Here is a 231,311-nt window from a genome sequence, read left to right as displayed (position 1 = left end):
TGCTTGGCTATAGGGCCACAACCCAAAATTAACAGCTATCCCTGAATATGTTTCCAAAAGCAGGACAGGGATTATAGAGGGAGGATTCCAACTGCTCAAACCCACAATGCCTTGCTCTGAGGCATTGTGGGAATCGTAGTTTTCTTGGGGCGAGGCCAAGCAGCCAGCAGCAACGTAGTAACCATAGCGACAGAGGCCTAGTCCCACTTTGATGACGTCATGAGCACAATGCTGCTTCATTGCTGTGGCTTTATGTTATGTCCCGCCTTAGCATTCCATGGCATTGAGCCACTGCAGTTGTCTTGTTGTTTCTCCTTCAAAGCCCTTCCACATTTATCATGGCGACCCTAAAACTAAGTTGTGTCACAGAGTTTTCTTGGCAAGCTCTTTGACAGAGCTGGCTTAATATCTCACAAAACTACATTTCCCAGAATTCCCTAGCATTGAAGGAATTTCCCATCCAAAATTCAAAGCAATAGAATAATAAGCAGCAGGAGGAAACTTTATGCTGCATTCAGACCACAATTATATTCTATTATTATTAGTATTATTATTTCTATCCCACCTTTTCCCCCCATTTGGGACTCAGAGCAACTAACAACAGCTGCACCCGCACTGCGGAAATAATCCAGTTTGACACCACTTTAACTGCCACGGCTCAATGTTATGGAATTCTGTGAGTTGTAGTTTGTTGTGACACCAGAGCTCTCTGCCAGAGAAGGCTAAATGTCCTACAAAATTACAATTCCCAGAATTCCATAGCACTGAACCATGGTAATTAAAGTGGGGTCAAACTGGATTGTTTCTGCAACGCGGATGCGTGGCCAACAATTAAAATAACAACAACAACAACATAAGCCCCAGTCAAGACAAGCAAATTCTTGAACTAGTGGGCACTCCTTGACTGTCAGGAATCTGCAATGTTTTTGTGCCTTGGATTCTCTATAAAATCACAGTCGGCCCTTTTTATACACGGATTTTTTATACACAGATTCAAGTATCCATGGTTTGAAAATATTCAAAAAAAAGTATACATTTCAAATATCAAACCTTGATTTTCCATTTTTTATAAGGGACACCATTTTGCTCTGTCATTATATTTAATGGGACTTGAGCATACACAGATTTTGTTATACACGGGGGATCTTGGAACCAAACCCCAGCATATAACAAGGGTCCACTGTACTCATTTTTTGGCTGAAATTGTTTATATTTGTGTTAAAATTTATGTTTTGTTATACACGGAGCTACAAGGCCCTACATTGTAAGCAGCACCTGTAAGGAACCTCTTTAGTTTTGCCAGTTTGAAGAAAGCACACACACACCAAAAATAGAAAGGTGGAGTTCAGACAATTTCTCCATGTCTTGAGGAGGTTATCTGTCTACTAAACAAACTTATCCTGGAAATTGGGGGTAGGAGAATAAAGATATATACAAATCAATATGAGAACGTTTTTCTTATCCTGTCTATTTAAATGAATTTAAATTGGTCTGGCTGCCCAAAGTAGAGCGTGCATGAGGGGAACAATCTGAAAACTTAATGTATACCCATTCTAAGTTGGCAAAAGAATCTATGTCAACCCAGGCCAAAAAACTATCTAATCCAATAACCTTTTTACACTACACAGTTATAGCAGTATGATTCCACAAACTGTCACGATTCCCTCCCATGCAATTGGGATTGGCAGTTTTCAGCCAGAGAGCTCTAGTGCCACATCAAACTACAAAGTCCAGGATTCCACTCGATGCAGCCATGGCAGTTCAAGTGGAATCAAAGTGCTATATGTCTGATTTGCACGTCACAATTAATGCAGTTTGACACTACTTTAACTGTCATGAATCAATGGGGAATCCTAGGGTTTGTAGTTTGTTGTGACACCAGAGCTCTATGACAGAAAAGGCTAAACGTCTCACAAAACTACAAATCCCAGAAATTCATAGCATTGAGCCATATCAGTTAAAGCTCTGTCAAATTGCATTATTTCTGCAGTGCAAATTAGACCACAGTTATGAAGGGTGAAAGGGCTCCCGCATCCTGTTTTTGACTGTGGCCAAGGCAGGTGTCTCTGGAAGGCCCACAAACAGAACATGAAGGTAGGATAAAAATATAACCAGTAGATATGTGGATATATTTGTTGGGTTGCATTGTGGAAGAACAGGAGATACACACACTAATGGTACAAGAAGAACTGTGATCCTTAAAATGGTAATTCAGCAATTATTAAAAAGAAGAAGGTGGGAGTGGGAAAGATACACCTGAATGTACATTTTCTCATATACCTTTTCAAACCCTTATTTTTTTTTGGGGGGGGGGGGGAAGTGAACTGACAGTTGTCTTCCATGACTTTATTATAATAATCCCCCCCCCTTTCACAGTGCACAAAGCCTGTTACTGTATTTGCAATTCTGTGTTATAGAGATATGACATTTTTTTACTTTAGTTGCAGGGGAAGGTAAAACGTAATGACTTCTGACATCTCCCTAAACCCTTCCTTATATGGTGTTGTGTGTTATCTTCTAACCCAGTGATGGTGAACCTTTTCAGGGCTGAATGCCTCAATTAAACATTTTTCCAGCACCGGGTGTTATCCATGCGCACCTGTTTCACCTTCTATCCACCAAGTGCCAGGCCAAATGGTGTCATATGCTATCTCTGGCACATGTGCCATAGATTCGCCATCATTTACCTGATGAGTAAAAGAGACCTAGCATGTATCCACACTGCAGAAATAAAGCAGTTTGACACCACTTTGAATCTGCAAAGCGGATTCACCCTGATGAAACATTATGTGGGTTGACTTTGATTGTCATGGCTCCATCCTGTGGAATTCTAGGATATGTAGTTTGTTGAGGTATTCAGCCTGGTCTGTCAAAAATGCATCTCTTCCATAATTTTTTAATATCAGTTTTTTAATTATATGCACTTGATCCTGATAGTAAAATCCTAGAGTTCAGTAGGGCTTACTCCTAAATAAAGATGCAACCTTAGCTCCTCACATACCTCCCCTCTGAAGATTCAGAGTTAGGCTGGACCTATTATTAGGCAGAGGGAGATGGCTGCCCCAGTTAGCGCATTGTAGGTTATTAAATTGGGTATTTGTTATCACCATATTTTTAACTGCTAGAAATGAGGAGAGGAACTTGAGGGATAACTGGATTGCTATAGGATATGGTGCATTTTGACTTGACTTTTGCTACAAAACACAGGCTTGAACACAGAAGAAAGAAGAGTGAAAATAGGAAGAAGGAATATCAACAATTTAAGGTATGCAGACGACACAGTACTACCAGCAGAAAACATCACAGACCTAGAGCAACTACTAAGAAAGATCAATTAAGAAAGTGCAAAGGCAGGCTTACTACTGAACATAAACAAAATAAAAATAATGACCATGGAGAATTTGTACAAATTCAACTTAGACAATGAGAAAATAGATGCAGTAAAAGAGTTTTCATACCTAGGATCAAACATTGATCGGAGTGTGGACTGCAGTCAAGAAATCCTAAGAAGACTAAGAATGGGGAAGATAGCTATGAAAGAACTAAAAAAAGATCCTAAAATGTAAAGATATATGACTGAGCATGAAAGCTAGAATTGTACAAGCCATTATATTCCCTATTACCATGTATGGATAGAAAGAGGATAGGAAGAAAATCAATTCATTTGAAATGTGGTCCTGGAGAAAATTGCTGAGGATACCATAGACAGGCAAGAGGTCAAACAATGGATACTAGAACAGATTAAACCAGAAATCTCTCTGGAAGCCAAGATGACTAGACTAAGGCTTTGGCCACATTATAAGAAGGGATGATTAATTGGAGACAACAATAATGCTAGAAAAGGTAGAAGGGAGCAGAAAGAGAGGAAGACTGAATGCTAGATGGGTGGACTCTATAAAAGAGGTCACGGGTATGAATTTGCAGTAACTGTGCAGAGCAGAGGAGGATAGGAAATCTTTGAGATGTCTTATCTACCGGGTCGCCATGGGTCTAGATCAACTCAAGGGTGGGTAACAATAACAACAAAAACTTTGCCTTATGCACCTCAATGTTTTGGTCTGGCCCTGATCAGAACTATGGGGCTCACACCATTCTGGATCATGTTCTTTGTGGATGTGTTCACACTGCACAAATAATTTAGTTGGAGAACACCACAACAAACTATACTTCCCAAAATTCCATAGCATTGAGCCATGGCAGTTAAAGTGGGATCAAACCGAATTATTTCTGCAGTGTGGATTCAACCCCGGTAAATCTTGCCATACTCCAATTAATTCTTGATTGTGTGAAGTCACTCACAGCCTTACAGGAAATAAGCAACGGAAGCTTTGTTGGCTGTAAACAAAAAATACCAAGTCAGTATTGTAAGAATCGTAAAACTTAAAAATAGTATTTTGACCTCACCTTTCCTTCCTCTGTTTGAGCTTGTATCATCTTCTTCACTGATGAAGAGATCTGCATATCTTGAAAGCTAGCACAAAATGTGATGACTTTGGGGTTTGTTGAAGAAATGTCTTAATGCGCTATTGTTCATAGTACCATGTTTCTTACATTTACAACATTTTAATACAAAAAATAACAGTATGTATTTAAAGGTGTGGGCCTGCCAATTATATTCCTTGCACTGGAAACCTTCTTTTGCAACTCCCCCCACTCTGTGTTATCAAGGCAGCTCTGGTATGAAACATTTCTATGCAAGACTTTTTGTACCAGACAGAGGCTCAGTAGATCTCTTGAGACTTAATATTTTTCCCTCCCAGATTAGCAAAGTTGTTTTAATGTCTGTAAGGGAAAGCCCAATTTGGGAGCCAGAACAAGGCACAACGGAGAGCCAGGCAATCCCTTAAAACAGTTCTCAAACTTTTGACTCTTGTGACCCTTTTACATCTACATTCGGACATTTCCCCCCCTCCCTCAGCTTGACATAATATGTGAATACTTCTATTTCTGGTCATTTTTCTTTCAAAAATCTTATAGTATCCTTCCAGTGATCCACAAAATTATTCAAGTCTTTATCTTTATTATTAGTATGGATAGTTTATCCATATTCATTGTATCATATAGTTTAATAAGCCAGTCTTCTACTGGAAGGATATGTCTTCCAGTTTTTTTTGCAAATAATACTCTGACCACCGTTATCATATAAAGCAGGGATTCCCAAACTTTGGTCCTTTTGAATTTCACCTCCCAGAATTCCCGACTGTTGCCCAAACTGGTTGGGGCTTCTAAGCACTGATGTCCAAAACACCTGGAGAACCAAAGATCGGGAACCACTAATATAAAGCATAGTTCTACGAATTTTAAAATCTACACTCATCCCTCCACATTTCCAGCTTTGACTTTTGTGGCTTTGATTATTCACAGATTTTATTAATATGTTCTCTCTAGGAATAGCTAGGTCCTCCAGCGCAATTCTATGGTCAGCTTTAACCAAAAGTCGCACTGAAGGACCTAGAGATTCCTACAGAAGTGTTCTGCCAGGTAAAATCATTGAAGATTATCGCACCGGGGTTAAAACGTTCCCCAGTGCGTTCTAATGGGGGTGAGCATGGAGCGTGATGGGAACCCGATGGGGCCCAGAACGCTAGTTTACTGCACACAGAAACACTGCCAACGCTGCCGCACATTCCCATCGCATTCCCATTGAGTTCCAGAGGGTGCTATTTCTGGGAACTGTTTCAAAGTGTCCCCAGAAATGGCGTCCCCTGGAACTCAATGGGAACGCGCGGCGGTGGCGGTGTTCCTGTGTGCAGTAAACTAGCGTTCTGGGCCCCATCAGGTTCCCATCATGCTCCGTGCTCGTCCCCGTTAGAACGCACCGGGGAACGTTTTAACCGTGGTGCGATAATCTTCATTGTGTTTTTTGTTATTTGCAGTTTTTCCATGTTCACGGGGTCCTGTGCCCCTAACCCCAGCAAATGTGGCAGGATAAGTGTATTTTTATATGTATTTTAACATCTTATAAGGAAACAGCTCTCCTCCTCCTCAGGCAAAGGCTGGTGAATGAAAACCATTGCATTCAAACTGAACATTGTGTATGGCAAGGCAGTGCCTTGCAGGCAGATGGAGGAGGGAGCGAGGGAAGGAAGGAACAAACAGTGGGTGCCTCAACTTCCTTCACACAACACATGAAAGGAATGTGGTGGTGAGCTCATGGCCCCCTCCACCCATCCTCAGTGGGTGCCAGGACTCTAGAAACTAGGCCCTGGGTCCTAGTTTCCCTCCAGTGAGGAAAGAGGAATGAAAATTAGCCGCCCCAAGCCACACTTCTAAGTCATGCCCAAAGCCCTGATGGGAAAGCCAGACCTGCCTGCAAGCTTTCAGCACAGACAGAGGTCAAACAGATGGGCAAAATAAAGCCTCTTCCTAAAGCTTTGAAGGCGGGACGTTTATACGACTCACGCTTCCAAAGCAGGCAGAAACTGAAACAAAGCCACGCTCCAGGGCTAAAAACCAGAGCGAAAAGAAACCGGGATGTTCTGGTTCAGTGTGGAAGATGCATACGCATATAAACACCCCAATGCCAGTGCAGGGCTGCAGCAAAGCAAAGAAATGAAATTGCGACAACTCCAAAGGATGCAGGGATAACATACACAAACTAGACAGTCCAACCGGGGAACAGGGGGTGAAGGGGGTATGTATGGGTGGGCATCTATAATGGTGCTTTGCCAATGTATCACTCGCATACTGATGCACCAATGCCCTGTACCAGCGGAGCATCACACGTATGACTGTGTGACCTTTCAATGGGACGGCATCTGGGTAGACGTGGGAGGTACGTGAAGGTTGCAGGAAGTGTGTTTGTGTGATGGTGTGCATACATGGTGGAGAGGAAACAAGCATTACCCAGTGGCGTGGATTGATGCCACACCATGTGGTCTGCCCATGGGTATTCAGTCCATCTTGGGAGTAGGCCATGTAGGCAGTGGGGTTTCAACCTGCTTTTGGAAAAAGCGGGATTGAGGCGCCTTTTTCCTGCCTGCCTGCTCCGACCCAGACACTGTCCAAAAGAGCTACATTTGCAAGCCTGTGTATGCAAGTTTACTTGGGATTTCCAGTAAGCCTCATGCCATGTGCACACAAATGCATCAAGGAAATACACTCCCAGGCAAGGCCATTCCAAGATATTTTTGCTGCCTGAGTCAGAAGAGCAAACGGCTTTTTCCTTCACCAAAGTCAAGTGTGATAAGTACTTAAAGCCACTTGGTCAGCCTGCAATTTACAAGCCTTCTGGTGTTCTATAATCTGTGGGTGCATCTTTTTTGTTGTGTGCCTTCAAGTCACCTATTTATGGCGACTTTAAGGAGAACCTATCATGGAGTTTTGCTGGCAAGATGGTGCAAATGTTATTTGGCAACCAGGCTTTTGGTGTTACCCTTCATCTAATAGATCTTTTTATGTGCCTGCCCTCCATATGGTTTGTTGTTGTTGTTTTTGTTGTGTGCCTTCAAACTGTTTCCAATTTATGGCAACCCCATTATGGGGTTTTCTTGGCAAGATTTGTTCAGAGGAGGTTTGCCATTGCCTTCCCCTGAGGCTGAGGGCATGTGACTCGACCAGGGTCACTCAGTGGGTTTCATGGTTGAGTTGGAATTCGAACGCTGGTCTCCAGAGTCAAACCACTATGCCATACTGCCTCTCATGGGTACATCTACAGTAGAAAGAATACAGTGCACTATTTTAACTGCCACGACTCAATCCAGCCGTATCCTGGGATTTGTAATTTTGTGAGGCACCATCACTCTTTGGCAGAGAAGGCGACTAAAGACCTTGTAAAACTACAAATCCCACCATTCCACAGTCTGCAGCTACAGCACTTAAAGTGGTGTCAAACTGCATTATTTCTACAGTGTAGATGCAACGTACAAGCTAGTGATTAGCATTTTCTTCTCAGTTTTTGCTCATTCTGGTTTGAGGCTGTTTGAAAAAAGTTTTTTCTCCATAATTTTCAGAAAGAATTTTTTAAAAACAGTACCAATACTGAAAAATTTTGGAAACGGGAAAATATTTACAAGTCCTGTTTACCTACCTGGTTATGTCGACTTTTGAATACTGTTGTTTCTCTTAGCGTTGTGCAGCATGTTGCATTGCACACATTATTTTGGTATTGTTTGTGCATGCTTTTAAATACAGATCTGTGTAATTGTTGTTTTCTACCACTGTTTTGCATTCATTTAGTGTTTTTGTGGCCTTGGCTTTTAAACATTGTGATTTTGTAATTATATAATTTATTTCACATGTTTTGCTGCGGTGTACGTCTTTAGCGTTTTGGTTGTTACGGGGGACCTCAAGCCAGCCAATTTATTTTGGTACGGTTAAGTTCCACAACTACTTTCCCACTCCCAGGCAGTAAAATGCAGTACCTAAAAATATGCTGCCCTTTCTTCACACTCAAAGGCCTAAATTTAGTTGCAAACCATTAAATCAATGGGAATTATCTGTGTGCTTATGCCCTATTCAGCAATTACTTTATTTATAGCTGCCTTGAATCTCAGTTGGGGGGAAAGGCGGGATATAAATCCAATCAATCAATAACATTTATTGAATTTTTCTCCCGCCTTTCTTGCAGATGGGATTCAAGACGGCTTACACTAATGTACAAAAGCTAAAAACAAAATAAATATTACTATAGTGAGACCTTACTATCTGCTAGGATTTGGTTCTAGGACACTCCCATGGATACCAAAATCCATGGATGCTCAATACAATGGCACAGAAATGGTGCCCCTTATATAAAATGACAAAATAAAGGTTTGCTTTTGGGAAATATATATATGTGTGTGTGAAATATATATACACACATGCATATTATATATATAAGAGGATCCACTTGATTATGATATAATAAATATAGTCATAATTTTAAAAAACAAGTTTGTACTTTTCCTCCCTAAATAGGGTGACCAAAGCACCACGAAATGGAGGACCTTTGAGGAAAAAGAGAGTATACGACCACAATACAAAGCAAAAATAAACTGAATCTGCACTGCAGGAATAACCCGGTTTGACACCACTTTAACTGCCCTGGCTCAATGCTATGGAATCCTGAGAGATGTAGTTTGTTGTGGCACCAGAGCCCTCAGACAGAGAAGGCTAAATGTCTTACAAAACTAATCATAAGCAAAGGATGTGGCAAGCCCAGCCTCCGCCTTAACATGCTTTTTTAGAAAATCAAGGTTTGCTTTTTGGTGTATACACACACACACACACACACACACATATATAAACACACATATATTTACACACACATACATACACCAAAAAGCAAACCTTGATTGTGTGTGTGTGTGTGTGTGTGTGTGTATTCAAACTGTGGGTAGTTGAATCTATGGATAAGGAAAATGTGGATACAAAGATAAGAGCTGACTGTGTTATTAAAATCTGCTCAACAATTTAAGTATACCCAAGGCAGCTTTCAATAATTTAAAAAGATATAAAACACACCTGAGGAGCCAGCATGGCATAGTGGCTTGAGCATTCTGGAGACCAGGGTTCGAATTCTGGTTCAGCCATGTAAACCCACTGGGGTGACCTTGGTCATGTCACGCTCTCTTAACCTCAGAGGATGGCAATGGCAAACACCCTCTGAACAACAACAACAACAACAAAAAAAACTAGTGATAAGGTTACATTATTATTATTATTATTATTATTAAGTTTTATTCATATAGCGCTGTAAATGTATATAGCACTGTACATACACTCAATTAAAAGAAATAAAATAAACCTGCCTATGGCATACATTCTACAAAAATAATTAAATATAACACATTTTTGTACATGTTAACATTCAGTAAAATAAGGCAATCCTTAGGGTCCCCATACATCAGAAACAACTTGAAGGCACATGACTAACCAACAGGCTGCCACCCAAAATCTGCTGCCTGAGGCCGTCCAGTTTTCTCTTGCCAAAGGATGTGGCAAGCCCAGCCTCCGCCTTAACATGGCTTTTTAAAAAATCAGATTGCATTCCTCTAAATCTGCTCCTCCTCTTCCTCATTCCAGAAGACATAGGCCTCAAGGAGTTACTTTTTCTTGGATTACAACTCCTAGAACCCTTTCCTTTCCCACACTCTTCTTAACCCTAGAAGTTTTAGAAGCTGAGATTCCAGTTTGAACCTACCTAAAATAAAAACCCCAGAGGCTGCCACATGGGAACCCAGCCATCTCTTTTCAATTAAAGTTGGCAGATTTTAATCCCAAGCAATCATTTTATGTGTATTATTTTATTTTTCTATGTTTTATATTGATGGTGGTCTTTGACTGTAATAAAGAATTTCATTTCATTTCATTTCAGGAGTAACTAATTATTAGCTAGAGTCAGCAGCATGGGGTAGGGTTTTGAGCATTGGTTGTACTCTGGAGACCAGGGTCCAAATCTTGGCTCGGCCATAAAACCCCATGGGGCTGGCCTTGGGCAAGTCATACTCTCTCAGCCTCAGAGGATGGCAAGGGCAAGCTCCCTCTGAAGAAACCTGCCATCTTAGGGGGGCCATAAAGCAGAAAGGACTTGAGGGCAAACAACAATAAAGTTACTAATTCTGAGCCACAGACTTCATTCTTTCCTGGAAATCCTTACTTTGGTTACATTGGTCCAAAACACACTGCAGAAATAATCCACTTTGAAATAATCCCCTTTTCCTCAAAGATCCTCCATTTCGCCAGGCCTTGGTCACCCAATTTGGGGAGGAAAACTGCAAAGGGTTTTTAAAAATTATTATTATTTTTATTATATCATAATCAATTGGCTTCTCTAATATATACAATTAGACTTATCAATTGTGACATCTATTTATTATTATTAATGTATACTGTTATATTTACAATATTTATTAATATATAATAAATGTTAAATAATATAATAATAATATAATACATAACAATTATTAATATTAATTTATAATTTATTAATATATACTTAATGTAATATATATATATGTTTAAAATATTTATTAATGTATTAATTGATTAATAATAATATAAAATAATATAATATAAATAATAATATTAATATTAATATATAATTTATTAATATAAACATATATGCTATATATATTATTAATATATAAATTGTATTAAATATATTAATAAATAACATTAATATTAATTTATTGATATATCCTTATTAATATATGATATATTATGTATGTTTATTTATAATAATTTGATTCAGTAATTTAATATATATAATATATAATTATATAATAATATAGTACTGTAAAATATAATAATATATTAATATACAATAGTTATTAATACATATTTTATTTTATATACTTATTAATATCTAATATTGATCAAATAATCTAATGCTGTAAAATATAATAATAATATATTAATAAACAATAATTATTAATATTAATATTTAGTTTATTTTTACACACTGACCTCTGACCAGTATAGATTGAGCCTTAATCTGTTTTAATCGATCGTGTTCTTATTTATATGGTTTTTGGTTATATTTTTATATTTGTAGGATGGAGAGGGAGGGGGGAGGGGGGAAATAAAGGAATGCTTTTGTTATTGCTTTTGTACTGTATTTGATTTTTTTGCTGTTACCCGCCTCGATCCCCAAAAGGGAGAGGTGGGATACAAATAAATATTTTATTATTATTATTATTATTATTATTATTATTTACAATATTTATTAATATATATTAAATTAAGTCTGGGTTATGAATACATGGGTTATAAATAATCACATGGGTTGTATGACATGGGCTGTGAGTGTGGGTGGGTTTTTTGTCCTTCCTGCTCTTGTACACGTGTCCAGCTTGGCGCACGTCTGAACGCAGCCACCTTGGAGTGAGAGCAGCTCCTTGTGGGCAGCCCTTCCCTTCTCCCTCCTTCTCTGGGGCGGATCAAACCCACCCAGGCTCCCCCCCATTGAAGAAGAAGGGGAGGAGTGTTTCTTTGGGGGGAGCTGGTTCCGGACCAGAAGGGACCCGCCCCGGAGTGACTCCGGAGTTGTTGCCCAAATAGGGAAGCGGAGCAGCTGGGAAGAAAAGACCATCTTCTTCTCCTCTTTCTCCTTCCCTTTCTCCTTCCCTCTCTTTCTCCTTTTCCAAGGTTCTGATCAAGACTCTTCAAAGTCCAGAGGAGCTGCTCTCGACTCTCCTTTGGGGAAGGAGTGGGGGATCCAAGGTGGATCATCATGGCTGGGATCCACTCTGGGGATCTTTTGTGAAGAGCCCTGCCCGGATCCCCTTCCAAAGCAGGGAGGATGATGAATCCCAGCGAGGCTGCGGCTGCCCAGGAGAAATACAAGCTGGTGGTGGTCGGAGGAGGAGGAGTGGGCAAGAGTGCCCTCACCATCCAGTTCATCCAGGTAAGGAAGGAGGCTGCCAGGCGGCGACCACACTGCACCACTAACCCGGTTTCGTACCGCTTTAGCCCTCCTGGCTCCTGGGCATGTATGGAAGACCACAGCTTGTGGTTGCAAAGCTTTCTGCAAAGAGAGGACGTGTAGCTACTAAAATGTCAAGAACCAGACAATTGACTAAAGAAAGAAAGAAAGTAACTATAGTTACTTTAGTTACTATTATAAGGTTTGGGGTGGGTTTTTTTCCGGAGCAGTAACTATCCTGAATGTATCTAGACAGGGAGATTCAATGTAATTTAGAATAAAAGGTTAAATAGGAGTAAAAAAGACAGCAAGCTTAGATACTTCCATGCATTGCAAGGAGTAGCATTGCATGAGTAACCAACCGATTCAACTAAAATCCATCAAAGTGAGAGCTTTATTGGCCAACCGAAATGCACATTAATATTATTATTATACTTATTATTAATATTCTTGGGGATTTTCAAGGCGGCTTACAAATCTAAAACAGTCCCAAGTTAAAACACTTATAAAACATTCAAAATACAAGTTTAAAAAAACAATTCAAAACATTAAATTATTAAAATGTAAAGTGTTTTCTTTAGCTGATTTTATGTTAGTTGTATGTGTGTGTGTGTGTGTGTGTGTGTGCATACGCATGCACTATATATATATATATATATATATATGCACACACACACACACACACACATATATCTATGTCAGATAAACAGGAAACAGGAACAGGCAACAGGCAATGCAGCCTTCCAGATGGATAAGACATGTGTATATTACGCCACCCCACACATATACACACATATGCATATATATACTATGCCACACCACACATATACATATATATACTATGTCACACCACACATATACACACACATACATATATACTATGCCATGCCACACTTATACACAGATATATACTATGCCATGCTACACACACAGACACATACATATAAGCTACACCACACATATGCACACAAATACATATATACTATGTAATTCTACACATACATGCAAACATATACACATATATACTATTCCACACCACACACATACACAGTTATGTGTGTGTGTATGTGTATGGCGTAGTGTTGAGGTTTGAATGTTGGAATATGACTCCGGAGACCAAGGTTCAAATCCTGGTTTGGCCATGAAACTCACTGGGAGACCTTGGGCAAGTGACATGCTCTCAGCCTCAGGAGAAGGCAATGGATAAACCTCCTCTGAACAAATCTTGCTAAGAAAAGCCCATAAGACCGTAATAACAATATATCCCGAGTGTCTCCCAATATGGGATTCAAGGCGGCTTACAAAATTTGATACAGTAAAACTAAAACATCCATCTATCCATCCGGAATGCAGTCCTCAATTTTCCTGTTGCCATCCGCTTTAGCAAGCATTACAGTATACTTGGCCCTCCAGATTTGCAGCTTTGATAATTTGCAGTTTTGATTCATATGTTCTCTCTAGGAATCTCTGGGTCCTCCAGTGTGACTCTGCCAGACGTAGACCATAGAGTTATGCTGGAGAACCTAGACATTCCTAAAAACAAACCACTTCTCTAGGCATTTGTAAGTCCTCCAGCATGATTCTGTGATCAGCTTTTGGCAGATGTTGACTGTAGAGTTGGAGGAGGACCTGGAGATTCCTAGAGAGGTCTTCTCTCAGGTAAGAAGAATAGTTTTGTTTTGTTTTTAAATTGCACTTTTCCCACATTCAAAGGAGTCCTTAACTCTTAACCCCAGCAAATGTGGAGGGGCCGTTGCAATTTTGTAACCCTCAGTTTAGCCATTTTGACTTCCAGAGAGAGTTTGAGCCTGATCTGCTCTCTCTCTCTGTGTTGTATGCGTTCAAGTCCTTTCCAACTTATGGTGAGCCTAAGGTGAAACTATCATGTGCCTGTTTATCGAACCATTTCCTGTATTGCTATGTACTGTATATGTATTATCCTACTTGAGAGTATGTATTTTCCCTGGAAGATTAACCATCCATTATGAAGCCAAGCCCTCCCTCCAGTCCATCTGCCTTGGTCCAGGCCTTGGAGGTTGAGAGGAACTGCTGGACCTCATCCCCTTCCCCACCACCACTCCCTTCTCCTTTTGTGTCATGTCTTTTTAGATTGTAAGCCCGAGGGCAGGGAACCGTCTAACTAAAAGATGGCATGTACAGCGCTGTGTAAATTTACAGCGCTTCATAAATAAAGGTTAATAATAATAATAAGGTTTTCTTGGCAAGTTTTGTTCAGAGGAGGTTTGCCATTGCCTCCTCTGAAGCTGAGAGAGTGTGACTCACCCAAGGTCACCCTGCTCTCCAAAGCCGTAGTCCAACACTCCAACCACTATGCCACACTGGCTCCAGGAACCATTTATTTGTCTCTGTTAGCAGTCCACAGTATTCTCAGCACCCTTCTCCAGCACCACATCTCAGATGTGTTGATTTTCTTCCTCTCAGCTTTCTTCAGTGTCCAGCTTTCACAACCATAGAAAGAAATGGGAAATATGATGGCATGGATAATCCTAAATTTAGTATTTAATGATGTATCTTTACACTTCAGGATTTTGACTAGAGTCTTTGTTGCTGCCCTTCCAAATCTTAGTCTTCTTCTGATTTCTTGACATTAAGTGTAGCATAGGGTTTGAGCCAGCATGGTGCATTAGTTTGAGTGTTGGATTGTGACTCTGGAAACTAGGGTTTGAATTCCTGCTCAGTCATGGAAACCAAGGCACACTCTCTCAGCCTCACAGGGTGGCAATGGCAAACCTCCTCTGAAGAAACTTGCTAAGAAAATCCCATGATAGGTTCACCTTAGGGTTGCTATAAATCGGAAATGATTTGAAGGCACCCAACGGCAACAAGAAGAGGTTGAGTAACTTTGAGAGCTGCGGCACACATGCTGGCAAGTAAGCCCTGAAGAACATGTTGACGCTCATTTTCCGGGAATGCATGCTTAGGATCAGGGCATGTGCTTGCTTTCCCTTCACCACCCTCCTCCTCCCTGCAACACCCTCAGGGAGAGAAAAAGGCAATCTTGTTGGCACCAGCACCGCCGTCTTCATAAATGTGGGAGAGGCGGTTGGGAGTTAATGCTCAAAAAATTGATTTTCTAAAACCCAAAGTCCATTTCTTCCGGCTCTGTGGCTGCTGTGATCCTCCACTTCTCTGGTTGGGAGCCAGGTGATGCGGGATCTTTTGGCTGAGAGCCGTTGGAAAGGTGGAAGTCAAGTGGAGCAGAGAAGAGAGGAAGCAGGGAGTGGTCAGGAAGACAAATAAAATATAAAACTAAATTAAATATATAATGTTTTCCAGAGACGTCTGGCTGTCCATTGAGGGAGAGACAGAATACAGGGCCTGGGTGGTATCTTTTTCAGAATCTTTTTTTTTTTTTTTTTGGCAGAGCTCTAGAGAGCATTTGTGGGAAGCTTGTGCTCCTCCAGATGTTTGCCAGCCATTGCCCCTGACCATTGGCCACATACCCTAGGGTTGATAGGAGTTGGAGTACAATAGATTGTTGCCCGAGCCCTAAGGCAAGAGAGCCACATCAACCTGTCTTGCAGTATGGATCTAGAGGAGCCAGTGATCTGGCAACTTCTGATGATCCAGGCCTTTCCATTTATTAATCAGAGAGGGGCAGCTGGCTTGGGATGTCCTGGAAAGACAAGGATAAATTTGTGAATTATTTAACTTTTTGTTTTGTTGTCGCGTGCCTTCAAGTAATTTCTGACTTAATGGCAACCCTAAGGCATGGGGTTTTCTTGGCAAATTTCTTCAGAGGGGGTTTGCCATTGCCATCCTCTGAGGCTGAGAGAGTGTGGCTTGTCCAAGGTGTCCCAGTGGCTATCATGGCTCAGTCGGGATTCGAACCCTGACCTTCAGAGTCAGTCCAATGCTCAAACCACTATACCACACTGGCTCTTAATTGTTAATTGTTTACTCTCCAGGAAATACATTCTGCCTCAGTAACATAACAATTTGCTAACTGTTGGGTACTGTGCAGTTTGAATCTTGAGGAAGTTACCATTTATTGTTTTACCTTGTTGTACTTTTTGTGACCCAGAATGGTAGTCCTTGAATTTTTTAAAGGGAAGGAGCAGAATCCAAGGTTTCTATGACTGAGTGGCAAACCTTGACCTAGCATTTAAGATCCAATCAGAGCTTGGAAAAGTGGCCACGCTACCTGCTGTAATGTAACCTCTGCCCCATGCTGCTATATGTTGTTGTTGTGCACCTTCAAGTTGTTTCCGACTTATGGTGACCCTAGCCTAAGGCAAACCTATAGTGGGGTTTTCTTGGCATCTTTCTTCAGAGGAGGTTTGCTATTGCCTTCCTCTGAGGCTGAGAGAGTGTGACTTGCCCAAAGTCACCCAGTGGATTTCCATGGCTGAGCTGCATTCGAACCCTGGTCTCCCAATGCTTAAACCACCACAACACAGTGGCTCTGTATACTCTTGTACCAATGAGCAAAAATGGGGGTTGAGGCCTAAATGCTGTTAGCCCCAGCTAGAGTAGGATCAATTGTAGAATGTTGAATCAACACTTACATAGCAAACATTGAGTCAATGCGTCTACTTTATTTGGAAGTAATTTTAAGATTCAGACCTGGATTTCCTGTCTTTGCATACAGAAGTAACAATTCTTGCTACTGTTGTTAACATCCTTTCCTTTTCTCTCCTTGCTCCCTTTTCAGTCATATTTTGTCTCTGACTATGACCCCACAATTGAGGACTCATACACAAAAATCTGCAACATTGATGGCACCCCAACGCGGCTGGACAGTGAGTATCAGTGGACTGGCATTTTGTTGGGATGTTGTGGAAGTTATGCACAAGCATATTGAAGTGGGCAGACACTTGGCGGAAGGTGATCCTAGCAAGTTGTGGTGCACAACATCCTTCCCTAGCATCACATAATGGGTTCTCTCATGACCACAGTTTTGCATTATGCTCCCCCCTGCTTTTGTGGTGCCCTCCCTTTAGTGGTGAAGTCCATCCTGTTTGTGGAACAAGTGGTTGTCTGCTTAGAAGCAGCAACAGCAGTAAAAGTGCAGATCAGAGACTGGTTGACAAAGCTGACAGAGGCTGAACCTAGATAAAATACATCAGGAAAGGGACAACATCCATCAACCAGGAGCGATCAGAAATTAAGCCAAGATCTACTAGTAAACGTCCAGATGGTTTGCAATAGCTAACCAAGGATTTCTGACTCTAATTTTAGTTCAGTTATTAATATTCTGTTCTTGTTATTTTATTGTGTACATAACTAGTCCCTGTATCACATACCAATTTACTTTGTCCCTCCATTATTGGCATTCACATGCTTTAAAAAATAAATTATAATGTAAATATAAATTGAATTAAAACAAAAAGTGTGAAAGATGTATCATGTGTATCAAAAGATGGGTATCTAAATATGTGTTATGTGTATCAAAAGTACACTGTACAAAATACTGAGGCATTTCTAAAATGCACATGGTTGGCACATCATTCTGATGTTATCCAAGTGACATGTAGGCCAGTTAGAGTTACAAGAGTCTGCCCCATATATAGTCTTTCTGATAATGCCCCCCCCCCCCTAAATTTTCCTCTGGGTGCCAGGCAGTGCCAACCAGCTGGGAAATGCCATTTCAGTTTACCATAATACTTCTGATGTACCATCACTACAAAACATTATGAGAAATTTAAATGGCAGGTCCCAGCCACCTGGCACTGTTGGTTAGAAGATCAGATTATTGGGTCTCAACACTTTGCTGAGGGGCCTGGTGTAAGCTCAATTCCCTCAGCTGTATGAGCTCTTACATTAAATCCATTATGTCCTGAATAATTCAGCCTTGCATTACTTTCCTTCCCTTACAGGTTTCAATTTTTTTTACAAATTTTCTGGCCATAAAATATATGATCTGGAACATTATGAAGTGAAATTGAGTGTAATACTGGGAGAACAAAGATAATGTCTGACTGTTTAGTGTGCTTTTTTGAAAGAAACAGTAAAGTTGTCCTTTCTTGGTGACATTATCTGGGGTAGGGGTAAGCAAGCTGAGGTTCTTCAGATGTTGTTGGACAACAATCACAATCAGCCCTAGCCATTAGTGAGAGTTGATGGGTGTTACAGTCCAACAGTGTCTACAAGGCTTCATTAGATAGATACCCTCATTAGATATAGCTGTACAGTTAACCCATACTGTTCCACTGAGGATGGAAGGTTGCAGGTCTATGAACTTTTTGTTTCTGCGAGACCCATAAAGGAGTTTGGAATCAATAAGTTATAAAGATGATCAGGAGATGTGTGTTTGGCAAGAAGGAATTGGGCACCCTCAGAATACCAGAGTGGTTCTAACCTGGACTGTCTCCTTGTGCCATAATGTGCTGGTAAAATCTAGAGGTGATAGAGTGAACTCTGCCACTTGGAATTTCAGGAGGACATCATTTCTGAATGGTCTCCTGTTAAAGCAATAGCAAGCTCTGGTTTAACCCCCCCCCAAAAAAAAAACAAAAAAAAAAAAAACAACCCTAGCAGAGCAAGAAGTCTTTTTGAGTTGGTAGTGTTCTTATCCTTTTTAACTTGCAGTTGTAACTTCATTTTCCCCCAATGTTGGGAAGCATTCTGGAATGGTGTTCCTTGCTTGCAGCCTGGAGTTGTATTCCATGTACAGACCATGCCTATGTGAAGACACTGTTTGGTAGGGTAGATTAATAATACAGGGTGAGTCTCTCTTACCCAAGTGCTTGGAACCAGAAGCGTTTTGGATTTTGGAATACCTGCATTTGCATATACATACACAATGAGATATCTTGGAGATGGGGACCAAGTTTGAACACCAATTTCATTCGTGTTTCATCGGCATGATACAGACTTCCCAAAAAGGGAGGCCTGCTGGTGCCTTTTTTCCCCTACAAGCCTGCGGCTTCCCTGTAGAGGAAAAACCCGCAAAAAGCGGGTTCTTTTTGTGCCGCCATTGTGACACCTGAGTGCACCAATAGCGCACTCATGATGTCACAAACGGGGCGCAACGTGCGGACGCTATGCATCCATCACATAACAATGGCGGCACCCATATCCACGGGGGATTTGCCTAAGACAGGAGTGGTGAACATGTGCCTACGTGCTGCTGAACTGCTACTCCCATCATGCCTGATTAGGCTAGCTAACACAGATAGGCATTGTTGTCCCGTGATTTCTGGAGAATTGTAGGTTCCCTAGTCCTTGCCTAGGAAACGTAATCAGTTTATGGGTGTGTTGAGATTTGAATCAAGCTACTATTAGACTTTAACAAGCACTTCTTATCTAGCACTGCCTCAGCACACAGGCTTCCCAAACAGTTGCTGAAGCCCCAGTACAGCCTACTACTGATGTCTTATCTCCCCATATACCTTTTCCCCTGTGCCCTTCCATGTTAGTTGGGTGCTACTGTTTTAATTTAACATGATACCCTTGATGTAGCATTATTCTAAGGCATAATGGGAAGTTGAAAGAATAAACTTGTCAAGGATCAGCAGAGTAAGAGGTACAGTAATCCATCAGAGGGTTACATGAGTCAGAGGGCAGTTTTCCAGGAGATCTGCTTACACTAATGTAGTTATTACATTATACTGTGGTGCGTCCATTGTGTTCAGAATGAATTAGATGTAATTTAGTTTCCTTTCCTTACATTTTCATCCTATTAGTCCTGGACACTGCTGGGCAGGAGGAGTTTGGGGCCATGCGTGAGCAGTACATGCGTTCAGGGGAAGGTTTTCTCCTTGTCTATGCCATCAACGACCGTGGCAGGTAAGTCTGCAAGCCATGATATTCCGGTTTGATTGTTCCTTCCCTGTTACTGCAGAGGTGGTGAACCATTTTTCTGTTTTACAATCAGTCAAAAGCTGAATGCCCCAGTGGATGTGCTTTTTCTGACACTGATTCCCTTCTGCATATTCTCTGTTACTCAACCTGACCACAGAAATAGACCATCCTGATTCTCATTTTACAGATTCAGAAAACTGATATTGAGAATACCTTGCCCTACATTAGGCAACGAGCTTACAGTTTTGGAAGGTTTTGACTCTCTGTTGGCCGCATTCCGGTTCACAAGTAAACCACACTCAAGGTCCTCAACCAAGAAGATTTATTTTAACAAAGGCATTAGAATGCACATCTGAAGAACCATTGGATATCAAGGGAGGCTGACTCTTAGAGGTCCTCCTGAAGTCACATCATTGATTTCCACTGCTGCGGCTGCTTCTCCATCACTCCTTTGATGGAGTAAGCACTAAGACAAGTGTGGGTGGAGGAGGATTAGGAGAAAGCCTTGTATTTTTGCAGTGCTATAGTTCCTTCTTCCTTGGACATCTTCCAAGAAGGGCAACTCTCCCAGCCTTTTGGAGGAAATGGGAAGATGATCTTCATGAAACTGAAATAAGAAATGGGGGAGAGTGTGGACAGAGGAAAAAGCCACTCTTGATAGGACCCAGTAAGTCTTAGGTCTAAGAAACCTTTGGCCTCCAGATGTTTTGGCCTACAATTTCTACAGTCCTTTACTGTTGGCTATACTGGCTGGGGCTTCTAGGAATTGAAGTCCATAACATCTGGAAGGCCAAATGTTTCCCATCCCTGTTTTTTGGAAGTGGCATAGGCATTTTCTCCTCCAAACTCATTGGATTGCTTTCCCCCAGTATCTCTTGCCAAACAAAAGTTCACTTTCGTTTGTTTCCTTTCCTTCCCAACCCTAGTTTCATCGAGATCAACAAGTTCCACACTCAGATACTTAGAGTGAAAGACCGTGATGAGTTTCCCATGATCCTTGTGGGCAACAAGGCTGACTTGGACCTTCATCGACAGGTGAGGGGGCTGCAGAATTCATCTGCCCATTACAACTTTAAATCTCTACATTGTGGGGCCTTGTGCTATGTAACATGACTTGCTAATGTTGCCAGTCCACGTTTCAAGCTCTTTTCTAGCAAATCACTGGTGCTAGTTAAGGCAGATTTAATTCCAGATGTGTTATACTACAGCATCCCTGACCACAGGCTGCATAGCCATTGGGAATGATGGATTGAAATAAAACACATGAGGGGTGATCCCTGGTTGGGGAAGATTAGCATAGGGGATGCCTAGAACTCAACTTCATTGCTGCCTTATGAAGGACACACAGAAATGCTAGTCATCCTGAACAACTGGGCCTTAAAATTGGCCCTGAAAAAAATAGCACCCAACTAGTAAAAACATTTATTATTCTGAACAGGGTTGGGGAACCTATGGCACTCATTTTTATCTGTTATTGATTTCCAAATATTTATATGCTCCTTTTCATTTGAAAAAGTCCCTAAGTGGTTCACAGTAAAATCAAATATGGTAACACAGTAGCTATAATGGTACAGTGATAAAACAATAAAGGCAATAAGATCCATTAAGTCCTTGATTAAAAACTGAGGTGGTGGCCAGCTAACATTGCTAACAATTAGCCACAGGCAAATGCTCAGATATACTGATATGTCTTCCATTGATGGTAGAAATGCCCAATACTGGGTGCTGGCCTTTGTTGCTGGACTGCATATCCCATCATGCTGTACCATTAGCTGTGCTGTCTAGAGCTGAGAAAGGTTGCACTGTGGTGATAACTGGAGAGCCATTCTTTCCTTCGTCCAGTCTTAAGAAACTACTAGGCATACACTGTACTCCTCAGTAATTGTAACCTGCCTTTCTTCTGTAGTTGAAGCCAAGCAGTTTATATATATGGGCAGTTTTCCATCCAGGATCTAGTTAGATCTTGACCTACTTAGTCTGAACAAGATGGCTGCATCATATACCTTCATGTCAGGTAGAAGGGAAATGTGGACTTCTCAACACCCTGTTTTTCTCACACTAATATAGGCACAGAGTAAGGCACTCCTAAGTGAGAATCCCCTCTACCAATGCTATTTTAAGCATGTGTATGCATACACACACACACACACACGGTTTTACTTGTTTGCTTTGCCCTGTTGGTCTTCAAAACCAGAAGAGAACTTGACTAAGGGAAAAATAGTCTTGATAAAAAGTTTTCTGATGGGATGTTTTGATGACAAGAAGTGTTATGTGTCTTTCCCTCTTGCCTTCTCAATATGCCCCTTCCCCATTGCCACACTTTCTCTGAGATCAGAAATTGTGGGGCTGGGCTCATGCTTGTTGAGAGTTTTAAGCAGTTTTATGCTTGAGTTGGGGGGGCCGGCATGGTCTAGTGATTTGAGGGTTGGACTAGGACTTCAGGAGAGCAGGATTTGAATCCCTGCCCCATTCTAGAATCCCACTGGGTGATCTTGGGCAAGTTACACACTCTAAGCCAGTGGTCCCGAAACTTTGGCTCTCCAGATGTTTTGGACTTCAGCTTCCAGAAGCCCCAGATAGGTTGGCCAACAATTAGAAATTCTGGGAACTGAAGCTCAAAACACCTATAGGACCAAAGTTTAGGAACCACTGCTCTAAGCCAAGAGAACCCTATGATAAAGTTGTCATGAGTCGGATATGCAGCAGTACACAACAACAATAACAGCAACAAATACCTGATTTGGGACACTGCTGAACTGAATGCCATTCTTCCCATTCTACTTTCCCTTCACATAATCCTATATCCATGGTTACTCATGCTTCTTCTTCACAAATGTTGACAGGTGTCCAAAGAGGAGGCCCTCAGTTTTGCCCGGGAGAACCGAATCCCATACATGGAAGCTTCTGCCAAACTCCGTCTCAATGTGGATGAATCGTTCCATGAGCTGGTGAGGGCCATCAGGTAAGAGGTCAGGTGGACACTAGTTTTGCAGAACCTGACACTACAAAGTACAGAAGCTTCAAAAGGCTGAAGGGAAGAGTTTTCTTTGACAACATCCCTCCAAAAGGCAGCTATTTCTGACTAAGTGTGAATTCAGAGTGCTGTGTGTGTGTGTGTGTGTGTGTGTGTGTGTGTGTGTGTGTATGTTAGTCATCTCACCTTTCTTCCAACATGGGACCCAAGGTGGCTACATAGATTAAAATGAAAAAACAGCTTAAAGACAATTATAGTAAAAACATTTAAATTTTTAAAATTTATATCCTGCCTTTCTCATAAGAAGGGACCCAAGGCAGTTTAATAACAAGGTTAAAATGAGGTGCAATTGATGATGTAAAAGTAAAATAATAATAATAAAATATTAAGTTGTCCTGTTAAAATTAGCACTGATTTAAACCTTCTTAAAAGCATTTAAAACATTGCAATAGAAGGAAGGGACATCAACCCCCCTCCCATTAAAAAGACCCTTCTATAGCAATGGCTTACAAGCCAAAGGCCAGCCAAACTTTTAAAATCAGTCTTTGTCTTCTAGCAAAAGAAGGCACATTGTACAGTCATTCTCTTTCCCACTCCTTAATGGGTTTGCTGTGTTTAAAAAAGAGAGAGAAAGAAATGATGGAAAAACTGGGATGATTGCAAATGGAAGATGCCACCGCACTGTAAAATCTTGTGAATGAGGCTGGGCACACTAAAAACTTCATCTGGAAGCATTATTTCTTTTCAGCAGCCGCTCCCAAGTTCTGGAACTCCTTTGGAAGGGAATTTGGCTGGCGTCCTGTCCTCCCTGTTGTCTTTCTGCTGGCAGTCAAAGACATTTTTCTTTGGGCAGGCCTTTGGCAACCAGTAGAGCTTTCTCCACAAGAGGCTTTTAACTGGAAGGGTGCTTTATTTCTTTCTGCTAGTGTGTTTTAAATTGTGTGTTAATTTCTCTCTCTCGCTTTGTATTCATTCTATATTAATTATAACTTCCTGAATTTAATGTTATTGAAAACCACCTTGAGTCCCATTCTTAGGGGAAAAGTAGGATATAAATCAAATAATAAGTAAAAAAGTACAAGTAGTACTATGCTTTATTTACTGTTTTTACATGTTCCTGTAGAAGCATGGCATGATGATAATTTCTAATATTATTACTAGATTACTAGCTATTTCTTCCTTGGTATAATCACTCATCCCAAACTATTTCAGGCCTGCATTACATCTAACATCCTAAATTGACTGAAGCTCAAATGCGTTGGCCAGTGGCTCACTAGCTCAATAACTTGTCCAGATTATGATACATTCCAGCTTCCATCATTCCTAAGTATTGGCCATGAGAGCTGGGACTGATGGAGAGTAGAGTCACATTTCCTCATCTTAGCACCAAGAGTGTGGGAATTTGATTCTCTTGTTCAGCAGGGACTCCAAAAACAAGGACCCCTTTCTAACTGCCCAGTTATAGCGCTGTGACTCCATTGTAACTGCCATCGCTGCAGTTTATGGAGTTCTGGGCTTTGTAATCTGGTGCTGACCATGTTAAATTCCTTTCACTAAACTACAAATTCCTGAATTCAGTGGGATGATACCATGGGAGTTAAAGCAAAAACCATAGCACTAAAACTGTGTAATGTGAAAGGCCCCTTACCCTAGATATACCTTTGTTCTGGGCTATCATGGACCTTATTACGTTATTTTGTTTTGAATGTGTTTGAGCCATGTTTCCAGGTGGATGCCCCCATGCACATTGGCATACCCATAGGACACAGTGCTAGGCTAAAGGCTCTATTAGTCTTGCTAGCCCACTGCAGTTTTGCTTGCATGCTCTAAGAAGATTTCTATTATGCGGCCTGGGAATATAATGTGCAGAAACTTAAAAGTGCTCAGTTCCCTTTTTGTTGAAGGACTCTGTACATTAACACTTGTGGTGAATTTTAGCACATGGCTCAGGATGTGGCAGAGATGAGAATACATGGTGTGCCGTATTTAGACAGTCTACTTGACCCAATGCTTCTGAGACCTCCCATGCTAAGGCTTGAAGGAAGGACTTCTGTCATTCCCCCCCTGGAGCAGCTGTTGGCATGCTGCTGCTGAATATGGCAGTTCATGAACAGAGTTTACAGAAGTTACTTAGAGGAACTACAACTTCCAGAATCCCTTAGTGACCTTGCTGGCTAGAGGATTCTGGGTTTCACTTCCAAAGTTTACTTTTCCTAAAGCTCTGTTTGCAAGCAATAGCAAATGTTGCTTTCCCCCAGAATTGTGTCCGTGGAACTCCTTCCCAATGGAAGCCTCCTTGACCCCATCCCTACTAGGTTTTAAATGGGCAGTTGAAACAGAGGTGTTTTGCTTGCCTTTCAATGGGCATTAATCTTGTTCTAATTTGCTTCAAAAACTGTTCTCTTCCTATTCCATTTTGATATTCTGTTGTATTGTTTTAAATTCTACATCACTTCAAAAACGGTAGAAAATTTTGGCCAGAAATTTTTATAAAGTATCAAGTATAAAAAGATTTATTTTCCTCAATCCTTGGGAAGACATCATCCTTGGGAAGACGGAGTAAAACTTTCCCAAATGATGACAAGAAATGAGTACATTGTATTGGAAAACTACTGACCCTCTGCATGTTTTAGCTTACATATTCCAAGTCCCACTCAGCATAGCCAAAGATATAGGATTGTGAAAGTTGTAGTCCAGTTGTAGCTGGAGGCCAAAAGGCTTTCCAGCCCTGCAACTATAGTGAAACAGGCCAACTCTTTTGTTCCAATCAATCTTTGTTTCTTACCACTTCTTATCTTTCTTTCTTTTTTGCCCCAGGAGGTTTCATGAGCTGGAGTCTCCCCCAGCCCCAACTGTTAACCCTAAGAAGAAAGAAAGCAGAGGCTGTCCTTGTTCCATTCTGTAAACTGCCTTCCCGCACCAAGCTACAGATGTTGGAAAGGGAAAGAAGAGCTGCTCTGGTTCCTTCTAGCAAGAGGATAGAGCAGGATTTTCCCCTTGCTCCACCTCCCCCACTGCAACAAGGGCTGGCAATGTGTATTCTGCAGTTGTGTCTCAATACTACACTTTCTCTACTGTCACAAAGGACCCTTCAAACTGGAACAGGGCAGGAAGCGGATGCAGCCTATTTCCCCACCACACCCCTTCAGCTCTGCTGCCTTGAACCTGCTGGTTACACCATGCTGATAAGTGCCACTTGGGAATGATCCAAGCCTGCATATACTACTCTGACACCTTTCTGTCTTAAATTTTTCCAAGCAAATTGCATTGATAGGGTTGCCTTATTGGCACAGGGGTGCACATGGCAGGATGACATAAAGAATGTAGGTTCAGGGTAAAAAATTGGAAGATGGAACAGCTTAGGACAGTTTGGTGATATATTATGTTGGGGCATTGGAAAGCCATAGCAGAGGATCATACTCGTCACTGTCGCTAACGCCAGCAAGCTTCTGCACATACACAGATAGGCATCCATGCTCCAAGACACATTGTATGAATGCATTTAAAGGGGTGTTTAAATCTTTTTTTTAAAAAAAACATAAAAATAATCACAGCCTTACTTTTAACAGTTCCCTACCTTCCTTCCCAGTAAGCAAAAAGGCAAGCAAGAGTAGGCACAGATTTCCTACTCAGTAACTGGCATTACCCATTGCACCACTCTGCATGCAGTCCTGGAACATGGGGGACATGTTATAGCCCTTTGTTCATCTAGGGCAGAGGAGTAAGACAAGAGGAAATGAATTCAAAATATTTCTCCCCTGCTCTGATATTTTCCCTAAAACAAAGTGCAGCTTATGTAGGCGGAGGTGAAAATAGCTCCTTCTCTCAACTACGTTTAAAACTTGACTGGTCTTTGGAATCAAGTTACAATGCTAGTCACCACTGATTTTTTTTAAAGTTATTTTGTCCATGAATAGAATGATTTGGTTTTACCTAACTTTTTTCTTTTCTTTTTCTGATACATCTAGAAGCAGTAAATTCAGAACTTGGAAAAGATGGGAGCTTTGACTAGAATTCCCATAATCCCCAGCCCATGAGTAGGTCGGGTTCTGGAATTGTAATCCAAATTATCCCAAGTGTTGAGTAAGTGAAGTAGCAACCACCATGTGCCCATTTTTTGTTAGCAACTCTTCCATGGCCAGTGAACTGATCATATCCTGGGATTTCCTAGTTATATCCTCAGAGGCACAACCATGTTTAAATATCAGTGCCTTTCTTGTATGTGTATTGAGTGGTCTTTCCCAATGGACCTCTTGATTGTTTTCTTGTTCTTTCTTCCACCAAAGAAGCAAATTGTCTACTTACCATTCAGAGACACAGCTGTATTAGTCTGGAATATCAGTATGCAAAGGGTAGCACCTTATTAGAGATCACAAAAGAAGTTGTAGCATAAGCTTTCGTAGACTTGGTTCAATTCGTCAGATGCAAGATATCTACCTAACAGTCCATCCAGTATTTGTTTATATTTCACAAATGCTCTATCTGCTATAGAGCAAATGGATCATGTTCAATGGGCATGTTTTTGAGTAGTTAGAAGATGGGGAGATGTGTAAATGAGGTGTCTTCTGCTGATACCTCTTTCACAATGCTGCAGAGCATTACAGGCTGTAGATACCAAAGAGTTGCTATTTAGCCAAAACCCAAGGCACCTTAAATACAGGCAGATTACAGTTCACTTTGCCAGGGATGTGAAGTGGTCTTCACAGTTGGCAGGAATAATTCACAGAGACCAGGTACACAGGGGGAAAAGGTATTTTTGGTACTGAGCGGGGCCAAAAGGCTCATGAAACACAAGGATAGTAGCAGGCTGTGAATTAGTCACTTATTCAAAAAGTGATTTTAATAAAAGGGGAACATTCCCAAATCCGTGTGTTTTCCTATGTTTGCCATGGTGGGGCAGGAGTTGGGTGCGTTGAATGGACTGTTGAAATATTATGAGTTGTGTCTTGGGTGTGGCCATCTACAACAGAGGAGAACCTGTTCAGCTCCCAGAAAGCCAAATTCAAAGTTCTCCCAGACTTCATTCCAATGGTGGGTGGGGCCAAACATGCCAGCATATTTTATTTTTAAAGCTCATAATGCAAATCCAAAAAGTAGGCAATGGCTAATGGTGGTCTCGTTGAGAAGGTATCAATTGGGAGAAACCCAAGGACAGGATTGATATGCAAGGAAGGTCTGATATGGTGTGAGGTTTAACAACCAACAATGTACAATGTGAGATGGGTTACTTGCCTTAGGAGTTGTATCAGGATGGAACCTGTACCTGCTTCCTTGGGAGTAAGCCCTATTAAACACAGTGAGACTTGCTTCCAATTAGCCATGCAGATGACTGTTAGAAGTTGTTCTGACAAGCTTAAGGGTGTAGTCACATTACACTTAGTTTCTTCTCATGTTGGAACAATTGAGGGACAGTGGTGAGCTGATGCCTCACTTATAATGGGAATTTGGTATAGATTTACCTCTTGACATATCTGCACAGCCACTGGTCTTAGTTGATGAGCTGGCAATCCTGGAACAAACCAGTGCCAGCTAGCATCTCCACAAAGTTAGATTTTGAGAGTGGTTGGTTGGTGTTGCTGTTCATTTTATTATAGAAGTGCATGTCAAAGGAAGGTTTTTGAAGCCTTTGCAGTTAATAAAGTCACATTTATTATATGCAGAAAGTTTGGTGCAGCATCCTAGGGAATTCCAGAGGATAATTTAGGTTCCTTTGATTCACCTCTGATTCACAGCAACACTATATGTTTTTCTTGGCAAGATGTATGTAGAAGAGGTTTGCTGTCACCGTTGTCTTTAGGAGAGTAATTTTCCCAGGAATACCCAGTGAGTTTCTATGGCTGAGTGAGGATTTTAAACCTTGTTTCCTGGAAGGCTAGTCAAATACACCAATATAGCAGGCTGGTTGAATGATGAACAGTGTAGGTCATACTGACGCTTCCATCCAGAGTTGAACTAAGAATACTCAATATGTGTGTGTGCCTTCAAGTAATCCATGGATTTCACAGGGTTTTCATAGGCAAGGAACACTTCCCTTTCTCTATATTAGTGGTATTCATTGGTGATACTCTATTTAAGTACTAACCAGGGCTGACACTGCTTAGCTTCCAAGATCACCTGGGATAGTATCTTAGTTCAAATCCAGTTAAAAGGGTCAGCATGCTTTGTTCAGTCAAGCAATACTGTTGACTCTCATCAAAAAGATTGCCTCTTAAGAAAGTCTGGCATTAAAGTTTTGCTCTAGTTCCTGGGAGCAATCAAATGGTCCTTCCAAATGCTATTTTTTTCCAGGCAGCTTCCTGAACTCAGCTTCCTCCACTTTCTTTGCAAGGAGTTAAGCATAGAAATATTTGCTCAGCATGAACACTAAAGGAAACAAAAACAGGTAGCACCCTACTAGAAAAAGTAATTCTAATGCTCTATGTTACTGAAGTTATCACAGAATTGGATCCAGGTACAAGTGTGCTTTTTAAAAAAAGTATGAATGAATGAGTAGGTGACAGATGAGAAAAGGGAAATAGGGCCTGAATTCATTGGGGCCTTACATCTGCAGGAAACAACTGAGCAGCTTCACAAGGTCTGTATTAAGCAAAGGGCTGCTACTATATTCCTATGTAGAGTGCACTATTGTGCACTGGGACACTATTGCTGATGTCCTTTGCAATTCCCTAACAGGGTTCCTTAATGCCTCAGCTATGTAATATGCCAGTTACACAGTGTAAGATTGCAACAGAAATCCAGCCTACATGTTTAAATACCATCAATGATAAATTGGGTGAGGTATTTTATGGTACATCTTTAAACGTAATGGAAAGGTTGTCCCTGCCTCATAGCATTTCTAGACCTTGGCAATACACGGTGCTGGTTCAGTAAATAAAACAGAACTTGCGGCTGGAGCAGATGCAGCCTGCCTTTATTCTTCCACCCTAATTTGGATATTTTCCCTTTATTGGTGTATAAAAGAGTAACTACTCTTCCTTATTTGGAGTCATGGGTGGCATTTGCAATGTTTAAACTGAGGTCAGTGTTACCAGAGGTTGGAGATTCTTCACACAGTGAATGAGTCAAAGTGCCAGGCACTGGAATGATGGAAGAAGATGGAAAACTAAGAGGACAAGGTAGATCTCCTGGACTGCCTCTTTTCTATCACTGAAAGAGCCAATCTGCAAATGGCCAAAACACGCACCAGCCCCACCTGAAGTCCTTTCTGCAGCTGCCCAAGCCCCAACAAAATGAACAAAGCTGTGCATCAGGCATTTGATTTTTGCAAAGAAAAGTGTTTTTTGTCATTTTGTTGTGTACACAGTATACAATGTGAGTTTTACATATTGAGAGAAAAAAACGTCTCAGACACTAATAATAAACAATAAAAATATATAGGAACATCCAATAATACAGAACACAAATCCCATATCTCAGAACAATACCCTTGAGGCGCGAACAAGATACACAGAAATACACGTCGTAAAAAAGGGGGCCTTCCGAGATCCAAATGGGGGAGTGGGGAGGAGGAGAAGAAAAGAAGTCTCTTTTTTTTGTCACAGGAAGCTAAGGGTACACGTGCGTGTGTGTTCTTGATCAACTCGGATCTGGGCCTCTCCAATTCTGGTCTTTAGAGTTTGGCGACTCAGTCCCCTCTATCCAAGGGTGGCGCTTTCACAAGGTTTCACATGGGATTGATGGTAGCAAGTTGGTTGTCCCAGGAGGTGTCTTGGCTCTCTGTTCCTCAGGTACTGACCCTGTACTGTGAAATATTCCACCAAGTCCCGTGTTACCTGAAACCCATGTTCAACTAAGCCCGGTTCCACACATAGGTTCAAGCTACAATCCTTCACCTCTAAGGCCCAACAGCTCTCAGTAATCAGGTTTGCAAGGGACAATTGTTGTTGTTGTTTAAAAATTGCAAGCTTTAAAATATCTAGAAGGAAGCCAGTCAACCTCCCTCCCCTTTAAAAAAACAAAATAAAACCCACCCCATTTTGAGTGGGGTTCATGGACACCAAATTTCCATCCACGCACACTCACATACATACTTGCCAACCTCTATTCATCCACAATAAATAATGGGGAGGGGATAGGATTGATGGGGATGGGGAAGTTGTGTATATATAAAAGACCCTGACCTACCTAAACACTCAGATGGGCCTCTAACACATTTCTGTGCTGTTTAGGGACATGTCCAAAGTCACTCTGCTGGGTCAAAGGGATCACCTCTTCCGAGGTGGGATTGAGTTTCATTTCCCCCTCCACCACACCTGAAGTACCTTTTCATACCTCCTGCGCCTCCTCCTCCATGAAAACCCTAGAAGTGTGCTGGGGAATTCTGACATGCCCTGATACAGGAGAAAAAAGGAATATGAAATCTTTTTGAGAAAAGGTGGAAGACTAAAGAATGTCAAATATTTGGGAATCTAGATATGAAAAAAAAATCGGATTTGAAGTATGTGTGGAGTGGATCTTTTTTTTTTTTTTTTAGAAGAAATTAATCTAGAAAAAAGGGGAGGAGGTTAAACAAATCAAATGAATGAGTGCAATGGAGAGAAAAAGAACACCGGGAGCAAGAATGAGGTAGACATTGGCTGGGACATGGAAATCTGGTGGGGTGAATCTACAAACAGGAATGGGATTTCAGAGATCACTAGGAAGATCCTGGGGTGAAAAGGCAGAGGATTACTGGCTAACTGGTTGCTATCTATGTGTGAGGGCAATCATTAGGAAGATCCCGCAGAAACAAAAGTTGAGGTGCAGTTCAACTGCATGGGAAAGAGAATTGAAAATGTATTAGCCAGGGCTAGGACCAAATCCTCTAACTAAAAAGAATTAAGTTTAGCCTTTCAGCTCAGGATTACAGAAGGATCTTTGCTTAGGAGAATGGGAGAGGAGAGGGGACACAGATCTCCCTTCCCCTTCAATAACAACAATTAAAATAAAAATAAAAATAATGACCTCCTAATGAAAGTTTCAGTCCAAACCAAAGAACATCACAGCTACAGGTGAGAGAAGAGAAAAAGAGAGAAACTCCTGCGCATTGTTAAGTTCAAGTTAGTCAAATACAATATGATACATAGACTTTTTATCCTATACAGTATATACAGCTGGGGGAGAGGGGAGCAGATTCCTGCCTTATCAAACACCACAAAGGGAAGGAGGGAGAGAAAATAAAGAACACCCCCTTCCTCAAAGGAGCTCTGATCTAACAGATATGGAGGATCCTTGATTACCATGATTTAGGTGGGACCAGTTCATAAATCGAGAGGAGCGGGGGAGATGGGAAGATTTAAGAAGTCTTGGTGCAGGCAGTTTATTATGGATGTCACTATGCTCCCTTCCCTGCCCATTAACTGTTAGCTAGTCACAAGGGATACTGACAAAGGTTGGGGGAGATGCTCCACATGTCCAAAAGAGCTAGATGCCTGAACTCAATGGCAAAAAGAAAAAGAAGGAAAAGAGAAAGAGAAAGAGAAAGAAAAAGGGGGAAAAAGTGGCTTGAGGCAGGTCCACCAGCAGCAATTATAAATGAAACAGAATGATGCTTCAGAAAAACATCTGGAAAAAGCTACGGTTGGGAAGATGGAACTTGGCAATAAATATTCCTGTTGGAAGCAAGAACAGATGTGACCACTGTTAGTGGATGGGCTGGTGGAGGCATCCCCCCTCCCACTCAAAGTGACAGTTATTTGGCAGAGATGGCATTGTTTGTGGACCGGAAAGGGCAGGGCGAGGAAACGCAGTCACATATTATCTGGTCAGACTGTGGATAATAGGAGCCGAACACTGTAACAAGGGTGGCCCAGCGTGCCATCCTCCAAGCTCAAATTCTCAACTCTCCCTAGGGAGAAGTAAAGGTTCTAGATGGAAGAGGTGCAGGATAGAACCCAAGAAACCCAGATCCTTCTGCTTACACCAGTCTCTCTGCTGCCCAACTGCCTACTTCCACATCCCTCACCCTGAAGAAACTCAGGAGTCCTGGATCCCAGTCTCCCAGCTATAAATCACACACCATCATTCCTCTTGACCTTCCTATGGGTTCTCCTACTCTCCCACCCCCCACCAGAGCAGGGGGCAAGTCTGCTCAATTAGACATTTATACATTTATATATAAATAATATTTCTCTGTACAGCCAGGGCAAAAGGGAAAGGGGTTATCCAACCACCCAACTTTTGATGAGAACCTTCGTCAACATGTCCTCTCTACCACTGCAAACTTCCCACACACCCCACACCCCAAAATAAGGAGGCCCATCCCAGGTCCTGTTTTTTTTTTAAAAAAAGAAAACCTGGAAAGGGAAGGGGTGGTGGTGACCGAGTCTGAACTCATTGCTTGTAATGGTACCCCTCGACTTTCCTCTCCCCACTTCGTGCTCTGGCTCTGCAGAGGGGTGGGCTTTCGGCAGCCCCTCCTGGGGCGTGGCTCTGGCAGTTGCATCATGCGCATTTGTTTTGCGCCTGAGTCAGCAACTCGCTGAAGGAGTCAAACAGTTTCTCTAGCCATGGCTGGTTGCGCATGCACTGCTGCACCACTTCCTCCTGTCCCAGGTCCTCGTCCTGACCCTCGATTGCTGTTGTCTGCAGAAAGAGAGATCAAATGTTAGCCGAGTGTGAGGTTTACGTCTCAGTATTTCTAGAGAGCATCAGACTGACATTTTAATGTTAACATTTTGTGTTAGCTATATTGTTATTTGTTTTAATTTGTAAGCTGGACTCCAGTTTGGAAAAGAGCAGGAAAGAAATAAAAATGATGGCAATGACAATAGTCGTAATAATAGACAGATCTGATGGGTCTTAGAGCTTGGAAAGATTCCCCCCTTTTTTCTTTTTGGACTACAGCTCCTAGGAATCATGACAGCTGGTGGGTCTGTTGGCCCAGGGATTCTGGGATCTACAGTGGGCCACTGTATCCATTGGGGTTTAGTTCTAGGGTCACCCATGGATACCAAAAATCCATGGATGCGCAAGTACTATTAAATACAATGATGTAGTAAAATGGTGTCCCATATAAAAATGGCAAAATCGAGGTTTGCTTATTGGAATTTATATTTTTTAAATATAAATTTTCAAACCATGGATGGTTGAAGCGGTGGATAAGGAATTTGTGGATATGGAGGGCCAACTGTACTGGCATATTTTTGCTCTTGTGATGATGCTGCCTTGAGAACACACCCTTTGAGCAGACGCAATCAGCCTATGTAGCTGATGTGCAAGATCTAACCAAATGCCGCACTAGGAATCTGAAAGGCCACTTCAACCAGATCAGAAAAGCAAGATGTTTAGTCATAATCCAGATATCCCTTTAAACTACTTGATGCAAAGGAACCTCCTTTCTGGTATGCAAACCAATCTGCATTTCATGAGACAAGAGGCAACATGATGATTTGCAGGTTGTTTGAAACATTTTTGGGGTGTTTCCCAAAGTTCAAAGTGATATATGGCACAGTGCTTAAATGCCTGTACCGCAGTCATTCATTCAAAACAACAAGGCTGCGAGTTCAAGACCAGAAAAAGTGCTCAAGCTTGACTCAGGCTTGCATCCTTCCGAGGTCGCTAAAATGAGTACCCAGATTGTTGGGGGAAAATTAGCTTACAGTTGTAAACCGCTTAGACACTGCTTAGGCGGTATGAAGTGGTATATAAATGAAGCTTGTTTGTTTGTATGTGGGAACATTAAAACACCTCTCCAAAACCAAACCTTATCAGTTTTCTCTATTGCCCACTATGAACAAGCCCAAGTACCCCATGTATACCAATCAGGTCCATCAGCTTGACCAGCCATTACAATATAATGTCTTCCTCCTGCATGCAAGAGATACTCCATCTCACAAAGCCAAGCGAAACTACATTTAGCTTTGCACATATATACATCCACACACACAGGGTAATTCCAAAAGAATGGTGGAAAAATGAATTAAGAATAGCCTTACTTTTGCACCATTCTTTTTAAATCCCTCTGTATATGTGTGTGTGTGTGTGCGCGCGTACACACACACATATTTATATCTATGCTGCACTTGTCATCTTTCACAGGGCTGCAGTCTCCCACAGAATGATTCTCAAAATCATTTGTGCAAAGAAGTCAGGTTTCCATGGCATCAAATATGCATAGCTGACAGATGGAGACTCTTTCCTATCAAGACAAACCAGTTCATAATGCCTGGATTCCACAGAAAAATGTCCGTTTCTCATCAGAGAGAAATAATAATACTCAGAATGTTTGTTTGTAGAGGTGAATGCCTGAGACATGGAAGGAGGGAGTGTAAATTGGGACATAAACAGAGGTGGTGTTCTGGCCATTCCAAGGGGATTCCAGAAGAAACGACAAAATGATATGTGTAGTATCTCACTCACCTCATCCTTACAACGCAGAAAAGTGTGGTACTTGTAGTGGTGAAGGGAATGGTACAGAGTGTAGAAAAAGGACTTCTCCACTTCCACACTGAATTCCTGTCAACAATAACAGCAGAGTGATGAGGGGGAGAGACCATTCAAGGAAACCACAGAGCACAGATTCTCCTTAACTCTGAGTCCACAACTTTGTCAGGTGCATAATCCCGAGGTATCTCAAAATTACACTGTTCACTTTCTACAAGTGTATGAAACTGTGACTCTCCAGATGTTATTGCTATTAATATGAAGATGAAGCAAGTTTGTTTTCTGCAGCACCAGAGAATAGGACCCAGAGCAATGGATTCAAATTACAGGAAAAGAGATTCCAACTCAACACTGGGAAGAACATCCTGACAGTAAGAACTGTTTGACAGTATAATATACTGCCTCAAGAGTGTGGTGGAGTTTCCTTCTTTGGAGGTTTTTAACCAGAGGCTAGATAGCTATTTGTCGGGGTGCTTTGGCTATGTATTCCTCCATGGTAGGGGATTGGACTTGATCGCCCTTGAGGTCTCTTCCATATCTATGAGTCTAAGCCCCATAAGGCTGAGCCAGCAGTGAGGGATCACAGAAATAATATCTGGTGGACCTGTGGTCCACCTCTGGCCTAGGTGATACATAATCACTAAGAAATCTCCACTTTCCCTTGCCCAGCATACCCTCCTGCCACTTCTTTCCCCTTTGCCTCTGCTAAATTGTCCATGCCTTCCTGCTAACATCAAAGTCTTACTTGTAAAGCAATCTTCTTTACCTCTCTAACCCTTACAGAAGCCTCAGGTACATATGCAGATGAAGGAGGAGGAAGGAATGGAAGGAAGGAAGTAAAGATGAAGGAGGAGGAAGGCATATGAAGGAGGAGGAAGGAAAGAACAGGCAGAAAGAACATGAAGCCCTGGGCCCCATTCACACTACATTTGAGGGTACTACATTCCACTTTAACTGCCATGGCAAAATTCTATACAGTCCTGGGATCTGTAGCTTTGTGAAGCCTAGAATTCTAGACGTGTATTTGCATGTGCCTCCAAGTCACCTATCACAACCCCATGTATTTCATAGGAATACTCCAAGGTGGTTTGCCAGTTACTTCCTTTGAACTATAGCATCTGATATTCATGGAAAGTCTCTCATCCAAGTACTTTGTTGTTTTTTCTTATTACCTGTCCTCAAATTGACCTCAATTCATTATGATGATGCTGTGGATGAGATACCTTCAAAACTCTCTGTCCTCAGCTTCTCTGCTCAGTGCCTGCAGGCTTAGGCCTGTGTCCTCGAGTTTAACCATCTAGTATGAGGTCTTCCTCTCTTTCTGCTGCCTTCCACCTTTCCTAGCCTTAATGTCTTTTCTAATGATTTATTTTTCCTCATGATGTGCCCAAAGTACAATATCCCCAAATTTAGGCATCCTGGGTTCCATCTTGGCTTGATCTGTTCTAGAACCTATCTGTTTGTCTTTTTTTACCTTCCCTAAACTCCAAATGCCTGAATTGTAAAGCATGGAACCATGGCAACTGAAGCTAAATTATAGCCCTATCTCTGCATATTGTGAATGGCCTCCTGAAGATGTGAGATGGCTATGGACCATACCCCACAATGTAGGGAGAGAAGAGATTTCATTCTGAAAATGTCCCCTGCGTTATAGGGCAAGACGAAGGATACAGAGCCAATTCAATGGAAGCTGAAGGGCATGCTAGATTTTAACCAACAATGTGAAGTGTCCTAGTTCATCCTAACACCTCATTATCTTCCACATGGCTTCGCCTCCCTTCATTTGCTATGCTGAATCCCTTCTGTATGGGTAGAACACTTTTCTTTTTTTTGCATATTGACCTGCTACCAATGCTACTTCACCTTCCTTTAATAAACATTTTATCAAGTAAAAAGTATATATTTGGGGTAATGGACGCCAGATCTCAAGAGGAGTTACTTTTCTGTGGCTAACAGACTTGAAATTTTATTAACTGTCTTTTATTGCTCTTTGTCCCGTTGTCTTCATTTGGCCAGTAAAGTGAGTAGCCTCCATCTGCACTGAAATCCCTCAATGCCATCTTAACTGTCAACATCTTAACACACTGTAGGCCTGTGACTCTAACACTACTACAATTTTTCTTGTGTATGATTTTTAACATCTTTGCCTGATGAAGAAGCCAGTGAAGCTTCAAAAGCTTACATAATGTATTTTATGCTTTGGCGCTGGCCCAATAAAGATATGTTCTGAACTCTATGGATTTTGGGTTGGGTTGTACTTTATCAAATGTGTTTTGAACTAGTTAGCTCCTTTCATCTTCAGTCATTGTTATTCCTTTGGAAAAATCACCTCTTTCCCTCCCTTTTATATCCTCCTTAAATGCTGTTGCTCTTGAAGGCACTAAAAACCGGTAAGTGTTAAATAGAAGAAAAGAATAACAGTGACAAGAAATTCAACTTGTTGACAAAACATAGGGGCAGAATTGTGAAGAATCAAGTTAAAGTTTGCCTTTGTTTTCAAGACAGGAAGTAATGAAATCTAAACACTGGAAAGAGGATTTGTTCCCTTAAGGATATTTTAATTTTATCAAATTTAGAAATGTCTGGTTTTGTTATATATTAAAGATGTGAATTTAAACTTTTACGAAGCTCAGTTATTCTTTAGGGTTTCTAGGGCGGGACCCATAAAAATCTCATTCATGACCTCTCAAACACGTGGGGCGGGGGGGGGGGGGGGGGGGAAGACCCATTTCCAAATACCTAAAAAAATTAGGATGTGAAATATTTAAATTAATCCTCCCTTCCTACCACAGTATTTCCTGAAATTCAAGGGTTTTATGTATTAATTATTGTTTCTAAAAATATATGCCCCTCATTTACTAGAATGCCAAACATTTTTATCAATACCAGAACACCTGTTTTGCATGCAGGAGGTGTCCAGGTACAGAAAGGGAAGACTCATCTATGAAAACCCTGGGGATTTCCTGCCAATCAGTGAAGATTATACTGAGGGCAGATAGACTAATGGTCTGATTCAGCATAAGTCAACTTATATTGCTGTGCTATCGTTATGTTTTGAACTTTATGAGGCCTAAGTCTGATTGGACTTTCAGTTCTATAGGAAAGGCTCTTCTCTCAATCTTACAACTTTTAATAGTATGTATGTTACAGACACAGGAGAAGGCCCCCTCAGTAGCCATTCCCAGATATTGGAATTTCCTTTTCAAAGAAAATTAGGTTAGCATCCTCCCCATTCTTCTGTGAGCAGGCAATTTTTTTTCTATTCACATAGGTCTCCAGTCACTGCCTGCCTCCTATGGCTTGAGGGTTTTAAAGTGGACTTTTTAAAATAGTTTACTGCTTTTCATTATCAGTGTGGTGTTTTTACATTGCTTTAGTTGGTGTTTTAACAATACAATTATTTTAATTTATAATTTTTATTTTTAAAAATCAGAATGTTTAGAATTTTATTGAAAGCTGCTTTGCATTTCAACCACGGCAGACAGAAAGGCTATAAATCATAGTTCTGTACCTGTGTAATGTGAAAGGGCCCCAGAACCCAATGCTTGTTCCTCCCTCCACTGTGCAAGAATCAGGTAATAAAATGGGAGGGGGGATCAGGAACAAGGTTTGATGAGCCCCTGTGGTGCAGAAGTTACGTGTCAGCTTAGGAGCAGGGAACCCCATGTTTAAATCCTTGTTTAACCTTGATCTCTCATTCAGTAATTTTGGATTGGTCCCATTCTCAGTTTAAACTATGTCACAGACATATAAGGATTGAACAGTGGTGGTGGGAAATGACATACCCTGAATTTCCTAATGATAAAGAGCAATCAATGCACATCAATACTTTTACCACAAAACCATTTAACACCAATTTTGGTTCCCAACACTTACCTGCGGTTTGGATACATTCTTCTTGAGTTTGTTGAGTGTCTTGCGGTTGTAAGGTTCACCACCCGGACGCAACTTAACTGTGCCGTCGCACGTCTCGGCATGGAGTTGGGGGAACGTGTGGAGCACCTCCTAGGTGGAAGATGAAACATAAACTATGAGCTTCCACATAGACCAAATGCATAACCTGTGCCTGGAGCAGACAGGGCAAAAGGAATGGCCAGAGGCCACTCCCATCCCGATCACTGTAGAACTGTGGCGACTGCATGTGCCTCATCTGAGCTGCCACCATGGTCCTGAACTGGTTGCTGAAAAGGACATTTTGTTCTGTTCCTTTTGCAGCTGCGTTTGGGCCACCTTAGGCATCTGCAGCACAACCAATCTCATCATCAGTGCTTGCTATTAAGTGTCCAGGTATATTCTCTCTGGTCAACTTGGCATGTAAAAACACCACAAGATTCTTCTTCTTTGCCTCTTGACTGCATTCCCTTCTGTTTCTTCTTTTTCAGCTACTGAATTATTTTTAAATGGAGGTGAAGAGTGAGAAAAGTGGCCTTTACCAGCACACTCAGATTAAGACACTTGTAATCAGGCTGCCACAAATTGTCTTTGCCCATAGGCCTCAACAGAACTTCTGTGTGTTCTATTAGAAGCATCCACCTTAAGTGCCAATGAACTAAAAGAACTTGACAAGTTTGGAAGTTCATCCCAAACAGGCACAATAACATTACTCTTCCTGATGAAATGTGCAAACCTTGAAGGAAACTCTCACTACTATCTAGGCACTGTTCAGCCCTTATGCCTTTCGGTGAAAGAACGTGAGAGAAGACATTCTGTACTGCAGAGACTTGATTGTGGAGTACCTTCTCCTCAGAAGCCTAATACCAACAGTGGTGCCAAGTAAAAAATGGCTTTTTATTAAAGCCTTTTCTCTAAATCTACACGTCTGTTATGAGCTTAAATTGTTTTAATGTTCAAAACTCTCAAATTGCTTAATATGTGCTCAGTCAGGTGTAAATTATTAAATTGTTTTAAATCTTGATTTTAGCATTTAATGTGTTTTAATTATTGTAGTAATTTAATTCTATCATAATATATTGTTTTTGTATGTTTTTAAACCTATGGTGTTTTTAATGTATAAATAATAATAATAATAATAATAATAATAATAATAATAATAATAATAGTTTCAATTGGTAAAACTGTTTTTACTGTATACCACCTTCCTTGACTTCACCTGATATAGGGCAGGGCATAGTCTAATAAAACTCAGTGCTATGGAATTCTAGGAACTCTAACTTTGTGGGGCATTCAGCCTTCGCTGTCAGAGAGCTCTGGTGCCACAACAAACTACAAACCCCAAAACCCCATAGCATTGAGCCATGGCAGTTAAAGTCGTGTCAAACTGCATTATTTCTGCAATGCAGATGCAGCCATACAGACTCGCCTTTAGTGCAGAGATGTGTTAAAATAGGAAGAGGCCCATATTTCATTCTATCTAGGGTAGCCTTCCTTAAGGTGATAATCTCCAAAAACTTTGGACTAAAACTCCCTAACAGCCCCAGTAAGCATGCCCAATAGTCAGAAATGCTGCACACCATAGTGCAAGACTTCTGGAGGGCCCCAAATTAGGAAGGGTGATTTGGAATTTAAAGACTATAATCTGAAACCCAAACTGTCTCTCATCTTTCTGCTTTGTCTCTACATCATACAATCTCTGCAGCGGGAGAACATTTTTTCAGCTTGTCCTTGTTCCATACCTGTAGTGATGGGTTGAGAGACACCCTCTTCAGCACCTTTTTCTTGTGATCATTCAATATCCCATCAATCTTCCTCATGGGTGGGAGATAAAGTTCATCTGGAGAAGGATGGTCAAAATAGATTACGAGAGCAATTAAAATTTTTTGAAGTGGGCAGAGGTGGACACTTGCAACTAAAGTCATGGACACCTGATGTCCTGCAGGCAGAAAATTCAAATATTTTGTGCCGGAGTTCTGTCCAGGACAGGCAAAAGTGACATAATGACATTTAAAATGTCACACACTTGCTTTCTGAAGATGCTGAAATCCCTGGACAGGACATGGCTTTCTTGAAGGGAGGTGCTGGAGTTACATTTTAGTGAAGTTTATCCTATTATAAAATATGTCACGTCTTCAAAGAAGAAAATGAACTCACTTTAAGAAAGACTTTAACAGCCTTCAAAGATGTCTGAACACATAGCATGACAAACCATAACAGAAACTGGAAAAGTTACTTTTTTGGCCAAAACCTGCCAGAATACCCAGCTAGAATGACCACTAGCCTTTATGGATTTTGGGAGCTTTATACCAAAAAAACCCTGCATTTTCCAAGCTCAAAAGAAACATAACAAGAAATGTAACAGTATTACCCAGCTACAAGAAAACATTATTCTCATCATTACCTGGACAGCACAAAATCTGGTGTTTTATGCTGAGTTTTAAGAAAGCAGAATATTCAATATTCAGCAAATTTCTGCTTCAGGAAATTTTCCGGCCAGTACCTCTTGCAAATAAAATTCTTTTAAAGTAACAAAGAAAAATGAGGAACTTTAGGCCTGGTGACAAGCAGAAAGAAAAAAAAGATTGCATGGTTCTCTCAAGAACTGGCCTATGGGTGCAAAACCTCTGTGACTTCCAATGGGTTCCTGCTCTGGATGCTCATGACAATCAATGTACCACTGTTTAAGAGCACGTACCATTTGTGTCCTCAAGAGCTTGGATCATGTCTGGGTCAAGGGCAGTGCTGACCAGCATTTCCACATAGCTGCGGTACATCTCTTTCATGGCTCGTGTATTGAGAATACGGCCTGTCGGCACACGCTCTAGATAAGAAATGAAATATTGTATTTAAGGTTATCTACATCTTCATTTCTTTAAACCTTCCTCATTTTAGACACAAAGTCCTCTATAAGGAAGAGAATCCCTTCTCTTTCTATCCCTCCACCCAGTTTCTCATAATCTCCCTCCTTGCATGGACCCCTTCGCATGTCTCCTTAAATTCTATCCTAGCTTTGCAGCTTCACCCTACACCTCTCTCAAGAAATTCAACAAAATTTTCTTTTACATCTCTATCATTGACAGTTTCCCTATAAAGATTTTGTGGGACCCCTCACTTCATTTTTAGGACAACTTGCTCTCTTAAGGATCAATGAACATTGATAGAATCACTGTTCTCCTTGACTCACCTTCCTCGCTCTGTTGGTCAGGGCTGGATTCTGAGTCAGAGGAGGATGCGGCCTCCTTCAGCCATTTTTTCCTCTTCTTGGGAGGCGGTTCAGCTTTCACCTTGGCTGGCTTAGGTTTGGGTTTAGAAGTTCCACTGGCCGGGGTAGGTTTTGCAGCTACAGGAGCAGGGGGGTCCGTTTTTTCCACTTTGGGAGGCTTCTCTGCCTTGGCCGGTTTTTCCGCCTTGGGAGGCTTTTCAGCCTTGTCAACCTTGGGGGGCTTTTCCAGTTTAGGCCCTTTCTCAGCCTTGGGGGGCTTTTCAATTTTCTCTGCTTTTTCAGTCTTGGGGGGTTTCTCAGCTTTAGGTGGCTTCTCTGGCTTCTCAGCCTTTTCTGGAACTTCCAGCTTCTCAGGTTTCTCAACTTTGGGTGTCACTGGGACCTTGGGGCCAGAGGCTTTGGGTTGGCTCTGTCTCCTGCACAAGGGAAGACATAGTTATGAGACCTAACAACACTTTGCACTCATGACTCAGGAACACAAAAGGTTTGAGCCTGAGGGAGCAGGTTTTCTCAGGCAGGCAAGTGTGAATAAAATAGAGGGTGTAACGTAGGGTAAAATAGTGTATAGTCTTCCAACTGTTGTTGCACTGCCCATCATCCCTCACCATCATCTATGCTGGCCAGGGCTGATGGAAGTTGCAGTCCAACAACAGCTGAACATCCTCCAACTCTGCTGTAATGGAAACTGTGAGGGAGAGGGCCTGGGATGAAGCCAGCCTCATATTCTGTCCTGCTTGTGAGAAGTAGAAAAGCTTGGACAGGATGCCATCCAATTCACTGTTCAAACAGGAATCAGAGGCAAACGATCACAAAAAAAGCCCAGGGTTGAAAAGAATAGCACAGGCAAGTGAGGAGGGTAAGGCTATAATAACGCACATGTAGAGCCCAGCCCAGAACATGGGAACATTATTTTAAAGAGCTACACATTATTCATTGGCTGTTACTTTTTATGCGTAATACACAGTATTAATGACATACTATTTTTTTTAAAAAAATGCCAACACCTGCACCACAAAAATGGCCTCTGATCCTCAAATTCTTGAAAAAGGGAATTCATTTATGTTTGATTTATAGCCAGTCAAGCATAAATATGGGGGAAATGCAATGCAAACACTTGCCTATGTTGAAATAAATTCACATTAAAAAGTAATTCATACAAGTGCTTCCCTATGTGGAGAAATGAGCCCTCCCTCCTGTCTCTTTACCTGACAGCTTGCAGAGGTCGATGCCAAGGTTTCTTGGAGCAGACACGTACATAATCCTTTTTGTTGATGTTCTCCAAGAACTTAACATAGAGTCGTTGGTACCGATTCTTAGCATCACCAAAATAACCCAGATACTAAAAGAAAGGAAGCAGAAAAAAAAGAGATTGCATGTCAAAAGGACTAATGGAAGGCTCTGCATAGTACAGTTGGCCACCTGTATCCACTGATTCTTTATCCATAGATTCAAGCATGCACAGCTTGAAAACATTGCAAAAATATATACATTCCAAAAGCAAATCTCGATTTTGCCATTTTACTATCCATTGTATTTAATGGGACTTGAACATCCATGGCAGAACCTGGAACCCAGTCCAGTGGATACCAAGGACCCACTGTACTTATGATCTTCCAGAAGTAATGAGGTGACATAAAACTGAAGGTCCAACACTCCACAAAAGAGAAACTGGATCAATCGAACTGCTTGGAGAGAACAACCCAAACACAAACTGGCAAACTGTGTATGCGTGCACATGTGTACATGAAGGAGGATGCATTGTTTCATTTATCTAAAAGTCATTCATAAAAGGTCTTCTTGTATCTCACTTGTCCTCATGACTAAGGGCCCGTACAGACAGGCCAAAATAAAGCTGCTTCGGGTCTCTTTGGAGGAATGCTATTTAAATGATGCATGTGTCCTAAGAGGCCAGAAGCCATGCCAAAGCTGCACTCCAGTCCTTAGGAGTGTGGCTTTGGCATGGCTTCTGGCCTCTTCAGATGCATGCATCATTTAAATAGCATTCCTCCAGAGAGACCCAAAGCAGCTTTATTTTGGCCTGTCTGTATGGGCCCTAAATTACCCCCAAACTGCACCAAAATTGGATGGCTTACTTCTTCCACAGTAGAGGTAGGATGAGAAGAAAGGATAATGTGGAGAAGGAATAAAAAAATCTGAGTTCAATCATTGCATCACATATATTCTATACAAGTTGATCTTCCTTATCCAAAATGTTCTGGATTTTGGAGTTTTTCAGATTTTGAAATATTTGCCTATACATAATGAGATATCTTACAGATGGGACCCAAGTCTAAACACAAAATTCATTTATATTTTGTATATAGCAAGACTGGAGGTAATTTTATATGCAGTATTTTAAAAAATTTGTGCACAGAACAAAGTTTGTGTACACCCAATCCATCAAAAGCAAAGGTATCACTATCTCAGCTACCCATGTGGACAATTTTGGCTTTTGGAATATTTCAGATTTCAGAATTCCAGACAAGGGAGACTCAACCTGTATTAGGATGGCATGAAAAAGTATGATACTGTTTGCTGAATTTTTTTGTGATGTGCACTCCCACCTCTACTAACAAGCCATAGTTTATAGACCCACCAAACTAGTCTGAAACAATTTTTTTTGTTACTTGCTTACAGTCTCACTTTTTTAAAACAGCTTATTATGACACCTGTAACAGTGGCTTGTTTTCCTAGCTCCTGAAATAGGAGCTTACAAAAAGAGTGGGAACAAAACAAATGGCAAAGAAACCAGAAGTAGGGCAGATAACCATGGTATGGCTGGTTATCTGTTGTGCAATATATGACTATAGCAACAAACCAAGGTTAATACTAACCATGGCATACTGTAAATGCACGCACTAAAATGCAACCTGAATAAGGAACCTTAGAAGGCAAAGCTCCCCTTGTGTCTGTGTTTACTGATATATGTTTTTACATGATGAAAGGAAGCAAAGCACAAAGGTATCAGAACAGGTCATAGGGATACCTACATTGCTAGTAGCACAAAACTGACGCTGTCCATCCTTGATCTCAGGTGTAAACTTCTGAAGCAAAGCTTTCTGTACTCGCCAAATTGGGGGTGGCTCCCTCCCAGTCTGAAGGGCAAGCTGCAAGAGGGACAAACAAGCTCAGTGTCATTTGTGTTGCATGTAAACATCCCATTTGTTAACATAACTGGTTCATATTCTGAAGTGCTCAGTTATCCCTCTACAGTTTTCTACAGTTTTGTTTAAAGTTTGGACGGCCAAATTTGATATTGGCATATTCTCAAATTAATGTTTTGAGATATAAGGTGAGGTGGGTTTGTGTGTTTTTTTGCTTTGGTAAAGCTTTTTTTTTTTTAAAAAAACCTTGATAAACAATAGGTTAAATTAGGGCCCAACAAATGCCCCTGACAATGTTGTCTGAAGTGGGTAGATGTGGATTTGATTGGTTCCATGGAAGGGACACTGCTGAAAACTTCAGTGTCAGATTTCAATTTTAAACGCAATGATGTATTTTAAAAGCACAAATACACATCAAGCCAAAACCTTACCCAAGAGGAAAAATTCAGACAATGAAATATGAAATAACTCTATTTGGTATGAGCTTTCATGACTCTAGCCCATAGAAGTTGATACCAAATAAAACTTGCTAGCCTCTGGTGCCACCAATTTCTTTGTAGTTATTTTTGTTGCACCACCACTGGCCCCAAGGAGATTTCTGAAACAGGAAAATCAGCCTTGAAAAGTCCTTCAAATGTTATCCTTATAATTTCTCCAGCTTTCATTAGTAGCTTTAAACAATGGACGTTTGGGACTCTTTACACACCTTGAGGGCCTGGACATCCTCAACACGTATGACAAATTCATCACGCTCTCGGAAGATCCCCTCCCCGCCACTCTCCACCTCCTCTTCATCTGTCTCCCCACAAATGGCTGCCGTCTCCTGTTTCTTGGCAAGATGGAGGGGCCGAGTGTCCTCAGGATCCTCAGGTTCAGGTGATGCTTGGGCTGGTGGCTCTTCTGGGACAAGTGGAGCCTCCTTGGGTGAAGGAGCTGGGGAAATGGGAGGTGGGGGTAGTTCTTGCTGAGTTTCTGCCTCCACTGAGGGGGCCGGGCTGGGGGCTTTCTCTTCCACTGGTGGAACATCTGTAGGCGCAAATAGAAGGTTTTAGTCAACACAAGTGCCACTTTTTTTTTTTTTTAAAAAGCATTTTCTAAACTATGTATTTTTGGATTTAAAGCTTCCCCTTTTGTTTACACCCTGTTTGCAAAGAAACATACAGCAACATGCAACCATGTGTAGTTTGTAATGAAATAACTTCTTCTCTGTACACACACAAACTCTTTTCCCCCCCAGGATTTAGGGACTACATGCTTTAATTTTCATTTTCTTTGTTATGTATTTTTGTAGCAGATTATGCTATCTCAATTGCAAGAAAAAACACCTAGCAGCAACAAATATAGTCTAAGATGGCTGAGGAAACGGAGAGTGTGAATAAGTGCAATTAAATATATGGAGATTTAACATGCAATTTTAGACCAGGAAACTCGGTTTAATAAATTGGAATATGACTGACATGCATGCTGATGCACAAAGACTGCTCACTACCTGTTTTGCATGAGGAGATAAACAAACCAGGAAGAGGATACATTCTGTGATAACTAACTCTGAGATCATGGTTAAGTGATCTCATGCGTCATGATTCATATACTGATAACAAACCTTACTTTAACAATGACTTCTGAATCCTGATTTACTCGGCACACTTAACCAAAATCTCTGGTTTATCACATCAACCTATTGTTTATGCATGAACAAAGCCATTTACTATACCATTTACAATAGCAGTCATCTAAAGAACCATAATGATAGTTTTCAACTTATTCATTTTTACAGACATTACATTAGTTTATTTTATGAGAAAGCTATTTTTGGAAATAGCATATTTTTCTCAAAAAGGTTTCAGTAACTGACAATTCTCCAACAATGGAGAGAATGTCAAATGTGTGTGGAAATAAGCAATGGTTTCTTTATCCCCAACGTGATGCCCTCTAGGGGCTCTGGACTACATGTTATAGGTAAATGGAATTCCTTTTAGGCTTGCATTTCTGTGATTATTGACCATTATTTATTTGTTGTATTGTACTTTGTGAGAGCTGTACAGTAAAGCCAACCAGAAGAAAATCAACTCATTTGAGATGTGGTGCTGGAGAAGAGTACTGAGGACACTGTGGGCAGCCAAAAAGACAAAACAAATGGGTCCTTGAACAGATCAAGTCTGAAATCTCCCCGGAAGCCAAGAAGATCAAACTGACACTTGAATTTTGGCCACTTCATCACTAGCAGATGGCTAGACTCAATCAATGAGATCGCAGGCCTGAATCAACAGGACCTAAAAGCAGACCAGTGAAAGACAGGGGGTCTTGGAGATGTCTCATCCACAGGGTCACCATGAGTTGGGGTTGACTCAAGGGCAGTTAACAACAACAATTGTTGTATGGATACAGTGTAGTTTAATTAATAACGGTGGTGTTAAAACCTTTACTCTGGGGTATTACATTTTCACATATTGCTCATGTAATATACTCTACTATATAGTGTTCTATTCAACTGCTTTAGTTCCCCCCCTCATAAGTTATGGTCTTACTTTGTATGGGTTCTTGTGTTTTGTTTTGGTGGACTACAATTCTCACGACCCAACTACCATGGTTGCTGCAGATAAGGTGTGCTGTAGTTCAGCACCATCTGGAAGGCCCCAGCTGAAGAAAGCTGCTTTACATCAGCACCACTAAAATTATCCACAAGGCAATATTAGAGGTTGGAAGGTGGGCTGTAGGAAAAAGTGCTCCTAGTTCCCCAAAAGTGGGTAGCAGGCTATTTGGAAAAGATGGAAATCTTAGGGTTAAAAGGAAATGTTTGATTATTAAGGACCTGTTTTGGGAAGTGTAGTTTGTTGTGGCACCAGAGCACCACTCTGGTGCCACAACAAACTACAGTTCACTTTTCCCCTATACGGGGGATCCATTCCGTATCCCCCGCATAAAGGAAAAAATGCAGATGCTCAAGCTGCTCGTGCCCGCAGAGGCACGATGGTGGCACACCATTGTTTCCTTCCTGTTCATGCCTCCCTCACTTCCGTCGCAGCTTCCAGTGTATGCTGGAATCCATGTAAAATGCACCTGTGTATAATGCGGGTGCACTGTACACTGCCCAGCATTCCATAGCATTGAGCTAGTGCAGTTAAAAGTGTTAAACCAGATTATTTCTGTAGTGTGGATATAGCCACAATGACCAAAAACTCAGGCTTGGGGAACAACTGCAAGCACTTACCACTTGGCTCTCCCTCCTTGCGGTCAGTGGGGTCATAGAGTGCTGAGATGGCTGAGGAAATGCTCTTCTGGAGGTCCTGATTCTTGCTCACAGAGTCTTCCTCATCAGATGAGAAGGAGGGTAGTGTCTCCAGGTTACGTTTCAACTCCTCGTCCAGCCTCTTGCAAGGACTGGTACAACTCATAACAAGCCCAGCTGGATCTCCTTCAGGTCCATCCAACCCTCCAGACAGCATTGGCGGTGCCACGCTGAAAGGAGGTGGGGGCTGGGAAGAGGAAGAGGAGGATGCAGCTGATGGAGGACGTGGCGTCTTGGAAGGGCTTCCTGAAGAGGCCACAGGAAGTGCTGACCCCGGTGGCCCAACTGTGGCTGCTGAGGTGGATGATGATGATGAAGGCAGCGTCTGACGCTTGCCTGACTTCAGGAAGTCCAAAAATGATGCCATGAACCCTGACTTCATCTCAGGTTGCTTCTCTTCCACCTCCTTGATCTTCTGTTTGATCTTCTCTCGAGTCTGGCTGCTATCCAAACTGCTCTCTTGAGTGGGCTGGTGAGATGGGGCAGGAGCCTCCAGTTGAGCACCTTCCAAGCCTTTTGGAACTGGCAACTTGATCTGAGGAAAGAGAAGGGTCATGGTTTGGAGGAGGGGAGGAGTTTCAAAAATATTTCCTGGCTTGGCTTCTCTCAAATACTGGCTTTATGTCATCTCTTTTGGGGTTTGTATTGTGTACCAGCCTCTGGACCCAACATTTTAAACTAAATCCTTAAATATGCAAACTAGGTGAGTTTGCACACATTTGTTTAATTGTTTTGGATTTCTCCCCGCAAAAAAAATCTTCTTGATTTCACCCCAGGAACTGGGTAGCAAGTGGAAAGGGAATAAAGTGAAAGAGTAGGGTGACTTGGAATCAGCTCAAAGGGGAAGGAAGAAAGAACAGGAGGGCTCTGAAGAGAACTGGATACCACTCATAGCCAACTGAAGTCCCACCTGTGCAGTTCATCTCTGGTTTTGACTTTTCTATAGACCAAGGATGGGAAACCAGCATCCTTAAGTCAGCATAGACAATAGGGAGGGAAAATGAACACTGCTGTCCAAAAGGACCTAGAAAGTCCCATTGTTTCCCAATCCTGCTATACACATGCAATCTCTCCTTAAAATGGAAGAAAATCAAATTCTGCATCAATGCTTGCATTATACAAGCATCATGCACACAGACCTAATAACCCATAATCTGAACCCCTCCTCTCAGTGGTCCCCAAACAATTACACTGTACACAATTTATCTCTCTGTTTCACACAGAACAGGTATTTTCTTCCTTGTTCTCTCTTTCTCTCACTCACATAAACATATTATGCTGTCTAACATCCCCAGCATGTACAAATTTTGCCATCCTGGCCTGGTACTGTCACACACTCAGGAAACCTAAGACCTGTGCCCATGGAAAAAGAATATGCTAGTGTTAAAACCGCACAGATTGGTGGTTTTGTGCAGTCCTTCTGACTATTTTCAAACACTGCTTGGCCCTTTCAAAAAAAGAATAAATAAGATAAAGGGCTATTTAGAACAGAAAAAGCTTCTATCTTGTCTCCCATGTCTTCTAACATTTACATGAAACTGCGGAGTGAGGCTAGGTTAAAGTACCATCAGTATGCTGGTAACATCAGTGCTTTCTTGCTCATTCTGAACCACTTACTCTCTCATTTGCTTCAAGGCAGTCAGAGGAAGACCTGAGCCACTGCCTAACATTCCTAACAGACTAGGCATGGGTTGAAGCTTAATGCAGGCAGGCCAGAAGATGCTTGGTCACCCAGCCCTGACTCACTGTTAGTGAACAGTCTGCTTTGGACAGGCTTGTACTCCCTTAAATGTAGTTTGTTTATGCTTCTGGAACTAACACTCTTCCTTGACAGTCTTCCTTCCAGGTGGCGATGACCATATTATTGGCATCACCTGAAATCTCTACAAGAAAAGGGATGTATTCTTTCCTGGATCACTGAACCTGGCCACTGTCACTCAAGCTCTAGTTACATAGCTGGTTCAGATCAAGCCAAGCCATTGGTCACTGTAATTCAGCAGTGTCAAAACTGACTAGTAGTGGCTCTCCAAGGTTTGGGGCAGGGGTCTAATTCTACTTCTAGGGAATGAACCTGGAACCTTCTGATGCAAAGCACAAGCTCTGCCACTGAGTTATGGTCCTTTTCTGTGCCCAGACCGCATCAACGATATATACTGTAGAAGGGGCTGCTCTTGAGAACTGTTCATAACTAACAATGTGAAGGCCTGGGAAATGAAAAATTGGAACAAATTTATGGGGGAAATAAAAAGTTTCCCCCCCAAAGCCTTCTCTTCTTGGAAAAAAATGAGGGTGGGGGTGGGTTGTACAATTGTATTTTAGAATTATGAATAAAATGTTTAAGACAAGGTGGTTCATATATTTACTTCCCAAAAATATTTCTAAAATCTGTATAAGAGGAAGACTTATACACAAGAATATCTACAAAGCAGGTAACAGCAATTCTTGGTCTTCATTTCCTTTTCTCAATTCTGTTAATGGGAATGAGTGCATTATGTCTTCCTGACACTATGGAAAACTGTATTTGGGTGTGTATGTGCCTTCAAGTCACCTTTCAACTTATTAGAGGAGACTACACAATTTTCCCTCTTTTATTATGGTTTCTTCTGTTTTTATTGATGTATTAATTCCTATCTATTAGGAACAGGCAAAAATCAATAAAAACAGAAGAAACTGGCAAAACCCAAGCAGTTCCTTGCAGTTCAGGACTGTATGGCTTCACTCTTAACAAAAAATTAAAATGTAAAAAAGTAAATTCAATTTGTAATAAACAAACTTTATACCATTATCATTATAGCAAACACGAAAACTTTATGGCAAACCAAATTATACATACTACATTTTATCTTATTTAAGTAACAAAGGGATTTTCAATATGTAAAGTGTGGTAATATTGCCATTTTAAATTTCCCCCTCAAAAACAAAATCCAGAACCACCCCTCCCTCCAGCTTCAAAATTTCTGGAAATTTTACATCTCTGTTCATGTTTCCAATGGTACAGAATACAGCTGCCAAACTACCAAAATGTCAAGTGTAAAGCCTTCTAATCCTCTCATCTCAGCAATCTGATATGATAGGTTTCTTTGGCTTTGTTTCCAGGCTCAATTCAAACTGTTTCCAAGCTCAATTCAAACTGGTGGTCTTAAGCCAGTGTGAGCAAAATTCTGGTTTTGTAGCCACTGACAACCCCGATTTTCCCAGATTGCTGTTTTTCAGCCCTCCCCCAGAGGTGAATTGCCTCTTTCAGTATCAGCCATTTGCCTTTTTATAAGTTTGTCAACTCATCTTGTACAGTTTAACATTTAAATATACCATTGTTTTTAAAAAGGAGTAGAATTGTAAGCACTTCCAGTTCTGTGAGGTATCTTTCTCATGTTTGTTTGGCACTGTTGGCAGTCTGTGTGGTCCACAGAATGCCTCTGGTGCAGAAAATTGGGCCCTGCTCCTGCTGAAATTGCCTACTCCTCTCTTAACACTGAGGGCCCTAAATTACTCAGGGGGTACTTTCACAATATATATTTATAGCACTATAGTCCCATATGGAGTGTTTATTAATCACACTTAAGTTGTCTGTGCCTTGCAACTTCCATTCCCAGAGGCTGGTCCCCTCCGCACCAAAGCTAGGGTGGACCTTAGAAACGTTTTTTTTTTTAAGTCTAGAATTCCCAGAATCCCACCACTGACAATGGTATATGGATTCTAGGAATAATTCAATAAAATAATTCTTCTAAGCACTGGGATAGGGACCACGACATAGCATACAACAGAATGTTTAAGCATCTCTAGGAAATTGCTAGCATCTCTAGTTAAAAAAAGACTCATGGTAGCAAGTGATGGGGGAAAACCCAAACCTGCAACCCTAACAAGCCACTGCCTACCAGGTAAGACAATACTGGACTATATGGACAAACTGTCTGATCTGAGTTTTTTGTGGGTTTTTCAGGCTAGGTGGCCATGTTCTAGAAGAATTTATGCGAGGAGGATTTGTATCTATTTAATTAGTGATCCATTGCTTGTTGGGAATTAAATAGACACAAATCCTCCTTGCATATCCTCCCACCCTGGGGCCTTGCCATTCACTAACAGACCAACACACAGATTAACATGTAAATCACTTCCTCTCAACCAAAGGTCACACAATATATATATACCCCACACACCTCCATGCCACCTTTCCCTGAAGATGCCAGCCACAGATGCAGGTGAAACATCAGGAATGAATTCTTCTAGAACATGGCCACATAGTCTGAAAAACCCACAAAAAACTATGGATGCTAGTTGTGAAAGCCTTCAACTTCACATATCTGATCTGATTTAAAGCAGTTTCCTATGTTCCCAAACTATCCATCATGCAGAAGCCATGCATCCCCTCACTGACTTCTGCCTGTTTTATTCTAGCACCATCTCCTTAGGAAGAATCCCCTCTCTTACTGTTAAGCCCTATTGCTTAACAAAGAAACCAAGCCTCCTCACTCTCCCGGCTTACCTTGAGAGGTTTGAGTGACTCCAAGCCTCCTCCTGGCTCCACCCCCTCCTCCCCAGCTTTCTTGCCCCTCCCTCTCCCCCGGCCACGGGGTTTCTTGGTGCCATCGTGAGCCACGCCGTGGGGTGGTTCGGTCAGCGGCCGGATGCGGGGTCTCCCGCGGGGACGGGGCGGACCCTCTCGCTTGGGTTTGGTGGGCTTGCGGCCCCGTCGTTTGGGACCTTCCATGAGGCCACTGTTAGGTGGGCAGAAGTCTATGTCTCCCATGGGACTGAGGCTGGTTCGATTGGTGCGGCAGCTAGAAATTAGGTCAGGCAGCAAGTCGGGCAGGCGGCGGCTGTTGAGGCGGATGTCAGCCGGAACATCCTCCTTGTCCTCATCATCTTCGAACTCATACTCCTGGGCATAGTTCTTTTTGGGTGGCTGGAATGGCGGTTCCCGCTTCTTGAGCAAGTGGAAGGATGACGTCTTCAGCAGTTTCTTGGGTTTGGAGGAGCAAAAAATTGGTGACGTCAGGCCCGACTTGGATTCTGAAACGGGAGGTGTCCCGTGCTGGCCAGACTGGATTAGCCCCAGTTGCTCCGTGTTCACTGTTGAAGGCAATTCATGCTTGACTGAAACAGAATCTAGTCCCAAGTGCTGTCCATCCCCGCTTTCAGACTGGCAGTAGCTCTGGTATCCTTGCCCTCCTTGCATCATGTCATAGCCCCCTCCTTTCATCCCTTCGCCCCTCTCCATGCCTTGTGTGCCATCATCTGGCTTGGGAAACTCATCTCCAGCACAGGGAGGAGGGCCAAACATGTCCTCCATGCCTGGGAAGAAGCTTCGGTCTTCATCTTGTAACAAGGAGTCCGGAAAGCAGATGGAGGTCAAGGGAACAAAACGCTGCTTGGCTCCTTGTGGGCTGGGGCTCTCAAACTGGTCCTTGCCCTCAAGTTGCCCTTGAGGGACTTGCTGTGAAGAGTCTGGGTCCAAAGTAGCATCAGGAAGAAGATGCTGCTGATTTTGCACCGCACCGCTTTGCCCCAGGTGAGATTCCAAGCTCAATTCTGGCTCCAAGAAGTCCTGGATCTCTTGTGATTGGGAAAGATTGCCCTGGGGCATCACCTCCATGCCCTCAGACTGCATCCTCTCTGGTTGGAGCTGACCCTGGAGTTGCGGTGACTGCTGTGACTCGAGCAGTTGTGCTTCCATACTCTGGGAACGCACATGAGCCTGGTGCAGGTGAGCCTCTAACGCCTGCATCTGAAGCTGTGGTGAGGGTGCTTCAGCCTGGTGCATGCGCTGAGGCTCCATCAAGTGGACGTCCAGGGGGGTTCGAACCTTCCCACGTGAGTGCAGCTGGCTCTGGGTGTGTGTCAGAACAGACTGGAGCAGCTGGGACTGCTGCTGTTGCTGTTGCTGCTGTGAAAGGGAGAGAGAGGGCAAATCAGGAGGGGAGTCCAACATCAGTGTGGCACCCTGCTGCCCAGGCATCAGTCCATGGGGCTCCATGGGGTGAGGCTGTGAAGCATGCTCAGGAGTCTTCTGCAAATAGGAGTGGGCTTGGGAAATCTCCTTGCCACTTGTGTCCATGTGGCCTCCCTGGAGGTGCTGTTCCACTGATTTCTTTATCTCTTGCCCATAAGAGTCCATAGAACCAGCTTGATGGCTGTAATGGACCACAGAGGTGGCCAAAGACTCTGGTGTCGAGCGTGTGTGTGAATACTCCTTGGCCCTCTCTCCTTTCTTCTTGTCCTTGAGACTCTGCAGTGACATCTCAAGGCCCTGGTTGTCCAGGTTAGAGTTGGTCCTGATGACACTCTGCAAGTGGTAACGCTCCTCTGTCTTGCTCAGCTCATACCCCATCCCTTTCCCAGCCCTCTCTTCACACTCTACCATCCCTTCCGTGGGCACCCTAGGTGGGCTCTGTGACTGCAGTAGGTGCTGGATCAAGAACTCCTCATCTTCCGTCCGCTCAGATGACAGCAGGTCTGAGTCAGCCTTGGATTTACCATAAGATGATGCCCTCTCCAACCCTCCTTGGGAACTCTGGTAGCTCTGGGTATGTGCTGACTGCATGAAGGAAGGCGAAAGCACAGAAGTGAGATACTTCTGAGACTGGCCAGGTGACGCCACACTCTGTGGCCGATTAGCAGTGGGTGACTGGAGAGGCCGAATGATCTGTGAAGGGCTAGAGTCTGGAAGGCTCTGGTTGTGCGAATAGCCAATGGACTGGCTGTGGCCTGGCATAGCCGGTGAGTGGCCAGTGCTGTAACTTAATGATGGGCTTGCTGTGGGCATCCCCTGTGAATGAGCTGGTACATAACTCGGCGTCTGGCTGACAGAGACATGGGGCTCAGCTTGGACATTGTACCCAACTGATGACAAGCCTTGCAGCTGCTCAGGTGAGTAAGTCTGATTCTGACAGGTCTGCAGCCCTTGCCCACCCTGGCCAGCCTGCCCTTGTTGGGCCTGACCAGTGGTTGAGTAGCTTTGAGCTTTGCTCACACTTGTGAGGTCTTGGGCCTGATTGCTGCTGAAACCTTGCGAGGCCTGGCTAACTGAAGAGAGATTCTGAGGCTGGCTAACAGAGTAACTCTGAGTTTGGCTCATGGAAAGCAGGCTCTGGGGCTGTCCGGGAGAATAGGCTTGGGACTGGCTTGCAATGACAGAGCTAGGCTTGGGGGTGGATGAACTGTAGTTGCTTTGGCACTTGGGCGTGGCGGTGGAACGAGGTGGTTGGCGGGATGCGGAATAGCTCTTGGATTTCGAAGAGGAGGTTGTGCCAGAGTACCCAGGGGACTGAATAATGGGACGGTAACTTTGGGAGGGCTCTTGCCGTGTGGCCTGTGGGGTCTTCTGTTGCTGGGAACCTTCACTGCTGGCAGGGGACTGTTCGCCCAAGGGGCTGCAGGAAAGACTGGAGCGGTGGGGCATCTGCTGGTAGCTGCCCCCACAGCTCAGGTAATGCTGGAGGGAGTGGGCGGCAGGCAGCTGCGGCTGGGCGCTAGAGGGTCTCTGGTAATGTTTGATCACACTGTCCTGTCGGGGGATGGCCCGCTCAATGGAGGAGGCAGGTGAGCTTGAAAAGACAGAGGTGTTGTAAAGCTGGGATGTCTGGTCAGATGGTCCCAGAGAGGATGAAAGGAGGTTGAATTGGGAAGGGAGGTGACGGGATGCCGACTCTTGAGCACTGCGATAAGCTGAGCTTTGGGAGGGCAAGCCTGTACCCAGCACTGCACTGCCTAGCCGGTCAAAGCTGAGCGATGAAGGGACACTGGGCTGTGAGGACTTGATGTGAAGCAAAGGATCATGAGGAGACAAAAGACCATTGGAGGTTGGGCTGAAGGTGGCATCTTGCAGGGTGAGTGAGGAAGTGACTGGGAAGCTGCGCCCACTGAAGGAGGCCGGGTGCTGGTAAGCAGAAAGCGCCGAGGATGAAGGGAAGGTGCCGGAGCCTGGGAGGGCCCCTGAGATGAAGAGCTCGGCAGGCGCTGGAGTGTGCATGGCTGCAAGGAAGAAAAAAGAGACTCAGGTTATGGGCTCCTGGACAAAAACAACATAATTTATGGATCCTCTATAAACGAAACACCAAGCATTACCTCCTCAAGGAGGAGAAGACAGGTGTGCATAGTAAAAATGTGGAGGAAATTCACAAAATGACAGGCTCCCTCTCCCTACTGTTTCCAAATAAAGGCAAGATTACAGTCATGTAGGCTATAGCTCAGGGCTTGGGAAAACAAGGAGCCATTCGTGTGCTGCAGGACTGCATGTACCATTGTTTCTCACAATAGGCTATGCTGGTGAGACCTGACAGGAGTTGCACTCCAGTAGTATCTGAAAGACTATCCAGTCCCCACTCCTGCCATAGCTCAATGGCCGAGCACTGGCTTTGCACACAAATAACAATAACAATAACAATAACAATAATAACAATAATAATAATAATAATAGGGTTGAGGCAGGAAACAACAATAATTAACAGATAAACAAAATCAGTTAAAACACATCAGTTAAAATATACATCAATTTAAAAAGACAAATAAGATATCCACATATTAAAACAATCCACATTTGAAATCCATCATTTAAAATTCACAGTTTAAAAATCATCTGAATAAGCCTGCCAGAAGAGATTAGTCTTCAATGTTGTTCTGAATTCAAACTGTGTTCAGCTGTTGAATCTCTTCCAGCAGGTCATTCTACAGTTTAGGGGTGGCTGAAAACAAAGCCCTCTGGCTCAGTTGCCAACCTAGTCCTGGCTGACTGGAGAAGATGTTCGCCAGAGGACCTGAGTGTAGGTGGTGGATTATATAGGAGGAGATCCTGTAGATAACCTGGACTCAAACCATGTAGGGATTTAAAGGTAATAACCAATACTTTGTACTTTGCCCCAAAATTAACTGACAGCCAGTGGAGTGATTTTAATATTGGTGCAATGTGATCACTCCTGAATGTCCCAGTAATCAATCTGGCTGCCATGTTTTGAACTAGATGAAATTTCCTAACCTGATAGAGAGGTAGCCCAATGTATAGCACATTACAGAAATCCAGCCTTGAGGTTACCAGCATGTGCACTACCATCTTTAGGTCCTCCAGCTCTAGGCAGAGCGCAGCTGACATATCAGCTGAAGCTATAGTAAGCACTCCTGGCTGTTACATCCATGTGAGCTGTCATTTGAAGTGATGGATCTAGAAGCACCTACATGCTGCGAACAGGGGGGGTGTAACCCCATCCAAGACTGGTTGACATACCTCCAAACCCAGGTTAGGACCTTTGACAGTAAGCACCTCTGTCTTGTTTGGATTCAGCTTCAATTTGTTTTCCCTCATCCAGCCAATTACTTCCTCCAGGCATTCATTCAGAAGAGACACAGTATCCTTAGCAACAGAATACACAATCCCTGGTTTTGCCTCCAGAATCTCAAGTTTAAAAGCGAATGGTAGAAAAGACATCTTGGCCAGTACCTTCAATAAGGAACGGCCAACTTGTAGCCTTCTAGATGCTCCTGAAATGCAACTCCCATCATCCCTAGCCAACACAGGTGAAGAGTGATGGGAGCTACAGTCAAACAACATTTGGAGGGCAATTTCTCCTGCCCCAAAGAAGTACTTGTAGTTCAAGTGCAGAATACCTGGCTAAATGGACAATGGATGAGTATAAGGCAGCTTGACAGAAATGCCAATGACAAAAGTCCCAGTGAAGAGTCACAACTCAGCACCATATGCTCTTTCTACCCAAAGGCCAAATTGCTAACCTACCATTTAAGTTGCATCAGTGCATCAACATGAAGCCCCCAACAAATGCTCACTCCATCTGGCAGTGAGTGAACTGACTCCACTCTCTCTTTTGGGATACTGGGAGGAGCTCCAGAGTGTATTACTTACCTGTTTGCCAAGATGGGGTGCGGAACTGGGAGAGAAGGGAAGAAGCAGAAGGGCCTGGCTGCGGTGCCCGTGACTCCAACGCTGAGATGAGGTTCATGACCGAGGCGTCTGGTGTGGCACTGCTGGCATGATGGAGCCCTGTCTCGAACAGGCCAGAAAGACCTAAAGGAGAAAGTAGTGCTTGTTTGTATTTTAAGAGAGAGACAGAGAAAGGAGATAAAGAGCTGAAAGTCAGTGAGAAAGCAAAGATAAGACAGATACATTGAAAGGGGGCAGGAAGAGGATTATAGTCTTAGGGAACAAGCAAGAGAATCTCCAAAGAGACAGCAGTATGGGGGTGTTAGAGGCACCTTATAAAACAGACAAAAATGGGCAGTACAGAACAAAAAACTACACAACTCGTTAGTTTCTTTTTGTTTAAGTGGGGAGGGAAAAGGGAGAACCAGCCAATAGCCTGGCAGATATGAAGAGAAGGTGGGAAATGAGAGGGTGATGACTAGAAAGGTGGCAGATGGAATCAGGGAAAAAGGAAAAGAAGACTGTGCAAACTGGAAACAATGGGCAAGAATGGCCAGGTATCAGAAAATCTAGCTATACTGGAATCAAAGAACCAAGGGCCAAATTACATTACATCTTTAGTACACTTCTTTTAGCACAGGGTATGTTCTTTTTTAACCAAAATTAGCCAGTGAGGAAGAGAAAAGTGGTTTACTTGTCATCAAGTCAGTTTTGGCTTACGGTGACTGTATGAGCAAAAGACACCCAAAAGCCCTAACCATCAACAGCCCTGCTCAGGTTTTGAAAAGCCAAAGCTTTGACTTCCTTTATTGAATTAATCCATATGTAATGTGATCTCCTCTTTTTCTATTTTGCTTCCTGCCAAGCATTAACATGTTTTCCAAAGTGTCATGTCATCTCATGAGATGCCCAAAGCACAATAGCCCCAGTTCAGTCATTTGGTTTCAAGGGGGAGTTCAGACTTGATTTGCTCTCAGACTTCTTTATTTATCTTTGTAGGATTCCAGGATATTCACAGAACTATCCTCCAGGACCATATTTCAAATGTCAAATTCTTTTTCTGCCAGCTTTCACATCCATACAGAGAATTCAGAAAAAATAGAGTATGGATGATTCTGATTTTGGTATTCAATTATATATCTTATCTAACTGAGAATCTTATCTAGTTCCTTCACAGCTGCTCTTCCAAGTCTTATAGCTTCATTTGACTTCTTGACTACAATCTCCATTTTTTTAATGACTGATTCAAAGTATAGGAAATCTTTTAACAAGAGGCTTCATCATCCACCTGAACAAAATGATTTATTTACTACAGATCAGCTAAAGAACACTGGTCAGGAAAACATACTGAGGAAAGTTGGATGCTAAAGCAACAATTTGGATCCTGGCCCTGTCCTACATAGCCTCAAATTATATTAAGAATCATAAGCTTTGTACTAATTATGTAAAGAGTATCAGCATACCACCAAGAGCAAGTGTGGGTTTTGGAAGATTTGAATCCTAATCCCCACTCATTCAGGAGACTCACTGGTCCAAAATACATGGACCAAATAAGGCAGCTTCTGGCCGATTTGGGGGCATGGCACCAAGGCCATGCTCCAGGCTACAAAGTCAGAATAAAAAAGAGTAGATTTAGACTGACTCCTGGCTGGCATGGATTGGTACTGTGGTGCTGGTCTACTTTGGCATTGGGCCGCAGTTTCAACCCAATCGCAGCTGGAGCAGTCAGAGTCCGCTCTTTCTGGGCCTTGTGCTTCAGCCATTGAGTAATCTTATGTTAGTCTCTCTCATTCTGGCATACCTCAATATTTGTTGTGAGTATAAAGGGCAAGGAGGAAAGCCACATACTGTGTCTTGAGCTTAGTAGCAGAAAGGTAAAATATTATTAATATTTACTAACTGCATTTATAAATATACCTGTGGGCCATATTTCACTATATGCTGGAACAAACTGTTTTAAAGATGCCACAAGATTTCTTCCTTCTTTTCTCTAAACCTGAGCCTTAGGCATGGGAACACAGATAAGATACAGACATCAAGGAGAAAGAAAAGAGCACGGTACCTGCCGGGTGGTGGTTTGTGGCGTAGCCCTGCAGAGGATGAGGGGTGGCGTATGCTTGGCGGTGTAAGATATCTGTGTCTGGGTGTGAGCTCCGGGATCCGCCATACACCAAGCTGGAGAGAAAGAAAGAGAGGGTGTGTCAGGTCTGACAAGACAGTTAAGTTCATTGAACATACAGCTGAGGAACCTTTGCCTTTCCAGATTTTTTTGGGACCCCTGTTCTCAACAGATCCAACTAACCTGGCTAAGAATGATCGGAACAGAGGTGCCACTAATCCTGATTTAATTAATTTAACATGCTCCAGAGTTTGGAAACATTACTTTTTTGGACTATGTCTGGCTGTTGTAGTTGAAAAATATCAAGCTTTCCAAACTTCATATCAAATGTCCTGACTGCACGCACAGACAGGTTGCTTTAAAACTCATTTGAGGGATCACCTGCTGTTTTCATTTGCATAAGTGATCAAGAGCAAGTAACCAAGTAAAGACAGTTGTTTTGATTTTGAGCGCAAAACAAGGAGGGATCCTGTATGTTTGCATCCCACCTCTAAAGGTTCAGATCTCTGCTTATCTGTGAATTTTCAAGATGGACTTGGGCATCACCTCTCACCTTTAAAATGGGTACATCAATGTCCTCTTTTTGCAGAACAAAATCAAACAGAAGAATAAGGAAGAACTTCCCCATTTTATATGCTCTGAGAAAGACCAAGACACTGTCCACCTCCTTCTTCCTCTTACCCTTATCTCCTTTCATTAGCAAATCACTTTGCATGAAAGAGGACTGGAGTATAATATTTGTGATGCAAGCTGGGAAATGTAGTCCCCAGTTCCTTGTTTCCCACAGCATCTGCATTTGACCTCCCCATTCCTCCCCTGCCACGGCCCCATTCTATTCGCACAGGAAGACGCAGCTGTCTAGCCCAGCAGCCAAAATGCAGCTTGCAGAAGAACACCCCTCAAATTCTGTCCTGCTTCTTCAGCCGTGGGTGCTGTTGAGATCTTTCTGTGCTTAACTGCAATCCAATCAGGTCAACTTTGTTTCTGATGCTACTGCCTACTCCTGTCCTTTACCTGAAATTCTTTTCTACCTCCACCCCCACCAAGAAGGCACATTTTCATGTGTGATCTGCACAGACATTTCCCCACCCCCTACACATACTAAAAATGACAAAAGCTTGCTCCCTATGCCAATTATGTGGCCTATTGTCAGAGAAACTGAACACCCAGGAGGCCTTCTTTCCAGATCCCTGCTCTAAGCTACAAAAGGCCATTTTCCAAGCCCCTGTTCCACACCATGGAACTTAGCCTTCATTTCTAAAACAGGCACAAGTCCTCATTCTCAACAGTTTATTTTCCCAAATTCCAAATCAAAACATATCCCAGTTTCTCTGTTATTAGAAAACCCAGGAGTCTGGTCTCTCATCACACAAATTCAACAGTGAAATCCTACACAGGTCTCCTCAACAGGAAGCTCATTAGGGTTTTCTTCCAGGTAATTGTATGCAAATAACTGCCAAGGTTGCTAGATTCTGTACAGCTGCTATTGATTGCCATAGAGGGGTAGAGAAACAATATTGTTAAATACAGTGGGTCCTTCTCTTGCGTGGGGGAAACGTGTAAGCTCGAGCCCCATTCTGCGTATGGCAGTTATTCGAACTCTCATTATTTCCTTTTATGATGGCTGAAGTGATTTTAAAATGTACATATTACACCCAGTCAACTGTCTTGTAATATTTGTATTTATTTATTATTATGCTGGCTATTTGCTATAATAAATGAAATCCCGGGTAACGGAGTACAAGATGGCAGTCTCAACCAGCTGCAACCAACTAGTCACCTAGAGCAAACATTGCTATGGGACCATGACTTTGGTGTCTGGTTGTCTTTTACAAGGTGGTCGCAATAGTTTTCTTTTTAAAATGCACTCACGCTCAACAAGGCCCTCAACACCATCACTCCCACTAGGAACCAGTCTCCTTTAAAGCAACACCCAGGAATTCCAGATCCCAGGCAGCAATGCTGTGCTCTGTTCTGCCAGGCTCCCTTTGGGAACCACTCTATGTAACATAATTATGTGCAACACTGCCACTCCTCTCCTTCCAGCGCCAAGCCAAACCCAACACCGTTATTTATTTCCCTGAATGTGTGTGTCGAGGCATGTGCCACAATTATGCACGTGCCACGCAGGAAATGCAAGCACAGCCCTGGGACAGGAGAAGCCCTCTCTATACAGAAGGATATGTTGCGGACAAGCTCTTGCTAAGGGTTAAGAGTGCCTGCCTCAGGAATGTGACTACCTGCAGCAAACTTTCAGTGAAGTATAGAGGTTACAAGTGCCAAATGAGCACAGAGATCAAAAGAAGTGGCAGGAGAGGCTCACCTTGCCAAACGTAGAAGCAGCCCTTTGCCCACAGCTGCCTGCATAGGGCTGGGGGTGTGTAAGAATTGACTGTACAGCAGCAGCCACAAGAGGGCCATTCCGCTAAGGGCTATAGGAAACAGGAAATAAGAGACTCTTTCATTTACCCTCACCATCTTCAATTCCTAACTTGCCACAGTGCATTGAATGGAAATCCATCCAAAGAGAGAGGCATGCAGAGACAGAAAGCAAGATATGTAGAGCAAAAGGTAGTGATGTAGGAAATCCAGTTTCCTCTGGGACTCCTGGCACAAAGAGAGAGAAATCCTCAGTTTCCCTGCTATGCTTTGGCCCTTCGCTTAAGAGGGCAGCAGCTGAGACTGCAAAGCAAACACATGTGTTTCTGAAGATAACAAAAGACAACAAGAGTCAGACAACAGCTTTTTGTACCTGACCTCTTGTTTCACCTCAGAATTGCAACCTTCATTCAGGTGTTCACAGAAAGAAGTATTTCTATTCTATAGCAGTTTTCAAATGTATCACACTATTCATTTCTAAAGTAGTCACTGTATTTGCCCTTGCAACCCCTGAGCAAGACAGGTCACCCCTGCTCCCACTGTACAGATCAGAAACTGAGTGTGAGAGTATCTGTCTTTTCCAAGGCCAAAAGCCAACCATCCATCCACCTATCCATCCAAAGTATCTTATTTGAACTCAGGTCTTTGAGATCTAAGCACCAATCTTCATGCATTTACCAAAAAATCCCCATGGGCCCTGGGTCTCCCTCCCCCCAATAACAAAGAAGAAGCAGGTTGTTCCTTTCAGAACTATAGACCAGGTGAGCAACAGCTGATAAGCTACTGGACCTGGGAGGTTTGAGAAGACACTGACTGAGCAGGTCAGTTGTTCTAAGCCTCAGTTTCCACAACCAATACATAATGTTGGCCTGTCTCTCAAGGTGACTTAAGGACATGCCTTCTCTACCAATCCTGAAAATTCTGGAGTGGGAATGCCTATACATCTAAACCTCATAACAAAAACACATTATCTAAGCACCTTATTTACACAAATAGCATCAAACCCACTTTTTGGACTACAACTCCCAGGATGCCCCAGCCAGCATGGCTAATAGCCATGCTAGCTGAGGGATCCTGGATGCTGTAGTCCTAAACTAAGCTTTCCAAGTTCTGGTTTAACAAACTTCCGCTCATCTTCTGTTCTGACGAAGAGAGGCTCATGTAGGTAAGGAAAGGGAATGATATTTACTGCACTTTAAAGAGAAATACATATTTTGACTCCTGGATTGTTTATTACTTGAAAAAAGACCCACCTGGATAGGAGTAACACTCTACCTTGCCAGGGTACACTGGCTTATGGTAAGCTCATTTCTTCATCCCTTGGAAGTAACTCTTCACAATGCACACTTCCAGTGTCTAGGCAGAGTTGCAAACATTGAGGGTTTGTATCAAATTATGGAAGTAAACAGTGAATGAGCACAGAGTTAAAGTGCACATGCATCTGTCCAAAAAAGGAGGAGTAAGTAAGAAGAACTGGCATACTCTCTGCAATGATACAATCAGTCATCTGCAATATTAAGCATGTGAATTTTTTTAAACAACAAAATACAACTTATACGTATTGGACAAGTTTAAGTTATACACCTTTAAATTTCCCTCCATTTCTGAATCTGAATATATGTTGTGTGTCGGGGCAATCATCAAGTATAATGGGGGAAAGCAACAAATGAAGAAAGGGGGGTGGGTGCCATGAAAAGAGTTAAGATTCTATCTAGGTCTATGTAAGCGCTATTCCAATACTATCTAGCCTATAAAGACTATACTGTACTATAAAGACTAGCAAGATGGTATTCTGAAGAACATACATAACTCAGAAACAGTACATGGATATGTATTAAGATGGATAATCGAATGGAAACCCAACAACAGCCACATTTCCTACATGAATGCTCTGCACTAACACAGGTATTGTACTTTGACTATCTTAGAGTAACTCCTATACCAAAGCTACACTGCATGTAAAAATTCAATGCTCGCAACACCTATTAAAAAACAAATGACCCAGGGCACATCATACAGCCTGTCCCATATAAAAACTGTACAGATATTCTCAATAAATGCATACCTTTTGCAAACACAGTTACATACTGACCAACTATTTGCTAATCGAGTCCAACTAACAATAAGTAAATGTGCATAATCTGTGGAAAATCATGCATAGAAGTAGGCAAGTCACCAAAGCAGGAAGGAGGTGTGATCAGAATATGGAGTTGTACACTAGGAGGATATACCATATGGAGGGCAGGCACATAAAATGATATATACAGCACTATTAAAGGTAACACCAAAAGCCTGGTTGCCAAATAATATATGTACCATGGGATATGAACATATCATGAAGGTTTATAGGATTTCCAACTGTTAGATTATTATTATGGACAGGCAACAGGCAGAGCTTTGTGATAGTTTGTGATGCTGTAAAAACATACAGCTTAATAATAGGGGCATCCTACAAAGTTTCTGGTCTTTAGTGATGTGAAGATTGGTTTCACCCACAGCTTCACCCTTGGCCATGTTGGCTGGGGGATTCTGAGACCTATAGTCCAAAAAAGTAAATTTGCCAAAGTAGGGAAGAGCCTAAATGACCTGCAAAGCACCTTGTCCTTTCTCCTTAGTATTTGAAGGTATACTTATTATGCAAAAGACAAGCAAATCCGTATTATATACACAAGTTGTAGAACTCAGCTTCTCCTGACACAAAATTTGAATAGTCTCCCAACTTGTTCTTTTTTTAAAAAAAAATACAGACTGCACACAATTCCAGCAACAGGCCACTCTCTGACACTCTCAGGCCACCTCCAAAATACTCTCCTGGGCGCCATGCATGAAATTATTCCAGAAAGCATTAACTGTATTGTATTTGTAATACTGTGTATACGCATTCACACACGATTACAGTGAAAGCAAAACTGCATGCGGCGGGGAGTATATGTAAGCCTCAGGTACATGTGCAGTAGCAAAATGTCATTTATGAAAAAAGAACCTTATAGATTTCCATCATCTATGAGAGACAAAGCATGCACACTGAATGACACTGCCCTACCTCTAAGATCCTCTAAGAGAATCAGAAAAGCAGCAAACCTGTGGTGGTCTGTGGTTGGGGAGGATGAAGACTAAGAGCACAGATTGAAGACATGAATAAGAATGATGAAGGAGGTCAAGAAACCTAAGCTCACTCTGGAAAAAGCAATGGACATTATACCCTTCACAAATCCAGGAGAGGAGGCACAAGGCCAGCCCACTGTAGAATCCTGTCACCAGCTATTTTGTTTTCTCAAATCTGACTTGTAAACACTCAGCCTGAGGTACCGAATGATCACCTTCAGGCAACTACTCTACAAGGCTTTTGTAAACTGGGAAATATTTTTCTTCTCTCTTAGGACACTAGTGTGCCCGCAAATATTAAATATTTGTGCTGAGGCAGGTTGATACAAATGTTGTTGGCTAGTAACATTTTATAGGCTTATTTCCAAGGCTAATTCAATAAGCCATTTGCTGACACAGTCACAAAATCAAACTATCACACACCCAGCGGTTGAGGGAGCAGTGCCTCAAGCCCACATGGAAAATATGCCCCCCAACATGGAAGCCCTCCTTTGTCCAAACACACAGCAAAAATAATCCAGTTTGAGACCTCTTTAACCATCCTGGTTCAATGCTAGGAAATTCTGGGAACTGTAGTTTTGTGAGACATTTAGCCTTTTCTTTCAGTGCCACAATAAACTACAATTCTCAAGATTCCCCAGCCAGGGCAGTTAAAGTAGTTTCAAACTGGATTAATTTTGCAGTGTGTTTGGGACCACAGTCAACCTTAGATAGGTAAAGTCTTGACAGATGGGGACAGATGGGAGAAGAGTGATGTGACAGAAATGTATTCTGCACATACTCAGAAACAATCTTCCTTGCTGTTGTTGTGTGCCTTCAAGTCTCTGACTCTTTCACAATTATTTCCAACAGAGACTGTGCACTATGCATCACAAAAGCACACCTGTGCTTTCAAAAGGAAACAAAGTAATTTCAATTAACTAAACAATCCTCCTCTGCCACATACAAAATACATATGCACACACTCTCTTTAGAAGGCAGCAAATAAACAAAAGGAAAGTGCAAGAGAAACACTAGACAATGAAATGTTAGGTTTTAATGATCCATTAGGCCAAATCCTTACTTGGCCATGAAAACCCACTGAGTGACCTTCGGCCCCACCTACACTCTCTCATCCTCAGAGAAAGGCAAATCTCTGAACAAATCTTGTCAAGAAAACCCCGTGATAAGGTCATCTTAGTGTACCATAGACTGCAATAACAACAGGCCAAGAATTCTCAAACTTTTATCTAATTCTGAACCTCCAGAAGGCATCCAACAACTTTCCAAGGCTCCTCAAATGTAACTGATCCATAATAAAAATGGGCCCTCTCTCGGCAGCCTTTAGCCCAGTGGTGGAGTGAAGGAGGAAGATGATGCTTTAGGGAGACAAGCTGAGGAGAAGCCAAACACCTGTAAACACTGGAAGATGACTCTTTCAAGGGAGACAATACATATGAGAAAATAAGATGCATGTAGCCTTCTGCTTTGCTTCACATATGCCTCCATGTGCATATTTACAGTGAAGATGAATACATTCAGGTAGTCTCAGTCTAATTTCTTGGCCTATCTAAAAATACAAGACCATGTCTAAAGTCAGGTCCGCCACAGTACTCCCTCATGAGCTCTCTCAAGTCAAGAACCCTTGCAGTGGACTATCAGGTGCCTCATTTCTACATACACAGATGCTCAGTTTTAGATTCCTTCTACAGAAAAACTCCGGAGTCTTGTGCCCAAGAAAATCCCATGTTTCCTAGTGACCCTGCCATCCCGAGTATAAATTTTGCCTTTTCCATGGTTCTGTTGTTGTGTGCGTGCAAGTTCCTTTAAGTCACCTGTTGACGTATAGTGACCCCATGAATTTCACAGAGTTTTCTTAGGCAAGGAATACTCAAGAGATGTTTTTGCCAGTTCCTTCCTCTGAAATATACCCTACAGCACCTGGCATTCATTGGCAGACTTTCATCTGAGTACTAACTAGAGCTGACCATGCTTAGCTTCCAAGATCAGATGGGATCTGGTGCCGTTTAGGCCAGTTCTGTAGTTACTTCTAAACAAATCCATTGTACGGTCCCTATGGAAATATGGATCATAGGTAGTATTCTTTCATTTAAACCTACATGTACTGGCAAAGTTTGCGCACCAAAAGGACTAGCACTCTAGGACTGTACCAACCAGACCATAAATCGCTGGTGTGTAACAATGCGTGCATGTGTGTTGAAATAAGCAGTTAAAATGTATAGAAATCAGATGGATACTGACCACATGGAACACATGCATACAGTCATGATCAGTGTCATTGTCAAATAAAAACTCAGGTTACTGCCTTCGTAACCATGTAACAAGCATAAATGGTTGATTCAAGAATGTCTTGTCGACACAAAGGTGCAGCTTTAGGAGACGGGATCAGGGTCATTTTTATATCCACACAAATCCACCTAAGGAGTAGAAGAAGATGCTTAACAATAACACAAGGTGTGGGGCAAGTGGAAGTCATACAGCATACAGTCCTCCCCAACCCATATAAACAACCATCAAGATAGGGAAGGAAAATGAAGAAGAAATTTGGTCTTTGGTGCCAAAAGATGAAATTTTGGACACTGTAGGAAATGAGAAGAGCACTGGATAAGAGTGAATGATATTCCAACTCTCCCACATTCTTCAGAATTGAGATAGGGACTGTGGGGCCCTTCAGATGTTGCAGGATTGCAGCTCTCAACCAATTTAATTGCCAGCCAATGTGATGGAAGCTGAAGTACAACACGGTCTTGAGGGCCACAAGTTAGAGTTCAAGCAGGATCTGAGCTCCAGAACCTCTGACTCATGCAGGGAAGGGAAGAACAGGAGCTAGTAGGCCCATGAGAGCTAGCATTCTTGGGTTTTTCAGGAAGAGATCAAGATCAAACATATCAGAACCCAAGTCCAAATGGATATGAGGGCTTGGGATACCTGGGTTATCCAAAAGGGGAAGAGCCAAGCAACTGATCTGAGGGATGCCTTATTTTCTGGGAAAAGTAACAGGGTGTTTATGCATGAACAAACAATGGGGAGAGAAACCATGCAGTTACAAGAGTAGCCAACACTCGCTCACCTTTTTCAGGTGAGTGGGATAGACCTGTAGTTAGTGCAACTGCCCCACACAGATATTCTCCCCTTCCTAATACTGGAAAGAAGCACCTCACAGGATGAGATCAAGTATGAAATCAAAAGGCACCATCCTTGTTTGCTAGGCCTATTACTACAGAGTTCTTGGTTATTTCCCATCCTTTCTGTTTTTCCTCCATAACTGATAGACTTCCAGGAATAACCCACACCAACCATAGAAGGTAAGTATCCTGGTTTACAAGCACAGCATATAAAGCAAGTCACAAGGCCTGCAGGCCAGCTTCTGTGTCTTATTCCACAAGGGACTGGATGGAAATAACCAGGGATCCTCAAGACCTGTATTCCCTTTGGGAAACCTCTGCACATGACCATCATCACCTCAACCACCTTGGCACAAAGAGCTATCCTGTATGCTACAATCTCCAAAACCAATACACACACAAGGCAACAATTTGCACCCTTCTCACCCCTTGTATGCAGGGTGGGGCTGGGAAAATATAGACAAGTCACCCTATAGGTAAATCAGGGAGTCTGACCCCTTGCTAAGTCCTTCCTGAACCAGGAGAGAGCACAAGCCCTGCACAGACCTCAACAGCTTTTATCACTGGAATTCATCATCTTGCGAATGGTGAAATTGGAAAGATGTCCTCAAATGCCCAGTGTCTGAATCAGTTCTTTCCAGTTCTGAATGTGGCGGCATCCCCCAAAGTGTGCTGGGTATTCCCTGCCCCAAAGCACAGAGCAAGGGCATGTTAGGCAGTATCAACACCACTTTAACTGCCACAGCTCCATGCTATGGAATTCTGGGAACTCTGTAGTTTGTTGCGGCACCAGAGCTTTGTGAGTGGGAAGGAGAAATGTCTCCCAAACCCACAAATCCCAACAAACTACAGTTCCCAGAATTCCATAGCATGGGGCCGTGGCAGTTAAAGGTCTAAAACACACTACAGAAATAACCCAGTTTGAGATTGCTTTAATTGCCCTGGCTTAGTGCTAGGGAATGCTGGGAACTGTAGTTTGACAGAGGATAAATATCTCTCAAAAAACTACAGTTCCCAGGATTCCTTACCACTGAACTGGGGCAGTTAAAGCTGACTCAAACTGGATGATTTCTGTAGTGTGTTTTGGACCAAGTTTGTATCTAACCAGATTACTTTTGCAGTGTGGATGCAGCCTTACCTTTCATCTGGAAGAAATGCAAGATAACTGCCCTTCTTGCTTCCATAGGCTCAAGGGTCTCCTCCACTGGGCACCTCTGCATGCGTACATGTATACATGCATGCATGCCACAGACACCCCTAAAAAGAGACCCCCAAAGCCCTCACACTTAAATATACACATGTGTGTATGTGTGTGTACACAGTTGTCCCTCCACATTTGCAGCTTTGACTTTTTGTGGCTTTGATTATTCACAGATTTTATTAATATGTTCTTTCTAGGAACATATAGGACTTCCAGCGCAACTCTGTGGTCAAATTTAACCTAAAGTAGCACTGAAGGAGCTAGAGATTCCCAGAGAGAACACTCCACTAGGCCTTTGTAGCTCCTCCACTGCAACTCTATGGTCAATGTCTGGCAAATGCTGACCACGGAGTTGCACTGGAGGACCTAGAGGTTCCTAGAGAGGTGTCCTCTCAGGTAAAGGCATCGTGTTTTTGTTATTTGCAGTTTTGCTACATTCATGGGGGTCCTGTGCCCCTACCCTAGAGAATGTGGAGGGACGAGTGTATGTGTGTGTGTGTATATATACATATATGTGTATATATGTTTGTGTGTATATATGTGTGTGTGTATATAAGTATGTGTGTATGTATGTATGTGTATATATGTCTGTGTGTGTGTCTCTTATCTGACTCCTTCTCACCTGCCCAGACTCCAGACCTTCCCTCCCTGCAGAGACTGTGACACACAGAAGGAGAGCCAGAGACAACAGAGGACCCCTTCCCTTCCCTCCCCTTCCCTCCCCTCCCCTTCTCCTGGCCTCTGAAGCCTAGGCCTCCTCCTCCTCCTTCTCCCTCCCCCCACAAAAACCCCCAAAACCACCCCAAAAGGTCCCAACCTTCCACCCCAAAGAAAACAAGGGCAGCCACAACCAGCAGAGCCACCCCTGCCCTCCCTGTCCCTGACCCCCGCCTCCTGAGGCCCAAAGGAAGGGAAGGAGAAGGAGAGGGAGAAGGCCTCCTTCCAGGGCCCAGGAGGAGGAGGAGGAGAGGGGAAGATGGAGGGCCGCGTCTTTCCCTCCAGGCCCCTTCCTTCCCTGCCTCCTTCCCGGGGCCTGACCTGGCCTTGGCCGAGCGCTCGTAGCTCCATCCCGGGCCGGCGCCCAGCGGATCCCCGAAGCCGGCGCTGGGGTAGTTCCTATCCATGGGGAGGGAGCGAGGGAGGGAGGGAGGAAGGAGCCCCAGGCCAGCCTCCCTCCCGACGGCTCCCCTGCCTTCTCTGTGCGGGTCTCCCTCTGGAAGCCTGGCCTGGCCCCGAGCGAGAAGAGGAGGCGGAGATGGGCGAAGAAGGGAGGAAGGAAGAAGGAGGGAAGGAAGGAAAGAGGGAAGGAGGGAAGGAAGGAGGAGAGGAGAGGGGCTCCCTCCTCCTCTTCCTCCCCTCTCCCTCCTCCTCCTCCTCCTCCTCCTCCTCGGCCTCGGCTCAAGCCTCGGTCTGGCGTTGGCGCTGAGGCCGCCGAGGGAGGAGGAGGAGGCGGCAGCGGCGGCGGCGGAGGAGGAGGAGGAGGCTCATGGTGCAGCCATGTTCGCTGGGCGTCTGTCTGCGCTCCGCTCCGCTTCCTCCCACAATCCCCCCGTGCTTCAGGGAGAGAGAGAGAGAGAGAGAGAGGAGGGAGGGAAGGAAGGAAGGAGGGATAGAGGGAGGGAGGGAGGGAAAGAAGGAAGGAAGGATGCAGGGACTGAGGGGAAGAGAGAGGCAGGGATAAGAGAGGAATAGTACTGTGCTATTATTAGGGGCCAGGAAGGAGAAGAGAGAGAGAGAGAGAGAGAGGAGCATTTATTATTATTATTATTACTATTATTATTAGGGGCTTTGGTGGAGAGGGAGGGAGGAAGGGAAGGGAGAGGAATGTTTATTATTATTATTAAGTACTGTTATTATTATATGACTGTTGTTGTTGTTTATCTGAGGATGGAGAGAGTGGGGAAAAAGAGAGGGAAAAGACAAAGGCACAGAGATGGGAGGAATGAGGGCCAAGGCCAAGCAAGGCAGGCAAGGATGGATGGAAGGGAGGAGGAAGAGAGGGAGGGAGGGAGGGAGGGAGAAGTGGTGGACAGACTGGAAAGAGAGGGAGGCAGGGAAGAGAAAATGTCACCTGAAGGATGGACAGAGTGGGGAAGAAGAGGGGGGAAAGGACAAAGGTGAGGAGATGGGAGGAATGAGGGCCAGGCAGGGCAGGCAAGGAAGGATGGAGGGAGAGAGAGGTGGTGGATGGAGTGTAAGAGAGAGGGAGGCAGAGAAATGGAGCAGGAAGGGGGTCATGGTGGGATGGGAGAAGGGAATGTGGAAGGGAAAAGAGAGAAACTATTGTTATTGTTATTATTATTATTATTATTATTATTATTTCATCACAGTATGTACAGAGTAGGGAAGAAAAGAGGGGAGGACAAAGGCACAGAGATAGGGATGGGAGGAATGAGGGCCCAGGCAGGGCAGACAAGGAGGAAGGAAGGAAGGAAGGAAGGAAAGTGATGGAGGAATAGTTGAAAAGGTGGAAGGGGACAGGGCAGAAGAAGCAGGAAAAGGGCTATATAGGGGGAATGAATGGGGCAGAATGGTGGGGCAAGTTGGAGGGAACTTTAACAGAGCAGCCCCTGGCAGGTGTCTTTGTGCCTTATCATTTCCATGTGTACATTTCCTAATCCACACGGCAGAGGTGATGGTGTCGCTTAGGGGTGAAGGACCCCCATCAATGTGGAAAAACCACAAATAAAAAACCACTATTATTTTTTACCTAAGTGAACACCTTTCTAGGAATCTCCAGGTCCTCCAGTGCAGATCTGTGGTCAACATCTGCCAGAAATTGATCACAGAATCATGCTGGAGGACCTACAAATGCCTAGAGAAGTGTTTTCTCTAGGTACATCTAAGTTCTGCAGCACAACTCTATGGTCAAATTCTGGCAGAGTTAAACTGGGGGACTTAGAGATTCCTAGAGAGAACATATTAAACCTCCAAACAATCAAAGCTGCAAAAGTCAAAGCTGCAAATGTGGAGGGCCAGCTATTGCTAATAATAATAATAATAATAATAGTAGTAGTAGTAATAATAATAACAACTTTATTACAGCCATTTGGCCAGGCTATTGCTAAGAGTTTGGCATTTGTGTGGGCTTAGGAGCAGCTTTCCGTCTCAACTCTGGGGAGAGATCATGGCTTTTTCACATGCTGTGAAAAAATTGTGCATCATGTGCTACAAGGTATGCTATGAATGCATGTTAAAGCATTGCTGTACATACCTTTAAACTTTTAGATACAGTATTTTTAATGCTCACTTTTAAATTTTTAACTGTATTGTTTTTAATTTGTAAGCTGCTTTGTATTGCAATAATAATAATAATAATACGCTGACATAAAGAAAAGTAATTACGGGGTTGCAAAAATTCAACAGGCAACTTGAAGGCACATGCACACAAGCCCATGTGTTGCTATATAATATAAAGAGACATTTCATAAGTTTCATGTCATGTATAATAGTATCCTGGCTTCCTGAGACAATCCTGTATCACCTACCACTATGTTTTGTTTTTCTGTAAAGCTGCAATATGAATAGAAAATCTGACATTATGAATCTTTTATAATACAGAGAGAAAATTGCATGAATGTCTCTGAAGACAAATAGGTGTCAAGGCCCAGAGGTTAAGAGGCCAGAGGCAATTGTCAGCTGCAAGGTAGATCTCCAGTTTAGGATAAATAAGAAAAGAAATATTTCAGGCCTGAAATATATATACAATTTAAATAACCTGTAACTTGTTTTGTCTGAGACAAAAAGAGCAATTTACATGTAGAACTAAAGTGCATGTACCTAATAGAGTGATGTCTGGTTGTAGAGAGGAAGGTTCTCAATCCTTACTGATTTACATAATCTTACACTGTAAAACAAAATCTAAAGATTGTATATGTAGTAGTTGCCAGATGTTGCAGTAATTGCACCCCTTTGCTCCTTTTGATGTAAATAGAAATAAGCTGTAAATAGAAATAAGCTATTCGAATCCATGCTAATTGTCAGGGACTCCCGTGTTTGAACTGCATGGTCTAATGCTGAAATTTATTCTAAACTACATGAAACTACAGTATATGTCCTCAGAGCCCTCTTCAGGAACAGCTAGGAATTAATTGTGTATGTGTGTGTGTGTCTGTGTGTAAAATGTCGGCTTTTCTGATTGGCAGACAGTATGAAGTCTCTGGATTGGCCAGACCTTGTGTAAATATTAGTTATCAGTTTGACAATTGATTATTACCTTTTAGAGGCTTCATCTGAGGTATGGGCATCATGGAGCTCTCAGTCAGTTAGCTGTTCAAAGTGATGGTCCAGGAACTGGTGCTAGCCCACAATTTATCAGTTTCAGCAGAGTTTCCAGGAAAGAAAGAATTGTAGCCAGTGGGTATAAATATGGTACCAATCCCTGCGACATTTGGGATGGGTCTCTGGAAGTATTGGTCCACCAGATCAGTTTAAGGTTCAAAACACACTGCAGAAAAAATGCAGTTTGAGACCACTTTAATTGCCCTGGCTCAGTGCTAAGGAATTCTGGGAGCTATAGGTTTGTGAGATATTTAGCCTTCTTTGTCAGAGAGCTCTGGGGCCACAATGAACTATTATTCTCAGGATTTCCTAGCACTGAGTTAAAGTGGTCTCAAACTGGATTATTTCTGCAATGTGTTTTAGAACCATTAAACACTGAGATAGACACCGTATCTTCCAGGCATATATAGTTGATCCGTCTTATCCATGGATTCAACCATCCATAGGTTGAAAATATTCAAAAAATATAAATTCCAAAAAGCAAACCTTGATTTTACTATTTTATATAAGGGATACCGTTTTATTATGCCATGGCATTTAATATGACTTGAGCACCCACAGATTTGGTATCCATAGGGGGTCCTGGAACCAAAACGCAGTGCATACCAAGGGACCACTGTATTCAGCTACAGCTCTTCCTACCTCTTACAACTCCTGAGATTTTAGTTTTTATAATTTATGTGGTTATTAATTACTTTTCAGCCACCACCGCAGCCTCAAAGGGAACATAATTAAAACATTTAAAACAGTGTGAACTGAGAGGGAAATCTTTGCAAACAGAGAAGAATTACATTTAAAATTACTCAGACTCCAGGTGGGACATAAAGTTTTAAAGAGTGTGCTATAAAACTAAACAGGGAATGAGCCAGTCCTAATCTCCTCAGGGAGGGACAGGGATGCTTGACTAATTGTCTTTAAATGATCAGCTTTCTGATGGTTTAATGGATGTTTATCTTTAATTGTTTTGGTTCAATAAATCATGTTGGGAGTTTGTTAAGGAGAGAGGCTATAAAGAAAAAGTTAAAATAAAAGAATGGCCAAAAAAGAATCTCTTCTCTTGAAAAACTGCCATTGTGTGTCAGTATTCCTGTGTGCTCAGTAATGAGGAGAGAATCATTGCTTGCATATACACTATGTACTTTAGTCCAGTGGCATAGTAGTAAATTTTGGAGTGTAGGAGCTCTTCATGACAGCACACACACAAACACAATATGAAAAAGTAACAGTACATATCATAATATGTCATTTTTACAGGAGTATGACTGGAATCCTAGTCCCATAGTATTTAGGGAGTAAGCTTCACAAAATTCACATTTAACTGTACTAAACTTTTAAAAAAATCATCAGTGAGGTGAACTGCAATGTTTTAGCATTTAATTAGAAATTTAATTAGAAATGTAAGCCGTTTTGCAAAAAAGCAGTGTTGTTATTTAAACTGTCGTTACGCAGGAATCCCATCCAAGGAAAGGAAGATTCTTCTCTCTGACTTCCTCTAAGCTAATTTGTCACAAACAATAGTAAAACCTGAATGTATTATTATTTATTTACTTATTTCTTACATTTATATTTCTTCTATTTTCTCCAAGGTGCCCATGGTACATGGTCTTCATCCCTATTTTTATCCTCACGCCCACCCTGTGAAGTAGGTTATTCTGAAAGATACACTGGCCAAAAGTCACCAAGTGAGCTTTACAACCAAGTGGGATTTGAACAAGACTTGCCAGTCCTACTCTAACATTCACTGTTCTCACTCTAAAAAAATATTAGAATCTGCATTGTCCAGTATTGCTATTATTTTTGGATTGGCCAGAGATTATGTATTTGGAGATATTAAGTCCATTCAGTATTTTAAAAAGAGGCATACTGATTTCTGCTTTTTAAATTCACCAGCAACTTAAACCTCACTGAAATTGCCCAGTTATGGGAGGGGAAAAAGTTTTGCATATACCATGGGCCCTTGGTATCTGCTGGGGTTAGGTTCCAGGACTCCTGTGGATACCAAAATCCATGGATGTTCAAGCCCCATTAAATACAATGGATAGTAAAATGGTGTCCCATATATAAAATGGAAAAATCAATGTTCGCTTTCTAAAATTTATATATTTTTGAATATTTTCAAGCTGTGGATGCTTGAATCCATGGATAAAGAATCCATGGATATGGAAAGCTGACTTTACTCGTAAAAACTGTCTCCTTCAGCCAAGCTTCAAGTTCAGCATTAAGAGTAAGCAATGAGTTTGGATGGACTGTCCTGCTCCCTAGCCATGGGAGTGTTAAAGGCACATAAACATAATCTGAAGATGTGCCCTGAAGTGAGAACTGAATGGTGGGGTGATGAAATGCAAGTATAAAACTATATTAATAAACAGCCCTTTTGTGTATTTGAAAGATAGAGGTGTGTTCCCGATTGCGATTGAATGGACCCTTCCCTTGAAATGAAGTCTAAAAAGTGGCAACAGAACTGCACATGAATATTTTCCTTAATGTTTCACTTAATTGTATTTTTTGCTCTGTCTTTGTTAAAAGATAAACATAAGGTTTTTTTTTGTTTTTGCTATTTCACTGTTAAAGTACTAGAGTAGCCATTTAATACCTTTATAGTACAGTATACTCAGTATACATGGCCTAAATACCCTGAAGGCACCAGACCCAATCTGATCTTGGAAGTTAAGCAAGGTCAGCCCTGATCTTGGAAGGGAGAATGCCAACAAATATCCGATGCTGTAGGCTATATTCCAGAGGAAGGAACTGACGAAACTACCTCTGAGTATTCCTTGCCTAAGAAAAACCCTATAAAATTCATGAGGTCACCATACATCAACAGGCACATTGAAGGTACGTGTGCACACAGCCACACAAAGTAACTAGTATATATAATATTTATATGTGACAAATTTCAATTTTGGTTGGTGTCCTGGAACTACCTTAACCATTAGACACAAACATGTATGCCATTTTAAATGGATTCTTTTAAAGTATCCCCCTTCAGACTTTTCTAGGCATCTTCCGCCTCATGCAAAGCAATCAATGCTGGCTGATCACAGGGAGTAGAGAAGATTGAATGAGATATCCTAAAAGAAGGTGTATCTAGCCTGCCAGAATGCTGAATAGTAGCACTCTATATCTTTTTTGCAGAGCTAGTGTTTGTGTAGCAAATTTAATAAGGGATATTTGTAGACTTCTTCCTCAAGACTGAAAAGAAGTAAAGTAAACCTCCAAATGGTAAAGCTACTCTTGTAATGACTATAATGTTGAAATTTGATATAAATATAGACTGTGTCAGGCAGGGAGAGGGACAGAGGTTGTGCTTGCATGTGCACACATAACTCAGCAGTCAGAATTGGCTTAAACCTTGCTTTTCTGCTTGCTGATCTAGGGATTGCTGTGAGTGTACATGTGTGAAGCTGAAGCTTCTCACATTCTTTAGAGATTCCAATTTGGATTGCTTCTCTTTATATGTGTATCTATGCTCCTTCAGATCTCCTGTCAATTTATGGCAATTCCATTAATTTCTTAGGATTTTCTTAGGCAAGCTTCTAGCAATGGAAAATCACAAGACGAGACACTGTTCCTTGTCCCACCTAATCAGCTGGGCTGGAGGAAAGCTTCAGAGGCAACACAGGTCACAACCCCAGGCCCATGGTCATAAACTGCACTCCTCAACTGCATAAACATTTATGTGGGGGCTTGATGGTGGGGGGCTATTTGGAATACCTAGGATACTTTCGTTACTGATATACAAAGTTTAAATTTTATATACACAAAGAACAATAAACTAGATTACTAGTAAAGATTAGAGTCCATTTGCCTTCATCCTTCAAAATGAGAGAGTGGGCAACTGCCTCACAACAACAGGGACTGGCACTCCCAATGTGAAGCACAGCAGGAGGGAATGACAGGCTGTAGTTGTTTCCTCCATGCATACTTTCTAAGTCCTCACAATGGGAACAAGTGATGTGTGGTAGCAGCCCAGAATGTATCAGAACCTACAGGACACAAACAGTATTTGGGAGGACTAGGCAAAAAGAAAGAGAAAGCTCCTTTGGCTGTTCAGAACTTCTTTGATGAGCAGCAAGAGCTGGAGAGAGGGAACAAAAAGGAAGTGCTGGCTATGTATAACCCATAGGTTGCATGTCCTACATCCCTGATAGTTGCTTCGTCAATATCTCAGGTGCTAGTCATGATCAGCTGGCACCATTTGGTATCTTAAGGCTAGTTTCTTCTCAGGAGTAAAACCCAAAGCAAGAACTATTGTGACAGGAAAAACATACATATGAAAAGTAGACCATACTTTATTTTCAACCGAAATCATGATCAAATATTCACAGACAGTTAGTTGGGTACATTCCTGTTCATTTGAATAGTGCTACTTCCTCCCCCTTCAACAGAGTTATGAGGTGTTTGCAGTTCTGCACTCAGAGACAAACAAGTCGTGGACAGGTGAGGGAAATGTAGGATGGATATGAGTTTAACATATGTGCTAGCATACATTTTGCACAATTTGTTATACACTCACACTTATCCCATGCAGTTTTGTGCACTACAGTTACTAGAAGTGCATATAAACACATTTGGTCCGGCTCTTCTGTTCTTGCACAGTTGCACCACAGTAACAGTACCATATTTCCTACAACTGATACAGACATTTTCACAAACATCCTTCCCCATGACATCTTAAGGCACGCACACTGCATTTCTTGCATATTCACTGCTTTTTGTACTTACCTTAAAAATACCTGGAGTAGGGTCATGGGTATAATTATGGGGGAGAAGTCATAATAAGGTCATTTCCTCCAATAATAATTCTCCACTACAAAATGAAATTTTATTTCATTCCCCAATTACCTAGTATTGCAAAGTGATACACTGTAGATCATTCACACCTAGAACACTTGGGTGTGTTTAGAAAATTCTGTTGGTAACTCTGCCCTTTTATTTGGATATCTAAACTGTATTTCTAAATGCTCGGCTGAATCATAAAGATACTGCAATTGCAGAAATTTGGAGACTGAAGGGAGAGGGGGAAGAATTCTTATTTGGGAGGATAATGTCCTCATCTTAACTCCCCTTCATAACTACATTCCTAGTGTAGGAATGGAAGGATAAAGGAAGGACATCCTGAAACATCATAGATGGGGAGAGATCATGGCTCTGTGGAGAAGCACATACTTTGCATGCAATTGCTCCCAGGTTCAGTTTCTTCCAGATTTTTCTTTTAAGGGTGAGGTAACCATGATGTAAAACCCTTTTTCTGACTGAAACCCTGTAGAAGCACTGCCAAGTCCGATCAGATAATAGCATACTACATAGATAAATAGCCGGGCCTGTTATAAAGCAGCTTCCTACATTTTTAGACATGGAAGGGTGTGCTCTCTAGGTTAAGAACATCAGTATCCATAGCAGGCAGGCACTGCTCTTGAAGAGACCAGGAGCAGAAGCTTAGGTTACCAGAATGTATGTCAGACCTAGCCAATTACTGTATGCCAGTCATGGGCAAATATTTCACATCTTCACTTGAACAGAACAGCACACAGAAGCTTACACTGTCTTGGGCTTTAAGATTCACTGTTCAGGCTCCGAATTTTCTGATCATTTTTCAAGCATAGTTATTTACCCTGAAACACACTCATCACTGCTATCCACACTTAGTCTAGCTAATGCCATGACAATAGATAAAGCTATATATATATATACACCAAACCTTGTTTAATGTGAGGCAGCTGGTGATGAAGGAATTTGTGCTAGAAATCTGTGCAAAATGGTGATTAATTTTCATACCAGTGCAGTGAATATCCATAATATCCACACTTAACAATTTCAAGTTTTTGTCTCTCAGACAACGTAAGGCGACTCTGCTGCACACTAGGCACATATCACTCAGTCTCTATAGAGTGCATATATCCAATACATATTTGTCAGTATCACGTGTTTTCACATTTGTGTCCACTTGTCCACTAGCTTTGTTGCATGTGCATGGGCAGTGTCTTTTAGGGACATACAAATGAGTGCAGCAGGTTTCCCAGGAATATTGTTCCTGCAGTTGACAAATCAAGTCGTAGGGGCCAAGTTGGTACTGCTCCTGGAAAAAGAGAAAAACAAACCATAGTATCTTATTACTGAGAAATAAGTCACACATTGATGGTGGTTTGTGAAGCGGAGGAGCAAAGCTAACTTTTGTCAATGGGCCATCAGTGAGTATTCATTGGGCATGGTTGTTCAACCTACTGTGAATTCACAGCCATTATATTCATTATATGACTTTGTCAAAAAAAATTGACAAAGATATAATGACTTTGTCAAATGTTTTTCTGAGATAAAGATATATGCCCTGACCACATTTTAATGATCCTCTGAACTAGTAAATACATTTTTAGAAAGGAATGTGTTTCAACTAAAAAGACTTATTTTGAGAAACCCATATTGGCTCCTAACATTCCAATGCATTTTGATTCTAGGTGACCACAGATCAATCATTTAACAGCCTCTTCTAGATTTTTGTCTGTCATCAACATTGGGCTGACAAACCAGATCTGCTTTTCTACTCTTTTTTTTAAAGTCAGGAACATTTGACCTCTCCATAGTCTTCCAAACCTCACCTATTCATCAAGAATTTTCTAAGATGATAGATAACAGCTTTTGAACGACTACATGTTCTTTCCACACAGTGAAATGCACATCATCTGGCCCTGGAGACTTGAATTTGGTTATACTGTATGCCATTCCTTCCATTTTCTGTGCACGTCCTTTCAAAGTTTCAGCTCTTCAGAGAGCTCCCTTAGCAGTCACAATGGCTTTTTTGGATAACTCCCAATCCAGTATGAGAAGACATTTATTTGAAAGCTTGTTCCCTATTTGTGACATTTTAATTGGCCTTAACAAACATATTCGCCTATTGTTACTTTTGGAAAATGTCTTCTGATATGGCGGTGGCTGGAGGGGGGGGGGAGAAATATGGCTGCTTGATGTTTTTAGATGGCAACTCCCATAAATCCCTCACCATTGACTATGTTGGCTAGAGCTGGTGGGAGTTGGAGGCCAAAAGAAGGGCCATTAGTTTCCCAATTCTGTTCAAATGGAATAAGATGTCTCCCTGCAGTTTTTTTCTCAGTATCGCTTTTATAATTTATAAACAGACACTGCTGTTTATGAAGTTTAAAATAAAAAGGAACAACAGAGTTCTCAGGTTTTAGCGAACTATCGACAGCCAACATAGAGCAGAGTGTTACATCCTCTGCTGCCATCCTCTGCTGTATTACCAGCTTAGCATTCTATCAGTTTACATCACATCACATTTGCTTTTCCGCCGTTCCTGCCAGGGGCTCAGGGTGGTAAACAGATTCTGTGAATGTCAGAGAGCTACCCCACTTTTTTATTCTTACAAGAACACTAGAAGATATAGCATGGTGAATGAATAGCAAACTGAGATGGGGAATCTTCTTCTACTGAGCACTCTCCCCTGCTCTTTCCTCTCTCTATTAATGGAGCTTCTCCAACTGTTTCTGGTTCTCAGCTCCTGGATGCTGCTGGAAGAAGAGACCGTGGGGTGAAATCCCAATGAACCTTTGTACCTGTTGTAAGGTGGAGGTGGTGCATCATGCACTCCTGAAGATGCCATTGCTTGCTCATAGGATGGAAGCCCCGGCGCAGTCTCAGGCTTTGGCTCCTCATCAAAGTTAGCAAGGGGTACCTCAGGATACAAGTGGTCTTGAGTCCTACCCAGAGAAAACACAAAGGAGTCTAAAGCAACCCACACACTTTCCCCATGGACTCTAGTTGTGGAGTTTGAAGGTGGGCAAAGTGGTTCTCTGAAGCGCCTTCTGTGCCCCCCTTTTAATTTGTTAAAAAATTGTTATTGCAGTTGACCATTAAAATTCAGCAACAAATTGCTAAATGTACATTTAGGGAAAGGGAAGTAAATGCAGTCTAGTAAATGAAATATACACAGTATCATAGCCAGTTTAGTTCTTTTGCGTGTTAACAGTCACTATTAAAACACATTTAAAGATTTTTTATGTATCCCCTTCGTACCCCCAAGAGCACGAAGGGCCATTTAAACTCAAAGCTTGGGAGTAGGGGTGGGGGTTTCAAGTGTGCAGAGAGGTCTAGGAGGGCTGCGTGTGAATGATCTATATGGGCTAAACTTTGGCCAAACAATATCCCTCTACTACCACCTTCTGGACATAACCAGACAAAAGGGACTAGATCTATAGCAATATAGGTGGCCTCATGGCCAGCCCTACCAAGTTATTCAGAAGGATAGCATGGTGTCAAAGGCCAACTAGAGGTCCAAGAAAACTAAAAGTCCACATTTCCCCCATACAGCTCCCAAGATCATCCAATAAACCATGTTAATTTTTTAAAAAATTAGTCGTAAGTTTTTTAACCGATTGTCTTTGGAAACTGGCTTGGGTCCTTTTCTGGGAGAAAGGCAGAATATAAACAAACAAACAAATATAAAATGTCCTGTCTGAATGCCCAAATGAAATGAGTAACCAGATGATTGTTATCAGTCAATTATGACTGGTATTGCAAAGCCATCAGTCTGATTATTGCCTTGAGAAAGAATGGTCCTTTTTGCATTTCACAGTCATTTAATTCCACCTTTTATAATTCCCACCCCCGCCACACTACATATGTTTGCCAAATGTGGATAAAGTTTCATGAGTCTGATGCAAATGTTTTATGTGAGTTTAGTCTTTAAGGTGCCATAAGACTCCATGTTGTTTGTGCTGCAAAGAAAGCAACACTGGCTATCCCTCTAGGAAATGAAGCTGAGCACATCTCAAGCTTCACTACCTTGAAAAAGCTGCATGTTTTCCACTGAAATATAACTTTTAATTTGTATAGAGATGGAAACTCCAAGTAATGACTATCATTTGGCTATCATCTGGTGACACTTGGTTATCATATGTGCCATGCACTGGCTGCCTCTGCCCAGCCTGCCATTAGCCATTCCCCATGGCACAGAGAAAGATCAAACACTAGACATTCCAGTTTTACAGTGGTTTCCTCCTCTTCTTATTGCTTCTTGTACAAACTGCACACATTTACACTATGTATTTGTACAGTGATTCTATTTTGGAACAACAGAAGCAACTGTGAACACCTTAATGAAATTTGAATGAAATAAAATGATAGAAAGGATTCTCTAATATCACCTTCCCCAATCTGGTGGCCTTCAGATATGGGAGTAGGCTTAACCCCACTTCCATTTTCTTGATCTAAATTCCCCCTCTCCAAAGCTGCTGTTTCTTCCACTGAGAAATGGTACAAGGAGAAATGCATAACCATGTTCCAGTTGATGGAGATCCAATTTAGATACCCATGAAGTCCGATCTAACTTGGGTCAAAATTTCTGGATAGTGTTTTTCTCTCTTTTCATCTCTTATACATACATATACACACAGAATCTCTCTGTGGACCTTGACCCATACCTGGACCGTCTCCTCTCCTTTGCACGGTATTTGACACAATACATTGCCACGACCACAAACATGACGGTAGAAACCAATGCCGCTATGAGGCCTGCCACTAAGCCAGACACATCCACACCTGGGGTGCCTGAGAAAGAAGGAGACTAGGTTAGTAAACACAGCAGCTGAGCTTGTTTCTGGCAACTCTGCCAGTAGTAATACAAGAAGTTTTATGTTTTACATTGATTTTAGTTTTATTGATAGTTTAATTATAAATCAATGTTAACTTTTTGTATGCTTTAGCTATACTGTATTTGTTTTAATTAATAGGCCACCCTGAGTCCTGTTTTTGGGAGGGAAAAGGGGGAGGTGTTATAAATAAAGTTAAAAATTAAATGTGTTAGTGATGATTAGCTCAAACTGAAACCCAGCTTACTTAATAATAAGACTAAGTGTCACCGGGAGATTCAAAGGATTATATCTTTCCTTGACTACCATGTTATGTTAGACACATATTAAATAAAAAGGGGACATGTTACTGCCCAAATGACACCAGTTGTATCCTGGAAAGGACAAATTTGGAGGAGAACAGTTTATAAAGGATAAAAGAGGGCCATATATGATTTCTTCATTCTCCCAGCTGATGTTCATATTCCATGCTAACCAATAAATAATGTTACATTTGCACACATTTAAACTGATAAATATATTAAAATGAACATCCCCCCTCGTTTCCCCAGCCAAGCTCACAAACTTATTGCAAATTCATTAGTTAAGAGGAAGAAAGATAAGCAAGTGCAATGGGGTTGTATCCATTGTAATTCTGTAGAATAGAAGAGTTTGTTCCTTATATGCAGAAGGGAAGGAGAAGCTTGGGGAACATCTGGGAGAAGTTTCTTTCCCTTTTGTTTTTGGATCTTTTAGCCAGCATGACCATTGGGCTATGCTGGCTGAGAGACTCTGGGAGTTATAGTCAGGATAAATAATGTTCCCAAGCTCTGCTTTGGGGAAGCAGAACAAGAGGTCCACCAGTTCTAATACTGCAGATTCAGCATGCAAAGACAGGCATCAGGGAAACATAGATAAGTGTATTCCCCTCCATTTCTCCCCCATACTCACTTGCTCCTCCTTTCCCATTGTGTGGGTAAGTCTCCCAAAACTGTTTCTGCAGGAGAGAACAAAAATGGAGGCAGTATTAACAGTACACTTCTGTGAAGCAACAAACCTAAATGACTTAGGTCCAGGATGCCTCAAGGACTGTCTCTCATCATCATCATCATCACCACCACCACCACCCCCCTCTCCCAATAGATTGAGGCAGGGAACAACAACAATTAACAGACAAACATCAGTTAAATCAGCCACACTACAACTTAAGATCTGACAGAAGGGCTCTTCTTTATGTCTTAAACCAGTGGTGGAGAACCTTTTAGCGACTGAGTGCCCAAACTGCAACCCAAACCCCACTTATTTATTGCAAAGTGCCACATCCCTCTGGATTTCTAATGACAAACTCTAGTGAAGTCTGTGTTGGGAAGATGGTGCGTGTGCCCAAAGAGAGGGCTCTGAGTGCCATCTCTGGCACGCATGCCATAGGTTCGCCATCACAGTCACATTAAAGGTGGTTAGGTTGCACACATAAACTGAAATTCTTTGCCTTGAGAGGGAATGTTGGCACCATCTTTGACAATATTTGCCTGTTTTTATTAAACTGTGGTTTTGTAACGTTACTGTATTTTATTTGTTTTAAATTCTGTTAGCCACCATGAATGGAGGATAAATGCCAAAATGACAAGACATACCTACATGTATAGTACATATACATATACATTTTGGTATTCATCATCCTGAGATTTGGGCCGTAACCACTCAATTTGCATCCCAACTATCCAAGAAAAATGAAGGTATCCTGACAGCTATTCTAATCATTGTAATAATTCTACTCCTACTAAATCAAGAATCCTGGATTCTCCCTTTGTTTACTCTCCCTTATGGATTCCTGACTTATCAAATGACCATGCCAACTAAAGATGATAGGCATTGTAGTCAAACACATCTGGGAAGGTACCAGACTGGGAAAGGTTGTTCTATTAAAACTAAGCCAACACACGTACACATGTTTCCGACAAAAATGGGAATGTGTGACCTTCAGCTGTTTCTGGACTGTAGCTTCTAACATTCCTTTCCATTGTCTATGCAACTCAGTGATACACTCTTCATCCCTTCTCTTTCTGTCTCATTTATCTTTTTGCCCTACTGTGGGGTGAATTTTGGATTTTAAGCTTCTTTGTGCAATGATCTCATCTTTTTGTACTTCACAAAGTGCTGTTGCTGTTTTTTTTTTGCTACACAATGTGCCTTCAAGTCATTATTGGACTTATGGCAAAGGTGGAAGGTGATCCTATCATAGGATTTTCTTGGCTAGATTTGTTCAGAAGGAGGTTTGCCATTGCCTTTCCCTGAGGCTGGTGACTTTCCAAAGGTCACCAGTGGGTTTCATGGCTGATCTGGGAATCAAACCCTGGTCTCCAAAGCTACAGTCCCACATTCAAACAACTATGCCACACTGGCTCTACACAATAAAAATAAAAACATGCAAGAAAACTCAAGGTTTTGGTTGAGAAAAACTGTACTGACCACCTTGATCGTAGGTAGGAGCAAAACTATAGGGTTCAACTGAGCTTATTCCCAGTAAACACACAACACACACCATCTGATCATTTGCCTCAAGTAGCAAACTGTCTTTGGAAACCCCCTCAGTACACAGCCTTTGGCTGCACTCCCTCAGCTTCTTCAGAGAGACTCTCAATTCTCTTCTCACATTTCCACATCAACATTTTTCATAATTACTGTCTAACCAAATGGCTGTTCAATTTAAAAAACCCAATTAGGAGAGTATAGCCCATTTGCAGACGTCAACAGCTTCTTAGTACAGAAAGGTAAGATCAGATCAAGTGGATGTCTCAGAACCTGACACTGTCAAACCCATTTCAACAACCCATTTCAACAGACATTCCCTGGGCCTTCAGTATTAGTGACTGTTCCACTTCTGATATGACAAATCAAAAGGGATAATTTTCTGAGTGATAGAAACACTTTAACTCACTAAAAGAGGCTGGATCCATTTAAATGCAAGCGTACAGAACTCTGGACTCCTTATGTAGCTCCAAAGTATTGCTACATCCCTGAATAAAAGAGTCTGTTTATGCCTTCTTTCACTGGTGGGAAACAGCACCAGCTTTACCATGAAGAAGAATTCAAAGATGCAGCCATGTTAGTCTGTAGAATCAGTATGTAGAGAGATCTTATAGCACCTTTGAGACTAACTGAGAGAAAGAAGTTGACAGCATGAGCTTTCTTAGATTTTAATCTACTTCAGATGCATCTGAGGAAGTAGCCTGAAGTCTACGAAAGCTCATGCTGCCAACTTCTTTCTTTCAGTTAATCTCAAAGGTACTACAAGATCTCTCTACATGAAGAAGAATGTGGTAATTGCTTCAGGCAGCAAAGGCTGGGAGACAGCAGTAAGATGTTGTAGGAGAGAACTGGGTGCCATGCAACTTGCTCTGCATCCCCAGAGTTAGCCCATTGCCTTCAGGTACTATGGAGAATCCTCCCCTATCACTTACTGTATATACTCATGTATACGTCCAGAAATTTAGGTCAAAAAATTGATCTGAAAAACCTGAGTCAACTTACCCATGGGTCAATGTAAGTACTGTATCTTAATTCTTATTTTAAAGAAAGAACTATCTCCTGGTGAAAGGCAAGAGTATAATCTATCTTGGAAGCACCAGTCTCTTCTACTCTCTCATCCATCCAGCCTTAAGAGTCAGCACAAAGAGCGATGTCTGCTGTAATTTTGTAAGTTCTTTGACATTGCTTTGCTTTGCTATATGCCCCTAAGTTTGACCCTTGCCTTATCCATGGGTCATATCAAAATCCGTAATTTCACCCCCAAAACGTGCCCTCGACTTATACATGAGGTTGACTTATATACAGCCAATTCAGCCAGCTTCTGTATATAAAATGGAAGACAAGACAGCCACTTTTAAAAAAAATTCCTCAGGCAGCAAACTGGCTTGGATCAACCCTGCAAGAGAATATTTAATTTTCAAAAGGACACAGCTACCATTCCAATCCACTTGGAAAACATGACCCCTTAGCAAAGAAAAATTATCCCCTCTGAGCCTAGAAGCAAGATGTTTGGTCTTATACATAGCCAGGGACATTCTTTCTTTTAGACAGCTTAATAGAAGTAGAGAAAAAAGTCTTGGTTAATAAATGAGAAGGGAAATTCCATGCCTGGGATGCTGGCATCAAAAGTGGAGTCCAGGGCCCCACATACTCAGAATTGAGTCCCAACTAACCAAAAGAAGCCGCAGAAGCCAGAGATGTTCTCATCAGGAAATCCCCCTTCTTCTTCCCTGGGCCTACCCCACCTCTTTCTCCACTACAGTTGTAAAAGCCATGGGGTAGTAGAGGGTGTTTCCAGAACTAAAAATGCACCAGGTCTTTGCGGGAGGTTTCCAAAAGTAGACATTACCACTTGGGCTCCTTTTTTTTTCCTGGCTGTGGCAGGCAATAGGAAAAATGGAACTGTGAAGCCCTGCTCTATTTCAATGACCCTTAAGTAGGACGATAAAGAACTGTGAGAAGGAAGAGCATTAGTGACAAAAGTTGTCCATCAACAATTAGCCAGCTAAGCAACAGGACCTGCCAAATGTGTCCTGTTACCAAGAGCAATAGGACACATGCCCTTCATATTTCCTTGCCACCATTTTAACCACATGGCTTCCTTCATCCCCAGTGCCTCATTCCTTCCTGTGGCCATGGCAGGACAGTTGAACCATAGTCCCCCATCTCATCCCATGTACCTTGCTCTGAGAGTCACCTCAAAGCAAGGTGTTTGGGGTCTGACAAGTTCTGGAGAGATTTTGTAATGGCTTTTTCCTCTTCGCTATGTTTGCCAGAACAGAAAGTGGCTAGGTAGGGTTCTCCAGAGATAGCAATAGCAATTACATTTCTATACCACTTATTAGTGAATTAGCACTGCCTAAGCAGTTTAACAATCTGTAAGCCAATTGCCACCAACAAGCTGGGTACTCATTTACTGACCTACAAAAGGATGGAAGGCTGAGTGGACCTTGGAGCCCTCCAAAATTGAACTGACAATGTTGTGGCTGAGGACCGGCATTTAACCACTGTGCCACCAAGGCTCATGCCATTCTCCAGACAGCCCAGCCAACTTTTTCCTGGTTGTGACATTTGCCATAGCCAAAGAAGGGCTAGCAATGCTCTCCAGAGCCATGGCATCTTCCTGCAAGAAAGACTAGGATCTGCCATTCCTTGTGTTCCACCTCATTCCATACCATCGGAGGACTGTCCTTGCTGAACAGACACACATGGGGTCACAATCTCCCCCATTATGATTTCCCTATCAGTTATAGTACTTTTTTTTTTACTTTTGCATATAAATTACCAAATAAAATCTGTCTCTTTCCCCTTTCGCTTTGATAATAAGAAAGTTACCTTTGTTTTGATAACGAACAAGTAACCCATGGTCCCTGGTAGGTTTTCCTTGCTACAGTAGTAGTTAGTCAAAATGATGGTATATAGACCAGTCCCAGTTCACAAATCATCAGCTGCTGGTCCTTGGAGAGTTTCCAGGGACTTTAACACAGGGAAAATTGGGGGAAAGTGGGGGTTTAAATGGACATTGTCCCATGAAAATTGCATGATCGCATTGAAGATTTTCACATGACGTTTAAAGAGGACTTAATAACCAGATAATACAGCAACAAATCATTCATGGAGAAATCCCATGAATGATTTGCTGCTGGTTATTACCTGGTTATTGCCAGGATAAGTCCTCTTTAATTGCGATGAGTGTGAAAATCTTCAACATGATAGCATTATTCTCATGAGATAATGCCCATTTAAACCCCCACTTTCCCCCCTATTCCATGTGATAAAGTATCAGGAAAGAAAAAAGTAGCCATAGCCAATGGGCAAAATTACAGTAATAGTTCCTGCCACAATGGGGGGAGGGGATGCTTAAAAAACAGGTCTAAGCACTTTTTTGATCTGGCACAATGCCCTAGTGTGACACAAGTTTGGGATTACTGTGAAATGAAAGGGTCACTAGATCCATCTGTGTATTGTCGCTCTAGACCAGAAAAATAATAAATTAGGGACTGTTGAAAGACATCAGCATTGGGTTCTAACTTTGTGGAAAGCAACATACTATCCCTTCCATAAAATCCAGGGGAATCCCCTCGTCTGATCCCAGGTGTCTGTTTTCAAAGAAGTACCTATGTTACTCTCTTGCAACACACACACACACGCACACACACACAAACACAAGGAGGAAGGGGTCCAGCTTCCCACACAACTTGCCTTGCATTTTTGAAGTTGCAATTCAGAATATGCACAGGAGAGGGCAACAGCCTCTAAGAAAAGACAGCTCTCAGTCTCAACAGCAGGCTTTAGTTCCTCATGCATCCCAATCACAAATCAGTAAAGGATTATTTTGCATTAAAACTGATCTTTGTTTCAGAGCTCAGACTTTTTTGTTACAACGGGGTAGCTTAACTATACTTCAAAAACCCAATTCTGAAAAATTAACTCTTTCCCAGATTTGGTAAAGTGAGGAAACTTCCTGGTAAATCACAATAAATCATTTGTCTATATGGGAAAAAGAAACAAGTGTTCCCTATGCAATCTAGAGCTGAAACTAAAAAAGATTCTGAACTGGCTCTAACCATATATGAAATTGTACCACACTACCATACAGCTATAATATATTGCACAGTTCTGAATGCTAATGTTACAGAGACTTGGCAATGAATTAATCATATTTAATAAGGCACATGATGACTGTGTCCTAAACAGTAGGACAGAAACAGACATGCAAGCAAGCACAGCACCACTTTTCAGAGAGAGAGTGGTGACATACTCCAACAGTTAATAGATTAAAACCATGTGGCCAAGCAACACCAAAAGAAAAGAAAAGAGAAAAGGAATGGAAGACACTCTGCTCTGCATATCTATTTAGGAGAGCATTCTGGCATCTTTCACAACAGAGAGCGCTAATGCTCCAAGCCAGGTTACTACAAAATCCCTCTATACATTATGGTGACTTTCATTGTTATAACTGACCAACAAACATTACAACTGCCTAATTAAACTACACACAAATTCAAACTTTTGGCAGGCTTAATTCTTATTTGTTAAAATTAATGAACACATTTCTCTTTCCTTTTCTACACCATCCTTTTTCCTTTCTTGTTAGAGCCAGATGCTTTCTCATAAACTGCCTTGAACAGGTACATCTCCTTTCCTGTATTACCTCAGCACCCATGTCTGAGCTCATCCTTCTAAATCATAGTATTACTAAAATATATCCTATCATTATATACCCCAACATATTATGGCAGGGCAACACCCTATACAACATCTGACAGCTGAGAGCATTGATTTTCAGGAGCAGTAGCCACAGCAAAATGAACAACTGTTGCCAAAGCAGCCCCCAGTGGATTCTGTGGAGTCCTATGTGATTCTCCCTATGCGCCCAAAAATTGTTCATTTCTGGCCTATATGCTCTTCCAGCACCAACCACAGATAATGGGAAGAGTGGAGCTCTTAGTTCCCTAGTGAGGATGAGACACATATTGTGACACATGGGAATTTTCTCCATGAATGCTGGACTGTTGATCTGGTCCTACAAGTGCCACTACATAGATCCAGGTGGTGAGTCACCACACTCCAGAAAACCATTTCAAAGTTCAGCCAGGTTGTGCACTGATAAACTGTGGACCTGGCAGATAAGAGTATTTACAAACCAGTTTGGTATGTTAGGACTGAAAGGGCATGACCATATGTGTGTTGTGTTCCTTCAAGTCATTTCTGACTTATAGCAACACAAAGGCTTATCATGGGGTTTTCATGGCAACATTTATTCAGAGTTGGTTTGTCACTACTTTCCCCTGAGACTGAAAGAGTGTGACTTACCCAAGGTCATCCTTTTAACTAATTACGTAATATGTCCCTACCAGTGAAAGTGAAAGTCCAGGGTTTGGGGGGAAATACTTGTTGTGCTATAAACCTCAGAATCCCCCATTTTATAGTCTAAAATGTAAGTCTTCCAAGCTTTGTGAAGAAGATAATCTTAGCGGAAGAAATAATTTGAGGTCAAAAGGGGGCAAGAATGGAGCTACAGGGGGCAAAATAAAGGCATTGCCCCTCAAATAAGAATCCTACCCTCTCAGATGAAATTTTCCTTCAGTCCTTATATGTCCTGCATTGCAAAGATTGAGACGTTAAAAATCTTTCATACCTCAAACTGATTATATTTGCTGAGTTCACATTCTGTTGGTTGCCTTGCCACCCGTTTTCTAGGAATGCCTCAACTGCATTTCCAAATGAAGTTTTAAGTTACTGCAATGTTAGAAATATGGGGACTGAAGAAAAGTTTCAGTTTAGAGGGCAGAATTCTTATTTGGATGGCAATGTTCTCATTTTGCCTCCCACTTCCCCCAGTAGTTACATGGGTGCAGCTATGTTTCGATAGAGAGGCTGGAATGTACGGAATTAGAGGAGATAGTATATTTGAAGGAGAAGAGTAAAATTGGGTGGGAGGATTAATACTGGGCACTTTCTAGAGTAATTTAACCATACTTCTTAAGTTATATGCATAATACTGGAAACCTATCAGGATAAACCAAGGTAAAAGAAAATCTGAAGAGTCATAAACCGACAATATTCCAAAAACCACTGAAAATTACAGCTGGAATTGCCTTCACAGTATAGTAACAGGACTATGTGAAAACCGGTTTCAGTACAGTCTTTCCAGTTCAGTGAAGTAACTCTGTTCTTGGTGGCTCTTTCAAGAAAACCAACATGCAAAACAAGCCTTGACCTAGCCACAAATTTCCTTTAGACAAGCATCACAGGCTGCTGCTTCTGGTTTCAGTCCCTGCCTCCCATGCCAATGCATAGTTCTGTAATAAGAAGCCCGAGGCCTTATTTGTGGCTGTTGACAATGCTAGGAATCTCTCTGTACTGAACTTCCTAGACGAGTCTTGGCAGGGAAAACTGCACTTAAGACAACAATGTCCTTTGCTCACCAGTTCGGAACCAGCATTGCTTTATTTATTACCTTCTCAGAGTAATAGGGAAACTTGGCTCCTTTTAGTGCCACAGAATTCAAAACACACAGGCTAGTTCAGATGCAGCACTGACCACAGGGAAGCATTATGAGAAAGAAAATAAAAGACTAGTCACCTCCAACCTCGCTCACATACCTCCCCTTAACCTGGTATAGCTGAATTTTTATTGGGGAGGAGAATACCTCCACCTGTCCCCCTGTGGATATGTGCTTCCCACTATGGAAGGGGTGGACAACTTAAGGCATTCTCATGGTTATTGGGCTGCAACTCCAATAATAGAATCCTAGGGTTGGAAGAGACCCCAAGGCCATCCAGTCCAAGCCCCTGCCATGCAGGAACTCACAATCAACGCAGCCTCGACAGATGGCCATCCAGCCTCTGTTTAAAGACCTCCAAAGAAGGAAGCTCCACCACACGCGGAGAGAGCGTTCCACTGCTGAACAGCTCTTACTGTCAGGAAGTTCTTCCAAGGGGCGCATTCCCACTACAAAATAAATAAAATTGCTGATCGGTTTAGTTCCCATTTGAAACTGGTTCCTGTCGCAATATGATCGATTCCTGTCATGATAAGTAAGGCAAACACACAAAAAATGATTTTTCCAGACACTAGTTTCTTAGCAGTTCTTTTTAAAAGAAGAGTGTTCAATAAGTGGGAACAACAGATCAGAGTCGCGTCATTCTGGAGGGGAGGGACTAATGGCAAAGGGGTGTTTACTATCACCCAGTTTTTGGTAGATTCACCATTCCCCCCCCCCTCCTCGGTGCTGCCTTTGTGCTTGTGGTGCGACCTATGGGTGCATGTGTTTTTTAAAAATAAAATTCATAGAAAATTCGATTCATTGATGTTGCAACTACTCGCAAAGGCAAGTAGTTGCAAAACCAATAAATCAATTTTTCTATAAATTTATTTTTTAAAAAAGACCCCTGCCATGCCTGGATTGGATGATCAGGGATGGCAGGGGTCTGGATGGGACCGTGGGGATCTTTCTCCCCCCTGATCCAGGTAAGACGGAGGGGGGAGATCTTTGCAAGTCCCCTCCAGACCCCTGCCAACCCGATCCAAGCATGGCAGGGGTCTGGATGGGACCCCCACTTCCACCCCTTGTCCTCAGCTTACTTCCATTGATGCAAATCAAGTTCAAAGTACAAAAGTAATTTGGACTCAGTTAACTCACGAGGAAGCAGAATCTTGCCCTTCCCAGTAGCTTCAGCCTCTCCTAGCTTGTATGTTCTTTTTAATTGGAGTAGGCCCTTGGTATCTACTAGGGTTTGGTTCCAGGAGCCTCCAAGGATATTAACATCTGTGGATGTTCAAGTCCCATTAAATACAATGGCATAGTAAAATTGTCTCCCTTGAATAAAAAGGCAAAATCAAGGTTTGCTGTTTGGAATTTTTATATATATATATATATATATATATATATATATATATAGAATATTTTCAAGCCATGGATGCTTGAATCTTTGGATAAAGAATCTGTAGACACAGAGGACCAACTGTAATGACTTCTGCCATCTTCGCCACAGTTTGATGTTGCTTGGCCATATATATCCTGGTTTTTATCTATGAAATGTTGGAAGGTATGTTGTAATCATTCTAAACCTGCAGCTAAACTTGGCACATACAAATTATAGGCAGATTTCATTAACCCACTTTGTTGGCAATGAATAAATAACCACCCTCATCGAGTCCCAGTCTAAAACCTGCTCCACTCCCTGATACTCAACTGTTTTAATGTCGTCTTCAAAGACTTCACGGGCTTCCTCATAGTTGCAAACTTCTTCGATGCATTCACGCTGCAGATTGTCTGGGACAATCAGCTCAAAATCCCAGTGGTTGTAAAGAGGCTTACGGCTCAGGAATCTGTGTGCCACTGAGTCATCCAAGAACACTGAGAAGTGGAAAAAGCAGGCATTATCTTCAAGTTCAAAGCTATTTTTTAAACTACAACTTCCAGAATCTTTCAGCCAGTTTCTGGCATACAGCAAGAAAAGTTCTGGTATACAACAGGCAACGGCAAACCCCCTCTGAACAAATCTTGCCAAGAAAACCCCATTACAGGGTCACCACAAGTCAGGCAAAAAAAATTAAAAGCACACAAGAAAAACAACCCTTATTTGAGGGTTGGAAAACTTGTCCTTTATAGGATTGGTAGGTATCCTTTACAATAAGGTATGTCCCATATTTTAGAAATGGAAAGAACCCACCCGGATTCCCTGTGATTGGGTGGGATATAAATAAATCATTTATTATTGTTGTTGTTGTTGTATTATTATGTTTGTAATGTTTGTTTATATAGAATGAACAATCCTGTATTTTTAGATATAAGCCCTTTATAAAAACAGAAATGTGTGCGTTATGGTGATCCTAAGGTGACCCTCTCATGACGTTTTCTTGGCAAGATGCATTTGCCTTCCTCTGAGGGTGAGAGAATGTGACTTGGCCATGGTCAACCAGTGGGTTTCCATGGTGGAGCGGAGCTTCAAACTCTGGCCTCCAGAGTTGTAGTCCAATGCTCCAGTCACTATACCACACTGCTTCTACATAAAGGAAATATCCCTGGGAGCTTCAGAGTGGGATGTGAGCTCATCGCTAAGCCTTTAAGGTCCAAGTGCTTTCTTTTTCTGTCCTTGCTTGTTATCAGATCTTGCCAGACGATCTGATATCAAACACCATGAATGTGCCTTTGTTGCTGATTTGCTGTCCATAGGCACATGCCTTCCCTTCAAGGTTGAGCTTCTGTGCTGGAACTCAAAAACACATTTTCTCCTTGTGGAAATTCAACACTTCCCTACCATATATTGTATCTGCTTCCACATGTGGAATGTGGTTCTGCAAGCATTGGAAGCTATTGCCTGTTAATAGTGGACAATTATGGCAACCCTATGTGACATGCACATTTAGCGGTGAGAGGGGTTGTAGAGCTATGTTGCTCATGCTTGCTGCAGCTCTTGGGTTTAGCTGGCCTTTTCAATAAAAGTAGGAGAAACTGTGAAGTATAGTGGTTAAAGGATCAGCCTATGACTGAGTAGAAGTGAGTTTAAATTATAACTTATCATGAAGCTCACTTGGTGATTTGGGTTACTCAGAGTAACAGATCAATAGAAAGGCAACCAATGTTGAGAAAGAAAGAAAGAAAAACCAATTGGCCATAAAGGAAAACAATTTGCAAATCTCAGCTGAGATCCCTTCTTCGGTGAAGGATATTTGGATCATTGGAGAAAAAAGTGGAATCCTCAATAGTTTTCTGACCATAGATTTTGATAACATGTAAACTGCCCCCCACCCCCCCACCCCCCACACACACATTGCCAGTAAACCACTTGTTCAAATTACCTCGATCCTCTAAATTTTTCTGGAGTTTAGGTGGCGTCTGGAAAGAAGCAGAGAGAACAGCTGCTACAGCTTGGAACAGCAGGAGAAGACAGGGAGGACTCCGCATGACAGGCCCTGAAGAGGGAATGTAAAATTGGTTAACAGAGGAGTGGATGAAAGAAGGTTCTGACAAGTATTTTAAGGCAAAATTTCCCCAAAGCTTAGAGGAGTTACTTGTTGGATGATAACATCCAGCATTGCTTAACCATATGGCCTGTGGGCATGCTGGATGGAGAATTCTGGACATTACAGTCAAAGAAAAGTCATCTTTCCAGGCTGTGATTCCTCCTGTTATAAAACCAAGCCTTTCACCCACCAATTTTCCTTTGCATCAGGGTGCAGCCCTCAGGCTAATCTTAAAAGCCCTCTACAAGTAATCACCTCAGACCTCTAGCAAAAAGGATTTCGCTCTCCCCTGGCAACACACCAGGTATATATCCCCAACATTTCACAAATGAATTCAGGACACATGTGGTCAAGCAATATCAGAGTGTGATCAAGATGGCAAAAGTCATTACGGAGGAAAAACACACAAGCTACGAGAGGCTACAGGGGTTTGCTTTTGCCTAAATCTACAGGGAAGGGCAAGATTCTGCTCCTCCTTTCCGCTTCCTGTTGCTGAATTAATTGAGTGCAAAACAGTTTTGCTCTTTGAACTCAGTTAGTAGCAACTGAAGAAAGCAATGGACAAAGTGGGAGGAGGATGAGAGACCAGAGCTTTTTAAAAGCAGCTGGGAAATTGGGATAACAGAGATTACTCAAGACACTCCCTGCCAGGCTGAGACAGTTGGAGGGCTTATGAATATGCAAGGATAAAAAGTAGAGGAAAAGGTGACAGAACGAAAAGAAAAGAGGTGGCTTTACCCATGTTTGGATCCACCATCATAAATTATTATTGATCCTGAGAGAATGTAACTCTTTCCAGAAAAAAAATCTTTACCCTGTCTAACAATTATTAATCTTATCAGGCTGAACATCAGCTCAGAACTGACTATGGTGACTAAACTTGATGGGAGTTACATCTGGAAGGCCACAAGTTCCCCAATCGTAAAGTACAAAATAGGTTGGCTTTTATACATTTCCAGATTGCTGTTTGTCGTGTCTGATAATATAATGTCTATGAATGAAGCAGCTGGGAATTTGATAAGAGATGAAGACATTGAATAAGTAGGAAAGATAAATCTCCTTCCATGTGGTCCAAACCAGAAGAATCCTTCACTGTATACAATTACAGCACTACGATTTCACTTTAACTATTGTGGCTCTGTCCTACGGAATCCTAAGATTTGCAGTTTAAGGAGGGATATCTAGAACTCTCATCCAGAGAGCTCTAATGCCTCACCAGACTACAAACCTCAGTATTTCCCAGGATGCAGCCATGGCAGTTAGATGGAATCATAATGCCATAACTGTATAATGTAAAAAGGATTAGTTATTATTGTACTTATTTTCAACGTGCATTTGATGCTCACGACACACCTCAGGCAATCTGTTTAACAGAAATTTGCAAAAATTTAAGCTTTTAATGGCACTGCACTAAAGTTTATCACCTGCCAACTGTTGCAGATCAAAGTGCTATTAAAATAAAAAGAAGCTGTATCAAAAGTTCATAACCATAAATGTGCTGGAATACTTATGAATATGAAAATGAATAATGCATGAGTAAACCCATACACTCACCGATGACATTATCTTTCTATGGTGATGTGAAGGTGTGCTTCTGTGAGACAAGAGGCTATGCTGATGGCAGCAGTGCTGCTAGTAGCATCTCTCATAACAGACATGTTTTTGCTAAGGATCCAGACTAATTGTGAAAAACAGCTACTGGGCAGCAGCAGTAGTGCTGGAGGGGTTATACTGATGGAAGATCGTTCAGAAATATTAGCAGTAGCACTATAGCTAACATTTGTTAGTGCTGTGCAGAAGGAGGCATGTAAATCCCCTTTGAATGTTTTCTGCCATGAAAACCCTAAGATGGGACAATCTAATATGAAACAAGAGATAGTATCTGAGGATGACACTCCCAGGTCAGAAGACACACAACTACTGAAGTTCACTACTCAACTATGAGTAGTGCTGTGGCTAATGATGCAACTGGACTTCAGTCAAAAAGGTGTTCAACTGTTGATGTGCTCTGAGGTGAAAGGAAAGTCTGAAGCTGCATAACACACAGGACCATAGAATGTGAGAAGCATGAATCAGGGGAAGCTAGACATGGTAAAACAAGAAATATAATGTATAACCATTGCAATACTTGAGGTTAGCGAACTAAGTAAAATGGACAGGAATAGGACATTTTAAGTCAAATAATTACACAATGTTTTACTCAGGAAATAAAAATCTAAGAAAAATTGGATGGCATTAATAGTGAGAAGAGACGTGGCGAAAGCATTCAAAGGATATAATGCAAAGTTTGATAAAGTAATATCAGTAAGACTTCCGGGAAAACTTATCAATATAACCATAATCCATGTTTATGCTCCAACTACAGAGGCAGAAAAGAAGAATTTGAAAGACTTTATGTTAGAGTCTAGGAGGAAACTGATCACACACCTTATTACAGTCCACCCTTGGCTTACGTGGGGGATCTGTTCTGGACCCCCCTGCGTAAGTCAAATACTGCACATGCTCGAGCCCCGTTCAAGTGAATGGAGCTCGTGCATGTGGCGGCGTGGCAATGCGGTGGCGCATGCGTGCCAGAGGCGCACGCCTCATTCATCTGAATGGGACACGCCGCCCCTTGCGCCCTGCATGCTCCCACGTGGCTTTCAGCATATGGCGCGGGTGCACTGTACATACATAACTGGAAGATGAAGAAACTCAATTTTCCCTGCAGAAATAAAACAAGGAACAAATTGTGGCACAGACAAGAAACTGCTAATATCAAAAATTAGAGCGAAGCTGATAAAGAACACTAAGCCAACCATTGTGCCAACCTGAAGAGCATTCCTGTAAATATCATGTAACAATAGATTTGAACTATTAATCCTAATTGACTGGGAGCCAGAAGAACTCTGGACTGAAGCCAGGAATATTGTCAGGGAGTAATTCAAAGATACTATCTACATCAAAAAGAAAGCAAAAGCTCAACGGAGGACAGATATAACTCTTTAAGGAGTCAAGGAAAGATGAAAATCAAAAGTAAAAGATGACAGAAATAGAGTCAGAACCCTGAATGCAACTGTTCAGCAACTTGTGTACTGGAACAAGGAGAACTACTGTAATAAATGCAGAGAAATAGAAGATGACAACAAAAAAGGAAGAACGAAAGATCTCTTTTATAAGATCCAAGATGTGAAAGGGAAATTTAAACTAAGAGTGGGGATACTCTACAACCTGCAGGGGAACACATTATGTGACCAAGTAATAATAAAAAGACAATGGAAGCACGGCACAGAATAACTATATAAAAGAGATGAAAGGATGATAGATTTTGTCCTGAAATAAATGAGTTAGACTTAAAGGTGTTGCTGGATTCCTTCCCTCTCCCTTTCCCTTGTTATGATGCCACTAGATAGTCTTAATTCCAGTAGTGGAACTAAGCTGTGACACATAAGGCAGGACCAGGAAGGAATCCACATCATTTTCCCAAATGAATCTGAAGAAATTACTTGATATCCATAAAACATAATGCTAAAATAAACCAGTTAGTCTCAAAAGTGTTGCTGAATTATTTAATTTCCCCAATCCTTTCCCCATATTTTATATTGAAACTGATGAACATCCCTCTCTAAAAACTACCAAATGAGTTTGTGTAACAAAACATGAATCCTATTTTCACCCTTCTGCATGTCCATTCTTAAACATGAGTCCTGTTCTTAAGGCAAAAAGAAAAGGCCAGGCTATTCTGTTTTCATCCCTTTGCCTCTTGGAAAGGCAAAAAGCTGGCTTTTTGCCTTGAGATTTATCAAGCAAGTTAATAATTTGCAGCCTGATTTTGTACTCATAAGTGTGTTCAGCAGAGCTGCCATTTGTGTGAGAGTGTCCCAGGCTTTGCAACACAAGAAATAATGTCATAAAGTAACTATCCAAATGCATATTGCTGTATTGAAGTCTTTAAAAATATTTTGCTAGTATTGCGAGCAGCTGCTTGGATAACCTTATGCAGGGACTGACCCTATCTTATTTATTTAAAACTGGCTACTTTCCCTTGTTGCTTCTATTAGTCCCCAATAGTTAATGTTAAAGAAAGCTAAAAAGGAAGAGGGAAAGCTTAGACTATAACTAATACTTAATTGTTATACCAAAGATAGTCTATTTCTAGCTCTCTAGATATTGTTGGTGTGCAAATCCCATCATCTCATTCTATTCTGCTGATTGGGGCTGATGGGAGTTGCACTCTGGCAACATCTGGATGACCAACAGTTGCCAACCTTGATTAAAATATTCCCTTTTAACTGTCAAGTATTTCACCTGAGTTATCTTTTTAGTTTGGCTACATTCTTGTAAGACATGTGAGTTCTGTTTTCCCCATAGTGCCAACGTTCCCAGAGCTATAAATTAAAACAAACCATTATTGTATCTTGCAGGGACTGGAAGAGAAGTCCTTTAGGTAACAGGGTGGAACCTAAGGTAGGTATTGCTGTGGATGTCAAGTAGACTAGGCACTTCCTACTGAGATTGGGGTGGTTCTTGGAGCAAAGATTTATACAGTTTTAAAGATCTTACATTCTAACAGAGCATAATGACTTCTGCCATAACCAAGAGATGAAACTAAAGCAATATGTATCTTCTTGGTATATGGCTTTTAAAAAAATCACTGCATTCCATCATTCACGATATCTTGAACTCCCCAGTTTCTGGTTCGATGAGCCATAACATAAATAGATTATAGTAACCACTTTAGAGTCAGAATACATTCTCAAAGCCACTGATCCCATGTGAAGTACACTTAACCAAAGTAAGTAACCAAATCTGAACACAATGGGATCCACTTCTGAGTAGATGCGATGAGGAATGTACTGTTAAAATACAGTAAGAAGATTTGGTACCCTATCTATTACAACATTCCAATGTTGTTGGCTTTTATTCTAAACTAATTTGTGTGAAGTCTTCCTATAGCCATTATTATAAGACGATACTGAATTTAATTTTGCCAGGCATGTATCTCTCAGTTCTGTCTGAAAGGGAACTACTGCAGGGGCAATAGGACCAGAGAAGAATGAAAAAGCTATTAACTGTAAGAGGTCTGTCACTTGCTTTGAATCCAATCCTGGAAAACCAAAATAATTCCCTTCAGGTCACAAAGGCATAGAAGAAAAACAAATGAGGGGGAAAAACATACATATTGGAAAGCAAAGTGTTAAAAAGAAAAAAGAAGCCGGATCTGTTTGAGAACTGCCAACTCACCTGTGCGGAAATCGTAGGTGGAAAGCAGGTAGATCAACTGGACGAAAGAACCAGGCTGTTCCTTAAACCTTTGCCACTTGCCCACTCCAGTCTGGAAAAGCAGATTTGAAGAGATAAAATGCTATCCAAGCATCAAGTAGGTGAAGGGTAAAGGAAGAGATAAATCTTTATTCCATGACCATTTGGAATGGCAGGGAGTAACCGAAAGAATGCTAATGTCTCCTGAATGGAAGCAGGAGCTGCCAGAGCTCCAGGTAAAGGAAGGTGGGTGGGTCTGAAGGTCACACAGAGGAGGAGACACAGGTAAAGCCAGGCAGGGAGGGTAGTTCATTGTAGGTGGAGAGTAAGGCTGGGCTGCCAGAATTCCTGTGAGTGGGCAGGTAGCCTTTGCTCTGGCTGTAAAAGTTCATCCCATCTAAAGAAAGTCTCCTGCAGTCACAAGATCCAAACACAGCCCACAGTTTTAGAGAGTTCCCTGACAGTTAGGAAGTATTCTTATCCTTATGTACACAGCACAAGTCCTTTAAAACACATCTCAGTGCTCACGTCTGAAGAGAGGTAACTCAAACAAGCCCCATCGCTCTCCTCCTCTTCTTTTTCTGAAGCTTAGGGACAGTTATACTGGAGTAGTATAATGTAGTAATAAACATCAGAGTCCAGGAAAACAACTTTTTTGGGAATACAGAGGGTCCTTGGTATATGCTAGGGTTTGGTTCCAGGATCTTCCATGGGTACCAAAATCCGTGGATGCTCAAGTCCCATTAAGTACAATGACATAGTAAAATGGTGTTCCTTATATAAAATGGCGAAATCAAGGTTTGTTTTCTGAAATTTATATGTTTTTAAAATATTTTAAGCCATGGATGCTTAAATCCATAGTTAAAGAATCTGTGGATACAGAGGGTTGACTGTACAACTCCCATTACCAGTTATGCTGGCTGGAGGATTCTAGGAGTCCAAAGGTAACTTTCACAAATCTGCAAAGTTTTTAAACAATTCCCATTATTATTATTATTATTAGTAGTAGTAGTAGTAGTATCCCACTCTTTTTCCAGAACTAGGACTCAGAGTGTCTTCACAACATTAAAAAACAGTACAATTAAAAACATAGAAAAAATACATTGAAAAGGAATTAAATTATTACAATATTAAAACATAGTTATTAAAAGAATAAAACACATTTTTAAAAGATAAAATTATATATGTGTGTATGTGTGTGTGTGTGTGTGTGTGTATAAACTGTTATCATTTTTTTAAATGGTTCAACATCCCAGCCTATCCTTATAGCAATTCCTTAAACACCTGTGTGAACAGGTAGGTCTTCACCTGCCGGCGGAAGGCCATCAAGGAGGGAGCTGTTCCGATCTCCCTGGGCAGGGAGTTCCAGAGTCTAGGGGCAGCCATCGAGAAGGCCCTCTCTCGCATCCCCAACAACCGTGCTTGTGATGGTGGTGGGACAGAGAAAAGGGCCTCTCTAGAGGATCTCAGAGTCCAGGCTAGTTCATACAAGGAGATACCGTCTACCAAATAGTGTGGATCTGAGCCATGTAGGGCTTTATAGGTAATAACCAGCACCTTGATTTGTGCCCTTAATGATTTGCATAAGGCTGAGAATTTACAACATCCAAACTCAATAAGAAAATGCTTTGTTGGGCTGAAAATAATGAGGGGAAGGTATAATGTTTGGGCAGTTAATGGAGTTTGTGTACATTACTGTCATATAATTGAGTGATAACTGGCAGAGGGCTGGCTTATGCTTAAGAAGTGAGATAAATGCCTCATATACCAGGTGCTGGGGGTTGGGGAATGGCAGTAAGCTGCTGGAGGACAGAACTGTGTGTGCCAGTCTGCCTGGTGCACTTTGTTTCCTAAGTTTACCTACAGCTGTCAAGTATGATGGAAGACTCTCTTATATGGCAGTAATAAATCAAGATTCAGCCGCCAGTCTAGTCCAGTCTGCTTTTATGTGTAGCAGACAGGTGGAGACAGAGGCCAGGAGCAGACGAGGGGGAAAAGATGGCTTACCCCAGGGTTTTCCAATTCGCAGAGAGAATACACTGACCTCAGTGCCAGTTCCCACAATGGGTCAACAACAGATGTGTAGTCTGCACCATCCTCCTCCCACTGCGATGATGGACATGCCATAACGGAGAATCCATGGCTGCAAGCTGGACCACACCATGATTTTGTTCTGCACAAGTACACAAACACTCCACTAGCAGCCACTTTACTTATCTCATCCAGCTGCCAGCCCATTTTATGCCCCACTTGACCGGCTGCTCAATCGCCTGATCAATCAAATGCCTGTATGGTGTATTGGTGCTCCCAGTGACACACTGGCACAACATGATCAGGGTATCCCTCCTGTACATATCCACTTTCTCTCTAGTCTTCCCATGGACAAGCCATTTTTTAAAATGTTTTTATTAAATTTATTGTATTGTTGGAAACCTGATGTGTTTGTCATCACACGGTGACTTCACATGGTGCGTGATGGGTCAATGGCGCAGCTGACCACTCCTCCAGTATGCTTGTATGACATGGACAGGTGATAAAAAATTATGGCTAGCAATGGTGCCGGTGGCTTGCCCAGTCCAGTACACCTATTCTGCCCGCTTCTATAGACCACCTGGCCCTTTCCCCATCTCCACGTTGGCATGCAACCCATACACTGATGTGATAATTAACTCTTTGCAACTTGAAACTGAGCAAACTGGGATGTCTTTTGCTCTGGTATTAAGCCTCAGAGCACAGCTTGGGTCTGTTTTCTTCCCGTTTCAGCCACATCCATCATTTAAACAAGTGAGTTCTGAAATGGGATGGGGCCAGTTCTTTCAGTCCATGCAGACAGACTCAGAGATATCTTTTGTACCCAAGACTGCAGAGGGGGTGGGGACAACTAATACTTAATACTGCTAGGAATAATACCTAAAAGAACAATTAACAGGTGTATTAATTTACTGATACCCTGAACCTCAATTCTTGGATACCTCTGTTAGAAATCTTGTATTATATGATAACATAAACAAGATTGATGTAGCCCAAAGACTGGAAAGTGTGTCACAAATAATGACACACTGCTTTTCTTACCAATTAGTTTACAGTTCCAGTCCCTTTCAGCCAGATATGTTTTAAGGGTAATAACCTGACCTATGTTATGATGTTATCAGCCCACTTCCTCATATTTGTGTCACTGAAACCAAATATTGCCCTTTAGTTTCCTGTAGATTCTATTTACCAAAGAAGGCTGTGACCTCCCATTTGCCTTACCTTGAGGTTTCATATCAATACCTTTTGTTTGATTAGGTTTGTTTAAATGGATTAGGGTTGTTTTTTCACATCTGTCTTCAGTGTCATAGCTGCTAGTATGATTATGACAGAAGGAAGGAATCTTTAGACTGGGACTTTCTGAGCTTGTGGCTCCCTTTCCATTCTTAGCAACCCTGATAAGATATTTGTTGATGGTCTGTATTATTATTATTATTATTTGTATCCCACTTTTCCCTAAAATTGGGACTCAAAGCAGCTGACAGTCTAAGAGCACAGTACAATTAAAAGCTTACAAAAGTGGCAATTAAAATGGAATTAAAATATTACAATATTAAAACAGATCATTTTGTTTGAAATAGAACACAATTTTAAAATATAAAAGGACTTAAAATCATACATTTTAAAATTAAGTTTTCGCACCTCATTTCTGTGTGCTGAGCTCCTACAAGGAAACTGCAATTTTAGTGTTGCTATTGATTCCTTATCCCTCTAGTTCAGTGGTTTTCTTTCTGTTTCAGGAAAATACACAGTTCAAATACACTGCTTCTGAGAATGGAGAGATCCACACTACACAATGACCACGCTTATACCTCTTTAGGTCCCAACTCCCAAGTCTCCCTAAGTAATCTGTAAAGTTGTAGTTTAGTGATATTTCTCTGCAGGACTCAGGAGAGCCTGAGTTGTTCTCAAGCAGTTGATCTCAAGCAAGTAATTCTTAAGTACCTTACAAAACTATAGGCCCCAGGATTTCATAGGATGAGGGCAAGGTAGTTAAAGTGGTTTAAAAGTGCTATAACTGTGTAGTGTGGATGCCAATATATGTTTTCAAAAGATCAGTCTGTTGCAATCTGGTGTCCACTTTCTGTCCGAGTCCGACCACATTCAAGTATGCTTGTTGAGGACTTTAATTTTAATCATATGGCAGAACAGCATTCAAAGAGGTGTGTTTCTATTTTTATTCTTTAGTTTTTAATCATGCTTCAAATTTATGTTAATAATTTTAGCTATTTAAAGATATAGCTGTGCTAGTCTGTAGAATCAGTATGTAGAGAGATCTTGTAGCACCTTTGAGACTAACTGAAAGAAAGAAGTTGGCAGCATAAGCTTTTGTAGACTAAAGTCTACTTCCTCAGGTGCATTTGGTCAAGACTATTTAGCTATGTATTTTAAGATTTTTAGCTATGTATTTTAAGAGAATGTTTATTTGTTTTTACTTTTGTAATAGAATATTTTAATCTATACAATTATTTTAAATTTTGAAAGCGGCCTTGGGCCCCTTGGCAGGAGAAAGCTGAGATATAAATGTAATAAATAAATAAAATATAAATATTGGGTACCTATGACAAGATCACTTTAAGGTTGTCATAAGTATGAAAGAAATTGAAGGCACACAGGAAAAACAAGTTTTTGGTGGTAACTGTTTAGTGATTTTGAACATTTTGCCATGAATTTTTTTCTTTTAGCGCTGGCCCTGATTGCTGCTTTTCTGTATCAGTGTTGTGTACAATGTAGTTGTGATGGTTGTTTGTTTAGAAATATGAACACTTTTCAGTTTGGATGGCTCAGTTATTAGCAAGTATTTCAGCCAGGAATGGATTGTAATTATTTGCACTCGAATTTATTGTGGTTTGCAATGTGAGAAGAAGTGTAGGTTAAGACAGAAGTAGTGTTTTTGTCTGTGTTCTGAGTAGCACCTGCCTGCCAAGTTTGAAGGTTCTGTATTAGATGCTTAGGTCAACACATTTGTAGTACAATATTGGAATACTCCACCCCCAATTAATGTGCACATGATAGTGATTTTGAGCTGAATTTGTGAACTGCCTTTATTGAAAAGTGCAGTATGCTGCCATGACTAATTCAAATGGATTACACGATCTTGCAGCAGTTTCACCCCATCTCCAGGTTTGCCTTTTATTGTGTCACTCTCATATACATGCTGGTTTAAAATTATTTCAAAGCAAACCAGATTTTATATTAAAACAGTATAATTGTTCTGGAACATGTTATTGTATCTAACAGTTCAAAATATACCTTATCAGATATAGTCCAGGAAGTGGTAGGCTCCTCTACTCCAAATCTTAAATCTATTACACAGTCCTCTGCAGGTGTACTCATAATTACTGTAAATAATCCCATTTGTGATCACTGGAGCTTATACTCAGGCCTCATAACACTGTTCTCTTTGTCTCCATAAATATGTAAATATAGCTTAATTGCAGTCAAAATGTACATCTCCTGTTCAAACAATATCTAGGTATTAAAGGAAGAGAGTTAAACATTCACAAGCTGCAGTTCGAGTGTATACGCTACAAATTGTTTGGATTCAGTAAAAATGTCTAAGGAGACTCTTCCCTCCCCCAAACAAATGACAAGAGGCTCTGTTAGAGATAGATTACAAACTATTATTTGTTGCTCCCACTTTTGACGTAATAGTAACTATAAGTATTCTGTCATCCTAGTTTGTTTGGATGAAGTAGGAGTAAGGTGTCTGAAAGCAGATCTCAGTTTAAACTGAGATATGATTTTGGGAACAAAATATGTCTTCAAATAAATGCCAGCCTAAAAGGACTGGACTATGAAGGAGCCAGCAGAGTTTAGTGGTTTGAGCATTGAACTGGCTCTGGATTTCCCCATGAATGATTTGCTGCTGTTTATTGACTGTTTATTCCTGGGATAATGGCACTTTAATCGCGACGTCGTGTGAAAATGTTAACCACAAGTTCGTGATTTTCACACAATTTTTGCTGTTTAAATCCACGATTTTCCCCGTGTGATAAAGTCCTTAGTCATTCATTTCATTTCATTCAACCTTTATTCTGCATACAACAACATACATTTACAATAAAACTTCAAGATTGTTATTATGAAATTTATGCCACAAGCTTGTTGCCTCCACCAGAAAATTGGTGAAGTCCTTGGTCATGTTAGCCCACTAGGTGAGTTTGGGACAAGTCACACTCTCTCAGCCTCAGATGGCAATGGCAACCCCTCTCTGAAGAAGCTTGCTGAGAAAACCCCATGATAGGTTTGGTTTGCCTTAGGGTCACAGCGAAAACAGCTTGAAAGACACACAACAATAACAAATTGGACTAAGGCATTTGGAGACCAGGGTCCTAATCCTAGTCCAGCCATGGAAACCTACTGGGTGGCTTTTTGGCAAGTCACACTCTCTTAGCCTCAGAGGATGCCAATGGCAAACCCGCTCTGAACAAATCCTTTAGGATTTATGGCATCCTAAAGGCTTATCATGGGGTTTTCTTGGCAAGATTTGTTCGGAGGAGGTTTGCCGTTGCCTTCCTTTGAGGCTGAGAGAGTGTGATTTGCTCAATGTAGAGTCACCATGAGTCAGAAGAGACTAGCTATCTATTTTAACATTGTAATAATTCCTTTTTAATGCACCTCTTTTCTATGTTTTTAATTGTATTTTTTTTTCTTTCAATATTGTGAAGCTGCTCTGAGTTCCAGTTCTGGGATAGGAGTGGGATACTACTACTACTAACAACAACAACAACAACAACAACAGAGAGTAAGTAGGAGATGCAATGCTGAGAATCTTATGTAATCTGCACCCGCACTGCAAAAATAATGCAGGTTGACAATGCTTTAACTGCCATGGCTTCATCCTATGAAATCCTGAGATTTGTAGTTTGTTCTGGCCGCAGCAGAGCTCTCTGACAGAGAAGGCTCAATATCTCAGTAAACTACAATTCCCAGAATTCCATAGCATTGAGCCAGGGAATTTAAAGCGGTGTCAAACTGGGTTATTTCTGCAGCTGTAGAGTTGTGCAGAATGTCTTCAGGACCACAGCTGTCCCACTGCCATTGAGGAAAGCAAAGGATCCTTAAAGGAGGGAGGAAGCCATCCCTCAAACAATGGCATTAGCAGCCTCCTTCTGCCTAGGAACCTCAGGGACGCGGCCCTTTTCTTCCTGGCGCCTTGTTTCCTCAGTCAGGGGACGACTTTGGGAGATGCACACACCAAGAGGAGGCGACGTCGACGCACTTCCGGTGTTGTTGACTTCCTGCTTCCGGCTTTTCTAGGAAAGGTAAGGGACGGTGGCCTGTCAACAGAAGTGGCTGCGTGCTTTATAGCCTCTCTCTCTCTCTCTCTCTCTGTATGTATGTGTGTGTGTATATATATATATATACATATATATATATATATATATACACACACACATATATATATATATATACAATTTAAATGATTAATTGTATTATATACAATTTAATATATACACACACACACACACACACATATATATATATATATATAATAAAATTGAATTTTAATTAAATAATTTAATTTATTTGATACAATTTAATTTTATATATATGTATATATACACATATAATAAAATTCATTTAATTTTAATTAAATTTAATTTATTTGATACAATTATATATATAGAGAGATGATATATATATATATATGTAATCTATATATATTTACACACACACATATATATTATTTTAAATTGTATCAAATAAATTAAATTATTTAATTAAAATTAAATGAATTTTATTATATATATATATATATATATAAAAAATTTAGATTGAATCAAATAAAGTACATTAATTAAAATTCAATTTTATATGTATATATGAGTGTATATAATTTAAATTGTATCAAATAAAGTCAATTATTTAATCAAATTTTATTATGTAAATGTGTGTGTGTATATATATATATATATATATATAATTTTAAATTGTATCAAATAAAGTAAATTATTTAATTAAAATTAAATAAGTTTTATTATATGTGTGTGTGTATAATTTTAAATTGCTTTATTATATGGGTAATAATAATAATAATATTTATTTCAGCCAACAGGCCATAAGACAACAAAGTGTGTATAAAACGCATAAAACATATAAAGCTTATTAAAATGGGGCTATAGAACAGATATTCATATTATTATTATTATATGGTTATATGTATGTGTGTATATATATTTATAATTTTAAATTGTATAAAATAAATTAAATTATTTAATTAAAATTAATTAATTATAATGTGTTTATATATATATATATATATATATATATGTTTTGTACAGTTTTATCTTTTTAAAATGTATTTTATTCTTTTAATAGCTATGTATTTTAACATCATAATAATTTAATTCCTTTTTAATGCACCTCTTTTCTATGTTTTTAATTGTATTGTTCTTTTTTCTTTTAATATTGTGAAGCAGCTCAGAGTTCCAGTTCTGGGAAAAGAGCGGGATACAAACAACAACAACAAGATATTATTATTATTATTATTATTATTATTATTACTAGTGACAGAACTATAATGACTACACTCAAAATAAATAAATAAATAGGGATAAAAATTAACTGAGGAGAAGGGGAATGAGAATGAAATGATTATTGAACAATTTCTTAATATTAATATCATGGTTTGTCCTGTAATATTTAATTCTGCTAGATGCTTTCTATTATGAATTGGTTTGTGAATAGTGAGTAGTGGTAAGTGTGTTTAAGGACATTTTACAGGAATTGGAGGTTATTTTTCCCAATGTTTGGTTACTTGCTGTAGGAAAAGGGACTTGAATGATGCGGAAATTGTTGAACAAGTGTTTTTATAAAAACTAATTAGGAATTTTAGAGAAGATTTAATTATTGTGTTTTGGATTTCATTGCTCATTAGTACCAACCAGCATGGCTAATAGTTATAAATGCAGAGCATTTTAGTCCATTTAGTCATGAATGCAGACCTGGAGGGCACCAGGTAAGGAAGGATGGTACAAATACTAGTGAAATGGCTAAATATATACTATACACTAGATGGCAGTCATAGACCTTGCTATGCTATTAAATAGAGAATGAAGATAATTTTCAAGTGTTTCTGACCTTCCATTGTTAACAAGTATGGATTGTCATTGATGTGATCCCCTGTGCAGGGAAAGAAGATTGACTGAACTGCTAGACTGAGCTGCATTCTCCAAAGCTAGGACCTGACCATCTGGTTTAAATAATCTTATAAAAGTTACTTTTTAAGACTGCAGCATCCAGAATCGTCCAGCCAGTCTGGCTTCTTGCAGAAGAGCAGAGTGGGGAAGTTTCTGTTACTGTACTCCAGAAAAGGAAATTTTATAAGCTAGTGGCCAGACTAGGATTGAAGATATCAGATTGCTGATGTGTAAGTGTGACTGTGAAGGTGCCCATGATTGAATAGGCCCTAGGGTGGCCAGATAAAAAAAGGAGAGTGACATACTGTACGGATTAATATAGTATAAGAGAGGTAATTTAAGGAAGTATAACATGAAGCTATACTTGTAAATGAAGTTATACCTGTTGAAAATCTATTGTATGTATAACAATTAAAAGGACAAGAGACTATGGTCAGATTGTGTAAGTGCATAACATCTACCTATTATACATCCGAGAAATGGTGAGGAAGATGAAGGGGAAAATAGGTGTGGAAATGTTTCTGTGGACCTTTCTGCCCAGCCACTCGATTCTCTCTCCATGCTTCCAGATGTGATGTTTTCCCAGAGGCTGGAAAAGCTATTTGGTTTTGGATTATTGTTCTCAAAATCCTTTATTAGCATGCAGGTTGGTGATACTGGGAGCTCAAATCCAAAAGTAATTTCAGCAAGTGCTGGTTTTATCTACTGCATCCTTCACTAAGGCAGCTTTCCCGCTTCTAGCACTGTGATGGCTCTGGCTTAACCAAAACATCTCCTTTCTTGAAGGAAGAAGGAAAGGAAGGAGCTACTGGCCTCTTCTTGGATTGGCCAACTAAGCCTCCATGACACGTCATGGGAAGAACTGCACAGCAGGAGCTGTCTATACTTACCATGAAAAGAAGAAGGACACAGGTGAGGATGCCCCTTTCTGGAGGGCTGTAGATTCTCATGGAAGCATGTGAGCAGTGCTGTAGGAATGGGAGGAAGTCTCTTTTTTGTGCGTGGACTGCAGGTGAGAACCTAAAGATCGATGGTGATTCTGCATGAAAGAGGAACTTTGGCTGAGATTGAGGCAGAACATGGTAATTTTTCAGATTAAACAACAAAGTGTTTATGGCATGTTAAAGACCTATCTAGCATGAAGATGAAGGTCAAAAATGTGGAGATAATTAGTATGGTTGCTTATGACCATGTCACTTTCTGGAGAAGCCATTCTGAAGTATTGGGCACACCCTGAGGAGTGACTAATACCACCCCTGTGTTTTATTGAAATTCAGATGGAAACCAGTCTAAATGATTCCTCTTCTCTCCATGACTTTGAGGTGTTCAGCTCAGCAGTCTAGTCTTTACTGGCCAGGGAGTCTACCAATTTCATTTTTTTCCCTGCAGAACATGTTTTGTTTTTGGTTGAAGTGGGCTTGCTGTGACCATTTCCTTCTCTGTTTCCCCAGCTGCCTCTGGATATGGCACCCAGAATGTCCGTCTGAGCAAAGATGCTGTCAAGGACTTTGACTGCTGCTGCCTCTCTCTGCAGCCTTGCAAGGACCCTGTTGTGACGTAAATATCTGGTGGGGCTCACTGGAGGCTGTTCAGTTAATCAAACCAAATATCTGTTATGCTTTTAAAGTATATGGCCTTTTTACTTTTTAATAATAAAGCACTGGATTTCTAAGCTTGGAACTGTAACACCTCCCCAAAAAGTTGTCTTTCTCACTGTTCAACAAACTAAATGAAACTATTCTTTTCAATTTCTACCTATATCTGATGAACTAATTGTAGCTCTCTCTCATGCATATCCTTGTACAGTGTTTCTCACCTCTTTTTCTGTTGACTAGCCCAGGAGGTGATTACATCCCATTTCGCAGATGCTGAATTGCTGCTAAAAATATTTGTTCGTGACCTAAACCCAGATCAGTCTTTTTTTAAATAAAGTAATCTAGAACTTCTTCTTCCCATGTAAAAGGAAGTCTTAGTTGAAGATTATTTTATTTCATGGTGTATTGGTTTTTATGTTGGATATGTTTAGAGAGTGTTTTGCTCTGTGTTCCTGAGGATTTGTATATGTTTGCGAACCAGGGTCCACTGTTTCTCATGAGCATAGGTGCAAGGAATTAAGGTTTTTTGATGTGGATGAGGAACATGAGAAGGAATGAGGATGAGATTGTTATAGGGAAGTGGGTATGGGCAAGATGAAGAAAGGAGAAGCAGTAACAAAGGACTTTGGGAAGGAGACATGGCACCATTGGGATCTCTGATTTTTCCCTAGTAATGATGTAAAAATATTTTTCCAGAAAAACTCAATGGATTCCTCTCATGTGCATATAAACACAACAAGGATATGGTCATTCTGAATTGTGCTGGTTTCATCACACTATTTCCCCCTGCCTTATTTTGAGCTGCCTTGTGTCTTATTTGGGAGAAAGGCAGGATATAAATAAAATCAGTACCTCGGAGATGGGCAACTGTGAAGGGAGTGGGAGCCATTGCCCCTGTGATCTTCACCCATGAGACATACCATTTCTCTCAGTGTGACTGGAAATGACATAATGCCACACGTTTTGTTGAAAAACAAGTCAATTTTCCCAATAAAGGGGGTGGGGAGTGGGGGACTCATTCCACTGTGTTTTTACTGAGGAACAAGCAAAATGCCTAGGTTTTTTTAAGGGTTCAGGGAGTTTCCTGGGGCACATCCAGGGTACAAAATGAGGCCTGTGGAATGCACTTTTCTGCCCCCTATCTGGTTTTCAGCACCTGCATGTAGACTATGTATATACTTTCCCCTTTTTAGCTGCCACATAGAAACACCTTCATCCTACATCACGGTGGGGAACCTTTTGTTTCCTGGAAGTTTTGGTTTATAACTATTATAGTTCCTTGTGTTTCTCCTTTCTGGTTGGGACCTCTGGATGTTGGTTGTTCCAACATTCTGGAGAACCAAATGCTCCCCTTTCCTACCCTACATTCATAGTGGCTGGACATGTTCCAGAGCTATGTGTATTAACAGTCTCCTTTAGAATCATAGATGACAAGTATAGAAGTTTTCGTCATGATTGGCAGCTCCTAGGGTCATAGATACCTGGAATGTTTAAAAGTGATTCTCATTGTTCACTCTCTTGCTTTTTCATTTCTCTCCAGCCCTGATGGATATCTGTATGAAAAAGAAGCTATCCTAGAGTGCATTCTGCATCAGAAAAAAGAGATTGCTCGGCAGATGAAGGTACTAGAGAGAATGTTTAGTTTGCTAATCTGGGGAGTATACATCTATCTGCTTGATTGGAAAGTGAAGCACTGTACCAGTATTTGCAGAAGTTGCAGGGCATGCAGCTTCAGAATTGAAAGGTGATCAAATGAAATATCTGTGGGGTGTGATATGGAAACAAATGTATGAAATGTGGGCTTGTTATATATCTACTCTTTGTTGCCACCAAGAAATTCCAGTTACACATTATTTCTCTGAGAGCCAACATGAAGAAGGTTAGTTCATGTCATACAGGCTTGGTGTTCATTAATATACTTTCAAGAATGGATGTTCCCTAACTGCCACTACAGACCTAATCCAGGGCAGTGAAAGAGGTGAGGTGGACTCTGCTTCACTTTCTCTCCAGCACCTCTGAGAACCAGAATCCACTGATAACATTAGGCTAATAAGGTCTGCAAGATTCAATTAACAGCCTATTCAAAAGCACTGAAAAAAGTTTACAAGATATTTGCAATTTCTCTCTGTAGACTGTACCAGTGTGCTATCAGCGCATTGATATCACATCACTTCTGGTTTCATGTGTGGCCAAAAGGCAAAAGCTTCCTAATGATTTGATTGGTGGGAGGAGAAGGTAAACAGCCATTTTTGAGAGTTTGGGTTATGCTTTCAGCAGTTTGGGGCTAGTTTGATATTGTGGAGGGGCTTTGCAGGAGTGCCTATGTCTTTGAAGGCTGCAAATGTGCATTTTGGGTTCCATCTGGTAGCTGTGCTTTCCCATCCCTGCTGTAAAGAGTTCTTCCCTTTGATGGTTCAGGTAGTCTGTCAGTTCATCACCCAGGTAGGGCATATTCTCTTGATACAGCTATGTTGGCGGCACTGAGTCATGTGTCCTTGAGACCTGTTTCTTCCATTAGTGTTGGTTGTCCCCTAGGAATCAGTGGGTTTTTCACCTATAATACAGCTTCTTCATCTGCCTCCTGTCAAGCTCCTCCTTACCCAAACACCCCACTTTCAGAAGACATTTTGTGGAATGGGCTAGTCTGTGCTTAGTCTCATCTATGGATATGCCTGTTCTTTCTGCTATCTTCCTTTAACAAGGCCTGCTCTCTCTCCAGTTTTGTCCCCCTCACCCATCCCTCATGATATTGTAACAAGGAGTGGGGCACTTCTGTTGTTTATTTTTTATTATTCATATTTTTTGTATATCACTTAAAACAGGGGTAGGCAACCTTTTTGAGCCGGGGGCCGGGTTGCTGTCCCTCAGACAACTGGGGGGCTGAAGCCAAAAAATAAATAATTAAATATATTTTTTAAAATTAAATATATAAATAAACCAGGACAAATGTAGGACAAAATTTTCAAATGGAAGACACTTTTTTTTAAAAAAATGGAGGACACGCGAAAAAATTTGCTGATTTTTAAAAAAATGTTAATATAAATGCATGTTTCTGAGGCTTCTATAGACTATTGTCCCCCAAAGGCCCCGGTGGCAATCAGCGGCAGGACCAGGCTGGGGCCGGTCCCAAGGCCTTGCCGGGCCGCATCTGGCCCGCAGGCTGCAGGTTCCCTACCCCTGACTTAAAATAATGCAGTCTCTAAATGATTTAAGAGTATAGATTATAGCAGCATGCAGAATAGTAGAGGAGGAGCAGAAATTTCCCCCATAGTTTGTCCTGGTTTTGAGGGAAAGGTGCTGATGTCAGTGTTTTGTACTGGCAGGCCTATGAGAAGCAGAAGAATGAGAAAAAGGCGGAGATGGCAGAGTTGAGCAAGGCTGCCAAAGAATCCAAGGTGAAGAGCTTCCTGGACAAAGAACTAAGCATCGTCAGCAAGCCTCTCAACCCTTTTGATCGTACGTCAGGTAAATGTTGGCAGAGGAGAAGACTGGGTGGGAACAAGACTGTATGAAGAAGTTTCAAAATATTTACTTCTCCCTTGATGGAGCAGGTTATACTACAAGGTTTATTCCCCACATGTGCTCCAGAGACAGAGCCCCAGAAACAAACAAATGTCACCATTCTTGATAGGAAGAGCCCCACATTTTGACTTTTGGCAGCTTACAGATGCTCTTCAGTGTTACTGCTGCTGCATAGATGCTTTTGTTCTACCTGCTATTTCAGGTGTGCTTGGAAAGTGGTAGGTCTTCTAACACAGCTACCATTGTTCTATGGATTGCAGGAGATTCTGAACCTGGACCCAGCAGTGAAGACAAAGACAAAGACAAAAAACTGCCCAGCTTCTGGATCCCTTCACTGACCCCTGAGGCCAAGACCAAAGTCATCCCAAAGCCAGTGCGTTCTTTTGCCATTCCTTTTACAGGCTCACTTATTGCCCAGTTTCCAGTACAGGGGTGGGCAAATTGTTTCCCTCCAGGTGTTGTTGGTTTACAATTTCATCAGCTGTATCTGAGGTTGAGGGGATGGTAGAAGTTCCAGTCCAGCAACATCTGAAGGGCTGCATTTTTCCTATGCTTGTTCATCTGATTTGGAGCACGTCTGCACTTTTCATTAGTTTATTTGTCATGGCTTCTTGGAGATTGGGCTCCTAATTCAAAATTTCAACTACCAGGTTTTTCCTCACTTCAGAGAATTTATGTAACTTCATATTTTAATGGCCTTGGTAGATTGGACTATATAACTCTGAATATTTTATAAATCTCAAAGCAGGATCTTTGGGTGTATTTTGATATTTTGATCCTCTAATCTTTTACTCTTTCTTTCTCTCAAGAATCTACCAGTTCTTCCTCCTTAGTTGCCTTGATGTTGTCATTCCAGGACAAGTGTGTGTATTGTCCCATGAGCAGGAAGCCCCTGAAGCTGAAGGACCTGATTCCAGTGCATTTCACCCCTGTTGACCCTAGTGTGGATCGTGTAGGGCTTATCAACCGGCAGGACCGCTATGTCTGTGCAGTCACACGAGACATGCTTGGAAACTCTGTCCCTTGTGCTGTACTCCGTCCATCGTGAGTGATTGGGATTTCTGGATTGAGAGATTTTAGCATGTCAAATAGAGGGTGACAATTTTGGGGCAATAAATGTCAAATTATAGTCATTCATGTCTTCTGTTTAGAATATGAAGCATGCCCTTTTTTTTAACAGGGGCTCTGTGGTCACTCTGGAGTGTGTGGAGAAACTCATCAAGAAGGACATGGTTGATCCAATGAATGGGGAGAAGCTGACTGAAAAGGATATAATTGTCCTACAGCGGGTGAGAGTGACTTGTTTAACCTAGGAATATAAACCCTATACCCTTTCAGATATTGGCTCCAATTCACTGCCCCCATGCCTTACTTTCAGGATAGAAAAAGGCCTCTCCTTGGCCTAAATTGCCTGGGGGAAGAGGGCAGAAATATGACATTATTGACCTTCAGACTCTGACAGGGCATTTTGACCAATAAAATAAACATGAGAAGTCAAGGATAGGGTGTGTGGTTTTTGAAGGACACGTAAGGGGAACCAGTGTGGCCTCTGAACTCCTCTGACAGTTGCCTAGCCTTCCTTTAGCATCTGAGAAATGATTTGCATCTTGTCCTATTATTTATCCGATAGCAGAAGGTGTCCCAAGATGCAGCTCTTCAGCTGTACCTTTGGAATAACTTATCTTATGCTTCAGAAACCTATGACTGTGATTATGGGCCATGTTCCACACATCAAAAGTTTGTCTCAGTTTTACTAAGTTCTTTAGTTCGTTTGGGATGCAGTCTCTACAGGGTAATTCCTGAACAAACATCTTTCATATAGCACCATCAATTACTTATTTACATGTTTAAGATCTAATCCATTCAGTGAAGATAAATGGATTTTTTATCCTGCTGCATGTCTTAATTGGCTTAGAGTATTTATACCCCACCCTTCAATCAAAAGGTTTCCCAGAGGGCATAACAAATAGATAATTTGACAGTTCCTTGCTCTCAGACTTACAATTTAGGACACATAAAGAAAAAGGGATGGCTTTGGCGAAGGGATAGAATCTGGCAGATGCTGGCTGTTTTTCTTTCCTTCAGAGGTTATAGCAGTGGCATTTAAAAAATGGAGGGAAGGGTCTTTTACCAGTTGTCTAAGAGCCTAGAAGTTACTGTTGTGCCAATGCTGGTTGTGGGGAGTCGTGGTCCAAGAACTGTTTCAGGCTCTGAGAATGGCAGTAAAGTTATTCCAGTAATCTGTTTAAAGAAGCTTGAACAGAATACAGTTGGCCCTCCACATTTATGGCTTTGACACTCATGTTTTTGATTGTTTGTGAGGACAAGGCCTCATTCATGTGCACTCCTACTCCCTCCTGCGTTTTTACCCTTGGGGAGCCCAGGAAGGAAAAGCTGGGAAGCTTGTGTGTGACAACCCCTCTTCTCTCCTGGCTGCATTGCTGCCTCTCCGAGTTACCCTTTCCCGGGCGGATGGATATCTGGGGAAGGCAGGCAACCATCCACTCAGGAAAGAGTCTTGGAGGGATGGATCCATCCCCATCACTTTCCCGGGTGGATCAGTATCTGTGGAAAGCAGGCACCCATCTCCCTGGGAAAGGGGTGAGGAAATAGTTAAAGGGACTGGAGGGCGGGCAAAAAGAGGAGTGTGGGCCCCTGGTCCTCTTGCCTCACCCACCTGTCCCTTTAACTGGCTTCCACGTTGGGGGGGTTATTTGCGGTTTTTCCACATTTGCAGGGGTCTTGTGCCCCAAACCCACAAATGTGGAGGGCTGACTATATGTTTTCTAATTCTATAAACAAAGAAAGGATAGCCACAGACATTCACTTATTGCCACCCAGTCTTGTCTCACTAGAGTTCTCTCTTCTTCTAGGGTGGCACAGGATTTGCAGGTTCAGGTGTGGAACTGGAGGCCAAGAAAGCCCGCCCAGTTATGCAAGCTTAACACTCTCAGACAACTGTTCTCTCAGAGGAGGTATTTTGCCTTTTTGTCTTGGTGATGATCTGCTACCCTCAAACAGCATATAGTGCATATAAACTGAAAGAGATAGCAATATTGTAGTCTTTGTAATTTTTGTAAATAAATGCTGTTTTTGTGTATTGGTGTGTGTGAGAGAATATTTCCTTTTTAAAGTGTTTGGTGAAGTTTCTTTTAGGAGTCCAATTGGTTAACCTTTGTTTAATCCTGTATAACTTCAATCTTCAGGGGTTTAAGTTTTTAAAAAAGAGATCTAAAAGGGAAAAAAGGTGTGTGTATGTCAGAAGCCTCATGTAACATAAAGCACTTTGTAACTCAAAAGAGCAATTTGCTATAATAAAGTATGGTCAACATCCAGCTCTGTCAGTATGTTCTCCCAGCTGGTGTTTCTTAGCAAATCAAGGCAAATGGTATTAATAACTTTAAACCTGCAATCCTATGTACCCGTTATGTGCTTTCAAGTTGACTCTGTTTATGGTGACATTATCAATTTATTCAGAGGTTTTCTAATGCTTTCCTTTAAGGCTGATTGGGGATGGGAACCCTAATCTCCTGGACTCCTACTCTAACATTCAAAGCACTACACCTTGCTTGACTGACACCCTTGTATATGTATGTGCCTCCAAGTCACCTGTCATCTTATGGTGACCCCATGAATTTTATGTCTCCTTAGGCAAGGAATACAGAGGAGTGATTATGCCAGTTTCTTCCTCAGCACCTGGTATTCTTTGGTGGTCTCCCATTCAAGTACTAACAAGGGCTGACCCTACTTAGCTTCCAAGATCAGACAGGTGCCTTTAGATTATTTAAGTCCTACTTCAAATCTTTACTTCTCAATCCCATAGAATACAATAACCTTTAAAAAATATGCCCAAGGTTGGAGTGTGCATTAGTATTTGCTGGCCTGGATGTATATTCCCTTTGAAAAGATGAGTATGCAATCCTGCATTTTAAGATTCTGAAGACAAGTTTGAAATGGGGAAGAATGTGTGTGTGAGGAGATCCATTCCTTGAAACCCCATGTTTCCTCTTTCCCAGTAACATTCCTCTCCTTTTTATTAGGGCTCTAGATTCAGCAGTTACTCATAACAAGCACTAGCAGTTCAAGGGATCTGTTAATGCAGAACTTGATTCCCTATCTCTTCTTGTTCTAGAGAGGGGAAAATAATATTTCAAAGTGTGGGTAGTTGTACCTGCTTTGTGAGAAGCCTAGGGAAGCCTGGTTAACCAATTGTCACAAACTCCCCACTAAATCTACCTAGACAAGATGCCTCCTTTGAGTGTCTATAAGAGAGGGAGTATAGTAGCCACGAATTTCTCTTAGAGACTGCAAGTACTGCTTTTCATCCTTTTCAAAATAGAAATCCTGGACTTCTAGTCATGGTCATCAATGTGTTGAGAGTTGAGTTTCACTAATTCTTGCTGTCTTTGAAAATACCCTCCCAAACCATTCTGGCTCAAAATGCACAGCAAGGCTAAATGGCAGTGTATTGAGACACATCTGAAGCAAGGAAAAAGGACCTTGTTTTGATGGTGTGGTTGTTCTAAAAAAATCTTGCCCTCTCTTCTGTCCTTTATCCTACTGCTTCCTCTTCAGTCCAGTCTATACCACAAAACATTGAGGGGGTGGAAAAAAGTTTTATTAGTAATCCAGAGTGTTACAGTTACAAGGTCACAGCTCTTGGTGGGGCATCAGCTGACTGATTGTCTCTTCATATTCTTTGGTGCTGTTAAAACTCTTCCAGAAAAATTCTATGAATTCCTCCAGTGAAAGTCTTCCATCCTAGAGAAGAAGGGTAAAAAGAGGAACTACAGGTACAACATTTGTCCAAGGATTGGGCCTATCTACATATTGCATAAATGTAGCCCTTAATAGTTTTGATATCAATGGGAAAATAGCACTGGGAGAAGATAATTCCAACCTATTGTCTTATTTCTGCTCCTAGCAGTCCCCTTCAGCTGCTTGCCCCCTATGAGGTTCCACATTAGTGTCTGAAAGGTAAATATGGATTCTGGTACCAAATGGAAGGCAGCAATCTGAAGGCAATGGAGTTTGCTCCTTAGAGAAGCAATCAGGAAAACGCTGGAGGAAATAAACGGGTGCCTTGAAATCCATAGATATAACAGGGTGAACACAAAAACACAGACCAGCCCTTGTGAAATAGATTGAACATTGTGTTGGAAGTAGTAGGTGAGAGATGTTTAATCTCCCTCTTCTTAATTTCTGGGGGTGGGGATATCTTCACAGTGTTTGGGGGAGAGAAGGGATAGGAAGAGGAAGATCATATAGAAAACCACCCAGGTGTATGCCAGCTATCCTAACTTGTCAGAAAACATAAGCAGGCCCTCACACCAATAAATAAGGAAACCATTCCCTCCTGGAGTGTGCTTCCCCCACCCCCATTTGAGGGAGGATGCTCCAACGCACTTCCCCCATTTGTTCTGATCACAGCTCATCATGCTCCTTTGTCAAATCTTCGCCATAGTTGGTGGCCTGGCTCCCCACAAACATGTTCCAATTGTCCAATATCTCTTCTTTGGTTATTTTTTCATCCTGCGATGGGGAGGGCAGGGCAGAAGGCAAAAAATAAAAACAGGAAGGGAGGAGAGAAGCACAAAATTACAACCCCAATTACATCCCAAATCATTTATTCCAAATCGTACAACCCCAATTGTTTTTACCTTGTTAGTTAATTATGTATAAAATAGCAGCATTGGAGTAATTTGGGGTAGCAGGGAGGGTGAAATGTTAACAAAAGGGGGGGGGGGGAATCAAGAATTGCTCCCATCCTACTGTTACAACACCCTGCCCACCCAATCACTTCCATACAAAAATAAGGAATCATAGGAGGAGAATTATTTAAAACTTGCATCCTGTGGAGCAGGGAAAGAGATGTGGTCACATGTGGATGGTTTTTTTTAAAAAAGTTAAAATGCATCTTGTTCCCAATGCGACAAAAATAATTTACGTGAACTCCAGAACTAGTTTAGATCTCTGCACTCCATTCTTTGGATGGATTGGAGGGCTTTGGAACCTGTGAATCTGCAGCTTCTGCTGGTACATCTTTTGTGTCTTTTCTCATAGTAGCAGCGACTGCAGACCTGATGAGTATGGGTCACAGGCTTGTGAGGTTTGATCTTCATCTCATACCCCTCCTGTTGGAGAGGGAGACCCCAAAAATACTATGGGATGCTCTCGCAGGAAACAATTATGCCCAAAGTGGCCTAGTGTTTTAGTAGATGGATCATGGACTGATAATATGTTCTATGTCTGGGTGGTCCTCCTGAAGTTTTGGACTTACAAGTCCCACAGTACATGGACATGCTGGATGGGGCTTGCCTGTGGATAGATGCAGTGCCTGCCCTTCTAAACCACCTACCAACTGGAGTTCTCTGGGTGGTGTACTGTGTATTAAAAATAAAACAATACAATAATAAAACACAGGAACAGCAGAATATAAAATCAGCAGCTTTACACTGACAGATGGAGGCAATAAACATGGCGAGGCAGATGTTTTACCAACCTTATCTAAGAAGATAATGTAATGGCTGCTTAGTAGCCAAGTTTGAAGCCTCCTTCCTTTTGTGTTTTTGAAATGTGCAGTTAGGAAATGGTTAAGATGGTTAGGAAATGGACAGTATGTCACATGTGGCTACTAACAAGTCACAGCCTTGGGCAAAAGCATCCACTAGATTTGAAAGTAGGCCCATTACACCTACTTATGTGTACTCATATTCTGCTTTAACTTTTAAAAAATGGAGAATAGTTTTATCCCTGCCAAGAAATACACCTATTCCAGAGGCAAGGAATCCTTAAGAAATCCTGGTTTTGACCTTCCCCTGCTAAAAAGGAGGATATTTTCAGCCGAGGTGCTAAAAATGGCAACACAAGATATGTCCTAATCCTGATGAGTTCATTTAATGGGGAAATTGAAATATTTTCTCTTTGGGATGAAATCTGGGTCTTGTCTGACATCAGGGAGCTGAAAAGGATGTCAAAGCCAGGAATGAATATCATTGCTCTAAATATTCTGTTCCAGAATATCTGGCTGTGTTTACTGATGTGTACCACAGGCAGAATGTATAAACAGGCAGGAGCTCAACTCAGTAACTAAGCTTGGTCAGACCTGGACCCATAGATAGTACTGGACTATGTGCTATGCTTAGGAAAACAGTTGAGGACAGTAGAGCCATTACTCTGTCAAGGGCCACATTTCCTGAGTGGGACATCTGTCAAGGGCCACCAGTCAAAACATCAAGATCAATCCCTTGTTCTTTTTTTGAATACTCCCACTTTCTTCCCCTTTATTCCCTTTTGGATCCCCCCTTTTCTCTCTGACAACTGCCCACCCCCTTCTATTTTCTTATTCCAGTAAGCTGCATGGTGAGAGACAGGCTGCTCAGTGTTCTCACTAAAGAATTGAACTTTGCACTCACACAGGGCTTGTGTAATGGTTCTGAGGGCCTGTGAAAGGACCTCATGTATTAGCACAGACTTTGGAGGGACAGAGGAGGTCCTAGGGTTGCTTAGCAGCTATAGCCCAGTTTCTGTCTTTCACAGTCCTGGAAAATTGGCCAAGGTCAAGACAGGATGGCCATGACAAGCAACAGCAGGAGGACTAGCTGCATCTGGGGATGATAGGGCACTGCTTTTCCTGAAATGGCTGCTGCATTAAGTGATAAGAGCAGGTGAACTGGTGATGCTGCAGAGGGAAGGTCTTCCCCCATTAGTACACTGATGCTGTTTTTAAGACACCCAGCTCTGAAAGAAAAGAATCTGGCATGGAGAGGTGGTGAAATGAGGCACTTAACCTCTTCCCTACATTTAATTTTTCTTGTAACAGCACCTTCCCCATAGGGTTTCCCAAAGTATATGCAATGCATGCCCCATAAGGAGCAAGTGCAGTCAATACAAAGAAGAAGAAAAATTGCAGACAAGCAATGGTTAAGCACTCCTCTCTCCTGCCATTTCTCCATTCCAAGTTCACTTCTCTCTGAAATAGTTTTGTAAATAAACAGCTCTCCTACAAGAATCACATAGGCAATTCCTAACTAGATAGCCCAACCATGAAAAAAAAATATATTATTATATATTGCAAAGAATATATTAAAATCCAGGGCTGTCAGAGAGGACCAGATCCCCACAACACTCCCAAATTTGAGGTTAAAGTTATTCCACCAGCGCATGTGTGCCACCATCAAGCTGCCTATTGACTTACAGAGCCCCCCATGAATTTCACCAGTTTTCCCTTAGGCAAGGAATACACAGAGGTGGTTTCTGGCAGTTCCTTCCTATTAAGTGTAGCCTACAGCACCAGGTAATTGGCTTACAGTTGTAAACTGGTTAGACACTGTTAGTTCAGTATGAGTGGTATATAAATGAAACTGTTTGTTTTAGGTATTCATTGAATCTCCGATCCAAGTACTAACCAGAGCTGACCCTGCTTAGCTTCTAAGATCTGACAGGGTCAAGTGCCTTTAAGACATTTAGGCTAGACATTACTAGGCATTTTAAAAGTTCAACTCTATTATCCTCATAACACCAGCAAATAAATCTTGGCCTCCCATAGTCTACCTTACATGAAATGTAGCTCCCCTCCTATCAGCCAGCATAACATTGGCTGTCTGATGATGGGAGTTATTGTCCAAAACATCTCAGTGGAAGGAGGCCAATGCATCCAAATATGCCTAAAACACTTCCTCCCCCCGCTTCAGAAAATTAAAAAAACAAGCCCAAATATTCCTGAATATATTTCTTTTCCAAGCCTCTCACTGCATTTCCTTTCCCTTTGTCCAGTTTACCTTATCAACATCTGAGTGGACAAGAAGATGCTTTGATTCCACCTCAGCATGGTCATAGTCTGGTGGCAGGATCCAGTGTCCAATCTCCTCCCGATCCATTTTGCCATCTTTATTAAGATCCCGATGGTCCAAGAATTGTTGACGTTCAGTTATCACCCAGCTAGGTTCTGGCTGTCCCTTTTCAGGAGAATACATATCACCTGGTCATAAGACATAAAATGCCAAGATATGATTGCATATACAGATGTGTGTATATATATGTAAAGGGCATCTTGCCCACCAATCCTAATGATTATATCTATAGAAACCAAAGTAGTGTCCTTGGTAATCTGCAGATGAAGTAAGTTGTTACTCAAAGCAGGAATGGAAGTGAAGTTTCTTCTCCTTCTCCCCTTAAGACCTGTAACCCTTTCCCCAGACTAGTCTACTTTCTAGGACAAAGCAAATTAAAAAAAACGGTACACCCCTCTTTTTTTCTTACCAAGATATTCATCCACTTCTACAAAACCATCTCCATTCTTATCTATGTCTTCCATGGTTTCCTGGAAAAATAAAATAAGAGGGCCGCTAGCAAAAGTAAGTGGAAGGTTTTGGACTCAACATATTTATATTTTAAGCATGTAAATCACATCATACATCTGTGTGTGAAAAATGTAGCATAGGGATGGCTCTAGACTTACTCAAACCTTGAGCACAACCCCTGAGATCAGCAGGCTTAATCCAATGGCTAGTCAGAAATAGAACAGACCTCTGAATCAGTAACATAAATACTTATTTTAGAAGTAAGAATGATTCAGTGCCTCTATTCTAGGTGGGACTAACAGATTTGGACAATTGGAACTTAACTGTGACTAACCTAAACCACATCTGATCTAAGTATGATCCAAATGAAATGCTAGATTTAATCTTTCTTTTTGCATGTTATTTTGTAATGCAGCTATTTGGTTTTGTTCTTATTTTATATATGTATTCTCTCTGTAGTATATTTATTATATTTTCTAACCGATTTACACCAACTGGGTCAGAAGTGCTGTGCAGTTCAAGGGCGGAAGTGAACACATTTGTATTTAGTCTTTCTCTTTCTATAGAGATACTGAAGCATGCAATGCATGAAATCAAGTTGGGTAGAAAGGGGAAATGTCCCTTATCTAGGCTACCAAAACCTAGATCTTAAGATCATTTTTTATACTACAACTCCCAGAATTACCTACTCAGTTTGGACCTTGGGGGATTGTGAGAGTTGTAACCCATATAAAACAGCCCAACCTCGCCAAATCTTTCTCTTCACCAAAGAATCCATGACACCAGTCTCACCGTCACCACAATGTCTTTCATATAGTCAAATTCTTCAGGGTGGAGGAAGGCTGTGAACTCCTCTCTTGTAGCACTCATGTCCCCATCTTTGTCAGCTGCCTTGAACCGTCGCTCATCCCGGGCTAACATTTTCCGGTAGGAGTCCTTGTCTTCAATGTCACCAAACTCCTCTCCTAAAGGAAGCAAAGATGAGAATGGCTGTGAGGCCCAGAGTAGACTGAGATCATACAATCAACGGTGAAGTCCCATGAGGCCCTTTTTAGGTCCTGGAAACTATAAACTGGGGAGTAATTTCACCAGTTCTCCCTATCCTAGTTATTTTAGTCCCCAAATAGGCCCTTTTTGTAAAAGGAAATCACCCAGACATTGACACCACTTGACTTCCTCTAGCAACAATGGCCTCTCCTGTGCCTAAAATGGCCAAGGGGGCACCAAATACAAGGCAAATTATCCTCCATTCACCCTAAGAGGTAGGAAGGACATTCAGGGTCATTAATTTTTTTTAAAGCTCTAGTGTGAGGGCAGAGTGGGGGGGGGGGGGTGGAATATGGCCCTCCAACATCTTCTGGTAGTTTACTGTGGGCCCCCAACCCTTGGAAGTTCCCCGCCTTGCATACAAAAGGTGACACCATTACTGTTATCCATCAGTGATACCTTTATTGGCCAACTAAAATGCACAATATACTTATCGCAAGCTTTCGAAGCTCCATGGGCTTCTTCTTCAGGCAAGATGTTACAAACCAAACAGAAGGGGAAAAAACAATTGGAGATGTTAGATGTCTGCATGTTGTTTCAGTCCTTAGTAAAGATGGTATACTGGGGAGGATATATTTTGTGCAAGCAGGCTCCTCCTCCTTCTGGCCATGCGGCAATAGGGAGATTTTAAAAGTCCAGAAAATTTAAAGTCCATTTGCATCTCAACAGGAACCCCTCTTTTGCAATCCAGACTGAAACAACATGCAGGCATCTGACTAACAGCTCCAATTGTTTTTATTTTTTCTCCTGTTTGGTTTGTAACATCTTGCCTGATGAAGAAGCCCATGGAGCTTTGAAAGCTTGCAACAAGTATATTGTGCATTTCAGTTGGCCAATAAAGTTATCACTGATGGGTTTTTGTTTGCATTTGTTAAATGGCCAACACAGCTACCTCTGAATGTTTTCTGTATTGTGAGATACAACATTACTGTTATGCATATCTTTGCTCATTCAGTGATCAGATGCTAGTGGTCCATGGGTTAAATGTAGCCCTTTGACAATCAACAATTGCCTTGTAAGTCATCTGTACCTCTCCAGTTGCTGAAACCTAAGTGTTTGAGACTCAGTCAGCTTTCTCAAAGCTGATTCCAGAAGGAGGCAAAACTGCCAGAAACTGAGGGAGAAAGAAACCCATGGTTTCCTTTCTCTCTCAGGGCAGCATGCCAGCCTGGATATTCAGCCAGCTCCCAAAATGCTGGTAAGCAAGCAACAACCAAGTAAGAGGAAGCAGATCAGGTTAAACACTTGTTTCTGTGTCCAACTGCCAACCTTGCTATAAACCTGCTGGCATAAACAGAGTGAAAGAGGAGTGGTTCTTATCCCCAGATAACTGTACATGTATAGAGAGTTTAAGTTAAACCAGCCAAACTCCTCAAAATCTGTTTAACCTCCCCTTCTAAAGCCTCCCCAAGCACACTCTAATAGACTGTATTCAACCATATTCAACCATATGCCAACATTTTGGTTCTCATCCCCTTACCTTGTACTAAATCAGGAGCAGGCAACAGTGAAAGGCTAGCATTTGTTCATTTAGCAAACTGTGTATGTGGGGGTGGGGGGGGGGGGACACCCCTTTCACTACAAAAACCGAACATTTTTGAAGGCATTTTTGCCATGTTTTTAGGCTCCACTAGGATATTTTAGGTCAGGAGAGATCTTTTTTCAAAACATGAAGCGTACAGTAGTCACTTCTGGTTTAATTCCAGTTTTGACAGAGTACTTTCCTGAGCCTAAAATGTCCAAGGGAGGGCCTCAAATGTGGCTAAAATACCCCATGCAGAGGGTATTTGATGGCAATTCTTTAACCAAAGGCTTTCATGGCTGGCATCCATAGTTTTTTGTGGGTGTTTTGGGCTATGTGGTCATGGAAGAATCTTCCTTTGAAGATGCCAGCCACAGATGCAGGTGAAACGTCAGGAAAAAATTCTTCTAGAACACAGCCACATAGCCAGAAAAAACCCACAAAAACCTAATTTTTAATCCATTTTTACACCCTTGGGAGGCCCTATGGGCTCAAAAAAAAAAGTCCATCCCTACACTACAGAGGCAGCAGAGAACCTCTGGCATTTAATGCGTTTTGGCCTATATCTCCCTTTGGCACCATCCAGCATGATTTAAAATTGTGAGAAGTTGTAACCCCAAAACAGCCAGAGTGCAAAAAATTCCCCAACCTTGCTGAGTATAGACAGTATTTTTCCCCACTGTATCCTCAAAGCTTTTGGATAACTGATTACTCACAAGTGTTTTTGCATGTATGCTCCTGTCCAGGTATCACTCTTTTCCTTAACAGAACCACAAGAACTAGACTAGAAAGTACATCTCCCAAGCAGCCTATTCTTCCCACACAATCTTCCCCCCCCCAATTTCCTTCTTCCATCCACACCTTCATAGTGACCATAAGTCACATTTTTGAACTCTGTCCAAGTGATACGGCCATCACTATCCTTGTCATAGTCCTTCCAGTTCTTGTTCACATTCTCATAAATATAGCGGTTCTGAGTGTGCTTAATCCAATCCTTCAGTTCAGGCTGCGTCACAAAGCCATCCCCATCCTTGTCAATTCGGTCTACGATTTTCCTGCAGAGAGGATAAAATAAAAAAAATATTTAGGGGTATAGTCACCAAGGTATCTCCCAGGCTTAATATATATATTCCTTAAGACAGTGTGAGGAACCTTTGGCCAACAAGATGTTTTGGTAAGGAATTATTGAATCTGTGGTCCAAAATATCTCCATCATGCCACGTAGAAATAATACAGAGCATTGGATGGTATGATTGCCAGGGGCAGAGGTATAGGACACCTACCTACAGAGGGATATTATTCTGCATTATCCGCTCAGCCGTCCTGTGTGGTAGGCTAAGCTAAGAAAGTTAAGGCCAACAAAAGAGCTTTAAGGCCAAAAGACAAAGGACTTAAATTCAATGGGATCACATAAATTATTACAGTTATGTCCCACCTTTCTTCAAAATACCTCCAGGATATCTGTATTTATTTTTCTATCTATTTATTGTTGACATTTCACTGCTTTTTCTGCAGTTAAGATAGCTCTTTTTCTTTCTGCTTTATTCTCACCACAACCATGCACCACAGGTCAGGCTGAGAGAATAACTGACACCCAGTCAGTTTTACACTTGGGGTAGGGTACAATTTGAATCTAGGGGTGCATCTACATTGTAGAAATAATGAATTTTGACACCATGACTCCCACCCTACAGAGTCCTGGGATTTGTAGTTTTGTGAGGCACCAGCACTCTTTTGCAGAGGTGACCCAAAGCCTTGCAAAATTACAAACTCCAGGATTCCATAGAATGAAGCCATCACTAAATGGTGTCAAACTACATTATTTTTACAGTGTAGATGCACCCTTGGTGTCTTTAGTCTCAGTCTGACTTGCTAATATCTATACCATTTGAGAGTTATTTTAACTCATGGGATAATTTGAACCCACTCTGAGTCCAAACTTGACAAAGCTCAGTGTACATCAAAGGATTTGAGGGAGCTGTGAAGAAAACTGGAAGGTTTATTCCTTTTGCCGATCTTTCTCTGTATGCACATTTGCATGAGTATGCTAAGCCAAGGCTCCATGAAAGTTACTTTTTTGGATTCCAGTTTCTATAACAACTGCCTATGCTATAGGTAGTATGTTCCATGAGAACAAAGTGTATAGTTTGGAATATGCAGCAGAATCTCCCAGAATGTACCCAGAATTGTGTGGTGAGTGTATTGCACAGTAAAGTTATAGATATTTGATGCCACTTAAATTACCATGACTTCATCCTACAGAATTTTAAGATTTGTAAATTTTTGTGGGGTTTGAAATTTTCTCAAGTGCTGCTGTGTTTTAGGTCAAGGGAATGGACTAGAGCTCTCTAGCTGGGAATACTAAGTGCCTAACCAAAGTACAAAACCAAGGATTCCACAAGATGGAGCCAAGGCTGTTAAAGTTGCATCAAACTGCTTAGCAAGTTGCATCAAACTGTACCAAAGATGGTGATGAGTTTAACAATGGAACCAATGATTGTATGGCCTACAGCAACCTTTCCATGGTTCTATCTCAGAGATGGCCCCTGCAAACTGTGTAGCCCTTCAGATGTTTACAATCCCAGGTGCCCAATGGTGAGGACTGCTGGGAACTCCAATTCAATGTTTGGAGAGCTGCAATTTCCAAACTTCTTTTATGTAGAAAGGACTGACTTGAGACAGACTGTTTTAAACAGAATTTCAAAAGTTACTTTGTGAACTGTAACAGAGATTCAAGCAATTACCTTTTGGTAGTATCCCAGCCAGCAGGGCCAACTCTACTCCAAAAAGTAATTTCTCCAAGCTTTGGTCACATTAAACCACTGTGTCACTCTGTTTCACTAGTTCTGGGCAGAATATCTCTTTGTCCAGTTAAGTTTTCTGCTCTACTGGGCAGAAAACTTTATGTCTTAAGGAAACTAAAGGTAGGGTGGGCGTAGTTCCAAAAAATTAGAATTCTGGCCTGCTTTAAAGAACAGCAAATACATGCTTAGCAGGGGCAAATTGTTCTATTATATCTAACATAGTGCTCTTTGTGGGCACTCAACCAGTCATATCCAAGACTTAACTCCTGAAAAGAACTATTGCTTCTTGCTGATATGATGGAGTTTATGATACAGATGAGCAAGTGTAGCATGTGCAGGATCTATGGTTCTTTTATAATAACAACCCCAGGATCCACCAACTGGAGCCTGGGGCAATATAATAGGTTTACTTTAAGAATTAATGTAAAGGGTATCTCAATTCAGCTCAGGACTTTCTGTTTATTGGCAGAATAAAATTCATGGGTTCTTCCTCTCAGGTATTATTTTTCAGCAACAATACAGGTGTTTTTAACCCATATTGTTTAAAAATGTTGTTAGCCACTTGTGTCCCACTACTAGGAGAAAGGTAGGACATAAATGAATAAAATAATAATCATGACAACTTAATTTAGGGGTAAAATGTTTTTAAACTGTTGTTATTATCAGTCAATTAGAAGTTGGAACATTTGCTGATCTACTACCAGTCATCTAGCCATAAACCATTACAGCCCAAATCTACTTTCTATCTACAGAAATCTGAGCAGAATGTTTCCTATCTTCCAAATTGTTGTGGTTTCATAAATGGCCATTAAATTGCAATGTTCTTTAACATTTTCTTATTTTGTTAAGGCAGCTATATCAACACTAATTTGAAGCTGCTTTAAAGATGCAGTGCTAGGGTGACCTTCTTCCTGTGTCAAGAAAAACAGTATTGCTAATTAAGCACATTTATGTAATGCAGGGGTAGGTCAATTGTGCTGATCCTGTTGTAGCTGGACTGTAACTCCCACAATCCTTCACTACTACTAATATTTGTAAGGGCTGGTGGGAGTTTTAAGCCAAAATAGTCATAAGAGTGTTGTCCATATTTGGTATTTATTGCTGTAATATGCCTTCAATTTGAATCCAACTTATGGTGACCCTTTTTTTTTGAGGAAGTTTGCCTTTGTCCCTGTTTGACTGTGAGAGTGTGACTGCTCACACATCTAGGAGACCAGAAACTTTGTTTCTCCACAACCTAGAATGCAATATTTTTCACTTAATCGCCAGTGGAGCATGCTGCCTCCAAGAGTGGTGGAGTCTCCTTCTTTGGAGGTTTTTTAAACAGAGGCTGGATGGCTATCTGGCAGAGTGCTTTGATTGGGTATCCCTGCATGGCAGAAAGTTGGACCGGATGGCCCTTGTGGTCTCTTCCAACTTTATGATTTGATTACTTCCATCATTTTCCATTACAATGGTGGGATGCACAGGGCTTTCCTCTTACCCAAGGCGCTGTTTGCTCTCTTCAGGAGTCAGCTGGTCGAATGTCTTGGCCTCTTCTTTGCCCAAGAAGGCTTCATGATCATACTGGAAATCTTGGGTGTCGTCGTGGAGGTGGTCACTGAGGTCTGGGCTGTGGTGGACCCGATCCTTCTTGTCAGGGGGCGGCTTGGCCAGGACCCACATGATGCATACAGTTAACAGCCAGTAGGAACACAGACTCTTCTGCCAAGTCATTGTGTGCAACTCTGGGGGAAAATAAAGAACATGGTCAGCAAGGAGAGAGGTCCACATGCCTACTTACAAGTTATTTCACTTTGCTCGAACTAGGGGGAAATGTGGCTCTTCTTTCAAGTCAGGGACTTGGCAAGACAATTTAAACCAGACTTCTTGTCAGAACTCAGAAAACTTACTTTTTTGACTCACAATACTCTTAATCCCCCAGCTAGCCAGGATACTCATTTTCTGGAAGTTTAGAAGTTCTAATCCAAAAATTTAAATTTCTCAAGGTCTGCTTATTTTTCACCCCTGACATTTTCCAATGATTCGCTGTCATTTACAAACTGCAAATCCCAATGCATCTCTACCTATGATCTCCATTCCTCCAGCTCCACCAGTCCCAACATATCTGCTCCCTCCCTTGTAAACCCATAGAACTGATTCAAGAAACAACTCAACTCTCTTACTACCTTCAGATCCCTACACCAAACCCACTTTTTCCATTGAGCTTTTGGAACAAGCTTCTAGTTCCCAAGCCTTATTTTGCAAGAAAGATAAAAAAATTGCCTAGTACTTTCCCATTAACTCCTGCCACATCTCTCTCTTTCTTCTGTTTATTAAGTGCTTTAGGGCAGGATCTTTTCCACTGTTTGAAGCACTATGTGTTCTGATGTGCTATATTACAATTAACACTAAATGAACCAACATCAGCAGTATCGAATGATGCAATCATAATGATAATGATGATGATATAATAATAATAGATCTTAATCCATGTGTTAGGAAATGGACCACTGTCTGTTTCTCCCATTGCTACTAACAAAGCTTGGAGATGTTCCTTTTGGATTACAACTTCCAGAATGCTGCAACTAGTGATCCAAAAAAGTAACATTTTCAAGCTCGGAGTATTACCGATGTTATCCCACTATGTTCTTTTTAAACATGCACTTATTTATTACATTTATATCCTACACTTTCCCCAAGGAACCCCTCTGCAGGCCTTCTTCCCTCAAGAAAATTCATGCTCAGAACAACCCTGTGTGGTAGGCTGGGCTGAGATTACACAAGTGGTCCAAGGTTACCCAGTGAGCTTTGTGAATTCAGGGTTGAACCAGGTTCTTCCCAGTCTTAGTTCAGTACTCTTAACCACCCTGCTGGCTCCAAAAGGATTCTGGAAAGACAACCCAAGCAAACCATCTGCTTTCTTCCTCAGGTGTCTCTCCCACACCTAAGAACACAGAATCCATATTTATCTAAGACGTAGTTCCATTACTTTGATTCTGTCCCAGCCTCTCACGCACACGCATTCACTTTCAAAGAAGATCAAGAGGTTTTGATCCACCCACCCTTAAGAGAACCTGGGAGTCCTGGCTTCTGATCTTGCACATATTTTAACCCCATGCAACCACCAAACCACCTGAAATCTAAGGATCTCAGACCAATCTGGGGGTGGGCATGGCAGGATGAAAAGAAGGACCTAAAATAAAACCTGCACCTGGTGTTCCAAGGACAAAACTGGCAAAAATAAGAAACCCAGTAATCCCAGCAGCGGCAGAGAACTAGGCCAGTTCCCAACTGTGCTGCCCAAAATACAGAATGTTCAATTCCTGGAGGCAGCTCAATTAAAGTTGTCCCAAAATCCTTTCAGAAGAAAGCCATTGGGGATCAAAGTGACAGCAGATTCAGAACACTGGCATTACTTCCTGGGTTGCAGGACAAAGCAGAGCCATCTGATGCCAAATTGCTTGGACGACCAGCAAAAGGGGTTTTTCCTGGGTCTCCATCAAAGTATTCCCCCTAATGCTTCTTACCATTACGTTTCCAAACCACCCCGGCAACAATGAAATGTGCAAAACCCAAGCCAACTCCTACTGCTTGCCTCTAAATGGAAGTAAAGTGAACATGCCAAATCCAGAAGAGAGTTTCTGCCCCCACGTGGCAAAAACCCTTTAGAAGCCAGACTTTTAAAAAATGGTTTCTTGGACCACCCCTGTAAACCTTCTCCCTAAAAAAGAGGTTCAAAGAAATGACATACTGAAATTCTCAAAAGGAAGCAGCTGAAGAACTGGCATCCTAGCTCAGAAAATGGACCCTAATGGAGAAACAGGACATGAGGAATACAAATCAAAAGCAATCCTTTGGGCCCATCAAGAGTTACTAACCACTCCTATCCTTTGCACAAACCTTTAGACTTTTGGACTTATCCCTAGTAGGGTACCCCTGCTACATTTAGCGTCCCCCCCTGATTCCACTGATCAAGGTGTTGTGGAATTCTGCCCAAGTCCTGTTTTGATGCTATCCTCCCGCCACCACCACAAGTACCAGAGAACCCGCTCTGCTATTGCAAAACCACTGTGTGCTAAATTTGTGACATGGAAAGACAGAGTCCAGCCATTAGCACATGTTCATTTTGCCAGCCTTCCAAAAGTTGCTTTATCCAACTCCTTTATAAAGATACAAAGGTGCATCCCTCCAGGGCACAAAAATACACAGCAGTCTTTTCTCCTACCAACCATGACATAAAGTCTGGCTTAATTCAAAGATATAGCTGTGTTAGTCTGTAGAATCAGTATGTAGAGAGCTTGTAGCACTTGAGACTAAGTGAAAGGGAGAAGTTGGTAGCATAAGCTTCTATAGACTTAAATCTACTTCCCCAGATGCATTTGGACAAATGCATCTGAGGAAGTAGAATTAAGTCTACGAGAGCTCATGCTACCAATTTATTTCTTTCACTTAGTCTCAAAAGTGCCATAAGACCTCTCTACATAATGAAGTTGTAAGCTTGGAACCCATGAGGATGCTCCCTGAAATACTCAGTTCTCTCCTCTCCATCCAAATCCTGGCTACTGCACTGTCTAAACCCTAAGATTTCCCACAATAATCCCAAAGAACATCACATTTGCACTTGCACAAATTGCACCCCTCATATCTATTAAGGTGAGACATGATTCACTGTGAACTCATAGTGAACTCATGCATACTCACAGGTTAATTTCTGGAGTCAGAATTGGCTTCCTTTGCCCTCCCTAACTCTGGCTCGGCCATGGAAACCCACTGGATGAACTTGGGCAAGTCACATTCTCAGCCTCAGAGGATGGCAATGGCAAACCCCCTCTGAACAAAACTTGCCAAGAAAACCCTATGAGAGCTTCGCCTTAGGGTCACCAAAGAAGTCAGAAATGCCTTGAAGGCACACAAAACTAGAGAACTGGTGTGCTGCATCAAAATATAGATCCCAGCATTGCATAGCATTGTGCCATGGCCATTAAAGTGATATCGAGTCTTGAAGGCACACAACACACACACATCCTCTGGTGCAGTGAGTCCCACTGGGGTGACCTTGGGCAAATTACACTCTCTCAGCCTCAAAGGATGGCAATGGCAACCCCCTTCTGAAGAAACTTGCCAAGAAAACCCTATGGTAGGTTCACCTTAGGAAGCAACTTGAAGTCACACAGCAACACCTCCTCTTTGGTGGCAAGCTAGTTTGTTATTGCATGCAGATGTATGTATGCGTGGTATGGACAGATAAACTTACTTATTACTCCTTTCTTCTCCCATGAGATGCTCCATGGATTTCCTAACTCACCCAAAATATCCTCCATCTCCTTTTTTTTAATCCTGTCATCCCAAAGCCTGGGGAAGATCCTTTTGAGGACTACATTCCTAGTTAGTTCCTTTTGGAACAGCATGGCCACTCTGGGGCTGCATCCACACTGCAGAAAGAATCCAGTTTGACACCACTTGAACTGCCATCATTAGTAAGACGTGCTGAGATTGTACTCTATGCAACCACACTTTCCTGAAAGTGATGTACAGCAGAGAGATCTGATGCATGCATGGGCAGCATTTTTAATGCACTTTAATGCACCACAGACTACCATGCCCAGAATGCCACAGCATGGAGCCAGGGCAGTTAAAGCGGGGTGAAACCGGGTTATTTCTGCACCCCTAGGAAGAGATGTCCCCCCCAAAGGGAACTTTCCAAAGCCTCGAGTTTCCTTAAAAGGGACCCATCATCCCCAACCCACTGGGAGCCCTCCATTACCTCCTTGCCCAGCTTGCAGCAGCAGCTCTGCCTCTTGCAAAATCCAAGCTCAAAATGTGGCACTGATTCATCTTCAGCTTCACTAGTGTCTCCCAGGCCACGCCCCTCCTCCTTGCAGGAGCCAATAGGAGACCGGGAATGGCCGAGGGGCGTGGCCGTGGGGCTCTGGGACTGGCCTTTTCGCGCCACGTTGACACAAAGAAGTTGCATTCATCTTCCTCCCAGCTTTGGGTGGGATCTCCTTTTGGGACCCTCCCTGGACCAACTGCAAGGAGACACCTAACCCTTCCCTTGCTGGCCAGCAGCTCTTGTGTGGCCATCGATCCAGGGATGTTGGCAAGCAAGGCACTGAATTCAAAACCTCCCAAGGATTTGGCCTCACTGGGGAATGACTCTGGTCTTCCAAGTATTTTGGACTTCAGCTCCCAGAATCCCAGACTATTGGCCAAAATGGTTGTGGCTTCTGGGAGTTGGAGTCCAATATACCTGGAGGAACAAATTCTGGGAACCATCTACGTCAGTGATTCCCAAACTCTGATTTTGGACTTCAGCTCCCAGTATCCCAGACTATTGATCAAAGTGGCTGTGGCTTCTGGGAGCTGGAGTCCAAAACATTTGGAGGACTAGTGTTTGGGGAACACTGATCTACGTTTTTGCAGTGCCCTTGTCCTCTTCCTCCTCCTGACCACCACAAAGGAGGACAAGGGCACTGCAAAAATGTAGATCACTGTTTCCCAGACTCTGGTCCTCCAAGTGTTTTGGACTCCAGCTCCCAGAAGCCACAGCCATTTTGGTCAATAGTCTTTGAATTGCAAATGAACATTAAGTTTCCTTGAATTTGAAAATCTATCAGTGACTGCATGGTCAAAGGGGGAGGTGCCAGCCTGCAGATAGCCCTCCCTAACATCTGAACTAAGACCAGAAACAGATAGTGCAGGCCTATGACTTGCATCTTCCATTTCTTTCTCCTGTTTGCCTGATGAAGAAGCCAGTGTGACTTCGAAAGCTTGATGCGCATGTAATTGTGCATTTTGGTTGGCCCCATAAAGGTATCATTGTTTGAATATGATTGGATTTGCTATATGGCCAACACGGCTACCCCTAGATGTTTTTATTTATTCTCCCCATTTGTGTTATACAGCATGTGAGTTGGTTAAGTTTCCTCTTCCCTCTACAAAACCTCAGCTGCCTTGCTTGTAACTTTTTCTTTTCAGGCTAGGGAGATGCTCACCCCTTTCCAAGTACAGAAGGAGGTAGCTTGACTAGTATAAGAGCACAGAGCCCTGCAGGAGTGGATTAAGAGATTATCTAGCCCAGTATTCTGATGCCCAGTTTCCTGTTGCACAGTGGCCCACTAAACATCTCAGCAGGAAAGCCACAAGTAGATCGTGAGGAGAAAGAAATGGCCCTCTTCCTGTCATCATAAATTGGAATCGACTTGAAGGCACACAGCAACAACATGGATAATGGATTTGGGCTGGAATTTGTGGATATCTATTATTTTTGGATAAGACCTCTTCCACAAGATCTGAGAGGAAATTTAAACCAATGTAAATCATTTAAACCAAAATGCAGCTACTATAGAAAGGCTACAAAACATATCCATTAAGGAAGCAATAACAACATTATATCTATAACAATTTGCTTATTTTGAAATCCCTTTCTTGAATAGATGCAATATAACCCCAAAGAGCAATTTCTGCTGTATAAAATGTAGTTAGAGATTTATAGTCATAGCAGTCACAGATGTTAAATCCAATGGCCATTGATTAATCAGAACTGGATATTCCAGTTCTGTATTCCATTCTTGCTGTAAATCTCTAATATCATATTTATTTATAGACAACAGAAATTTATATACATAAATTGTTTAACTATCTGTTTAACTGAACATAACATACATGGTAGAATTCAAAGATACAGCCGTGTTAGTCTGTAGAATCACTACGTAGAGAGATCTTGTAGCACCCTTAAGTCTAACTGAAAGAAAGAAATTGGCAGCATGAGCTTTCGTAGACTTCATCTGAGGATGTAGACTGAACTCTACGAAAGCTCATGCTGCCAATTTCTTTCTTTCAGTTAGTCTTAAAGAGTCTACAAGATAACATAAATGGATTAGACTCTGGATTAGACTCTGAGGAAGGAGCTGTGAAAATTGGAGGAAGAAACACCAACAACTTAAGATATGCAGATGCCATTACATTATGAACAGAAAATAGCAAAGACTTGGAATTACTGAAGAAAGTGCAAAGCAGTGTGTTACACATTAAGAAAGCAATAATAATGATGATAGATGATTTACATACTGATAACTTTAAAGATGTTGAGGCAGTCAAAGATTTCCTATAGACCTTGGCTCGGTCATCAATCAAAATGGAAACTATAGTCAAGAAATTAGAAGAAGACTAGGACTTGGAAGTGCAGCCATGAAGGAACTAGACACATTCCTCTAGTATAAAAAATATATATAATTGAATACCAAATTAGAAATGTCCATGGCAGGGTATTTCTAATTTCTATGTATGGTTGTGAAAGCTTGATAGTGAAGGAATCTGATAGGAAGACACTAAACTCATTTGAAATGTGGTGTTGGAGGAGAGTTCTGTAGATATCATGGGCTGCCAAAAAGACAGTCTTATAGCATAGCAAACCTGAACTCTCCCTGGAAACCAAGTTAACTAACATGAGATCATTGTCTGTTGGACATACCATGAGAAGATATGTCTCACTAGAAAAAACAATAACGCTTGCCAAGATAGGAAGCAGTTAGAAAAGAGGAAGACCATATTAGAGGTGAACAGGTTCAATCAAGGAAGCCCCCAGCGCTCAGTTTGCAAGACTATAAATCAAAGTTGACTTGACAGCAGTTAACAAAAACTCCCAGACTCCTAATCTGTGCCATACTGGCTCTCAGATTCCCCTTCCCTATTGCCTCTTAGCTATAATCCTCACAATGGGGTAGATTAATGGATTTCCCCAGAGTTGATACAGTGTGCCCACGTTATATGCGGGTGCATTTTACAGACTAACTAGGCATTGTCTTGGAATATTTTTCATAATGACAGGGATAGCTCAAAACAATATACAGTCGTCCCTTCCCTTATGCGGGGGATCTGTTCTGGACCCCCTCCTCCCACATAAGGGAAAAAACGCGGATGCTCAAGCTCCATTCAAATTAATGGCGCGCGCCGGAAGAAAACAATGGTGCACGCTCCCATGGCGTGCACCCCACGTGCTGCCACTGCACCGCCACGGGTACGAGCCCCATTCGGAATGGATCCCCCGCATAAGGGAAGGGATGACTGTATATTGTTTTGAGCTATCCCTGTCATTAAGAAAAATATTCCAAGACAATGCCTGGTTAGTCTGTTTTAACATGAGTATAAAGAAATTGTGTTGTGCCTTTGAGACTGGGAAAAAGAAACTTCCAGCACAAGCTTTTGTGGATTTCAATCCACTTCATAGGAGTGAAGCCTCTGCAGAGAGATGTATATATACATACCACAGAGAAGGGAAGTGTGAATTACAGTGGGTATTACAGGTAGTTAACTACAACAAATGATGGTGAGGTGATGAGATTAGTCTCAAGGATAATGGTAAAGAGTAGTTAAAAAGGCAAATGTGACAGACAAGTTTTACATACATGATGGGGTGGAATGTGAAAACTGGAGGAAGTTCTTGCTATTGTGTGCTGATAAGGGTAAAGGACCAGTAAAGTGTTGCAATACAGTTGGCATTAGAATCCTACTTTAGTACATGAATGCTTCAGTTAATGAAGTAGATGTGTTCCTGGATATTATTTCTTTAACTGAAAATGTGATACCAGAGGTTGAAAAGAACAGGGATAGGTTCCTACACCAGAAACAGGGAGAACAGTTTAGCTTCTTTAGCTGCAGTGGGGAACCTCTAGCCATAGGTTACATGCAGACCTCAGTCTACATCATCCAGCACATGCATCTGGACATTTCCCAGACCATGAAAATTTTGTCTTGCCACTATTAGGGCTATTAATACTACTTATTCCATCTTGCTCTGACCCTCAACTACAAAGGCATTAGAGGGAAATTTGTGCAAGTTGAGAAAAGAGAATGCATAGCTAGCTGCAATTTATATCATCATTACCTTCATCACATGCTAACTATAGATATAATTAAAATCCCTTTCAGACTATGATAGAAAAATATTATGTATGTATAATGTATATGTATAATCACCTCTCTTTTATTGTTCCATCTTTTTCTTTCCATATATACAAGAGCATTTTGGAATGCAACATTAATATGAATATTATGGGAAATTATTGTTATTTATCAAGCGGAGTGCAGCATGTCCTTGTGCAACATAAGCTTTTGGTATAAAACAGGCTAGAAATATGCAAGATGCTCCAGTAAGGTTAAAAAACAAAATTTACTTTATTGTTGCAAGAAATCCATCCAAAATTGGAAAGTAGATAGTCAACAGAAAATTACCGATACTTCAGTAGAAGAATCCCTAATACTGGCTCTCATATAGTTTAATAATCTTGGCTTTCAGGGAGATTTCCAGCTTGATCTGTTCTAGGACCCATTTGTTTTTCTTTCTGTCTGTCCACGGTATCTTCAGCACTCTTCTCCAGCACCACATTTCAAATGAATTGGATATAATGGGGTTTGTGCTCGCAGCACAACCATGCACACACACCATGGGCATGTGTGCCATTCTCCCTTTTGCTGCGCGGCTTCAGCATAAGCTGAAAGCCACGTATAGTGTGCCCGCGTATGGCACAGGTGTACTGTAGATGGATTTTAGCTGTGTGTATAATATTGCAATTTAAAGTTATAATTTTAATTTTGCTAGTTGTTTATGGCACAACTATTACAATTATATTCAATAATATACAGGGATTACAATTAACGAGTAACATTAGTAAAAAAAAACATTAAGGATTCTTCATGGTGTAATTTGGGTGGAGGTCAATGGCGGGGGTGTGTGTGAAAACACGAGTTACTGCATCGGGTGATCCCAAACCTAGTGACGCCACTGCATAGTGACAAAAATACAATGATTTGGATGATTCTAACTTTAGTGCTCAGTTGTGCATTGGGCTCTTGATATTTGTGGGCTTGCCATCCGTGGATTTAAACAGCTGTGGACAGCAAACCCCACTGAATTCAATGGGTGTGCTTGTCACACCTGCCATTAAGCAGGATGGGACTTGAGGCCCTTCCTTTTTTCTTTTTTTTTTTTTGATCCACGGGGGCATCTGGAATGGATCTTCCATGGATATAAAGGGTGGACTGTATATCTACTCTTTAGGATCTTGTCTAGTTCTTGCATTGCTGCCCTTCCCATTCCTAATCTTCTTATTTCTTGACTGTAGTTTCCTTCCTAATCAATGTTTGATCCACCATATTAAAAAGACACTCTGATTTCTTAGTTGATTTTAAGATAGAGTTTTGGAGGACTTCAGTATTTCAGATTGTCAATTGCCCACTGCTGCCAGACACTTTAGGGTCATTCATACATTGTTTTTTTAAATGTGATGATGCAAATCATCTCACTCATGCATTCTGGGCTTGTCATTTACACTACTGAACCACATCTATCTGCATTGATGAACATCTCTGTGAGTTCAGTTGTTCACATGTGCAAGCATTCGGATAAAGATGGAGACAACGATGCAAATGGATTCGGTACCCTTTTTTTTGGTATGCAATGTTTTATCCTGGATCCCTTCAGGTCTATTTGCATCAGTTATTCACACTACCAATTATGCGGATCTTTTTAAAAAACTTTGGGAAAACCCCAATATCGATTATCCCAGATTAAGTGAGTTATTGACACCCTCCCAAACTTAATCAGGTACATTTGGGATGCATGTGAACAACGGCGATTTAACCTGGATTCATCCTGGATTATTTTCACAGTGTGACTAACCCCTTTGATAGCAGCCCACCCTTTTGTCATATCACTCAGTTTAGCATCATTGCTCAATTTTTCCTTGTAGCACCACTGGCTTCCACAAGATGTCAGCCTAGCACCACCTTCCCACCCCCAAATTCAGCCACTGAGCTTGTGTATGTGGGTGAGTTGTCTTTGCACCTCTCTAATCCAGCTCCACTTTGTTTGTGCGCCTCCACTTTTGTTGTTGTTATTGTTAACTGCTCTTGAGTCTATCTCAATTCTTGGCGACCCTGTGGATGAGACATCGCCAAGACTCCCTGTCCTTCACAGCTCTTCTTAGTTCCTGCAAATTCATACCTGCATGACCTCTAGCATGCGGCCTTTCTTTCTTTCTACTTCCGTCCACCTTTCCTAGCATTATTGTTTTTTCCAATGAGTCGTCGTGCCTTCTCATGATGTGGTCAGCGTATGACAGACTTTTGTTTTGTTTTGCCATATTGGCTTCCAGGGACATTTCTGGTTTGAACTGTTCCAGGACCCATTTGTTTGTCTTCTTAGCTGTCCATGGTATCCTCAACAGTCTTCTCCATCACCACATTTCAAATGAATTGATTTTCTTCTTATCCATTTCTTAACTGTCCAGCTGTCACATGCATATATGGTAATAGGGAATACAATAAATAGGGAATTAAAGCCTCCACTTTACATCTACCAAAAAATGATATGTCCATGAAATTTTCTCATTGTATGTTCAAAGTACAACAGTCTCAGCTTAGTCATCTTGGCTTCTAGGTAGAGGAGATGATTGATGATGATGATGATGATGATGATGATGATTTTTGGTAGTTCATAGTATCCACAGCATTATCGTCTAGCATCACATTTCAAATGAGTTGAGCTTTCATCACTGTCCAGCTTTCACAACCATACCTAGAAATCAGAAATACAGTGGCATGGATAATATTGACTTTGGTATTCCCCTGAGGCTGAGAGCTTTACACTTGAGGATCTTGTCTACTTCTTTCATACCTGCCTTTCCAAATCTTAGGGCCTATACAGACTGCCCCAAAGGAGCAGTCTGCAGCCGCCCCTTTACTGAACGGATCGGGGCCGTGGCAACCTCACGCCATGGCCCCAACCTGGCCTCTGGAGAGTGCAAAAAAGAGAAACAAATAGTGGCTCCTTCTTGTGCCCTCCAAGGGGCGCCATGTCTGTGGCAGAGCAGCTTTATGACGCCCCTTCAGTGCTGCATCATGTGGATACAGCACCAGAGGGACATCATCATGGCATGCGCCGTTAAGACCGGCACATGCCAAAATACAATCCGCCCCATACACTCAGTTCCTCTGGGAGGAATTTACTATAGCCCTTAAAGACCAGGTTGACGGCGACCTCCCAGAGGACATTTTCTGCAGCCGCTCCCAACTTATGGAATGGCCTGCCAGATGAGATCTGTCAAATTACCAATCTAGAGAGCTTTAAAAAAGCCATTAAGATGGATCTCTTCCAGCAGGCCTTCCCGGAATAAAATACTAAGTCACGAATAAGACTTCCCATCTATTGAACTGTTCCCATGATGATTATTATTTGGATTAGTCAGATTTAAATATGTAGTTTTTAATCTTATACTGTTCAATCTTGTTTTAAGGGCAGGCACTATGTATATATGGATGTACTGTATTTTAACTTGTTGTACGCCGCTTTGAACGCCTGGCAAAAAGCGGGATAGAAATACAAAAATTATTTATAATTATTATTTATTAAAATGGTGCCCCAGGGGTGCCGGTCTGTATCGGGCCTTAGTCTTCTGATTTCTTGATTGCAGTCTCCATTTTTATTAATAACTGAGTGAGCGTGTAGGAAATGTTTTATTAAAGTCTTCATTTTCTACTTATGTAAATAATCTGTGGACATTATTTTCGTTTTCTTAATGTTCAGCTGTGCACCTGCCTTTGCAATTTGTTCCTTGACTTTCTTCAGTATTTGTTCCAAATCTTTGCTATTTTCTGTAGTAGGACTGTGTAGCCATCAGCATATCTTAAATTGTTGATTTCCTTCCTCCAGTTTTCACATCTCCTTTCCTGAGTCTAATCCAGCTTTCCATGTAATACATTCTACATATAAATTAATCAGGTGGGGTGACAAAATGCAGCCTTGTCTGATCCCCTTGCCAATTGGATAAACTATTCTGTTTCTTCATATTCTGTCCTGATAGTGGCCTCTTGTCCTGAGTACAGGCCATGCATCAAGATAATCAAATGTTGTGGTATTCCCATTTCCGGAAGAAAATATTTAAAGATATTATTGGTACTGAACTCAAAACGAAAAAATTAAACCTGAGGAGTGGAAAACTATGTATCTCTTATTAACAAAAAGTGCTAGGTCTTTGACTCTGCAACCTTTAGCTCCATAATGTCAGTGCAAAAGAGATGTAGCTGGCAAGCTTGTCCACTGACTACTGTAGAGTTTAACAGTGCAACCATGTCCATGTTCCTTTCAAAGGAAGCCCCACTTGATTTCAATGGTGCTAGCCCCCAACAAAGTGGGTGTAGGACTGAAGCTTCAAGCAGTCATTTCAAACCTCTTAAACCCACCCTAAAAGCACCAGATCTTGTATGATCTTGGAAGCTAAGCATGGTCAGCCCTGGTTAGTACTTGGATGGGAAACCATCAACGAATACCAGGTATAGTAGGCTATGGCCCGGTACAGATAGGCCCGAAAGGACACCCTCGTCAAGTGCTAAGGTTGCCTTGGGGCGGAGCGCCCACACGCCCTGTAACCTTAGCATGTGACGAGGGCGTAAAAATGGTGCCGCCTTGTATACATGGGTGCTGCCATTGTTATGTAAGCGCCACATGGCATTTACATGGCACCACATGGGGCTTACGTAATGAGTGTACCAGTGGCACACTTGTTATGCTGCCCTTGCAGCGTAAAAAGAACCTGCTTTTTCTGCTGGAGGGAAGCCATGCAGTTTGGCGGCTGCGGCTTCCCTCCAGCAGAAAAACAGGCGCCAGCAGTCCGCCATTTTTCAGTGGTCTGTACCACGCCTATATTTTAAAGGAAGGAACTGGCAAAATCATCTCTGAGTATTCCCTGCCTAAGAAAACCCCATAAAATTCATAGGGTCACCATAAGTCGACAGGTACACAAATCCACATATGTTCTTTGTCTGTTGTTATATGCCTTCAAACTGACTCCAGTTTTTGGAAATTTTAGCATAGGGTTTTCTTGGGAAGATTTATTCTTGGGGCTTGCCATTACCTTTCTCTGAGGCTGAGAGAGTTTGATTTGCCCAAAGTCACCAAATGGGTTTCCAGGGCTGAGATCTGGTCTCCTAGAGCAGTATTGCAAATCTCACACCACTACACCAAACTGGCCCATACTCAGCCTTTTTCTCAGCAAGTAAATCTGTTCTTTCCTTGCTCTTTTGGTCCACTGTTTTTTACTCCAACAGGAAAAAGCTCTCCGAGGTTTTGGGGTGAACGTGAGGTGTCCTTTCCAGATGTGCCCTCAGTTTTATGTGGCAATCCCAGAGATGGAGGGAGACCTCAAGATATTATATTTTCTCCCCAAAAAGTAAAAACACATATAGTACCCAAGGCTAGACAAATATTTATTTAGAGTATTTATACACCATTCTTCAGCCACAAAGCTTGGAGCTGCTTACAAATTGTTAATTTGACAGTTCCCTGCCCTCAGGCTTACAATAATACACAAGGAAAAAGGAATGGCAGTGTGGAAAGGGGATTAAATCCAGCAGATACTGCCTCTTCTTCTCTACCTCCAGTGCTAGGGCAGTGGCAGTAGGGATGGATGGCGGGCCTTTCAAATTTTTCTGATACCCAAAACAGAATATGACACAAGTATCTCTCCTTCTTCTTCTCAACAGACAATATTTGCATCAATAAAAATATTGTTTATAATTATAATAAATATTTAATAACCATAATAATTATATGCCACGACATAACTACTTTAATAAATAATAATAATAATGTTATTGAGAACGAGTGTGGCATGATGGTTTGAGTGTAGATGCACACTTTCAAATTTTAATCCAGCATTCTTCCAACATGGCATAGTGGTTTGAGTGCTGGACTCCTTTGTATTATTTATGTATGTATTTAAGGTAGGGGTCGGCAACCTTGGGACTGGCCCCAGCCCAGTCCTGCCGCCGATTGCCGCCCCCGCCGCAGCTTCCGCATTGCTCCGGGCGCCATTTTGAGTTCGGTCCCCCAGTTGTCTGAGGGATAGGAACCCGGCCCTCGGCTCAAAAAGGTTGCCTACCCCTGATTTAAGAGATTTAAGGGATAGTAATTTTCTAAAGAGCTCTTTCAAAATGATACTAATAAATCAAATAAAGGACTGTGTGCTGTCCTTTTATCAAACAGCCACCTGAGGCATCCATCTCACTTTGCCTAATGGTAGGCTGTGAGGAACTGAACCCAGAACCTTGTGCATGTAATACTCTACTACTGAGCCATGCTTCCTTGGGGTTCAGACTTAAAAAGACAGCCCTTGCCCACTTCTCTCTATGGCTGCTTTACCTTCCTATCCCACCTCATCTCCCAACTTGCTCTTTCTCATCTTAAGTTAAATCTTTTCATTGCTCTCAAGTCCATTGCCCGGCCTCCTTCCATCCGGTACTTTCGCCTTATTCTATCCCTATGGATAGTGGCACAGAGGGGCACCATCTGCCATGCTTTTGGCAAGCTTTCCCAAGAGGACTTCAGGACCAGCTGATGGCATTTGCTCCAGGCTGGAAAGATATACCCTCCCCGCACATCCTGCCTGCAGCTGCATTTTCTGGGTCGGCCCCAGGCGGGACAAGCCACAGCCCAGAGGGCAAGCATGAAATTTTCCGACAACAGAGATGCCTTAGGGCATGTGGAAGGAGAGGAGAAGGAGGAGAGAAGAAACTAGGTTGCCTGAAATACAAGCTGGACAAAGTCTAAACACTTGTGGGAAGTGAAGACATGGGGAATGGATAGAGGAGCATGCTGTGTGTGTGTGTGTGTGTGTGTGTGTGAGAGAGAGAGAGAGAGAGAGAGAGAGAGAGAGAGAGAGAGATCAAAGTCAAATATAAGAAAAATATGGGTCAGGACTGAGTGCACTATTAAATTCACCCCTCTGTTAGGTCTGTGGGTCTGAAGGCAGGAACATCACCTGCATGAGTTGGGATATGGGAGAATGTGTGTGTGTACCTTCAAGTCATTTCTGACTTTTGACAACTCTAAGGCAAACCTATTATAGGGTTTTCTTGGCAAGCTTTGTTCAGAGGAGGTTTCCCCTGAGGCTGAGAGAATGTGACTTGCCCAGTGTCACCCAGTGGGTTTCATAGCCAAACTGCAATCGAACCTGGTCTCTAGAGGCACCTTGAATCCCATTTTGGGAGAAAGATGGAATACAAATCCCTAATATAATATAATATAATAAATATAATATAATATAATATAAAGTAGTCCAACACTCAAACTACTGTGCCATGCTAGAAGAATTCTGGGTTAAAATCTGAGTGTGCGAATGGATGAGTTAGGCTGAGGAAAGAAGATGGTATACAAAATTTGAACAACAGAAGGCACTGTGTGTGTGTATGGAAACTGAAGTATATTGTCAAATCTGAGGCAAAACAAGAGGGCCAGCATGGCAAACTGGTTTAAGTGCTGGATTATGACTGGAGACTAGGGTTCATTTCCCAGCTTGGCCATCAAACCCACTGGACAACTCATATGCTCTCAGCCTCACAGGAAGACAATGACAAGCCTCCTTCGAACAAATCTTGTAAAGAAAAGCCCATGATAGGTTTGCCTTAGGGTTGCCATAAGTCAGAAATGGTGTGAAGGCACACAACAACAACGAGAGGTACAACTGCTTTGGTCAGCAGGATGTGTGCATGGGCTGTAATACTGGCAGAACAGTGGCTTCTTTTTGAAATATGAAGGGAACTATTCTGATCAGAAGCCAGCTGCTGTCAAGATGGTTCCCTCAAGTCTGGGATTTTGCAAGCTTTTTTTCAAGTTGGAGGGGCACTAGCCAGAACTGTGGAGAGTTGGGCTAGGTGACGGGAGAGAAAGAGGTGCATTTTCCCAATCTTTTTGATTTAATATGCTCAGCACACATGCCACTGTGCACACACCCCAGACCCTAAGAGATGATGTTTGGGTGGGGGAAGAGGCAGCTCGCTCCGCCGCGCTAGATCTCCCTAGCCCAGTTCTGGCCTCACATCGAAGTGACACGTGCTAGGGATCTGGTTTCGGGGGGAGGGCTTGCGCCGCGTGACAGCCTGCAATGGGTGCCACCTCACATTGGCCTCTGCTTGGAGGTTCTTTGACATCAGTAGAGATGGAGGGGGGCTATTTCCAGCTGTATTTGGCACCAGGTTTTCAGAGGGACATTTCTTTCTTCTTTAGGTTCTTTCAGTCCTGTGGCTCTCTTTATGCATATACTTCCAGCCCACCACAAGATCTCCACCTTTACAGAACCACGTCACTCTCCAAGAAAAAATAACAAGAGTTTACTTATGGCTCTTTTTCATATTGTTAAAAATCAGAGGATGCGCCTGGGCCTAAAAAACAAGGTCTTGCTGTTCAAATTCTTCCTCCTCCTTTCTTTCTGGCCTCAAGGCTAAGAATCTTTTGCTACCCCCCCTCCCACAAGCCCCCCGCTATTTCTGGGGCAGCCTTGAGAAGCATTAGCTGGAGTCAGGGTAAAGCCATGGCTTTGAATGGGACCATCTTAAAGTCGTAATTAACAAAATCAGGGCCCTGTCAGTGGCGGGAGATAATCCGAAGCGATGGAGCTGAGGGTGAAGGGTAAGGAGGGGCGCAAAGGAGTCCAGAAAAGGACAGGGTACCAAGGCAAGAAAATGCATGGTCTCCCCAGTTTCACAAGAAGTAGGGCTAGGCTACTGAAGGGTTCCCTATTGCAGAAAAAAATTGTGGGTGCCCACGCGTCTATATGGTGATTTCTATCTCATCTCTGGAATAGAAAGAGGAGTTTAGGGGATCTAGGGGTCCACACCTTGGTGGGTTTTTGGAGACTGTTTGCATTTGCCTTTATTACAAGATGGGGGGGGGACAGTAGTGAGAGAGTATGTGCTATATACCTCCTCAGCAATCTACCCCCTCCAGGCATTGGCCACCCCTTTGCCATGCCATCTCCCCCTCCCGAATCCTGTGTGTGTGTGTGTTGTTGGGCAGATAGATTGGGCCTGACAGTCTCTGACTCCCCCCAGGCCCCCTTCACACATGAGTCAATCTGCTTTGCATTTTTAATTGACGGCGTGTCGCAGCAACAGAAATATGTACTTAGTCCCCCCCCCCATATACACTCCTCAGGCCACGTGGACAACCTTTCTACTCTTCACAAAGATGCTACCAGCTTTGCTCTGCATCACTACAAGCCTCCTTTGGCTAAGAAGTCCAGTGTTGGGGGGCCTTCTCCTTTTCCACCAGAAGGATATGATCTCTGCTTAATGTGTCAAAGAGGCATATATGTTAATTTTTTCAAAAAAAATCCTTGTTAGTTCCTTCAGTTGTGAGGTGAATCTCACATCTCATCTTTCTTCTTTCTTTCTCTTGTTGTTGTGTGCTTTCAAGTCGTTTCTGACTTATGGCAACCCTAATGCGAACCTATCATGGAGTTTTCTCAGCAAGATTTGTTCAGAGGAGGTTAGCCATTGCATTCCCTGGAGGCTGAGAGCTTGTCACTTGCACAAAACCACCCAGTGGGTTTCATGGCTGTGCTGGGAATTGAAACCTGGTCTCCAGAGTCACAGTCCAACACTCAAACCATCGTGCCAGGCTGGTGTCCAGATTGTACAATTACAACGTTTTTATACTGCTTTGGCTCCATCTAGTGCTGTCTTACGAGGGGGGTACTAGAGGTCTCAAGTACTTCACTAAACTACAAATCCCAATAGAAATAGTTCCGGTTTCAACTTTAAATTTGTTCCCATTATCTGATTAATTAGATTGTTTACCAACTTCCAAAATTGTTTAGCCTTACCACACTCCCACCATATATGAAAAAAGGTTCCTTTGTTTTTCCTGCACTTCCAGCATTCTGATTTGTTAGTTTTGTAAATTTTAGCTATTTTATAAGGTGAGAGATACCAAAAATACATCATTTTAAAACAATTCTCTCTGATATTTTGTGAGCAAGTCAGTTTTTGGATATCTTTCCACATTTTCTCCCATTGGTCTAACGCAATTGGATGGCCTACACACGTAGCCCACTTTATCATTTGGCTCTTGACCGTTTCCTCCTCCATCTCCAAAGACAGCAACACTGCATATATTTTCCCAATTATTTTCTCATTGTCTAAATACAAAATTTTACTCAGTTCAACTTTCTTTATATCTAATTCGAAGCCAATTGTCCTTTCATCCATTTTAAATCTCTCATATATTTGTCTATATGTAAACCAATTAATATCTGTTCTCTCTTTCTCCTCAATTAACTCTTCTCTGGTTTTTATATTAACTTTATCTTTTTTTTTTCACCCATAGATCTTCGTATTTTAGCCAGTTGGTCCCTGGATTCGTCTCTTTTCTACCTATTGCTTCGTGCGGAGAAACCCATCCACATATTTTGGGTAAGATATGTCTTCTATATTTGTTCCAAATTTCAAAAAGGGATTTTCTGAGAACATGAGATGATGGGAGAAGCAGTGACAAAGGAGGATGAGAGGGCAGTCTTCCATATGGTCTCCTTGGCAAGAATATGTTATGCTAAAAGATGGAAAAGCGAAACGATTCCAACTAGCGACGAATGGTTACTAAAACTATATGAAGGGATGGGGATGGATATTGAAACAAGAACTTCAAATAGCCTGAACAGAGAAAAACAATTAGAATGTTGGAAAAAGGTACTAATATTCTTTGAAAAGGAATGGGGTAAGGAAGCAACAAAAAGTTTAACACAGAAATTCTGGTGATATGGCAAAGTAGTTCTCTGTCTTACTTTACCGGCAGTAGAGAAGAAAAATCAAATAGATTTCTTTAGAAATTTATATTTTTTTTTGGTTGTTGTGATAAGTAGTACTAAAGTAAAAATGAAATAAGGGATATGGAAAGCCGATAGGCAAATATTAACAACAAAAATCTAACTGGTAGTCTAGGAAGTCAATTTGTTTGTTAGGTCTGATGTTGTTTGTAAGATGTTTCAAAAGGGGGGGAGGGGAGGATGGTAAGGGGGCTATATGTTCTAGATGTTTTTGTGTATTATTACATGTATGTATGTATGTATGTATATATGTATGTATGTTTACTTTTTAATCTAATAAAAATAAAAATTTAAAATCTAAAAAAAATAAATAAAAAAAAAATAAACTACAAATCCCACATTTCCATAAGGTGATGCCATGGCAAATAAAGTGGTATGGAAGTGCTATTTGAATGCACTATGGTTGTACCCTCATTCTCCAGTTGGTCCTGACTGGATTGGATCTACCTGCTTTCTCTAAGCCTGCTCAGGCCTGATCCTAAGATACTGATTATTATATACAGATATATATATTAAAGCAGATTTTCTGATGAGGCTTCTTCAGTATTCAATCTTGAGCTCTCCTTAAGCATACGCCACCAACTTGCCTCCATACTGTACATTTTGACATGTCCCTAACGTCTTATACTGCACCCTATAAAGCATCTCTCGTCTGTTTTCTTCTTTCCCAATGTCCCTCCCCTGTTCTGACTACTTTTTCCATCTTGCAGGTTACATGTTCCTGACCCAGTGTCACTATTATGGCTGCTTTGGAGGCCATGGATACTGATACAAATCTCTTCTCCTATGTGCTTTTTTCTTGATCCAGTTGGTTCTGACTATATCCCATTGTTCTACTTATTTTTCCATTCTAGAAGTCACAGAGGCAGGAAACCCACATCCCTGCAGGTTTTATTAGACCAGGGGTAGGCAACCTTTTTGAGCTGGGGGCCGGGTTGCTGTCCCTCAGGCGATTGGGGGGCCGAAGCCAGGGGGTGGAGCTTCCACCCTCTGGGGGCGGGGCCGCATGCCAGGGCTGGAGCTTCCACCCTCCAGGGGCGGAGCCGCATGCTGGGGGTGGAGCTTCCACCCTCCGGGGGCCGGCCTCCTCCTCTTTGCCGGCCCCTGACGGGGCTCCAGGCCCCGTCAGAGCCCGGCAAAAAAGCTGGTGGGGGCCGCCAGCGCTGGAGGCCTCCTCCTCTTTGCCGGCCCTTTTGCCGTCACTGGGGCCCTCCAAGAGGGCTCTGGTGGCGGCAGCGGGCCTCTGGGAGGCTCTTTTGCCATGGCCGGGGCCCTCTTGGAGGGCCCCAGAGAAGGCAACCGGCCTCCCAGAGGCCCCCTGCCGCCGCCGGAGCCCTCTTGGAGGGCCCCAGTGACGGCAACTGGCCTCCCAGAGTCCCCTTGTTGCCGCCGGGGCCCTCTTGGAGGGTGTCGGCGAAGGCATCGGGCCTCCCAGAGGCCCGCTGCAGCCGTCGGAGCCCTGTTTGAGGGCTCCAGCGGCCGCAGCGGGCCTCCTAGAGGCCGCCGCCAATGGCGGCGAAGTCTCACGTGACCTTTTCTGTGGTCGCGCGGGACTTCGCCTCTAGGCCGTCGCCATTCCCCCCCAAAAAATGGTGGCGAAGTCTCATGCGACCTCAGGGAAGGTCGTGCGAGACTTCGCCGCCATTTGGGGGGGAAATGGTGGCGCCCAGAGCAGTGAAAAGCCGCAACTGGCAGTGGCGGCGGCAGCCAGGGGCCGGCCGAAAGGCCTCTGCGGGCCACATCCGGCCCACGGGCCAGAGATTGCTGACCCCTGTATTAGACTGTGATTTCCATTGCTGTCCATTGTTTAGATCGGGTTGATGGAAGCTGAGGGTCAGCAAAACCTGGATGGCTACAGGCTCTCCACCTCAGCTTTAGGATGCATTTGAACATGATTCAATGCTACTTATTGATTTGCTTGGTCCTTCCTGCCCCCATTACTCCATTTTTATTTTGTCCCTTCCTTCCTTCCTTCCTTCCTTCCTTCCTTCCTTCCTTCCTTCCTTCCACCAGTTTTGATTAACCTGTACTGATGCTGTCCTGCAGACCTCAAAGGGGGATTATGTGTCCTTCCAAATGTGGTTGACCAATGATGAGGGATGAAGAGAGCCATAGTTCATCAACAACTGAAAAGCCACAAGTTTTCCAGCCCTACTATAGACCATTGTGCTTGCCTTTCCCCTTTTCTAGACTCTTCAGTCTTTTGCCTGATCTGAGTCCTTTGTGTTCTCTTTCTCATGTTGGTATTTTATGACCTGGTACTACTGCCATGCCTGTTTTATTTCTCATTTGTAAGGTTTATTACTCAAACAAGGCAATCATTAGCAAAAGATTAATTACGCATGGAGAAATTGCGCTTCCATGGTTAGAAGCAGTAAGCTTGGCAGTGGCGGGGATAAGTGTTGGAGCAAACAGCAAGGAGGACTGGTACCTCCAAGTCCTCTTTAAAAATCTCTGTGGTGTCTGTTTGACCCACGATGGGAAGGAGGATGCTGGATTGTGTGTGTCGTGTGCCTTCAAGTCATTTCCAACTTATGGCAATCCTAAAGTGAACCTATCGTGGCGCAGTGATTAAATGCCTGTACTGCAGCCACTCACTTAAAACCATAAGGTTGTGAGTTCAATCCCATCTAAGGGGGCTCAAGTCAACTCAGACTTGCATCCTTCCGAGGTTGATAAAATGAGTACCCAGATTGTTGGGGGCAATTAGCTTACAGTTGTAAACCGCTTAGAGATTGCTAGTTCAGTATGAAGCGGTATATAAATGAAGCTGTTTGTTGGTTTTTGGCATATTTTCTTCAGGGGAGGTTTGACATTGCCTTCCCCTGAGAGCATGTGACTTGCCCAAGATCACCCAGCAGGTATTAAAACAATGTTTCTGAAGCTATCTGATGTGAGATACCAACATTTATTTTCCCAGAGCCCTTTCACCCTGCACAATTATAGCACAATTATTCCACTTTAACTGGCATGGTTCCATCCAAGGGAATCCTGGGGATTGTAGTTTATCAAGGGCTATTTATTCTCAGACAGAGAGCGCTAGTGCCTCATCAAACTACAAAACCCAAAATTCCACAGGATATGTCATTGGCAGTTAATAGTGGACCCATAATGGTGCTGTAACTGTGTAATGTGCAAAGGGGCCCCAGTGTCCCGGGGACCAGTGCCATATTTGTGTCCTACTATTTTCACATGTTTCTTGTTGCACTGAAAACTTGCCAGGGACTGGCAGTTGATGGCTCATGGAGTAGCACTGGCTTGTGAGACAACCCTTTGAGTACTACTGATCCAAAATAAATATTGGTCTCCTTTAAGAATAAAACCTTAAAGTGCTTTAAAAGGATTATAAGAATGGGGACTGATGCATCCCATTTGCTAATATGCCATAAGTATGGGACCACTGTTGAAAATGCCCTCTCTTATAAGCCCACCAATCTAGTTTTTCTCAAGACTGGGTTTCTTACTCAGGCAAACGGGTATGGATTAAAGTGGGTCTTTTCCTGCCCCCAGGCTGTTCAACCAGGCTACTTTCTGCTTTTTATTCCTTGGCCAAGTGATACAGAACAAGAAATACACTTCTGCTACCAACTGAAGGTGCATACTACCTAAAGCCAGGTATTTATTTTATTTTATCTTTATGCTTCCTATCTCCTGGAGAGGGACTCAAGGCAGCTCACAAATTGAATTGGTTAAAAACTTACCAATACAGTTTTAAAAACAATTAAAATAATTTAATTTAAACAGAAGAAAATTATGTTAAAATGCAAAAAGTTAAAAACAAATAAACACAGCACACACCCCAATAGGAAGCCTCCCTGAAAATAATTACATATTAAAAGTCTGCTTGAACAAAAATATCTATGGCTGGTGGCAAAAAAATGGGCAGTAGGCACTGCAGGGGGAAGGGAGGGAAAGCAAGCTAGCCTCCTGTGGAAGGATATTTCACAGCCACTAAGAAGGCTCTTTCAGGTAAATATTCTGGCATCTGAGACAGAAATCTTGCATATGCCTCTCCCAATTTCTGGTCATAAAAAATAATAACATTCATACATACATACATAATTATTGTTGTGTGCCTTCATATCATTTCCGACTTATTGCGACCCTATAGCAACCCTAACATGGGAGTTAGAGCTGAGAGTTTGTGACTTGCCAAGTGTTACCGATGGCCAAGTGGCGATTTAAACCCTGGTCTCCAGGGTCATAGTCCAGCACTCAAACCAGTACACCACGCTGGTCTTCACAAACATACATATCAATATGTTGCTTTTCCATGAAACTCAATATCACTTTTCTATGGCCTCACTTTGGATAATGTCAGGGACTGCTGTTCCATCTTGCACCATCCACCCATGACCTGTACACACACATGCACACATAGGCTAGTTTGTTTCGATTTGTTGCCTGGATTTTGGCCTATGATTTCTCTCCTCCAGATGGCTCAATCCCTAGTCCACCTGCCTTTCCTAAATTCTAAGGTAACACAGCTCTTCCAGTTTTGCAGTGAGAGTAGAGTATATATATAGGTGGGAGTATGAGATGGTTATTGAAGATTCCTTTGGTCTTTGGCTGCAATGGAATCTGGTTTACTTTATCATGTGCACCAACTAAAAGAAGAATGGATCTTAGTATATTCTGGCAACTGAGAGGGCTGGGAATCTGAAACAATTCTAGTTTCTCTTGGAGGGACACCATGCCTAGAGGATGAAATACAAGGCTCAAGGGCTCCCAGGTTTGTTGTAAGAGTGGCTTCTCTGGGGCTTCTTTGGCTAGAACAAGAGAGGCCTGTGAACCTGGACTCAGAATAGTCCAAGGATGATGGGCTAAGATGAGAGGGCTGGAAGCCAAGATTCTTGGCTTCTCATTTTTCCACCCCTGCAGCCTTTGACTAGAAGGTGCAGCTCACGCCTCTCTCTGTGCCGTCTGTCCCATTCCTCCCCCCTTCCCTCCCCATTTCTGCCATCCCCTGTAGCCCTGACCGACTATGACAGGCTCCTTCTCCATGATTTCTGTAAGCAACAGCGCATGGTCGTATAGCTGGGGACTTCTCTCTCTGCTCTCTTCTCCCCCCACTCCCTGATCCATTGGAGGGAATTAAGTTCAAATCTGACACGACAACTTAGCACAAATGTCACAGCAGCACTGCATCCCCCCTTGGCGCATCCTAGCCTTCCCCCCCACCCCATCTCAGTGCCCAGGAATGATATTTATTCTTGTACAATGCCCGCCCCAAAGCCACTCACAGCGCCAAAACAAGACAGTGTGGTATGGGCAGTAGGCACTGCAGGGGGAAGGGGCATAAAATCTCTTGTTGGGAGACCACATACAGTAGGCTGGCTACCAAGAGAAGGCAGGCAAAAGGAGGGTGGATGGTGGGGTGGCAAGATCTTCCCAAAAGCAATCACGGAGGTAGTATGGGCATTTGAAGGAGATGCCTGACAACAAGAAAGGGCAAGGGACGCAAAAAGTGTTAGATACTGCTAATGTGGGTAGTGATATGGGAGCTGGGGTATAGGTTGGGCAGGATAGGCAAAGTTGCAGAGAATAAGTGGGCATCTTTTAAGATACAGGATGCTGGTCCCAGCTCAGACAAAGGGAATGTAGTTTATGAGATCTGCATGGTACGGGTATTGGGAGAAGAAGTGTGAGGGCCAAGACACCTCAAGCAATCCCAGTTGAGGAAGGAAATTTAAACTGGGCAGCAGGGTAACAAAGGAAAAGACTGGAAAAGTTATGCCTGCAAGACTACGTGGCTTTCAGTAAACAGGTAGGCACTTGGCGTGGGTTCTGGTGACACGATGGGGAGGGGATAAAGGTGGATGCAGGCACAAAGTGAGCTTTTAAAGATCTGTTGTCTTGCTTTAGATTATATTTATATTAGGTGGTTCCGATTGTATTTTAAATTGTTCTTGGGTTTGTTTGTGTGCACATTTAGTCTTTTCTTTCTTTAACTATAAAAAACCCTCATAGGCTGGGCTTGGGTTATGTTATCATGATGCAGTCCTGCACCCATTTAAATTTGATTGATTTGTGTTTTTTAAGCAACCTAACTCTGTTCAGGATTGCAGCCTTTGGGACTATTGCTTCTCTTTTTCCCCTCCTCAGATAACAAATGCCTTCTTTCATTGCAGATTGAATGAATCCAATTTACATGTAACAAACCAACAACTAATCGGTACTGATCCGAATAGTCCCCCACACACCAATTCCTTCTTATCAGCTTCTGCCCCGTTCTGCCTAGTTGTGGTATTCAGAACCAGAGGATTCCAGGTAATGACAAATACAATAATTATGTTAATATAAATTATCTGGGCTAGGGAGTCAAATATTGTTAAAACCTTATCTGAAGAATTTCTGGGCTGGGGGGAAGCAATTGGTATCAAATCAAATGTCTGTTTTGTGGGTGTCAAAACAAACCCAGAGATGTCATTGATCCAAGTGTCTCGGAATGGATAATGGAAAGGAATATGGAGTCTGTAGAAGGAGCTGGTTTTGGTGTGAAAATAACAATCTAGTTCACTGCATAAAGTATACAGGTCTGGAGAAGATACTGCCCCTGCCGCCATAGATTCTATGAAGGGATATGTGTTTGTGGAAGTGGAATTTATCATATAACTTTACACCTCATGCTTTATTTCCATTTGCAATTTAGTTAGTATGATTTTCCTTAACTTTTGCATCTATTCCACCAAACCGTTCCATTATTGTTCATAAGCTAGATGTTCCTTTTTGTTTTCCATATTTCCTCTTTGTAGGTCTGAAGGGCGTCTTGTTCCCATATTACTGTAGGGCGGCCATTTTGGGGTGTGTGTTTATTGGCCAAGGAGCCCTACAACATTCTCCATTGCTAGTGTAGACTTCTGTAGCTGAATTTCCTCTATGCATGGAGAAGTGTGCATGTGTGTGCAACCAGTCCACCAATTCGGGGTGCAGAGTGCGGCTTACAAAGCTGAGAAATGTTAGCATATGGAACTTTATGGTAACCGCATGATGTGAAATTATATTGAACTGGGAAGATGTTTATGGTGCGGGGAATAGGAAGAAGATAAGAGGCCACCAACACTAGAAAGAAGAAATATCCATTATTTTGAGATTAATTGTATATTAGTAATCTTTAAGGTGCCATAGGTGTCTTTGTTGGTTTTGCTGTATCAGACTTAACATGGCTACACCTTTGGAAATTGGCGAGAGGATGCTTTTATGTATGGTGCTTTACAATGAAAGAGAGATTACATGTTTCCCTCAAAAATCTGGCACATTTGAGTGTATTTTGTGCTGTCTGTATGACTGTTTCAAGGCCATATTGGTGGTGCTATACTATTGCACATGATGGATGCTCTCTCTCTCACTGTGTGTGTGTTTTTCTATGGAAGAATGTGGTGACAAGTGTGTGGTTTATGTAACATTTTCAATCTACCTTGTGCACGGAGTATGCTCAGGTGTGTACACATTTGTTTGAATCTAAGAAACTTTGGAAAGTTAGTTTTTAAATGCATTGATGCAGCAACCCTTGAAGTAGGTGTGATGTTTTTTACTAACAGTTTTATGGCTTATACTTAGAACATTGGACCACTGAATGGACTCCCATCTTGGTGTAAATTAGGCTCCTGTCTGCTTAGCCCAAGCAATGTTGCAGTGTAGGAATACAGTAGTCCCAAACCAATTCAGTATGTCAGTAACCAGCAAAAGCATGCCTTGTATGTGAGAGATCTCTGGAGATGTGGAAGAACGGGTTTTTATCAATTTTTCTATGTATTTTTGCCTGTAGCCAGGGGCCAAGGGATTTTCAACACACAGACAAAATCCTGCATACAGGTATACCTCAGTTAACAAATAGTCGGTGTGATCCTGTTCATTACTTCTTTGACAGAAAAGTTGATACCAGAGGCAAAAAGAACATGGAAAAATAGGGATAGGTTCCTATACCACCGAAAGAAAAGCAATTCAACATGTTTCAGCAAACTTTTTAAATTGAAAACTAACACTATGCACATGTGAAATAAAATAACTAGGTCAAGTAATTCTTACATAAGTAAACAAACAAACAAAAAACATTTTGAATCTTCTAGAGATCACGTGAGGGCTTCTTCCAAAACACATCCAGGGCTGATTTTATTCTTAACGGCCTTCAGTTTTCTTATGATTTTTATTTTGGTATCCAGACATATAAACCTATGCTATTTTAACATGTTGGGCATAGTTGGGGAGGCTGGCTTATATGTTTTCTCCTTTTCTCTCTGGTTTGCATTCTAAGGGATTGTGAAAGCAACTGTAGTTTACCTTGTCTATTCTAAGTAGACTGGTGACATTACAGTAGGTTCAGCTTCTCTCTTTCCCACCTCAGGTTTTTATCACACTGTTTAATGCAGACATGCTATGGCAACCCAACACTCAAACTATGTGTTCCTCCAGCCCTCCTAATGTTGATATTGCTAAAACATTTCCAGTTAAACTGAGGATGAAGAAGAAAGGGGTGCTAGGCAGGCATAAAAACACTTGGGTAAAAGGAGATTCATTGTCAGATCTTTGTTAACTGAGGTCTGCCTGTACAGTGGACCCATAGTATCCGCTGTGGTTTCATTCCAGGACCCCCAGTGGATAACAGCATCCGTGGATGCGCAACTCATATTACATACAAAGGCACAGTAAAATGGTGTACCTTACATAAAATGGCAAAGTCATGTATAAATAAAAAGGTTTGCTTTTTATTTATACATTTTTTAATTTAAAAGATCAGTGAATATGGAGGGCTGACTGTGTTTGCATTTGACACTTTAATTCTGATTCTGTGATGAAACATTTCAAATAATTGAGACAGTGAAGCAGGAGGGAAGGCAATTCCAAGTATGGTCTGAAGATTCCTAATATAGACCCATTTCTGAAGCTAAGTAGTCTTATTGCATTCTGGACCAGGGGAGAAGGCTGGTTGGAAAGCCCATCTCTGATGCTGTAATTTGATCGCCTTGAGGGCAGAACTGGGTACACAAATGTAACAATAAACACGTACTTCTTGAAGGCAACTAATTTGCTTAGATTTCAATTAAACCTGAAATTACCATTACCATGTCCAATTGCACATCCACAGCAAAACTGTGGATGTGTGATATTGTGGGTATGCATATGCTATATTAGTATAAATGCAACAAATGAGAATCATAGAATCATAGAGTTGGAAGAGACCGCAAGGGCCATCCAGTCCAACCCCCTGCCATGCAGGAAATCTAAATCAAAGCATCCCTGACAGATGGCCATCCAGCCTCTGTTTGAAGACCTCTAAGGAAGGAGACTCCACCACACTCCAAGGGAGTGTGAACAGCCCTTACTGTCAGGAGATTCCTCCCCTAACGTTGAGGTGGAATCTCTTTTCCTGCAGTTTGCATCCATTGTTCCGCGTTCTAGTCTCTGGAGCAGCAGAAAACAAGCTCACTCCCTCCTCAACATGACATCCCTTCAAATATTTAAACAGGGCTATCATGTCACCTCTTAATCTTCTCTTCTCCAGGCTAAACATCCCCAGCTCCCTAAGCCTTTCCTCATAGGGCATGATTTCCAGACCCTTCACCATTTTAGTCACTCTCCTTTGGACATGCTCCAGTTTCTCAATGTCCTTTTTGAATTGTGGTTCCCAGAACTGGACACAATATTCCAGGTGGGGCCTGACCAGAGCAGACTAGAGTGGGACTATTATTTCCCTTGATCTAGACACTATGCTTCTATTGATGCAGCCTTGTCAGATAATGTGGGATTGTTTGTACACTAAAATATTGAGTCTGAGCAAACAGGTAGTAATGCTTGGGTGATTAGATACTTCAAAATTAATATTTAAATTTGAATAGGAAATATGCTGAATGTGGGGACTAACAGTGTGAGGAAGAAAGGGATATATTAGGCCTGAATAACTGATTAATAATGAGGAGATTGGATGAATGATGGGAAGAGACTAGAAAATGTGGTGGAAGAAAATACAGTGGGCCCTTAGTATCCATGGGAGTTTGGTTCCAGGATCCCCTGTGGATACCAAAATCCATGAATGTTCAAGTCCCATGGCACAGTGAAATGGTGTCCCTTATATAAAATAACAAAATCAAGTTTGGGATTTATATCTTTTTGAAATATTTTCAACCCATGGAGTTTGAATCTGTAGATAAAGAATCCATAGAGATGGTGTTGTGTTCTATTCACAATGGATATGGAGCTGTATTAATCTGTGGATTGTATTGTATCAGATGGATTCAGAGAAGTGGAAGTGAAAAGCATCTGGTGGAAATAAGGGCCTTACACCATGGGTTTTATCTTAATAGATAAGATTATCTCTTCCTCTGTAACTATCAGAAGCTGTAGTTTGTAAGCCCCTGGTCTATACATTTGCACGGTTAACTGGTTCCTCCAATCGTGTTTTGTTCAGATTGTATGTTTATTCATTGATTAAAAATAAAATTACTATGAACCAGAATCCTGTTGGTGACATATGTAGCACCACACATGTGGAGTGACTTTTTGGGACAAAGTGGAATGGATGTTTCCAACCGATAGTGGTGGAAGCGGAGTCCTGCATACAGAACCATTACAGATTGCAGTAGTGATCCATGCTAGATTAGTGTATCAGTGCACAACTGCACTGTGCATTGCACACAGTGCATTGAGGTGCTGGCTATGCACATTTGCAATTTCTCATATTTTGCACGATAGTGATATCCTTTATAGGGGCTGTGTAGTGCTAGCATGACATAACCCTGTTGGTGGATATTAACACTACACTGAGATGATGAAAGAGCTTGGTCAAGATAATATTGTTGTTTGAATGGGTTTTTAGAACCTTTCTGAAGTATCAGTGACACAGAAATGTAAAATTTGTATTTAGAAAAATCAAACCAAGAATATTTGTAAGCAGAACATCTGCAACAAATCTTATACTGTAACTGGATGAGTTGTGTTTATGGGTTTTGCCTGATGGGATTAGGACTGTGTTTCTTCCCATATAGATACAGTTTGTGTGGGTTCTGCTCCCATATTGAATTAATACAGTATTGTCTTGCTTTTGCTCATGGATTTTCCTTATCACATTTATGCTGATTTTGTATACTTTTGCTTGTTACTTTAAAAGCACCTTTCCTCAAATGGCGCTGTAGGCTATATTTCAGAGGAAAGAACTGGCAAAGCCACCTCTGTTTATTCCATGCTTCTGAAAATCTCACGAAATTCACAGGGTCGTCCTAAGTGGAGATATGACTTGAAGGCACATACTGTGGATGTCTTTTCCTTTTCTAGTGCTTATATAGCATCTGTTTTGGCTTTGTATTTATTGAGTTTCTGAGTTGTACATTTTATTGTTCAGTGCTGGTGCACACTCCGAACAAAGGCACATTTCAGTCTGCATGTTACCAAGTGTTTGCTAGCTATGTTATGCCTACCTTATCAGGCAGAACAAATAATGGTTTTAAAATTAATAAATTCAATTACAATTATTTTATTTTTGCATTTGAATCCAACCATTTTAGTATTACTTCAGGCAGATTTTGTTAAATGTTTCCAAAGCTCCAACTAGGAATGAATGCAAAAGTGCTTGAATCAAATGTTTGTTTGTTTGTTTGTTGTTGTTAAGATTATATTTTTGTCCTTTACAGGGCTTGACTCAGTTGTTCTGTTTGTCGCAGCCGATTCATTGTCTTTTAAAAAATGGTTTTGATATTCAACAACTACATATTTCAAGGAAAATATTCTACCAAATCCTGAATTCTGTGACTGTCTTAACTTGGTAAAAATGCTGTATATTTTTAAATCTATTATCAAAATTTCCCATGTATGGTTTTTTTTAATGTTAATAGCTGTAGAGGAGAGGAGACTGAATTGGATCAGGCCACAACACTGGAAACTCTAATTCTCTTTTCCTAATTAAAAATATTGTCTAAAACTATTTGCAACTCATGCTTTAAAGCATACAGATCCTTCCTTCATGAAGGCATTGTACAGGCGAAACTAACTGGAAGATGCACATTTGCAGAAATGTTAAGAACAATCAATTAAACCACCTTGAGTGCTATTATTCCATTCCAGTCCCACCCTCCTTCCACAGTTACTTTTAATATGGGGTGGTGGGGGTGGTGATGGACATGTGCAAGGTCCTTATGGCCGGTCTTCCACATTACATCTAGTGACACCCCCCTCCCCCAAAAAATCCCCTCCAAGTGAATCCCAGGGCACATTTACATTATTGTTTTGTGCTTCTTTTCTTTTCTTTTTTTGCCTTTTACAACAATTTTTTTTCAGTAAGGGAAAGAGGAAAGGAATGCCAAATATTTGCAAGTGTAGTTTCTCCTATTTCAGTGACGTAGTGCAACAAGAAGCACCTCTTGACAGTAATTTTCCCTTTGGTGCAACTGTGCTGGATCGCTCTTTGCATGTGCATCTTCTTGCCACATGCATCTGGCTGAGAGCTATTTTGTATTGCTATATGTCCTGCAATGCATCATTCTATTTGTATACATGTGTACATCAGTTAATGTGTTGTATACTGAGGGTGTGTATGTATATGCCCTGACAAGTATGTCACCCTGTATCTGGAGGGTTGTGATTCTCTGCACATTGATCTAGGGCACATTCTCTTGTAGTTCTTGTGTATATTTGCAGAAGGATTTTCAGTCTTTGAGCACTCTCTGAACATATTAATCCTGCTGGTCTAGCACTGCCAAGAGGCAGTGTGAGGCAGGTATCTTAGGCAGCAGGTTTTGAAATCCATCAGTGGGTAACAAATTGTGATTATTTAATTTATAGCAGATACTTTTTTTGTCTTCTAGGCAGAATAATCCCTTTGTTCAGCTTTCTTTATTCTTTCAAATACATGCTGATGTAAAAATCATGTCCAGATTAACACTGTGGTTGAGTTAGGGGGAAAAGTGGGAGTTACAGAAGAATCTAGATGAAAATGATAAAACCACAAGGCTGATGTGTGTATTACACATTGTTCTGTTCTGGAATCCTAGGCTGAAAACTTTGGCCAGAGGCGAAAACAAATAAGCATGTTAAACTGGCCACAAGTATGAACACATCAAGGAGACAAGCTGCTATGAAAAAATAAAGTGCTATTTTAATTAAATTTCTCAGATATACTCAATTTGAAGAAAGGCCATTTTAAAATTGCTACTACGTACTGTCATTTAAATGCTTTTTGAATTCATCATATTTGTTACTTGGGAGGTTAAGTATTGTGCTCTATATCTTTCGCTTTCTCACTAAAATGTTGTGCAATATATATTGATATATCAGCTAGTGTTTGTATATCATGAAGCCAGTTTCTTGGGATAGGACCATGCCTTGGGCTTGCATTCTCTCTTGTCCCTCTCCCCTATTACAGAAGATTGGAAGTGTTTGCATTCTTTTTTATTAACTGGGGTTTATTGTTACAACTGACACATACATTGTGGTTAGTCATATCTATGGTTTACTGAAACAAGCCATCTTCACACACATAATAGTTAAAATTAACTATGTTAGATTTAGATTAAATGACAAGCTGTGTTTAATGGTTAATCAAAGTTTCTAAACTACTTCTTGTGGCTACATCAAAGATACATAGGGGAAGGAGAGACTGTATGAGCCTTAGGATCATCTCGTCATGACAAAGTTTAACATGGCACCCAAGTGCCTCAGTTAGGCATTATGACAATGTGTTTTCTTTTCTCCCTGTTTACTAATGCTAAGTCTGCAAATGTGATTATGGGGTGAAACAGATGGGCCAAATAAAGCAGTTTCCACCCACTTGAAAGGTGGGGCATTTAGATGATGCACGCCTCCAAAGCAGGCAGAAACTGAATTGAAGCCCTACCTCTGGGGCTAAAAACTGGAGCAAAAAGAAGTCCTGATAGTCCAATTGAAGACAGAAAATGTACACCTTCGACCCTGTGTATAAACGGCCCAAGAGTGGTTTTGAAGGAGCAATCCATCCTAACTATAACCCTAAAGCTGCATATAATCATACCAGTGCAAGTGTGCATTAAAAAAAGACGGAGCCGGTGTATTTAAGTGATTAGGGCAACAATGCAAAAAAAAACAGCACCAGCTTTACCATGAAGAAGAATTCAAAAATATAGCAGTGTTAGTCTATAGAATCAGTATGTAGAGAGATCTTGTATCACCTTTGAGACTAACTGAAAGAAAGAAGTTGGCACCATGAGCTTTCGTAGACCTCAGTCTACTTCCTCTGATGCATTTGGAACCAAATGCATCTGAGGAAGTAGATTTAAGTCTATGGAGATTATCACACTCAGATGGGACATAGTTGGGATCGCTCTTCTGTCCTGATCCCATCCATGGGGAGAATCACGTGAAGGCCTTTCAGATTGTACACATTGATCCTGTCATTATCCTGTCATTGAAGTGGAATTGCATTAACGCAAACTCCGGTTAATGCAAAATGACGGGCAGTGCCACTTCAATGACAGGACAATGTCATTTGGAAGGCTTTTGCGCGATCACTGTCATTTGCGGTTTCTGGACAGGACATATGAAAGTCCTTCCTACAATTGCGCAGGAAGGATGGGACAGGGATGGAACAATGATGTCCTATTCTCTGTGTGATAATCTCCTATGAAAGCTCATGCTGCCAACTTCTTTCAGTTAGTCTCAAAGGTGCTACAAGATCTATCTAGATACTGATTCTACAGACTAACGCGGCTATATCTTTTAATCATTTCACACAATCTTATTGAGCTGTTGAATGTATATATTTCGGAACAGCACAGATAGATTACAATTAATACCCACCAGAATAGATAGGATAGGGGTCTGGAGAGCTTTTTGTTTCTTCACTTTAAAAATATAGGTGGTTGCCTGTTGTTGGTGGTGGTCATGGTCTTACATAATTTCTGATTTATGGCAACCCTATTATGGGGTTTTCTTGGCAAGATTTGTGCAGAGAAGGTTTGTCATTGCCTTCCCCTGACGCTGAGAACATGTGACTTGCCCAAGGTCCAGTAGTGTCACTAGGGGGTGCGGACAGCACCAGGTGACACCTTAAGGAGGTTGACACCACTGGTTTTCAACACCTACCTTTTGGCAGGAATGGGCTGTGGCATTATCTGCTTCCATTTAAAATGCTTTAAGAGGTGGTGGGAGTGGGGTGAAGCTCAGTGGGAGGAGATAGGAGTGGCCCCAGAATTTTTTAAAATTAAAACTTCAAATTTCAAAATTTGAAATTTTAATTTTTTTAAAAAATTGTCATTTAATTTTTTAAAATTCTTTTTACATTTTCTTTAAAAATATCACATTTTAACCAAATCTTCACTATGTATATGTAAATACATTTAGGTTGTGCACATGATACTGTTATTCGAAGGTACAATTTTCATTTTGCGAATTGTTTATATCACAACTATTAGCGTTACAATCCGTGGATAAACAATCCATGGATAAGGAGGGCTGACTGTATCTGATGTGAGAGACCAACATTTCTTTTCACTAGAGCCTTTTCACTGTTCCCTGTTAGAGAGTGTAACTTGGCCAGTGAGTTTCATAGCCAAGCAGGGAGTTGACTCCTGGTCTCCAGAGTCTCTGGAGTTTATCACACGGGAGGAATTTCTCTTAATTTCGAATGAAAAGAAAGTGGGGACAGAACGCATTCGCGTGAATTCGCTAGTTCAGCGAATTTATGTGAATTTGAATTGCGTTCAAACTGACTTCCCATTGCCCGAAAATAGCTTGCCATTGCCCGAAATTGCGTGTGATCACTTCTCATGCAATAACGTGAAACCCCATGATTGCATTCAGACTGACTTCCCATTGCCCGAAATTGCGTGTGGTAGTCTATCATGCAATAACGTTAAACCCCAATGATTGTGTTCAGATTGCCATTGGATTATACTTCCAATTTCCCTTGTCTGATAATGTCCATTGTCCAACACTCAAATCACTGCACCACACCAGCTTACTTGCCTGTTATCAGCTTGATTTTAGGGCAGTTTAACCAGAGAGTGGTTTATTGGTAAAGTACATATTTTGTACAGAGGAGGTCCAATTCTTGGCATGTCCAAGTGGGGCTGGGAAAGGTGGACTCCAGCCTGAAATCCTGGAGAGCTTCTCACCACTCCATGTAGTACTAAGCTAGATGCCACCGTGGTTTGATTTGGTGTGAGGCAGCTTCCAATTTGTTTCCATTTGGAAACACCATTCCAAATGGTGTTTCCATTTGACTGGCTCCTAGTGACAATAATCATTACTTTTCCACTGTTACATTCAATATTGAGGATATTGCGCTGCTATTGTTGTTGTATGCCTTCAACTCGTTTCTGACTTATGGCAACCCTGTTTTTTTAAATCACTGTTGTTGCTGCTGCTGCTGCTTTGCAAAATGTGCAAGAGAGAATTTTGCCTTTGCCTTTGCCTTCCTCTCAGGCTGAGAGAGTGTGGCTTGCCCAAGGTCATCCAGAGGGTTTCCAGGGTCTAGCAAGGATTCAAACCCTGGTGTCCAGAGTTGCAATCCAACACTCGAACCACTACACCACACTGGCTGTTTATTTTACTGTCCTCTCTTCATCCCAGGGGGCATAACATTGCCTCAGTAGGGAAGAGAAAGGTCTGAGCAGACATTCAATATACAGTCAGCCCTCATATCCATGGATTTTTTTATCCACAGATTCAAGCATCCATGTTTTGAAAACATCTTAAAAATGTATACATTCCAAAACAGTAAACTTTGATTTTGCCATTTAAACAAGGGACATCATCTTACTGTGCCATTATATTTAATAGGACTTGAACACCCATGGATTTTGGTATCCACAGGGGGTCCTGGAACCAAATCCCAGCAGATACCAAGAACCCACCATACACTTACAATAACTTTTTGCAAGGGGCACCATTTTATCCCTGCGTCGGTATTAACCTTAGGAAAAAGATCATTTTATCACCATGTCTGCATCTGCTACAGTCCAAATGCAAATCAGGCCCCTCGAGTGCCTGCTGTTAATTAAGAAAGGAAAATCAGATATAATTCTAAGTAGTACGTTTAGTTTCCCATCTGTTTTCGTACTCAGGCAATGATCCTTGATATGAACATGAACCACAACTTGACAAAGTCCCTTTTTTGAACTGTAGTTCCCAGACTTACTCTGGTTGGGGGAATCGGGGAGTTGTAGATCAAAAAGGGAACTTTTTCAAGCTGTGAAACAGAGGCATTCCAACTACTAAAAATTGTCTTCTTTTCCATGTGTCCAGTTCCAAACAGTATCTGGAGGTGTAAGAACAGTTATACTGCCATTATCCTCCCTCACAGTTTTTTCCTGTTCCAGTCTAATCTGACTTAACTGGTTTTGCAACCTACTGTGGACCAGCTTTCCCCAATCTAGAGTTCTCGTTTTAGACTATACTTTCCATCATTCTTGGCCTTTGGGGTACACTGAAATAGCACCAGGGAATTTCTACAAATCTAATGATTGCTGCTCCTGTTCCCAAGTCTTCTCTTATTTCTTGTCCCTGTTCTTATCAAAGAGGTACTACGCTGACTGTTTAAGGGATCTCCTTGAAACTTTTGAGTTATGCATGTGCATCCTTGAAAACCCATAAAGCCAAAACAGTAAGTAAAGCAAGTACAGTGTGTATCATGTAGTTTTAGAATTTCATGGTGATGATTTAAAACCGAATCTTTAACGGAGCATGAAAAAGTTATTTTATTGGACTGCAGCCATTCTGACTGTGGAATTTGGGAAGTTGTAGATCCTTTCCCCAGATTTTCTTATCCCTGAGAGGCCTTGACATGAAAAGGTATTTTTTCAAGGGTCTACATAAGAAGGTGGGAGAGCCAATGTGGCACAGTCGTCTGAGTGGTGGACTGTGGCTCTGGAAACCAGGGTTGAATCCCTGCTGAGTCATGTAAACCCACTGGGTGACCTTGGACAAGTCACACTCTCTCAGCCTCAGAGGATGGCAATGGCAAAACCCCTCTGAAGAAATTTGCCAAGAAAACCCCATGATTCCGAAAAAAGCGCCAGAATGTTAGAAACCTTAGGGTTTCCATAAGTCAGAAATGACTTGAAGGCACACCATAATAAGTAAATAGAGACATGCAGCAAGAAAAGGCCTGAGGCAGTTATCAAGATAGCCATGAAACATATGCTGATCTCTTGTGTTCATAATCAGTGAGTGAACACTTCATTTATCCATCCTCGTGCAGCTTCAGTCTGTCTGCCTGCTCTTTCATATTTATCCACTTGCACATGTTTTATTCATACACAAATATTACAAACCTCTGCTTGTATATCCTTTTCTCTCCATCCCATTTTCTACCACATGAGCTCTGATTTTCAATCTCTCCACTTCTTTAGGGAGATTTTAGAGAGATTTTGTAGCATCTTTGAGACTAAATACATCTGAGGAAGTAGACTTTAGTCTACAAAAGCTCATGCTGCCAACTTCTTTCTTTCAGTTAACCTCAAAGGTGCTACAAAATCTCTCTACATCTCTGATTCTATAGATTAACACAGCTATATCTTTGCATATTTAGGGGTTATTTAGATGGTGAGAATAATCCAGATAAAATCTGGGTTGAATCTTTGTTGTTCACATGCATTTCAGATGCATCTGATTAAGGTTTTATTGGGGGAGAGCTGCCAAAAACACACTTAACCCAGGATAATCGATGTTGGGTTTTTCCCCCTGCGTTTTCTAAAAGATTCATATTCTTGACTGTGTGAATAACCGATGTGAACAGACCCAGGTTAAACCAGGATAAACCTCTGAATGCTTTGAACATGCTTCAAATACATACATATCGTCGTCTCCATCTTTATTTGAGTGCTAGCACATGTGAGCAACAGAACTTGCAGAGATGCACATAGATGCGGTTCCGTAGTGTGAACAACAAACCCAGAATGTGTGAGTAAGATTACTTGGATAGTCGTGCTAAAAAGAACAATGTGTGAATGATAGCAAATAGGGGCTGGCCAGAGAAAATGAAGAAGAGATCTGGAAAATGCCATTGAGCACTAAGAATAGTGGGGTACTTCAGCTGGTATTGACAAAGGCAAGAAGGTTGGCACTTTGAAGGCCTGTCAAAAGAAACTGTTAATCCGCAGTCAGTGGTGTGCGTGGGTGAAAGACCAAGCAGTCTCCTTGTTTGCGACCCACATCCACCCACCAATCTCCAGCTGCAGCCACTGCTTTCAAGGACAACGCAGCAAGCGGCCCTTGACATGTCAAGAGAACAGCAGGTCCCTGCGGTGGAGTTTCTCTCTGGCTAGAGAGTATGCATAGCTATAGACACACACCAACATAAGGGGTAGGCCCCCCCCTTACTGAGTAGCCCCCTCACCTCATCCTGAGCCTGCCATGCAGAAGCCATGCACAAGAATATGGGGGCAGGGAAAGGAGAGAAAATGTAGTCATAGCTCCGAATTCCAGTTCAAATGTAGTCTTGATTCCCCCCCCCCCGATTGAATCCTTTAAAGCCATCATAACATGTGTGTGCTTATAGAATCATTGAGTTGAAAGAGACTCCAAGTGCCATGCAGTTGAGCCCCATTCTGCCATGCAGGAAGACACAATCAAAGCACTTCGACAGATGGCCATCCAGCCTCTGTTTAAAAACCTCCAAAGAAGGAAGGAGACTCCAACACACTCCAAGGAAGCATGTACCACGGTTGAACAGGTCTTATTGTCAAGAAGTTCTTCCTAATGTTGAGGTGGAATCTCTTTTCCTGTAATTTGAATTCATTGCTCTGGGTCCTATTCTGTGGAGCATCAGGAAACAAGCATGCTCCATCCTCAATATGACATCCCTTCAAATAATTAAACAAGGCTATCATATCATCTCTTATTCTTTTCTCCAGGCTGAACATACCCAGCTCCCTACGTCTCTCCTCATAAGGCATGGTTTCCAGACCTTTCATCATTTTGATTGCCCTCCTCTGGACACGCTCCAGCTTGGTCCAAAACACACTGCAGAAATAATCCAGTTTGAGACCATGTTTTAATGGCCCTGGCTTCCCTGGGAATTGTAATTTATTGTGGCACCAGAGCGCTCTGACACAGAAGGCTAAAAGTCACACAAAACTACAGTTCCCAGTATTCCCTAACATTTGAGCCAGGGCAGTTAAAGCAGTCTCAAACTAGATTATTTCTGCAGTGTTTTGGACTCCTGTCAACAACCTTTTTGAATTGTGATGCCCAGAATGGGACACAGTATTCCAGGTGAGTCCAGACCAAAGTGTAATAGAGTGGTACTATTAGTTCCCTTGATCTAGACACTATACATCTATTGATGAAGCCTAGAATCACATTGGCTTTTATAGCTGCCTCATCACACTGGTGACTCATGTTCATGTGTTTGTTTATATATGTGTTTGTTTCTCTCTACCTTTCTTGAATGGTGATAAGATGGAAAGATAATGTGCTCTTTTTATAGAAACTTAGGAAGCTGCATTAATCCAAGCCATTGGTGTATCTAGTTCAGGATTACACACCCTCCAACTCTCCTAATTTTGTAGGACAGCCTTTAGTAATTCTCTGTCATCCTACTTTTCCAGCTGCTTTTAAATTGTCCCAGCTTCTTTCTCCTCCTCCCACTTTTCCTCTTCAACTTATTTCTGTTGCTGTACACTGTGTTCAAAGAGCAAAATTACTTTGCACTCAACTCAGAGGAGAGGATGAGGCAGAATCTTACCTTTCCCAGTAGGCTTAGGAAACAGAAAACTGCTGCAACCCCCACGTAGCCTGTGTGGTCTTCCTCATTCATAACTGTTGCCATGTTGACCATAATCTTATGTTGCTTGCCAACATGTGTCCCATTTTCATCTGTAAAATGTCGGATATTGGATTGCTTCTACACTGCCAAGTAACATCTCTCTAAGGTTCAAGGCAGGGAAGTGCTAGGCCATTTAAACCCACTGGGTGACATTAGGCAAGTCCCACTTTCTCAGCCTCAGAGGAAGACAATGCCAAACCCCTCTGAACAAACTTTGCCAAGAAAACCCCATGATAGGTTCACCTTAGGGTTGCCATAAGTTGGAAACCACTTGAGGGCATGCACATGCACATACTATCTTTCCCAGCACTTTTTAGAGTCCAAACCTGAAAACTTATTTGAGGGAGGGAAAATTACAAAAGTAATGTTTCCAGGGTCTCCCCTGGAGAATGCTAGGATTGAACCTGGAACATTTTGCATGCAAAAGGAAGCATGTGCTCTACCACTTTCAGTCCTGGAGGCTTAGGCGGATTGTTTGTTTGCTTTGCAAAATATTTGAAATGGTTCATTACATCTGTACTGCTGTGGAGAAAAGAGATTGTTGTAGTAGTTCCGTTATCATGAGATCCTTGAGCATCACCAGGCCAGCCCTCCCTTCCACTCCAAACCTCCACCCAGAACTGAAGTACAGTACAGGTATGTCCCAGTTAATAGAGTTGATATCTTCCTGTGCATTACTTCTGTAACAAACAAAACAAAGCAAAACAAAAAGTTAGCACCAGAGGCAGAAATAGTATAGAATCAATAGGGAAAAATTCTTACAACACAAAAAAGAAGAATAGTTAAAAATGTTTGGCAGATTTTTTAATTTAAAACTAACATGTGAAAGGAAACAACCATGTCAGGTAAGCAAAAAGTAAAGAAAAACATTTTGAACTTTCTAGAGACCACTTGAAGGCTTCTTCCCAAATGCATCCAAGGATGACTTGGTAATTGGTAAAACAGGCTTACCTTCTCTTTCTTTCTCTTTGTTTTGCTGTTCATGTATACTTGGCAGAGGTGTCATGAAGGCAGAGCAGACCACACCAGATGACACCCTAAGGATGGGATGACAGCACTGCTCCCTAAACATCTGCCTTTGGGCAGAAATGGGCTGTGGTGTTCACCTATGTCCCTTTAGAATGCTGGAGTTCTGCAGAAGAGATGGTGTGAATGGGTTAAGGCTCAGAGGGAGGAGAAAAGAGAGGTCTCAATTCTGCAGCTCAGTTCTTTGCTCCAATAACTAATTTTAAATCCTCAGTATCTCTACTTCCAGTGTTCAGCATAACAGTTATATTTCTGTGAGCAGGACAAAACAGTAAGTCCACAGTTGTGGTATACATGGCTCTCCACATCCCCATAATAACAACCCTGTGAGGTAGGTCAGGCTGAGAGAAGATAAATGACCCAAGGTCAGTCACTGAGGAATTTATCACAGGAGGTTAGTAAAGCACATTTACAGTAGGGTAATAGTGTCTTTGGCAGGTGCTTACAACATGATTTGATTATTTTAATTGACAGAGTGATAAGTACCTCCCAAAGACACTATTATCCTACTGAACTGCACTTTACTACCTTTTTGTGATAAATTCCTCAGTTTCATTGCTGAATGGGAACTGGAACTTGTTCCAGTCTAGGCAACAGTAATCTCAACATCACCCTAACTCTCAACTCTGAATGCTTGTGTAGACTTGAAAAAGCAAAAGACCAAATGTAGCTGCTGCTTCTGATGTGGCCCATTATGTTATTATCATTAAACTTGAACCTTGTACAGTTGAATCCAGGTCTTTTGCTCTAGGAGAACGGTTCGCTTTCAGCCTCATTTTCTTTCTGTAAAATGCATATTAGAGACTATGAAGATTATCAGATGGGGATATCCCATCCTTGTCCCATCCTTATAGCACAATTGCAAAAAGATTTTCATATGACGTTGTGCTTATTCCATCATTGTCCTGTCATTAAACTGCGATTGATCATGATCATGCAAAAGATTTTCACATGATGTCGCACTTATCCTCTCATTGTCTCATCACTGAAGTAGAATTGTCCCATCCTTGTCCTTCATTTTGCATTAACGGAAGAATGCATTAATGCAATTTTACTTCACTGACAGTTTAATGACAGGATGAGTGAATGTCTTTCGTGTTATCTCTATCATGGACAGGATAAAGACGGGATTTGCTCCCATCCCCCATCTGATAATCTCCTATGATAATGCCCATGATTACTTGCATTGGGTCTTTTGTGCAAAGATTTCAAGGCAGCATGCATAGCTCCCATACCATCCTCACTGTATTCTCCCAACAGTTCTATAGACCAGGAGTGGGGAAGCTTTGGCCTCCAGATGACTGGCCTACAAATTACATATACCCTTAACATTGGTCTGGCTGGGTAGGGTGGCTGGGAGATGTGTGCCAAAACCTTTGGAAGTCCAAAGATTCTCCATCCCTGGGTTAGACTGAAAGTCAACAGTGGGACTTTTGTGGTCAGTCGTCAAGTGTAACCTCATGTTTCATGTGTTATTAGACTTCAGCTCCCATCTGAAATGCACACTGGTTCTGAGTCTCATGGGTCCTAATGTGGTTACTGAGGGAACTGTAATTGTTCTGTCTGTGATGATCACTAGGGAGAGGAGCTGAGGTCTTTACTGGGTTCTCTAGACTTCCCACCCGAAAGCTTTTTTTCAGCACTGATAATCTGTTGAATAATTGTTTCTTTCTTTATGTGTCTTTCAGGTTTATCTGGAGCAGGGCGTGTGCCCTGCACCTCACAGCCCTTCAGGTGGGGGGCATCCATCCGCTTCCCTTCTCCCTGCCCCTCTGGTCTTCAGTTCCATTCCATGGGGGTGGATGGCATGTATGAGAAGAGCAGAATGCTGAACATACAGAACAGTACATGGGGCGGTCGCCAAGAGTGGTATCAAGACAGTTTGGTGGCAGGACCACCCAACCCTGGTATGCAATAGGAGATTGAAATGCACACACGCACACATTCCATATGTTGGCTTTTTCTCCCATAACCCTTTAGAATAGAGATAAGTAATATGTTTCAAATGTAGAGGGTTTCATGTGGTCAGTTTTAATGAGGGTTGGCTACACATTTTGTTCAAATGTATACAAATGCCCCATTTTTGTGTTGTGCCTTTTAAAGAAACTGAGCTTTGGGAGAAGTGACTATAAAGTGAAAAAGAGTATGTGCATGTCTTAGCTTTCCCTCCACTCCAAACTGGCCCCTTCACAACTTATTTTTTCCTAAGCAGCATCCATGGGCAGCTGCTGGCTCACAATGATTTGGTCTGCCCCACTGCTAACACCTGAGTTGAGTCCCAAGCCAGTGGGGCTAGCTGCGATATAAATTTTCTAATATAAAAAGTTTGTTTAAAAATAAAATAAAATAAAATACTTTCTCTAATGTAATATTACTCAAGCCTCTTGGGGAAATATAAATACGGCCCAGAACCCTTCAGGACGCAGGGCTCAGACCTAGAGCTTTCCCACTTTACATCTTCAAATGCATTGCCTTGTTAGTATGGAAAATCAGTATGCAGCATCTTTGATACTAATCCATTTTGATATTTTTTGTGGGTTTTCCATTCTGAGTTTGTGGCTGAAGAATGGGTATAAATGCTCTAACTAAATAAAAAAATAAATAAAAATTACTCAAAGATAGAAGAGCTTTTGTAGATTTGAGCTTGTTTCCTCAGACACATCTAAGGGAGTAGGCTCAGGTCTATGCCTTTCAGTTAGTTTCAAAAGTGCTGCAAGATCCCTTTGTATATTTTACATCTTGTGCCAGATATCAGTGCTTGGGGTTAGCCTTGTTTTTCACCCTTCCCAGCTCTTTCTTTCCCTAAAGCACTCACCTAGAGGAAGACTGGGCATGTTCCTGATACCATCTCTCATTATTTATTTTATATTTATGCATTTATTAGATTTATTTCCCATCAGCCTTCCATTTATCTCAAGGGAGCTTATATGGTTTTCCCTGCCTCCCCCATTTTATCCTCACACCAGCCCTGTGAAGTACATCAGGCTGATAGTGGCTGACTGAAAATATTAACTGTATGCTGTATGATGAGGACATCCCTTTGTTTGTCCTGAAAAAGAACAAGCAAATGGGCCAAATATGCTCTAATATATGTACCTATGCACCAGTTACATTGGGATTCAGACTCTTTAGCCCTTTGGCTGTTGTTGTAGTTAGAATAAATCCTAGAAGACATAAAATACAATGATTAATAGCCTCAGTACACTAAAGGTTCCAGATACTGTCTGATCTTGGAAGCTAAGCAGGGTCAGTCCTGATTAGTACTTGGCTGAGACACCCCCCAGTGAATATCAGGTACAATTTCAGAAGAAGGAATTGGAAAAACCACCTTGCCTAAGAAAAACATATAAAATTCACGGGCTCACCATAAGTTGATAAGTGACTTGAAGGCACATGGGTAGTGGATTATAAGAGCTGTCTAAGGGCCTTATCACACAAGGGGTTTTGCAGCTCAGATCCGGAGCCACTGCAGGTCCAGCCATGTGTATTCACGTTATAACATGATGTATTATCAGACGTGATTGCTTTCTATGGGGGGGGGGGTCATTCCGAGGCAGATCCACAGTCAATTCGGAGTGACTCCTCATTTTTGTGAATTCGGTAACAAGCGAATTCACAAAAATTGTTTCCAAGCTCACTTTGGTTTTATTTTGAATTGGTCTGGTGTGGAAGATCACCTCGATCTCGCCCCCAGTGGCCCCCTGTGACCTGTCCCATCATCCCCTACCTCCTCCTCCTCCCCGATCTCGCCCCCTCTGGCACCTGCCCCATCATCCCCTGCTTGCTCCTTCTCCCCGATCTCGCACCCTCTGGCATCTTGTCACCTGTCCCATCATCCCCTGCCTCCTCCTTCTCCCCGATCTCGCCCCCTCTGGCACCTGCCCCATCATCCCCTGCCTCCTCCTTCTCCCTGATCTCTCCTCCTCTAGCATCCTGCCACCTGTTCAATCATCCCCTGCCTCCTCCTCCCTGATCTCGCCCCCTCTGGCACCCTGCCACCTGTCCCATCATCCCCTGCCTACTCCTTCTACTCCTGCCCCTGCCCACATCCACCATGGAAGTGTAATGTTAATATATAACATGCAAAAGGCAAGCAAGTCTATTAATATTATTTTCTGCATGTAACACCCCAAATAGCCTGGATTGGAAAGCATCAGAAGATAGGTGTTTGGAAGATATGTTCTGCATACTTTTATATTTATGTATTCATTTAGCTTGCACTGTTATTATAGCCAGTCATATGATTCTATACACTTAATTTACCTTAGGATATCACTGGTTAGAGGGTTGTTTTTTTCTCCCTCTCATATAACTCTGGAATTTGGGGATACACAGAGAAGTAATTCTTCACACCATGCAGAATTAACTGCATGATAGATTCATGGAGGTCAGCTACCACAAATAATGGTAATAGCAGATTTGTTGTTGTGGGATTCTGGGAGTTTAGTCCAAAAAAGTAGTATTTCTAAGCTTTGGAACAACTGCTCATTTAATTTTCATTAAAAAGGAGACAGATTTGTGGAGGAGGAGTCTTCATGGTGGTTAAATGGACCCTTCATGTTCAAGGTAGTATGCTACTGAATTCTGAATGCTGGAGAATAGCAGCTTAAGATAGGTGAATGATAGTTCTGAGGTAGTATGCATAACCCCATCTATTGTTGGGGTGTCTGACTCCCCTGGATCACTCTTTTTTGAGGGGACGGTTAATTAGTTCTCTTGGAAGCCTCCATGAGAGGCTTTTAAAATAATTATAAAAAAAGTTTTAAATATGTTACAGTCCCTTCTGAGTTTAACATTTTTAAAAATCCCTATTTTTCAAAAATGGAAATGAAGATCTGGATCCATCTGGGTTCCTTTTTGTTTTCAGCATTTTTGGAAACCCATGCAGTCTCCAGAAGTTCCTGGGGTAGAAAAGTGTTCCTCAGATGCCCACCCTGGCATAAGAGGGCCTTCACAACGTGCTCATACGTCTTCCAGTGGCATCTAAATAGCTGCTGTGGGGAGCATTGCAGTACATTAGGTGACTATTTTGTGTACTCTAGCTGCACTTAACTTCTTAAAATTATTGCTCAATTCATAACACTAACCTAATGTATTCAATGTGATAACTGTCCAGTGGGTGTATCTTGTCTAAAGTTACAAATATTCTCATACTGTATATATCCTAAATGAGCATTACACAGGTAGGAGCATGGCCCTTCAGCTTCTTCTCTGGCTCTTAAGAATACAGCTCACGCTCCATAGCCATAGATTCAACCAACCATGGTTTGAAAATATATATTTTTTAAAAATACAAAAATCAAACCTTGATTTTGCCATTTTATATAAAGGACACTATTTTACTATGCCGTTGTATAGAGACTTGAGCATCCACATACTTTGGTATCTTTGGGGGTCCTGGAACCAAACCTCAATGGATACCAAGGGCCCACTGTACTTAGAATCTTATTTTTAACTTATTCATTCATTCAATTTATATCCTGCCTTTCTTCCAAGAATGTAATTCAGCTTTAAGTGTGACTGGATGAATCTTGTGGTCTCTTCCAACTCTATGATTCTGTGATTCTATGTTTCTCGACCACATGACTTGTAGAGAAGTGTACACGAAAGGGCACTGGACTCCTCATGTACCAAACCAAATGTCTTCCACTTCTGTGGTTGCTTCTGTGATTTGCTGCTCTGCCGCATGACAAATCAGAAACATGTCTAATGGTTTTGAAAGAAAAGAACCCATAATGGCACATTATTTTTAATGCTTGACCTTCTGACCTGCTGGGGATTATTTTGGCATCCATGCCTAGGCAGAACCTGAGACATATGCCCCTATTTACCCCGGCTAGGTAACCCATTTCTTTCTTCCTTAGATCCCTTGTCTTCCCCTGCTCTCTTGATATTCTGGGTTCCTTTGCGTGACGCACATCAGCTGAGACCGGCCTGGCTGATGTTGTGCAGTGGCATCTAGCAGGCTGTTCCTCCTTTTCTCTCTGTCTCCCCCTCCTTCTCCCCCATCTGTGCTGTTTTTAGATACTCTGCATGGTCTCCACTTCCCTTCTATCTTCAACCCGTCCCCCATCTGCACATACCCACCCTCCCTTCCATTTCCCTTCTGGGTTTATGCAAGTGTGTTTCCTCCCTTTGCATTTTGCAAAGATCTCTCAGCAAAAACAGAGCTGATGGGGATGTGGGGACAGAGAGGGGGTTGGGTAGCCAAGCAGGCAGGCAGACTTCTGGGTATGGGAAGGGAGGGTGGAGGAGTGATCCTGACAACACTACGTCTGGGCCAGGGCCAAGCAGAGACACTCTTCACCGAGGGGGCCTTTTTGGATCTCATGGCTTCAGGGGCTGCAAAGGATTCGGAGAAGGAGGGTGGGAGGGAGCTGGCAGTGTCGCCTCGCATTAGGGCACTGCGGCTGATGTCACGGCTTCGCGTCGCCTGCAGGGATCCGAGTGCTGGGCTTCGCAGAAGCAAAGAAAGGTCACTGTTCAGACCAGAGCTCCCCTGGGATAAAAGGTTAAACCCTTGTGGGTTCCCCCAAATCCCCAGTTGCCACCCACCAATGGCACCTTTCCTGGAGAGTGCCCCAGTCCCTGAACCCCCAGTAGCTAGTTTTCTTCTAGACCCTGGTCTGAACAAACCTCAAGGAGTTCCGCCTATCTCAGAAATCTCAGATCTGCCTTCTTATGCTGCTGCTACATTGTTAGAGCTTCTTTTTCACAGAGATACAAACTTTTTGTTAAAGCCTGGCCAAATCTCTTTTTCTGATGACGGCTCCCAGAATCTTCCCTGACAACATGAGCTGAGCTAGCTGGAGATTGTTGGAGGTGTAGTCCCCCAAAAAAGAAATAGTCTAAGCTCTGATCTTTATCAGCTCAAGCCCCACTCCATAGATCCCATTGGCTTTCCCCCTTTTCCTGCTCTTGACCTGTGTAGGCCTCAGTGGGGGAAATTTAGGACAATTCCTCCTCCCAGACTGCACACAATGGTGGCCGTGGAAGTGAGATTCTACACCCTGAGTGTGCAGCGATGGATTAACAATTTCTTCACATTTGCTAATTAATCATTCATCCACTCTTTATAAACTATTAATAAATGGTTGTCACTATGAACAAACACCAGGCAATCAGCCAGGAGGAAGGAGAATGCCTGAAAGCAAAGGAAAAGGGAGGCAGGGATTCGAGGACTGAAAGAGAAGGTATCAGGGATTTGGGGAAACAAAGGGGAGTAGACCTGAAATAGGAAATGGAGGGTTGAGTTTAGATCAGGGTTGATGAGTATTGCCGTCACAAGGAACGGGGGTAGTGCCTGTTGCAGGCCATTGTCCTTTGCCAGTATATCCTTCTTTCTGTGTGCCTTCAAGTCATTTCTGACTCATGGCAACCCTATCTCAGGGTTTTCTTGGCATAATTTGTTTCGAGGGGGTTTGCCATTGCCTTCCTCTGAAGCTGAGAGAGTGTGAGTTGCCCAAGGTCACACAGTGGCTTTCTATGGCCAAGCAAAGATCTGAACCCTGGTCTTTCAGCCTAACATTCAAACCACTACACTACACTGGCTCTTAAGTATATCCTATTAGATCTAATTAGACTGGTTATAGTAAATAGTAATAATACCACACTAAGCACTATCAAGTAGAACTACCACTTAAACAGAGTTTGGAAAAATTGTAATTTAGGATTCCACCTCTCAGAACTCTCCAGCCAACATGACCAATGACCATGCTGACATGAAGAAACTGGAAATTAGAGGTTAAAAGAACAACAACAACCCACTCCCCACGTTTGCATTTAAATGTCCTATAGTACCCCATGCTATGTCAGGACTTTGTGGGAAATGGAAATGGAAATGGAAGTTAGACATACAGTTGCTTGAAGTGTGGAGGGGGAGGGATACTGAAGGTGGTACCCAAGTCAGGCAGCAGCACTGATAGGCTCAACTGGAGTTGTGATGCCTTGGCATCTGCTCAGGATTATGTTTTGAGCTTGATTAGCTTGCATAATAGCACAGTTCATTTGGATTCGATATTTCCCCCTCAAAACCTACCTCCATTGAAGAGGGTGATGGGTGGAAAGTGGTGGAAAGATATATCAGGAGTAGAGGGGAAGCAGATCAGTTTGAATGTAGGTAGTACAAAGAGGAGGCCACAAACACACTTTACCACCTCCATCCCAGCTAATCCCCACAAGAATAAGACTTTGTTCCTAGATCTATTGATTTATTATGCAGTTGGGAAGCTTTATCATGAGGTTTTTGCATAACCTGGTTTCTGCACAAGGCCATCTAGGTGACCTGGCTTTGATTAGAGATGGGGTCTTCTCAGTCCAGAACATGAAAAGGCAGGGGAGTAAAATGGACATACAGTGGGCCCTTGGTATCTCAAGTCCCATAATATACAATCCCATAGTAAAATGGTGTCCCTCACATAAAATATCAACATCAAGCTTTGATTTTAGGATTTTTTTTATCTTTTTGGAATATTTTCAAGCCATGAGTGGTTGAATCCCTGGATAAAGAATCCCTGGATATGGAGGGTCATCTCTGTAACATCCTGATTGAAGAATGCCTTCAGTGCATCTCCCATCCTTGATAAATTTTGCAACACTCCCACGTTGTTTGACTTGTATAAAGCTGTTTTTCACCAGCACTGAGACTAAGTGACATCAAGCTAGATACTGAAAAAGAAATACATTTTAAAATTTATTGGAGTTAGTTACTTTTTATAGTTAATACAGTACAGAACCCGTAGAACCTTTGGTGAATATATTAAAGGTCTTACTTGCTTTATTTTGGTTAGTTCACAGTGTGTTTAGCTTGTGCCTCCTTCAGCTCAGCACCCAAGGCAATTGCCTACCTTGCCAACCCCTAAGGTTGTTTCCCAATAATGGTTATAAAGCTGACGATGTGTGTTTTTATTTCCATATGTTGTTCTATATACTAACCTGCAGATAGTTGCCAGCAACTAGAAAGTGGCCTAGATCCTGAACACCCACAAGGTGCAAGCAGCCAAGATCTAGATGAGTCCCAAATCCGTTTGCAGCTAAAACGCAAATTGCAAAGGAACCGGACATCTTTTACCCAGGAACAGATAGAAGCACTGGAGAAAGGTGAGAAGAGAACAATGTTGGCAAAGGGTAACAATGCAGACATGTTCAGGTTGTTACTGGCTGAAGTGCTATCTTTCTAGTTAGTAACTCAGGTGCAAGACACACCGCCCAAAAGCAGTGTGCCGGCACCGAAACTAGGATTCCAAAGCGCGTGGCAACCGCACGCTCTGGAACCCTAGTCTGTATGGGTGTTGTCATCATGTCAACATCCTCTCCACATGGGCGCCGCCATGATGACGCTGCCACCGTGCAGTGTCTGCACATCTCTGCATGTTGCGTACGTAATGAGTGCGCCAGTGGCACACTCGTGACGTATGCAACGCACCAAAAAAAAGAACCCAGAAGCACTGAGTTCTTTTTAATGTGGGGGGACACTGTGCGTTTTAGTGGCTGCAGCTTACTTCCATAGTTAAAACGGACGAGTGCAGCCTGCCATTTCAGGGCAGTCTGTACTGCCTCTCAGGGCCTAAACAGACAGACCAGAACAAAGATGCTTCGGGCCATGTTGGAGGTATGCTGTTTAAATGACACATGCATCTTAAGGGGCCCGAAGCTGCACCGCAGCTGCACTAAGGACTGGAGAGTGGCTTTGCTGCAACTTCCAACCTCTTAGGACACATGCTTCATTTAAACAGCACATTTCCACAGTGGCCCAAAGCAGCTTTATTTTGGCCTGTCTGTTTGGGTGCCCAGAAAATATAATTTCTAGTGAATGGAAGGAATGTGTGTATACCCGTTTTCACAACATATATTTGTACACTGTCGCCTCACATAGATATACACCAAGATGCTACTGTAGTTTAATTCAAATAATGCAGCTGTAGATTAATTCAAATAATGCAAACACATGCTATATCAGTTTTGCCAATTGCTTCTGGGAAAAGGTACACAAAGGTAGCTGGCATTATGTCTTTCTGTCTCTATGCAAATATGTTATTGTCACAAACAGGTCAGCCCGGCCATTGGGAAGAGTGAGTTAGCTATCTCGGGCAACAAATTTGGGGTAATATAAAAAGGAGAGCAAATTCTTAGTTACTTACTTGATTATTATAGTGTTTTTATTAACAGGGATTTGAAGAGACATTTAAGGTTTTTTTTTGCTTGCCTGCTAAAATAACTCTGGGCACTAGATGTAGTATATGATGGATATCCTTTCTCTTGCATCCCCTTCTTTATAAAGGATATTATTTTAAGAAATGATCTGAAACTAGTTTTTAGGTCTGGGTACCCCTGCCTACCAGGAAGCTGGTTCCCTTTACAAGGCAGAGTAATTTAGCATGTCTTGAAAGGCACTTTATTCATGTTGGGATTTTAAAAATAAAATAAAAAATTGGTGGAGACAGTACAAAATAGGCCATCTGGTGGATATAAGTGGTGTTGTAGCCTAGATATGCATCTGCTTCCTTTGTCCTATGTCCTAAGCTGTGTCACCTATAAGTGATGAGATATATGTGGAATGAGAGTTATCTGCAATGTTACTTGCTTCTAGTGTTTCCAGGAAACATGACCCCCAGATGCCAGATGGAGCCCTGGTGGTGCAGTGGTTAAATGCCTGTACTGCAGACACTCACTCACAAACCACAAGGTTGTGAGTTTAATATCAGCCAGAGGCTCCGGGTCAACTCAACCTGGCATCCTTCTGTAGATCGCTAAAATGAGTACCCAGTTTGTTGGGGGCAATTAGCTTACACTTTATAAACCCCTTAGTACATCAGTAAGTGGTATAGAAATGTATTTGCTAAAAAAAGGAGCTTTGGGAGAACAGCAGTGGATGAAGTGGGTGGCACTGGCTATAGTGCCTGCAGTATTTGTTGAAAGTAGATACAAGGTGGCCATTTTGTGTCCTACTTTATGGAAGAGAGTCCTCTACTGAATGGCTATCAGAGGCCAATCCTGTGTTTGAAGTTGTCTCTGTTTAAAGAGTTGCTCAATTCAAATGTGTTTAAAACAAAAAAACAAAAAACAAATCCATAAGAAGGGAGAACAGTTGTCCATCAGTTGAACAAGTGCACAAGTAATTTGGTCCTAGTCTCCCCGAGGAAACAGTAGGATGTACTGAATTCTATTTACATTACATTAATTATATTTAAATTTGTATCTATAAATATAAATTAGTACATGCACATTCAGTGCAAATTTATATCCTCTTTTGTTGGTGAGGAATGTCCTTCTTTTTGATCAGTTGTAAGGAGCTATAAAGAGCACATCTGACCATAGAGATGCAGTTATCTTGCCACACCAGCAAACTGAAGGTGTATGCAATCTGGAGCATGTACTATCACTACCCTCCAGTAGAGGGAAGGATGGAGATGGCTCAGTACAGCACTCCTTCAAATGTGAACCCTATGGTTTGTATGAAATGTAAGGAAAATAAAGCTAGTGGATGATATTGCCAAGAAAACCCATGATAGATCCGCCTTAGGGTCACCATAAATCGGAAACGACTTGAAGCCACACAACAGCAACAGCAACAACAACATGCTGGTCTATTAGGCCAACTGGGACACTGTCCTCTCCCCAGGCTCAGGCTGTTCCAAACCAACCCACTCTTACCTGCTTCCTTACTTATACCAGTTAAGCGAATAAACATTAGCTGTTAACGTCCTTAATCTCTGTTTCTGTAGAACTCAGCAGGGAAGTCCTTTCCTAAAAAATTACAAAGAGGCTATTATCCAGTTCATTGGGATTTTAAATGTTAAGAAATTGCACAGCAATGTCAAGGGGGGAGGAGCCTATTCTTGACTTTGGTGTCACCTTCCATTGGCCACCCCACCCTCCCAGTCCCTAAGAGCACCAACTGATCCAATTTTGCAATTTTATTCAGATACTCTTTGTTGGCATGATTGAGAAAATGAACATTTAACAAAGCAATACCAGCAATACTAAACATTTAACCAAGCAATATGAAAGCAAGGCATCTTGATGCTGGGGTGTGAGAAAGGGAGAATGTTTTAATTCACCAAGCACTATGAATGATGGAGAGAGAAGTGAATATCTCTCTGATTTTGACTCTTTAATGTTCCTCAGAGTTTGAGCGTACTCATTATCCTGATGTCTTTGCCCGAGAACGCTTGGCAGCAAAAATTGATCTCCCAGAGGCCCGGATCCAGGTAAGAGGAAGAGCATTGCATGGCTTTTTAAAGTGAGAGGGATCAGGATGGGATATGTAGCATTGCCAGGTCACCCTTCCCTGTAGTTGATGCTATTTCACTGTACCCACACAGGTCTGGTTCTCCAATCGCCGAGCCAAGTGGCGTCGGGAGGAGAAACTGCGGAATCAGAGGCGTCAAGCAGGGGGGACTGGGGGACACCTGACCATAAACAGCAGTTTTGGCACTGGAGGAAGCAATGTCTATCAGTCCCTCCCTCAGCCTACAGGGTCAGGTAAGGGCCTACAGGGTCAGGTTTCCTGTTTGATTGGCACTGCTACATCCATTTCACCATCCAAGGAGATTATTGGGGTAGGGGGGAGCTGGGAGTAAAAGGCATACTCCTGGCAAAGTTGCATGATTGTGCTGAAGATTTTCAGACATGTCGCACTTATCTAGGACTTAACCTATGAAGATCCATGAATGCTCTAGCAACAAACCATTCATGGGGAAGTCTTGGGACTTTGCCAGGAGTATGCCTTTTTCTTCCTCAATTTTCCTCATTTTATAATCTGTCCAGGGTTCATGGAGCTCAAGGTTGAAACAAGAGGATTTTTGATTGGCAAGAATGGTGATGTTAATTCCCACCTTGCACTGCCATGTTCCGTGTTTAACTGCAATTTTAACAGTACTAGGAAGGAACATAAATTTTCCCAAATACATAACAAAATATTGTAGCAAAAATCTCCTTTTTGCAATGCAAAGTATTCTTGGATGGCTTGATTCTGAATGAACAACTAAAAGCCATTTACTTGACAAAAGACCTGGATGTGATGGAGGTAATGGCTGGAATCATGTTGGCACACTGTGGCAGTGTAAGTATGTTAATGTAGGTGGTGGAAGCAGGAGGGGAAAAAAAGGAATGGATGATGTGAAGGAAATAAGGCATTGGAGAAACAGGCTGTTCAGAACTAGCAGATTTTTTCAGTCTTCCCTTGATACCATGACTCTGGAAAAAGTGTGACCACTAGTGTAATGCACCAACAAGATTCCAGCCCAAAACTGGTAAAGTTGGTTTGTGAATATGGATCCACACAGCTCCTTGCATATTTTTGGACCATCCTTGCAGATACAGCTAAGGGGACTGTGATGAAGACTTTAAAAATTGATCATATGTCACTTCTTGTTGCAGGCACTATGTTGGGCCGTACTGAAAGTGCCCTCAGCAACAACTATGGTGCCCTTCCACCCTTACCTACCTTCTCCATGGCCAACAGCCTTCCCATCCAGGTGAGCTTCAGCTGGATGATCAAAAGCTCAAACAGAAATGTGTAGGATCTGGGGGCAATGAATGATGATCCTCCAATGCTATTAACCTCTTTTTTCCTTTCCTCTACTGCCAGCAGCAGGCAGTGCCCCCTGTTGCCAGCCAGACGTCGTCTTATTCCTGTATGCTCCCTGGAAGTTCGTCAGTGCGAAGCTATGATTCATACACGCCCTCCCAGCTTTCTTCACATAACCTGAGCCCAAGCAATGGAGCCTCTACTGGTAATGGAAGGGTAGGAGGCACTGCAGGTGGGGATGGGGAAGAGGGTAGGAACAGGCCACCTTGCATTGGCAATAAGTAGATAAGTAGAGCACAAAACAACTAGTACTGGCAGGTGGGCAGAAACAGTGGGAAGTAAGTAGCCGTAAACTCTGCAATGTGACTCCCTGACCAGCAAAATCTCTGACATTCGAAAAAGACATTGTAGAAGGAAACCTTGAGAAACCTATTTTTGAACTATGACTCCCATAATCCCCCATGCTGGCTAGGGGATTATGAGAGTTATAATTCAAACAGTAAGAGCCAAGAGAGTATATGGAATCCTCCTTCAGTGTTGATTTCACTGTGAAATGCAGAATATGGCCTCTAATGCACAATTCTGAAAATCTCAGCATCAATATATTATTTTTAAAAGGAGGTTTCTAGCCCTTGTGGCCATGCAGCAATACATAAACATGTTGTCGGTTTCTGCAAAAACACACCAAGCATCTGAGTTTGTTTTTCATGTGTTAAGGGTGATGCATATTCATTTAGCATAATTTTCAGCTACCACACTGTGACTCAGAGCCATCCTTTGCAGACCACAAGCCAATTCTCAACCCAAGAAAGGAAAAAATAAAATACTGAACATAAAATTTCAGATTCTGCAAATAACTTCCCAAAACATCAAGCAAATAAGAACAATTACATTTAGACAAATAGTCAGGTTTGAATTGTTTGCTCTAGTTTGATGTTTGGGATAAAAATCTCCAGTATTGTCCTCAAAGCAAACCACATAGTTTGGAGTGCAGTGGTGAACCTTTGGCCCTTCTGAAGTTTTGGACTACAACTTCTTTCATCTCCTACACTGGGCATGTTGGCTGGAGCATGTTAAAACTGCAAGGGAAGTAGAGGGCAACAAATTGTATACCCCTGACAAAAGTTCTTATTGCCCCTCACCTTCTCTTTTTGCTGCACAGGGATCTCTGCAGTACTCCAAGGAAATGATGTAGTAAATCTTAGTGAGTGTAGCAGTTCAACTGTGAGTGAGATTTCCCCTTCAGTGCAATTGAGAGATGATGAGCATGACTGCACAAAATCTGTCATCTTTCTAGAATTTCCAGGGTACAGGCTAAAACTTTCCCCCTTTTTCATAATAGTATAAATTTGTGGGTGTCCTGTACAGTTGGATGGGGGGAGAAAAGAAGGACAAAGAAAAGGAAATACCAAGATTGGAATTTGCTACCACAAGATGCAATGATGACTCAGGTGCCTTCAAAGGAGAATTCATGAAAGAGAAGGTGATCACTGGCTATTGATGATAGGTCTATGTGACTTCCAGTGTCAGATGCTTCTCAATACAAATTGCTGGGGTATGTGAAATGGATGTAGTAATGTGGCCTTTGGTCTGATCCAGTAGGGCTCTTATGTTCTTGGCTTTTTTATATACACGACTTTCAGCATATGTTGAAAGCCGCATGGGAGCGCATGGGGTGGCACGTCCCATTTGGATGAATGGGGCACACGCCCATGGCACGTGTGCACCACCACACTGCCTCATGCACGAGCCCCATTCACTTGAATGGGGCTTGAGCATGCGCAGTATTTGGCTTACTCAGGGGTCCGGAACAGATCCCCCACGTAAGGGCGGACTGTATAATGGAAGTCTGTTAAGCTTGAAAGCTGTAGGACAGGGATAAGCAACTGCACAAAGGGCAAGAGCCAATTTTTGTATCCCTGTGTGGCACACCGTGATGTTAGCAGTGCATTGGAAGTGACATCATGTTGCTTCTGGGCAGCACTTCCAGCCAATTTTCAGTTGAAAAATGCTTTGGAGGGATTCTGGATATGGAAAAGTAAAGCCACTGTGTTTGCAAGGGGGGCACTGCATTTGTAACATTAAAACTAGTTTGTAAGCTCTACCCATTCCTTGAGTCATCACATCTGGCTGTGGTGACACATGCCTTGATTACATCCCATTCAGCACTCCTTCAAATGTGGTGCATTTTTCTACATAGGGCTGCCTTTGGAGACTGTTTGGAAACTTCAGTGGGATAAAAGTGCAGCAGCCACAATGCTGACAGTGACCAGTTATAGGGAGCATATAACTCCTTTATTCAAACAGTTTCACAGGCTACCTGTTCATTTCAGGGCGGGCTATGGAGTTGAGACTGCCATGGTTGCTTTGGTTGATGATCTCCATCTGGGCATTTACAGGGGAAGTGTGACCCTGCTGGTGCTCTTGAACATCTCAGCGGCATTCGATACCATAGACCATGGTATCCTTCTGGAATGCCTGAGGGAATTAGGTATCGGGGGCATTGCACTCCAGTGCCTCCGTTCCTACCTCTCAGGCAGATTCCAGATGGTGAGGCTGGGGGATAGTTGCTCCTCTAAGAGAGAGCTGCCATCTGGTGTCCCTCAGGGCACCATTCTGTCCCCCATGCTATTTAACATTTACATGAAGCTGCTGGGAGAGATCATCCGGAGGCATGGGGCATGGTGTTATCAGTATGCTGATGACACTCAAATTTATTTCTCTATGCCTCCGACTCTTGCAGTGACCAAGGATGGCATCTCTCCTCTAAATGCCTCCCTCGAGTCGGTAATGGGCTGGATGAGGGAAAACAAACTCAAGTTGAATCCAAAGAAAACAGAGGTACTAGCGATAGGATCCCCAGGCCCAGGCAAGGAGTTTTGCCAACCTGTACTGGACGGGGTCACACTTCCCCTAAAGGACAAAGTTCGAGTTTGGGAGTACTCCTGGACCTGTCTCTACCGTTGTCATTTCAAGTAGATGCGATGGCTTGGAGTGCTTGGTACCAACTTCGGTTGATATGCCAACTGCGCCCTTACCTGGAGCAAAAGGACCTTGAAGCAGTGGTACTTGCACTGGTAATCTCTCGTTTAGATTTCTGCAATGGGCTCTACATGGGGCTACATTTGTACCAAGTTCGGAAGCTTCAGTTAGTTCAAAATGCGGCAGCTAGATTGGTCACCGGAGCATCAAGGTTTGACCATATAACACCTATATTAAAATCTCTTCACTGGTTGCCGATTAGCTTCTGGGCCCAATACAAAGTGTTGGTTATCACCTTTAAATCCCTACATGGCTTGGGCCCAAATTACTTGCGGGAACGCCTCTCTCTACACAATCCGCCCCGCACTCTCAGAACATCTGGGAGGAAGTCACTAGACTACGTGAAAACCAGGCTGGTGACTACCTCCCACAGAGCATTTTCTGCCATGGCCCCCAAGTTGTGGAATGATTTGCTGGAGGAGATCCGTCTTATTATCACTCTGGATGCTTTCAAGAAAGCGCTGAAGACGGATCTCTTCTGTCAAGCCTACCCACCAAACCTGCTGTAAAACATCTCACCTCTGTTAGTATTGTATGTTTTTATGGAGAGTTGACTAATTGTATTGTATGGATAGTAATGTATATTTTATGCTACGTAGTTGTTATGTTTTTATTGTTGAAATATGCTGACTGCTGTAATCCCGCCTCGATCTGTAGAGAGAGGCGGGAAATAGAAATAACATTTATTATTATTATTATTGGGTAGAATTCAAAATTCTGGTCATGACCTCTAAAGCCTTATATGACTTAGGTTCAGATTATCTGAAAGACCATCTCCTCCATATAAACCTGCAAGCAGGGACTTAGCTAGGGAAGGGGGGGGGGGTCCATTCTAAGTTCCACCATTATAATGAGGCTTGGGTGTGGCGGCACAGCGGCACGCACCATTCATTGTATCTAATGGAAGGGGGGGGGGGTCCGGACCCCATGGATCCGCCCCCCAGCTACATCCCTGCTGCAAGAAGACGAAGATCTTCAAGGGAAGGTTTTCTCTTGGTCCTGTCACCATTGCAGGCTCCCTTGGTGTGCATATGAGAGAGAGCCTTCTCTGTGACTGCTTCCACCTTCTAGAACTCCCTTTCATGGGAAGCCAGAGAAGGTTTTTGTTTAAATGTGTGTTTTATTTGTTTTAACTTTTGTATGGTTTTTAAATGATTTTATAGTGTGTAATGTGGGGATATCTAATTGTTTTACATTTTTTATTGTAAAAAAATTTAATTTGTTATTTCTGGATACTGCGCCTTGGGTCCCACTCCGGAAGAAAAGTGTGATATGATGAAGTAAATAAATAGTATACATACATACACTCTCTCTCTCTCTCTTTCTCTCTCTCACACACACACACACACACTACAAAAGTGGGGCATGGCCCATGAACCATAGTTTTTCCACCCTGCTGTAAAGATAACAAAGGAAGGAAGTGAATTATTTATTTATTTATTTATTTATTTATTTATTTCAAGTATCAGATATGATTACTAGTATGCCATAGAAAGCCCTGTTTTGTTCAGTTGAGCCTTATCTTACCCATACCTTTGTATTGACTCTGGATTCTCAAAACAAGAGACAGGCTCATCTCTTGAAGCATGAGCCGTTGGAACGGGGCATTTCAGCTCTTTCCTGTTTCAGATTGTAAATAGGATATGGACCTGCCCTTCCACTTCAACTGTCGTTAACAAGGCAGTTCATGGAATATGATGTTATGAAGCACTTCACAGAGGGGCTTTAAAATCTCCCTGTGGCTTTGCTTCTAGCCTTTGAAAGAGGTGATACCTTTATGAGGACAAACAAAATGCACAAAATATGTGTTGCAAATACATTCATGTCCCGCCACACTACCTACTGAGAACAGCTACATCATGCCAAAATGCAGGCTTGTGATTAACATTTTCATATTTTTTCCTTCCTGTATGATTTTTGACACCTTTGCCTGATGAAGAAGCCAGTGGGGCTTTGAAAGCTTGCAACATTTTTGGGCTTTTTGGTTGGCCCAGTAAAGATACCACTGTGAAGTTGAAGGCCAGCATCCATAGTTCTTGGCTTCTAGAACATGGCCACATAGCCTTAAAAACCCACAAAAACTAAAGATATCACTGTTTTGTGGATTTTGGATGTTATTGTACAGAACTTTGAAGAGTTATTCTTTTGGAATACAATTCCTCCATTCTCCAAGGCAGTTCAGACACTGGCTGTGCAAGGCTGAGGGATCTTATAGTTGTATTCTGAAAAAGTAATGTTCCCAAGTTCTGGAATGTTTCCCACAATCTTCTTACTGGATGTATATATTAATTTGCATGCTCTGAGTTTTGTGGCATATGAAATTTGAAGTGGGGGGATTATTTCTACTTACTGATAATGTCTCTTTTTCTCTCTCCCTCTCTCACCTTTGTAGGGTTAATCTCTCCAGGAGTGTCTGTTCCTGTACAAGTCCCCGGTGGGGATCCTGATCTTTCCCAGTATTGGCCAAGATTACAGTGAGGAGGGAAGTGGAGGACAGAAACAGAAGGCCGAAAGGAAGTGGGAGAGTAAATAAAAAGGAAGGAGCTTTTCCTCCTAGGGGAAAAATGAACAGGTCACAACATGGGAGGGAACAGTAGAGCGGAAAGCTTGCCTTCCTCCCCAACTCTGTATAATCTATGTTAGAGCCTTCACCCTTCTCTCATTGTGTGCACATGTGTGCCATGGGGGAGCAGGGGACAGCTCCTCTGTTGTCTGTCCTTTCCCCATTATATATAATGTCCCATGGCTTTTTTTCTTTCCTTCTTTCCACCCTGGCTCCTAAAAGGGGCAGTGAGAACCAGGAAGAAAATCTATCAGAAGTACAATAGCAAGGAAAAAAAGAAAAGAAAACCAACCTCCTGGGCATCTCTAAAGGATTGTGGGAATCAACATCTATTTGGGAAGCTGATACAAATGACAAAGAACAAAATGAAATTGGAACCTTGAATGCTAAAGCAAATACTTAGTGGCCACCAAATTGGAATCTAGTGGGAGTGAAAATCTACAAAGGACTGCCTGAGGAAAATGAAGCACATTTCCCTTTCAAACTATTTTTTTGCAAAGTATTGTGGGAGGTAAATATCACCACAACCATTTGAAAGTTAGTGAAAATCATTGTGGGAAACAAAGTACTAACCCTCACCTGTTTTTGCCCTCCTAGAATACCGTGGGATATATGTTAAAAGGCCTCTGGGCCCTCTTGAAGTTTGGGGAGGGTTGCTAGTGTTACTTCCTGGGTGTGTGGTGTTCAGTGGCTCTTCCTCTTCCCTCCGTGTATATCTGTTCACTTTGCCTCACTCTAGCCTATCTTTTCTTTCCTGCATGGAATTCACTTAGCTGGGTTTGCACACAAACCCTGGAGGGCTTGTGATCTTTGACCTACACAAAAGGCCCACACAGACACACACACGCTTGTAGATTCAAACTGTTTTCACCTGTGTTAATAAAGAACCTGTGTAAATAACATTGTGTGAGCGTTAACACTGTATGAGTGTGCGCAATGCATTTATGCTACGTCAGCTCTGGCGAAGGTGAGACAATCAGAGAATCCAAGAAAAGAGAGTGATTGAGGTAGCAGCTCCAACAAAAGAGCGGAAAGGATGGGAGAAATTCTGGTTGTTGCGTAGAGAGACAGAAACCTGCAAAGTGAGGGAAATTTCCTTATAAATGGCTGTGTATTGATGTATAGTGAAGTGCATGAAAGAAATAGCACACCGTCACAGACCAGATGGTAGTAGATTCATAACTTAAGCATCCTGAATCTGATGATGGGTTTGGATGTTGTGTATGAACTTCAACAATGCTGTCCATTGTGTGCTGCTACTTGGTTGTTGTTAACTGCCCCCGAGTCGATCCTGACTCATGGCAACCCTGTGGATGAGACATCTCTAAAACATCCTGTTTTCCACTGCCTTGCTTGGGTCCTGTAAATTTATACCCATGAGTTCCTTAATAGAGTCCATCTATCTAGAATGCTGTATTCATCTCTTTCTAGATCCCTGCACCTTTCCTAGCATTATTGTCTTTTCCAATGAGTCATCTTTTCTCATGATGTGACCAAAGTACAACAGTCTCAACTTTATCATCTCGGCTTTCAGGGAGAGTTCAGGCTTAATCTGTCCTTTGTCTTTTTGGCTATCCATGATATCCTCAGCACTCTTTTCCAGCATATCTCAAATGAACTGATTTTCCTCTTGTGCACCTTCCTCACTGTCCAGCTTTCACAACTGTACATGGTAATAGGGGAAGCAATGGCTTGTATGATTCTAACTTTCGTGCTCAGATATCTTTACATTTTAGGCTCTTTTCTAATTCTGTCATAGCTGCCCTTGCCATTACTAGGTTGGCTCATTTCTTGACTGCAGTCCCTATTCTGTCCATTGTTTGACCCAAAGAACAGGAACTCTTTTACTACTTCAATTTCTTCATTACTACAGCTAACTTTTGCTCTTATTCTCTTCCTGATGCCTCATTTTACATTGTTCATGTATGCATGAACACACAGCCATTTCAAAGTTCTCTTCTTGGGAACCATATGCTCTTCTCAGCAAGCATCCCCCTCTCTCCTTCCCACCCCACCTCCCTTTGCTTTTTCTGGTGGTTTTTCCTTGAGCAAGCAGCAGGGCTTGTGGTTTGAGCTTCTGAATAGTAGCAAGGCTGTGGGTCTCATGGCTCCAAGCCACATAAAGATTTTTGCTCAGTTCAAGCCTACTGTATTCTGTGCATCTCTTGATGCTGTGCAATTGTCAAATCTGTTTTTGATTTTTTTTTAATTTGCGGAAACTAGGTTAATTTAAGACAAAACAAATAAAGACAATGCAATTGTATGCAAAGCAAATACGTAGAGATGTACTTCATCAGTATCTTGGCTGACTTGAGAGTGTACAAAATACAGGTATCACCACAATGCTCCTTTTTAGGAGATGTAGCTACTCCAGCTGTAAGCTTCAAACACACAATTGCCTAATTAGGTGTGGAAAGCCTGCATTTGTTAAACAAGAGCTTCACATCTGAAAGAGAAACCCATAGAACCCATTGTTGCCACAGGTTTCAGTTTTTGATACTACACCTTTGAATCAAGAATGGACAAGAGTAGGGAATGGATTGTTCTCCAGTTGATGTTGAACTACAATTACCATAATCCGTGGGCACTACTCATGCAAACTGGGGCTGATGAGAATTAGAGTCCAACCATGGAGGGTCACAGATTCTGCATCCTAGTGTAGTGAGTAGAAAATATGTTAGTAGTCACAGATAGTTGGCAGTGATGTTGCCCAATTAAGGAAATCTCAGAAAATTAATATGAATTTTAGATGTGCCATAGATGATGCAATTAAATTTGCATATATGACAGGAAAGCCTATTTTTTTTAAAAGCCCACCCAAATGCATTCTTTCTTGAGTTTTTATGATGCATGCCTACATTTCAGAAACTTTCATGTTAGAAGAATTGTTCCCCTTCTGTAACGCAACCTAGAATGAATGCCTTTTCTTTACAGTGATGCTTCTCAGTTGTAGTTTTTTATAAGTTTTTAATATATCTGTAAAAAAATTCTGTCTTTTTTTTTAAAGTCTGCTGAATTAAATTGGGAACAATCTTTTAGTCAACATTTTCTTAAGAAAATAAGTCAAAAATGTCTGAACTGACGAATCAGATTGATGGATCAAAAAACAAAAAACTCACAGGCCTAACAACTTCCCTCTGCTTTTATCATCAAATATGGCTGGATTTATTTATGTAAATTCGCAGCAGCAAATTGAAAATATCTCATTGACTAGCACTGCTGGGGAGATGAAAACTGTGTATTTGTAGTCTCCACTATACATATAGAAAGTGCATTGTGATGACAGTGGAATTCAGATTTTTTTTTAAAGGAGACTGTACAAATGTGTTGGCTAAAGCAGTAGTGTATCTCCACCACCACCCCCTTTCAATCCCCATTTCTTTCATTCTGCAAGATGGCCGTGATTGCGGAACAGGCAGAAAATAAATTACGTTGCTATACCAGAGAGAAAAGTATACCAGTTGGATGCCAGCCTGGCACAGATTTATTAAAGACAGAAGTCTGTCATACATTGCAGTAATATTTAAAACGGGCCCTGAAAAGCTGGTGTTGATCACGGCAATTGCTCTTCCAAATTTTATGTCCTCAGGCCATGCCGAGTGTCCTTCGTTAATGTTGAGTCAATTTTCTGCCAAAGGTAATTTGGTTCTGCTAAACCTTTGTGTCATAGTTGGGTCTATTCTTAGTTCCTGTTTATTCATAGACATTCTCACCCACCCAAGAGCAAACTGAGAGAACCACAAAACACCACACCCTCCTGAGATTGGAGCACCTGCAAGGAGGAAGTGGTTGGAAGCAGTTGGCCAAGGGTGTGGAGGACCACTTTGTGTGTGCATTTTGAACATGTGCCAGGATGGAGGTTGGGTGAGAAGCAGGTGCTGGGTAACACAGAGGATACTCGCTTGATTTGGAGCTATGATAAAGAGTGGTGGGATTAATGTGCCCTGTGTGTGCACTCTCAATAACCAAAGCACAAGATTGCAGGAGAAAATCTACCACATACGTTCAATAATGAATTTTGGAATACCCCTTTTCTCCTCAAGAACTTTGCCTCCTTGAAAAAAGATTCCCCTGGATCTGAGGTGGGTTTTGATTAAGGATGATTAAAGAAATGTGTTGCCTACCACTTTGCCAACTAGAACAAAAATTTTATTTTGTTCCCCAGTCCTTTCCATTCAACACAGTGCCAGGCATATGCAAACATAAATGTTTTTTTGATTGAGCCATGCAAACATGTATATTTATCAAATGAATTCTAAATGAGGCAATGGGGCCTCAGTACACACACACACACACACACACACACACACACTGTATATATGTGTATATGACGAGTTGCTACCAATCTTAGGGACACATACATTTCAGTCTTTCAGGGAGCTGTGGGTTTTTGTGCCTAACCAACTGCAACACAGTGAAATGATGTGAGAGCAAATGAGCCATTGGTGCATTTCTGTATTGGTTATTCTTTATATGTTAGTTTTCCTTCAGTGAGTTCAAATTAGTGTTGGAAAAATGCATCATCAGCATAAAGATTAATCTTGAGTTCCTTGTTTTATATCATCACACCGTTAATATCTGGATTAGTTCATCTAAACATTCCAATGCTAGAGCAAATAACAGGTGAAAGAGGGTATCCCTGTCTGATACTATGGGACAATGAAAATCTAGAGAATCAATAGCATTGATGTTCACAGTTGTGAACCTCTGTAGAGTTTCTGGAGCATATTCACCATCTGTTTGTTTAGATGTTTCTCTGCATGTGCCATTCATCTACACATGTGAGGCCTGAAACCAGTCTAGCCATTTTAAAACTTAACCTTTTAAAGCAGGGTTTAAGGATCATGTAGGTCTCCAGGTCTTGTTGCACTGTGAGCTCCCAGTACTCTTTACCATTGGCTATGCAGTCTAACATCATCTGGAGGGCTACAAAAGTCCCACCTGCATTCAAAAGAATAATACAGTTTAATATCCACCTTGTATTACAGCAGGCCCTTGGTATCCGCTGGGGTTTAATTTCAGGAAATGGATAACAAAATCTGTGGATGCTCAATTCCCATTAAATACAATGGCACAGTAAAATGGTGTGCCTTATATAAAATGGTAAAATCAAGGTTTACTTTTTGGAATTTATATATATTTTTTAACATTTTCAAACCATGGTTGTTTGAATCCATGAATAAAAAATCAGTGGATGCAGAAGGCTGACTGTATATGCATTTGCAATAAATTACTAGCCGCACATACTAGGGTTCTGGAGCGTGTGGTTGCTGTGCGCTTCGAAACCCTAGTTTCGGTGGCAAGACAGCACTTTTGGCCCCTCTGTCTCAGGCCTAAGAATCATAGAATCATAGAGTTGGAAGAGACCACAAGGGCCATCCAGTCCAACTTCCTGCCATGCAGGAATTCACAATCAAAGCATCCCCGACAGATGGCTATCCAGCCTCTGTTAAAAGACTTTCAAAAAAGGAGACCCCACCACCCTCCAAGGGAGTGTGTTCCACTGTTGAACAGCTCTTACTGTCAAGAAGTTCCTCCTAATGTTGAGGTGGAATCTCTTTTCCTGTAGCTTGCATCCATTGTTCTGTGTTCTCGTCTCTGGAGCAGCAGAAAACAGGTTTGCTCCATCCTCAATGTGACACTCCTTCAAATACATAAACCCCTTCAAATATATATCATATCACCCCTTAACCGTCTCTTGTCCAGGCTAAACATACTCAGCTCCCTAAGTCTTTCCTCATAAATTTACAGTGCTATTTAAATAAAGTTTAATAATAATAATAATGCATGGTTTCCAGACCCTTCACCATTTTAGTCGCCCTCCTTTGGACACGCTCCAGTTTCTCAACATCCTTTTTAAAGTGTGGTGCTCAGAACTGGACACAGTATTCCAAGTGAGGCCTGACCAAAGCAGAATGGAGTAGCACTATTACTTCCCTTGATCTATACACTGTACTTCTATTGATGCAGCCTAAAATCACATTGGCCTTTTTAGCTGCCACATCACGCTGCTGACTCATGTTCAACTTGTGGTCTGCCAGGATTCCTAGATTCCTTTCACACGTAGTCTCGTTCAGCCATCCTATATCTATGAATTTCATTTTTCCACCCTAAGTGCAATACCTTACATTCAATAGTATTTTATTTTATCCATTGGGGCTGAGGATGCCGAACTGCACATGCTTGATGGTGTGCAGCGGGCAGGCGCTGTAGGTCATCCCTGCCTCCCGGAGGGAGGGTCACATGACGATGAAGGCGCCACTTCACATGTGGGTCAGCCGGTCGGAGGCAGAACAGCGCCTGCGTCATCAGGCGGAGCAGCACCTGTGACTTATGGTGGCCCCATGAATTTCATAGTGTTTCCTTAAGCAATGAGAGCGTCAGCATGGTGTAGTAGTTAGAGTGTTGGGCTAAGACTGAAAGACCAGGGTTCAAATTCCCACTCTGCTATGGAAACTCACTGGGTGAACTTAGCAAATCACACTCTCAGCTTCAGAGGAAGGTAAGGGCAAATCCGTTCTGAATAAATTCTGCCAAGAAAAGCCATAATAGGTTCACCTTATGGTCACCCTAAGTCAGAAATGACTTGAAGGAACACAACCACCACCACTCAGAGGTGGTTTGTCGTTGCCATTGCCTTCATCTGAAATACACCCTACAGAACCTGGTATTCCCTGGCTTTACTCTTTTACCGGTAAGTATTAACACAAATTTCATAGGTTCGTTTTAAGCAAGAAATACTCAGAAGTGGTTTTGTTAGTTCATTCCTCTGAAATATAGCCTACAGAACAGGCACTAACAAATCATACACAAACACACTAGTAATTGGATTAATATTATTATTATTATTATTGTGTGTGTGTGTGTGTGTGTGTGTGTGCGCGCGCGCATGCCTCCAAGTCATTTTTGACTAATGGCGACCCTATTACTGGGTTTTCTTGGAAAGCTTCTTCAGAGGGGGTTTGCCATTGCCATCCTCTGAGGCTGAGAGACTGTGACTTGCCCAAGGTCACCCAGTAGATTTTCATTTTTTTAAATTTTTTATTCATTTTATTTATTTTATTCATGGCCGAATGGAGATTTGAACTCTGCTCTCTTGAGTCATAGTCCGATATTCAAACCACTACACCACAGAGTATATTAATTTCCTGCTTTCCCCCAAAAATTGGGGCTCAAAGTGGCTTACAGTTTAAAAGAAAAACATAATGCAAAAAGTGAACATTAAAACAAAAGTAAGTTTTCTAGGGTTTTTTTTTTTTTTTTTTGCCATTTTCTTTAAGGGACATCATTTTACTATGCCATCATATTTAATCCAAAGATTATACATCCACGGATGAACATCCACGAATTTTAGTATCCATGGGGGGGGGGGGGGGCGTTCCTGGAACCAAACCCAAGGGTACACCAAAATCCAAAATAATTGACTTGGGTAGCTGAGATAGTGACACCTTTGCTTTACGATAGTATAGTGTGTACAAACCTGGTTTCCTGCACAGAATTGTTAAACATATTATGTATAACATTACCTGCAGGCTATGTGTATAAGGTTTATAGGAAACACAAATGGATTCCATGTTTAGACTTGGGTCCCCTCTCCAAGGTAATTTCATTATCTAGATGCAAATATTGAGCTAGTGTGCTGTAGTGGTTTGAGTGTTGGACTGCGTCTCTGGAGACCAGGGTTCAGTTCCTGACTCAGCCATGAAACCCACTGGGTGATCTTGGGCAAGTCACATGCTCTCAGCTTCAGGGGAAGGCCATGGCAAACCTCTTCTGAACAAATCTTGCCCCCCTGATAGGTTCAACCCAGGGTTGTCATAAGTTGGAAAGGACTTGAGCGTACACAACACACACACACACACACATGCAAAAATCCCAAAATCCAGGGGAGGGGAGATATCCAAAACACTTCTGGTCCCAGGCATTTCAGATAAGGAAGACCCAACCTATACATACACAGGACAGAAGCATGCAATCGAGGAGTCCTGGGTTCATTTAGGAGTATTTTTATCTTTTTAGTCAGTCATGTCCCTCATTTTTTTCCCTTGAAGGTCCTCCATTCTGAGCATGACAAGCATGGATTTACATTTAGGAGTGGTTTTTAAAATCTTTTTATGCAGTCATGTCCCTCATTTTCTCCCCTTCAACATATTTAGGAGTGTTTTTATCGTTTTATTCAGTCATGTCCAATATTTATTTTCCTTGAAAGCCCTGGGCATGACGAGCATGGATTTTACAGGACTGTTTTTACACTTTTATTCAGTCAGGTCCCACAGTGGAATAACATTTAGGCGTGCTTTTTAAATCATTTTATTCAGTCATGTCCCACATTTTTTCCGCTTGAAGGCCCTCCATCCTGAGCATGACAAACATGGGTTAGGAGTGTTTTTATCTTTTTATTGGGGAGAAGGTATGTTCCACCACACATTCCTCCCCTTCCATTTTGAGGTGCCCTTTGTGGTCAGGAGGACACACCTGGGGGCCCCCTTTGCCTTCAACATTTTATTATGAGAGGGGAGATGTAGTTTAGCCTGCCCTGCCCTTGACATTCCCCCCACACAAACAGCCCCTTCTCCGGCTGCTGTTTCCTGTTGACAGGCTGCTTCCCTCCCTCAGTGGGTTTCTGAGCTCACTTCCCAGCCAACAACAGGAAGCCTTTTGCAGCAGCAGCAAGAGGAGGAGGAGGGCATGGCTTCCCACCACACCCCACAGCTTGCACTGGGGTGGGTTGGAGGGCAGAGGAGCCCCATGGAGGCAGGGAAGGAGGGGAAGGGGCTTTAAAGGGCTCAGCCTTGCAGCCTCCTTCTCCTCTCTCTCTGGGGAAGCTCAGCCCAAAGGCAGGAGGCAGACAGAGGGTAAGAAGAGATGGGGCTTTGTCATGCTTGGCAATGTGTGGGGCACTCTGGTTGTGGGGTGGAGGTCTGAGCTTGCTGGAAAACCCTCTTCTCTTATTTCTATCACCCCAGTCCATAGCATGACACTTGGCTGCATCTGCACTGCAGGAAATAACTTGCTTTGACACCACTTTAACTTTCTAGTGGCACTAGATTTGGGAATTGTGGTGGCACTACAAACAGCATGGTTCCCAAGCTTTGGTCCTTTAGAACTTCAACTCCAAGAATCTATGATTGTTGGCTGTCTGGGGCTTCTGGGAGTTGAAGTCCCAAATAAACAAAGTTTGGGAATCACTGCACTAAAGGGTGTGTGTATGTGTTGTGTGGCTTCAAGGCTGGACACCACTTTAATAGCCATGGCACAATGCTACGGGATGCTGGGATTTATAGTTTGGTGCAGCACATGAGCTCTCTGATTTTTAATATGAAGTTGAACGCTTTCATGGCTGGCATTCATAGGTTTTTTGTGAGGTTTTGGGGCTACCATGTTCTAGAAGAGTTTATTCCTGACGTTTCACCAGCATCTGTGGCTGGCATCTTCAGAGAATGCTGGCATGGAAGAGAGTGGGTTACATGTGTGTATATACACACACCCTACTCTGAAGATGCCAGCCACAGATGGTGGTGAAATGTCAGGAATAAACTCTTCTAGAACATGGCCACATAGAATCATAGAGTTGGAAGAGACGGCAAGGGCCATCCAGTCCAACTCCCTGCCATGCAGGAAATCTAAATCAAAGCATCCCCAACATAGCCCAAAAAACCCAAAACAAATCTCTGATTTTTTGTTGTTGCATGCCTTCAAGTCATTTCTGACTTTTTAGCTGACCCAAAGGGGAAACTATCATAGGGTTTTCTTGGCATGTTTTGTTCAGACAGAGTTTGCCATTGCCATCCTCTGAGGCTGAAAGAGTGTCATTTGCCCAAGGCTACCCCACTGGGGTTTCATGGCTGAGTGGCGATTTGAACCATGGTCTCCAGAGTCATAGTCCAATGTTCAAACCATTACATCACACCAGTTGTTTAAATCGTACATTTTTTTACTTACGACAACCCTAAGGTGAACCTGTCATAAGGTTTTCTTGGCAAGGTTCCTCAGAGGAAGTTTGCCATTGCCATTCTCTGAGGCTGAGAATGTATGACTTGCCCAAGTTCACCCCAGTGGGTTTCCATGGCTGAATAGGGATTTGAACCCTGGTCTCCAGAGTCATAGGACTTTATCACACAGAAGAAAAATGGTAGTTTAAATGGGGTTTATTCCATGAAAATTGTGCAATTACTATTAAATCTTACTATTAAGATTTTCAGACACAGTGCAATATAAGAGCCTTTAAACTGGGAATAACCAGGGAATAACCAGGCAATATTGCTGTTTATTGCCTGGTTGTTCACGGGTTCATGGCACTTTAATTGCTTTTCAATGCAATGTCATGTGAAAAGCTTTATTGCAGTTGCGAGATATTCCCGGGATAATGGTAGTTTAATTGCAGCTTCATGTGAAAATCTTAACTGCGAGTGCGTGATTTTTACAGGATACTCTCCATTTGAACTTTATCACACAGGGACAATTGGAAGTATATAGTCCAGCGCCATCCCTTGAAATAGCAACCTGGCGCTCTCCAGATGTTTTGGACCAGATTTCTCATAAACGTTGATCACTGACTTTGCTGAAACAGGTGATGGAGTTGTAATCCACTGTATCTGGGAGATGGTTGCCTATCCCTTTAAGTAATATTGGCTCTAAAGCCAAAACTGCCCCCCCCCCCCACATATCTTTGGTCCCATCTCCTAATAATTTATTAGGTTCCACCCTATTGCTCGAGATTGATAATGTCTTGGCTGTTTTTGTCTCTTTAATCAGAGATAGAAATTCTGTAGCCTTTCAGATATTCTTGGACTGCAGCTTCCAGCTTTCCCCATCAGTGGCTGTGCTAACAAGGTATGCTGGGACTTACAGCCCCCAAAATCTGGAGAGCTGCATGATTCCCACCACTGTAAATGTTATTGTTTCTGAACTACAGCTCCCGGAATCCCCAGCCAGCATGTGGCGGGGGGGATATTTCTGACTTCAGTGTAAATGATGGGATGAGGATCTATCATTGAATTCCAATAATTTCATGTTATTTAAAATCTTAATGTAACCAAGGCAAAACACTAATGGCGCAAGCAGAAGCTTAGGGAGATGAAAGGTGTTTTTTACTTGGAAAATAAGGCTCAGAAAGATTCATTCAGATCCAAATTGTCCCCGTCACCACAGTTGCTTGTTACAAACATTGAAAGAGATTATGGGCAGTCCACAATCACAGACTTCTATTGTATTTATCTAATGCACCCCGTATGGGACAAGTTGCCAATGGGTTTTTAACAGCAGCCAGCAAGGTTAAAATTTAAAAGGTGTCATTTTCTTCAGAAATTCTTTCCTAACTAGGAAAAGTGTAACTTGCTAAATTACTGTCTGCCAGGTTACAGTTGAAAGCATGGGAGTAAGACCAGTAGAAGAAGAACAGTGGTACTGTTGATATGCCACTGTATATACTTTGAGCATCTTCTAAGGTCAGACATACCTTGAAAAATTGCAAGGAAACAGATTTTGGCTAAACATTAGAAGAACTTTCCTAACTGTAATAGTTGATCAATGGTGGAACAGACCACCTTGCAAGCTGGTGGGCTCTCTTTTGCTGGAGGTGTTCAAAGCAGAGGTTGGATAGACGCTGGATGCTCTGGTTGTAGCCTTCATTTCAGCTCCACCATTCAGTAGGCTTTCCATAGGGATTCTGGGCTACTTTGGGTAAGTCACATGCTCTCAGCCTTACCAAGAAAATCCTGTGATAAGTTTGGCTTAGGGTTGCCATAAATTGGAAAGAACTTGAAGGCAAACAACACACACACACACACACACACGGATTTTGACTAGATGGTTTCCAAGATCCCATATAATACTGTGAATACATTTGTCTCCCTCTTCTTTGTATATACATATCAAGGAAGAGGGATACCTGGTTTCCAGTTCCCACCTGGTCATAACCATGGTCCCATCACTATCTTTCCAACTAACTTATCCCACAGGGTTCATATATGGATAAAACTGGGAGAAAGGAAACATCTGTGCCCCCCTAGTGCTCCTTTGAGGAAGGATGCAATATAAATCAATTTATGATGATGAGTGTATCTAGTGTGAGTTGTTAACCACCTTTGAGTCTATCCCGCCTCATGGCAACCCTGTGGATGAGACATCTCCAAGACTCCCATTGCTCTGCTTGGGTCCTCTAAATTCATGCCTGTGAGCTCCTTAACAGAGTCCATCCATCTAGCATGTGGTCTTCCTCTCTTTCTACATCCCTCCACCTTTCCTAGCATTATTGTCTTTTCAGTCATTTCTTCTCACGAAATGACCAAAGTATGATGGCCTCAACTTTATCATCTTGGCTTCCACTGAGATTTCAGGCTTGATCTGTTCTAGGACCCATTTGTTTGTCTTTTTGGCTATTCATGGTATCCTCAGCACTCTTCTCCAGCACCACATCTCAAATGAATTGATTTTCCTCCTATCTGCTTTCCTCAGTACATGATAATAGGGCAAATAATGGCTTGTATGATTCTAACTTTTGTTTTTCTTTCTAGATAACTTTCATGTATCTAGTGTACCACTCAGTTATACCTATTTGCTTGTTAGAACATCCAGTTTAATAGCATCTGAGATCTGTGGTGTGGTGACGTTACTATATGAATCAAAATCTGTATATTATAAAAAATTCACAGCTGAAAGGTTTTGCACTTTTTGTCTTTTTTAGACTACAATTGTGATGCTGTGATCCAAAAACCTAACATTGCTAAGCCCTGAAGATCCAAAATTTACTAGTCTCTACCAGAACCTTCCTAGTTATCTGCCTTCCAAATGAATATAGCTGGCAATGAAGGTACTACAGCTGCCATCATCCCCAGCTAGCTAACTGGGGAAGGCTACATGGTGTTTGCCAGCTTTAAAAGATGCATGTTTGAGAGCCAAATTTATGATGAACCATTGAACAAAAACCTATATCCAAGAAATGTGTGGGTTATTTTCCTAGACGTTGAAGTAAACTTCCCATATTCTTTGTCAAATAAGACAGAACAGATTTTCTCACACTGATTGCTTATTGTGAGGAATGACTGTTCATTTGGAAAGCTTTGTTTGAGCATGGTAAATTTCCATTCCGTGTTATAAATAAATATCATAACACAACACAAAGCAAAATGTGGTGTTGAGTGCCCCACTTCCTCCATGTGGTGGGAAATCCAAAAATCGCTTTCCTGATAAGGAGGAAGTGTAGAACATTTGTGGTTTTTTTGCAATATACAGATGTCAAGCATGTCCATTGAGATGGAAATAGCAGAAGCAACAACAGCATACCTGTTTTGACTATCTAGCTCCAAACTCTTGTGTTGCAACAACAGCATACCTGTTTTGACTATCTAGCTCCAAACTCTTGTGTTGCATGTGTCTCTAGTTAAATATTAAATACTTCTACCTTCATCCTTTATTTTTTAAAAATTTAATTTATATCCCCTCTTTCTTCCAGCACAGGATCCAAGGCAGTGTTGTCGTTCAAGTCATTTCCATCATATGGTAACCCTAAGTTTTTTTTCGTGGGGCTGAGAGTGTGTGACTTGCTCAAAGTCACCCAGTGGGTTTCCATGAGTGAATGGGGAACCAAACCCTGGCCTCCAGAGTCATAGTCCACTACACTACACCACACCAGACCATCACTGCCCATTTTCTATCTCCTTTCTTGCCTTTCTGTCTTGTTGTTTTTGTTTCTGCACCCCTTCCTGTTTCCCATATCTCCATCAGCAATTCCGTGCACACTGAGTATGCGCAGTCCACACTGGCCCATTTTTAGAGTCTAGCCATCCTACAGGTCTGTTTGTACGTAAACTTTGAGGTTTCTTTAAACCTGCTTCTATTTAACACTTGGTTGGCTGGGTTTTTGTGGACAGTCTGCAGCAAAGCTTTATTATTGATCCTGCATGATAGGGAGTTGGGTTAAATGGCCCTTTGGGTTCCTTCCAACTCTGTCATTTCTATCATTTATTAACATTTGTTTGCCTTTGTGCAATCTACATTGCTCAGCAGGAAAAGAAACAAGCACACTGGCATATACACAATTGATTGCACAACACTAGCATTCACAATAACTGTGCTGTAGTGTAACCACCATATTATTGCCTGGGTGTAGATTTTAAATCTTGTCTTTTTAACTCACCACATTGTTTAATATATATTTTATATATTAAAATATATTAATATTTAAAATCATTTAAAATCATTTTATTTTGACACTATTTAAATTAGTCAACTTGTTTTTTTTTTGTTCAGATCTGAAATCTTTAGCAAGAGGGCAGGATATAAATATTTTAATAGTAAACTTTGCATAGAATGGAGGCTTTCTAGTGATTGTGAAATAAATCTGGAAGTTGCTTACAACTAGAGAACTTCTTCATATGCTAAAATAAGGGGTTTCACCTCCAAATATTGTACACATTATGGAAATGTTTGTACTCATCTGAGCCTGGTAGTGACACATCGGCTGCATCCTCATTGCAGAAATTATTCAGTTTGACACCACTTTAACTGCCATGGCTCAGGTGTAGAGTAATTTAAGTTTCCTAAAGCTTAAGAGTATTAGCTGTTCCCTAAAGGGAGAGTGACCTAAGTCACATGGATAGTTTGAGAGGGGGGACGTTTACATGCAGGAATTCCCTATCTATCTAAGGAGGGAGAAAGAGAATGCAAAAATCTTCCAACATCAGAGCTATGGAATACTGAGAGTTCTAGTTTTGTGAGATATTTAGTCCTTTCTGTCAGAGAGTCCTGGTGCCACAACAAACTACAATTCCCAGATTTCCATAGCATTGAACCATGGCAGTTAAAGTGGTGTCAGACTGGGTTATTTCTTCAGTGTGAATGCAGCAATAGACTTAAGATTCTCCTGCAACATGGGAGTCATGTGATACACAGCCTGACTTTTGTGTTCAGTGACAAACTTTGGAATGGGAAATTCCAAGAAGCAGTACTGTCCAGGGGGTGCTTTGTCTGACCATTTCCCTCTCCGTCTCCAAAGGCGAATTCCTAATCTAAATCCAATATGCTGCCCTGGCTTCACTGTTAAAACTGCTATTAAATTTTAAATAGGAAAGAAGATAGGTATCAGTATGGTGACTGTAATTTTAATCCCACGGGGAACTGCTTTTGAGGCCATCCTGGCTGGGGGACTCTGGAAGCCATAATTGTTTTTTTTTAAAAGGAATATTTTAATACTTTGATTTTTTTTTAATGTGGGGGAAATGGAGGGAGTAAATTGACCTGCTGGAGATCCAGCATGGTGTAATGGTTTGAGTGTTGGAACTACAATTCTGGAGATCAGGGTTCAATTCACCACTTGAGCATAAAAACCCACACTGCAGAGATAGAGGAGTTTGACACCACTTTAATTGCCATGACTCAATGCTATGATATTCTGGGATGTGTAGTTTTGTGAGATATTTACCCTTGGCTATCTAGTGTGGCATAGTAGTTTTGAGCGTTGAGACCGGGGTTTGAATACTGGTTCAGCCATGGAAACCCACTGGGTGATCTTAGGCAAGTCACACTCTCACAACCTCAGAGGATGGCAATAGCAAACTTGCCAAGAAAACCCTTTGGTAGGTTCGCCTTAGGGTTGCCTTAAATCAAAAATGACTTGGGGGCACACAATAACAAAGGTTGACCTGTTAACCACCAACCCTTCTCCCCCAGCGCTGCTGTTCATATTTTAACTGGAGACTTTAACCTTAAAAGATTAAAAAAGTCAAGCCACAGATCTGCCACATCACATATGAATGAACTGGTTTGGAAAGTTCAAGGAAAGAATGGTTAGGTGAATGCTGCTCTGTAGTTTGGGGTGAGGTGGGTGGATGGATGGATGCAAAGCCTCTGATCAGGGTGCGCTCTTTGCTCCCTGTTCTGCAAGACTTTGCAGTGCATATGGATTTTTTTTTCTCACCCCTCGTATGCATTGCTAAAAATAAGCTGTGGGGAGCCACAGCACATCCTGTCTTCCTGAGTAAAGTGGTCATGCATTACTTTACTGCAATACAGGTCTACAGGGCATTGCAGAAATAATGCACTTTGACACCGGTTTTACTGCCATGGCTCAATGCTGGACTTCTAGTTTTGTGAGCTATTAGCGTTCTCTGTCATAGAGCTCTTGTACCACAAACTACAAATCCCAGGATTCCATACCATGGTTCCACGGCATTAAAAGTGGTGTCAAACTGCATTATTTCTTCAGTGCAAACTAGACCCCAGCCTCTTGAGAGAGAGAGAGAGAGAGAGAGAGAGAGAGAGAGAGAGATGGGGAGAGGGGGCTTCCAGATGAGGCAGATGGTGACATTTTCTACCAGTAACAGTCCAGTCTTTTCCCATTGCTTCTGTATCTTTCTACTCAAAAATCAGTGAGAAAAAGATGGAATGGCTACACAATGTCTTTTGATTTATAGCACTAAGATCATCCCTTTTGCCACTTTAAAACAGATCACAAGAGCAGGCAATGCAAGTCCAACTCTTTCCTTAGTACAGTATATCAAATCCAGATCGCAAAGATCCACTGCTAGATGGCTGTCCAGCTTCTATCTGAAGACCTCTAGGAAGCAAAGCATAAATTGGATCCATTGTTAAACTCTTCTTGCTGCTAAGGAGTTCATCCCAATGTTAAAATTAAACCTACCATCCCTCCTGCAATCCCTGGTCCCCTTTCTTATTTCTCCCAAGTGCTCTGAGCGCAACATTTACTTCACTTTCTAAAACTGGAGGTTTGCCTTCATATGGTTCTTCCTTGAATGAATCTGTCACCCTTTAATCTCTTTTAAATAGTTCTTCCTTGTATTGTTTCTATTACAGTAAACAGTCATAACCCTTTGGTTCTATTCTAACTGCCATGGCTGCATCCTGTGCAATCCTGGGGTTTGTAGAATAATATTCAACCTTGAGATAGGTTCACCTTAGAGTTGCCATAAGTCAGAAACAACTTGAAGGCACACAACAACAACAGCCTCTCTAGCTGGGAATTCCAATTACTCTTTGCTAAACTGCAAATCCTAGGTGTTCATAGGATGTTGCCATGGCAGCTAAAGTGGAATCATAATGCTATAATTGTGTAGTGTGAAAGAGCCCTTGGTATAAGGCAGTTCCCTGATATAGAAGACTGCACCTAGAAGTACTGCACTTGCAGATCCCTGCCATAGTGGACTATGCACCTAGAAATACTGATGGCAAAGCATTTTCACACTTAACATTGGTGTGTGGTGTGGTTTAGTATAGCAGCTGAAATTCTTTAAGTTCTCTTTTCAAGTCACACCTTGGCCACAAGCTCGTTGGAGGCAAGCCTTTGTATCTCTCTCAGATGCTATTTGCATTCGTGTGCGACCAGTTCTAGTGTGGGACAGAAAGCAGAGGAGAACTTTTTGTGCTTTTTTAAAAGTCAGTTCTAGTCAATGTTGGCTTTGCTGTTGTGTTACAGGTGGGTGAAACAGAAGAATTGGTTTCAGTCTCATTAATAGGAAAATTTCCCCTTATACTGAGCATTAAGAAGGAATTTCCAAAACACTGAAAGCTGTTCCACCCAACCGGCAGTGTGATCTTCATCCTGGCAAGGCTACCCTGCCTAGAGGTGATGGGAAGTCAAGATTCTCTTGCCTTAGGCTATGGTTTTGGATGAAAAGATGATCTTCTGGAGAGTATCTAAATGTGTGGTGCCTTTGTAAGGTAACTATTATTTGTGTCATATTTATTGGAAAAGCTACCTGATTTTAAGTTGTTGCGTTCTTTAGGAGTCGTTTCCAACTTAAGTGACCCTAAAGAGAACCTATCATGGGGTTTTCTTGGCAAGATTTGTTCAGAGGGCAGTGCCTTACCCTGAGGCTGAGAGAGTGTGATTTGGCCAAGATCAAACCACTATACCACAATCCTAGTCCAGTGCTCAAACCACTGTACCACACTGGCTGCCAGTGCTTTGCTATGCTATGATATTTAGCTGGTAAATTAGATCAAGTCTATGAAAAGCATTTTTATTGACTAAAGATCTGTCCTGATCAGGCTTTTTGTAATATACAAAATTATGTATGTATACAAATTATGGCAAGCACATTTTAAAAGAAGCAGCCCATGTTTGTATGAAAGGATGAATTTATGGGGATTATCTCTATTAACAAAGTAATAGATGATCAGCTCAGTCCTATACAGGTCTACTCAAAAGTAACCCCACTGTGTTCAAGAGGGCTTATTCCTAAATGTAGGTAGGATTGCAGCCCATAGCTCCTATAATTAGCTATTTTTTATTTAACTGAGTGATGACCTTAGTTAGCCAAGATGCTATAGCAAGCTGGGACATGAATTGTACAAATAAAATTAGACATTTTACCCTTAGTTATTGTGGAATATTCCAAGTTGATTTTTTTGGACCAGAGCATGCGTATACAGGAAATTCTGGTTTCAGGAAGATAGCTTTGTAAAAAGATCCTGTGAGATTTTTTTAAAAAAGGATGTTTGGGGTTTTGTATCCTGGTTCTGTCATATTTGGCATAGTCCCAACAACGATGGAATCCTTTTCTTCTTATCTAGGAAAGTCTCAAGAGGATGTTTTTCTAGATATTTCTATGGGTATAATGCCCTGTTAGAATCACTAAGAAAAGTTTTCTTTCACAAATTGGATATCTGGTGTTTTTTTTAATATCATACATTTATATGCAGTCATTTACTTAGCACAAGGCAGCATACATGTCTCTTGGCATTCCCATTTTATCCTCACAAAAGCCTTGTGAAGTAGGTGAAGCTGAGAGAGAGAGAAAAGACAACAGGGAGTATTTGACTACATACATCATTTGGTGAATTTTATGGGTCAGTGTGATTGGTTCAGGCCTCTCTCTTAAACTTCTCTTAAGCTTCTAAGACTTGTTAATTTCACCATCATTTTAGTGCTCTGTTTTCCTACAATTTTTAAAGACTTAATTGGTTTATATTGGTCCATTCTTCTATGAATTTGTGCTGATAATATACATTGGCACTTAGTCACCTATGTGTCACTACTGTATATACTCAACTGTAATATACTTGACTTCATGTGTAAGTCAAGGACAGGTTTGGGGACCAAAATTATGGATTGTGATATGACCCATGGTTGGGGACATGAAACAAGGGATGTAAAGGACAAAGCAAAGGAAAACAATTATCAAAAATTTACAAAATTCCAGCAGGCATAACTGTTTGGGTTCATCCTAAAGGCTGGCGCTTCTTTTAGGTGCTCCCAAGATGGAACTATCTCTTGCCTTTCATCACTCTACTCAAGAGATGGGGATAGCTCCTTTTTTGATAACAATTTAAGTACAACACTAACATTGATCCATGGATACGTTGACCCAATTTTTTTGAAGCTAATTTTTAAAATAAAATTTCCATACTTATACAGCAGCTGCATCAGGTGAAGGAGGTCTGTTCTGTTCAGCTGTGATCGGGGTAAATGAAAGATAATGTTCCCAGCCCCGCAGTTAGTAAATCTGCAATAAGGAGTTATAAAATTGTTGTAGCCTCACTCACTGTGGGAGTGGGTTGGAAACATTATCTTCCTTGCACTTTACTTCATCCAGTGCTTGCAGTAAGATTACATAGTTTTACTGAATACGGAGCAGTTACGGATCCATAACTTTAATACAAAATGCCAGCTATTATTTTATTTACTAATCTGACTTATTTTTACTGTAATATGTGGTGAGTTGTTGTTGTTGTTGTTGTTATATTCAGTGGATTTTATTAACCTTTTGGTGAGTCTCCTTGAGTTATTTATAGTTTTAAAAAAGCAGAGTAGATATTTTTAAACTAAATAAACATTTCTGGCTAAAAGTCAGTTGATGCAACAGGCAAGGGACAACCTAAAGATAGTAGACAAAGGATGAGTTAACCTGAGGTAAACCTTAACAAAACAATCATTCCTTCACCTCCTTCTCCAAATACTATTTCATGTTCCTGTGAAGAGCAAGAAGTTCATGGCAGAGTGGACAAATTCTGAGTTTCCCTGCTGTGAAAAAAGAAGAAATTAGCAGGTCTAGTACTTCTGGGATGTGTAAATCTGCTTTCAACTGAGCTAAGTTTTAAATGGACCATATGTAAGAAATGGAAAAATGGGGAAATCACCAAAGAGGAATTCAAACAAATAGCAAGCATGTGTAGGGGTAGAGTCAGAAAAGCTAAAGCACAGAATGAACTCAGGCTTGCTAGAGAGGTTAAGAACAACAAAAAGGGCTTTTTTGGATATGTTCGCAGCAAAAGGAAGAAGGTAACGGTAGGGCCACTCCATGGAGAAGATGGCAAAATGCTAACGGGACAGAGAAAAGGCAGAATTACTCAACACCTTCTTTGCCTCAGTGTTCTCATAAAAGGAAAAGAGTGCTCAACCTGACGATAATGGAGCAGAGGACAGAACAGGGGAATTTCAGCACATAACAAGTAAAGAGATAGTACAGGAATACCTGGTTAATCTAAAGGAATATAAATCTCCAGGACCTGATGAACTACATCCAAGGGTATTAAAAGAGCTGGCTAATGTAATATAGGAACCATTGGCAATAATCTTTGAGAACTCCTGGAGAACAGGAGAAGTCCTAGCAGACTGGAGGAGGGCAAACGTTGTCCCCATCTTCAAAAAGGGGAAAAAAGAGGATCCCAACAACTATCGTCCAGTTAGTCTGAAAGTACCAGGAAAGATTCTAGAACAGATCATTAAACAGAGTCTGTGAACATCTAGTAGGCAACTCTAGATCTAGTGTCTAGATCAAGGGAAGTAATAGTGCCACTGTATGCTGCTTAGGTCAGCCCCCACCTGGAATATTGTGTCCAGTTCAGGGCACCACAATTTTAAAAGGATGTTGAGAAACTGGAGCGTATCCAAAGGAAGGCGACTAAAATGGTGAAGCGTCTGGAAACCATGCCCTATGAGGAAAGACTTAGGGAGCTGGGGATGTTTAGCCTGGAGAAGAGAAGGTTAAGGGGTGATATGATAGCCCTGTTTAAATATTTGAAGGGATGTCATACTGAGGAGGGAACAAGTTTGTTTTTTGGTGCTCCAGAGACTAGAACACGGAACAATGGATGCAAACTGCAGGAAAAGAGATTCCACCTCAACATTAGGAGGAACTTCCTGACAGTAAGGGCTGTTTGACAGTGGAACAAACTCCCTTGGAGTGTAGTAGAGTCTTCTTCCTTAGAGGTCTTCAAACAGAGGCTGGATGGCCATCTGTCAGGGATGCTTTGATTTAGATTTCCTGCATGGCAGGGGGTTGGACTGGATGGCCCTTGCGGTCTCTTCCAACTCTATGATTCTATGATTGTAAAGAAAAGGAAAGGGAATGTGCATCTTGTTGTAAGGGAAAAATACCTCTTCTAGAGATAGATCACAATTTTTCTTGCTGCTTTTTTAAGGTGGTGGCAGGGGACACATGGGGAGGTACAAAAATGGACAAACGCTGCATTTAATCCACAGGTTGCATGTTGCCCACCTTTTAGCAAAATTCTGTGATTTATTTTCCTAGTGGGAAGATTGTTTTTGATGCTTCAGCTGCAGTCTACTCCCAGAGTAGATCTCATTGAAATAAATAGAATTCATCTGAATGCACATACAATCATGCTGTTGGAAGATCTGTTTCTGTGCAGGTTAGGCAGATGACAAACAAACAGACACATAATAGATATTCAGTGGAGCCCCTGTTCTAGCTCCACTTCCCCGTGTGAGGGCATGGTAGGTGGCTACCTGGCGGAGAGTGGATATTCCCTGCAACAATGGGTCCAGTCTATAAAAGTGCTTCTCCATATCTGTTTGCTAGCACTCTTCTTTCCTTTGTACCAAGACACCAAGAAAAATTGGATTCCTTCCCTCTTTTGGGGTGTGGTATCCCTTCCCTCTTTTGGGGTGTGGTATTTTAAACAAAACATCTTGTTCTGATATCTCTTTTCTGTCCTTCTTGTGTGTCGTTATTTTATGAAGATATTCTTTTAAATTAGATGTTGCAAAGTTGGGATGGGGATTACGTGCTTAAAAGGCAAAGTGTACGTGCTTTCAAACAATATGTATATGGGTATAGAGTGGGTTGAAATTGAAGACTAGCCGGCTGTAGCCCTCATGAAAAAATTGCTGCTTCCTGTGAAATGGTAGGTTACATTAAAACAAACACCTTAGGTAACACCCCCCCCCCCCCAGCTTTATGGAAGTTGCCACACACTGCATCTGAAGGATTCCACTTTGGGAGAAGCTAATCTAGAAACAGAAGTCTATTTTGAATAACAGAAACCAAACACACACTGTGTTTTAGGTTGAATTTTCAATGTAAGTGTGCACAGTTTTGAGGATTCCATATCAAGGCGGGTTTTAGCAGAAAATCTAAATTTCCTGAATGTTGTGCTTTCATAGCCCTGGGTTACACTCTCAAGAATCCACTTACAACAACAACTCTGGATCTCTGGAATGAACACATTTGCAAAGGTAGTCATAACCCACAGAGAAACTTTTGGTTGCTCTTTAGCATTCAGCATTATATCTTTGATAAGATTATTAAACTTTTGGGAATTTTCTTACTTGTGACCCAGAGCTTGGAAAAATTACTTTTGGCCATGTTGGCAAGGGAATTCTGGAAGGTGTAGTTAAAAAAACAACAACAACAACCCTTATTAATTTTTCCAATAAGAGAATGTTGTTGTTACAAAGTGCAATTCCACATGTATTAACCGTGGGATAAAAATAGCCACTGAGATGAACTTCAGACTTCTAAAACAATTTGCCATCTGTTTAAATTTATTACATCCATATCCTGCCTTTCTTCCAGTGAGCTCTAAATAGCATACATGATTCTCCCCCATTTTATTCCCACAACAATCATATGAGGCAAATTACACCGAGAGCATATAATGAACCTCAAGGTATTCACTATTAGAGTGGTCACTTCTTTGTTATGTGCCTTCAAGTTAACTCCCAGTTATGCTGACCCTATCCAGGGGTTAACATGACAAGATTTATTCAGAGGTTTGCCACTGCCTGCTTCTTAGGCTGAGAAAGTGTGGCTTGACCAATCCTAAGTAGTTTCCATGGTTGAGAAGGGATTCGAATCATAGGGCCCAAACAGACAGGCCAAAATAAAGTTGCTTTGGGTCACTTTGGAGGTATGTTGTTTAAATGACACACGCATCTTAAGAGGCCAGAAGCTGCACCAAAGCTGTGTGCCCATCCTTAGGTCTGGAGTGTAGCTTTGGCATAGCTTCTGGCCTCTTTGGACGCATGAATAATTTAAACAGCATACATCCAAAGTGACCTGAAGCAGCTTTATTTTGGCCTGTCTGTTCAGGCCCTTAGTTTCCCACAGCCTTATTGCAACACACAAACCACTACACCAGACTGGTTTTCTGTGGTAACTTACTGTACATACTCAGGTATGAGTCTAGAAATTTTAGTCAAAAAATTGACCCAAAATAACCTGAGTTGACTCATCCATGGGTCAATGTAAGTACTGTACTTTAACTCTTATAAGAAAAGGAACCATCCCCTGGTGAAATGCAAGGGTGTGATCTGTCCTGGAAGCACTGGCATTCCTCTGTTCTCTCATCCATCCAGACTTTAGGGTGAGCACAAACAGTTATGCCTGCTGGAATTCTGTAAGTTCTTTGGCATTGTTTTCCTTTGCTTCATCCTTTACATCCTTTGCTGCATGCCCCTAAGATTTACCCTCAACTTATCCACGGGTCATATCAAAATCCATACTTTTGGCCCCAAAACCTGCCCAAGACTTATACATGAGATCAACTTATAGTTGAGTATATATGGTAATTCATTAATATAAAATGCACTACCAAAAAAAAAAAAAGGATGAAACATGGTATAGCTCTTCGTTAAATCTGCATGTGCTAATATTTGAAATATAGATACAAATATAGATATAATGACTATAATTTCATTAGAAATGCTACAATTTTTTTGCATACGCAGATGATGTGGTATTAATAATAGAAAATCCTATAGAAAATATACCCAAAGTTCTGAAAATAATTAAGGAATTTGGAGAATGCACAGGATTCAAAATTAATAGGGATAAGTCAGTGATGATAACCTGTAATATAACAAAAGCAAAACAAGTAGCTTTACAAGAAAAAGTAGGAATTAAGATTCAAAAGAAAATTAAATATTTAGGGATACAAATTACAAGAAAGAACAGTGATTTATTTGATAATAATTACAAAGAGGCTTGGCAAGAAATTAGGAAAAATATGGTAAAATGGTCAAATTTACAATTATCATTGTTAGGGAAGATTGCAGTAGTTAAAATGTGTATCCTACCTAAAATTTTATATTTATTTCAAAATTTACCAATAATACATAATAATGAGATATTCACAGTATGGGAAAAAGACTTAAGAAGATTTATATGGGCGAAAAGGAAAGCAAGGATAAAGTGGGAAACATTGACAGATGAGAAAGGAAGAGGAGGATTAGGCTTACCAAATTTTAAACTATAATTTCATGCAAGTGGTTTAGAATGGATAATGAATTGGATAGACTTAAAAGATGACCAATTACTAAATTTGGAAGGATTTAATCTGAGGTACGGATGGCATGCATACATGTGGTTAGGTAAGGTAGCGTTAAATAAAGAGTTTAAAGATCATATGGGCGGGTTACACACCGCCATGAAAGTACAGAGTCAGTCCGTACTAGGGTTAGGAAGGTGCGGTGCTTCTGCACCCCCCTAATCCTAGTACGGACTGAGTCCGTACAAAATGGCGGCTCCACTTCCACATGGGGGCCGCCATGACGACGTCACGACCGCACCACTTCTATACGGGGCGGCGCGGACGTGACGTTGTCGGTCCGCGCCAGGGCGCTTAGTGCGTCCTTTCCGCAGACCAGGAAGGAGCTCCGTTTCGGAGCTCCTTCCTGGTTTGCGGCACCGCTTTGCGTTGCTGGGCGCAGCCTTTAGATGGCTGCACCCAGCACAGCAAGGGAGAAAGGGGCCAAGCTTGAAGCCCCAAGGACACCCCTTTCCAGGCTGCGGGGAAGGGGCCTTTTGCTGCTTCCCCGCAGCCTGAAAAGTGGCAGATCAGGGCCTCAGCGGCTGCCGTTCTGGCCACTGAGGCCCCGATACACCGGGGAAAGGGGCGGGTGCAGCCCGCCCCAAATGGGCGGTCTGTAACCTGCCATTGTTAGAAAGGCATTATGGAAAATGTGGATGTTATACAAAAGAAAAATATATAGATGTCTACCAGATTGGATTTCTCCTCAGGAAGCACTTTTTAGATTGGGAAGAACAGAGGGGGAAGAATGGCTTAGATAGAAAGATATTTTAAAAATGGAAAATTAAAAACTAAAGTTGAAAACGTTAGAAGAATTGAATCAAGAAGGATATAAGATAAATTGGTTTTCATATTATCAATTAACAGAAAGATACAAAGCAGATGAAAAACAATTCGGAGTTACATAAAAAAAACAGAATTAGACTTAATAATACTAGATAGAAAAGGGAAAAAATTTCAGAATTTTATAAATTTCTACTAAAATTGGAACTAGAACAAGAACAAATAAAACACTGCATGGTACAATGGTCGCAAAATATAGGAAAAAACATCAAATTAGAAGTTTGGGAAAGGATGTGGGGAAATGATTTAAAATTTACATTATGTACAGATATAAAAGAAAATCTCTATAAAATGCTATATAGGTGGTATTTAACACCTAATAGACTGGCAAAAATTTACAAAAATAATAAAGGGATGTGTTGGAGGTGCGAAAGAAGTGTAGGTAGCTTTTACCACATGTGGTGGACATGCCCCCAAATTAACAAATTCTGGATAGAGGTACATAAAATGATAAAGAAATAGACTTTCCATTATTGCCAGACATGTGTCTCCTAAACACTGTTGAAGATAAAGAATTAAGACAAAAATTGAAACCTTTATTATATATGTTAACAGCAGCAAGAACAACAATAGCAAAATACTGGAGAAGTAAAGAAATACCAAAGATAGAAACATGGTTAGAGAAATGTTTGGATGTAATAGAAATGGATATAATAACCACAATGTTGAAAGAAGAAGAAACAGTAAAAGAGAATCAAATATGGAATAATCTGGTAGCACTATATAATAAGGTTAAAACATAGTAACGTTATGATATAGAGATAAAGAGGATGTAGAAAAGGTTTTGTAACATAAGGGAAAAGAAGGATGGTGCATGTACAATCTTAGTAATTAAGCTGAAGAGGTGGTGATAAGATGAGATAAAGGAAACAAGTTACAAGATTTTTGAGGAATGGAAGAAAATTTAGCTGAAAGGGAAAGCAGCTAGAAATGTGAAGGTGGGGGGGAGGTGGGAGGGAAGGAGGGTGGAGGGTCCAAGAGAAAAATAATACGGATAGTAATGCGTGTTTAGATGTACCCTTTTTTTAAAATTTGTATCTAATTGAATAAAGACTATTAAAAAAAGGAAAGAAATGCTACAATTTTAGCAACTAGGGACATTGTGTACAAGTGACTTGTGTGTGCTCAGTCTTTTGTCTAAGGCCTTTGTTCTCCCTTCCTTTGTTTATTTTTAATCAGATCAGAAAGTCCTTCAAAACAGAGGACACCTTCCTATAGAAGAACACCCTGTCCATATGGCCCTTCCAATGGAGGACTGGTCTGTGTAAAATAGGACACGTGGCTGCCTTGCCCAGTGAGCTTCATAGCCAAGTAAGACTTTGATCCTGGATTTCCTCCTGTCTAGTTCTGCATTCTGATTGTTACACCACACCTGAGTTGAGAGAATGCTTACAATTTATTGCCTCTTCCAGATTGTCTTTGAAACCTTGTTTTTCTAGCTTCTTCTAATTTTCTTCTACTATGTGTTTCTTTTTTAACTCTTGCAGATAATAGTATTAGAATGAACATTTTGCCTGCTGCTTCAGGAAAGGAGCTTACAGAACTCTGCCTCCCCTCTCTCCCAACCCTTGTACCAGTGTCTACTGTAGTCCCCACTGGTACAGAGGATGGAAGGGTGGGTGGCGCAGAAGTATGACCCAAAGAGAACCAAGCCACCTCCCCGCTTGGATGACCTCTGTAAACCAAGACAGAAGCAACTCTCACATTCCCACTTCTCTTTGGTAAAAGCAGATGACACAAAGGTTTTTTGATGTTTTTAAATAGAGGATGGAGTGCTTTTAATGTGTATTCCTGCATGGCAGCGGGTTGGACTGGATGGCCCTTGAAGTTTCTTCCAATTCTGCGATTCTATAATTCTGTAACCACAGTCTCTGCTGTTTGTCTAACCTTTGCTTTTGAAATTTTCATAATGATTTTCTTCTGAAATCATGTGTTCAATAAAATCTTCTGGACTATCACAATCTGATGGGTTTTAATTATTTGCAATTAAAGAGAGAGAGAGAATTAACTTTTGATTTTTTGGTTACAAGGTTGTGCTGGCAGCTTTGTCCAGACATGGAATTATTAAAAATGAAAAGGATGCAGTGATTGCAAAAGGGCAGCTTATACCTCTATAACAGAGGACCCCTACCCAAAGTTAGCAGATTTTTGATGTCATGAAAAGGCACCATATTTTTTGCTCTTTAATTTGTTATTATATTTTTACTGCCAGAGAGGGAAATAGTTGCATGTGGGACTTCCTTGGGATCAAAATAGCTTTGCTTACTCAAGCTAATGTGTATCTTCATTTAATTAGAAAAGGGGCATCTGCTTTTCTGCCTCAGGTAGAAAAATATCATAGGCTGGTGCAATAGTATCAGAACTCAGAATCTAGAGAAAATGATCAGCTGTAGCCATTTTAAACTATTCTGTTAATTGCTTCTTAACGGTTAAAAAAGTGTTTGACACCCACTAAACCACCATTAAAATATTTAACACTCCTAGCTTTTCCAAAGCTGGCACTGAAAAGGGATCTGAAGACAGAGCACACAGATTCCAAAGCTAAGTGGGGATTAATGGCAAGCTTGGCTCAATTCTCACACTTGCAAACCATTATATCCTTCTTCAAACATGTCCAAAGGGCGGTAGCTGTGTTAGTCTGTTGCAAGCAAAACCCACAGGGAGTCTTGTAGCACCTTCAAGATGAACAAGTTTTATTTGGCATAAACTTTGGTGGAAGTGGGCTGCCATCCAAGAAACCTTATGCCAAATAAAACTTGTTAGCCTTTCAGGTGTCACAGATCTTCCTTGTTTTTCCTTCTTTCAAGTAGCCGCCTGTTATTTCTTTCCCTTGTAATGTGCTGCCATCCAGAGGTCCTTTTAGGGAAATGGCATAGGATAGTTATGGACAGACAATACAAACCTAGACAGATGCAGATCTGATTGACTTAATTTTCTGGTAATTGTGAATACATTTGCAAGTTCAAAGCTTATTGTAACATAATTGGTGCTTGCTGCCAGTAATGAACTTGTTCTATATGTAGCATAGTTTTAAAAGCACACAGAGATTACTTATATATCAAATTAAACAATCAACATATTATTAAAATGTAAGGAGAAATTTGGAGTTGAAGGCACATAACAATAAGATTGATTGTTGAATCTGATATATTTCCATTGTTAATACAGCCAGCGTCAGTATCCATAGATATTTTTATCCATGGATTTTATCTCCCATAGCTTGAAAATATTTTTTAAAACTATAAATCCCCCAAAACAAGCATTGATTTTGCTATCTTATGGTGCGGGACAGACCGCCCCAAAAGGGTGGCCTGCTGGCGGCCTAATTCCCTCTGGAGGGAAGCCACAGCCGCCAACCCATGTGGCTTCCCTCCGGAGGAAAAAGAACCCCCCCAAAAATGGGTTCTTTTTGCGCCGCAGGGTAGACGTCATGAGTGCACCACTCACGATATAGGTAATGCATGGGGCTGTGCGGATGCCCGCAGCGCTTACATCACAATGACGCTGGCGTGTACGCAGGATGCCACCATTGTTACTCCGCCACGCTGTGCTAGGTTTAGGGACCGTGCAGTTGTTGTGTGGTCCCTAATTCTAAACTTGGTGCCAGCACGGCACATTTGGGTGATCTGTACAGTACCATAAATAATGGATATAAATTTACTGTGCCACTGTATTTAATGGGACTTGAGCATCCATACATTTTGTTATCCACAGGACATCCTGGAACCAAACCCCAGTGGCTACTGAGGGCCCACTGTATTAGATGTAAATGTTACTTAATAATACAGATCATCAAAAATCAAACCGGTTGGTTAAACTTGTTTACATTTGCAGCCAATTAGATGTGGAAAGGATTTTTAAGTTGATGGGTGCTGTACTTACTTTATTGATGTGCTTTTAAATTTTTCATAATTCAGTTGTGTTTTAATATTACAATTTTAAAAACTGTTTTAATATTAAATATTTTGTGATTTTATCTGTACCTTTTTTTGCTATCTAATCCTGGTATGAATGTGTTTGAATTCCAGATTTGAAAGAAAAGTAGCATGGAAATGAAATAAATACACAGATTTTGAAACATACTGGAATGTGTTCTGTGTTATGAGTGTAAAGTTTCCTATCTTCTTTAATGCAGTTTCAACATCAATCAGTCCATCAATTATATCCCACCTTTTCTTTCTTTCCCATCATTCCTTCACTGTATCATCTTCATCCTCACTTCTTCACTTCCAAATGCCCTGTTCTTCTACATCTTCCCCACCTGTATTCCATTCACACTTCCAAGTTTGCTTCCACTTCAACTTTCTCTCATCTTTCCACTTAGACCCTTCTCACCTGACAACCTCTCTACAATCTTCTCACATAATCCAACCTACACAAACACTTCCCTGCCTTTTCTAATTTCAACCTTACAATCCACGTCTTGACTTCCTTGCCATTTTCGGTTCATTTTTTTAGGGGAGGAAAAACCACATGACTTCCTAGATTAATCACAAAGTTTAATTCCACTTTTTAACAATCCTCAGGTCCCTTACCTGTCACATAAGTGGGGATTTCCTGTATTAAAGCTGGGATTCCAAGTCTTTCTCCAGGTTGTTTTCCAAGCTTCTAGCTGTCATAATCAGATTCAGTGCCATCTCAGAAACCTAGCTGGCTCCGTCCTTTAAAATTGGTCCAAAATTGTACAGTCTTTGAATTACAACTGTGACATGATTTGATTGACATGTCCAGGGGAATAATAATAATAATAATAATAATAATAATAATTTATTGGGGGACGTGTGCTCCGATAAGAGGGCACTTGCATCTGGTGTCCCTCAAGGAGCCATTTTGTCCCCCATGCTATTCAACATTTACATGAAACCACTGGGAGAGATCATCCGGAGACACGGGGCGTGGTGTTATCAGTACGCTGATGTGACACCCAAATATGCTTCTCTGGGTCTCCGACTGATGCAGTGACTAGGGATGGCATCTCTCCTCTAAATGCCTGTCTGGAGTCAGTAATAGGCTGGATGAGGGAAAACAGCCTGAATCCAGAGAAAACGGAAGTACTCGTGATAGGTTCCCCGGGCCCGGGGATGGATATTTGTCCACCTGTCCTGAATGGGGTCACGCTCCCCCTGAAGGACTCAGTTTGCAGTCTGAGGGTGCTTCTGGACTCGTCGCTCCAACTTACATCTCAGGTGGATGCGACAGTCAGGAGCACTTGTTATCAGCTTCGGCTGATATGCCAGCTGCGACCCTACCTGGGCCGGGGGGACCTTGAAACGGTGGTACATGCTCTGGTGACCTCTTGGTTGGATTTCTGTAACGTGCTCTACATGGGGCAACTCTTGTACCAAACCCGGAAGCTTCAATTAGTGCAGAACATGGCAACAAGGTTGGTCACTGGATGCTCCAGGACCAGCCATATAACACCTGTCCTACAAGATCTACATTGGCTGCCCATTCGCTTCCGGGCGCAATACAAGGTGTTGGTTATTACCTATAAAGCCCTAAATGGCTTGGGCCCAGGGTACTTGGAGGACCGCACTCCCCATATAATCCGCCCCACGCTCTCAGGTCGGCCGGGAAGCAACTGTTGAGGGTTCCAGACACGAAGACGAAGTATTCTGTGACTGCACAGAGGGCGTTCTCTATCTCGGCCCCCGCAGCTTTGGAACTCTCTTCCCGGTGAGCTTCGCTCGGCTACCTCCCTTGACCTATTTAGGAAGAGGTTAAAAACCTTCCTCTTCCAACAGGCTTTCCCCCAGATATTGTAAGATCTGCTCTCTCCCCGTTTGCACTCGTTGCACCAGCACTTTAAGCTAGTTTTTGTATGGTTTTAATCTTGTAATTTTAACATTGTTTTTAATAGTTTATATATTTATTTGGATGCTTATGTGATTACTGTTTGTAAAGTGTACATTTGTGTACTTCTGTGTAACCCGCTTTGATCTGCCAAGGAAAAGTGGGCTATAAATAAACAGTTTATTATTATTAATATTAAGCAGTACAAGAGTCAGTAATAAAGGCCCCATACAGACAGGCCAAAATAAAGCTACTTCGGGCTACTTTGGAGGTATGCTATTTAAATGATGCATGCATCCTAAGAGTCCAGAAGCTGCACCAAAGCTGCACTCCAGTCCTTAGGACTAGATCGTGGCTTTGGTTTGGCTTCCGGACTCTTAGGACACATGCATCATTTAAATAGCATACCTCCAAAGTGGCCCAAAGCAGTTTTATTTTGGCCTGCCTGTATGGGGCCAAAGATACCTTTATTAAACCAAATGAAAGGAGCAAAATACTACTGGTGCCCACAAGCTAGCATGATGTATTTTGTGCCTTTGGGGTAGCCAAATGTAGGAAATACTAAGATGGATTTTGTTTTTAAGTTTTACATTTGTTCCAGACATTCCCGTCAATTGCTGTTGTTTGCCTTCAAATCATTTCTGACCTATGGCAACCTATTACAGGGTCTTCTTGGCAAGTTTCTTCAGAGGGGGTTTGACATTGCCATCCTCTGAGGCTGAGAGAGTATGACTTGCCCAAGGACACAAAAAGATAGTATTCAGAATGGTCACTGGAGGGCAGACTTTTATATAGAGCAGTTATATCACTTGTAGGATTAACAGTTTCCTTATATACCATACACTCCTTTATATATGCAAACTCAGGCAGTGAGAGTCAATAGACTAAAGAAAAAGGAACAATAGGGATCAGCATGAACCCAGGAGGAATTGTTTAAACAGAAGCAAAACAGAGAAGCATTCCCTACTCTCCAGTCAATTGAGAACAAGCACACTCAACAACCATGCAATATGGTAAAGTACAGTATCATCCAAAATCCACCAAGTAGTGATAGCTTTCTTGGAGTAACCAAAATGCACACAAAGTTCCTCTGGCTTCTTATCAGGCAAAGGTGTTAAAATCATATAGGAGAAAGAAAGAAAAAAAGTGAGGATGTTAGTCATAGCCCTTGGTCAAGATGATGTGGTTGTTGTCCTCAGTTCAGATAGTATGGAAGGGTATTCATGCATGTGGGCCTCCATTCTTTTGGCCATGTGGGTACTGGGAGATTCAGTCCAGGAGATAAACTTTAAATTCCATTAGCAAGACTGGCACACCATATTGCATGCAAAAAACCTATCCAGAGGTAGCTGTGTTGGCCATATAGCAAAGTACAGTATCATCCAAAATCTCACAAGATTCGAGACAAACTGGATCTCAAAGGCAGTAGCTTTTTGGTTTGCTAATGGAATTAGCAGAGGGAGGATGAAGGAGAACATGGTTGGTTGAAATGGAACCCTGGACATGAGCAACCATATTTAGGAGTGAGGAGCCATTGTATCTTTACCCAGCAACCGATGAAAGGCTCTCCATCCCAACTGTAGAAGGAGAAAAGAGGCCAGCATAGCTCCATCATGCCTAGGCCCACCAGCTGAGAAAGGGCCCTGCTTCCATTCCAACTGCCACTACTATGGCCTCACAGCAGGGTGACCAGATGACATAACCACAAAGAAGGTCAAGGAACCACAAAATGTAGGACGTTACAAAATAAAAGCTAGAAACACTCATATAAATCTAAATCCATCCTCTTAGAGGGTGTTCTCACTTAAGATTTGAAGCGATTTAAAATACAACGTTTTTAATAGATCCGATTCAAAATAACCCTGGTCTTATCCCGCGTTCCGAATCGCTTTTATTCTTCGTTCCCATCTGGTTTTTTAAATCGAAGTTTTTACCTGCAAGCGTTCCTACTTGGCATGAATTCGGTGTTTAAATAAATCGATTCTTCTCCTCCATACCTTATTTGGAGCTGTCAATCAATAGTACGTCAGAATGACGTAACATTAATCCAGAATATTTGGAAGCGATTTATCTTTTGGCATCGTTTCCATTTCATTGACAGCCAGGGAGAATCCCTTCAGAGAGCACAGAGATCAATGGGAGAGGCTTCTGGCAAAGCGAAGCTCTTTCCAGAGGAACTATGGGAGAATCCCTTCAGAGAGCACAGAGATCAATGAAGGAGGCTGCTGGAAAAGCAGGGAGGGAGCACTCTTCCCAAAGATTCTCTTTCCAGGGTTGGAGGAGAAGGCAGATTCCATTTGAGAAAGGGAGAGAGAAAGGCTCTATCCCCCCCCCCCCCCATTGATTACAGCCCTTCCCTGCCTGGGTGAGATCAGATGTCTCCTCGCGAAGAGCCATCCCTTCCCTGCCTCTCCTCCGTTAGAAATCGGCTCTCCCCACACAGAGGGGAGGTTGCAATCCACCGGGGGAAGCCTTGAGCAGCCGGGACTTCAGGTGTTTAAAGCGCTGAAGAGATTAAGCGCCTGTAAACCATTAAAATAAAAAATAAAAATAATCCTTATCTCTTATTGAAAGACCACAGCGGACAAAGGGGTGAGGGAAGCAAAAATGGCCACAGCCAGACGGATGGGGACAGAAAGGGCAACTCCCCCAAGGACAGCCCCATCGTACTCCGCTCCTCCCATTAATCTAACGCGATTTCAAAGGCTGTCGTTCCTATTTAAATGCTCCGGTTCCTAACTCGAATCAATGGAAAAATGTAGGTCGGACCCTAGTGTTTTTTTAACACGCGTTAAATGAGGAAAACTCGATTCAAAATTTTATTCCGCTCTACAATTCGATTTGTAGTGGGGACAATTGCGGGTTGCTCTAGAACCGTTCTAGGTTTAAATCGAATCCTAATAGGAACGCCACTCCTTGGATTCGATTCAGAACGCGGGGTTTCACCTAGTGGGAACATCCCCTTAGTCATACTCAAAATGAAGGACATTTCGAAATTCAACCTGGACAGAAGGTTGAAATGAGGGCCTTTCCTAGAAAAGAAGAATGTCTGGTCACCCTGCTTCAGAGGGAGAGAACAGCAGCCAACATCCGCTGAACTTAATCCTGATTGCCTTCCCCTTTTCCTTATGTGTCATATCTTTTTAGATTGTAAACTGGAGGGTAGGAAACTGTCAAATTTACAACTGGAAACTGCTCTTGTAACGTACCATGTACACTAATATGTGTGTGTGTGTTGTGTGCCTTCAAGTTGTTTCTGACTTATGGTGACCCTAAGGTGAACCTATCATAGGGTTTTATTGGCAAGATTTGTTCAGATGAGGTTTGCCATTGCCTTCCTCTGAGGCTGAGAGTGTGTGACTGGCCCAAAGTCACCCAATAAGTTTCACGGCCAAACAGGAATCGAACCCTGGTCTCCAGAGTTGTAGTCCATATATACTGATAGTGCTATATAAATAAATTATTGTGATGATAATGATAGGTTGTAATATTTCTTACAAATCTCAGTTTTTCCAGTGTTTTTCATTCTGCTTTGAAAATTTTATGCATAGATCTCACTCAACAAAACTCATGCCAGAGAAGCTGCCACAGAACTGGTTGTTGTTCTTCGTTATACTTTAAAGTAGCATCTCTGCACTTTTCATGCACTTCATCCTGATACGTTTGCTGAGGGCAACAAGTTGAGGATTCAGATGTGTATGTGTTTGTGTGTGTACATTGTATGTAGAATTTATAAAAGTTTCATTTCCAGATTTCTAGCCACTTTTCTTGGAAGTGAGAACAATTACACCAACGTTTATTCCCATATAAAGGGACTTTCCAGGCCAAGCAAAAAGGGACAGTGACGGAGTGGGGGAGCTGGCAGGTTGTATTGTATACTCTTCCTTTACAATCATGAACACGCTAAGGGCAAAATGTTAATTTCCTGATATAATCCAAGTATGTTTATTTCCCCAAAATGACTTTCATTGGTAGAGCCACCTTTGGTTCTAAAACAATAGTGATTCCATCTCTCTCTGATGTTTGAAGCTCTTATCTATTAAGGCTGTATTCCAAAACAAACAATCAAAATCTATTGAAATTAGTGGGAGATGAGAATAAATATTCATAGGGCATGCAGGGGTAGCTGTGTTGGAAATTTAACAAATATAAACAAAAATCCATCGGTGAGTCCTTTATTGCCCAACCATAATGCACAATACACTTGTTGCTTGTTACTGCACTTGTTACAAGATTCTTGCAACAAGTATATTACGCATTTCGGTTGGGCAATAAAGGTATCACTGATGGGTTTTTATTCATTGGGCAGTGGTTCTTAAGTTTTGCCCTTCCAGATGTTTTGGATTTCAGGCTCCCTAAAGTCAGTGATTCAGAGAACTGAAATCCAAACTAACTTGAGATCAGGTAGCCAGAGTGAAAACTGGAGAAAATGTCTATACTTTAAATGGTTGAATAGAATACAGTGGACCCTTGTTATACGCTGGGGTTTGGTTCCAATATCCCCCATGTATAACAAAATCAATGTATGCTCAAGTCCCATTAAATATAAGGTCATAGCAAAATGGTGTTCCTTATAAAAAATGGAAAATTAAGGTTCGATATTTGAAATTTATATTTTTTTAATATTTTCAAACCGTGGGTGCTTGAATCCGTGTATAAAAAAATCTGTGAATAAGAATCTGTAATAATAAATAAAAAATAAAATTTATTTACAATCTTGCATCATCCATATTTTTAGTCACATATACACCGATATATCTTCATATTTGACTTCCATATTGTTCATCCTTCTACATAGACTAACACTTCTTTAGTTACTTTTCCCTCGATTACCTAATTCATATAGTTTTCTTTGTTGCTTGCTTGAATCCAAACAGCACTCTGTATACATATGAAATAATAACAGTATTATTAATTATAATAAAGCATAGTATAAACTTCTTTTCTCTCCTTCACCCATTGATAATTAAGACATTTTAATTTAATGTTAAATCCTCTATCTATTTGTTAAGCTGAAATTTGATGAAGCACCCAAGTCCTCTACATATTGTTGTCTCTCTGAACAGAAGTGTTTCAGCAAGTGTTGCTTATTATCTAATTGCATGACAGGCAACATCTACTGACATTCCCGCTTCTATACAACCATTAAAGGTACAGGAGCTCACTCCAGTTTTTACACTGACAACTCTATCTGGCATTGGCCAAAGGCTGGAAACAACTGGCACAACGGATTGGAATTAATTACACCATAGATTCTGCCCAGGTTGCTCAGCAGCTCACAAATTATAATTCAGGCATTATTGCATGTGATCATGCAGAAACAGCAACCACGTCACTCAGGTAATATAAACAAAATCAAACTTTCTTGTGGGGATTTCAAAGCAAAAATGAAGCATAAGTTGGGCAAAACCCCAACAATTTTTCTAGAGAAATCCATGATGGGAGGTTTGTTTCAAAACCCAGTTCTACTGACACCACAACATGTATCGCACCTGCTCACAATAAAGAAATGTGACTCTGTGAGGCTTGTGGTTACATTTAATAAACAATGAAAGAGATTAGATCACATTCCATAGCAAGGTGCCATTGACAATTTGTGACTGTGAATGTTATCAACAAAAGCAATCAGATAAAACCAGCACCCAGACAATGAAGCCTACTAGTTCAATCATTGCAACTTCATTAAGTTAAGAATACTGAACATATTTCAGCCAGTGTTTTTCTTGATGGCCTTTGTGGTGATAATTCGACTTATTGTTATTGATTCTACATTCCCCTGAGCCACAAGAAGTTCCAACAAGAACAGCACTTACCAGTTTTGGATCCATCTGGAGAAGAGGTTACCTGAGATCACAAGTTATAATGTAATACACTTGGTCTGCCGACCGACTGCCATATTCATGGATTCTTCGTTCATGGATTCAACCATCCATGGCTTGAAAATATACCAAAAAGATATAAATTCCAAAAACTAAACCTTGATTTTGCTATTTTATACCATTTTGTACTGAATGGGACTTGAGCATCCACTGATTTTGTTATTCACGGTGGTCCTGGAACCAAACTCCAACTGATACCAAGGGCCCACTGTATTTGGGTCAGGGGCATAGCTTTAATGCCCTAGAGTCCCAGGTGCAAGAAATACAAATAAGGCCTCAAACTAATAGTAAGTGGCTATTTACAAAAGAGAGAGAGAGAGAGAGAGTAGAAATAACAGAACATAGGCAACTGATTCACACTAGAAGGGAAAGGGAGTCAGTGCAGTAGAATGGCCAACTTTGCCACTTGTTGCCTTTACAAAAGAACATATTGGAACTGCAGGAGCCTGTGTCTGTATAGATGGTGTGGTGGTGGAAAGGTAATAATAATAATAATTTTTATTTATATTTCCCGCCTCTCCCTGTGGATTGAGGCGGGAATAGGCAGTCTTTGTGTATTGGAATGCCTGCCCTAGTCCAATGATAGCGAAACAAGTGATTTCAGTTTATTTTCATTGTGGATAAGAGTAGGTGGAAACAGGCAGCATATTAGCATTCCTATAAGGCAGTGATTCCCAAACTTTGGTTTTTGAGGTGTTTTGGACTTCAACTCCCAGAAGCCCCAGCTGGCTTGGCCAACACTCATGAATTATGGGAGCTGAAGTCTAAAACACCTGGAGAACCAAAGTTTGGGAACCATTGCAAGGCAACAAATCTGCTGCCAGTCATAAGCGCTCATAGAACTACAGAGCTGGAATGGACTGCAGTGACTATTGTTATCATCATCATCATCATCATCATCATCATCATCATTGTTATTATGTATCCCACCTTTCTCCCGATATAGGGACTCAAGGTGGCTAACAAAAAGTTAGTACAAGTTATAAACAATAAAAGCATTAAAATGTAAATAAAAAGTTTTAAAAAACAAACAATTTTAAAAAGTTAAAAACATTACACATTAAAATTTAAAATGTATTTAAAACTCTATACAACACTCTACAGAAACATTAGAATCTAAATTAGGCGGGTTACACACCGCCATTTAGTACGTAATGAATACGTACTAGGGTTAGGAAGGGGTGGTGCTTCCGCACCCCCCTAACCCTAGTACGTATTCTGTACGTACAATATGGCAGCGGCCGTTCCACACAGCTGCTGCCATATTTACGTATCGGACGCTGTGCGTCCGCACGTGTCGCAGCGTCTATGACGTCGCGAGTCCGCCCCTGGCGCCTCGCGACATCATAGAGGCGCCGCTTAAAGAAGCTCCATTTTGGAGCTTCTTTTTCGGTCCATGCGGGAGCCGCGCAGTGGGTC

The 231,311-nt window shown here is 41.7% G+C and overlaps 6 protein-coding genes and 1 long non-coding RNA gene across 15 annotated transcripts; 4 read left to right on the top strand and 3 right to left on the bottom strand.

Moving 5' to 3' along the window:
* The first annotated feature begins 11,872 nt into the window (after positions 1–11,872).
* On the top strand, positions 11,873–27,951 carry LOC149308994 (ras-related protein R-Ras2-like). The gene is made up of 6 exons (XM_089531593.1): positions 11,873–12,328; positions 17,022–17,109; positions 19,996–20,098; positions 21,040–21,148; positions 22,957–23,075; positions 25,905–27,951. The coding sequence occupies exons 1-6, from the start codon at positions 12,224–12,226 to the stop codon at positions 25,990–25,992; spliced, it is 612 nt and encodes a 203-aa protein (XP_089387719.1). The 5' UTR covers positions 11,873–12,223; the 3' UTR covers positions 25,993–27,951.
* A 2,389-nt stretch (positions 27,952–30,340) lies between these two features.
* PRR12 (proline rich 12) lies at positions 30,341–72,327 on the bottom strand. Its single transcript, XM_089531592.1, has 14 exons — positions 71,796–72,327; positions 60,891–61,003; positions 58,811–58,972; positions 53,444–56,931; positions 48,883–49,495; positions 46,378–46,697; positions 45,558–45,674; positions 43,773–43,906; positions 42,529–42,983; positions 42,040–42,165; positions 41,084–41,181; positions 39,327–39,455; positions 35,427–35,522; positions 30,341–33,650 (listed from the first exon to the last, which is right to left on the bottom strand). Exons 1-14 carry the CDS (start codon positions 71,879–71,881, stop codon positions 33,510–33,512), a joined length of 6,078 nt encoding a protein of 2,025 aa, XP_089387718.1. The 5' UTR covers positions 71,882–72,327; the 3' UTR covers positions 30,341–33,509.
* Positions 72,328–79,339: 7,012 nt separating this feature from the next.
* On the bottom strand, positions 79,340–102,487 carry PRRG2 (proline rich and Gla domain 2). Its single transcript, XM_089531591.1, has 7 exons — positions 102,347–102,487; positions 96,959–97,072; positions 95,350–95,513; positions 85,571–85,616; positions 84,473–84,599; positions 82,607–82,750; positions 79,340–81,117 (listed from the first exon to the last, which is right to left on the bottom strand). The coding sequence occupies exons 2-7, from the start codon at positions 97,062–97,064 to the stop codon at positions 81,087–81,089; spliced, it is 618 nt and encodes a 205-aa protein (XP_089387717.1). The 5' UTR covers positions 97,065–97,072; positions 102,347–102,487; the 3' UTR covers positions 79,340–81,086.
* Positions 102,488–109,623: 7,136 nt separating this feature from the next.
* NOSIP (nitric oxide synthase interacting protein) lies at positions 109,624–132,508 on the top strand. 4 transcript variants are annotated; one of them, XM_089531589.1, is made up of 9 exons: positions 109,624–109,662; positions 112,327–112,452; positions 112,992–113,097; positions 114,676–114,757; positions 116,459–116,600; positions 116,918–117,030; positions 117,514–117,701; positions 117,838–117,946; positions 119,531–119,992. In XM_089531589.1, the coding sequence occupies exons 2-9, from the start codon at positions 112,383–112,385 to the stop codon at positions 119,600–119,602; spliced, it is 882 nt and encodes a 293-aa protein (XP_089387715.1). In that variant the 5' UTR covers positions 109,624–109,662; positions 112,327–112,382; the 3' UTR covers positions 119,603–119,992. The 4 variants fall into 4 exon arrangements, with proteins under 4 accessions (XP_089387715.1, XP_089387711.1, XP_089387716.1 ...); XM_089531585.1 differs by lacking the exon at positions 109,624–109,662 and adding an exon at positions 132,487–132,508 and having other exon boundaries at positions 110,724–112,452; positions 119,531–119,632; XM_089531590.1 differs by lacking the exon at positions 109,624–109,662 and adding an exon at positions 110,724–112,186.
* LOC149308990 (reticulocalbin-1-like) lies at positions 121,260–137,165 on the bottom strand. 3 transcript variants are annotated; one of them, XM_089531584.1, is made up of 7 exons: positions 137,079–137,165; positions 132,816–133,059; positions 129,390–129,583; positions 126,752–126,924; positions 125,919–125,979; positions 125,438–125,637; positions 121,260–122,189 (listed from the first exon to the last, which is right to left on the bottom strand). In XM_089531584.1, exons 2-7 carry the CDS (start codon positions 133,046–133,048, stop codon positions 122,082–122,084), a joined length of 969 nt encoding a protein of 322 aa, XP_089387710.1. In that variant the 5' UTR covers positions 133,049–133,059; positions 137,079–137,165; the 3' UTR covers positions 121,260–122,081. The 3 variants fall into 3 exon arrangements, with proteins under 3 accessions (XP_089387710.1, XP_089387709.1, XP_089387708.1); XM_089531583.1 differs by lacking the exon at positions 137,079–137,165 and adding an exon at positions 135,066–135,106; XM_089531582.1 differs by lacking the exon at positions 137,079–137,165 and having other exon boundaries at positions 121,260–121,418; positions 122,064–122,189.
* A 19,760-nt stretch (positions 137,166–156,925) lies between these two features.
* Positions 156,926–195,769, top strand: LOC149308989 (paired box protein Pax-6-like). Of its 4 annotated transcripts, none has more exons than XM_089531580.1 (10): positions 156,926–157,738; positions 158,103–158,241; positions 171,789–172,149; positions 175,417–175,635; positions 182,669–182,827; positions 185,855–185,937; positions 186,052–186,211; positions 187,109–187,206; positions 187,320–187,475; positions 192,694–192,781. In XM_089531580.1, the coding sequence occupies exons 3-10, from the start codon at positions 172,122–172,124 to the stop codon at positions 192,697–192,699; spliced, it is 909 nt and encodes a 302-aa protein (XP_089387706.1). In that variant the 5' UTR covers positions 156,926–157,738; positions 158,103–158,241; positions 171,789–172,121; the 3' UTR covers positions 192,700–192,781. The 4 variants fall into 4 exon arrangements, with proteins under 4 accessions (XP_089387706.1, XP_089387704.1, XP_089387707.1 ...); XM_089531578.1 differs by having other exon boundaries at positions 156,929–157,738; positions 187,320–187,464; positions 192,694–195,769; XM_089531579.1 differs by having other exon boundaries at positions 156,931–157,738; positions 187,323–187,464; positions 192,694–195,768.
* A 23,367-nt stretch (positions 195,770–219,136) lies between these two features.
* LOC149308988 (uncharacterized) lies at positions 219,137–221,610 on the top strand. Its single transcript, XR_016281871.1, has 2 exons — positions 219,137–219,531; positions 219,708–221,610. It is a non-coding gene; the product is annotated as an uncharacterized LOC149308988 (long non-coding RNA).
* Positions 221,611–231,311: the final 9,701 nt, after the last annotated feature.

This window comes from Sceloporus occidentalis, unplaced genomic scaffold, assembly GCF_023333645.1.
Source record: "Sceloporus occidentalis isolate IW3139 unplaced genomic scaffold, rSceOcc1.0.p SCAF_7, whole genome shotgun sequence".
Lineage (NCBI taxonomy): Eukaryota > Metazoa > Chordata > Lepidosauria > Squamata > Phrynosomatidae > Sceloporus > Sceloporus occidentalis.
Note: the sequence above shows the minus strand (reverse complement) of the source record. Positions and strands in the feature narration are given on the sequence as shown.

Excerpts from the sequence above, each read along its gene's own strand:
- LOC149308994 (XM_089531593.1), top strand. The coding sequence starts at position 12,224 with ATGATGAATCCCAGCGAGGCTGCGGCTGCCCAGGAGAAATACAAGCTG. Across the intron at positions 17,110-19,995 it reads CACCCCAACGCGGCTGGACA|TCCTGGACACTGCTGGGCAG; the intron begins GTGAGTATCAGT and ends TCATCCTATTAG. Across the intron at positions 20,099-21,039 it reads GCCATCAACGACCGTGGCAG|TTTCATCGAGATCAACAAGT; the intron begins GTAAGTCTGCAA and ends TCCCAACCCTAG.
- PRR12 (XM_089531592.1), bottom strand. The coding sequence starts at position 71,881 with ATGGATAGGAACTACCCCAGCGCCGGCTTCGGGGATCCGCTGGGCGCC. Across the intron at positions 42,984-43,772 it reads CGACCTCTGCAAGCTGTCAG|GAGACAGAGCCAACCCAAAG; the intron begins GTAAAGAGACAG and ends TCCCTTGTGCAG. Across the intron at positions 35,523-39,326 it reads AGAATGTATCCAAACCGCAG|GAATTCAGTGTGGAAGTGGA; the intron begins GTAAGTGTTGGG and ends TATTGTTGACAG.
- PRRG2 (XM_089531591.1), bottom strand. The coding sequence starts at position 97,064 with ATGCGGAGTCCTCCCTGTCTTCTCCTGCTGTTCCAAGCTGTAGCAGCT. Across the intron at positions 85,617-95,349 it reads TTGAAGACGACATTAAAACA|AAACAGTTTTGGGAGACTTA; the intron begins GTTGAGTATCAG and ends TCTCTCCTGCAG. Across the intron at positions 84,600-85,570 it reads CAATGGGAAAGGAGGAGCAA|GCACCCCAGGTGTGGATGTG; the intron begins GTGAGTATGGGG and ends CTTCTTTCTCAG.
- NOSIP (XM_089531585.1), top strand. The coding sequence starts at position 112,383 with ATGACACGTCATGGGAAGAACTGCACAGCAGGAGCTGTCTATACTTAC. Across the intron at positions 114,758-116,458 it reads AGATTGCTCGGCAGATGAAG|GCCTATGAGAAGCAGAAGAA; the intron begins GTACTAGAGAGA and ends TTGTACTGGCAG. Across the intron at positions 117,031-117,513 it reads CCAAAGTCATCCCAAAGCCA|GACAAGTGTGTGTATTGTCC; the intron begins GTGCGTTCTTTT and ends TTGTCATTCCAG.
- LOC149308990 (XM_089531583.1), bottom strand. The coding sequence starts at position 135,102 with ATGCCAGTTCTTCAGCTGCTTCCTTTTGAGAATTTCA. Across the intron at positions 133,060-135,065 it reads GCTTCCTTTTGAGAATTTCA|AGTTGCACACAATGACTTGG; the intron begins GTATGTCATTTC and ends ATTTTCCCCCAG. Across the intron at positions 122,190-125,437 it reads TCCACTCAGATGTTGATAAG|GATGAAAAAATAACCAAAGA; the intron begins GTAAACTGGACA and ends TCCCCATCGCAG.
- LOC149308989 (XM_089531578.1), top strand. The coding sequence starts at position 172,122 with ATGCCCAGAATGGGACACAGTATTCCAG. Across the intron at positions 175,636-182,668 it reads GGCAGGACCACCCAACCCTG|ATAGTTGCCAGCAACTAGAA; the intron begins GTATGCAATAGG and ends ACTAACCTGCAG. Across the intron at positions 187,207-187,319 it reads CCAACAGCCTTCCCATCCAG|CAGCAGGCAGTGCCCCCTGT; the intron begins GTGAGCTTCAGC and ends CTCTACTGCCAG.